The 288358-nt window shown below is 43.6% G+C and overlaps 1 protein-coding gene across 1 annotated transcript; it reads left to right on the forward strand.

Moving 5' to 3' along the window:
• Positions 1 to 43801: 43801 nt before the first annotated feature.
• On the forward strand, positions 43802 to 206939 carry LOC120942288 (G-protein coupled receptor 54-like). Its single transcript, XM_040355509.1, has 5 exons — positions 43802 to 44432; positions 132714 to 132838; positions 175389 to 175524; positions 197482 to 197720; positions 205989 to 206939. Exons 1-5 carry the CDS (start codon positions 44132 to 44134, stop codon positions 206337 to 206339), a joined length of 1152 nt encoding a protein of 383 aa, XP_040211443.1. The 5' UTR covers positions 43802 to 44131; the 3' UTR covers positions 206340 to 206939.
• The last annotated feature ends 81419 nt before the right edge of the window (positions 206940 to 288358 follow it).

The following is a 288358-nucleotide window of genomic DNA, read 5'->3' on the forward strand; positions in this document are numbered from 1 at the left end:
CACTACAATATAATGCAGTAAAAATGCACTGAGCACTGCAAAATAATGCAGTAAATGTGTACTGACGCACTACAATATACTGCTGTAAAAGTGCACTGCTGCACTATAATATACTGCTGTAAAAGTGCACTGACGCACTATAATATACTGCTGAAAAAGTGCACTGAAGCACTACAATATACTGCAGTAAAACTACACTGATGCACTACAATATACTGCAGTAAAAGTGCACTGACGCACTACAATATAATGCTCTAAAAGTGCACTGAAGCACTATAATATACTGCAGTAAAAGTGCATTGACCCACTACAATATAATGCAGTAAGGGTGCACTGACACACTACAATATACTGCAGGAAAAGTGCACTGATGTGTTACAATATAATGCACTAAAAGTGCACTGAAGCACTATAATATACTGCAGTAAAACTGCACTGACGCACTACAATATACTGCAGTAAAACTGCACTGACACACTATAATATACTGCAGTAAAACTGCACTGATGCACTACAATTCAATCTGGTAAAAGATCACTGACGCGCTAAAATATACTGCAGTAAAACTGCACTGATGCACTGCAATATACTGTTGTAAAACTGCCCTGACACACTACACTAGTGATGGACGAACATCTGACGGGGCGGTTCGCGAACGCTAACCGCAAACTTTCTCAAGTGTTATCGAACCGCAAGTTTGCGGCGGGCCCCATTGACTTTAATGGCAGGCAAACATTAAAAACCTGCAGGTCATATTTGCAGCCACAAAATACTTACTAGCTGTGCACAAATAGTCCCACAACATGGACACTGACCTACCAGAAGTATTAAGCGAAAAACCGGATACAGAAGTTAGTGTCGGCCATTACAGGCCCCGAAAATTAGCCGATAGGCATTCACCTGACAGCAAACAACTTTGTATTCTGTGACTGGAGGTACATTAAGCTATTCACTGGATACAGAAGTAATGCCGCGTACACACAATCGTTTTGTAAAAAATTACGTTTTTTTAATGTCATTAAAAATGATCGTGTGTGGGCTTCAGAGCATTATTAGGGTTCTAAAAAATGGGCAATTTTTTTTCCGAACATGTTCTATTTTTTCACAACGTTTTTAATGTTGTTGTTTTTAAGGTTGTAAAAAATGGTCGTGTGTGGGCTTTAACGACGTGAAAAACCCATGCATGCTCAGAAGCAAGTTATGAGACGGGAGCGCTCGTTCTGGTAAAACTAGCGTTCGTAATGGAGATATCACATTCATCACGCAGTAACAGACTGAAAAGCGTGAATCGTCTTTTACTAACACGATATCAGCAAAAGCAGCCCCAAGGGTGGCGCCATTTGCATGGAACTTCCCCTTTATAGTGCCGTCGTACGTGTTGTACGTCACCGCACTTTGCTAGAGCATTTTTTTTTCACGATCATGTGTAGGCAAGGCCGTTTTTAATAATCGGGTTGAAAAAAAACGTAGTTTTTTCTAGAGCCTGAAAAACGTAATTTTTTACAACCCGAAAAACGATCGTGTGTACGTGCCATAAGTGTCGGCCAGTACAGGCCCCACAAATTAGCCCCCAGGCATTCACCTGACAGCAAACAACTTTGTATTCTGTGGCTGATGGTACATTAGGCATTCACCGGATACAGAAGTAAGTGTCGGCCAGTACAGGCCCCAAAAATTAGCCCACAGGCATTCACCTGACAGCAAACAACTTTGTATTCTGTGGCTGGTGGTACATTAGGTATTCACCGGATACAGAAGTAAGTGCCGCTCATTACAGGCCCAAAAAATTAGCCCACAGACGTTCACCTGACAGCAAACAACTTTGTATTCTGTGGCTGGTGGTACATTAGGCATTCACAGGATAAATAAGTGCAGGCCCCAAAAATTAGGCATTCAACAGACATAAAAGGCCTTTTATGCCACTGTATTTACCTAAGACAGGGACCATGAATTGTTATGGGTGGTGGTGGATATTTGTCGCCTGTCGTGAGGAATTTGAATCAAACATGGTCTACTGGTCACATGTGTTGAATTCCTCCGAGATCCATGCCTCATTGATTTTTAGAAATGTGAGGTAGTCAACACTGTCGTGAGCAAGGCGAGTGCGCTTATCGGTCACGACCTCCCCTGCTGCGCTGAACGTTCTTTCGGACAGGACACTGGACGAGGGGCAAGCCAACAGTTCCATTGCAAATTGTGCAAGCTCTGGCCAGAGGTCAAGCCTGCCCACCCAGTAGTCCAGGGGTTCATCACTTCTCAGTGCATCCACATCGGCCGTTAACCCGATGTAGTCGGACACCTGTCGGTCTAGGCGTTCCCTGATGCTGGATCTGGATGACAGCTGTCGATGGATCGGATGAAAGAATGATCTCTTATCATTAGTGACCAACACATCTTCAAACCGCCCTCTTCTTGCAGGCGCTGTTGGATTGGTACCCGCAACTGTTTCTCTGTAAGTGGAAATTCCTCTGCCAGCGCACGCAAAAGCATCCTCCTCTGACTCCTCTTCAGACTCCCTTCTATCTAAAAATTATATAAAATTCATGTTGGTACAGTGTCCCTGGACCCAGTAGTTCTCAGTCAAACTATTGTAGCATTGAAAAATGTAATGAAGGATTTTCCAGGCTGGTAAACAAGTAGTTAAGATGACTCCGTCGCTTTGCAAAATTGCAAACCCTAAGCACCTACAAGAGAAGGCCTAGTAGCGAGTCTGAACTCCTCTGTCTTCAGGTAGTGTGACCTCTGGCAAAGTCTTCAGCATTCATTTCTGTGAGTCTTGAATGCCTGTGTCTCCTGCACCACAATGTGGTTCCTTCTGCTGGCCCCTTCTACTGTAGTTTTGTAATGGCTAGTGGGGGGAACAACTAAATATGGCAGGTGACATTCGATAATCCCAGAATTAAATGCTGAAGAGTCAGACATTACCGGAGCCTGTACTACTTGAAGAGAGTACAGTCCAGATACTCGCCACCTGACATAAAGATAAATATTCAGTGTCTTTTTTCACAATATTCAAGCTTTGAAGAGTTGCTTGAATATATTTGTGAAACAACCACACTGGAGCAGTGCATCAGCAGGGCGTCAGAAAAAGTCCTGCCAGCAGCTTCTGTGATAGTGAGGGAGGGGGGAATGTGCTAGTTGGGGAGATCTGTGATAGCGGGGGTGATCTTTGCTAGTGGGGGATCTGTGATAGTGTGGGAGGGATCTGTGATAGTGGGTGTAAATATGTTCTAGTGGGGGGGTCTGTGATAGTGGGGGGATCTGTGCTATTGGGGAGTCTGTGATGGGGGATCTGTGATGGGATGGTCTTTGATGAGGGGAGGGGGGATCTGTGATAGGCTTGTCTGCGATGAGGGGAGTCTGTGATGAGGAGGGGGGATCTGTGATGGGATGGTCTGTGGTGAGGGGAGTCTGTGAAGGGGGATCTGTGATGGAATGGTCTGTGATGAGGGGAGTCTGTTATGGGAGATCTGTATTGGGATGGTCTTTAAGGGGGATCTGTGATTGGATGGTCTGTGATGTTATGGTCTGTGATGAGGGGAGTCTGTGATATGGAGTTTGTGGTTTGGAATTGAACATAATGGTATGTCATATAAGTTTGCATATAGACAAGGTGCTGTTGCATGTCAACCAGACTTCCTATTAAATTGAATGTTAATTTTAATTATCATAAAATAATAGATGTGGGAGGCCTTTTGGTGGGCATGATATTTTTTGTGGAGGGGGGGGGGCAGCATTTCATTCTTGGACCCAGGCAGCACAATATGTTGGACCAGCCCTGTACAGATAACACTAAGGTTCTTCCCTTTTTAGCCCATGATATGTACTAACGGATGAGGAACCAGTACAGTTGTGGCCAAAAGTTTTGAGAATGACACAAATATTAGTTTTCACAAAGTTTGCTGCTAAACTGCTTTTAGATCTTTGTTTCAGTTTTTTCTGTGATGTAGTGAAATATAATTACACGCACTTCATACGTTTCAAAGGCTTTTATCGACAATTACATGACATTTATGCAAAGAGTCAGTATTTGCAGTGTTGGCCCTTCTTTTTTAGGACCTCTGCAATTCGACTGGGCATGCTCTCAATCAACTTCTGGGCCAATTCCTGACTGATAGCAACCCATTCTTTCATAATCACTTCTTGGAGTTTGTCAGAATTAGTGGGTTTTTGTTTGTCCACCTGCCCCTTGAGGATTGACTACAAGTTCTTAATGGGATTAAGATCTGGATAGTTTCCAGGCCATGGACCCAAAATGTCAACGTTTTGGTCCCCGAGCCACTGAGTTATCACTTTTGCCTTATGGCACGGTGCTCCATCGTGCTGGAAAATGCATTGTTCTTCACCAAACTGTTGTTGGATTGTTGGAAGAAGTTGGAGGGTGTTTTGGTACCATTCTTTATTCATGGCTGTGTTTTTGGGCAAAATTGTGAGTGAGCCCACTCCCTTGGATGAGAAGCAACCCCACACATGAATGGTCTCAGGATGCTCTACTGTTGGTATGACACAGGACTGATGGTAGCGCTCACCTTTTCTTCTCCGGACAAGCCTTTTTCCTGATCCCCCAAACAATCGGAAAGAGGCTTCATCGGAGAATATGACTTTGCCCCAGTCCTCAGCAGTCCATTCACCATATTTTCTGCAGAAGATCAATCTGTCCCTGATGTTTTTTTTTTTTGGGAGAAGTGTCTTCTTTGCTGCCCTTCTTGACACCAGGCCATCTTCCAAAAGTCTTTGCCTCACTGTGCGTGCAGATGCGCTCACACCTGCCTGCTGCCATTCCTGAGCAAGCTCTGCACCGGTGGCACTCCGATCCCGCAGCTGAATCCTCTTTAGGAGACGGTCCTGGCGCTTGCTGGACTTTCTTGGGCACCCTGAAGCCTTCTTCACAAATGCAGTGGAATTTTTTTTTATGGGATTAAGTTAATTTTCATGGCAAAGAGGAACTTTGCAATTAATTGCAATTCGAATGATCAACCTTCACAACATTCTGGAGTATATGCAATTTCCCATCTCAAAAACTGAGGCAGCAGACTTTGTGAAAATTAGTATTTGTTTCATTCTCAAAACTTTTGGCCATGGCTGTATAAGGAGATACTCAGAATACATACACTGGAATCTGGAGGAGGAAGGAGTGGTGGTGGGGCGCTCACGGGAGGAGTGGTATAGAGGCAAATTAGGCTCTGTAGTGGGGTCTGATCATTAAGGTGAGCAGGCATTTCACTCTGATGTGGCAGTTCACAGGGGACATTTTTTGTGAGGGGTTTTGCACTGGTACAATTTTAATACACAGTGGTGGAACATCCGGAAAATACCATGTACTAATTGGAGGATATGAGAGACTTTTAAAGACACATTTATGTTAAATAGAAGTAAACCCATCCATAAAACCGTTTTTTAAATACACATTTTATAGTAAAAGCCAATAAATGAAACCATTGTTCATAGAAACCCCTATTAGAACAAAGAATATCTTCCTGGACTCAGATAAAAGAAGAATAGTCAGGCCACTGGAAGACATATGCATTGTTCTTTGAATGTTTTGATACCTTATGTACTTAATGTACTCAAGAATGGCAACAGGAATGTTTCTGCATGTGGAGGGGAATACACACATTTGTTTGCATTATCCTGTAACACCTTATGTACTAATGCACTCCTGTTGGCAGATTTACTATTAATACACCTGGAAGACTGGAAACATCAAGTCTGGCTACAGGAGGGTATTAGTACATACTGTGCTATAGTGTCTGATTGTAGAGGTGAATACACCAATTGGTATGCAATACTGAAAATGTTTTGATACCTTATGCACTAATGCACTCCTGTTGGCAGACATTAGTGAGTTTGTTTATGAATACACATGAAATAAATCGAATCTAGCAACAGGAGATTATTAGTACCTAATCTGTCACATAAGAAAAGAAAGTGTTTTTGTAGAATGACGCACATTGCAGAACAGAATAAACAATCGTAATAAAGTCACATGTGTGACAACCAAATAAAAGACAAGAAACACAAATATGTTCCAAAGACTTGTTTATTTTAAAACGTGTGCAAACATTTCAGAAAAAATATTTAAACAATGAAAAATAAAAAAAATCTAAAAAATAAAATGTTATTAAAAAATACACCTTTACAGAGCATACATATTACAGTGTTCCAAAATTAATGAAAAGTATTTTCAAAAAAATAACTAAAAAATTACAGTGGAAATTCTGCCTTTGTAAGGCACACAGGATTTCTTTCATATTTCCGATGCCCCTATTGCAAGCCATCAGTTTGGCAAAGAGTTTTTTTTAGCTGAGGCCTTGTACACACGACCGAGAAAAACATTGTTTTCCTCGATGAGTTCCTTGTCAGGCTTGTCGAAAATCTTGTCAAGCTCTCTTTGGGTACACACTGTCAAGACAAAATCTCGTCGTTCTCAAACGCGGTGACATACAACACATACGATGGCACTATAAAGGGGAAGTTTGATTCCACTGGCGCCACCCTTGGGGCTGCTTTTACTAATCTCATGTTACTGCGTTTTAAGTAAAAGTTTGGTGAGAGACGATTCGCGCTTTTCAGTCTGTTACAGCGTGACGAATGTGCTATCTCCATTGCGAACGCTACTTTTACCAAAGGTGCGCTCCCGTCTCATACTTTATTCTGAGCATGCGCGGGTTTCTAAGCATACACACGAACGTGTTTCTCGTCGTAAACGAGCCCGACGAGAAACACAACGAGGAAATTGAGACTACCGACGAGATCCACAACAGTTTTCTCGACGAAAAAACATACACACAACCGTTTTCCTTGGCAAAAAAGCTCTGCCACCATGTTTCTTGATGGATTTTGTCGAGGAAAATGGTCGTGTGTACGAGGCCTGACTCAGATGCTTCCAGAAACTCACTTTGCACCTTGTACCTAATCAGACACAACTTCAGTATCACCTTCACCAAATATGGATTTAGGTGATGAAATCATAGACGCACTGGTAAGAGCCAAATGAAGTGTAATTTATTCATATTTATGATAATATGTAATTCGCTTAATTTTTTTTTAACAGTTACCAGTTTAGAGTTAGAGGAGGTCTAGTGCTAAAATTATTGCTCTCCTTCTAACAATGGTGCCGAAACACATGTGGTTTGAACATTGTTTACATTTGCGGTTGTGACTTACGCACGCTTATTTATCTTATTTGTTTTTTTATTTTTTCACACTGCCCCTTTCAATTTTTTTTCTTATCACTTTTATTGCTATCACAAGGAATGTAAACTTCTCTCGTGACAGTAATAGGCAGTGAGAGGTACACTTTATGGAGGGACCTGGGGTCTATAAGACCCCAAAACCTCCTTTGCACTTAAAAGCATTCAAAATGCCCAGTTTGGCTGTTTTGAATACTGTAATTATTTTTTAATCTGGTGCCTTCAAGGCTCCAGTAAACAGGAAGTGATATCATGACATTGGATATATAGAAAAACAACTGCGCTAAAAAGTAAATAGAGTAAATGAATAAATAAATATATGAACCGTGAGCAGCCAGCACACACACAAACAAAGTACAAAACAATTTTAGAAAACAAAGTGCAGCGCTTCAAGTATGAACTGTCTAGGACAGAAATCCTGACTCTTAGGTGAGTGAAATTTTTTTTATATTAAGTATAAAGTCCTCGGCAGGAACTCTAATCTCAAATGCAGTCCCTTATGACAAGGGCTCCAATTGTGATTGCACCTCTATTAAAAAGTGAACAAACAAAAAATTGTGAACATCCGATTCACACAACATGAGGTGTTGTTACATAGAGTCCACACATGTGTTCCCAATGAGTGAGTGGAATCACCAAACAGGTGTGAAGGATGAGGTGGAATAGTTTGTAGATATACTCCCAATGCAAGAGACAAACAATTCAAGCTGGAATAACACTGGCTTGTCTGAAGCAATCCTCAAAGAACAGAGTAGGTAAAATAAATACTCTTACCAGCTTCGATGGACTCAAATGCTAGTACTAGCAGTGAGTCAATTAGGCATGATGGTCACTCCGGACCCTGGGCTCTGTAAGGATCAGTCAGCAGGGATGGTCGCTCCAATGGAAAAGGTGGAACCAGTCCGGACCTGAGACCTTGCTTCTGGAACAGGAACCCAAATATACGAGGCCAGCAATGGAAGGCCAAGCTCGTGAGACAATGTAGTCAATGGGAAAAAAAAGAAAAAGAAAAAAAATGCTCCCAATGGTGCAGGTCAAAAAAAACCTTTGAAGGCTTTTTATTAAATAAAATTCACGTGATACAATTAAAAAGCAATATGGGGTATCAGATGTACTACCCGACGCGTTTCGGCTTACCAGCCATCAACAGCTACCCCTGTTGATGGCCTTTTGACCTGCACCATTGGGAGCATTTTTTTTCTTTTTCCCCATTGACTACATTGTCTCACAAGCTTGGCCTTCCATTGCTGGCCTCGTATATTTGGGTTCCTGTTCCAGAAGCAATGTCTCAGGTCCGGACTGGTTCCACCTTTTCCAATGGAGCGACCATCCCTGCTGACTGATCCTTACAGAGCCCAGGGTCCGGAGTGACCATCATGCCTAATTGACTCACTGCTAGTACTAGCATTTGAGTCCATCGAAGCTGGTAAGAGTATTTATTTTACCTACTCTGTTCTTTGAGGATTGCTTCAGACAAGCCAGTGTTATTCCAGCTTGAATTGTTTGTCTCTTGCATTGGGAGAATATCTACGAACTATTCCACCTCATCCTTCACACCTGTTTGGTGATTCCACTCACTCATTGGGAACACATGTGTGGACTTTATGTAACAACACCTCATGTTGTGTGAATCGGATGTTCACAATTTTTTGTTTGTTCACTTTTTAATAGAGGTGCAATCACAATTGGAGCCCTTGTCATAAGGGACTGCATTTGAGATTAGAGTTCCTGCCGAGGACTTTATACTTAATATAAAAAAAAATTTCACTCACCTAAGAGTCAGGATTTCTGTCCTAGACAGTTCATACTTGAAGCGCTGCACTTTGTTTTCTAAAAAAGATATCATGACATTGCTTCTGGGTTACTAGATCCGAGACCCCATTAAAGCCGATTACGGCATTGTTCGGGTCTCCAGCCAGCCTGCTGATGTGACGGTTGGTCACTCGGGCCTCCCGGTGGGACGGGAGAGCCTGGGCGAGCTGTGGAAGCAGGCAACAGGGGGGGAAATCCCCTCCCGCTGCTTGTAATAACAGCCAAGCATCTGATTAGCTGCATACAAGAAAGCTAACTGTTGGCTCTAAAAAAACTGTACCAGGTTCCCCCGGTACAACACCTTGAAGCCAAAGCCTACATATTTGCAATACGTCAATCAGCGCAAAGGGTTTAACCATCAAGCCTTTTATTTGAAAAGCAGTTTTCATTGTAAAATTATATTCTGTCCTGCCACGCAACTGCACCCCTGCCCGCAAAATACTCCATGTTGATTTGATTTTTTATGTGCATTGGCACTGGGCAAAAGAAGATGCAGGTGCCAGGTTTTCCAGTCCTTCATGTTCATTCCTCAGGTCACCTGGCAGAAATGCTCCTCTTAAAATGTACTCCCTATCAACAGATGCTGGTGGCATATAGGACACAGCTGTGCCTCACAGAAGGTTGTGCATCACAGAAGGTTGTGCAGCACGTAGCAACATTCTACTATGAGGTCCATTCAGTGTAAAAATTTAAATGACTGGACATTATTCCAAAGGCATTTTCATATGAAATGCATCTCCATAGACTAACAGGTGACTTCAGCTGCACAAACTGCTATACTCTCTCCATGAATCTTGCTTTTAAAATGAGAAATTGTGCTGCATAGTCTTCTAGCGTGTCACAATTACAAGGCATCCTTAAGAATGCCTGTGATAGACAATAGTTGTAAATGTTTTGTTCTGGTGTCCTTCAAAGGAAAGGTTTTAATGTGTGTTCATGTAAAGCAAAAGCTTTATTCCCAGCACAAAGTCAAGGCCTTCTACTATTGATGTTGTACCATCCTTGAGTCTTCATAGAAATTCACTACACTCTATTACACCTCCATCAGAATTCCTGTCCTTTTTCCCTATATTTAAGTACAAAAACTCATACTTAGCATTGACTACTGCCTTTAGCATTATGCTAAAAAAAAGTGCTATAATTTAAATAGTATGATCCGGAATGTTCTGGTGAAGTTATTTGGACATGCTTGCAATCTATGGCTCCTCCACAATTTGTAAACTTCCACATGTCGTGGAATTCCCTGGAGGTATCTTGCCATTCCTTTGAGCTGCTGGGAAACTGAAAAATAAAAGAAAATATATTGTTTATGAAGCTATGTATTTATGCTTTATTGTTTTAGCAAAACAATAAAGGAAGATCATTTAATGGAGTAGCGAACAATCCTCGTCTACTCCAAGCATGTAACAAAGGAAACATACAAGTGCAAAGCTTAGTAGGAACTGGTGTAGACCATAACGCAGCTCAGCGAAGCTGGCCCCCCTACAATCAGCACAACTAAAAAAGTGTGTTTCTTTAGTGCTACGTTTGTGCAGTTTTGTGCCGTAAACAAATTACATTTGTGCTGCTTTTATTTTTAAGATATTAGCAATTGTTTTTTCCAGACTATGACATCACCTAGTCCCCCTACAACAGCCCAATGGCACGAAACCAGGCTGGTTGGTTAGTGTCACGTTTGTGCTGGTTTGTGCCTTTGAAATTTCTGTTCTATCTTTAATCACTTTTGCATTATTAATGGTTTATTAAAGGTCACTAAAGGTCACTCAGCCCACTTACAACACCCAAATGACACGGAACTGGTCTCATGGGTTAGTGCTACATTTTTGCTGGTTTGTGCCGCTAACATTTTTATTTGTGCTGTTATGGTTTTTAAGTTATAACATTTTTTTTTTAAACCCCACACACTTTGCTCCCCCTACAATCAGCACAAATAACAACTCAAGTGTGTTTCTTTAGTGCTATGTTTGTGCTCTTTTGTGCTGTTTAAATTTCCGATCTATCTTTTAGAGTTTTTTGCGTTATTAATGATTTATTCAATGATTTATTCAAGGTCACCAGCCCACCCAGCCCCCTGGACCCATGGCCTGGCTCTGGGTCCCTGACATCCATAAGTCGTAGCGCTTCAGAAGCATGCCAAATATTAGGATGTTTTTTGCCCTCACACAATTCACTGGAAATGTGAACTTGTAGATCAACTAACAGCATTCTTTTTGGTTTGCCAGAATCATGATTTTCGCTTTTTTTATATACTTTACAGTTCAATGTTAATATTTGGTCACTGTTCATTTTTTTGCCACAGTAAAAAAAAAGGTCTGCTTTATTGGATCCATTAATATTTATGTAATTTTCTCGTGATGGAAACACTTTTGCCCTCTTAAAGACCCATGTACATGGATATTTTTTTGAAAACCATATGGCTTTATTGATTATATGAGTCCATGCACCACGTCTTAAGACCTCATAGTTGCGGCCAGGGCCGCTGATAGGCCAGTACAACTGGCCCAGTTGTACCGGGCCCGGGCAGTAGGGGGGCCCGGCAACCTGAACAAAATACTAGTTAAATGTAAAAAAAAATAAAAAATACCGATCAGGGTCCCTTAACATCGTCCTGCACCAAACAGCCATTTAGCTGTACATTTTACATTTTTTATTTTTTTTATTTCTTATGTTCATTCTTATATGGTGGTCGCGGAAGGGGAGGGACTATTTCTCATATTTCGAGCGCGGAAGAATACCTCATCCGCGCCCGCTCCTCATGCCATGCTGATGCTGGCTCAAGTCCCGGCCAGCGCGTCCTCTGTAGCTGTCACCTCCTGGCTCCTGGCGCGGCAGAGTGACTCTGATTCCTCTCGCTCCACGTGAAGAAATAGCTGTGAGGCTACTCAAGAGGAGCAGTGGCGGCAGAGGATGTCGGCATCGGCAGAGGCAGAGCAGAGGCATCCCATGATGATCATGTGACTGGAATAGTTTGTGGGAGACCCTCAAGTCCAGGCAGCAGCAGGATCACCAGGAATAAGTGACTCAGCCCAGCCAACAATTACACAGGTCAGGTGTGTGCTTGCTTGGGGGGGTGTGCTTAAAGATCTACAACCACTGTTTTATTTGTAGCATGGCACCTCTAGTAACACTGCGTTACTCTATTTGCATTGCTTCTGGTAATGGCACCTATACATTGTGGCATAGGTGGCTTTGTCTGCCCATAACACGTACTGCCTGCAGAGACAGTGCCGACCATGCCGCCAAAGCACCTATGCCGTAATGTGCTGCAGACAGTGCCACTCATGACGCTAATGCCATAATGCATGTGCTGCCTGCAGAGACTGTGCCACCTATGCCGCACAATATGGCATTGGCTGCATGGGTGGCACTGTCAGCAGGTATCACATGAGTTATGGCATTGGCATCATGGGTGGCACTGTCTGCAGCACATTGCGGCATGGGAGATGGTGCCACCCATGCCGCCAATGCAGTAATGTGATGCAGACAGTGCTACCCATGCCGCTAATGTCATAACGCATGTGCTGCCTGCAGAGACAGTGCCACCCATGCTGCCAGTAGAATTATGCCATTGGCGACATGGGTGGAAGTGTGCAGCACAATATGGCATGGGTGGCACTGTCAGCAGGTAGCACATACGTTATGGCATTAGCGCCATGGGTGGCACTGTCTGCAGCAGATTGCAGCATGGGAGACAGTGCCACCCATGCCGCTAATGTCATAACGCATGTGCTGCCTGCAGAGACAGTGCCACCCATGCTGCCAGTAGAATTATGCCATTGGTGGTATGGGTGGCTGTGTCTACAGCACATTACGACATTGGCGGCATGGGTGGCACAGTCTGCAGCACAATATGGCATTGGCAGGAGGCATGGAATGGGTGGCACTGTCTGCAGCACAATATGGCATTTGGGGAGGGGCCAGGGGTGGAGTCAGAGTGGGGCTAAAGGAGGGACCAGGGGTGGAGCTGAAGGGGGCCCTGTCAGGTAGGCTGTACGGGGCCCCATGATTTCTATCAGCGCCCCTGGTTGCGGCCTTCAATATACCTGCTGTCTTTACAAAAGTAAGTTACAGGCTCAGCAAAAATTAGCTCCCACTTGTCAGGTGACAGGACTACATCAAATTTTTATATATCTTCATGTAGCTCACTGTTTTTCTCAGAGTTAGAAGTGATCTCATCAGTTTCATTTAGGACTTTCAGGCCAGGGTCCTATTTTGTCTGCACACATTCCAAACCAAGCACCTGGTGTTGATGAAATCTGTTTAATTTAACTAATGTGTAAAGAGCCTTGGAGGATATGTCCCAATTCAGATGTTTACTTAGGTCTCCCCATACCTTGGCTGATGAGATAACAATTTTACCTTCTTTCACAATTTCAAATGTTCTCTCTACAATAAGGTGACCAGATTTTTTAAATGAAATCCGGGGACATATTTTTTCTTTACTAGTAATGGCGGCAATCAGCGACTCTCCGCCTGTCGCCGCCCACCTCACGGCCTCTCAAGTCTTACTCTTCGGGCCCCGGCTACTACTGGATGGTGAGCGGAGGAAGATCACTCCATCAGGGAAGGCAAGGAGATAGACAGGTGGCTGGCCAGGATTTGAGCCAAGGCAAAAGAACATGCGAGCGGAGCTGAATGGGAATGCCACTGAAACTGAAGAAATATTCCCTCCACTCCGACCAGCACATGATCATCAGAAAGGGGCACAGATAATGGAAAAATACAACCCCCCTATGCTAGTAGGCACGGCGGAGCAGGGTGGGGGGGGTGTAATTCTATTTTTTTTATTTTAATTCTGCACTGGCTGTCTTTGAAATTGCCCCTGCCCCCTATTAAATCCAATCTGGGGACAAAACCAGGGACAGACTTGGTCCGGGGACAGTGTCCTCAATCAGGGGACTGTCCCCTGAAACTGGGGATGTCTGGTCACCCTACTCTACAATGATTCTAACCATCTCTTCCTTTGGAATTTTTGCTATCCTCGACACCTGAAAAACAATATAGATATAAAATTAAATGACTTCTTGGATGAGTGTTTGTGCTGAAAAAAATGTATGTTTGTGCAGTTGTTCTGTCAAGTTAGACAACTCGTTGAATGTTTCAATTAACTGTAATATGTGCAGTCCAGCGGTTTGGAGATTCTGCACCCCCCCCCCCCAAAAAAAAATCTCTGGCAATACACACCAAACTGACCAAGTGCAGAGTGCCACTGTTCTATCAGCAGAAGGATTGGAGAGGATCAAACAGCCTTTTTAAACAATTCAGAGGTTTACTGTACCCCCTTAGGTTTCTGAGTGAGTAACATGCATACCTTACTGCATATGCAGACTGATTTTACTGTTGTGGGTTTAATAACACTTTAATTAAAAAATACCATTACTCACTTCATTCTCTTTTTTTGCATCTATTTGCCCTCTTACCCCCTCTTCTATTTGGATGCTTCTTTTCCTGGAGGAAGTGCATCACAGCAATTGGACATAGGGATCCGCCATGTATTATTTGTTTTTTTTTATTTATCATTATCCCTCCTTTATAGGCCCCTTTATAGTGGCCTTGAGGATTCTTAATCACTCTTGCTATAGATGCTGAATAGGGATGTTCCCGATGTTCGATTCGAAGATAAGTTCGACTCGAACATCGGGTGTTCGCCGAATAGTGAACAATTTTGGTGTGTTTGCGGCAATCTCGAAAGCCACTGAACACCCTTTAAAAGTCTATGGGAGAAATCAAAAGTGCACATTTTAAAGGTTAATATGCAAGTTATTGTCATAAAAAGTGTTTGGGGACCTGGGTCCTGCCCCAGGGGACATGTATCAATGCAAAAAAAAGTTTTAAAAACGCCCGTTTTCCGGGAGCAGTGGTTTTAATAATGCTCAAAGTGAAACAATAAAAGTGAAATATTCCTTTCAATTTCGTACCTGGGGGTGTCTATAGTATGCCTGTAAAGTGGCGCATTTCCCCCCCATGTTTAGAACAGTCTCTGCACAAAATGACATTTCTACTAGCGGCTATAATGACAATACAGATAAAAGTCATTGAAAAAAACGTCATGAGTTCCCCCCCAGTCCATTACCAGGCCCTTTGGGTCTTGTATAAATATTAAGGGGAACCCGAACCAAAATAAAAAAAAATGTGTGGGGTCCCCTCCAAATTCGGGGTCCCCCTCAAAATCCATACCAGACCCTTCAGGTAAAATAAAAAAAATGGCGTGGGGTTCCCCCCAAAAATCCATACCAGACCCTTATCCAAGCACGCAACCTAGCAGGCCGCAGGAAAAGAGGGGGGGATGAGAGAGCCCCCCTCCTGCACCGTACCAGGCCACATGCCCTCAACATGGGGGACAATGATGGGGACAAGGGCCTCATCCCCACAACCCTTGCCCGGTGGTTGTGGGAGTCTGTGGGGGGGGGCTTATCGGAATCTGGAAGCCCACTTTAACAAAGGGGACCCCCAGATCCCGGCCCCCCATTGTACCCCTAGCATTTCACAGAGAAAGTGTAAAAAATTGTAAAAAACACACAGCTGGAAAAGTGGTTTATTTAAAAATAAAAAAATAAAAAATTAATTCCAGCAATGTATTCCCGTCTCTCGATGTCCAACGATAATCCATTCTCCAGCGACGCTGCAATCTCCACTCATTCTCCAGTGAGGAACGAAACCCCTATGACACGTAAGAGGGGGCGGGGTCACCCGTCCACGTCACTGGGTAACCCCCGGTAATCCCTAGTCTTCTAATGAAGACTAGGAATGAGCCGAACACACCCCGGTTCGCAACAGAACACGTGAACAGGCAAAAAATGTATTCGAACACGTGAACACTGTTAAAGTCTATGGGACATGAATGTAAAAAATCTAAAGTGCTAATTTTAAAGGTTAATATGCAAGTTATTGTCATAAAAAGTGTTTGGGGACCTGGGTCCTGCCCCAGGGGACATGTATCAATGCAAAAAATATGTTTTAAAAATGGCAGTTTTTTGGGGAGCTTAAATTCAAACAATAAAAGTGAAAAATTCCTTTAAATTTTTAATTTCAATAGTTTTTTATTATTTTCATAAGGTATAAACATACACAAAAAAAGGTATCACAGATATACATCCAGCATTGTAAGTGGGTGTCAAAAGAACAACAGAAGTAGACATCCCCTTTACATGATATTGCATCAATAATGCAGCACAGGAAGTACACAAGGTACTATCCTCCACTTTATCACAAACTTTAACAACATTTAGATGAGGTCCATCTGTCTCAAGGGTCACCCCCATGGGTACTAACTGTGACCCCAGGACACGAACCAATGTCAACTATGCTGCACATTTTTTAAACAGTAACGCATTGTCATGTGGTAGTACATAGTCTGTATGAAAGTGTTCCATTTGGAAGAGTGATTAAGCTTTGATGTTCGCGTATGGTTTTTGCGCTCTAACTGCTCATCACTAATAAAAGTTAGAAATAAAAGGAATAAAATAAAATAAGAGGATAAGAGAACAAAATAAAGAAAAAGAAGGAACCTGCACCTACCTTTAGGGTAATTTCTTTCAGTGGTTACTTATTCTTATCAATATAGAGTCTTATTATTGTCGTACCATTCCGCCCATATCTGCCAATGATTAATGAATGAGGCATGTCTGCCTTCCGAGTAAGCTAGCATACTTTCGTAAGTAAAGTGTAGAGAGATGGTCTTGACCACCTCTCCCACCCTAGGACTATCTTCTGATCTCCACAGCCTAAGAATGACCAATTTGGCCGCTAGTAATAGATGAATAGTCACCTTTCTCAACTGGGGGGGAATATTTTCTATGCCCAGATGTAGTATAGCTAGGGAAGGGGAGGGAATCAACGAGATACCCGTGATCTGACAGAGAATTGCAAAAACGCCTTTCCAAAATCTAGCCAACTTCCCACACGTCCATAATACATGGAACAATGTTCCAATCTGTGTGCATTGTCTCCAACAGAGAGGGGATACTCCTCGTCCAAACTTTGCAAGTCTAGATGGAGTCAAGTACCACCTCTGGGTAACTTTGTGGTAGAGCTCCCAGAGGTTGGCGCTTTTAGTGGCCGAGTGGGTGTGTTGCAGTGCCTTTACCCATTGTTCGTCCGTGAAACATTCGTCTAACTCTTTCTCCCAGGCCTGCAGCGCATTATTTTTTGTAAAAATTGATTTGTTGTTAAGCAAATTATAGATTAACGATATACCTTTCCTCTTATTATTCTGAGATGTGAAGAAGGCCTTTGCTTTCCAAAACAGTTTGTAGGGCCTATATTGTTTGCTTCTGAGGAAGGATTGCACCCTTAGGAAATTAAATAGTTCAGAGTCAGGAAACTCAAATATGGCTTGCATCTGCTGAAAAGACCTTACCCGTCCTCCCTCATAGATGTCAGAGACCCATTTCACCCCTCCCATCCTCCATTTCTGTAGGTTTAGGTTGGGTATTATTAGAGCCAAAGAAGAGATAGGGATATCTAAGTCAACTGTAGGAGTTGAAAGTAGTTCCACCGAGTTGAAATTTCTCCAGGCCCCCATAGTGGCCACCATAGGGGGCGCCCAGATCCTATCAGTGTTTTTAAGGAAGGGACCTGCCAGTAAAAGTGCCTCCAGATCCCCTCCAGGAGCTTGATGTTTTTCGAGAGGTCCCCATATTGTGGCATCCTGATCCGAGAACCAGCCTTTAGCCTGTGTCAATACCGCCGCTAGATAGTAGTCTAAGAAGGAGGGAACTCCCATACCTCCCGCCGATTTAGTCTTGCTGAGTTTGTGAAAGGCGCTACGTGCCCTCTTGCCCACCCAGATAAACCGTGACAGTATACCCTGTAGTTCCCCAAAGAATTTCTTGGACACTGGTATTGGTACCGTCCTGAACACATACAATACTTGCGGTAATATCTGCATTTTAAAGGCGGCCAGCCTGCCTGACCATGATAATATGTGTTTACTCAGTGCTTTCGTTCCTTCTTTAACTTTATCTATAAGAGGTAGATAGTTGGCATTAAATAGCTGCTCCGAAGAGGCAGTAAGACGGATCCCTAAATAGTCAATCGCTTGGTCTTTCCATATATAAGGGTAGGTATTTTGTAAAAAAAGTTTATCCTCCTGTCTCACTCCCAAGTCCAAAATAAAAGATTTTGTGTCATTTACTTTATAGTATGATATTTTGCCGTATTCTCTGAGTAAGCAGGAAACTCTTTCCAAGGAAGTCACCGGATTAGTAAGCATGAGTATTACGTCGTCTGCGAACAGACTGATGACGTGTTTTTTCCCCGTTATTTGAAAGCCACCCACCTCGGGCGACTGTCTAATAATCGCCGCAAGCGGCTCCATTAGTAGGTTGAAGATGAGGGGGGATAGCGGGCATCCCTGCCGAGTGCCATTCGTGATTTTAAAAGGTTTGGATAGCATTCCCGACGTGTACACCCTGGCCGACGGGACCGTGTATAGGGCTAGGATTGCCGATAGTAAGTGCTTTTCAAATCCGTATTGTTCCAAAGCACATTTCAAGTACATCCAGTGCACCCTGTCAAACGCCTTCTCCGCATCCAAGGCTAGGAGCAGAGAAGGCGTTTGGTTCGTCCGTGCCAAATGGGCGATATTGAGCAAGCGCCGAGTAGCGTCCGACGCCTGTCTGCCCTTCGTGAAGCCTGATTGGTCCGGATCTATTAGGGTGGGAAGAACATCAACTAAACGCAAAGCTATCATTTTGGCATAAATTTTAAGATCGTTGTTTAACAATGAGATAGGACGAAAATTTTGAGGGACATCCGGTGACTTCCCAGGCTTAGGCAGTGTCACTATCAGGGCTTCAAGCATCTCAGGGGGAAATACTGCCGATTTAGCGGCTGTTTCGAATACTTTCAGTAGATGTGGGGCTAAAATCATTTGAAAAGTCCTGTAATAGTCTCCTATGAGTCCATCTGGACCAGGAGACTTATTAGAGGGGAGAGTTTTGATGGCTTGAAGTAATTCGTTCAACGTAAAAGGGGAGTTCAGCCCCTGCAGCTGCTCAGGGGACAGGCTGGGCAATCGGGTCTTAGAAAGGAAGTTTTTTATGTCAGACAAAGATGGTTGGAAGGTCGAGGGCTCTTGTTCTAAATTGTATAGGGAACTATAGTAGTCGCTGAACGCGTCTGCAATGCTTTGAGGGTCGTGCACTGGCGTATTACTGACAGGGTGCGTCATTCGGGCGATCTTGGTTTTAAAACGCTGGCCCCGTAGATAACAGGCCAGCGCCTTACCTGCTTTATTATTTGTTGCGTAGAAGGACATCTTTGCCCATCTATCTTTATTTTCAAAATTTTGGAGGAGAAGAATTCTGAGGTCATGTCGCAGGGCTGAGAGTTTAGTACTAGTGGATACATTAGGATTCTGTTTGTTCAGAGAGTCCAGTGATTCTATTTCCTTAAGAAGAGTGGACATTTTTAGTAACTTCTGCTTTTTAGCCCTAGATCCTAACTGAATGAACACACCTCTGATAAAGGCCTTGTGCGCATTCCAAAGGATAAATGGGTTTTCCGTGGACTGGGTGTTAATCTTAAAATACTCCACCAACTGCTCCCTGATCATTTCTTTAGTGGTCGCCTCTTGAATGATAGAGGAACTAGCCCGCCATACATATGCAGCAGTGTCGGGGTACTTATCGCCTAGGATCAGGAGGACGGACGCGTGGTCCGACCACGTGATCGTGTTAATTTTTGAGTTTATCACTTTGGTAAGCAGCCACTTGTCTAGGAGAAATAGATCAATCCTTGAATAGGAACAGTGCCTATGCGAGAAAAAGGAGTAATCTCTTTCAGTGGCATGTGTACACCGCCAGGCATCATATAGGTCATGGGACCGGAGGAAGCCTGTCAGATTGGGGGTTTTCCCATGAGTGTTAGCAGTGGAGTCTAGCTTTGGGTCAGGTATTAGATTCAGGTCACCACATATAATAAGGGAACCCTGGAGATGTTTCCGGACTTTGCGCATAAGGTTATTCAAAAAAGAGATCTGCCTCTTGTTCGGGACATAAACATTAACTAGTGTATACTTGGCCCCGTTAATGTCACACACCAATATTATATAGCGGCCAGATAAATCAGAAAATACCTCCATTAGAGAAAAGGAGACTGTGTCTCTGACAGCAATCATTACACCCCTCTTTTTAGCCTCCATATTGGAGAAAAAGTAGTGCTGAAATGATTTGTACGAACATTTGGGTGGGGCGCTGCTGTGGAAATGGGTCTCCTGGACACAGAGAACATCGCACCGCGAGGAGTCAGCTTCCCGCCAGAGCGATGCTCTCTTCACAGGGTGATTCAGACCGTTAGCATTGATTGACAATATCTTAACTGGCATTATAGGCAAAATAACAAAATGCTAGCAATAAGGGCCTAGTGTACTCACGGCCCCATTTCAACGAGAGTTTATCTAAAAGGTGGAAAGTCCATCGTACAATGTCGGTCCAGATCAGGTGGGTGCTACATAAGTCTCTTGCGGAGATGTGAGAAAGAGGTACATTGTTCTTAGAGCCGAGAGGGTGCGGTTCCTGCAAACAAAAAAAGTTGAGAAAGAAGCACAAACATAAAATAAACCAAAAAAAATAAAGTTCGGACTGTAAAAGGAGGGCCGAAATGACCCGAGTGCAGAAAATACTGCTCAGATACAGGGGAGCTGAAATGTGGAAAAGCTCCAATGGCGGGGTCCCAAAAGGGACCAACTAAATGAACGCACAGGGTAGAGATGAATAAGGTCAGTCAAATCAACGGCTCTTAGGAACTTGTTTCCAGTCAGGGGACACCCTGCCGGGTGTGTCCAGGCTGCTCGAGGAGGGATTCTCATCCGGAAGGATTTTCCATTTCTGGAGGAGCTTGAAGCCTTTGGAAGGAGAGGTGATCACGTGTGTAGTGCCATCTTTAGTCACCATAAGCTTGGTTGGAAACCCCCATTTATATGTGATGTTGTGGTTTCTTAGGGCCTTGGTGACCGTGTTCAGGTTCCTCCTTAGTTGCAGGGTGAATTGCGACAGGTCCGCATAAAACTGTAGATGTGCATATTCAGTGCCTCCATGTTCTCCTTTGCGGGTGATAGACATCAGTTGTTCCTTAGATTGGTAAAAATGCATTCTAAATAGGACATCTCTGGGAACATTTTCTGGAATAAAGGAGGGCTTGGGCAGGCGGTGAATCCTGTCGATGGATAGTTCAATGGTTGATAGATCAGGCATGAGGGCCGCCAGCATGGTCATGGCATACGTTCGCAGGTTAGGGGGGGTCACATTTTCTGGGATACCACGGATTTTCACGTTATTTCTACGTGACCTGTCCTCTAAATCTGCTAATTTAGCTTTGATCCATATTTGTTCTTCCTCTGCAGCGTCATGTGCATCCACCAGGTCATTGATGGTGGTCGCGTATTCTCCCATTTTTGTCTCAATGTGATTTACTCTTTCTCCCACTTCTGACAGTTCTGTGCTAAATTTCCTCATACAGGACATCATGTCCCCATGTATAGTGCTCCGCAAGGAGATCAGCATGTCCTTGAGAGTTGTGTCCATGACTGGTTGATTTTGTGTAGGGAAGGATATTATGGAGTCAGGGAGCTCCCTCGTGTCCTCCTGTGAGTCATTCGATCTTACCTCACACTGCTGGTTGTCTGAGTCATCCGCCCTAAAACGGGACTTTGCAGGGCTTCTACTGAGCGGAGAGGGTGCCTGTGATGTCCCTTCAGCCTCAAGGGAGTCAATGTGGTCCGGTGCCGCTATAGCCTGGAACCGTCCTTTGCTGGCTGCAGACATGGAGGACGCGCCGGCGCCATTTTGCCCACGAGGCAGCGGCGATGAGGAGAAGAAGTCCGTGAGCTTTTTCGGACGATGCTCTGCCTGCCGCTTCCTCGTCATGTTGCTCGTTTGTTGAGCGGGTGTTCCGCCGCAGATGGGTGACCTTTAGGGCTCGGAGGAGAGTCTCTGTGCGCTGTGAGCCGCTTCTATGTATCCGCCGTCAGCCGGAGCTCAGGAGTCACACCGCCATCTCGGTGGAGTCCAAGCCACGCCCAAAAATTCCTTTAAATTTTTTACCTGGGGGTGTCTTTAACCCTTTCATGCCTATGCCTATGTATGACATTTGGTGTTTACAAGTTAAAATCCATATTTTTGGCTAGAAAATTACTTAGAACCCCCAAACATTATATATATATTTTTAGCAGAGAATCTAGAGAATAAAATGGCGATTGTTGCAATATTTTATGTCATACGGTATTTGTGCGGCGGTGTTTTAAACACAACTTTTTGGGAAAAATTTACTTTCATGAATTTTAAAAAAATGAAAAAGTAAAATTAGCCCAATTTTTTTGCATAATGTGAAATATGATGTTATGCCGAGTAAATAGATACCAAGCATGACACGCTTTATAATTGCACGCACTCGTGGAATGGCGACAAACTACGGTAACTAAAAATCTCCATAGGCGACGCTTTAAACTTTTTTTACGGTTACCAGGTTAGAGTTACAGAGTAGGCCTAGTGCTATAATTATTGCTCTCGCTCTTACGATCGCGGCGATACCTCACATGTGTTATTTGAACACCGTTTTCATATGCGGGCGCGACTTCCGTATGCGCTTTCTTTGCTGCGCAAGCTCGCGGGGAGGGGGGGCGCTTTAAAAAAATTTTTTTTTTGTTTTCTTATTTATTTATTTATTTTTTCTAATATTACATTTTTTTTTTTTTTTTTTTTACATTTTGATCACTTTTATTGCTGTCACAAGGAATGTAAACATCCCTTGTGACAGCAATAGGTCGTGACAGGTACTCTTTATGGAGGGATCGGGGTCTAAAAGACCTCCGAGCCCTCCTTTGCACTTCAAAGTATTCAGATCGCCGAAAACGGCGATTCTGAATACTGTGTACTTTTTTAAATCCGGCGCCATTGGCAGCCGAGAAACCCGGAAGTGACGTCATGACGCCGCTTCCGTGGTTTCAATGCGCACACTGAATCAAAGCCGTTTACGGCTTTGTTTCAGAGCGCGCCGAGACGCTGGAGGCGCCGGATCGTGGATCGGGTCTCCCGGTGGGACGGGAGGCCCGGTCAGAGCGGCGAGAGGCGGCGGGAGGGGGGGGATGTCCCCTCCCGCTCCTCCGGCATAACAACCGAGCGGCTTTTAGCCGCATCGGTTGTTATGTTTGGAAAGCCGATCGCCCGCTCTAAACAACGGTACCGGGATGATGCCTGCGGCTGCAGGCATCATCCCGGTACAACCCCTGAAAGCCGAGGACGCATATATGCGTACGCTCGGCGTGAAAGGGATAATATGCCCGTAAAGTGGCACAGTTTTCCCGTGTTTAGAACAGTCCCTGCACAAAATTTCTAAAGGAAAAAAAGTCATTTAAAATTACTCGCTGCTACTCGCTACCTTACTGCATATGCAGACTTTACTGTTGTGGGTTTAGTAACACTTTAATTTAAAAATACCATTACTCACTTCATTCTCTTTTTTTGCATCTATTTGCCCTCTTACCTCCTCTTCTATTTGGACGCTTCTTTTCCTGGAGCAAGTGCATCACAGCAATTGGACATAGGGATCCGCCATGTATTATTTGTTTTTTTATTTATCATTATCCCTCCTTTATAGGCCCCTTTATAGTGGCCTTGAGGATTCTTAATCACTCTTGCTATAGATGAGCCCGATGTTCGATTCGAAGATAAGTTCGACTCGAACATCGGGTGTTCGCCGAATAGTGAACAATTTGGTGTGTTTGCGGCAAACTCGAAAGCCACGGAACACCCTTTAAAAGTCTATGGGAGAAATCAAAAGTGCAAATTTTAAAGGTTAATATGCAAGTTATTGTCATAAAAAGTGTTTGGGGACCTGGGTCCTGCCCCAGGGGACATGTATCAATGCAAAAAAAGTTTTAAAAACGCCCGTTTTTCCGGGAGCAGTGATTTTAATAATGGTCAAAGTGAAACAATAAAAGTGAAATATTCCTTTCAATTTCGTACCTGGGGGTGTCTATAGTATGCCTGTAAAGTGGCGCATTTCCCCCCATGTTTAGAGCAGTCTCTGCACAAAATGACATTTCTACTCGCGGCTATAATGGCAATACAGATAAAAGTCATTGAAAAAAACGTCATGAGTTCCCCCCCAGTCCATTACCAGGCCCTTTGGGTCTTGTATAAATATTAAGGGGAACCCGAACCAAAATAAAAAAAAATGTGTGGGGTCCCCCCCAAATTCGGGGTCCCCCTCAAAATCCATACCAGACCCTTCAGGTCTGGTATGGATTTTAAGGGGAACCCTACGCTAAAAAAAAAAATGGCGTGGGGTTCCCCCCAAAAATCCATACCAGACCCTTATCCAAGCACGCAACATAGCAGGCCGCAGGAAAAGAGGGGGGATGAGAGAGCCCCCTCCTGCACCGTACCAGACCACATGCCCTCAACATGGGGGACAATGATGGGGACAAGGGCCTCATCCCCACAACCCTTGCCCGGTGGTTGTGGGAGTCTGTGGGGGGGGGCTTATCGGAATCTGGAAGCCCACTTTAACAAAGGGGACCCCCAGATGCCGGCCCCCCATTGTACCCCTAGCATTTCACAGAGTAAGTGTAAAAAATTGTAAACACACAGCTGGAAAAATCCTTTATTTAAAAATAAAAAAATAAAAAATTAATTCTAGCGATGTATTCCACTCGATGTCCACCGATAATCCATTCTCCAGCGACGCTGCAATCTCCACTCATTCTCCAGTGAGGAACGAAACCCCTATGACACGTAAGAGGGGGCGGGGTCACCCGTCCACGTCACTGAGTAACCCCCGGTAATCCCTAGTCTTCTAATGAAGACTAGGAATGAGCCGAACACACCCCGGTTCGCAACAGAACGTGTGAACAGGCAAAAAATGTATTCGAACACGTGAACACTGTTAAAGTCTATGGGACACCAATGTAAAAAATCTAAAGTGCTAATTTTAAAGGTTAATATGCAAGTTATTGTCATAAAAAGTGTTTGGGGACCTGGGTCCTGCCCCAGGGGACATGTATCAATGCAATTTTTATTTATTTTTTAAATGGCAGTTTTTTGGGGAGCTTAAATTCAAACAATAAGTGAAATATTCCTTTAAATTTTTTACCTGGGGGTGTCTATAATATGCCCATAAAGTGGCGCAGGTTTCCCGTGTTTAGAACAGTCCCTGCACAAAATTACATTTCTAAAGGAAAAAAAGTCATTTAAAATTACTCGCTGCTGAATTGTCGGGTCCTGGCAATACAGATAAAAGTCATTAAAAAAAACGTCATGGTTTCCTCCCCAGTCCATTACCAGGCCCTTTGGGTAAGGGGAACTAAGGGGAACCCCGAACCAAAATAAAAAAAAAGAAAATGCGTGGGGGTCCCCCCAAATTCCATACCAGGCCCTTCAGGTCTGCTATGGAAATTAAGGGGAACCCTGCGCCAATGTTTTTTTTAAATGGTGTAGAGTTCCCCCTCAAAATCCATACCAGACCCTTCAGGGTTGGACATCCGATCACACTGACTCTTACCCTGAGGTAATAATATATAAGCAGCAAGTATCATCTGATGGCATTCTCAGCAATCTTCCACTCTAAAGCCCCATACACACTATCAGTTTTCCTGCAGGTTTTTCTCTTCAGGTTTACCAAAACCATGTAGTACAAGGGCCTGCCTGATTGCATACCAATTGAAACTCTTAGGCAGCGTACACACGATCAGTCTATCCGATAAGAATGGTCCGAAGGTTAACCGATGAAGCTTACTGATCGTCTGATGTGCCTACACACCATAGGTTAAATAACCGATCGTGTCAGAACGTGGTGACGTAAAACACAACGACGTGCTGAAAAAATGCGCGGGTTTTTAACCGATGCTTTTGCATACTAACGATCGGTTTTGACCTATCGGTTAGGCGTCAATCGGTTCAATTTTAAAGCAAGTTCTAATTTTTTTGACCGAAGGTTAACTGACCGATGGGGCCCACACACGATCGGTTTTGACCGATCGTGTGTACGCAGCCTTATGGTTTGACCTCATATTAGATGGTTTTGGTAAACCTAAAGAGAAAAACCTGCAGGAAAACTGATAGTGTGTATGGGGCTTTAGGATATCACCTCCCTATGAGCAAGATTAGCAACGATACCAGATAATGGATGCTGGTTCAGAGATATAGTCCATCAACAGCCCACACAAAATATCAATAGGAGCTTTTCACCAGGGCAATGGTATTCTCAAAACATAAATGGAACAAACCTCATTGCGCAGACATCCCGAATAATGTTTATTAAAAACAAAGAATAAAACTCACATCTTCATAGTAGAATACAGGCATAAAGAAACGACCAATGTTTCCAACCAACAAAATGTCCGCTGCGTCCCAGCACATAATCACGTCACATGTTCCAACTCCTTCCTATGCATTTCGTCCTCGTATGACGTCGTCAGGGGCGTGGCTGCGTGTACGATACGGCTATTTATATAAGGGACGACTTATTGTGAAAAGCGGATATTAGCTGCGTTCCAGAAAAACGGAAACACAACCAAAGGCCATTCTTAAACACTTAAGCCCCGGACCATTTGGCTGGCCAAAGATCAGAGCACTTTTTGCGATTCGGCACTGCGTTGCTTTAACTGACAATTGCGTGGTCGTGTGACGTGGCTCCCAAACAAAATTGACGTCCTTTTTTTCCACAAATAGAGCTTTCTATTGGTGGTATTTGATAACCTCTGCGGTTTATTTTTTTTCCACTATAAACAAAAATAGAGTGACAATTTTGAAAAAAAAGCAATATTTTTTTATTTTTGCTATATTAAATATCCCCAAACAATATTCTTTTACAAATATTTGGTAAAAAAATCGCAATACACGTTTATTGATTGGTTTGCGCAAAAGTTATAGCGTCTACAAAATAGGGGATAGTTTTATGGCATTTTTATTAATATTTTTTTTTACTAGTAATGGCGGCGATCAGCGGTTTTTATCGTGACTGCGACATATCGGACACTTTTGATGTCATTTTGGGACCATTGTCATTGATACAGCGATCGGTGCTATAAAAATGCACTGATTACTGTAAAAATTACACTGGCAGTGAAGGGGTTAACCAGTAGGGGGCGCTGAAGGGGTTAAGTGTGTCCTAGGGAGTGCTTCTAACTGTAGGGGGGATAGGCTGTGTGTGGCACGACACTGATCACCGCTCCCGATTACAGGGAGCTGTGATTAGTGTCCTGTCACTAGGAAGAATGGGGAAATGCTTGTTTACATCAGCATTTCCCCGTTCTTCCTCTCCGTGAGATGATTGCGGGTATCCCCGCGGACAGACTCACGAATCTTGCGGCGGGCGCGCGCGTGCCCACAATGCCACATCTTAACCACTTCATTACTGGGCACTTAAACCCCCTTCCTGCCCAGACCAATTTTCAAGCTTTCATTGCTGACGCATTTTGAATGACAATTGCGCGGTCATACAATGCTGTACCCAAATTATATTTTATCATTTTTTTCCCACAAATAGACCTTGCATTTTTTATTTTTTGCGCTATATACAAAAAAAGACAGAAAATTTTGAAAAAAAACCCCACAATTTTTTATTTTTTGTTATAACAATATCCCAATTTTTTTTTAAAATAAATACATTTTTTCCTCAGTTTAGGGCGATACGTATTCTTCTACACTTTTTTTGTAAAAAAAAATTGCAATAAGCGTATATTGATTGGTTTGCGCAAAAGTTATAGGCCCAGATTCAGGTAGATCGGCGCATCTTTGTGCTGGCGTAGCGCATCTCATATGCGCTACGCCGACGTAACCTGGCACTTGAGAGCCACGCTGTGGAAGTCTTTCGTCTATAGCGCGGGTCTCAAGTGGTTAAAGAGGACTTGTATACATAGATCTGCTCAGGAGCCATTCTGTCGACGTATATATATGCGTGAGCCGGTCCTTAAGTGGTTAATCAAGGAGGGCACACCAACATCATTATAAAAAAAATAATAATGATATAAAAATAATCTATAGTAATATACTAATATACAGTATACAGTATAATAATATACTGGGAAACATCGCCATCTTGTGGTTGATAAAAATATTACAACAATAAACCCACCACAACATACAGTATATTGCTAAAAAAAAAATCTAATTGGAACCATATTACAAAAGAAAAAAATCATTAACAATACATCAATAACAGTATATCTCATCAGCCATTATTAACAAAGGAATTAACATCCCTTTCGATATTTTTACCGAATGGGGTGTATGTTTTGGCTTGATACTGTATATCCACCTCATTTCAAACCTGTAGATCTCTCTACCCCTCCAGTGTCTAGTAAACCTATCTATTCCTAAAAAGGTAGTACCCTCAGGATTGCAATCATGTCCCAAAGCATAATGCTTGGACAGGCTATGCTTAGGAAATCCTTTCTTTATATTAGCTACACGCTCGCCCAATCTTGTCTGTAATATACGGACAGTACAACAAATGTACTGAAACCTGCATGAAAAATGAATAATATAGACATTTTTGGACGAGCATGTAATAAAGGGCTTGATAGGAAATCGTTCATAGGTGGAAGTACAATTCTCCAACATCTCTGAGCATTAATTTTGCAAATTAGACATTTCCTACAAGGAAAAAATAAACACCTATACTCTGAAAACAAGAAAATTGCTTAGGGTGATCAACAACATTGGGTGCTATCTGCAATATTAATGGGGGAACACCCCTGTAGACCAGTGGTCATCAACCCTGTCCTCAGGGCCCACTAACAGGCCAGGTTTGCAAGATAACTGAAATACATCACAGGTGATATAATTTGCTGCTCAGTGATTGCAGTATTCTAGTCTGTATCTCCCCAAGGTAATACATAAAACCTGGCCTGTTAGTGGGCCTTGAGGACAGGGTTGATGACCACTGCTGTAGACCACCCGAGGGTTATCAGGGCGATGTGGTTCCAAAACTCTATAATTTTTCAGTACACTCCAATGTTTATGCATAATCCTCTTTACCTCATAATGCTGATTAGAATATGTGGTAAAGAGGGCAAACTTGAAGCTATCATCCTGGCCCTTAGATTTTGGCATTAAAAGATCATTCCTACTTTTCTCAAGAGCCAATTTCAGGGCTCCCTTCAGTTCACCTGCCTCATAGCCCTTCTCTAAAAATCTCTTTTTGAGGACAGAAGCTTCATGTAAAAAATCATCTTGGTTGGTACAATTCATTCTCAGCCTTAAAAATTGTCTCTTTGGGACAGATCTCAACCAAGCACTGTAATGACAGCTATTAATATATCTATTCTTATCTGTTTCTTTGAAGTATGTTGATGTGATAATATCACCATCAACAAGCCTGAAATCTAGGAAATGGATCTTGGACTTGCTTGCCTCATGTTGTAAACTGATGCCCCTGTCATTATCATTCAACATGGACATAAACTCACTCAGCAATTCAAATATGCCTTCCCATAGGAGGAGATGTTGTCTATGTGAGGAGGATGTCATCTATGTACATTTTCCAGAGAAAAAACTCTGGTCTAGGTCTGGTAGGCGACATCCTCTTCCCATTTAGCCATTAAGAGAGGTTGGCCATACTGGGTTCAAACTTGGCCCCCATGGCCACCCCTTTGTTCTGCAAATATTCAAAAATATCCAAAAATTAATGTGCCCCATTGCATAATCCAAAAGGCTCAAAATAAAATTCCTCTGTATATCAGAAATAGTATTTGATTTCAGAAAATGCATCACTGCCTCACGGACCATGTCGGTGTGATATAACAGTGTATAATGAGGATACATCCGCAGTGATGAGGATATAACTCTCCTTCCAATCCACTGATTTAAGGGCATTAATAACCCGTGTGGAGTCTCTCAAAAAAGATGGAGTTTTTACCACCAAAGGCTGCAAAAAGTGATCAATATATTTGCCCGCCCTGGAAGTAATCAAATCAATTCCACTTATGATCCGTCTCCCAGGAGCAGGATCCTTATGCACCTTTGGTAGGTAATAGATCACCGGCACCCTAGGGGCTACAGGAATGAAAAGGGCTTTTTTCCTTTTTGGAAATAACCTTTCCTCTGCGACCCTCCTCTACCAAGGCTATAAGCTCTTTTTTGAATTTGAAATCAGGATTCCCTCATAAGTTTCCCAGTCTGATAATAACCATAAGATTTCTGAATTATAAGCCTCACTGTCAAAAATCACAATCCCCCTACCCTTGTCAGCAGTGCATATCATCATGTTCTTTCAAAAGGTCCAAACCCTTCTTAAAGCGGAGCTCCACCCTAAAGTGGAACTTCCGTTCATCGGATTCCGCCCTCCCTACGGTGCCTACCAATTGGCACCTTTTCGGGGGAGGGGGAACAGGATACCTGTCAAAGACAGGTATCCTTTCGCACTTCCGGGAGTCCGGCCACTGCGGCCATGACGTCACCGCCTCTTGCCGCCGGGCTAATAAGTAGGGTTTCCGAAAGGCTTCACTGCCGGGTTTCCTGACCCGCAATGGTGACGGCAGCACCCGACAGCTGATGGAAAACATCAGCTGCGGTGCCGATATCGAGGGACTGCAGGACAGGTAAGTCTCCATTTATTAAAAGCCAGCAGCTGCAGTATGTGTAGCTGCTGGCGTTTAATTTTTTTTCCCTGGAAACATCCCTTTAAACATAAATTCCCTCCTATTGATATTGATCTGTAATTGCTCCAGATCTTTAGTTACCTAATGTCCTGGGGGATTAATTAGCAAAGCATTAGATAAAAAGGACTTCCTAACATCTTCAGGAGCCATTTTATTAGACTGAAAGGGATTTGAAATCATGTACCGCTTAATAATAATTTTGTCAAATGAATTTCTGGATATCAATGAAAGTATCGAAATTATTTAATGACTGTAAGGCAGCAAATTTCTAACTGTGGTTCAGTGCATGTTTTTCGTCTATCGTTAAAGTGGCAGTACTTGACTTAAAAAGGTCAGAGTCTTTCAGACCCGCCTTCTTTTAGAGTAGATCCGCCCCCTGCCTCGGGCGCCCCTTTTAGATCTTACTTAATCCCTATGCCTTAACCACTTGCCGCTTGCCCAATATCAAATGACAGCTCTCGTTCTTGAAAGACGTCAAATAATGGTGCCTCAGAACGAGCCCAGGGGGGCGCACAGCGTGGCGATCGTGGTCGCGCCGTTTTGCTAGGACATGGCACGACCCTGATCTCTGTAAAGAGCCGCGGCTGTGGCTTTTTAACCATGTGATTGGCTGTGTCCAATCACAGCCGGTCACATGTAAATATGGAAGTGCTGTGAATCGGCTAGCCTCGCCTCACACTGACAAAGTGTGTGGCGAGGAGTGCCGATCAGCAGCATCTCCTCGCAGACCTGGCAGGTAATCAGACCACTGATCATCAGTGCCCTGATTACAGGAAATCCCCAGCAGTACCACCAATCAGTGCCCAGTGTCACCAATCAGTGTCCATAAGTGATGCCAGTCAGTGCCTCCCTTTAGTGCCCAGCAGTGCTGCCTATCTGTGCCACCTATCAGTGCCCTCCACTGCCGCCTATCAGTGCCCACCAGGGCCACCTATCAGTGCTGCAGCTATATTGGAAATGGCAAATGCCCACAAAACAGAGAAAAGACGTGAAAAGCAAAGGGAAAATGGTAGGGTTGCCACCTGTAGAGGATTCACCCGGACAGTCCGGTTTTTGAGTCATGTGTCCGGTTTTCAGCCCACCTAAAACCCGGACACATTCAGACCGGATTGTTGCTCCTGCTTTACATGCTTTCGGGCGAGTTTGTTTATACCAGCCGGCGCAGAAACCGCCCCTGTCACCACCCTGTTCTCACGATCTCTCTCTGCCGGTGGCATGTGGGGACGCTGCTGAGCATGGAATGCCCGCGGATATTTGTGCGGGGTATGTGTTCGCCCCTGGTGAAGTGTCCTTTTCATCTCCGAGCATCATACAACAATGCGGCTGTCAGAGGATAAGTTCAGACAGGGGTGTAGGATTAGATGAGGTGACATTGTAGGTACAAGTGCCTCATACACCACAGTTAAGAAAGAGGCAGCTTGCAGTGAACAGGAGGTGGGGGAGGTTATGATCTCTAGCAGCGGAGAGCCGATGGAGAAAGCAGCCATCGTGTAGCAGTGGCACCGAGCAGGTCTGTGCAATTTACAACGTACACAGTAACAGGTGGATAAAGGACTTGAGGGCATGGACACTTACTGTTGGCCATGAGTGAGATCTGCAGGACTTCCACACGCCAACCCCACCCCCCACCTCATCAACTGTCAAAGAGGGATCCACATCCACATCTCTATCAACATCTATGCCATCCTGGACATTCCACTACAAGGCAGCTCTCCTCTTCTACAGCCAGGATCCATGCAGGAGAGGACACACAATGCACAGACAATACACACACAGTTCACACAATATACATGTTTTACACACACACACACACACACACACACAATACACATGATACACACACACAATACACATGTTACACACAATACACACATGATACACACACTGTGAGTGAGTGAGTGAGTGAGTGAGTGAATGAATAACTTGTATAGTGCTACAAATGAGAACTAAAACGCCTCAAGGCGCTTATTTCCATCCAGTGTCGTCCTGATCATTCAGAAGAGGTGAGTCTAAAGTTTTTTCCTGAAGGACCAATGATTTTTCTCCATGCGGATGTTTGTGGATAGAGCGTTCCATAGCCGTGGTCCTTGGACTGCAAATCTTCATTCTCCCTTCGATTTGTAGCGGGACTTGGGGGTGTGGAGGAGGTTTTGGTTGGCTGATCGGAGAACGCGATTGGGGGTGTAGTGTTTTATTTTCTCGCACAAGTATTGAGGAGCGTTTCCTTGTGTGCACTTGTGGGTGAGACAGAGGGTCTTGAATGTGACCCGATCCTTTACGGTTAGCCAATGAAGGGTCCTCAGGGAAGGGTTGATGGATTCCCAATTTTTTTTTACCGTTACCAGTCTGGCTGCTGTATTTTGGACGACTTGTAGGTGCGAAATCTGGTATTTAGGTAGTCCTATGTAGAGGGAGTTTGCGTAGTCGAGTCGGGAATTGATGATTGTTCCTACTACTGCTGCTATGTCCTCTTCTGGGATGAAGGGGATGAGTCTACGCAACAGGCAGAGGAGATGGTGAGATCCGCTCACTACTGATCCTATTTGTGCATCCATCGACATCTCTGAGTCAAAGATGACTCCGAGACTTTTGGCTTTGGTGTTCGGGTTAATGGTCTGTCCAAGGATGGTGGGTGGTGTCCATGAAGTTTCAGCTTTTGTCTTTCGGTTTGCGTGGAGCAGAAGTTCTGTTTTGGATCCATTGAGTTTAAGGGAGCTCTCAGTCATCCAATCATCGATCAATGTGAGCCATTTTTCTAGACCGCGATATTGGTCTGTTTTACCTGAGATGCAAAAGTAGAGTTGTGTGTCGTCAGCGTATGAGTGGTAGCACAGGTCCTGTTTGCTGATAAGTTTGTGGGTGTCCAAGTGGATTTTCAGCTGTTGTACTACTGCTTTGTCCATGATCTTGGAGAAGGTGTTAAGACTTGTTACTGGTCTGCGGTAGTTCGGTCTTTGGGGTCGAGGTTGGGTTTCTTTAGGAGAGGCTTGATTATGCCTTGCTTGAGGGAGATCGGAACAATATCTTCTTTGAACGATTGGTTTACGAGATGTGTTATGGTGGGTGCCAAGATGTCGGAGTTTTGTAGAAATGATGTAATTTGGTGATGTGCTGTCTCGGAGGCTTCTGATGATGTTTTTGGTGGTGTTGATGGTGATCGGGACCAGTGAAAATGTTGTAGATTGTATAATGTTTGTATTGATTTCCTCTTCTTGCTTTGGCTAAATGAGGTTGGTTGTTTATTATTTTTAATTATTTCACGAATGTTTTCGATTTTGTCGATAAAGAAATCTGATAGCTCATTACAGAATTCTTGAGTTTCGTTTGCTGGAGGCTCTAGGCAGGTAGGGTTCATAGTCTGAGCGACTAGTTTGAGAAGTTCACAAGGTCGGTTTATGGCTTTTGAGGTGGTGTTTGAGAAATGTTCTTTTTGCTTTCAATATTGCTTTGTGGTATTTATTAGTGAGTTCTTTGTAGTTTGTGTGGTTTTCCTTTGTTGTATTTCTTCTCCATGCTCCTTCCGCTCTTCTGCGTTCTTGCTTCAGTAAAGTAAGTGTGTCATTGAACCAGCCCGAGTTATTTTTACGGATGAGTGCTCTACGTTTCAGAGCGACTGTGTCTGCTGTCTGTAGTAATACTTTGTTTAAGGAGTTGAGAGTTTGTTCCGTTAATTGGTTTTGATTTAGCATCCCTATGTTTTTTGATAGTGTGGTTTTGAAGTGTTCAGAGTGTAGTTTATTCTGAGATCTTGTCCAGTGTGTTGTTATTGCATGTTTTGGTTTTTGGGAGATGGTGTTAGTTGTGATTTTAAATTTGATAGCATGGGGCTCCGTCCATGGTAAAGGCATGTTGTCCAGTGTGTTGATGTCCATATTTTGTTTGAAGATGAGATCAAGAATGTGACCTGAACCATGCGTGGGGGCATTTATCAGTTGCTGTAGATCTAGTTCTTCCAATTGGTTGATGCAGGGGGTGGCGATGTGGTCCTGGGTGGAGTTAGCCCAGAGGTTAAAGTCCCCGAGTAACAAAAAGTTTTTGGTTTTCAAGGCGTATGTCGAGATGAATTCAGTGAAGGGTGTGAGGAGATTTTTCTTTGGCCCTGGTGGTCTGTAGCATAGCAATATGTGGATGGTGTCTTGGGGTGTTGTTTGAAGTTGCAGAGTGAGTGTCTCCATGAACGGTAATGTGTTCTGTAGAGTTGGTTTGGTGAAAGAGAGGTGGGATTTAAAGATCATTGCTAGGCCTCCTCCTCCTCTTTGTCCTATTCTATGCTCGGTTAGGATGCAGTAGTTCTCAGGCACCAATTCTGTTAGGATGGTGTTACAGTCAGGTGTTTGCCAGCTTTCCGTGATAAAGAGGCAATCTGTGTTGTTTTGGGTGATGAAGTCGTGGATTTCCTGTCTGTGCTTGATTGCAGATCTGGTGTTGATCAGGGCGCATGATAAGTGTTGTAGTTGAAGTGGTGCCTTCCTGTTTTTTGTGGTCGATTGTTGATTGATCTTTAGAAGTTGTTCTTTCCGTAGTATTTTTTGGATGGAGTTTGGTAGTGTTGAGGCGGTATACCTTAGACCAAGGGTCTTCAAACTACGGTCCTCCAGTTGTTCAGGAACTACAATTCCCATCATGACTAGTCATGTCTGTGAATGTCAGTGTGTTACAATGCCTCATGGGATGTGTAGTTCTACCACAGCTGGAGGGCCATAGTTTGAGGATCCCTGCCTTAGACTGTGAAGGGTGTCCGCTGAGTATTTAAAGTTGCACATGGTGGGAAAAAGTTGATGGTGATGAAACGATGCAATGATAATACTGATGAAACGATGATTGAGGATGACAAGGCGATGCTGATCCTGAAGATGCAGCTGATGATAGGGTGGTAATGATGATGATAATGATGCGATTGGTGATGAGGGTATAAGTGAAGGTGATGGGACCCAAAATGACCTAAACTGACTGTACACATGATACACACATTGTACACACGAGGCACATTCCACATTGCAATCCCCTCTCCTTCAAAGACAATCATTCATTGTGCGCAATATACCTGTAGGTATAAATACATATAGTGCATATATATATATATATGTGTGTGTGTGTGTAGCGGTACCCCTGTGAGGGCTGCTAGTAGACTCTATACCCCACTGGTTACCTCGACTCTGCAAATTCTCTCTTACCTCTGACATCTTGGGTTCCATCCCGCACAGCTGCGATAGTAATGAGAAACTCACACAGTATCAATGAACCACTCAGATATGTATACTGAGATGAAATGAACACAAAGAATGACATGAATAAACACAACTTATTTTAACAGTGAATAGGTCTTACAACTGATACACAGAGGTACTTGACATAAATCCACTACAAGAGCTATGTGAACAGGTAGACAGAGAAACAAACAATGTAACACATATATTGTATATTTCCCTCTGTGTCCTCAACACACAGACCAGTTTTTTATATAGAAGTATGAGTGAGCATGAAGGGATATAGACACCACATCCCTAATAACAATGGATATAGAGAGAGGGGTAAGAGGTCACAAACCTCGGGACTTTGACAGTGATTATAATAGCCAGAATGAACCAGGTCATTTCAAAATAAGTAGAAAAAAGGAAGATTGATTTATTACACAAATAAAGATAAAAACATGAGACAATTCATATTCAATATGTCTACTTAATCCTACACAGGTACATAAAGGGCCAAAATTCTCGAAATGTTTTGCTCTAGGTGGAGCTTCCTCAGGAGATGATTCAATGCCGTTTAATTATGTACTGAAAGTGGAGAGAAAATATGAAAGCTCATGTGAAACTTGAAAAAACATCTATAAGTAATAGAGTTTTAATCAAGATAGATATCAAAAAATCAAAAAATATATACAAAAATTAAATGAAAACATAAGTCATATCAAAAGGACATAGTTATAAATTGTTGCATATATATAACAAAATACAGTATGCAAAGAAAAAAAAACTGAAAACGTGACAGAAATCTTACCAAGTAGTAATAAGTAGAGAGATTGAATTACTTATAATACAAATGGGGGAGATGTAATACGGAAATGCTCCCCCCCAAAGATGAGAACAAAGAAAAAAGGCGGGAGTTAATATAGCCAAATATATTGGAACTATTGAAAATATATGTAAATAAAATATAAGGTAAACAAAAGTTACCTAGTTGAATCATATATATAGTAGAATCAATAATAAGATGTTGAACCATCCATATCCTGAAACTTGTCCATGGAGCATAAGCTCCAAACAGCTATAATGATAACTGCAATGGTTGTTATCCTCAAACAGGGAGAGATGAAAAAACCCTATGGTGGAAAGACATTCAAAAAAGGGTAAAAATGATTACCAAAAAATTAAAGAGAAAAATCTCTCTATGCAGCACTAAACTGCATTCCAATTAGAAAATAAAAACAGCATACCTGTGAAGGCAAATCCAGGATGAAAATTCCAAAAAGGGGTGCATAAAACAAACGCAATAACGACATGTTCTCCGACCACGCTAATGGAAACGTCAGATAATGGCGGCCGCAAACGCCATCTTTATCTCAACCCAGACGTATCGACGTCTGACATCATCGCTGCGTGGTGGACGCTTTCAGAGAAGGGAGGCGTGACAAACAACAAATGTTCAACCTAGTGGGAAGGGCAGAAGATTCTAGTGCAAGCCCCAAGGGGCTGCAATAGCCATATCAATAGAACCCAAACGTCCGCGCTAAGCCAAAAAGAACATACGCGCGTACAGGGACCTAAGGTCAGATGAGTTGTGAATCCGAATGCATAGACAGCATACGCACCCACATTCTCAGATGACTAAAGAGAAAGAAAAGCTCCTAAAAAACAAAATAGGAGGAGAATGCCGATGAACAGCACTCCCTAGGCGGGGCTGAGAAACAGTGAGGCCCCGTACACACGGTCGGACAAAACCGATGAGAATGGACCGAGGTTCAGTTTCATCGGTCCAAACCGACCGTGTGTATAGCCCATTGATCTGTTTTCCTTCGGTCCAAAATTTTAAAACATGCTTCAAAAACAAACCGATGGACCGCTGCATGATCGGTCCAAACCGATGGTTAGTACAGAAAAGCATCGGTTCAAAACCCGCGCATGCTCAGAATCAAGTCGACACATGTTTGGAAGCATTGAACTTTTTCAGCACGTCGTGTGTTTTACATCACCGCGTTTTGACCGGATGGGATTTTGAACTGATGGTGTGTACACACATCAGACCATCAGGCCACTTCAGCGGTGAACCGATGAAAACGGTCCGTCGGACCATTCATCGGTTTTGTCCGACCGTGTGTACAGGGCCTAAGCCATTGATTAGGGCCACTGTTTGACTGCCCGGGGCGTCCATACAGGGATAGGCAGGAGAACCAAAGAAAAACCGGGACAGGGGAAAAGACAGGCAGCATTATCCACAGACATATCCTCCATAATCAAAAGATTATATAGCCATTCAATAAGGTCTCTGTGAGGCAGCCATTACCAGAAACAATTGGTCGGCCTGGAGGGTTGGTGGAGTCTTTGTGTATTTTGGCGAGGGCATAAAGCGTGGGCGTTCTGGGACAAGCAACATGCAGAAATTCCCAAGTGGACTTGGTAATTAAGCCCTGATGATAGGCATTACCTATCAAAAGTCTATATTTAGTGATTGTATAGTTGACATGGCTTTCGGGTATTTTTCTATACCAATCACGATTGCTCAACAGTTTGAGCACAATGCGTTCATAGTGATCACTATCCATAACAACAATGGGCCAGATTCAAGAAGCACTTGCGCCCGCGCAACCATAGGTTGCGCGGCGCAAGGGCTTACTTGCTCCGGTGTAACGAGTGCTCCTGATTCAGGAACCTCGTTACACCGACTGCAGCCTAGGATGTGACAGACATAAGCCTCCTTATGCCTTCACATCCCAGGCTGCATTCTTGCGGTGGCCGCTAGGGGGCGCGGCCATTGTGATCGGCGTATAGTATGCAAATTGCATACTACCACCGATTCACAAAAGTTGCGCGGGCCCTGCGCACGCAAGGTACGGAGTTTCCGTACGGCGACTTTAGCGCAAGGTTGCTCCTGCTATAGCAGGGGCAACCTATGCTAAAGTATAGCTGCGCTTCCCGCTCGTGAAATTTAAATTTCACGTCGTTTACGTAAGTGATTCGTGAATGGCGCTGGACGCCATTCACGTTCACTTAGAAGCAAATGACGTCCTTGCGACGTCATTTGCCGCAATGCACGTCGGGAAAGTTTACCGACGGAGCATGCGCTGTTCGCTCAGCGCGGGAGCGCGCCTAATTTAAATGATTCCCACCCCCGGCGCGATCATTTACATTAGGCAGCCTTACGCCCGGCTGCTTAGCATATCGCCCGCGCAATTTACGGAGCTACTGCTCCGTGAATCGCTGGGCAAATCGAAATATTTGCGTGGGCGCAGAGAAAAATCTTTGCTCTTTGCCCACGCAAATATTGCTCCAATCTACCTGAATCTGGGCCAATGTTTCCCCCTTTGCTGAAGGTTTAATTATTAGACTTTGATTGGATTGCAGTGATGATATAGCTGCAATTTGGGCAGGAATAAGATTTGAAGCCAAGGGATTACTCCACTTGGTTTTTCTTATCTCCGCTGTTACCTGATTTGTAAAAGTCCAAACACTCAGATTCCCCTGGAGAGTGGGGAAGGTACGAGATTTGGGCCTGTAATCCTGAGGAGATGAAACGGAGGGAGGTGGGGGGCAAGGAGAGGAATGGGAGAGATTATTTCAAGTTTCACATGAGCATTCATGTTTTCTCTTCACTTTCAGTACATAATTAAACACCATTGAATCATCTCCTGAGGAAGCTCCACCTAGAGCGAAACATGTCGCAAATTTTTAGCCCTTTATGTACCTGTGTAGGATTAAGTAGACATATTGAATATGAATTGTCTCATGTTTTTATCTTTATTTGTGTAATAAATAAATTTTCTATTTGTCTACTTTATTTTGTAATGATCTGGTTCATTCTGGCTATTATAATCATTTGACACCATCAAAGTACAGAGGTTTGTGACCTCTTACCCCTTTCTCTATATCCACACAGACCAGTGTCACCAAACAGTGATAAACATAAACATATAAATTGGACAATATCCTATAGATTGGCTCCCCCTGTGTTGGTAGTTCCATGCATTAGCAAAGGAATGCAAAGAAGCTGTGCACAGCAAAGAAGAAATTACAAGTGTTCCCTCAGTTCCAGTTATCTTCAGCTAGCCTGTTGTTTATACTGCAGTAATATTTGTAATCCAAGGTAGGAAAAGGGAATAAAGATGAGCTAATCTGCACTTTATCTGAAGAGATGTTATCACGTGTATACTCCTCTTTAACTGTATCAGAAAGATGTTCACAATACTGACATATAAGCACAATGGGGAGAATAGACCCCAAACGCCTGCTGTGAGTGGTCTGAGAAGAAGTAGATTCACATCCGTGGAACGACACATATCACCAGCCAGTCTGTAAAGAAATTGCTCAGCAATACTGTTGTCAATTATCACAAGGGCTGTGCCCATTCACCACTACGGACGTCAGATGGATAGAGGGTTCCAGATGGATTTATCTGTGTCTCTGTCCTGTGGAAATGGCGCTACCATGCCACGCTGCATCTCCCGGTGGACTGGAGTGCAGGTGTCTCCAGGTGGTCTGGAACGCAGGTCAGGCCGCTGTGCCTGGAATAGCGATACTGTTCTCTGAGGTGCCTCTGAGGCTGGCGATCCGGCTCCCCGCTGTGTAGGCCGCAGATTCTCCTCTCCCTGTCTCACAGATCGCCTGCTGGCAGGGTCAGAATTGCATCCAGAGAGAGCGAAAACAGGCAACACTCACTCTTTTATTTCCTCTCCCAGGAGGCTGTTCTGTGCGCACAGCTTTCTGTTACCTGTGGTCCAGATTGGTCCAGATAACAGTGTCACTTCCTCATCCCGGACTACATGTTCCATGATGTATTGCTCTGGTCGTTCTCACAGGAGGAAAAACACACATAGGCCCGGATTCTCAAAGGAGTTACGCCGGCGTATCTCCAGATACGCCGGCGTAACTCTGAGTGCCGCCCGTCGCAACTCAGGACCTGATTCATATAATCAGATACGCCTCACAGTTGCCTAGATACGAGCGGCGTAAGTCTCCTACGCCGTCGTATCTTAGGGTGCATATTTACGCTGGCTGCTAGGTGCCGCTTCCGTATATTTCCGTGTTGAATATGTTAATTAGCTAGATACGCCGATTCACGAACGTACGTACGTTCGAAAAAAGCGTCATTTACGTGGGGTCATGATTAGTTTACATAAAACACGCCCCCCTGTTCCTCATTTGATTTAGGCGCGCTTACGCCGGCACATTTACGCTATGCCGACGTAACTTTGGACGCAAGTGCTTTGTGAATACAGCACTTGCCTCTCTAAGTTGCGGCGGCGTAGCGTAACTACGATACGCTACGCCCGCTTACATTTACGCCGCCCTACGAGAATCTGGGCCATAGAGTCCAGCATGCACTAGAGGGAGCCAAACTCACATAAAAAAAAACACAACGAACGGTCCCTTAATGATAAGTACAGTAGCAAACCTTGGTTACACATATATATATGTACATGTGTGTGTGTATATATATATATATATATATATATATATATATATATGTATATATATATATATATATATATATATATATATATATATATATTTGTGTATGATTAACATTTTATTTAATAATGCAAAAATGGAGGTGGTGAAAGAAAAAGAGAGAAAGGGGAAGGAACAAAGAAAAGGGGAAAGGAAGAATAAAAGATGGAGAGAACAAGAAAGATGGTGTGTGTATACTAAAAAAATTGCAGTGTGCCGCTAAAGTGTTTGGGTTTTGACTTGAAGAAAAGGTGGCAACCCTAGAAAACGCTGTCACTTATGTCAAAGTTTGTTTAAAGCTTTCTTTGACAGGCCTGCACCACCAGAATGGGGCTCCAGCCATATAGCTCATGTAGAGGCTGTACAGGAAGGACTTCCACCCAATAGAGGCTGGACTATGCCCCTCAGACCACCAGAATGGGGCTCCAACCATATAGCTCATTTGGAGACTGTAAAGGTTCAGCCAGGAGAGGCTGAACCTGGCTGGGGCAACAAACATTAAGGGATACCTCGTGACTCCAGTGCTGATCAGGTCAGGACAAAAAGGAGAATGCTGCGAGCTGGGTGTGTCTTTGATTTATAGTTGGGGGCGGAGCCACAACCCATTGTATGCTGCCATGAAGATGCCCCAGGAAAGTGTAGTGTTTCTATCAACTTCCCTTCTGCCCTGATAGCTTTGCAACAGTTTTTAACAGTAAGTCAAATGGCCGCTGTGTCATCCTCAAATAGTTCATAAATATTTCTATGATTGTTTTCCTTCAGGTTGGTCAATATGTTCACATGTGAGAATTTCTCTCATTGAACGAGCTAGTCATGTGCAGTGCGAACAGAATAATCTTGTCATTCGTGTGCCACTATTTAAATACATAATGGGAGTGTACCAAGGGAGTGTACAGTAGGGGAGTGTCTGTAAGGTCAACATACACTATATTGTCAAAAGTATTGGGACACCTGCCTTTACACGCACATGAACTTTAATGGCATCCCAGTCTTAGTCGATAGGGTTCAATATTGAGTTGGCCCATCCTTTGCAGCTATAACAGCTTCAACTCTTCTGGGAAGGCTGTCCACAAAGTTTAGGAGTGTGTCTATGGGAATGTTTGACCATTCTTCCAGGAGTGCATTTGTCACTCTGGGGGAGCAGAATTGTCACTCTGGGGGAGGGTAGTGTCAGGGCCGGTGCTATCCATAGGCAAACTAGGCAGCCGCCTAGGATGCACTACCACCTAGGGCATAGCCATGGCCTCTATCCCGGCACAGTGAAGCTCCAGGCATGTATGTGCTCAGCTTTCCTCTCCTGATCGTTCGCCCCCTGTTCAGTGGCAGCTGTCCCAGGTACACATCTGCTGCAGGTGCCATGCCACCAACCCACCGATGTGTTCTGCTGTGCCCCCGCTGTCACATCTCCTCACTGCCGCCCAGCATTCCTTTGCTCCAGCCTGTCCCTCTGGTGCGGCCTGTGTAAGTACACTGGAGGGGGCGGGGCTCGGTGGAGATCAAGAGAGCATTTAAAAAGGTGCAGCGGCTGTTAGTTGAGCTGACCTCCAGGCCGGCAAGGGACACCACGGAGTGGCTGGATGGCACTGGCATGGTCTCCTAAGCAATACTGCCCGCCCAGTGCTGGGGAGAGCCCTCGGGAGAGTCGCGATGGACAATAAGGCCATGGAGAGGTAAGGAGGAGGATGATACCTCTGATCTACTTCAAGCTGTGTGTGTGTGGGGGATGGGGGGAGGGTGTGAGTAGTGCAGGAAGAAGGAGTCAGGTAGGTCAGTGTATGTGCCAGGTAGGTCAGTGTATGTGGTCAGGTAGGTCAGTGTATGTGGTCAGATAGGTCAGTGTATGTGTTTAGGTAGGTCACATGTGTTACAAGGGCAGGGCAAAGGAGGTGGAGTCAGGGGCAGAGCCAAGGGGGTGACAAAATGAAGTTTTGCTTAGGGTGTCGAAAAAACTTTGCACCAGCTCTGGGTAGTGTTGGGCTAGCAGAATTGGATGGACTTGACTAACAAATTAAATCTAAACTCCAGGTAACACTTTATAAGCAGTTACAGTTTTATTCCATTTTATTTTATTTAATTTTGAAGGTAAAAAAAAAAAAATGACTAAACGTTGACCTTTGTAAGCATGATCTGTCAGTGTTATATGGTTTGTCTCATCCCTCTACTTTGTCTTGATCTGTTAAAGGACATTGAAAATAGACATACTGGCTGGATCACCAGATTCTAATAAAGCAAAGAAAGCCTAAACAATTTAATTAATGCAGCCATCACATCTAGCTGCAATATAATAATACATGTTGATTGTTTGGGTTTACTGCAGCTATGTGTGTTAGGTAAAGAAATAAAGATTTAAAATGAACTGAGATGGACCAAAAACATTATAGTCTTTCTTTGCATTGAAGCCAGTCACGAAAGCCTCCTTATTTCTATTCTGGCGAAATTCCGCATTTCTTTCTTGTTAAAGGGTGAGCATTAGGACCCCGAAGGATATGTTTCCTTGCAGCCTTCTGTGTCCATTTCTCACTGAATATCAGCTCTGATGATTTTGCACTGTGCACAGCATTGAAACTTCAGTCAAGGATGTTGAGGATGAGTATTCTCATTTATTACACACTCGCAGTGGAAACATAAAGCATGAAGCACAGGTGGTTGGATGAAGAAATGGATGGTGACCTATTGCTTGCCTCTATCTTTGCTCTGTAGAGAGAGTGAGGATATATATAAGCATTATAATTCTACTAACAATTCACAGTTCTTGCAATCTATTGGAACTGTGAGAAGTTCTATGGAAGACGAATAAGTGAAATAATAGAGCTGAACCGAACAAGCAGCTGCCTCTGTCTCCTGAAACTTTTCTAGCCATGAATGATGTCAGTGGAACCATGCTCCCTTCTGAAACAATGCCAATTGGAGGGGAAAATTTGTCACTGTTCTCCTGTCTAAATGACTCTGTAGAAGATTTCAAGTCAGATCAATCTTCTTTGCCTGGGTGCAATGGAACATTGTATAACTCCGAACAGCGCCCTCCTTTGCTCGTGGATGCCTGGTTGGTTCCCTTCTTCTTTGCTTTGATCATGTTGGTGGGACTTGTGGGTAACTCTCTGGTCATATATGTAGTAACCAAGCACAGACAGATGAGAACGGTCACCAACTTCTACATAGGTAAGGCATTTTATAAATATGGGATGAATTGGCAAATTTTTATATTTAAAATTGTGTGCGAGAAGGGAGAAATGTTTGTGAGTAATATCCAAAATATTTAATTAATATATATTCTTATACAGGGTAAATATTGATGGTATTGCTTATGAATCTTCCAATGATCTACCCGTGTAGTCCCACAATCTGCTTTAATGGTCAAGGGACTCTACTCAGACCCAACTGTTATGCCTTAGATTGGGTGGTGGTTAATGGTTTTTATTGGTATGTATTTTGATGTAGTAGAATTTATAGACACACTGGGGCAGATCCACAGAGATCTGCACCGGCGCAGCGTATGGGAGATATGCTACGCCGCTGTAACTTACTTTTTTAAACTTCGAATCCTCAAAGAATTTACGCCGTAAGTTACGGCGGCGTAATCGATCTCTCGTGGCGTAAGGGCGCCTAATTCAAATCGGCGAGTAGGGGGCATGTTTCATTTAAATGAAGCGCGTCCCCGCGCCGAATGAACTGCGCATGCGCCGTCCCTAAATTTCCCGCCGTGCATTGCGCTAAATGACGTCGCAAGGACGTCATATTTTTTAACATAGACGTGAATTACGTCCATCCCGATTCACGGACGACTTACGCAAAGAAAAAAGAAAAAATTCAAAATAAACACCGGAACGACGGCCATACTTAACATGGCAAGTCTAACTATATGCCGCAAAACAGCAGCTTTAACTATACGCCGGAAAAAGCCGACTAGAGACGACGTAAGAGAATGCGACAGCTGCGCGTACGTTCGTGGATCGTCGAAAATAGCTAATTTGCATACTAGACGCGGAAAACGACGAGAACTCCACCCAGCGGACGCCGAAGTATTGCATCTAAGATCCGAAGGCGTACGAAGACGCACGCCTGTCGGATCTAACCCAGATGCCGTCGTATCTTGGTTTGAGGATTCAAACCAAAGATACAACGCGGGAAATTTGAAAGTACGCCGGCATATCAGTAGATACGCCGGCGTACTCTCTCTGTGGATCTGCCCCACTGTATCTACCTATCTGTTAATTTCTGTATCATCTTCATCACCCTCTCAATTTGTATGTATACTGCATGTTCAATATATATTTGAAATCATTACCATGATAAACCAGATAAGTGTATCAGGAAAAAATTACGTGAGGCATAGGAGATCAATGTCGTGACACCACATCCCATATTAACAAACAAAATTAGAAGAAAGGGAGGGTAACAAACCCCGAGACTTTATACGGTGTCAATGAATAGAAAAGATATAATAGATAGAAAAATATAATTTATTTGATTAATCGCATACATTTTTTTTTCTATTGTGTGGATGTGTATACTTCCACTTTTCATGTATGTGATTAATCAAATAAATTATATTTTTCTATCTATTATATCTTTTCTATTCATTGACACCGTATAAAGTCCCGGGGTTTGTTACCCTCCCTCTCTTCTAATTTTGTCAGATAAGTGTATCACTAACAGAATTTTCATAACTTAAGAACATCAACTTTTTAGCAAACATCTAGTTCACAGATATTAATTATAGATCTATTTCAGCTGTAACATTACATGTATTCAGAAGAGTCCAATCTAATTGTGTTCATTTTCTTAATTTACTACATGATATACTAAGAAACATATAAGCAAAAGCATATGTGCTGGAGATAAGAAAAGAGCAGAGCATGCATATCTAATCAGTAAACATTCCCATTAAGCACCAAAAAATAAAAACACCATAAAAAAAAAACACCAAAAAATAAAAAAATAAGAATATTTTATGAGTATCTAAATAAGTCATAAAACTACTTACAGATATCATTACATTGTACCAAGACAAACTGGAGAGGATGGCCACAGTAACCAAAACATTCTGTCTACCATTTTCTAGAATATGATAGAAATCTAGACTCCAAATTGTTGCTATATAAATTTATCTTCACATTTTTTTGCTAAACTGTCCAGCTTTGTTCTAGGTGTCTGTAATAAATTAGTGCAATGTAAAGGAAGTGAATTATTTTAGAGAGTATAATTAACCACTTCCATACCAGGTACTTACGCAGCTTCCCGCCCAAGCCAATTTTCAGCTTTCAGCACTGTCGCACTTTGAATGACAATTGCGCGGTCATGCTACACTGTACCCAAACAAAATTGGCGTCCTTTTTTCCCCACAAATAGAGCTTTCTTTTGGTGGTATTTGATCACCTCTGCGATTTTTTTTTTTGCGCATCAACTAAAAAAAGGCTGAAAATTTGGAAAAAAAATTACGTTTTTATTTTTTTCTGTTAATTTTTTTGTAAATAAGTTTTCTCTTTCAATTATGGGCACTGATATGGCGGCACTAATGGGCACCGATGAGATGGCACTGATGGACATCGATGAGGTAGTACTGACGGGCACAGATGAGGTGGCACTGATTGGCGGCGCTGGTATGCCACACTGATGGGCACTCATAGGCGGCACTGATGGGCACACATAGGCGGCACTGATGGGCACACATAGGCGGCACTGATGGGCACACATAGGCGGCACTGATGGGCACTCATGGGCGGCACTGGGCACTCATAGGCGGCACACATGGGCACTCATGGGCGGCACTGATGGATACTTATGGGTGGCACAGATGGGCACTGATAGGTGGGCACTGGGCATGGATGGGCACTGTGGGGTGGCACTGATGGACACTGGAGTGGCGCTGATGGACACTGGGGTGGCGCTGATGGACACTGGGGTGGCAGCACTGATTTTTGCCAGGTTGCCAGTCAGTGCCCATTTGTGGGCACTGAATGGCATCTTTTTTTATTTTTTTTAATGCTTTTTTTTTAATTTATTTTTTAGACTTTTTTTTTTGCGGGCTTTTTTATTTTTTTTGCCCACCCTGGTGCTCCAGGGTGGGCATCCCTGGTGGTCCAGTGTGGCGATCCGAGGGGGGGCTGCGCTGATAAACAATCAGCGCGAACCCCCCCTGTCAGGAGAGCCGCCGATCGGCTCTCCTCTACTCGCGTCTGTCAGACGCGAGTGAGGAAGAGCCATCAACGGCTCTTCCTGTTTACATCGTGATCAGCCGTGGTTGGACACGGCTGATCACGTGGTAAAGAGTCTCCGCCGGAGGCTCTTTACCGAGATCGGAGATGCAGGGTGTCAGACTGACACCCCGCATCACCGATCGCCGCGATGCGCGCCCCCACGGGCGCGCGCGGCATGAAATCCTGCAGGACGTTCTAGAACGTCCTGTCAGGATTTCATAACCACTTCCCGGACGTAAATCGGCCATAGGCCGGGCGGGAAGTGGTTAACCACTTAAGACCCGGACCATTATGCAGGTTAAGGACCTTGCCCCTTTTTGCGATTCGGCACTGCGTTGCTTTATCTGACAATTGCGCGGTCGTGCGACGTGGCTCCCAAACAAAATTAGCATCCTTTTTTTCCCACAAATAGAGCTTTCTTTTGGTGGTATGTGATCACCTCTGCGTTTTTTATTTTTTGCGCTATAAACAAAAATTAAGTGACAATTTTAAAATATATAAAAAAAAAATGTTTTCCTCAGTTTAGTCCGATACGTATTCTTCTACCTATTTTTGGTAAAAAAAAATCGCAATAAACCTTTATCGATTGGTTTGCGCAAAATTTATAGCGTTTACAAAATAGGGGATAGTTTTATTGCATTTTTATTAATAATTTATTTTTTACTACTAATGGCGGCGATCAGCGATTTTTTTTGTGACTGCGAAATTATGGCAGACACATCGGACAATTTTGACACATTTTTGGGACCATTGTCATTTTCACAGCAAAAAGTGCTATACAAATGCATTGTTTACAGTGAAAATGCCAATTGCAGTTTAGGAGTTAACCACTAGGGGGCGCTGTAGGGGTTAAATGTGACCTCATATGTGTTTCTAACTGTAGGGGGGCGGGGCTGGACATGTGACATCATTGATCGTCTTTCCCTATATCAGGGAACAGACGATCAATGACACTGCCACAACGAAGAACTGGGAAGGTGTGTTTACACAAACCTCTTTAGCTCCGGTGCCCGATCGCGGGACACCGGCGGCGATCGGGTCCGCGGGTTCCGCGTGCATGGTCACTGAGCTTCGGACCGGGTCGCGAGTGTGCCGCCTGCGGCACGCTCGCGAACCCATGGCTGGGCTTAAAGAGACACGTATAGGTACGTGATTGTGCCCAGCCGTGCCATTCTGCCGACGTATTTTGGCGTTAAAGGGGTCCTTAAAGCGGTGGTTCACCCTAAAATGCAAGTTTCTACCATGAAATCCAGCATAGTAGCGTGAGCTACAGTATGCCTTTATTTATTTTTTTCGCGCCGTACTCACTGTTTAATCCCGGAGATAAGTTTCAGACTCCCCGCGGGGAATGGGCGTTCCTATGCAGAGGGGACAATGATTGACGGCCAGCTATGGCACGTCACACTTCCCGAGTAGGACTCGGCTCTTAACGGCGCTTTACGGCGCTTGCACACAGACTAGGAGCTGACTGCGCAGGCACCGTGAAGAGCCAAGTCCTATTTCCGTGAAGCGTGACGCGCCATAGCTGGCCGTCAATCATGTTCCCCCTCTGCATAGGAACGCCTACTAGACTGAAACTTAACTACGGCATTAAACAGTGAGTACGGTGCAAAAAAATAAAATAAAGGCATACTGTAGCTCGCGCTAGTATGCTAGATGGCATGTTAGAATTTTTTTTTTTTTTTAGGGTGAACCCCCGCTTTAAGCGGTTAAGATATGCGCATGAGTCTGCTAGGTGCAAGATTCATATATAATCGAGCTGGTTTGAGGCTGGGAGATATTTGTTAAAAAAAATCCCAACCCAAGGACAACAACTCCCAACAGTAAACAAATGTCATACAAATGACTATTTAAATTGTACATACAATAAAAGGTGAATTAAAAAGGAAAAAAAATACACAGCAATAGATTACTGTATCTATGGAATAAAATAATAAAAACATAGAAATATATATTGTAAGGGAATAGCTCGGTAGCGGGGTGTGTGACCACCTGGATGGGTTCACTACACTGATTTATACAGAGAAACAGCCGAAGACAGTTGAAAGCAAAGATTTTGGTTTATTTTTTCATCTTGCTGGAAACAAGTGCAAGCATCCAAACAGTATAAACAAAATCAAACATAAAATAAACCGTGGCCACTTGGGGCGTCTACCTTCACCACACAGGAACCTATCTATGGAGTCTGGCACAGCCTAGTGCTGGGCAGACACTGCTGGTCCTACAGCAGAAAACAATAGTCTATTTTTGATTTTTTTCACACAGAAAAATCAACAGCACCTCACCTCTTCAGAAGTATTTCAGCTCACTGCTCTCCTTCACTCAGAAAGCCTCAGGATGCAGCAATAAGTAGTAATCCTCTGGATTACTTATAGAGGCCTTAATTGCCACATTCTGAACAGCTGAAGTTTTCCAACGCCCTTAAATCTTTCTGGCTCCTTCTGCAGCCGACACCTGATAATAATTGGTATATTGTCTAAACAAGGCAGAAGTGTATCTCCCGTCTGTGACAACACCCACAGATTTACCTGACTTCCTGTCACATACCCCCCCCTCTTGTTTCAACCCTAGGGTTGGGACACAGGTTGCCAGGCAGGCATGCACTCGGGACAGCCCATCTGCATTCCCCATTTTAGCACTGGGGTGATGCGTTACCACAAAACTAAATTCCTGGAGAGCCAGGAACCACCTATTTTTCTCCTATTGGTCTCTTTGTTCTGTGCCATCCACTTCAATGGGGCGTGATCCGTCACCAGTTCAAACTGTCTACCCACGAGGTGGTACCGGAGACAATCCAAAGCCCATTTCACCGCCAAACACTCTTTCTCAATGGTGGCATAATTCTCCTCATGGGTCTTCAACTTTCGGCTGAGGCACATACAGGGTGTTCCTCCCCTTTGATAATCTGGGACAGTACAGCTCCTAATCCCACATTTGACGCATCTGTCTGAACCACAAAGTCCCGTGAAAAATCAGGCGAATTTAAAACTGGCTGACTACATAAGGTCTGTTTTAAAGCCTGAAAAGCTGTTTCTGCTTTGGGAGTCCATTTGGTCATTACAGACTCCTTCCCTTTGGTCAAATTGGTCAGGGGAGCAGCCTGTGAGGCAAAATGGGGGATAAAGCGGCGATAATAGCCCCCGATCCCCAAAAATGCACAAACCTGTTTCTTGTTGGTGGGACGTGGCCAATCCTGAATAGCCTCAACTTTGTTTATTTGGGGCTTCATTAGACCTCTTCCAATGGTATACCCCAGATACTTTGCCTCTTCTAGCCCAAGGGTAAATTTTTTTGGATTGACTGTAAACCTGGCTTTCCAGATGGAATCCAACACAGCCTGAACTTTTGGTAAATGTGAGTCCCAATCCTCACTGTGGATGACAACGTCATCGAGGTATGCAGCAGCATAGGCTCGATGAGGCCGAAGGGTCTTATCCATGGTGCGCTGAAATGTGGCGGGAGCATTCTGTAACCCAAAAGGCATCCTCTGATATTGGAAAGATCCATCTGGAGTTACAAATGCTGTTTTTTCCCTGGCCGACTCCGAGAGAGGAATTTGCCAATAACTTTTGGTCAGGTCTAACGTCGTCATGTGCCTGGCAGTGCCTAGGCGATCAATCAGTGCATCTATGCGGGGCATAGGATAGGTGTCAAGCTTAGTGATTTTATTCAGGCGGCGAAAGTCATTACAAAACCGCCAACTTCCATCTGGTTTGGGCACTAAGACAATGGGACTGGACCAATCACTATTTGACTCTTCTATTACCCCAAGCTCAACCATTTTTTTTACTTCCTGCTGAATTGCCTCTCGCCGGGCTTCTGGAATTCTATGAGGCTTCAACTTGACCTTATCTCCTGGTGTGGTGATAATGTCATGTTCAACTCCGGAGACCCAACCTGGTAGGTCTGAAAACTTCTCCTTACTACGGAGCACAAATTCTTTAACCTCCTGTTTCTGAGTTTTGGATAGGGTCTCCGCTATCCCAACTTCAGGGACAGCTAGGTTAAATGGAGCAAAAAATCGGGTAGTCTTAGCAACCAATGACTCTCTATCCTTCCATGGTTTCAGCAAGTTCACGTGATAGAGCTGCTCAGGTTTTCGTCTTCCCGGTTGGCTAATTTTATAATTCACCACCCCCTATTTCTCTAACACTTCATAGGGACCCTGCCATTTGGCTAGGAATTTACGTTCGACCGTGGGGACCAGCACCAACACCCTATCACCAGGTGCAAAGGAACGGACCTGGGCCCCACGATTGTAAATCCTTTGTTGAGCCAATTGGGCTTGGGCTAAATGTTCCTTCACAATCGGCATCACTTGGGCAATTCTATCTTGCATTTGGGCCACATGTTCAATCACACTTCGATGAGGGGAGCTCTCACTCTCCCATGTTTCCCTGGCAATGTCCAGTAGGCCCCGGGGGTGCCTCCCAAACAGTAGCTCAAACGGAGAGAACCCTGTGGACGATTGGGGAACCTCTCCTATGGCAAACATCAGATAAGGGACCTCGATAATGGATAGGGGTACCAACGGACTGCGGAAATGTGGCATGGGTGCAGTAATCTGACACACTTGACAGGAAGAGCAGTACAATTCCACTTCCTTAGTGATCCCAGGCCAATAAAACCTCTGGGTGATCCTCTCCCGGGTTTTTTCTGCTCCTAAATGTTCCCCAAGAATGTGCCCATGGGCCAGTTCCAAAACAATCTTGATGTACGGTTTAGGCATTCCCAGTTGCTCAATGGTATCCTCTATCCTCTGTGACACTCGATATAACAGGTCCCTTTCAATAATGAAGTAAGGGAGGGCAACCCTCTCGTCAGGGTTAACTAACTTCCCATCTATCTTCACTACATTCTCCCGGGCTCTTAGCAATGTGGGGTCCCTCAATTGCTCAGTAATGAAATTTTCTCTGTGCACCTTGAGGTCATCAAACCGTATCGGCCACTGTTCCTCTTCTGAGGTAGCAGGCTCCTCCCTAGGGACTGGTGTTTCCCCTGCTAAGACTGAGAATGGAAACTCAGGAGAATCCTCACAGTTAGAGGTTTCTGGAGTCGATGTTTCAGGCTCAGAAGAACCACCTACTGGGGAATCTGGGCAGTCCCAGAGTTCCCAGAACTTTGGGAAATCTCTTCCCACAATGGCGTCATGTGGCAGTTTGGGAACTAAACCCACCTGGTGACACAAGTTACCGAGGGAAGTTTCAAAGGAGACCGTAGTCACCAGATATTCTCTAGTGTCCCCATGTACACAAACTACAGCCATTTTCCTAGGATGCAAGATTTTTCCCACCACTAGATCACTTTTCACTAAGGTGACCAGGCTACCTGAATCCAACAATACCACCACATCTTTACCATCTAAGCACATTCTACATAAAGGTTTCTCATTTCCCTTTACTGCAGTGCATGTGGTTGCAAACAGGGACTGTCGTCTCTCTGTCAGAAAGTCACACTGCATGGGTTCATCACCCGCTGGGCAAACCGCTGCTACATGTCCCCCTTCACGGCAACGGTAACAAATCAACCTTCTGGTTCTCTCCTGTGGGATGGGTCTTCCAGGCCGCTCTCGCCAAACATTAGCAGTAGTCCTGATAATTCTTCTAGTTGCTCCTTGGTCCCTCTCTCCACCCCCATCCCTTGATGCAGTCTTACCTATAGGTGGGGAGGGTCTGGTCTTGGGGTGGAAAGTCTGTGCGTCTCTGGTGGAAGATGGCAAATTCTCTGTTGTTAGGTACCTTTTGACCAGGTCTACAAGTTTGTCTGCGGTTTCCGGACCACCATGGTTCACCCATTTCTGCAGGGTGTTAGGAAGAGACCTAAGAAATGTGTCCATGACTACCCCCCCCCCCAAAATGTTTTGGTCCGGACAGAGTTTCTGGCTGCAGCCATTTCTTAGCCAAATGAATGAGGTCATACATCTGCGACCGAGGTGGCTTCCTCTGCTGATAACTCCAATTGTGGACCCGCTGAGCACGGACATCCAGGGTTACACCGAAACGTGCCGATATTTCCAATTTTAGCCGATCATAGTTTTTTGTATCTGCAAGCTCCAAATCAAAATATGCCTTTTGAGCTTCTCCAGATAATAGGGGGGGCCGCTAGTCCAGCCCACTGTTCTTTAGGCCAACTCTCTCTTTCCGCTGCTCTCTCAAACGTGGTCAGAAACATCTCAGGGTCCTCCTCTGCAGTCATCTTTGACAATAAGTGTCTTACCCGAAAAGTCGGTATGTTACTGGCCTGACTCCCAGCCTCGGTCTGCTGTCTCTGAAGCTGTCACGATGGCCTCCATTTGCTGCTGGTGTCTCTGTTCCAAGCCTGCAATGCTCTCTTGGTGAGCCTGTTGTTGAGCTGCGTGAGCCGGTTGTTGAGCTGCAAGGCTCCGCTGCAAAGCTGCATTTGTCTGTTGTTGATTTGCATTTGCCTGTTGTTGATTTGCATTTGCTAAAGCCAGCTGTTTCAGTATCTCCTCCATTTTGGGTTTACTTTAACTGCCCGAATTCTCCACCATGTGTAAGGGATTAGCTCGGTAGCGGGGTGTGTGACCCCCTGGATGGGTTCACTACACACTGATTTATACAGAAAAACAGCCGAAGATGGTTGAAAGCAAAGATTTTGGTTTATTCTTCTATCTTGCTGGAAACAAGTGCAAGCATCCAAACAGTATAAACAAAATCAAACATAAAATAAACCCTGGCCACTTGGGGCATCTACTTTCACCAAACAGGAACCTATCTATGGAGTCTGGCACAGCCTAGTGCTGGGCAGACACTGCTGGTCCTACAGCAGAAAACTGTGTCAGTCTCTTTTTGATTTTTTTCACACAGAAAAATCAACAGCACCTCACCTCTTCAGAAGTATTTCCGCTCACTGCTCTCCTTCACTCAGAAAGCCTCAGGATGCAGCAATCAGTAGTAATCCTCTGGATTACTTATAGAGGCCTTAATTGCCTCATTCTGAACAGCTGAAGTTTTCCAACGCCCTTAAATCTTTCTGGCTGCTTCTGCAGCCGACACCTGATAATAATTGGTATTTTGTCTAAACAAGGCAGAAATGTATCTCTCGTCTGTGACAACACCCACAGATTTACCTGACTTCCTGTCACAATATGTATTGTATACATATATTCCTAAGCCTGTATATAGTAGAGCAAAAGTTGCAATATAAAAATTAAATATTATTAAAGATTATAAAAAATATTTAAAAAATAGAAATAATACATATGGTACTCAAAGGCCAGGGGAAATTGGCTTATTACAAGCATATTGGTTACCCTAATGAAGGAAAATCTGTATTAGGAACTGTAACGGGAGTCACTTTTGGGCACAGGGTGAGCAAGAAAATAATGGACATTAAGAATATGTCTTGGATTACTTCAAATGAGCCAGTAATATTCATTAACAATATCTCTCAAGAAAAATTAGGATGTTATCCCCTGTACACTGTGAGGTTTATGCCCAGGAAGTATAACTCCTTATTTGGACATTCCAGGAAGTTGAATGTAACATGCCGACCCTCTATTGCTTAATGATGCTAATATCATCAGCTCCAACCACCTGTCTATCTGTTGTCTGTTATAATGTAAATGAGTCTAGGATAACTTCTAAGGGTCTTTCATTGTTGCTTGTGCAAATTGACCCTGTAATTGTGTGAAGGAGTTCTGTGTTGATAATGTGTATTATAAGACTAGGACCTGAAAGGTCATGCCTATGAGTCACCTATGCTGTCTAAGGGATTAGTTAATGAGCTCATGTTAATTAGGTTCCTGGTCACAGGTGTATTGCTGGATTGGTATGAGCAGGTTGTAGGAACCTCCTCTTTTTCTGTACAAAAGACTGTATTCCTCAATAAAGATTGATATTCATGTTTGAACCTCAACACAGAGCCTCATCTCATATTTGGGGGAGAATTATTCGTATGGGTTACTTGTTCACATGACTGGAGTGTTGGTGGCTGCCTTGGTGTTCGGGAATGGAATATCCTAAATGACTTTAACCCCTTTCATACTCAGGGTGTCATTACAGGAACCAGGACAGAAATACAAATCTCGAAGTAGAGAAAATATTGATAATAATAGTAATAACAGAGTCATCTCCAAATGACCGCAAAGTCAAAAAAGGGAAAAACGTGCGTAACCTACTTGTGTGTACAGTCATGATGCATGTAGAGAAGAGGGAGAAAAAAAAAAAACACTGTGGAAAATATTGATACACAAGTAGGGGAAGAGTCTAACTGGGTCACAAAGAGGTGCAGGACCCACTCCTAGACTTGTGTGTTTTGTTCGAATTGAAATTCAGAAAACATTTTGGTTATTTGGAAATTCGGATGTATCCGAAATTCCAAATCACAATAGAACCAAATTTCAATTAATCAGAACTAAGTTATAACAAAACAAATTGTCCGTATTCAAATTTAAATATTAGTTTGAATATTAATTTAAATTTGAAAATGAATTAAAATTTGAAATGGAAAAATATTATAATAAATATAGTTAGGTAAAAAAGTGAAATAAGATGATGATTATTTCACTGCTTTATATAATAAGAAAGCTGCTTTATATAATAAAATAGAATAGAAAATAAAATAATAGAATATAAATGAAAATAACAGAATAGAATAGAATATTTTATATTCTAGTCTGTTTTATTCTATTCTATTCTTTTCTATTCTATAAAGCAGCCTAAATAGAAAACATCATCTTATTTAATTTTTATGCCTTGCTGTATTTATTGCAATATGATTTCATTTCAAATTCATTTTCAAATTAAAATAATGAATATAAAAAAAAACAAATTCGAATATATGAAACGAACTCCGAAAATGAATTATTCTATCATAACAAATATGACACAATGAAATTAATAACTTAACAAATTAATCTGAAATTAAACACATTTTTCCGTCATGCACATCTCTACCCACTAAATAAATGTGATAATTATAAGTGAATATTGAGGAAATACATTAACTGTGGTAAAAATATATATACGCATCTGCATAGTTATACACATGCGTATATACAAGGTCTCAGGTGTAAATGGGGAGCAGGTGTGTTAAATTTGGTGTTATCGTTCTCACTCTCTTATACTAGTCACTGGAAGTTCGAAATGGCACCTTATGGCAAAGAACTCTCTGAGGATCTGAAAAAAACTATTGTTGCTCTACATAAAGATGGCATAGGCTATAAAAAGATTGCCAAGACCCTGAAACTGAGCTGCAGCACGGTGGCCAAGACCATACAGCGGTGGAACAGGACAGGTTCCACTCGAAATAGACGTATGAGTGCTGCTAGCATTGCTGTAGAGGTTGAAGGGGTGGAGGATCAGCCTGTCAGTGCTCAGACCATACGCCGCACACTGCCTCAAATTGGTCTGCATGGCTGTTGTCCCAGAAGGAAGTCTCTTCTAAAGATGATGCAAAGAAAGCCTGCAAACAGTTTTCTGAAGGCAAGCAGACTAAGAACATGGATTACAGGAGCCATGTCCTGTGGTCTGATGAGACCAAGATAAACTTATTTGGTTCAGATGGTGTCAAGCATGTGTGGTGGCAACCAGGTGAGGATTACAAAGAGAAGTGTGTCCTACCTACAGTCAAGCATGGTGGTGGATGTGTCATGGTCTGGGGCTGCATGAGTTCTGCTGACACTGGGGAGCTTCAGTTTATTGAGGAAACTACGAATGCCAACATGTACTGTGACATACTGAAGCACAGCATGATCCCCTCCTGGAGACTGGGCCGCAGGGCAGTATTCCAACATAACAACCCCAAACACACCTCCAAGATGACCACTGCCTTGCTAAAGAAGCTGAGGGTAAAGGTGATGGACTGACCAAGCATGTCTCTAGACCTTAACCCTATTTAGCATCTGTGGGGCATCCTCAAACAGAAGGTGGAGGAGTGCAAGGTCTCTAACATCCACCAGCTTCATGATGGCGTCATGGAGGAGTGGAAGAGGACTCCAGTGGCAACCTGTGAATCTTTGGTGAACTCCATGCCCAAGAGGGTAAGGGCAGTGCTGGAAAATAATGGTGAACACACAAAGTATTGACATTTAGGCCCAATTTGGACATTTTCACTTAGGGGTGTACTCACTTTTGTTGCCAACAGTTTGAACATTAATGGCTGTGTGTTGAGTTATTTCGATTTGACAGCAAATTTATACTGTTATACAAGCTGTACACAAAGTGTCATTTTTTTGGTGTTGTCACATGAAAAGATATAAAAAAATAAAAATTTGAGGGGTGTAAACAGATACTGTGTGTGTGTGTATATATATATATATATATATATATATATATATATATATATATATACACATACACACATGAAGAGTAACTAGGTTATGGGACTGTGTGAACTTCTAAATCCTCATTGAGGCCACCAGGAGTCAACCTGTTCAAGGTGAAGATCCTTGAGGATGGGATTGACCAGAATTCCTGCTCTACCAAATCCAGATCGAATGCCTTGTCCAAAAATGTGTCTTTTAGGATTTAACCCTGTATATCATCGTCCTCATCTAGAGTACACTTTTTACACATTCTACAAAACTTCCCATTTGGGATTGTATTAACCCTCTTAAGATGATGGCAGCTTTAATAATACGAATTACTGGAGGTAGGCATTAAATGTGTTTTAGAAATAATCTTTCCAACCATATGACCCATATGATCTAGAAATACCAAAGTGGTGGGGCTCGAACCACATTTAGACCCAGATTGTTGCTGTTGCAGTGTGGGACCAACCACTCAATAGTGGACAGAGGGCCATCCCATATGACAATAACATCATCAATGTATCTGCTGTAAAAAATAATGTGGGCCAAAAGACAGTGTCAGGGAAGACAGGCTTTCCATGCAAGGGCCCGGCATGCACGCATGCGTACTAGCACTTTAAGACACACACCTGTCACTAATAATGAAGTCAGGCAGGCTATTTAAGCAAGGCTTCTACAGAGGTTCCTTGCTGTTTGGTCTGCAGCTTCTGTGTCATTTCCTTTTTCCTGTTTCCTGTGTGACCTCTGACTCTGATCCAGCTTGTTACCTGTGAATGCCTGCTGCCTGTTCTGATCCCGGTTTCCCTTAGACTCTGATCTTGCCTGCTGATTCTGTCTGATGATCTTCCGGTACTACTCGGCTTGTAACCCGACCTCTCTTATTCCTAACGTCTATGCCTGATCTGCCTGATTATTTCCGACCCGGCCTGTCTGACCCTGCATCTCGCTCATCCAGTCTGCTACAGCTCCCAGCCCTGCAAGCCTGCATCTGGTACTGCTCCGTGGTTCATCCCAGCCTGCCACCAGTCAAGCATCGTGTCAGCTCATCTACTATCTGCCTGCTGACCACCGCTACTACAGGGACTATTGAACTGTTTACAGGCACTCATACCCCGCCGTGCTCCTGTGGCTGCTGTATCACTGCCAGTAGTCCACGAGCCGGAGTTGTCCTCTGCATGTCAGGCTCACATCCCAGGTACGTAACAGACGGTTATTTAGGTTGATTTAATAGAATTGGAGAGTGCAAAATCGGGTGCAGCTCTCTATAGAAACTAGGGATGAGCCGAACACCCCCCGTACGGTTCGCACCAGAACCTGCGAACAGACCAAAAGTTTGTGTGAACTTTAGAACCCCATTAAAGTCTATGGGACACGAGCGTTTGAAATCTAAAGTGATGATTTTAAAGGCTAATATGCAAGTTATTGTCCTAAAAAGTGTTTGGGGACCTGGGTCCTGCCTCAGGGGACATGTATCAATGCAAAAAAAGTTTTAAAAACTGCAGTTTTTTCGAGAGCAGTGATTTTAATAATGCTTAAAGTGAAACAATAAACGTGAAATATTCATTTAAATTTCGTACCTGGGGGGGAGGGGGGTGTATAGTATGCCTGTGAAGTGGTGCATGTTTCCCGTGCTTAGAACTGTCTCTGTACAAAGTGTAATTTTCGAAGGAAAAAAGGTCATTTAAAATCACTCGGGGCTATAATGAATTGTTGGCTCACGGGAATTCAGAGAAAAGTCATTCATAAAAAATAAATAAAAAGCGTGGGGGTCCCCCCAAATTCAATTACCAGGCCCTTCAGGTCACCCCAAATATCCAGTCCAGACCCTTCAGGTCTGGTGTGGATTTTAAGGAGAACTCCACCCCAAATAAAAAAAAAATGGTGTAGAGTTCCCCCAAAAATCCACACCAGACCCCTTTATCCGAGCACGCAACATGGCCGGCCGCAAAAAAGAGGGGGGGACGAGAGAGCGGCCGTATCAGGCCACATGCCCTCAACATTGGGAGGATGCTTTGGGGGTCTGTGACCCCTCAAAGCACCATGTTGATGGGGACAAGGGCCTCATCCCCACAACCCTTGCCTGGTAGTTGTGGGGGTCTGCGGGCGGGGGGCTTATCGGAATCTGGAAGACCCCTTTAACAAAGGGGACCCCCAGATCCCGCCCCCCTATGTGAATCGGTAATGGGGTACATTGTACCCCTACCATTTCACTAAGAAAGTGTAAAGAATTGTAAAATTAAAACACACACACCGTGGAAAAAAGTCCTTTATTAAAAAAAAAAAAATCGGTGGTAATCCACTCTCGGTCCCCGCTCCAATGTTGTCGGTATCCTGCGACGGGTGATCTCCTCTCTGCCGGGGTCCAGCGATGAGAAGATCTCTTCATCCAGGTCTGGGATCCAGAGCGCACGCATCGCCGGCCGCCTGTCTCCACCGGAGACAGCCCGGCGAATGACGCGGCTTGAGCAAGTGACAGCTCTTATATAGGTGAGGCGGGGCCACCCGTCACGTGACCCGTCCCCCTCTGACGCACCCTCTGACTACGTCACTAGGGATGCCCAGACTCGCCCTTGCATCGGAGGGGGGACGGGGTTACGTGACGAGTGGCCCCGCCTCACCTATATAAGAGCTGTCACTTGCTCAAGCCGGGCTGTCTCCGGTGGAGACAGGCGGCCGGCGATGTGTGCGCTCTAAATCCCGGATCTGGATGAAGAGATCTTCTCATCAATGGACCCCGGCAGAGAGGAGATCACCCATCGCAGGATACCAACAACGTTGGAGCGGGGACAGAGTGGATTACTACCGCCGGATAATTTTTTTTTTTTTTTAATAAAGGACTTTTTTCCACAGTGTGTGTGTTTTTATTTTTACAATTCTTTACACTTTCTTAGTGAAATGGTAGGGGTACAATGCACCCCATTACCAATTCACATGGGGGGGTCCGGGATCTGGGGTCCCCTTTGTTAAAGGGGTCTTCCAGATTCCGATAAGCCCCCCGCCCGCAGACCCCCACAACCACCGGGCAAGGGTTGTGGGGATGAGGCCCATGTCCCCATCAACATGGTCACAGACCCCCAAAGCATCCTCCCAATGTTGAGGGCATGTGGCCTGGTACGGTTCAGTAGGGGGGCGCTCTTTCGCTCCCCCTCTTTTCTGCGGCCGGCCAGGTTGCGTGCTCGGATAAGGGGTCTGGTGTGGATTTTTGGGGGAACTCCATGCCATTTTTTTTTATTTGGGGTGGAGTTCCCCTTAAAACCCACACCAGACCTGAAGGGTCTGGAATGGATATTTGGGGGGAACCCCACGTAATTTTTTTCTTTAAAATTGATGGCGGCGTTCCCCTTAATATCCATACCAGACCTGAAGGGCCTGGTAATTGAATTTGGGGGGACCCCCACGCTTTTTTTATTTTTATGAATGACTTTTCTCTGAATTGCCGGAAGCCGACAATTCATTATAGCCGTGAGTGATTTTAAATGACTTTTTTTTCTTCAGAATTGACACTTTGTGCAGAGACAGTTATAAGCACGGGAAACATGCGCTGCTTCACAGGCATACTATACACCCCCCCCCCTAGGTATGAAATTTAAAGGAATATTTCACTTATATTGTTTCACTTTAAGCATTATTAAAATCACTGCTCCCGAACAAACGGATGTTTTTAAAACTTTTTTTGCATTGATACATGTCCCCTGGGAAAGGACCCAGGTCCCCAAACACCTTTTAGGACAATAACTTGCATATTAGCCTTTAAAATTAGCACTTTAGATTTCTCCCATAGACTTTAACAGGGTGTTCCGCGGCTTTTCAAATTTGCTGCGAACACCCCAAAATGTTCTTTGTTCACCAAATAGGCGAACAGGCAATGTTCGAGTCGAAGCTCATCCCTAAGACCCCTTTCACACTGAGGAGTATTTCAGGCGGTACAGTGCTAAAAATAGCACTGCTATACCGCCTAAAAAACTCACTTGCTTTCACACTGAGGCGATGCTCTGGCGGGAGAGAAAAAAATCTCCTGCTAGCTGCATCTTTGGAGCGGTGAGAGGAGCGGCGTGTATACCGCTCCTTCACCGCTCCTTCCCATTTAAAACAATGGCAAACCACGGCAATACCTAACCGGAGATTAGGTTGTGTACGAATCTCTAAATAAAATGAATGAATTTCATTGAAATCCATTAAAGTTTATTTTTTTTCTAACGAATGCCAACTTTTTAGAACAACAATGCCGCGTACACACGGTCGTTTTTCGGCATGAAAAAAAATGACATTTTTAAAAACGTCATTTAAAACCATCGTGTGTGGGCTTCACATCGTTTTTCAGCTTCTGAAAAACGAAAAAAAATAAAAATTCGAACATGCTGCATTTTTTAATGTCGTTTTTTAAAATATCGTTTTTCGGGTTGTAAAAAATTATCGCGTGTGGGCTAAAACAACGTTTTAAACCCGCGCATGCCCAGAAGCTAGTTATGAGACTGGAGCGCTCGTTCTTGTAAAACTACCATTCATAATGGAGTAAGCACATTCATCATGCTGTAACAGACAAAAAAGCGTGAATCGTCTTTTACTAACACGCAATCAGCTAAAAGCAGCCCAAAGGCGAATAGAACTTCCCCTTCAGAGTGCCGTCATACGTGTTGTTTGTCACCATGCTTTGTTCATCATTTTTCAAAAACGATGGTGTGTGGGCAACATCGTTTTTAATGATGAAGTTGGAAAAATTTCATTTTTTGGACGACCGTGTGTACGCGGCATTAGATTTCGGATCAGCTCAAAAACAATCAACCGGTTCAAATTATGTGTGTAGAAAAAGCTGCTTGTTAAACAGCGGGCTGGGAAGTCGGCCGCCCGCATCCTTAACAACCATGAGTCATCATCTGTCACCTGGTATCTCCATTGACAGATGTAAAGAAAACAATGTCGGCAATTGCCCACTAATATAAAAAAGAAAGCGTTGTGGGGAGTCCCCAAAATCCTTATCAGTCCATTGTCTGGGCATGCAGCCTCGCAGGTCAGGAAAGGGGTGACGAGTGAGTGCCCCGCCTTCTGGACCGTACCAGGACACATGTCCTCAATATGGGGGGTGGGTGCTTTGAGGCAGGGGGGCTCTGCACCCCCCACTCAAAGCACCTTGTCAACAAATTGTCTCTTGTGTTTATTACTTTTTGACACTTTTTTGTTAAATGGGTAGGGGTTCTATGTACCCGATAACAAAGGGGACCCCCCAGGCACGATATTTAAAGGAATATTTAATTTTTATTGTTTCACTTTAAGCATTATTAAAATCACTCCTGAAAAAAACAAATTGTTATAAAACATTTTTTTGCATTGATACATGTCCTCTGGGGCAGTACTGGGTCCCCATACACTTTTTATGGCAATATCTTGCATATAAGCCTTTCTTTTTGTTTTTAACTTTTCGTGTCCCATAGACTTTAATAGGGTTTGCATGTTCACTAGAACTTTTTGCCTGTTCGCGGTGTTCTGGTGCGAACTGAACCGGGGGGTGTTCGGTCCATCCCTACTTCACCACAATGTAAACCTCCCAATGTGTAAAAAAGCACCAAAACTATAGGGTGACCATTGGCCCATGGTAACATTTCCAGGGGCCAAGTCTGATGGACGTCGGATCATGCAACCGAGGACCCAGGCGGATATGGCTTCAATACCTAGAATGCTATAATAAAAAACACACATCTAAAAACCCAAATAGATATATGTCCGCAGTGTGCTGTCTACCGGGGCCACCCACACACCACACCAACAACCAAACAAACAACACCTCATACATCACCATCACATACAGCATTTCAACATTTTCCATCTCTCTCTCACAAAGACGCGTCCACCCTACCCCCACATAAAACCGCATACATCCCAAACCCCAACCAAATGACATCCACAACCCGTACATATTCCACCCACCCCAAAAAACTTCCCTTCGCCACTTATCCCATACTCAACCTAGAAAACAGATTGAGCCTAACCACCACAACCATCACTCTAATCTATTGCCTACAACAGACCATCCATAGGTCCCACTTGCACTTTTCCACCAGCCCCCTCTCACATCCAAAAGTCATAACATTCTTCCCATGCAACCCCCATAGGGGTAACAACATCCATAATTGTGGGGAACCTCCCCCAAGACACAGAACACCAAATCGCACACTAAGAGGGCTACATGTGACACCAGCCAACCTGGTGAAACAGACCCCCCAATGTGCTGAAACATACAATATCATATTGCACAGGCATCATTATCCAATGACTCTCCTATGACTGGTGCTGGTAACCCCTCACACACAAACACATATCAACCAGCCTAGCATCAAGTGGCTCCTCAGGCAGTCAGCCACTACAGCATACTTCCAATCACACATCACATGTGTCCTCAATAAGTCTTAAGAGTCACCACTGGAGCCAAGCCCAGCTGATAGTCCCGCCACCTCATCTAAAATGCACGATTCCACAGGACATCCCGGGGCTGCGGGCGGCCCCGCATGTCATGTCCAGTGCATGCACCCAGCTGTTGCAGATGCATGCAGCACTCCCCAGCCCATAGAGCGGAAAACATGGGCAGAGCAGCAAAAGTGCAGAGGAGGCATACGGCAGATGGCACCCCTGGAGGCAAGAGCGTTTTAGATTATTTATTTTTTCAGGTCTCGAGCGACGGGATTGACAATGTTTTTTTCATTGAGGTACACTATTTTTTATTTTTGAATAAAGGAATTGTCAAAAACTTGTCTCTTGTGTTTATTATTGTTTTTTGGTGAATGGGTAGGGGTACTATGTACCCGACACTCATTCACAAAGGGAGAGCTGGGGGCCTCTTTGTCAAAGGGGGCTTGCAGATTCTGATAAGCCCCCTGCCCGCAGACCCCAACAACCACAGCCCAGGGTTGTCGGGAAGAGGGCCTTGTCCCCATCAGCATGGGGACATGGTGCTTTGAGTGGGAGCAGCAGAGCCTCCGCCTCAAAGCACACACCCCCCATGTTGAGGGCATGTGACCTGGTATGGTTCAGGAGGAGGGCACTCGCTCGTCCCCCCCCTTTCCTGACCTGCAAGGCTGCATGCTTGGATAAGGGGATGGTATTGATCTGGTATTCATCTGTCAGTGGGGAAGCCCGCTGATAGATGATGACTCATGGTTTGTTCTAAAAAGTTGGAATTTGTTAGAAAACGAATAAACAAAATTAATTTTAGCGGATTTCAATAAACTTCGTTACTATTCCTTACTATTTCATTTGGAGATTCAGATACATCCGAATCTCTGAATCGCCTAACATTTGGCTAGGTAAGACAGAGGAATAGAGCCCATTTTGCAAAGTGTTTGTGAAAGCCGAACCAACCTGTATCTGAATAAAAACCTGACAGTGTGACATATTACCATTATCGGAAGATTCCATGTGTATGCTTGGTTGGAATCAAAAGCCAATTTATATTGCAGAAATGTATTTTCTTTAGTCTTTAAAATGTCAGCAAAAAAGGACGCCAGGTATTTTTTTTTAGAGTCCCCTCTTGTTAACTAAAAAAATAATCTGATATTAGTTTACAGTTCTCACTGTACAATTTTTCAATTTCCTTATCCACTACTTTCAAGTAATTCGTATATTGTTGACAAAGCAACTCCATCATTTTAAAAGAACAAGCTTGAAGGTTATTCTGCCATTCTGTTCTAAAATCAGGTTTAACTTTTTGATGTTGGAAAATATTTGTATACGTAACTCCCAAGGGGAAATTTTGTTTGCAATATATTTTTGAAAATATCGCTTGTTCCAGAATAAACAAGATTTTTTCTCTAATAACCTCCAAAGTATCAGAAAAAATGTTCATCCCTCTTGTAGAGGAAATCTGAGATTGATGGATCTGATTCATGAATCCCTCAAATGCTGTCCCACATTAACTGACCATATTTAACACAACCCCAATTGCAAATAACAAAAAACATTACACAAAAAAATATAAATTCTTTAAACTTGATGTTCTAGTCACTAGTGTAAGTAGAAGAGTTGGCACCCATAAATCAAGACCAAATATAGAAGAAACACCAGTGAACCTGCAAATCAAGGCCACCATACAATTGTTAAGATAAACAAAAAATGTATTTGATTATACAACATAAAAAACATTAATAAAGTTATTAAACTTTTAAAAAACATCAGGAAAAATCCATGTGGTCTATACATGCAGTTATTTCAACTCAACATGTTTCACCAATCACTGGCTTCCTTAGGAGATTTCTGAGTACTACATATTGGACCACTGAAAAAAAAATCACAATCACATATACCCAATTCTATACCCACAGTTGATCCAGAGGAAGGCAAAAAAACAGCAAAGCATGATCCAATTTGCTACAGCAGGGGAAAAAATTCCTTCCTGAGGCAATCGGAATATTCCCCAGATCAACTTTACCTATAAATGTTAGTACCCAGTTATATTATGTACATTTAGGAAAGAATCCAGGCCTTTCTTAAAGCACTTTACTGAGCTGGTCAGAACCACCTCTGCAGGGAGTCTATTCCACATTTTCACAGCTCTTACTGTGAAGAAACCTTTCAGTATTTGGAGGTGAAATCTCTTTTCCTCTAGACGTAAAGAGTGCCCCCTTGTCCTCAGTGTTGACCACAAAGTGAATAACTCAACACCAAGTTCACTATATGGACCTCTTATATATTTGTACATGTTGATCATATCTCCCCTTAATCTCCTCTTCTCAAGAATGAATAAATTCAGTTCTTCTAATCTTTCCTCATAGCTGCGCTCCTCCATGCCTCTTATCAGTTTGGTTGCCCTTCTCGGCACTTTCTCCAGTTCCCCGATATCCTTCTTGAGAACTGGAGCCCAAAACTGCATATTCCAGATGAGGTCTTACTAATGATTTGTACAGGGGCAAAATTATATATCTCTCTCTCTGGAGTCCATACCTCTCTTAATCCAAGAAAGGACTTTGCTCGCTTTGGAAACCGCAGCTTGACATTGCATGCCATTATTGAGCTTATGATCTACCAAAACCCCCAGATCCTTCTCCACTACGGACCCCCCAGTTCTACTCCTCCAAGTATTTATGATGCATGCATATTCTTAGCCCCCAAGTGCATAACTTTACATTTATTAACATTAAACCTCATCTGCCACTTAGTCGCCCTATTAGACAGAGCATTGAGGTCGGCTTGTAAATTGGCGACATCCTGTAAAGACGATATTCCACTGCATAGCTTGGTGTCATCTGCAAAGACAGAAATGTTACTTTTGATCTCAGACCCAATATCATTTATAACGATATTGAAAAGTAAGGGTCCCAACACTGAAACTTGGGGTACACCACTGATAACCTTAGACCATTCAGAGTAAGAATCATATACCACGACTCTCTGAATTCTGTCTTTTAGCCAGTTTTCTATCCAGTTACAAACTGATATTTCCAACCCTGTAGACTTTACCTTACACATGAGCCGTGTGTGCGGAACTGTATCGAACGCTTTTGCAAAATCCAGGTATACCACGTCCACTGCCACGCCTCTGTCCAAGGTTATACTTACCTCTTCATAAAAATAAATCAGGTTTGTCTGACAACTTCTGTCTTTCATGAATCCATGCTGTCTGTTGCTTAAATAGTTTTTATCCAGCAAGATCTTCCCAGCTATAGAAGTCAGATGGGAATGTTGCTTCAGGCATCGCCGATTATATCCCTCCCTACCTGCCAGCACCTGATGTCACCGACGGGTTTAGGAAATTACATGCGCATGCACGACGTAACACCACCATATAGAGAATCCCTTATTCAACATAGGCCAATGTGGGATGACCACAGGCAGGAAAAAACACACGGAGACCCCTAGTGGTGTTCCAGATAGTAAAACATCCAGTATGTTATTTTGTCTGTCCCTTTATTTTTGTTTCCATCTTTGATCGGATTTGGTATGTAGTGCTATTTTTTTCTCCCGTCTGAATGGGCCCTCTCTGGGTACCCATTGGATATATGTCCTTTGATGATTTACCTTCTGGCCACCACCAGGGGTCACTGTGTTTTTTCTTGCCTGCCATTTCTGGGCTGTGACATCATTACGCATCTGTGTCCCACTGGTAGGGATGATCTTCGAGTTCGAGTCGAACTCATGTTCGACTCGAACATTGCCTGTTCGGCGAACAACGAACAATTAGGGGTGTTTGCGGCGAATTCGAAAAGCCGCGGAACACCCTGTTAAAGTCTATGGGAGAAATCTAAAGTGTTAATTTTAAAGGCTAATATGCAATTTATTGTCCTAAAAAGTGTTTGGGGACCTGGGTCCTGTCCCAGGAAACATGTATCAATGCAAAAAAAGTTTTAAAAACGGCAAAGTTTTTTCAGGAGCAGTGAATTTAATAATGCTAAAAGTGAAACAATAAAAGTGTAATATTACTTTAAATTTCGTACCTAGGGGGGGTGTAAAGTCAGCATGTGAAAAAGCGCATGTTTCCCGTACATAGAACTGTCCCTGCACAAAGTGTCATTTCTGAAAGAAAAAAAGGCATTTAAAACCGGCTTTGCGGCTCTAATGAATTGTCGGCTCTGGCAATTCAGAGATGATTCATTCATAAAAAATAAAAATAAAAAAGCTGGGGGTCCCCCCAAATTCCATTAAAAAAAAAAATGGCTTCCCCTAAATAAGAAATGACCGGGCCTCTGATCACCCGTCGCTGGAGAGATCATCCGTCGCTGGACAGATCATCCGTCGCTGGACAAAAGACCACGTTGGAGCAGGGGGCCGGGCCGAGAGTGGATTCACATCGCTGGATTTTTTTTTTTTATTAATAAAGGATTTTTTTCTAAGGTGTCTGTGTGTTTTTTTAACTATTTACACTTCCTTCGTGAAATGGTAGAGGTACAGTGTACCCCATAGGGGGGGGGGGATCTGGGGGTCCCCTTTGTTAAAGGGGTCTTGCAGATTCCGATAAGCCCCCTGCCCGCAGACCCCCACAACCACCGGGGAAGGGTTGTGGGGATGAGGCCCTTGTCCCCATCAACATGGGGACACCCTCCCCATGTTGAGGTCATGTAGTCTGGTGCGGTTCAGGAGAGGGGGGGCGCACTCTGTCCCCCCCTCTTTTCTGCGGCCAGCCAGGTTAACGTGCTTGGATAAGGGTCTGGTGTGGATTTTTGGGGGGAACCCCACGTAATTTTTTTTAAATTGACGGCGGGGTTCCCCTTAATATCCATTCCAGACCTGAAGGGCCTGTTAATGAAATTTGGGGGGACCCCCAGCTTTTTTATTTTTATGAATGAATCATCTCTGAATTGCCAGAGCCGACAATTCATTAGAGCCGCAAAGCCGGTTTTAAATGCCTTTTTTTCTTTCAGAAATGACACTTTGTGCAGGGACAGTTCTATGTACGGGAAACATGCGCTTTTTCACATGCTGACTTTACACCCCCCCCTAGGTACGAAATTTAAAGTAATATTACACTTTTATTGTTTCACTTTTAGCATTATTAAATTCACTGCTCCTGAAAAAACGGCCGTTTTTAAAACTTTTTTTTGCATTGATACATGTTTCCTGGGACAGGACCCAGGTCCCCAAACACTTTTTAGGACAATAACTTGCATATTAGCCTTTAAAATTAACACTTTAGATTTTAAATGTTCGAGTCCCATAGACTTTAACGGGGTTCTAAAGTTTACACGAACATTTGGTGTGTTCGCAGGTTCTGATGCGAACCGAACCGGGGGGTGTTTGGCTCATCCTTACCCACTGGTGATATCGGGAATCAGGGGGGGGCGAGAGGGGTATAATTGGTGGTGCGTGAGCCCACATTCCCACTGCAGCACGCGCCATGGAGTTGCTGCGCTAGAGAAAAAGTTTCATGGGTGGATTGGTCATTTTACTCTAATAACTAGACTAGTGGTGAGAGGCAGAAGAAAGGGAAACAAAAATCCTCATTACAGAGCAGAAGGTTTGCCCAAACGTAATTGCAAGGTACGGAGAATGTCTAATAAAATTGAATGCAGTCTGAATATATGTTGTGTAAACATAGCTAAGGGTAACTTGAGAAAAGCCACAAAATGCGCTATTTTCCTAAATCTATCATAACCCAAATGATAATATGGCTGAGAGAATGAAGGCAATTGATAATAAAATCTATGGAGAGTTGAGTCAATGGACAGTTGGGAATAGTAAAAGACCGCAAGTCTTAGTTCTTGGGGACAGTGTCGTGGTGACCCCTTGGCTTGCAGAAGTGGCTTACCTAACAGTCAACTGCTCCAAAAGGGATCATACTAACATGACCGTGACAGCACTTTGAATATGATACTAAAGCCCCGTACACACGGTCGGATTTTCGGCCAACCAACTTCAAAATCCGGCACTTTTCAAATTTCTCCGACCGTGTGTACGTTCCATCGGACCAACTTTTTTGGCTTAAATCGGACAAAAAGTTGGGTCTGTGAACGGACCAACTTTCTGTTCCGAAAAGTCTGATTGTGCAAAGTGCGACCGTGTGTACAGAAAACAATCGGACTTTACAAAAAAATCTAAATGCGCATGCCCCGAAATAAAGAGCACCCGGAAGCCATCTGTCTAGTAAAACTAGCGTTCGTATTCGAAAATGCTCATTCGTCACGCGGCAAGTTTCGAAATCTCAAATAGCAGCGCATATTCTTTTTTTCTTTAGAATGTCCTAATATGTACATCTGCTCAACTGGTGATACGGACGGATTAAAAACAAATGTATTTACTTTGGATTAGTGTATTTTCTGGATATGAATCCAGACTTTTTTTTGTTATTTCTTTGAAATTCCAAACCACAAAATATCCACAATTCTTTATGCTGGGCAAAGTAATAACTACTCTATTCGTGTCCCTTCAATTTTAGCAAAGGGCCTGCCTACTCACAAACTGACATTTGACTTTCCACACATAATCCACGAGTTTTTAGCATCATCCTTTTATTTTGCAAAAAATGGGAAAAAGAATAACAGATCCAAATACAAAACAACAGCAAGGCAGCAATTGAAGAACTGGTTGACTTGGCAAAGCCTCTGTACCCCAGGGCATACATAAATTAGGTTAGAATCTCCAAACTTGGGGACCTGAGCATGAACTTAAATATAAGGAGCCCAAGAAGATTGTGGTCTCCAAAAGATGGGGAGCAGCAGCAGCAGACATATATGTGCTCAGGCTGTGGTACTTCAACAGGCTGATATTTCTGCATACCAAACTGAACCACGGCCAACACTCTCCACACTTCACACCTCATCAGCTGAGGCCTTATATTTTTTAACACTCCCACCACAATACAAAAAACAATAATAGATTAAAACTATAGATTTTATGCCATTATTCGAGCATTTTTTGTTAAGCCAAACCTAAAAATACATACTCAACTACAAATAATAAAAAAAATATGTTCAAAATCATATATATTTCAATATAAATTAGTATCCCCTAAAATCGGGGCTCTGAGTTGGCCACTGACCCCCATGCTGCTGTGGTGGGTTGGCTTGCTGGGGTGGGTTGGCTTGCTGGGGTGGGTGGGCTTGCTGGGGTGGGTAGGTTGGCTGGGGTGGGTAGGTTGGCTGGTGTGGGTAGGCTGGCTGGTGTGGGTAGGTTGGCTGGTGTGGGTAGGCTGGGTGTGCTTGGAAGCTTGTCTGGGGTTGGTAGGCTGTCTGTTGTTGGTAGGCCTGTTGTACATTGGCTGGAGGTGTGTGTGTGAAATAGGGGTTAGCTCCCGTTTCCTGGCCTTGCTAAGGAGCTGGACCATGATCCACTCACATAGCTCCCTTTGATCGGCATCAATTTCCCGTAGTTTGTTTGCTATAAAACAGCCAAACCCTTCTGCACTATCGGGTGCTGTGGTGATGACCGATGTGGCCCTACTCAGAAATTCAGCCGTGGCATCATCCAGATGTTGCCTCTTCTTGGCCCTTTTCCTAGGAGGGTTCAGTGTAGGGATTCTACATTGTGTGGACTGTCTGCTGGGCCCAGCCTCTTCTTGGCTGGCAACGTCCTGTGTCTGAAAAAGGAGCATCATTTTTTTTTCTTGCCATCATAACAACACATTAACATCATAGTATATCTGAATGCACATATTTTCAGGAATACTATACCTGTGTCAAGCTGAGCTCCTCCTCCTCCTCCTCCTCCTCCTCATCCTGAGTTGGTTCAGCCTCAGTATCTGTGGCCTCTGCTGATGCGGATGCAAGTGTGGACAGATGTTTTCGTGGCTCAGTTTGGTCCTTTAAAAACATCAGGCTGCTGAAGTACCATAGCTTGGGCACATACACATCATCTGCTGCAGCTCCCGATCTTTTTGAACACTCAATCTTCTTGAGCTCCCTCAGAAAAGTGCTCCTCAGGCTCCCAATTTTTGCTTTTATTTGGGTCTCGTTGGCCCTGGGGTACACAGTCTTTGCTTCTGCCACCAGTTCATCAATTGCTGCCTGCCTTTTATTTTTATTGGAGTAGTCTTTATTGGTGACCTGCCACAGACATGTGTGTGATCTATAGAGATCAATAAAGCAGTGATGAAGGCTTTTGAATTAAGCTTTCCACCCTTTGCTTTCGGCATTTTTTGGATGAGATATCTGCAATAAAGGATACAATGCAACCAATAAGTGCTTGCTGTAACTTCCTAACCTGCTTATACAATCTCTGTTTGCTCTAAGCTAAATCATGCAGTAACCACTAGTGTCCCAATGTATTCACCTACCTTCGTTCCGCGTATACCTTCGGCTGCACGTAGAGTCGTTCCGTTAGGTTCGTGCATGCGTCCGTGACATCGAGCGCTCGTTCTTGATTTATATAGCCTACGCATGCGTGAAGCTTCGCTCTACGTGCGTCATGACGCTGGGGCGGGACCACAATCCTTTTTCTTCATGCGACATTCTGGGATGTGTGAGGGAGAATGTGATGGCGGAACCCACGAAAACGAATAGGCCCCGCAGTGGAGGCGTTTATAGAAAACACAAGGCCACCCCCATGAGCAAGGGGGAGATGGTGGAGATGGTTCGCATCTTTGAGAAGTACGATTATGATTGTAAACTCGAAAATTATGATAGGCCCAACAGCCATAAAGACTGGGTTCTGGAGAAGGTCCTCGCGGTATTGGAAGGAGATTATGGTATCCAACGAACGAAAGACCAAATCCGCAAACGATGGTCAGATTTGAAGCACAGAGAGCAAGAAAATTTAGAAGCCATTCACCGCACCATTATCAAAAGAAGTAAGTACATGTAATTATCAAATTATTTGTCTGTACATTATAGATGGATGAAATTTAATGAGTTATTTTTCTGGTGGGGCCTACAGAAGAAGTTAATGGAACTTTAAAAGCAGTTCATTACAATTGTAAAGTTTTTATTATGTCTTGGCTACTTTTGTCAAATCCTTAATATACTGTATTCTAATTTTTTCAACAGGACAAAGGCACAGAGAAAGACACCATAGGGGACAAAGGGAGGCTTCCCTTGGCCGGGCTCCAACAGGGGAGAGAACAGGGGAGACAACAGGCCCCAAATCTGCCCCAAAACGTAAGTTAATAAAAATGCTTATGTGCTTTTGCCAGTGACAGGGGTGTTTAGAGATAGGACAAACGCCATGGTGTCAGGAATGAACTTAAGGGGTACATTACACTTTATGTTAGATGCGTAGCTCATCACTGACCATTAATGACACATTTGCTGGGTAGACATGGGTAGAGGAGAGGCCCTGGGGATCAGAGTCACACAGAGTCACGCCTGCTAGATTTCACATCATATAAACCATATTGCCATAGCAAACAAGAGTGATGGGTGTCATCTGCCTGAGTTGTTTAATGTGGCCTATATATAGACATGTATTCACACATTTTAAATGACATCATACTCCTGTTCCCTAGCATTGCGTTTATTGTAATAATGCATAGTGTAGTGCACTAGTGTGGCGCAAACTGGTTCACCAGGGCAAGGTTGGTGGACTTTAAAAGCAGCACATGTGATTATGTTAATATAATGTAATTTTGGCGAGGATTCATAGATGATTTATTCTTTCATTTTAGAGGATTGTGAGTGTGCTCAACACCAACCTTTGCAGGATTTGGAGGATAGTGCCGGACCCAGCAAAGAGCCACCAGTCGACAGCACATCCCCAGACACCAGATATGCTGAGGGTGAAGGAGTGCAAGAAATGCAAGATGAGCCTTCGGAGGTTGTTGTTTGCCCCAGTAAGTTTTTGGAACATGTGCCTTGCAAAATCAACACCTGTTTCTTTTTTCTAGGTCCACACCACACACGCCTACACCACAATAGCAAATTATTTAGTGTATTCAACATTTCAGCATGTAGAAGGGAGAGGTGGCAGTGGTGTTTAGGTAGATGCATGTGAAGACACATGGATATGCACCTGGCCCAAGATTTACAGAGTATTATCTGTAGTGTGTACATTCACTAGTAGTGTAGGTGTATTATGAAGATGAAAAAGGTTGTTAGGACTAATTGAGTGTCTAGGTTTAGGTAAGTATTTCCTGAAAATAGACCCCATTGTTAATTTTTCATTTTTTTGGGATTGCCTCAGTCACTTGACCATCAAACACATGAAATTTTTTTGTCTTTTTCCAAGGCCACCAACTACCAGGATGCACTATTGGTCGGATCAGTGCTGATATGCTGCAGGCAATTACAGAGCTGGAAAATCTCAAGGAGGCTGCCACTGGTGTTCAGAGACGAATCCGGGATTATTACGACCTGTTAGCAAAATTTTAGTTGTTTTCTATCGTTGTTTTCTAATTACAAATGTTCCCTCGTGTTCAAGGTTTTATCATGGAAATATTTGTAATTAGCCTTGTTTGCACATGCTCAGTTTGTGATAATTCAAAGAATTTGCACTAATTCTATTTGCACTATGCACATTTTTGAAAATGTGTCTTTTTTCGCCAAAAAAAAAGTTTTAATGGTTGGTCATTACCACAAAATGACTATCTTTATGTGTGATTTCAGGGTCTCAGCTGAGTGTTTATCCACTCTTCTTCTCCTGGTGCCTACAAATGTCATTTTGTAATTTTTTAAGGGCTTGACCTTAAAATCAGACAAAAATGCACATATAGAAATGCCCAATGTATCGAGGACCAAAGTGGAACAACTTATCATTCTGACCCTGGAATTGCACCAGGAGAAGGAGAGTTGCTAAAGACTGTGCTAAGGGTCAGTTCACATCAGACGCAGTTCCATTCATTTTGGTGTGCATTTTTGTATGCGACAAAGATGCAGGCACAGGGTTTGACATGCACTCCATTATGGTTCCGGTCGGCTCTAGCTCACAACATGGTAGTCCGTTTCCGGTGATAAGGATAACTACATGTTGTGAGCTACAGCCAACCACAACCCACGGAGCGCATGGAGACCACTGTGCATGCATTTTTGCCACACCCAAAAATGGAACACAGAATGAACAAAAGTGCATCTGGACAGACATTTACATTTGTAAATTTGTTTTTGTTGCGTGAAGAAAGCTGAAAATGGATACATTTCTTCAAAAAAAACTTGACAATGTCTAGGGCTGAGTTTGAAAAGATGCATGTTTAGCATTTAACCCAAAAAATACACAATTGTGTTATTCCTGAACTACCAATGTTTTTTGATTTTGTAAACTGCCAAAAAGTGACATTGGATTGTGCAGGATTGAACAATTATATTTTTTCAAACATTTTGTGGCTTATTATTTATCTGATCACTACTACCAGTATATTTGCATATGGAAAAGGGGTGTAGCAGAAACAAAAGGCAAAATAATAATAATACACATAGCTGTTTGTAACTTTAGAAAGGCTAATTCAACATTTGCTTGGTTCAAAATATTTTATGGTAATGACAGCAACATTTCATTAATCAGTAAAATAATAGTAATAAACACACATAACAGCATCTTGAAAACTAATTTTTGGTTTTCAAAAGGAACATCAGAAAGATTCACAAAAAACTAAAGGACATCTTGCTGCCAAGGCACTGCCCCTCTACCCACAAAATAGTCCATATATTGCTCCCGCACCAGACGGGCATTCTGGGAGGAGACAGCAGGTCTAGTTTGTTGCAGGGCTGGCATCACTGCATCTTCAGCTGGACGTCCACCTGAGGGGTCATCAGTATGCCCGGAACCTATGTTGTTAGCAGCATTCCTCCGTAGAAAATTATGGAGGATGCAGCAGCACAAAACCACATGATTTATTTTGTATTCCGCCAAGTGAATGGCAGTCAGAAAAAGCCTAAAACGACATGACAAAATGCCAAAGGCGTTTTCAACCACCCTTCTGGCACGAGATAGTCTATAGTTATATATCCGTTGCTCACGAGTGAGGTTCCTCATTGGAAAGGGCTTCAAAAGATGTTCCCCAAGAGCAAACGCCTCATCTGCCACAAATACAAAGTTGAGGCCCTCCACGTTGTCCTGCGCAGGTGGCAAATGTAAGGTGCCAGACGTAAGACGCTGATAGAATTCGGTATGAGCCATGACACCTCCATCAGAATGACGACCATTCATACCGACATCAACATATAAAAACTCATAATTTGCTGAAACAATAGCAAGCAGAACTATGCTGTTAAAGCCCTTATAATTATAAAAATAAGAGCCTGAGGCCGGTGGAGGAACAATTCGGACATGTTTGCCATCAATGGCACCCCCACAGTTGGGAAAATTCCACTGATTGGCAAACTGGGCTGCAACATCCTGCCATTCCTCAGGGTTTGAAGGAAACTGTGGAGTGAAGCAAAGAAAAATTAGTTAATACTTGAGCACAAAATATTATCAGCATTTTGAAAACATACATTATAGGGGCAAGAGAACACTAAAATATATCCAAACATTTTTGGAATAACAATTAACAAGCAGAGCAAATAATATGCTTCCTGACTCCCTCTGGTGGCAGATTAACTACATTTTGGGTAGATAATGTTGAATGCTTAAAGCTTGGCAAGTGGTAAGAACTCTCTCCTTTTCCATGGGACCAATATGGTGAACCAAGGAAGGATCAGGTTGCAACCGACTTGGGTTTTTGTGACTGTCACACCAGAGGGTAGACAATAACATAATATATATATATATATACAAATAAGACAAAGTACTAATAAAATATTTTGGAGAAATCATGAAGTGTATCAAATGTGAAAACAAAGAAAACAACTTACCCGAATATAGTCCTTCTGCAGGACTTGAATAATGGCACAGCAAGTGTCCGGAATTATGTGTCCCAGAGCCTGGGGAGAGATCCCAGTGGTGAACTTGATGTCCTGGAGACTTCTTCCTGTCGCCAAGTATCGCAAAGTGGCTATGAGCCGTTGCTCTGCAGGAATAGCAGGCCTCATACAGGTGTCCTTCTTGCTAATATATGGGGACAGCAAGTTTAGAAGACGCTGGAAGCAGGCATCTGACATCCGAAGATAGTTCCGAAAATCATTCGGATTATTTTCTTGCAGCTCCCTCAGCAATGACATATGTGAAAATTGGTCCCGATGAAGCAACCAATTTTTGGTCCAAACAGTCCTCCTCTTCCTGGTCCTGGTCCGGGCTTGAGCAATAGCCAGAACTCCAAGACCATAAACAGCCCGTTCTCTCGCTGGATTCCGCAACATCTCGTTATCGAGCGAACGCACGCAAAGTAACGAGCAAAAAGGCACGAAAATGGAAATCGGGAAAGCACTCACACGAAACGTCAACTAACTATATAGTAGCTGATGGAACGCAACGCGGGACGTACGAAAATTGAACTTCCTCTTTGAATCGCGTGGCCGTACGTTAAAACGTCACTACGTTCGTGTTGGTTGACGAAAAAGTACGAGTGTGTGTATGCTATGGGTGTGATCGGACAAATCAATTAAGTCAAAAATCCAAGGGAAATTTTGTTGGATGTCCGACCGTGTGTACGAACCTTTATACTATATACTATATACTATATGATACTATTACCTACCTTTAGCTATAGGTTCCAGCACCATTAACCTAAATCCCACGTTTAAATAACAATTAAATTTAAACCTGCACCTCCTCTCCTTGCTCCTATTTAGAAAGCATCATGCCTATTAAAGGAGAAGCAAATCTCCCAGCTGTATAAGCTAAACCTGTTTGGGAATTTTTTTTTGTGGCATGGGTCATCTGGGATCAGCGCCCATGCACTGAAAGTTCAATGCTTTGCTTCTATCTATACTGGACAAACCACCAGTCATTTTTGGCAAACTTTTCTCTATTATTCAACTGCAGGGTCTTCCACAAGCACAGTGCGGTAAATCCACTTTAGGGGCAACCAAGGCTGGCATATATGATTCTTCTAACATTTTTCTAGGAAAACAACAAGTGAAGAAGCCAGGGCCATCTTAATAGCATCTTGGGCCCCTGGGCAAAGTAATGCTCTGGGGCCCCTAAAATGATGACATACAGGTAAACAGACATCAAGTAGGTAGGAGGCAGACTGCCTCCCCTGTGTATCTCTCACTCTCAGTGCCATCATGGGGCCCCCAATTTTGGAGCAGCGTGGGCTCAAGGACCAGCTGCTTTGGGGAAAGTGCAGGCCCCCCCCCATGCAGCTGGGGCCCCTGGGCAGTGCCCAGGTGTGCTCTCTCATTAAGACAGCCCTGGAAGAAGCAGGAATCCCTGTGACCTGGAGATTAAGCTGCTTACATTTAGGTTTGGAATAGATCTACAAAACGATTGCTGGTAACCAGAACCAATAGAGAGAGTGATTCTACCTAATGGGGACATATACAGGTTGTAACATACTCCACCCAAAATTCAAGAAAAATTGTTTTAACGTTAGAAATACTTTTAAATTCCCAGTTGCTAAAACCCCATAAGTACTTGTTTTCATTTGGTCTCCCTGTCTACTTGATAATGCTAGTGTTACCCTGATACTGTCCTGATAAAAAAACATTGGCCCATATTCTCGTAGATCGGCGTAAAACTCCGCGGGCGTAACGTATCTCATTTATGTTACACCGCTGCAAGTTTTACAGGCAAGTGCTTTTTTCACAAAGAACTTGCCTGTAAAGTTGCGGCGGCGTAGCGTAAATCACCCGGCGCAAGCCTGCCTAATTCAAATTAGCCGGGTAGGGGGCGTGGAGCATTTAAATTAAGCGTGTTCCCGCACCGAACGTACTGCGCATGCGCCGTCTGAAAAATATCCCAGGGTGCATTGCTCCAAATGACGTCGCAAGGACGTCATTGGTTTCGACGTGAACGTAAATGGCGTCCATTCACGTACGACTTACGCAAACAACGTAAATTTACAAATTTCGGCGCGGGAACAACGGCCATACTTAACATTGATTGCGCCTCATATACCCAGGGGCAACTTTACGCCGGGACAAGCCTAACGTAAACGTCGTAACTTTACTGCGTCGGCCGTGCTTACAACCGGGAATTCGCGTATCTAGCTAATTTAGATACACGACGGGGAAAGCGACGAAGGCGACACCTAGCAGCCAAAAAAACAATTACATTTAAGATCCGACAGCGTAAGAGCCTTACGCCTGTCGGATCTAATGGATATCTATGCTTAACTGTTTTTAAGAATCAGTCGCATAGATACGACAGCCCAGATTAGGACTTACGACGGCGTACATGGTGTTGCGCCGTCGTAAGCCCTTTGAGAATCTGGGCCATTACTTATTAACACTTCTTGCTTGCCTAGCGACCTTGAATGGAAGTGAATTGAAAATAACACAAATGACCCTATGCTCTTTCCTAACTGAACATCTTACCAGCTCTGTTGGTCTAGATAAAAATAGAAGGTGAGATGCACGTTTGGCATCATAATGAAGCATTTTTTTCTTCTTATACTCCTTAGAAGCCTGCAGTTAGCAAATCTGCAAATTGAATTGCTGTGCCAATTAATTTAGCTTAGCTTAATCTTTACATTTTTTTTCACACAGCTGACTATAGTTTGTAGCACTCCATTCAACGCAAATAATACTACAGATGCAGGAGTGTATTTGGAAAAAGAGGCAGATCATTACAAAAGTACAATTTAATGAAATAGTTTGTATTGTTACTCACTAATTACATCTAATAATAACAATAATCATGCCTACTTGTTATTACAAAGTACCCCCCCTGGTGTGGGGCACATTAAATAAATACATGCCTTAATACAAAAAAGTATCCATTCCATATATTATTCATCGTCTGGTAAAACTTTAAAGAGATTTTGTAATTTTACTCATTCATTCTCTTTAAAGCTCATGCCTCAGCACACTTCTACTCATCTTTCCTACAGCTCTGCTCCCTCACAGTCCTAACTTTGTTTAAGCTTCATGCCAGATGGTGACAGAGCTTACACAAGGTTGATGAAGTTGTAATTTTTCTTACATGACAGCGTGGATCAATTGGCAGGCCTGAGCACCGCATCACATGCTCTTCCATACCTGTAAGTACTAGGTATTTTATTGCAGCTCTCATAGAGCAACAGAACTATGGGGGAGCAGTATATAAGGATAAGCTGTGGGAGATAGAATTTCCTACTGTTACTGTAAATAGAAACACAACTGCAGTGAATCCTGAGGCTTACTTACAACAGCCATGCACTAGAGTCATGGTCATAGAAAATCAGTTTTCTTCATTACTAAGGCCAGAGTCTAAGTCTGGTAAATGATGTGCTATACATTTGTAGGCAGGTTGAAACATTTGGTTTTAGTGAGTTAGCAGTTGGCCCAGGCCGGGGGAAAGATTAACTGTAGTAAGCTCAGTTCCTGGGCTTTTGGTCCCAGCCAGCCCAACTGTGCTATAAAAAGGGGGACGGCTGAGGTCCAAAAAGGCAGGTATCAGTGGCGCTATTGTCATGGACATGGACAATACCGTAATGGACTCTGACCTCCCGAAGGTATGTCTGGGCCACTATTATCTTTGGATAACAGGACGTTGTTCATATTGAACTGTTATGCCATACTTGTTTTGCAAAAGTTATATAACTTAGCTTTATCTGAAGGTGTTCAAAGGGGCGCATTTTGGTTCTGGTGTATTCCAAAGAACCTGGGTCTGTAAAGCACTATGGGGTTTGAAATAACACCATTACAAAAAGGTTAATTGGCAAGGCAAGAAGAGGAGTGTAGTTGCTATGGGTTACCAAGTGAAGGAACAAGCTACAGTGAAGGAACCAGTTCCGGACCCACGTTACAGAGATCTATGGCTTGGTCATGAAGTACGGGATGGAAAGAGTAAGGTGAGAGCATGCATGAGGTCCGTGCTAGGTGTTCAGTGGAAACCATATGTAAAAGCAGAAAAATTATTTTATAACCGGGCTCGCACAGTATAAATGTAATTGTATGTACAGCACCCTGCATTCGGCATAATATAGAAATATCAGTACCTCTACAGTGTTAGTGTGTATCATACCTTTGTCAATGCATGTTGAGTACAATCAATAGCATATAGCATATGTCACCACAGTATTAGACCTGGATGCATCGTATATACATACTAAAATTATTATAGTCATAAAAATACTCAATGAAATGACATATCCAGAGAATATGCATGTACGTTCATATTGAGCTGAATCCAATCACAAATATATATAAGTCTATAGTAAAATGACAAATATTAAAAATGTATATAAAATTCATATGGAAATTCTTATATATATATATATATATATATATATATATATATATATATATAAAAAAAAGAGTTAATCATATATATAAATAGAGAGATAAAAGCAAATCTGAAACAATGTATATATATATATATATATATACATATATATATATATATATCAAAAAATATAAAAATATATATATATATAAAATAAAAAATTTAAAACATATAAAAATATATATGTATATAAATCTAAAAAAACGCACATATACCGCACATACATATTTTGGGATTGAAGATGTACAGATAAATATGCGTGTATATGTATATAAAGAAACACACATAATAAGATGCCAATCATATACCTACACTTATTTAGCCAGCAAAACCTTGTGAGATATATGTTATTCTTTTCATGTTTCATATAGTATAAAAGGAAGCATCTATTTGTGCCACCATATAGTTGAAAGGATAGGTAATATTTATTGGGATTCCTATGGAATTAGTGTATAGGTAATGTTTATCTGGGGGTCCCAAGTGTCTAGGTTACTGATAAGTGTATTTAAACCACCCCATTGGTAACTCCCTTGTAATATTTAGGAGGACCTCAGTCCTTGCAAATAGTGCATTATTCTGTATATTCTTGCTTAAGTGTCTAATAAAGCAATTAATGTCGAGTTCGACATTTAGTCCTTTCGGCACTAGTACGTCCGTCAAAAAAATCCAATTAGTTTCTCTTTTCGATAGTTCACGTACTCTATGTGATCCTCTCCAGTGTGTTTCCACATGCTCAATGCCCCAAAATTCCAAACCAGATGGATCTTGGTTGTGTTTCGTTTTGAAATGGAGAGACACATTATGATCTGTATATCCCAGTTTGATATTTTTTATATGTTCTCCAATTCTAATTTTCAGTCATCTTTTAGTTCGTCCAATGTAAAGTAGACCACATGGGCATCTGAGCGCGTAGACAACATGGGTGGTGTTACAGGTGATGAACTGTTTTATTTCAAATTCCTGTTCATTTGTTGGTAATATAAAATGGTCTAGACCTCTTTTCAATACTTTAACTTCTTTGCATGGTTTGCATCTTCTGCAAGAGAAGAAGCCGTTCTTATCCCAGAAACTCTGGGATTTGATCGATAGGTCCAAAATTTTCTTCACAATTGCATCACCATAAGTGGGGGCTTTTCTATAAATGAATTGGGGGTGCTGTGGTATTGCGGGTCCTAATTTCTTATCCAACAGAAGAATATGCCAGTGTTCATTAAAAATGGACTCCACCTCTTTATATTGGCTGTGAAATTGTGATACGAATCCCCATTCATTGGGGTTTGTTTCTTGAGTTTCTTGTTTCACTTTCTCTTCCAAACATTTGCTTCTGGGGATCTCTCCCACCTCTTCCACAATTTTTTCTAGGAACTGTGGGTTGTATCCCTTCGCCTTGAATCTTTCTGTTAGGATTTTGGATTGGCTGAGAAAGTTCCCAGTTTCTGAACAGTTCCGCTTAACTCTCATAATTTGTCCCTTCGGAATATTCTTTAGCCATCTTGGGTGGTGTCCACTGGTTATTGGTAAATAGCGGTTTCTATCTGTTTGTTTAAAATAAACCTTAGTTTCCAATTTGTTATTTTTTCGATAAATAGTCACATCCAAGAAATTGATGGTGTCCTTCTGCCACTCGGATGTAAGTCTGATATTGTTGTTATTATTATTTAAAACGTTTAAAAACATATTGAGTGACTCCTCTGGTCCCGCCCAGATAAAAAACAGGTCATCAATAAAACGTTTATAAAAAATCAATTCAGCTTTTCTGTCCTTAAAAATGGATTTATCCTCCCATTCGGCCATGAACAAATTGGCAATGCTTGGAGCAAATTTAGCCCCCATCGCCACGCCCCGTTTTTGCGTGTAAAACTTATTCCCATACCAAAAATAGTTATGTGACAAACAAAAATTTAAAGCATGGCCAATAAACACTTTTTGATTATGGGGTAGATCATCCCTTTGGCTCAGGGCCCAATTGAGGGCTAGCGTGGCATCATCGTGTTGTATGATCGAATATAAAGAGGACACATCTGCTGTGACTAGTAAGACTTGCTGGTTTTCTGTTAAAGTGACATTGTGCAAACAGTTTAAAAAATCCTTTGTGTCTCTCAAATAGGATCTGGTCATTTTTACACTTTTCTGCAAGAATTTATCCAGATACTGGCCCATTCTTGCGGCTATAGAGTCTATACTGTTCACAATAGGACGGGCTGGGGGGTTGGTGGGATCCTTATGAATTTTGGGCAACGTATAGATAGTTGGAATCTTACTGCTTGCCGGTTTTAGGAACATCTTCTCTTTCTTGGAGAGTACTCCTGAAGAGGAGCCTATTTGTAACAATGTTTCTAATTGGTCCCTATAGGATTGTGTTGGATCTTGGTCCAGTAGGCCATATGTATCTTTATCCAATAACATATCTGAGATCTGGCCCTGATAGTACTCCTTAGATAGTATAACAACTCCCCCTCCTTTGTCGGCCGGTCTTACTATTATATCTTTGCGTTTTTCCAGCAGTTTTATACCATCTTGGATGTGTTGTGAACTCACATTCTTTTTAACTTTTAGTTGATTTAGATCGCGCAAAACCAATCCTTTAAACACTTCAACTTGGTGATTGGGGTTGTTGGGTGGATTAAACAAGGATTTGTTTTTCAAACCACTATTGATTACCCCTTGATGGTTATTGATTGGTGCTGCCTGTGTATTAAGACCCACAAAATATTTTTTGATGTTTAATTTTCGAATATATTTGTGCACATCAATATACACGTCAAATGTGTTTATCGTTTTTTTCCTACCACATTTCAACCCCATGTTTAGGATATTCAATTCTTTGTGTGTCAGTTCTACTTTGCTTAGGTTGAAGATCCCATCTGTTACTGGTGCCGACTTCTTTTCCTGGACCCTCCTTCCTGCCCTGCATCCTCTGGTGCTTGGTTTCTTGGTTGGGGGTATGATGTCTGGTCTCTGGTCCAATAATTCTGTGGTTGTTGGGGTCTCCAATCTTGTTATCTGTACTGTTGTGACGGGTGTTGTTGAGGTCTCCCCCTGGGATGTGGGTAACCTCTCCCTCTTCTTGGTGCACCCCCTCCCCTCCCTAAAAAAGGACGGGGTGGGGGAGCATCATTATGTTGCTGCGCATTAGTTGGTTGATAGTGGTTGTAAGTCGGGGTCGGGTAGGGTGCAGATTGCTGGTTCTGATTTGATCCTCTACCCCTTCCCCCTCTGAATTTTCCCTTACCCCGTCTAATGGGTGTAGAGAATTGTGCTGGAGAGTCAATCTCTATTTCTTCTTCACTCGTGTTTTCCAGTCTTCTTTCTATATGGGGATGTGGTGTGTCACTCGCATTAATCACCGTTTCATCTCCTGATGGTTTGATGATTAAATTGAGCTTATCCGGTAGTGTTGACTGCCACGCATATAGATTATTAGTATTGTAATCACCCATATCTCTATGGTATTTTTTGATTTTCTTTTTTTGCGTTTCTTTGTCTACTTTTTCTAACCTCTTATTAGTTCTGATGTTAAAATCAATGATCGGTTGTGTGTCCTTAATTGGATCTAGTTGTGCTTGTAGATCATTTATCTTGTTCTCTAACATGCTCATTTTGCGCTTTTTTCGTAAGAGTATCAGATCTTGTAATTTAAATGATACCCCATTGAAAAAATCGAACCACTCCCGGATGGATTTGGGATCATCCAATCCATCTTGGGGCGTGATTTCCCATCTTAGACTCCTGATGGTAATTTTGTCCTTTACATATTGTTCTAAAGTGCATATGTCCCACCAGGTCCTCACTTGTCTCTCTAGTGTGTTGCCTAGTGCTGACATCGCCCCATTATAATTCACCTGGCTAGCGGTTGGTCCACTAGCTGTAAATAGAGTGTTCATATCCAGATTCCTATTACTTAAAAATTTAAGAGCATCCATAGCAGCTGGGTTAAAAAAACGAACAAATGTATACAAGTACTATTGACCAGCCCCTCTAATTATAGTACAGCCCTGCGCTTAGGATGTGTCTCAAAGTCCCAAAGATAAAAAATCTGTTTCAATAAAACACAATATAAACAATAAAAAGCAGCTGCTTCAATAAAAAAAGTCCATATGTAAAAGCAGAAAAATAAAACAAGCCCGTACAGAGCTAGTAAATAGTAAGCTGTGTAGGATGACCAGATCAGAAGTATCAACAGTATGTGCTCCAATCACCAATAGGGAATTCACCACGTGGGGGGATATGGGGTCCCCTTCGGGGAAAGCACTCACCAGATGGTTACTTTTAAAACAGCGTTTCAGTGTAACTCGTCACTGTCAGATGGTGGATTGAAACTGCATACAAATCTATCTCCTTGATCACCGTATAGTTTTTTCACTCTCCAGGTATTGGCAGTTATGTAAGGGAAGGAAAAATCCACATGGTGCAATATTGTTTCGATAATTTTAATAATACCAAATAACATAAATACAAGCCCCCTTATAATAACATGCGTACCAGATGTGTGAAATAATCAGGCAAAATATATAATTGGTGTGGGTATTTATGCCACTCTCACTGTTGTCAGGATCCCTGAAGACCGCTTTGGAAACCTTCCTGTAGCTTACTTCCTGGTTCCCTCAGTGTGTGGAGCGCATAACATCACTTCCGGTCGGGATGCTGGATAGCAGCGCTCTGACGTTTCATCCGTTCGGACTTCCTCTTAGAGCGTGCTCATCCTACGCATCCCCCGGAGTTAAATAGTACAGCGCCGCCTTCCCACCAATGACAGGGCTTCGGATGGTCAAAACCCTCCCTCCGTGTGCCATTGGTTCCATCTCCTCCTCCGGGCATCTGACCACGCCCCCCGGAGGGGAGGAGGTGTGTGGGGCTTTGCTTTGTACTGCGCTCCTAACACTCACTGTTCCCACCATAGAACAGACTCGTGAGTGGAGACAAGGAGCTTAGCAGAGACATACTATTTTATAACCAGGCTCGCACAGTATAAATGTAATTGTATGTACAGCACCCTGCATTCAACATAATATAGAAATATCAGTACCTCTACAGTGTTAGTGTGTATCATACCTTTGTCAATGCATGTTGAGTACAATCAATAGCATATAGTATATAGTGTACCTCTGCTGAGGCAGCAGAGGTACACTAGACTGGTGGAGTGGGCGCAGGCTAAGCACATCCCTCCCAATGCAAATACAGCATACAAGTTATAGTGTGGAGTGATCTGGTACAAGTTGTTTTTCAGAGCTTATCTCTAAGTCGGGGGAACTGCCTTAATGTTAGATGTTCCACATGACTGCAGTCTCCTCCTGGTCCCGGGAATTGTTGAGTGCGCTCCGCACAATAGCTATCCCCACATGCATGGGGCAGAGACCCTGCCCACACATTTATGATTATTTACAATAAGTTTGGTACATAGCTTTGTGCAATATGAAAGATCAGACCCTGAATATGGGTGTAGGTTACAGAGTTATAGCACTCATCTGAAACTGTCCAGGGGTGAAAGAGTGAACCACAAGGGTTGGATAAGTAAGAGAAATTAAATTAACCACTTCAATACTGGGCATTTTCACCCCCTTCCTGCCCAGGCCAATTTTCAGCTTTCAGCACTGTCACGCTTTGAATGACAATTGCGCGGTCGTGCGATGTGGCTCCCAAACAAAATTGACATCCCTTTTTTCCCACACAAATAAGAGCCATTCAGCTGGGAGGTTGAATGCAAATTTTACTTTGCTTTTCTGATTGCTGGAAGCTTAAGGCCCCTTTCACACCTGCGGACCATATGTCCTCTTTTTCATCCATCCGTTTACGGATGAAAAAGGGACATACATTAATCCCTTTGAGATCGCGGGTGTCAGCGGATGAACATCCGCTGACACCCAATCTCATCAGTGCCCGCAATCCTCCGATTCTGCAGACAGAGGAAAATCCTATTTTTCCATCCGTCTGCAGAGCAGATCGGGTGAACACGGACAGACGGTCCGTGTTCATCTGATCCCCCCATAGGGGAGAGCGGAGAAAAGACAGGGCGGTCCCTGCACAGTGTGCAGGGACCGCCCTGTCATCTGCCGGGACAGCGAGGATCAACAAGTCCCCGCTGAGCAAGCGGATACACATGTACGGATCCTCGCAGCCGCGGGTCATGGAGCTTCGGACCGGGTCGCTGGCGCAAGCCGCAGGCGCGCGCCCGCGACCCACGTCTGGGCACTTAAAGAGGACGTACAGGTACGTGCTTGTGCCCAGCCGTGCCATTCTGCCGATGTATATCTGCAGGAGGCGGTCCTTAAGTGGTTAAAAGAATACCCGTTGATCCCACCATGAAGGTCCTTGCTTAGGCACATCCCGGTATAGAGTGACACTGTTCTGTCACTGACTCCCAGCTGTTCCCCTGCATTTTCATCCTGTCACACAAGCTCATAATGGTATCACACGTGGCCATATCAAAACACATTATGCAGGTATGTTCCACTGTTATGACCAATAAAGAGTAACTCCACTTTTGTTGATAAAAAAAACTCTCTAGATGATCTGTGTATATTGCAGGGATTTTATTAAACTTTGTTGCAGATTCCTACCTTTTGTTATTCTTATATAAGAAATATCTGTTTGTTTCTCTGTGTCCATGTGAAAAGTGAATGGAAGTGATTTTATAATTATCAATCAACTGCTGCACTTGCCGGGTTCTATTGAGGAAAGTGGCAGGATCTGCTTGCTTTTAGATGTGGTTTCCCTATGGGAGTACCTGACCAAAAATGTTTTTTTTTTGTGGCAGTGGATGCCCAAAATCTGACTTGCATCTTAGCGCAGACTTCTAGGAAAATCAGTAAGCCAATCACACCAGGAGACAATTATATATCTAGGGGTAGATCATCTGTATACAGAACGCCACCAGGTTGGCATCTTGCATTGCATTTTAAAGAAAATATTTTTTTTTGAGATTCGGCACTGCGCCGATTTAACTGACAATTGCGCGGTCGTGCAACGCTTTACCCAAACACAAATGACGTCTTTTTTTTCCCCACAAATAGAGCTTATTTTTTGTGGTATTTGATCATCTCTGCGATTTTTATTTTTTGCTCTATGTACATTTGCTCTATGAATTAAAAAAAAACACGATATTTTGTACTTTTTGCTATAATAAATATCCCCCAATATTTAAAAAAAATCTATTTTTTCTCAGTTTAGGCCGATATGTATTTTTCTACATATTTTTGGTAATAAAAATCACAATAAGCGTATATTGATTGGTTTGCGCAAAAAAAAAAAAATGTCTGCGATTTTTATCATGACTGCGACATTATGGCAGACACATCAGACACTTTTGACACTATTTTGGGACCATTGTCAGTTATACAGCAATCAGTGATATAAAAATGCACTAATTACTGTGTAAATGACACTGGCAGGGAATGGGTTAAATACTAGGGGGCGATAAAGGGGTTAAGTAAGTGTGTCCTAGGGAGTGATTATAACTGTGGGGGGGCTGGGCTACAAGTGACACAACAGTGATTACTGCTTCCAAAGACAGAGAGCAGTAGATCACTGTCCTGTCACTAGGCAGAACAGGGTAATGCCTTGTTGACATTGGCATCTCCCCGTTCTGCCGCTCCGTGACACGATCGCGGGCCGCTGGCGAACATTGAGTTTGCGGGGCCCGCGTGCACAGTCAATCGCTGCCATTCTCCTGATGTATAATGGTGTGCATCAGTTCGGCAAGTGGTTAAAGTGGAGTTCCACCCATAAATATAACATTACATCAGTAGTTTTAAAAAAAAATGTCATTAGTCCTTTACGAATTTTTTTTTTTTTTTTAGATGCCTTTAAAGTGTTGTTGCTAGGCAGAATAGTTAATCTTCCCACTTCCTGCACCTAGGTGCTTAATGCTTCCTAACCTACACCGTACAGACTCCTGGGAATGTAGTGGGTGTAACTTTCCAGGAGTCTGTGCACTCCCCAGTCTCAAAGAATCATGTGACTTGGACAGCACAGGTGCTGAAAGCTGATCTGACACTGCTTGTGCAGCACTGAGCATGTGCGAGATCTGCAAGGCTGAAATCCAGGAAGTCATACAGTCTGGCTTCATGATGCCCACACTTAAGATGGCCCCAGTCAATTTCTATTTTATAAAGTGTCTAAATGCTGTAACAACCTAACAAAACGGACCTTAGTTTACAGACTAACTTTACTAGAATACATTAAGCTTGTGTATTACAGGGGTATTTATATTTAAAAAGTGAAATTGTGGCTGGAACTCCGCTTTAAGCTGCCCCCAAAAATGCCATGCAGCCATTACTGGAGATGGGCTCACAATGGAAACCACAAGTGGCCATATCACCAGACTTTATGCAAGCATTGTCCACTGTTGTGACCATTAAGTTTCCCTGAGAAATGCCATGCAGTCATTACTGGAGTACATGCATAGAGATAGCAAGTGGCTACCTAAAGACTTCAGGACATACCTCCCAACCATCCCTGATTTTGCGGGACTGTCCCGCAGATCTAAGCTATGTCCCACCAGCAGACCTCTGCATCTGTCATCTCCAGACTCTCTCTCCCTTTTAGCAGTGCTGTTTTTGTTCTGGATAGCCTCTTATGACCGGTTAGCCCTAACATACACACAGTAGTAAGGGGCTATGTGCTGTAGCTACTCCCCTCTTCTCCCCATGCTCTGCTCCTTTTCAGGATCATTGTGTGTGGAGGATTTCTCTGTGCTAGCTGCGTGCAGAACTTGGACTGCTGATTCTTAGCCCCTCTCCCAGCCAGGGCTCAAGTCCTGCGGGAATGCGTGGGAACGGAGTCCCTGCACTTTTTTCACAGCAGGAACGCAGTTCCCTTTGCAGGACTAGAGCAGCCGAGAGCAGCCGAGCCAATCCTTCACTAAGCGGCGATGCCCAGCTCGAGTTACTGTCAGGGGCAGGCGAACCTTCGTAATCCTTTATGTTACTGGCCGCTTCCTGTATATGGATTCATCGGGTAATGTGCTGGAATTCCTCTCACTTCCTCGATGCCGCAATGTCTCCTGGGAGCTTTTGTCATTGTTCCCAGGAGACATTGCGGAGGTCTGCCACGAGTTATCGTGGGATTTGGAAAGAACTTTCTTAATAGGGGTGTAACATATTGCTAAAGGTGGAGGTAGCCTTTAAAGAGGAACTGCAGTCTGTTCACATAATTTGTAATAAAAACATCTTTGCCATTTGAAGCTTCCCTCCAACCACTTGCCTATTATTTTATATATACTGTGAGTCTGTACCCACTGAGTCTGTCTGCATCCATTTTAACTGTGGACAGTTGAACCTGTTGTCTGTTCACTTCCTGGGGCACACCTCCAGCTCTGCACACCTCTCATTGGCCCTCCTATGATTCTTTTTTTTTTTTTTCAATTTCTTTATTTTTCACTTTTTCATTTATACAGGAAACCAAATCTCATTAACATATACAAAAAATAGAGTCGATAGATCACCCTCGTACAAACTAAATACCTGTATATCATCCTGTTCTTCATTCAAATTACAAATAATAAATTGATACATTCAGTTTCCACCCTTCACACCAGCTCCCTCCCACTAGAGTAATATCCCCCTCGGGGGGGGGGGGGGGGGGGCTAGTGCAACTCCTAATCTGGGTCACAGTAATAATCCAGATAGTTGGATAGGTCTTCCATCCTGTTCACTTCCTCCACTTTTTGATACCACATACTCATAGTAGAAGGTTGTCTCTGTTTCCATTTAAGTGGTATGCATTCTTTAGCAGCATTCACTAAATGACACAGAATGGAATTCCTATATGTATCCCCCAAACTCTCCGATAAATGCAAAAGAAAAAATGCTGTGATTCATCCCCACTCCCTTCCTGGCAAACACTCACAAGAGTGTGAGAGAGAGAGAGAGAGAGAGAGAGAGAGAGAGCTGTGCATGATGTCATAAGCCATGATGTCATAAGCCTAGGCTAATAACCAGACAAGAAACAGGAATTAAGCTGTATAAGGTATTTACTGGCAGAAAAAAAAATGTTTTACTATCCAAAGTTTAAACAACAAGGGCAGAAGATTTAATAGATGGAAAGTTGAAAAAATGACTGAAGGTCCCCTTTAAGGAATATTTTGGAAATGCAAATACTGCAGCATATGTAAACAGTGTGTAGGCTTTGTCATCTTTTTTTTTAACAACCCCCTGTACAACATACCGTGTTTCCCCGAAAATAAGACCGGGTCTTATATTAATTTTAGTCACAAAAAACACACTAGGGCTTATTTTCAGGGTAGGCCTTTTTATTTACGGTATGTACATTGAAAAACATTTCTGTGTCCTGTCTTCCCCTCAGGTCTCACCCCCCCCCCCCCCCCTTTATCATGTCAGGAGTCAGTTTTTTCCCTTTACATTGTCCGTTTTTTAGATGTTAAAGTCTAAAAATCCTGTGTCTTGTCTTCCCCTCAGGTCTCCCCCCACCAGCACCACCCCCCCTTATCATGTCAGGAGTACAGTTTATTCCCTTTACATTCGTTTTTTAGATAATCTGTACTTCAGTACTGTGGTACAGTGCAGTTTTATACTGGTACCGTAAGGTATAACGGTAAAAGTACCTGTTATCCGGTATTCTTCTCTTCTCTGATGATTACCGTAGAAAAAGTTCGGCTTTGATGACGTCAGTGCGCTTGTCAGCCCGCTCCGTGCACTAAAGAGGGAGGGAGGCGCAGATGTCCGCGGGAGGAGAGCAGGAAAAAGAAGAGCCAGTGTGCTGAAGACATCTGGTGGGAGGAGGGGAGCAAACAGAATAGCCGAGATCCCTGGCTGACGCGCGCACAAGAGCAAGCAGCAGAAGGCATCTGCCGGGAGGAGAGAAGATGACCTCCGGCGGGGCAGCGGTGGGTGCAGACATGTTTGTTTAATATTTAGCATCAAACTGAGACAATAGGCAGCATTTAAAAGGTGTTTTAACAGAGATTGACTAGGTCTTATTTTTGGGGTAGGGCTTATATTGCAGCCCACCCCGATAATCCAGCTAGGGCTTATTTTCGGGGTAGGGTGTATTTTCGGGGAGACACGGTAGTTTCTGTTTAGCTCCTCCAAAACCAGTTATTCAGTTATTTCTTGCTTTCTTTTTTCCTTTGCTAAGGGAGCATGGGGTTCGGTTTTTGTTCTTGCTGTTGCTTTAACTGTTACTAAATAAGGTTTTCAATTGGGAGCTATTAAAAAAATATATTTTTCCCCACGATCAACACAGATGATTCTTGATACACACAATCATAAGCAACATGTCCACGTGTGTTTCCATATTTTTTAATAGCCCCCAGGGCAACAGAGCTGTGTTCTGTTCTGTGTTTTTCCAAAACAAGTTATTTTTTGCTTCCCTTCTTCCTTTGCTGTAGGAGCATGGGGTTCAGTTCTTCTCTTTTAATTATTAATAAAGCATGGAGTACTGTTACTGAATTAGGTAGATAATTAAGTGGGATCTTTTTTTTCCCAATTTAATTAATTTCACCTGGGCAGCACAGATGATGTTCTATAAACACAATCATAAGCTAATGTTTTTCAAGATCAATTCATTGTATCAGGGATTTTTGGTACTTGTGGGTTTTTATAAATTGCCAGTAACAGAGGTAACATTTTAAAGGAGACCAGTTTGGGAAATTGTCACGAATACTGTACATTAAAAAGTCAACTGTAAATAATTATTTTTCATACATCACGGGACACAGGGCCATAATAATAACTAAATGGACTATGTTCCATCTCCAGGTGATTGGACACTGGCACACCCAAGACAGGAAGTTCCCCTCTATATAACCCCTCACATATAAGGAGTACCTGAGTGTCAGTGTCTAAGGTGTTGGTCACGGTTAAAGATGTGCTAAAAAGAGCTCTGCTGAGGAGATCCCTGTGGGATCAAGGAGCTATGCAACCGGATTCATCCAAAGTGCCAAAAAAAGGCAAAAATGGATGATACCTGAGCCTTGTGGAAGAACAAGGTTTTGCCTGTAATGTCTCTCTTTGTAGAACTGGACCCTGGGATCCAGCACTTTGGGCACATATCTAAATGCCCAAAGGTTTTCTGGCATGGTGCTATAAAGGTCCAGGTGAGAGGCCCTCCTTTAATGGGAACTCAAGTCCCTGAAAGTCTGGCACGTCACGGCCCGCCGTGATGGCTGAAGATTGGGTCTGTCTGGTCTTCAGCAGTATCCTGCGGCGGGATAAGGTAAGTGAAGATAATCCTAAGAAACATCATATGGTGCTCTTAAAGCGGTGGTTCACCCTTATTAACAACTTTCTATCATTAAATTAGGCATAGTAGCACGAGCTACAGTATGCCTGTATTTATTTTTTTAGCCCGGTACTCACTCTGCAATCCTAGCGAGACGATTCCGACTCCCCGCGGGGAATGGGCGTTCCTATCCAGAGGCAGCATGATTGACGGCCGGCTTTGGCACGTCACGCTCCCCGAAGATAGCCGGAGTAGGTCTCGGCTCTTCACGGCGCCTGCGCACAGACTATGCGCAGGTGCCGTGAAGCGCCAAGTCCTATTTCGGCTATTTCCGGAGAAGCGCGACGTGCCAGAGCCGGCCGTCAATCACCTACCCTCTCCATAGGAACGCCCATTCCCCGCGGGGAGTCGGAATCTTCTCTCTACGATTGCAGAGTGAGTATCGGGCTAAAAAAATAAAGACATGCATACTGTAGCTCGCGCTACTATGCCTCATTTTATGCTAGAGGAAATTTTTATTTTTTTTTATTAATAGGGTGAACCCCCGCTTTAAGGATTTCTTCTTTGTGTAGTGGCATGTCTTGCCTGTCTTCCGCCACTAGAGGGTGCCAAAGAACATACCTGGTGTTGCTTACTATGCTTTCCAGTGTAAATGCTCAGTGTCAGCAGGTCTGTAAATCAGCTCACTCTCCGCTTCAGGCTCTGCCACAATTTAGGAAGGGGATCCCTTGTTGTCTGAAGGTCTCACGGCAGTCCCCCGAGTTCAATCGTTCTTGCTCTCTCCCCTCTGCTCGCCCACCGTCTGCTATCACACGCATGCAGAAGACACAATTTTATGCCTACAGGTGGCCTGGACGGCGGGGAAGGAGGGGGGCATGGTTGCCGCCCAACGTGCACGTGGATTCCAGTGTGCACGTCAGCATACAGCGCAGGCGCTAGGCTAACTGATAAAAACCTCACACGCTAGTAGGCTCTGTTTGCGGAGGAACACAGCAGCATATTGGGGGCATGTAAAGCTTTGTGTGTTGGATCCAGGCATACCTTGTAAGACACCTACTCAGATTTAGGCTGTGCAGTGATAGCAGCATTTAGTTGCTGGACTAGAAGCTCAGTAGTGGATGCAATTGTTTTTAGTACCTCTGCTTTTGTGCTTAGGACTATGTCTCCCTGAAAAGGGGGTTCAGGGGCAGAAAAGGGGGGGACAAAGACGTCGTCATCGGGATCTGAGGATCTTGGTCATTCCTCCACAGTACCATTCTCCCCTGAAAGACCTGAGGGGGCCGACCAGGAAGAGCCATTAACCCTGTCACCATCAGGGGATAGGGAACAGGAGCAATCTGATGAATCAGAGGAGTCAAAATAACTTTTTTCAGCCTCACAGACTCTGAAGGTTCAGGTGCAATCTTTTACAGAGACCATTCGTGCCACATATAAGTTGCCCTCAGCCGAGATGGCTGAAACCCTTACCTCTTCTTTGGGGTCTTTAAGGTCCCTGCAGGCATTATATACTTTACTAGTCCACCCATTGCTGGAAAAGCTTATCTGTGCTGATTGGGATCACCCAGATAAGTTTTTTTCTCCTCCTAAGTATTTTTTCTTTACTTTATCCCATGGAGGAGAAAGTCACCAAGGGATGGAGTGTACCAGCGGTTGTTGCTGCTATCTCTTGCGTGAATAAGACTCTAACCTGTCCAGTAGACAATGTTCAGCTGTTTAGAGATCCAGCGGAAAAAAAGATGGAATCCTTACTTAAAACTTCTTTTGCTATGGCTGGCGCTGTAGCTCAGCCTGCAGTAGCAGCAATTGTAATGTGTCAGTCCCTAAAGGATCAAATGAAGCAGGTTATCAAATTATTCCTGCTTAGCAGGCCAAGGTTTTAGCAGGCCTACCCAATGCCTTATGATTTGCGGTAGATGATATTAAAGATTCTATTCAGCAAGCATCTCGCCTTGCTCTCCTGCTAGTTCATGTGCGCAGAATTCTGTGGCTGAAGCATTGGTCAGCTGAAGCACCATGCAAGAAGCTTTTGGCTGGTTTTCCTTTTCATGAAGAACGCTTATTTGGGGATGATTTGGACAAATACATCCAAAAGATTTCAAGTGGTAAAACTACCCTTTTACTAGTTAAAAGAAAGAGTAAATGTCCTTCTATTAAGCATTCTCTTTCCCCAGTCCTGGGGGCAACAGTCTCCAGGCAGTGGCGACAGCCGCCTCAGCCAGGTTCAAGAGGTAAATCCCAAGGCCAAGCTCAGGGTCAGAAGAAATGCTGGGGGCAGAAGTCTGCAAAACAGGGCCCCAAGCCCTCCTTGTGAAGGGGCGCCCCCGCTTGATCGAGTGGGGGGAAGGCTTCTGTGATTCTCAAGGGCTTGGCAGGAAGAGAGTCAGGACAGATGGGTCATCTCCACAGTATCTCTGCGTTACAAGCTGGAATTTTGGGAACTTCCGCCATCTCGTTTTCTAAGATCGAGAGGACCCGGTAAAAGGAAGGCCCTTATTTCTAGCCTTAGACCACTTGCTATCCCAAGGGGTAATCATAGAGATTCCCTCAGAGGAACAGGGTGCAGGGTTTTATTCAAACCTCTTTACAGTTCCAAAACCAAATGGAGATGTCAGTCCCATTCTAGATCTCATGGATGTAAATCAATTCCTAAACATGCGCTCTTTTTGCATGCAGTTAATACGCTCAATGGTTTCCACCCTACAAGGGGGAGAACTTCTAGCTACAATAGACATCAAAGATGCGTATCTGCATGTGCCTATATTTCCCACTCACCAAAGGTTCTTGCGGTTTGCAGTAGAACAACGCCACATTTTTTATTTGTGGCTCTACCCTTCAGACTAGCTACCACACCCTGGGTATTTACAAAGGGTATGGCCCCACTCTTGGCAAGGCTAAGGGCCCAGGGCATAGCGGTAACAGCATATCTGGACGACTTGCTACTGGTAGATCAGTATTGGGCAGGCTTGAACCAGAGCGTGCTCAGTAAGTCTAATATCTAGAACACCTGGGCTGGGTTCTCAACCTAGAGAAATCATCCTTGCAGCCAGTGGAAAGGCTGGAGTACCTGGGTTTGGTCATAGACACAGCCCAAAACAGAGTATTTCTCCCCCAGACAAAGATCAACTCTATAAGGAACCTGGTCCAGGTAGTCAAGGCAAGGAAAAATCCTTCCATTCACCTTTGCATGAGGTCATTAGGAAAGATGGTAACCTCATTCAAGGCTGTTCCTTATGCCCAGTTTCATTCAAGGCCGTTGCAGAACGGCATCCTGTCTGTTTGGAACAAAATAATCCAAGCTTTGGACGTGACATAATATCTGGCACCAGATAGTTGATGGTTTGTAACCAAAAATTTGCAGAAGGAAAAATTCTTTATTCCAGTTGCCTGGAAGGTTGTGACAACGGATGTAAGCCTTTTGTGCTAGGGAGCAGTCCTAGAAGAGGCTACAGTTCAGGGGAAATGGTCCGAAACCAAAAAAAAAACTTGCCCATCAATATCCTAGATATCTGGGCAGTACGTTTGGCCCTGAGGGCCTGGACGCACAGGTTACAAGATTGTCCTGTCAGAATACAATCTGACAATGCCACAGCAGTGGCTTACATCAATCGCCAAGGGGGCACCAGAAGTCTTGCCCCCCAGAGGGAGGTGAACCATATTCTGGTTTGGGCAGAGAGGCATGTACCTTGCCTATAGGCGGTTTTTATTCTGGGAGTGGAGAATTGGCAGGCAGATTATTTAAGCCACCAGCAGTTGCTCCCAGGGGTCCCTCCATCCCGACATCTTTCTGGCCATATGCCAAAAGTGGGGTACCCCCGGACGTAGCTCTATTGGCCTCCAGGTTCAACAAGAAGTTAGACCGCATTATGTCAAAGACAAGGGACCCACTCACATGCTGGACAGATGCATTAGTAATCCCTTAGGATCAGTTTTCACTGATCTATGCATTCCCTTCGGGTCAGCTTATACTGCGACTTCTTCGCAGGAGCAAGGAGGAAAGAAAACCAGTGGTCCTCATAGCCCCAGCATGGCACAGAAGTCTTGGGTGTGCCAGTGTCCAATCACCTGAAGGTGGCACATAACCCATTTATCGTATTTATCGGGGTATAGCGCGCTCCCGCTTATAGCGCGCACCCCTAAAGTTGCCCGAATTCCTGTGGAAAAAATATGTTTTGTACTTACAGTTTTGGTGTATTGCGCGGCGTCCATCGACGGCCTCGTCAGGGGCCGGCGTCCGTCTGCGGCTTCGGGTGTCCTCTTCGTCGGGTCCGGCGTCCTTCTGTGGCGTCCTCGCGTCCTCCCCGCTCGTTTCCCGCGCCGAGTTTGAATACTGCGCCGACATATACCGAGCGCAGTACACTCGTGTATCGTCGGGCAGGCTCGGCAACTCTCGTGCTGATGTCCTGTATGCTCAGGACGTCAGCGCGAGAGGCGCCGAGACTGCCCGAAGATACACGAGTGTACTGCGCTCGGTATATGCCGGCGCAGTATTCAAACTCGGCGCGGGAAAGCGGGTATCGGCGTATACCGCGCACCCACGATTTTGCCCTGATTTTCAGGGCAAAATAGTGCGCGGTATACGCCGATAAATACGGTAGTTATTATTATGGCTCTGTGTCCCTTGATGTACTCCAAGAAAAGGATTTTACAGGCAAGCCATTATAAAAATCTAATTTTTTACTCTCTGTTTCTGTGGATTGTAGCTGTGATAAGACCTATAAAACGAAACTGGACGTGACTATTTAGAGCTGAAAAAGTCTGTGGCACATGCTAAAAGAGATCAATATTGGAAAGGCTTTAGTGGATGCTGCCAGCTGTTTTAATTACCCTGCAGCTTCTACTATATTATTTAATTTGCTTTAGCATTAAACCATTTTGCATCTATTTTGCTACTTTTTCAATAAGCAGAAAAAAATGGCTAACCCTCGGTAGGTCAAGTGTATTTCATGTAATTATTTTGACAGATTGAATTCTAAATACAGCACATTACCGCTGAAAGAACAAACATTGCAGCCTTTAAAATATTGGTTGAAGACTTGGCACACTGCTGTCTTCAAGAGAGCACTGCTACAGCTGGCAGTCTCTCCCCTTGTCTGTCACTGCACTGTCCTGATCTACTCACTGTCTCTCCTTGCTCTCTCTGCTTCCTCTCCGGTTAGGGTCCCTTCAACTGCCTCCTGTGGTGAGATCCTTCCAGACCAGGCTCCCAAGCTCCAGTCTGAGGCAAAAGCCCTTCCCGGCAGGGGTCCCTCAAGGGCCACTGATAGACTGACCTTAGCACTGCTTCTCCATCTTCTACACAACTCCCCTGCCGCATGGCTCGTGTCTATTTGAGGCCCCCAACCTGGGGATTGACTAAGGTCCCTAAATATTCCAGTCAACCTCTCCTAGCCTCTGCCCACTATCTTCCAGAATGTTCTCCAACATTCTAGAAACAGAGGGAGGTACCAGAGAGCTGTCTGGATGAGTCATCCAGCCCTGGCCTCTAATAAGCCTGACCCAGATTCAGTTACTCAGGTTTATCCCTGGGCCAGACTAGAGACTAGCGTTTGCCTACTCTCATTCTAGTGGCACACACTAGAGGGTGTTACACAAGGACTGCATCCTTTTGTGTTTTTCCTGATCTAAAGGTGACAGTTCTGTGGTAGCCTGATGTAAATAGACAGCAGAATCTGTTTACATCCTGCTGTCCATACAGCTATCACTGGTCCACCTGTGAATGAACACCCCTTTGTGTGAAAGAAATGTTGTCAGTTATCATACAGTTTCAGAATCCAGCGTGTTTCTATGCCTAGGAGTCCACAGGTTTGGCATTCCACCACAACCAACAGCCTATACAAACCACCAGAAGAAGTGTACAAGAAGAGATGAGCGGCTCTAAATATGAACTGTTCGCGTTTTCATCTATCCCAGGCCAATTTTTATCTACCACTCATTATGAATTAGGAGAAGAAACAGCAGTGTAAAATTGTCCGGTAATAGAACCTTTTTTAAGAAGAAAGAATGTTTAAAATGTACTAAAAACGTGTATTTATTTAGTTAGACATTATTTATTACAGGCATTTATAGTATATAGCATTGTCAATTTACGCAGTGCTTTATCTTTCATTGACATCAGTCCTTGCCCTCAAGAAGCGTACAATTGAAGGTCAGTACAGCGTGAATGAGGAATTTGTTTATGGTTGTGGAGCAGCCCAGAGCTGTGTGCCGCTGAGACGGCCGCTCCCTGCCGCTTCACAGCTCAGCGCTCAAAAAAGCATGGAGGAGCAGAGCAGGAGAGATGCTGACTGACAGTCAGCAGCTCTCCTCTCGGGGAGGTGAGAGAATCGTGCCATCAGTGATGTTTGGTGGCTCGGTTCTCAGTGTAGAGGTGGCGGGGGACAGATGCAGTAGCGGTCTGATGCTGCATCCACCTAGCTAAGTATGAATATGGAAAAAAAATAATTCCCATACTTCTCTTTTAAGAGATGATACAGCAATATAAAATAGGCCAGCAGCAGAACATTTTTAATTAAGTAAAATTGGCTTAAATGTACTGTAGAAAAAAAGCAGAACAGGCAGGTATTTCACTACAAGACTTATTAAACCACAAATGTTTTAGTACAAAAATCAAGGAAATAACTGTATAGAATTGTCTAGCAGTGCGGCTGGGCTAAAATTTACAAGAAGCAAACAGAACAGTCTTTCCAACAAGAATTAACAAACTGCAGAAAATATTGCAGTGTCAAATTGGCCTATAGGAGAACAGTATTAATCAAAGATAATAGTTTTAATCAAGGACAGGATTTCATTTAATTTAGCTGTAAACAACAAAACAAACACATACTGGAACCATAAAAATACTTAATTTTAAGAACGCAAATTTTCCAAGGTGGGGGGCACCCCTCTCCAAGATTTAGACTGGAATGCAATTTCGTTATTAAAGTTGATTTCCATGTTTCCTCTCACTTTAAATAGTTTGTTTGGACCAGCTTGATTCACCCCACTAACTGCTGCAGTTTCTATAAGCATTGTGAAAACTTGATCTACTGTAGCTTCAGCTAGATACTGTACACAATACTGGGTTTCAGGTGTGAGAAAAAGACTCCCAGTCTCACACGCGGGACCAAATAAGAGCCGGTCTAAGTGTCTCTCAGCCATTCATAGGCAGCATTGTATTCTGTGAATGAATACAAAGCATCCTCTGACTCGGAGAGTGTGACATCATCAGCTTGCCCCTCTAACTCCACCAATCAGAGGAAGCTTTGTATTCATTCACAGAATACAAAGGTGCCTATGAATGCTGAGCTCCGTTCAAACCAATTCTGCATTGTTATAGATGTGAGACGGAAAGTCCATGTCTCACAGCGAGAACCCTGCACTGTGTATTGTATGTAGCTGAAGATACATGCAGTTTATACAGTGCTTAGAGCCAGTGCTTCACTTAGTGTGAGAAATATTTTGTTTGGACCACCTTGGTCACAGGCACAGTTCCATGCACACTGACAATTTAAGCTCAGTCTTGGGATGTCTTTTTAGAATTTATTGCTGAATAACTTGACTGGGAGAGAGGTTTAGGGATCAGGATACTCCAAACAACAGCAGAAATAAGGAGGTTAGCTTCTCACTAATCTTCTCTAAGCAACCTTGCTGGAGGTAACAGAGGATGGCCAGGACTCTATAAGAGCAGTCCCAGTCCATCTAACATCTTCTGGCACTTAGTCCACTTTTAGCACTTGCACACTCAAGAGTCCACAGCAAGATCTTTACTCACAATATCATAGGAGCTGTCTGCCTCCCAGCATCCACAGGTAGTTCCTCAGTGAGGGAGACAAAAGATCCTCCTCCAGACCAAGACTCCAGGATCCTTTAACAATCTTTTCCAGGCCCACATCCCAGCACCTGCCGATGTTAATGTTTTCCTATGTCCTGCAACAGAACTGAAACATATCCTATCTAAACTATATAACTATCTATAATCAGCTAAACAGTAAGAGAACAGGGTAGCCCATGTAAACATTGCAGATATTGGCTCTTAAAACCCTAAATCAAGTGCACCATTGTAAAGTATTATCTTGGCTTTGCATCACGAAAGTCCAATGGGTTCTAAGTAACAGATTAGTGACAATTAGGGATGAGCCGAACACCCCCCGGTTCGGTTAGCATCAGAACCTTTCGAACGGACAGAACGTTCGCACGAACTTTAGATCCCCATTAAAGTCTATGGGACTCGAACGTTCGAAATCAAAAGGGTTAATTTTAAAGGCTAATATGCAAGTTTTTGTCATAAAAAGGGGTTGGGGACCTGGGTCCTGCCCCAGAGAACATGTATCAATGCAAAAAAAGTTTTAAAAACTACAGTTTTTTCGGGAGCAGTGATTTTAATGATGCTTAAAGTGAAAAAAAAACATTAAATTCCTTTAAATATCGTACCTGCTGGGTGTCTATAGTATGCCTGTGAATTGGCATGTGTTTCCCATGTTTAGAACTGTCCCTGCACAAAATGACATTTCTATAGGAAAAAAGTCATTTAAAACTGCTTGTGGTTTTAAAGCGGAGCTCCGCTGTAAAAAAAATATTGAAAGCCAGCAGCTACAAATACTGCAGCTGTTGACTTTTAATATTAGGACACTTACCTGTCCTGGAGTCCAGCGACGTCTGCAGCAGAAGATGAGCAATCGCTCATCTATCTGCTGCCCCCACCGAGATCCTCGGTGAGGGAATCAGGAAGTGAAGCACTCTGGCTTCACTGCCCGATTCCCTACGGCACATGCGCGAGTCGCGCAGCGCCGTCCTCACTGGTCCCTGTTGTGTTCTGGGAGCCGAGTGTTTCCCAGAACACAAAGGCCGGGGGCGGGAAGTGACCTACTACCTGCAGAATCCCCGCAGAGAGGACTCCCGAAAGTAGGTGCAGCTACCTGTCAGGTATCTGCACCCCCCTGAAAGGTGTCAAATGTGACACCGGAGGGGTGGAGGGTTCCGATGAGCGGAAGTTCCACTATAGGGTGGAGCTCTGCTTTAATGTCATGTCTGGTCCCTGCAATATGGATAAAAATCATTGAGAAAAATTGCATGGGTCCCCCCCCCCCCCAGGCCATTATCAGCCCTTTTGGGTCTTGTATGGATATTAAGGTGAACCCCGCACCCAAATTAAAAAAAGGAAAGTAGTGAGGCCCCCAGGCCCTATATACTCTGAACAGCAGTATACAGGCGGTGAAAACAAAACAGGGACTGTAGATTTGTTGTTAAGTAGAATCTGTAATTTTGAACTGGTACATTTTTGCAAAGAACACAGTACACTAACTGACAATACTTGGAGCTCCCTGCCTGTGGTATTAGTATGATAACACCAGCAATTGTAGTCAGGTAGCTTTAGGTGCACACTATGCAGAGGACACAGAACACCAAGTGAAAATACTTGCAGATCCCTGCCTGTGGTATTAGTATGAGAACACCAAAAATTGTATTCAGGTAGCTTTGGGTGCACACTGTGCAAAGGACACTAAAACAAAATACTGGAGGTCCCTGCCTGTGGTATTAGTATGAGAACACCAGCAATTGTATTCAGGTAGCTTTAGGTGCACACTGTGCAAAGGACACTAAAACAAAATACTGGAGGTCCCTGCCTGTATTTGTATGAGAACACCAGCAATTGTATTCAGGTAAGCTTTAAGTGCACACTGTGCAAAGGACACTAAAACTGAATACTGGAGCAGCTATCTTTAGCAACAGTTCAGTTCTCTTTTTTTTACATAAAAAATCAGCAATCAGTAAGAAAAGGCCTGGAAAAACAGAAATAATGCTCACTGGTCATGGTCCTCTACTCTGTCTACCCCTTCCTTAATATTCACATATGAAGGTGCTTCTCTAGAGGTGGTTCCCCACTGGGGGATTAGAAAATCAGTGGTGATTAGAAAATCCAGTGGTGATTAAATACTACCAAAAGAAAGCTCTATTTGTGTGAAACAAATGATAAAAATATATTTGGGTACAGTGTTGCATGACCGCAATTGTCATTTTATATGTGACAGCGCTGAAAACTGAAAGTTGGCTTGAGCAGGAAGGGGGTATAAGTGCTCAGTAGGCAAGTGGTTAAGGAGTAATTAAAAAAACACATGCATATTAGTTCTGAGTGAATGCTGGAAAAAGCAAACATTACCAGCCTTTTTTCTCTGCAGGTCACATGTTCTTCATTTATTTATAAGAACAGTGGGCCAGATCCTCAAAAGAGATACGCAGACTTAACTGCTGTTCAGTCTGTGTCTAACTTTGGAAACGATCCTCAAAAGGCTTTTTCCAAAGTTAGGCAGAAGATCAGGCATGTGTAATTGAATTACACTGCCGAATCTTAGGATGCAGTACCGCATCCGCCGCTGGGGGCATTTCGAGTCGAAATGCCGTTGCTAGTATGCAAATTAGCACTTAAGGCGATCCACAAAGCTTTCCAGCTTCGTTTTTTCACCGTAAGTGTTATTTTGCAAGTGTAAAACTAGGGCTGATGTTACAAAGTGTAAACTAGTCACACCATGTAAAAGCCCATTCCAGCGACGGCATTTGGTATGCATTCCCGAGGGAGAACTCCACGGCAATTTGTAAAGACAAAACCGGCATGGGTTCCCCCCCAGGAGCATACCAGGCCCTTAGGTCTGGTATGGGTTGTAAGGGGACCCCCCTACGCCGAAAAATCGACGTAGGGGGTCCCCCTACAATCCATACCAGACCCGTATCCAAAGCACGCTACCCGGCCGGTCAGGAAGGGAGTGGGGACGAGCGAGCGCCCCCCCCCCCTCCTGAGCCATGCCAGGCCGCATGCCCTCAACATGGGGGGGTTGGGTGCTCTGGGGCAGGGGGGCGCACTGCGGGCCCCCCCACCTCAGAGCACCCTGTCCCCATGTTGATGAGGACAGGACCTCTTCCCGACAACCCTTGCCATTGGTTGTCGGGGTCTGCGGGCGGGGGCTTATCGGAATCTGGGAGTCCCCTTTAATAAGGGGGCCCCCAGATACCGGCCCCCCACCCTAAGTGAATGGATATGGGGTACATCGTACCCCTACCCATTCACCTGTAGGCAAAAAGTTAGTTAGTAAACACACAACACAAGGCTTTTTAAAATATTTTATTATTCTGCTCCGGATGCCCCCCTGTCTTCGTTATTAGCTCAATTAGCAGGGGGGGCTTCTTCCGCTCTCCGGGGGTCTTCCACTCTCCGGGGGTCTTCTCCGCTCTCCGGGGGGGGCTTCTCCGGACTCCGGGGGGCTTCTTCCATCTTCTCCCCTCTTCCGCTGTTGACTCGGCGAACCCCGGTTCTTCTGCAGCTCTCCGGTGCCTTCTTCTTCAGCGCTGGCTGCCTGCTATGTTTGTGTGTTAGCTCGATTTCAAACAGGCAGCCAGCGCGGTCTTCTGTGACGTCAGGGTCTTCTCTTCCCTTCTTCCGATGTTGACTTGTTGCCTGTTGTCGCTGTAATGATGGAAGCGCGCCTTGCATCCCATTTATATAGGCATCACCGTCCCATCATGCTCCGGCAGGTACCCACGTGGTGGGTGCACGTGGGTAGGCACCCACCACGTGGGTACCTACCGGAGCATGATGGGACGGTGATGCCTATATAAATGGGATGCAAGGCGCGCTTCCATCATTACAGCGACAACAGGCGACGAGTCAACATCGGAAGAGGGGAGAAGAACAGAAGACCCTGACGTCACAGAAGACCGCGCCGGCTGCCTGTTTGAAATCGAGCTAACACACAAAGATAGCAGGCAGCCAGCACTGAAGAAGAAGGCACCGGAGAGCTGCAGAAGAACCGGGGTTCGCCGAGTCAACAGCGGAGAGGGGAGAAGATGGAAGAAGACCCCCGGAGTCCGGAGAAGCCCCCCCCGGAGAGCGGAGAAGACCCCCGGAGAGTGGAAGACCCCCGGAGAGCGGAAGAAGCCCCCCCTGCTAATTGAGCTAATAACGAAGACAGGGGGGGCATCCGGAGCAGAATAATAAAATATTTTAAAAAGCCTTGTGTTGTGTGTTTACTAACTAACTTTTTGCCTACAGGTGAATGGGTAGGGGTACGATGTACCCCATATCCATTCACTTAGGGTGGGGGGCCGGTATCTGGGGGCCCCCTTATTAAAGGGGACTCCCAGATTCCGATAAGCCCCCGCCCGCAGACCCCGACAACCAATGGCAAGGGTTGTCGGGAAGAGGTCCTGTCCTCATCAACATGGGGACAGGGTGCTCTGAGGTGGGGGGGCCCGCAGTGCGCCCCCCTGCCCCAGAGCACCCAACCCCCCCATGTTGAGGGCATGCGGCCTGGCACGGCTCAGGAGGGGGGGGCGCTCGCTCGTCCCCACTCCCTTCCTGACCGGCCGGGTAGCGTGCTTTGGATACGGGTCTGGTATGGATTGTAGGGGGACCCCCTACGTCAATTTTTCGGCGTGGGGGGGGGGTCTCCTTACAACCCATACCAGACCTAAGGGCCTGGTATGCTCCTGGGGGGGGAACCCATGCCGGTTTTTTCTTTGAAAATTGGCATGGAGTTCTCCCTCAGGAATGCATGCCGCTGTCATTTTTTTTTTTTCCCGACGCAACTTTCAAAACTTGGCGTAACGTAACTTCGCGCATGCGCAGTACGGCCGGCGCGGGAGCGCGCCTCATTTAAATGGGACTCGCCCCATTTGAATAGGAACGCCTTGCGCCGGCGGAATTTTAGTTACACAGCCTGAAATTTCTAGATAAGTGCTTTGTGGATCGGGCACTTAGGTAGAAACTTTAAGGCAGTGTAACTTAAATGGGATTTTTTAAGTTACGCCAGGTTTTTGTGGATCTGGCCCAGTGTAAATCAAGAAAATACCACACTTTGGCCACTAGACAAAGCCGAAATTTACCAAACTCACAACCTAAATTAGAAATACCTATCTAGCTCACTATTACTTCCAACACTTATATTCCTACTGTAACTCTCTAGGGAAAGTATGCTTATAGAGTAAAAAGTGCTGCGCTGCCAGAAACAATGTGCAATAAACTATGTGTATCCTGTAAAGGAGAACAAATTAAATAGTAGTGGATTAAAACTACTGTAACTTAAAGTAGTTGTAAACCCACTTAAAAAAAAATAAACAACACTTGCAAGACAAAGCCAGGGTGTACAACCACTTTAAAATAAACGCTATAAAGTGCACTGATCCCCGCAAGTATACATCTTCCAGAGCCAATAAATAAATGAATAAGTCTGTGCACTTTCAATGATTTTCAGGGGTGGCAGGATTGACCTTATGTTTATGAATTTAAGGATGGCTACAAGTCTTTTGGGGCTGGTTTGCTGGCATCACAACTCTATCTTAGTGTAAAAAATGTAAAAAAAACAGTGTTTATACAGTGAATAACCATGTGTAATATCAGTCACTTACTGTAATGTTCACAAAAAGTATACCCATCGTGAGACATTTTTTGCGCTGCCATTTCCAGCATCCTTCTGAAAATGCTAGGTGTCTGGCTGTGTGTGGTTTATTCTCTCTTTTTTTTTCTCTATATCTGTTTATTACCTTCCTATTTTTGTTTTTCCACCAGTAACTTCTCTACATGAGATATTAGGGTTACCTAATGTCTTTTAAAGTGTTGTCAATGAGATTCTCTCACATACAAATTAAAGCTCAGTTTGTGCTTTATATAACTTTATCGTTTCTAGTTTTACCATATATACTCGAGTATAAGCTGAGTTTTTAAGCAATTTTTTTGGTGCTGAAAATGCCCCCCTTGGCTTATACTCGAGTCACCTTTTTGCGACTGATCTCCCGGACTTTGGGGACCTGGTACCGACTGGCCGTAGGTCCCCTGGACCCCTAACTTGGCACACATATACTCTTGGCCACTCTTCCTCTACAAGTGTGCAAAGTTTGTTGTCCAGGGGACCTACGGCCAGGGAGCACCAATTTTTCAAAGTCGGGCACCCCTTCTATATACTCCCATGTTAAATGTAAGTCTAGTCATGGGCACAGTGAGGCATGGGCACAGTGAGGCATGGGCACAGTGAGGTATGGACACAGTGACACATTAACACAGTAAGGCATGCACATGGACAAAGTGAGGCAAAGTGAGGCATGCAGATGGACAACCTAGGTGTATACTCGAGTCAATATGTTTTCCCATTTTTTGGTGGTAAAATTAGGTGCCTCTGCTTATATTCAGGTCGGCTTATACTCGAGTATATACAGTATATGGAGTTCAAGCCATAGCTAATATAACTAGGCTTGTGCCTTTTCTTAATTGTACAAGAAAAATTGTGATTATTGTATTTAATGGCAAATGGAATGTTCTTTTTTGAAACAATCAAAACTGACTTGATGTTTGTTTTTTCCTACAACGTCAAACATTGATGATGACAAAAATCCTATCTAGGAATGTTATGTATATAATTTATAGGCTATAACAGAGAGGAGATATGTATCATGCATCAAACATTGCATTATTGCATCCTTTTAAAAGGTTGTTTGCTGATATTTATTGTACCATCATTTTCATTATATCAATACATTAAAGTCATAATTGGTACTTGGTTGTTGCACAGCTTTGAAATCAATAGCTTGGATTGGGTGGTTTGCGGTATAATTTCTACCTTGTTGCTGTTGATAGCTTTGCTGAAAGGCTTTGGATATGGTTATTCGCATTGTCAATGTAAATGTAAATTCTAAGCTCACTTACAGCTCCAAGATTCAGACCCTAATGCTTGTATATTGAGCTAATTTTCAAACTATAATATGTGTAATGTACATGCAGGTCAAATACTGCAATTTATTTACCCGTATATACTCGAGTATAAGCCGACCCGAGTATAAACCGAGGACCCAAACTGGGAAAACGTATTGACTCGAGTATAAGCCGACCAGAGTATAAGCCGAGGACCTAAACTGGGAAAACATATTGACTCGAGTATAAGCCGAGTGTGAGAATGCAGCAGCTACTGTAAGCGGAAAAGAGGGTCAACAATGCCCATTTGCAGCTTCACTGTGCCCATTTGCAGCCTGACCTCACTGTGCCCATTTGCAGCCTGACCCCACTGTGCCAATTGCAGCTCTCCAACTCGACCATTCTCTCACCTACATTCTCCATACTGTTTGTAATGGCAGGATCCAGTTGGTTCCCCTGGCAGGTCCCGTTACCTTTGCAGCCTGATCTCACCGTGCCCATTGCAGAATCTGATTAAAACACTTCCCCGCTCCTTAAAAAATTAAATAGGAAAATGTTTTGGCTTTAGATAACCTTTAATGGACACCATCTGATAATGAGGAACAATGTTCTGTATAAATCTGCTATTTCCATATATTTCCTGTACTATGTTCAGTGTTCCGCCTATCACGATCGCTCTCTCGTTCGTGATAGACGAGAGGGCAATCATGATAGGCGGAACACTGAACACAGTTTTTGCTGGGAAACTGAGTGTTCCCTCTATCACGGAACAGCACAAGAAGGAGCGCAAGGTTTTAAAACTGCACGGCCGCCGTCTGAATATGTCACGGACTCGGGTACACAGATCGGATTCTGCAATGGGCACGGTGAGGTCAGGCGGCAATGTACTCAGGTACGCTGACTCGAGTATAAGTCAAGGTGGTAATTTTCAGCCCAAAAAAAGGGCTGAAAAACTTGGCTTATACTCGAGTATATACGATAATATGTTGCCACAAATCTATTTCTGCATTTGTGGTTTTGAACAGCATGTTCTTAAGTATTGGGCTTTTATTGGGCTTGAACAAGAGCCATGGGATCTATGAAGAAATATTAAGAAATACAGTGCCAAGTCAAAGTCCAGACCTGAATCCAATCGAGAATCCGTGGAAAGAACTGAAAACTGCTGTTCACAAACGCTCTCCATCCAACCTCACTGAGCTCGAGCGGTTTTGCAAGGAGGAATTGGCAAAAATCTCTCTCGATGTGCAAAACTGATAGATACATACCCCAAGCGACTTACAGCTGTAATCGCAGCAAAAGGTGGCGCTACAAAGTATTAACTTAAGGGGGCTGAATAATTTTGCACGCCCAATTTTTCAGTTTTTTATTTGTTAAAAAAGTTTGAAATATCCAATAAATTTCATTCCACTACATGATTGTGTCCCACTTGTTGTTGATTCTTCAAAAAAAAATACAGTTTTATATCTTTATGTTTGAAGCCTGAAATGTGGCAAAAGGTCGCAAAGTTCAAGGGGGCCGAATACTTTCGCAAGGCACTGTACATTTGTAAACTTGTGCAGGATTTGTTCAGATCAGATATAGCAATTTTAAATTGTGAAATAAACCAAAGACGGAGCTATAAAAATATTTCCACAATTACAGTTGTGCTCATAAGTTTACATACCCTGGCAGAATTTATGATTTCTTGGCCATTTTTCAGAGAATATGAATGATAATAAAAAAACCTTTCTTCCACTCATGATTAGTGTTTGGCTAAAGCCATTTATTATAAATCAACTGTGTTTACTCTTTTTAAATCATAATGACAACAGAAACTACCCAAATTACCCTAAACAAAAGTTTACATACCCCAATTCTTAATACCGTGCATTGCCCCCTTTTACATCAATGACAGCTTGAAGTCCATCTCTTGGAAAAAAGCCTCCAGTTCCTGTAAATTCTTGGGCTGTCTTGCACAAACTGCACATTTGAGATCTCCCCAGAGTGGCTCAATGATATTGAGGTCAGGAGACTGAGATGGCCACTCCAGAACCTTCACTTTATTCTGCTGTAGCCAATGACAGGTCGACTTGGCTCATTGTCATGTTGGAATGTCCAAGTACATCCCATGCGCAGCTTCCTGGCTGTTGAATGCAAATGTTTCTCCAGTATTTTTTTATAACATACTTGCCATCAATTTTGACCAAACTTCCAGTGCCTTTGTAACTCACACATCCCCAAAACATTAGTGATCTACTTCCGTGTTTCACAGTAGGAATGGTGTACCTTTCATCATAGGCCTTGTTGACGCCTCTCCAAATGTAGTGTTTATGGTTGTGGCCAAAAAGCAAAATTTTGGTCTTATTACTCCAAATGACTTTGTGCCAGAAGGTTTGAGGCTTGTCTCTGTGCTGTTTGGCGTATTGTAAGCGGGATACTTTGTGGCATTTGCGTAGTAATGGCTTTTTCTGGTGACTCGACCATGCAGCCCATCTTTCTTCAAGTGCCTCCTTATTGTGCATTTTGAAACAGCCACACCACATGTTTTCAGAGAGTCCTGTATTTCATCTGAAGTTATTTGTGGGTTTTTCTTTGCATCCCAAAAAATTTCCTGGCAGTTGTGGCTGAAATTATAGTTGGTCTACCTGACCGTGGTTTGGCTTCAAAAGAACCCCTCATTTTTTACTTCTTGGCTTTCTCAATTCTTTGGATATCATTGTATATCCCTTTCCTGTGTTATACAGTTCAACTACCTTTTTCCTACAGATCCTTTGACAATTATTTTGCTTTCCCCATGACTCTGAATCCAGAAACGTCAGTGCAGCACTGGATGAAGAATGTAAGGGTCTGTCAGGAGTCCAGAAACTCATTAACCTTTTATACAGATCACAGGAGAGGATGGTTTCCTTTAATAGCCATTCAAACCCCTTTGTGTCAACTCATGTGCGTGTTATCAGGCCAAAATCACCACGGTATGTAAACTTTTGATCAGGGTCATTTGGTTGGTTTCTGTTGTTATTATGAATACAAAAGAGTAAACACAGTTGATTGATAATAAATGGCTTCAGCCAAACACTAACCATGAGTGAAATAATTTTTTGTTGTGTTATCATTCATATTCTCTGAAAAATTAAGAAATTATAAATTCTGCCATGATATGTAAACTTATGAGCACAACTGTATTTATAAACTATTATAAATAAATACTATATCTCACATATGTCCATGATTGTCTATAAACCACAATTCACACCTGAGCAATTTTTTGCTTAAAGCGTGTACTGTAGCTCCAAAATGTTCAAGCCAAATCCCATTAATTTCAATGACCCCTGTTCACATCCTAGCGTTCCATCACATGTAGCAAAATGCCTGTTGCTCAAGACAGTAAATGAGCACCTAAGTTTCCTAGGACAAGGGCTCTCAAATTTAGAGAGATCGGAACCTAGTAAATTTCTCAAGAAACATTCCATGCCTCAACAGGACTTATGTTACATGTTAAAGACAGTGACGGCTGGTGCTTTTTTTTTCCGGGGGGGGGGGTAAACAATCCATCCACTGCCACCCCCCACCCACTGTCGGTTGCGTCATGATCGTTAAGCTGGCCAGGTCACGGGTGGCAACCCCCCCCCCCGGGTCGGTCATCCAGTAGTCGAGCCCTGCAATTACCCAATCTCGCACATGCAGCGCTCCGGCTTCTCTCCAGGCTGTGGATGGCTGCTTCCTTGCTTACAATTTCTCACCTCCCTCTTCCTTCTGGCAGCCAATCCAATCAGATACCCTTTCGGCCAATCGAGTGACGGGTCTCAGCACCCGCTTCCTTATTGGCCAGGAGGAGAATTAGTGTTGCAATAGTGAATATTCATTTGCTATTGTCACACAACTGGGTGTGCTACAGGCGCAGTGCTCTGCGCCCCAAGCCCACTGTTTTTTAAGCCTATTAGAGCCCCTGGCTATAATCACATGTTTAAAAAAAAAAAACTGATTGGAATCTATGTGTCCGGTGCCCTGCATGTAGATTAGGGGGCTGGATGCATGGATGTGTGGCCGGATGCATGGATGGGGGGCAGTGCCCATGTGCCCCTATAAATGGGTCGCCACTGGTTAAAGCAGAGTTCCACCCAAAAGTGGAAGTTCCACTTTAAGCACTCCTCAACCCCTTCAATGCCACATTTGACATGTTATTTTTTTGGGGGGAGTGGGTTCCTAGTTTTGACAGGTACCCTGCTTCCACTTACACTTAGGCTGCCTAGGTGGCTCGAGCGGAAGTTCTCCTCGCCCCCTCCCTTCCTGCAATTCCCTGGGACACATCCCAGAAGATTGCTCGGCCACTGAAGAAGCGCAGCATGACTGTCACAGCCAGGTGCCCACACTTGTAATGCCGGCGCCAGGCAGAGGCAAGGGAGAGAACTGAGGGTTTGGGTGGCCGCATTGCTGGATTATGGGACAGGTGAGTGTATGTGTGAGTCAGCAGACTTTTAATAAACACAGAAACAACCGTGTGATGCACTGACATCCCATTCAAAATAAATGGGCCTTTCTAAATGAAAAACATGCAATGAGTGTGTCATGTTATGTTGTAATACACTGTTTTATATGTTTATTGTGTAAATATAAAACTTTAATAGCAAAAAGTTATAAATGAATGGGCGTGTCTCAAGATTGCATATAAATCTAAATGCAACACATTAGTATGTGTTGATATTTATTGTGACATTCGACAATGCAGGTGCTTTCTTTAGTGTGTTGGGGTGCATTCTAAATAAATGACACTCAATGCATATTATGTGCATTATGGCAACATACGGCTGTAAAGTTTGTCTAAAAATAAAAAGTATGGGAATGCAAAATATGTATTATAATATGATATATACAGGTGGTTCTCAAAAAATTAGCATATTGTGATAAAGTTCATTATTTTCTGTAATGTACTGATAAACATTATACTTTCATATATGTTAGATTCATTACACACAACTGAAGTAGTTCAAGCCTTTTTATTGTTTTAATATTGATGATTTTGGCATACAGCTCATGAAAACCCCAAATTCCTATCTCAAAAAATTAGCATATTTCATCCGACCAATAAAAGAAAAGTGTTTTTAATAAAAAAAAAAGTCAACCTTCAAATAATTATGTTCAGTTATGCACTCAATACTTGGTCGGGAATCCTTTTGCAGAAATTACTGCTTCAATGCGGCGTGGCATGGAGGCAATCAGCCTGTGGCACTGCTGAGGTGTTATGGAGTTTTCTTTATTTTCATGACTATGAAAATTGTAGATTCACACTGAAGGCATCAAAACTATGAATTAACACATGTGGAATTATACAAAACAAAAAAGTGTGAAACAACTGAAAATATATTTCATATTCTAGGTTCTTCAAAGTAGCCACCTTTTGCAGCAGACACATCTCTAGAACTGTTAAGAGAAGACTGTGTGAATCAGGCCTTCATGGTAGAATATCTGCTAGGAAACCACTGCTAAAGAAAGGCAACAAGCAGAAGAGACTTGTTTGGGCTAAAGAACACAAGGAATGGACATTAGACCAGTGGAAATCTGTGCTTTGGTCTGATGAGTCCAAACTTGAGATCTTTGGTTCCAACCCCTGTGTCTTTGTGCGACGCAGAAAAGGTGAACGGATGGACTCTACATGCCAGGTTCCCACCGTGAAGCATGGAGGAGGAGGTGTGATGGTGTGGGGGTGCTTTGCTGGTGACACTGTTGGGGATTTAATCAAAATTGAAGGCATACTGAACCAGCATGGCTACCACAGCATCTTACAGCGGCATGCTATTCCATCCGGTTTGCGTTTATTTTTCAACAGGACAATGACCCCAAACACACCTCCAGGCTGTGTAAGGGATATTTGACCAAGAAGGGGAGTGATGGGGTGCTGCGCCAGGTGACTACCTCTTGAAGCTCACCAAGAGAATGCCAAGAGTGTGCCAAGCAGTAATCAAAGCAAAAGGTGGCTACTTTGAAGAACCTAGAATATGAAATATATTCTGATTTATTTTTATATTTAGTTTTGATGCCTTCAGTGTGAATCTACAATTTTCATAGTCATGAAAATAAAGAAAACTCTTTGAATGAGAAGGTGTGTCCAAACTTTTGGTCTGTACTGTATATATATATATATATTTCTAAGATTATATATCCATTTTGCTTGCCTATTGTCTGTTTAACATGAAAAGAGGGATCCGTAGGAAGGAAGATCAATAGATATACGTAACAAAAAGAAAAAAAAAGGGAAAAGCGTGCTGGCTCAAAAATAAAAGATACTAAAGGCAACAGCTTAAATGGGATAAACACAAAGCAACAATAAATAAAAAAGAAGCTGCGCCAAATTTTAAACAAAAAACCTTTTAGTATACAAGCATAAGAGGATAAATGCACTAGATAAACTCCTATCAGAGCAAAAAAACAGCAGCAGTTATCCCCTATGCAGGTCTTCTAATATTGATTAGACAACACCACAGTGACTCCATAGCAGTAGTGTATTTAGGTTTTGTGCTGCCCTAGGCCTGACTAAACTCGTGCAACCCCTAATTTAAAAATGACCCACCCCTTCTTGTCAAGGCCACACCTCTTCCCTTAATTTGCATAGATTTCCTCTCACTTGCTGTTTGGCTATGGGGCAGGAAGTAAAGGGAAATTTCTGCAATGGAACAGGGATGGTCAAAAATAAACTGACAGGGGCTATAACCCTCCCTTACTCCAAAATGAAAATAAAAGTGTTGCCTATAGTTCTACTTTAACCTCCCTGGCGGTATGATTCTGTCTGGAATTACGTACCAAAAGCGGTACATTTATTTTGCAAGGAAATTGGCGTTTTATACTGTAGGCCTGTAATTTTTAGAAATAACTCACTTAAATCTGACCAAGCAAGAGTCTTGTAGGCATCCCGGGTATGATTTTTTTTTTTAAAACAAAATTATAAATTATAATATAATAAATAATTATAAATAATTATAACAAATAATAATATAATTATAATAAAAATTATTCAATAATGTAATCAACTCAAAATCACTGAAATTTGCAGTTGCAGAATTGTCGTCATTATTTTATTTTTTTTATGACGAATTTCCCCGCAAATCGCTATCGCACATTTCTGCAAGTGATTATAATTTATTATCGCTGTTTTCTAGCTGATCTAAAACCATTTTTGACATAAAGGGACACTTTTGGACAATCTACAGTTTTTAGGCAGAAATGACATTTTTTATTATATAAAAGTACATGCAGGGCACTGGGCAGACCACTAGGGACAAGGGGGGTGTGTATTTTTTACATACAGTACTGTAATCTATAAGATTACAGTATACTGTATGTAAAGTGTTTGTTTACTTTTTTGAATTTGGCGCCCTTCTCCGTCCCCGTGCGTCGTAACGTCGCAGGGAACGGAGATCGGCGTCACAAGGGGACTGTGAATCGAGCGAGGAGGACCTGCTCGCTCACACAGCGGGTGGCATCGCTGGATTCAGGGACAAGGTAAGTAAACCAAGCCTGTGGATCCAGCGAAAGGTAAGCCCGTCCAGCCCGAGCGTGACTCGGGTTTACCGATCCTAACATGAAAAACCAACCCCGAGTCACGCTCGGGTTTACCGTCAGGGGGGTTAAGCACAAGTTTCTGATAATTTTATGGAGAGGACTAAGAAGATATAACCATGCCAATGGTGCAACAGAAAACATTAGCACAGTGAGGAAGGTTTGTGGTCCAGGGTGATAGGATGGTCAAAATTAGAAGCGGCGCAACCCCCCCCCCCTACAGTTGCAGAATGCCAGCCGCCCACATAACGGAAGCAGTGCGGTCGCTTTGTTGGAAATTCCAACCATGTGTACACAATTCAACGCACAAAAATCCTACACATGCTTGGAATCATTGAACTTCATTTTCCTTGGCTCGTCGTAGTGTTGTACGTCACCGCATTCTTGACATTCGGAAATTTCCGACAACAATTGCGTGACCGTGTATATGCAAGACAAGTTTGAGCCAACATCCGTCGTAAATTTATCCAGGGTTTTGTTGTCGGAATGTCCGATCGTGTGTACGTGGCATAACAGTGTAGCAGAAACCGGCGGGGACTCTTTCCGTGCTGCCCCCCTGCAAAGTGCGGCCCTAGGCCTGGGCCTTGTTGGATACAGCGTTGCTCCATAGACAATCCATCAATGAGTGAGAAGTCCACCACCGAATATAATGGCCGCTTACCAGAGAGCAAGCTCAATATAGCAATCGGCTATAGCCCAGACGTGGCCTTTTAATCTCCAGGAAGGATAGGACACCGAGATGGATTCACACAGGGCAGAAACTCCAGATCTCACAACTTCATTTGTGTTTGTATAATCACAAGGTCAGTTGTAACAGAGAGAAGGGAGTCCATAGCATAACTCTGCGATATATATTTATTAAAAAAGAAAGAATCTAGACAAAAACAGCATTTAAAAAATTGCCGGCCAGCATATGGAGAACCCTTCCTCCTCACTTCAGCGTGGTGACGTCACTGCGCGTCCTCCTTTTATTTATTAATAGACATAAGTAGCGGGCATTAGGCAGGTGAAACATCTGTCCAACTGCAGATCACTTAACAGTTCTAGATGTGTGTAACTCCACTAAATAGGAAAGAAGGGAAACTGTGTTTAAATGCACCCTCTAAATCATCTGCATTACATCCAGTAGATTTTTTTATTTGGTATTACCTAATGTAACAGGACAGTATATTTGTTCTTTTTTTTTGTGTACGAAGTTTGGGGTTACATACTCATATTTCAGATATAAAAATACCAAGACTATTGCATAGACTACAAATTATTTTAGTTTTCCCATTAAAAAGGATTGAACATACAAATCTTTATTTATTTATTTTTTGCTTCATCAAGTATACAGCCATCAATGCTGTAACACACAGTAATTAGGCACTGTAATGGTCAGCTGATTTGCACAATGTATACATCGACTAAAAACATTTACCGTACATTTAAAAAACTAGGGATCCAGGGGTGAGAAGGAAAAAGAGCAGTAATGGGGGTAGAATGGACATTCAAGGAAAAGAGAAAAGGGAAGCAATTACAGATGAGTGTGTCAAGTGGAAACAATTAAGATTTGTGCGTATGAAGGCAATTAAATGGCTTACAATATTCAAACAAAATAAATGCATGCACAGGCACAGAGTACGCAACCTTGCTGTTATTAAGGTTGGTCTACACTGCAAGAGGAAAAAAGGGTAACATTGTCAACTATAAAATGGTGATCTTGAAGGCCTGGAAAGCCTGTAAACAAAAGAGGGAGGATACCAGTACAATAATGTTTTCCAGAGGTTATGTACTGGAGCTTTATTTGTGACATATAGGTCATTAGATGGCCAATTATGTACAATATTTTGCTTTGGTAATACATGCAGGATGTCCATATCCCCCCCAAAAATATTGTTTATACTAGCACTCAAATGGTATTAATCCAATCATTAAAGGTCAGATGTAGGGGCTTCTTCCAAAAGGCCAGAATGAAGGGTTAAAAGGGTTAAAGGGTTACTATAGAAAAAATAATTTCTTTAAAATAACAAACATGTTATACTTACCTCCACTGTGCAGTTCGTTTTGCACAGAGTGGCCCCAATCCACGTCTTCTGTGGTCCCTCGGCGGCTGTCTCTGGTCGTCCCCGCAAGAACTCACCACAGTCATGCGAGAGAGCTTGCATGGTGGTGAGTCCTTGTGGGCGCGCTCCCGTGATATATAGCCATAGCCGCTCACTGTATCACCCGGCCCTACACCTCGGCGCGCAGCATCACTGGATGTGATTGACAGCAGCGCCAGCCAATGGCTGCACTGCTCTCAATCCATCCCATGTAGCCAATCAGCGGCCAGGCTAAGTGGCGAAGAGGATCTCGGGACCGAGCGCAAGACTTTCGAGGAGTCAGGTAAGTAAAATGGGGGCTCAGGGAGGGTAGCATTATCAGATGTTTTTTCACCTTAATGCATCGATTGCATTAAGGTGAAAAAAATGTTTTCTTTACAACTCCTTTAGCTGTATTAGGAAGATGGGATAAAACACCCCGCCTGTAAGATTTTTTTATTGGGATGTATTATGCAGTAAATAAACGAAAGGGTCGCTTGGAAGGTGGGCATCAAGGACCTGAGATGTGAGATGTGTGCTCCCTAACCCCATTCCAAAACTTGGTTAGAGTAGGACAGTCCCACTAGATGTGTAGAAATGTTCCCTTCTGATTGCAAACCTCTCTAGCAGAGGTCTGATGTCCATGGGTTTACTCTTTTGGGTTTAGCAGAGACTCTTTACTATCACGTCATCAAATTATAGCAGGAGTCTTGAGTTTTTGTGTTAATAGAAAAGGCATATAGCATAGCATCTTGTCTATTTGGTAGGGAGAAAATGTGCGGTTGTGTAATGTATTGTATTTCTACATTGTACAGCATCGTTGTTCATGTCAGTATAGTTTCTATCATTTTTAAGGATTTTCTGTATTGTTAGACAATTTAAAGGTCTACACATAAACATGGGAAATAAAGTATATAAATATAACAATAATATATATATATATATATATATATATATATATATATATATATATATATATATATATATATATATATATATATAAATATTTTGTCCTGATGTTTTAATGTTTGGTGGTTTACTATAAAAATGTGTACTAACCCATTTCACGCAATGAAGTCAGCAAAATTAAGCATGACTAAAGAACGGTTGACACTGGTTACAGCCCTCTGCATGTTGAGCTCTGATTTATTAAAGTCTAATTCCATTCCATTTTTTATATTTGAATAGAGCTAGGAGTTAAAATTTCTGTTAGTATTTTTTTTTCTAAATAGGAAGAAAGAATGGGTCACTGCTTCACAGGACCGATCCGCCCTATAGGCTCACAATGCAAGGCGCTTAGGGCCCCGCAAAGCTGCGAAGGGCCCCCCAAATTACTAGAGGCCCGCCTCGTGAGAAGTCATTTTCGCCCCCTCACCCCGCTTCTCAACTCGCTGGGTGCTTGGGAGAAGAGGTAAGAAGTCAGCACCCCCCACTTCTCAATTTAGAACACCCCCTCCCCCCGCTTCTCAACTTTCTTTGACATGTCACTCTCATCAGCGCCCCCCGCTTCTCATTTTTAATGTGCCATGTCATTTTGCTTAGGGCCCCAGGGAGGTCAGGATCGGCACTGCTGCTTCACTTGGTATAGGTAGATATTGCTGAATATTAGGTTCAATATTCAGGAGGAATATCCAGTTGTCAGTTTGTTTTTCAAAATGGTCATACAAAGACTTATAGGTCAGATCAGCTTACAAAATAGAGAGGAAAGTCAGAGGCGTAAAGTCTATAAGTATTTTTATCACATTTTGGGGGCTCAAAATTACCCCTTCATCAGGGCTTGTCACGGACTGATCTGAGACTCAGAGGCCAGTGGTTATAGCAGGGCCATCTTAATAGCATCATGGGCCCCTGGGCAAAGTAATGCTATGGGGCCCCTACAAGCCTGCCCCAATTTATGCACCTACTCTCTAGAATGAAAGTACAATATTTCTACTTTACAGCGTGTCACTTGCCACCGTCACCTGCCACCAGATTCAGCGTGTCACTTGCCACTGTCACCTGCCACCAGATTCAGCGTGTCACTTGGCACCGTCACCTGCCACCAGATTCAGCATGTCACTTGCCACCGTCACCTGCCACCAGATTCAGCATGCCACTTGCCACCGTCCCCCGCCACCAGATTCAGCGTGCCACTTGCCACCATCACCTGTCAGAAAGGGGGTCTGGCAGAGAGGAGGGGGGTCTGGCAGAGAGGAGGGGGGTCTGGCAGAGAGGAGGGGGTCTGACAGAGAAGATGGGGGTCTGGCAGAGAGGAGGGGGGTCTGGCAGAGAGGAGGGGGGTCTGGCAGAGAGAAGGGGGTCTGGCAGAGAGGAGGGAAGTCTGGCAGAGAGGAGAGGGGGTTTGGCAGAGAGAAGAGGGGCTCTGACAGAGAAGATGGGGGTCTGGCAGAGAAGATGGGGGTCTGACAGAGAAGATGGGGGTCTGGCAGAGAGGAGGGGGGTCTGGCAGAGGGAAGGGGGGTCTGGCAGAGGGAAGGGGGGGTCTGGAAGAGAGGAGGGGGGGGGTCTGGCAGAGAGGAGGGGGTCTGGCAGAGAGGAGGGGGGTCTGGCAGAGAGAAGGGGGTCTGGCAGAGAGAAGGGGGGGTCTGGCAGAGAGGAGGGGGGTCTGGCAGAGAGGAGGGGGGTCTGGCAGAGAGGGGGGGTCTGGCAGAGAGGAGGAGAGGAGGGGGTCTGGCAGAGAGGAGGGGGGGCAGAAAGATAGCCGATGCAGACAAGGAAGAAGCAGAAGCGTAGTCGATGAACAAGTCAAAAGGTCAGTAATGAGTAGTAGCTAGATGGGATGAGATGGAAACATAGTCAATGAACAAGCCAAGGGTTACAGACAAGGTGTACCAAGGATAAGGACAGCAGCAGATATGCAAGGAGCAAGATATCAGCTAGAGAGAGCACAATTATCTGGCAAACAGGAGGTGCAGAGACATGGTTTAAATCAGGAAGCTTGTGGAAGAAGGGTTCAAGGTTACCCAGAAACAAAACATAAAGGAAGGTTGTCCACTGAATCAGGCAGGGAGCTGTCCAGTATCTATGATGGCACAGCAGGAATTGCTACAGCCAGACACCACAGAGGTCATTGGTTCAGATCTCGATCCTGACAGAGCTTAAAGTGGAGTTCCATGCAAAAGTGGAACTTCCACTCATTGTACTCCTCCCCATCCGGTGCCACATTTGGCACCTTTCGGGGGGAGAGCATACCTGTCTTTCTCAGGTATGCTTTCCCCACTTCCGGGAGCCTCAGCCATGGGTATTGACTTCACGGCTGGGGCTCTCTCCTCCTCCCCCTGTCGCCGGGCCTGAAGGAGAGAGGAGCGGAGCTTCGCACATGCGCAGTAGGGTTCCCGGCCTGAGGCCAAAATGACTACACTGCCGGGTTCCCTTACTCCTAATGGAGGCGGCATGTACCCAACAGCTGAAGGAAACATCAGCTGCGGTGCCGACATCACTGGACTGCAGGACAGGTAAGTGTCCGATTTGCTGCTGGCTTTTAATTTTTGCAGCAGTGGGCGAACCTCTGCTTTAAGATTACTTTACTTACAGTTTTCTACACCTAAAAAGGCACACAAAAATAAGACCGCGTGAAGATGTAAGAGCCTGTGACCAGTGGCAGATGCTGGACAGGTCTGTTCTAACGTGCTAATATGCAGTGAACAGTTTAATACCACTTGAAGGCTGGGTTCACACGTATGCAAATTGGATGCGGGTTTCTCCTGGATATTTTATAGATGTCAACATGTACACCTTAAAGGTCTTCATAGGATTAAAAATTATATACACTATGGCCCGGATTCAGAAAGGACTTACGCCGACGTATCTTCTGATACGCCACGTAAGTCCACGGATGCGCCGTCGTATCTATGCGCCTTATTCAGCAAACAAGATTTGCCTGAATTTTGGCTTCATACGACCGACGTAAGTCTCCTACGCCGTCGTATCTTGGGTGCATATTTACGCTGGCCGCAAGGGGTGCTTTCATTGATTTACGCGTGTCGAATATGTAAATTACCTAGATACGCCGATTCACGAACGTACTTACGCCCGTCGCAGTAGTCTACGTCGTTTACGTAAGGCGTACGTCCGGCATAAAGTTAAACCATCATATAGGAGGCGCAGCCCATGCAAAGGTATGGACGTCGGAACAGCCGTCGTATTTTAAGTTGTTTACGTAAGTCGTACGTGAATGGGGCTGGGCGTAGGTTACGTTCACGTCGTAGGCATTGAGCTGTCGTATCTTAGGGAGTATATGCAACGTGATTCTGAGCATGCGCACGCATGCGCCGTTCGGCCCTTCATTTACATGGGGTCACGCTTCATTTTAATAGATCACGCCCACTACCTTCCTACTTTGAATTAGGTGGGCTTACGCCGGTCAATTTACGTTACGCCGGTGCACGTTTGGGAGCGAGTGCTTTGTGAATACTGTTCTAGCCTCACTGATTTACGTCGGCGTAGCTCATATGAGATGCGCTACGCCGGTCTAAGGATGCGCCACTCTACGTGAATCTGGGCCTATATTTTTAGTGATATGTGAAGGAAATGTGCAAAGCAGTCAATTAACAGTTGATGTGAACATTTTTTTCATTCCATTCAAGAAAATGGAACCGGCTCGGCAGCTTTCTCCCCCCACTACACGGCCGGTTTTCCCAGCAAGAAAACTGCCATGAGAGCTTTGGCCGGAAAACCAGTGGCCGGCCATGTGTATGCTCCCCCGCAGGCTTTCCCCATAGGAAAACTGCCAGGTTAAAAATCGCCGGGAAATAGGAAACATGTTCTCTTTTTTCCCCCAGCCATTACCGGCGGTTTTCCTGTCGGGAAAAATGCCATGGAGCATACACACAGCCAGTTATCCCGGCCAAAAGCTGTCATGGCAGTTTTCCTGATGGGAAAACTGGTTGTGTGTACGAGGCTTCATGGAATAAAACATGTGGGAAAAAAACACAATTTGGAAAGGATATGCAAAGAGAAGTATACAGCATTTTGAACATGGTGTGCCTAAAAATGTATTTATGAAATTGAAAGTGCCGGGTATATAAAACAAAATGTGTTCTTCACATGTTTAATACTGCCAAGCATCCAGAAAAAGAAAACAAGAATTTTTACAGTGTGGATATTCCTAGGAAGGAGCATACAGCATGCACAAAATCTTTCTGGTCAAGCAAAATAATAGCATGCTGTTAGCTATCAAAGCTTTTAACTTGCAGAGAATAACTTTAAAAGCTGCAAAAATGGCAAACAACAACAACAACAACAACAACAACAAAAGAGTAAAAAGCTGTGATTAGTATCTAGAGTCTGCCTTGCTCAACATATTTCATCCCCACAGACATCTTCAAGGTATATCTGTTGGAATTAAACATGTTGAGCAAGGTGGACTATAGATATTAAACATGTTTTAATTTTTCTCTTTTTTTGGTGTATATTCATTAGCTGTCACTGCACTAAAGACTGGTAAACTGCAAAATGTTATGTAGAGACTCTGGGGCAGATTCAAATAGAGATACGACGGCGTATCTCCTGATACGCCGTCGTATCTCTGAGTTCCGTCGGTCGTATCTATGCGCCTGATTCATAGAATCAGGTTCCGCATAGATATCCCTAAGATCCGTCAGGTGTAAGTGACTTACACCGTCGGATCTTAGGCTGCAATTCCAGGCCGGCCGCTAGGTGGCGTTTTGTTTTTTTTACGCGACGAATATGCAAATGAGGATTTCCGCCGATTCAGAAACGAACAACCGCCCTGCGCATTTTTTTTACGTCGTTTGTGTTTGGCTTTTTCCGGCGTATAGTTACCGCTGCTATGTAAGGGGTATCCTATGTTAAGTATGGCCATCGTTCCTGCGCCGAGTTTTGAATTTTTTACGTTGTTTACGTAAGTCGTTTGCGAATACGGATGGACGTAATTTACGTTCACGTCGAAACCAATGACGTCCTAGCGACGTCATTTAGAGCAATGCACGCTGGGAAATTATACGGACGGCGCATGCGCAGTTCGTTCGGCGCGGGGACTGAATTTAAATGTTACATGCCCCCTAGCCACGGAATTTGAATTACGCCAGGGGATTCACGATAAGCCGGCGTAACGTAAATCAGATAGGTTACGCGGATCTAAAGATCCGCTGACCTATCTGAATCTGGCCCACAGTCCCTAGTGTCCCTAGTCTTGAGCTTTGTTTATGTTATCTGAAATGATTAAGTTTCTCCTAAGCCAAAGGAAACTTTGTTTCTGCCTGCTCTGGGGAGTGTTCTCCGGTAAATAAAGAGAGAAGATACAATGTATTGGTTTATTTTGGCCTGGCCAATCACTGAGGGGTTTATGCCAGCACAATGAGCACTGGAGGGGTATCGCAGAGAGCCGGTGATTGACAGTCATGGCTCTCTGCAGGCTGAAGAGATGAGAGGTGTTTGATTGTGCAGTTCTCTGCCTTTGAGACTGTGGGGGATAGCTGCAGCTGGGATCGGTGCTGCAGCCATCTAAGTGAGTATGATTTTTTTTTAAAAGCCATACTACTCTTTTAAAACCCATCTTTGGGAGATTTGAAAATTCTCACAGCCCCACTGCAAGGGTTAAAGTGGTTGTAAAGGCAGAAGTTTTTTTTTATTTTACTGCATTCTATACTTATCTGAACCCATCTTGATCCAGCGATGTTGTACGAGAGACTCGGCTGTCCGAGACTCTCGCTGCTAATTGGATGAGATGGCAGTGAAGTGCCATTGGCTCCCATTGCTGTCAATCAAAGTCAGTGAGCCAATGAGGAAAGAGGGGGTGGGTAAGTATAACATGTTTGTTAATTTTAACAAGAAAAAAACAAGACTTTAGTATCACTTTAACAACTTGGTTAGTCTAGGGGAGAGTAAAAGCATTTTACTCACCTGATCCTCTGCTCCCTTGGCAGAAAGCACTCCCCCATTCTCCAGTGGTGGGCTGTCCCTTAGCCATAGCCATTGCATGGCTATGGACATCAGGACCTAAGACTGCTGAAGCATGGGATAGAAGATGTTAAGGCGACTAATCTAGCACCATGGAGGAGTAGAGGATCAAGTAAATAAATACAATTTTCCATGCCCTCTGGACCTAAACAAGCAGTTAACCCTTGCAGTGTGGGCGCAGCCCCATTGTGAAAGTGGATTTTCAAGTTTCTTGGAGTTTAGCTTCAAGCAGAATTGCAGTCAAACAGCTACATTTGAAGTAGATATATGTTTACTATTTAGCTATTTTTCATGCTTCTGCATCCCCCATATGCACAAGTTCCGCCTCTCTGGTCATTAAACAGAAGAGTGTAACCCTATGCATTTTTTGTGCATTTTGCAGTTTTCAGAAATGCACTACAGTCCATCTAACCTGGTTTCCTATGGTACACATTCACATCTATGCGTTTTGCGGCCGGTGTATTTTTGGAAAAGGGACGGGGACTTTTTTTTTGCGTTTTGGGTGTAATAGACTTCAATGAAATCACATCAGAAACAAGTGTTGTGTTTGTGATGCGCTTTTTGATGTGTTTTGCGTATTTTTTTTTTCTGTTTAAAACACTGTATATAGCTGGTTGTTAAGGAGGGGGTCGAGAATCCATAACAACCGATGAGTCATCAGCTGTCAGCGGAGTTCGCTGCTGACAGCTGAATGTAAAAAAAAACGCGAGTGGGGTCCCCCGCAGGTCCATACAGTGCTCTTCGGGTCCAGACCCTTATCAAAGCATATACAGAAAAAGTGAAAACCAACTGCTCACTAAGGTATAGTGACTGCACCACAGTTAGTCTGTGCAAATATAGGTGCAGTGTCCCAGGTATTGCTGACTCACCAGTCTGGTGCCGTCTCCGTGACCCAGAAATCAGACATAAAGAGAAAAAAATCAGGGGTTGAAGTCCCACTGAAAAGGGGAGTCATGGGCGGACCAAGCAGCTTAAATAGGGAAAATGCTTTATTGCACAAAAAATATTAACAATTTACAGAAACTGGGTCCCATCACCAACACCTAAATAAATCTAAGACAACGTTGTCTATTAAGAACATCACGTCATGTCAGACTATAAGCACACATAATATGAATAATTATAAAGTATAGCATAATTTAAGGCAGAAAGTGGAGATGTGGTAATCGCATAAGTCCCAGTACTAAGTACCTTCAGGATATGCGTGTATCACCACATTGTCTGCCAAATGCTCCCAGACTGGGAAATAGATTATATATGCACAGCGAGGACTTGGGTACTGAATAAGTTAGTCCAGGAGGCCCACTTTGATGGAAGAGAACTGTTAGTAGAAAATTAACCAGTTTATAGTGGATTCAGTGGTGTATTTAGGTTTTGTGCTGCCCTAGGCCTGACTAAACTTGTGCACTCCCTAATTTAAATATGACCCACCCCTTCCTGTCAATGCCACACCCCTTTTTGTTTAAGACCCACCCTGAAATTTTCGATTGGATTCCCTTTAATTTGCACAGATTTCCTCTCACTTCCTGTTTGGCTATGGGGCAGGAAGTGAAGGGAAATCTCTGCAATGGGAAAGGGATGGTAAAAAATAAACTGACAGGGGCTATAACCCTCCCTTACTCTATATCCAAAATGAAAAAAAAGTGATGCCTATAGTTCTACTTTAAGCACACATTTCTGATAATTTTATGGAGAGGACTAAGAAGATATAACCATGCCAATGGTGCATTAAAAAACATATAGCACATTGAGAAAGGTTTGTGGTCCGGGATGATAAGACAGTCAAAATTAGAAGCAGCGACCCCCCCCCCACAGTTGCGGAATGCCAGTCGCCAACATAATGGAAGCAGTGAGGCCGCTTTATGGTGATGTTAGACTAATTTGCCTCTCATCCCAGTTCACTCCATAAGACTGAAGCTACACTAACAGTGTAGCGCAAGCCGGTGGGGGACTCTTTCCGTGCTGCCCCCTGCAAAGTGCTGCCCTAGGCCTGGGCCTTGTTGGCCTAGGCCAGGATACAGCGTTGAGTGGATTGTAGGTGCATTTTCCTATATTAGCCAGATACAGTTCTTAGCACTGCTGGCCTGAATCGAACTGTATGGACAGTGATTAGTCAGTAAAAAAGTCTGTAGATTTTGGGTAGCTGCCACAAAGCGGTGCTAGAGACAATAAGCAGCTGATAATTGATCAATAGGACACAGATTCACTCACCCGACCAGAAGGTATGAGGCTCTCTTGATTCCTAGGCATCCCGGACAGGACTGTTGTTGACAGCCTGGTAGGAGAGCTTTCACTGCTCAAATCTGGTAGGTCCTGGGGCTCACTCCTGAGAGAAGAGGACCATCTGCAGCCACTGGAGTCCCATCAGATCATTCACTCACGCTGAGTCCAATTTGCACAGAGGTGTCACTGCACTGAAAGAAGAGACACATGTTATTTTTATTCATTGCACGGTGGAAGCATTTATCACTTTTTCTGATTCACTGCCTCTAAAGACTTTATATGGATTTCTTATGTTATATTTATGATTAGCACTTATACCCACCATTTGATGAGTGAGTTTGTTTCATATTAATAAGTCCACTTTGTGCCATTTATCATTTAATGATATAGCACCTATATTCTTGTTTGACCTTTGAATGTCATTTCATCGTTTCACATTATTATTTTGCACTCACTGGGAGAGTGGTTCATATTGGTTTTATTATATGCATTGGGTTCGCCCTGGGGCTTTAAATGAGGTGAATATGGTAAGCCATAAAACATATTACAATAGTAAAAAAGTAGATTTATTACAGTTTGTTGCACGTGTAAGGCCCCGTACTCACGACCAAACATGTCTGCTGAAACTGGTCCGCAGACCAGTTTCAGCAGACATGTTTGGCCGTGTGTTGGCCCGAGCGGACCATTTTGGGACGGATCGGACAGGTTTCCAGCGGACAACTGTTTCCCGGACTTGTTTTAAAACAGTCCGCTGGAAACCTGTCCGCCCGGACATGTACGGTCGTCTGTACAGACCTACCGTACATGTCCTGCCGCCCGCATCCCTCGCATGCGTCGAATGACTTCGACGCATGCGTGGAAGCATTTTTAAGGCGGCCCGCCCACGTCGCCGCGTCATTGTCGCGGCGACACCGCGTCATCGACGCGGCGACACCGCGGACACGCCCCGCGTAATGTTTACGCGCGGGCTTCTGTTCGATGGTGTGTACAGCCATCGAACAGAAGTCCCCGGGCAGTCCCCGGCCAGACATGTCCGATGGAAACGGTCTGCAGACCGTTTTCATCGGACATGTCCTGCCGTGAGTACAAGGCCTCAGACACAACAGCAATAAATAAAGGCCGATAAAATATGCATACAATGTGAACATGGGTCAGTCCACGTACATGGTAGACAGTATATACCAATTAAAAACATCAGTGAAATGTCCAAGCATCGGTAGTATCCGACGATGTTTCGCGAGTCCACGCTCACTCTTAAGGGGTAAATGCTTTGCTATATCTGTAATACAAGTAGTAAATCAAATGAATGTATGTAGCATAAATAAGGCAGGGAGGTGAGTCATTATCGGGGTCAAGCTGTAAGTCCCCATACTCACCAATGTGCTAGGCCAGGTCATCAAATCAATGATTCCACCGACGGCGTCAACGGTTCGGCACGAGCATAAATTCGGGCCGAACGTTGTTTGTTTGGGTGTTCTGGTGAACACCGAACAATATGCTGAGTTCGGTGAAAATTCGAAAGCCGCGGAACCCCGTTAAAGTCTATAGGACTGAATTGGTAACGGGGTACATTGTACCCCTATCATTTCACCCAAAAAAGTGTAAAAAAACAAAAAAAACAAAGAGCCAGCTTGGGACAAGTCCTTTATTAAAAAATAAAAAACTCCAGCGATGTAATCCATTCTCGACCCGACGATACCGGAAAAAAAATAAAAAAACGATGCCTCATAGGAGGTTCCCGTCGAATGGCGATACACCTGCCGTGACAGCTCTTAAATAGCTGAGGTCCGGGCCACCCATGACATATGCGGGTGACCCCACCACCCTCTGACGCCACAGGGGTTTCCTGCGCAGGGGTCCCCTTAAAGAGGATGTAAGCCCTGAAACTAAACCCAGGAAAAAAAAACTGCAAGAAAAAGGCATAATGAGCTAGTATGCATAGCATACTAGCTCATTATGTTGCACTTACTTGAGATCGAAGCCCCCAAAGCGCTCCTCGTCCCCCTCCGCCACCACCACCATGTCTCCTTGGAGCGTCTTCCTTGTATCGCCTCTCCGGCGCTGTGACTGGCCGGAGTGGCGATGACATCACTCCCGCGCATGCGTGCGGGACCGGGACATGGATAATGCCGGAACGCTCAGTGCGCCTGCGCCGTTGTCTACGGTGCGCATGCACCATAGACATCGGTGCAGAGTTTTCAGCAAATATCTCCTTAACCGTGTAGGTTAAGGAGATATTTCTTGCACCTACAGGTAAGCCTTAATCTAGGCTTACCTGTAGGTGCAAGTTGTGTGGTTGGGTTTACAACCACTTTAATATCCATATCAGACCTGAAGAGTTTTAAATTACTTTTTTTCCTTTAGAAATGTCTTTTTGCTGCAGGGACTGTTCTAAAAACGGGGAAAAATGCGCCACTTTACAGGCATACTATAGACACCACCCAGGTACGAAATTTAAAGGAATATTTCACTTTCATTGTTTCACTTTAAGCATTATTAAAATCACTGCTCCCGAAAAACTGCCATTTTTAAAACTTTTTTTTTTGCATTGATACATGTCCCCTGGGGCAGGACCCAGGTCCCCAAACACTTTTTATGGCAATAACTTGAATGTAAGCCTTTAAAATTAGCACTTTTGATTTTTCATGTTCGTGTCCCATAGACTTTAATAGTGTTTGCGTGTTCAAACAAATTGTTTGCCTGTTCACAAGTTCTGGTGCGAACCGAACCAGGGGGTGTTCGGCTCATCCCTACAGGTGAGCTTCCTGCAGTGTTTGGTATACATATAAATGTATGGAGACCAGCATGAAGTACGGTAAGTGCTGGTATATGCTGGGGGGCTGAAAGGGCAATAAATTAGTATTAATATATTAAAAAGTATGAAAAATTGTTGGGCCAGTGATGTGCAGAGTGCACTGTGAGTGAGAAAGGGTGGGGGTTGAAAGAAAAAGTCAAACAAAGCTGCTAAAATGTCAACTAAGCTAAAAAACAACATAAATTACCTGAGTGTAATGTGATGCACTATATTACACCCACGTAATTGATGTTGTTTTTTAGCGTAGTTTTCATTTTAGCACCTTTGTTTGCCTTTTTCTTTCAACCCCCACCCTTTCCCACTCACAGTGCACTCTGCACATCACTGGCTCAACAATTTTTCATACTTTTTAATGTATTAATACTAATGCCGCATACACACCGTCACTTTATGTGATGAAAAAAAAGCGACATTTTCTGTGAAGTAAAAAACAACATTTTTGAAACTTCAATTTTCAAAGACGAAGTTGCCTACACACCATCGTTTTTCTCACAATGTTCTAGCAAAGCGAGGTTACGTTGACCACGTTTTTCCATTGAAGCTCGCTTCATAACTAGCTTCTGGGCATGCGCGGGTGTAAAAACGTTGCTACACACGGTCAATTTCCGTGAAGCACTGCAGGAAGCTCATTTGTATTTGCAGGGTCCTTCTGATAGATAGAGATATATATATATATATATATATATATATATATATATATATATATATATATATATATATATATACATACATACAGTGAGGAAAATAAGTATTTGAACACCCTGCTATTTTGCAAGTTCTCCCACTTGGAAATCATGGAGGGGTCTGAAATTGTCATCGCATGTGCATGTCCAATGTGAGACATAATCAAAAAAAAAAAAAATCCAGAAATCACAATTTATGATTTTTTAACTATTTATTTGTATGATACAGCTGCAAATAAGTATTTGAACACCTGTCTATCAGCTAGAATTCTGACCCTCAAAGACCTGTTAGTCTGCCTTTAAAATGTCCACCTCCACTCCATTTTTTATCCTAAATTAGATGCACCTGTTTGAGGTCATTAGCTGCATAAAGACACCTGTCCACCCCATACAATCAGTAAGAATCCAACTACTAACATGGCCAAGACCAAAGAGCTGTCCAAAGACACTAGAGACAAAATTGTACACCTCCACAAGGCTGGAAAGGGCTACGGGGAAATTGCCAAGCAGCTTGGTGAAAAAAGGTCCACTGTTGGAGCAATCATTAGAAAATGGAAGAAGCTAAACATGACTGTCAATCTCCCTCGGACTGGGGCTCCATGCAAAATCTCACCTCGTGGGGTCTCAATGATCCTAAGAAAGGTGAGAAATCAGCCCAGGACTACACGGGAGGAGCTGGTCAATGACCTGAAAAGAGCTGGGACCACCGTTTCCAAGGTCACTGTTGGTAATACACTAAGACGTCATGGTTTGAAATCATGCATGGCACGGAAGGTTCCCCTGCTTAAACCAGCACATGTCAAGGCCCGTCTTAAGTTTGCCAATGACCATTTGGATGATCCAGAGGAGTCATGGGAGAAAGTCATGTGGTCAGATGAGACCAAAATAGAACTTTTTGGTCATAATTCCACTAACCGTGTTTGGAGGAAGAAGAATGATGAGTACCATCCCAAGAACACCATCCCTACTGTGAAGCATGGGGGTGGTAGCATCATGCTTTGGGGGTGTTTTTCTGCACATGGGACAGGGCGACTGCACTGTATTAAGGAGAGAATGACCGGGGCCATGTATTGCGAGATTTTGGGCAACAACCTCCTTCCCTCAGTTAGAGCTTTGAAGATGGGTCGAGGCTGGGTCTTCCAACATGACAATGACCCGAAGCACACAGCCAGGATAACCAAGGAGTGGCTCTGTAAGAAGCATATCAAGGTTCTGGCGTGGCCTAGCCAGTCTCCAGACCTAAACCCAATAGAGAATCTTTGGAGGGAGCTCAAACTCCGTGTTTCTCAGCGACAGCCCAGAAACCTGACTGATCTAGAGAAGATCTGTGTGGAGGAGTGGGCCAAAATCCCTCGTCCAGTGTGTGCAAACCTGGTGAAAAACTACAAGAAACGTTTGACCTCTGTAATTGCAAACAAAGGCTACTGTACCAAATATTAACATTGATTTTCTCAGGTGTTCAAATACTTATTTGCAGCTGTATCATACAAATAAATAGTTAAAAAAAATCATACATTGTGATTTCTGGATTTTTTTTTTTTTTTTATTATGTCTCTCACAGTGGACATGCACCTACGATAACAATTTCAGACCCCTCCATGATTTCCAAGTGGGAGAACTTGCAAAATAGCAGGGTGTTCAAATACTTATTTTCATCACTGTATGTGTGTGTATATATATATATATATACACACATACACACATACACACATACACACATACACACATACACACACACACACTACATACTCCTTTTACTATTTTTGCAACATGCATATCAAACACTGCAGTAAGCTCATCTGTATTTGCAGGGTCTTTCTGATATACGTACATATATACTCTCTTACTACTTTTCCAGTTCATGATCATGGACAAGGGGAGACCTCTAGGGACATTTGTACTTACACCTATCAATGCCATGTCAGTGCTCCTGTTGTTCACCCGATGAGGTTACCTTTTCAGGTCCCGTGCTGGATGTTTGTTGCTGACGCCGCCGGTGGAATCAGAGATTTGATGACCTGGCCTAGCCCACTGGTGGGTATGGGGTCCCACAGTTTGACCCCGATGATGACTCACCCCCCCCCCTCCTTTTTTATGCTACATACATTCATTTGATTTACTACTTGTATTTCAGATATAGCAAAGCATTTACCCCTGAAGAGCAAGAGCGCGGACTCGCGAAATATCATCGGGTACTACCGATGCTACATTTCCATCTGGAAACATCAGAACCTCAGTGCAATTTTCTGTAGCTATAAATAAAGTAAAAACTGGTTCAGTTTTGTTCTCATAAAAACTTTTTTGTGTTCACAGCAAACCTTGCTACAACGGACATCACCTTTCTGGTATGTTGTGTGCCTTTTACTGCCACTCTTTACCCACTGCCAAGCTGGGTGTTTGGTGATTTCATGTGCAGAGGAGTAAACTATCTACAACAGGTATGTGATTAAATTACTAAATCTAATATGTTTGCCTTTTCCTGGGTAAGTTTAGCAATCGCATCAGCTTCATCTTAGATCTATTTTACTACACAGGGCCATATGATAATTTTCAAGCATTTGTTGTCTGTTACAAACTGCATACATCTTTTTTTATAGGTATGCTACTCTTTATTTGTGTTATTAGTTAGAATATTTTATTAAAAATGCAAACGGAAGTTAACAAAAGCATATCAACCCACATTGAAAATGTACAAATTACTTTACCTCCTGTTGCCAGATCTATAATTCTTATGCTTTCATTTTGGTCATCGATTAGTTTCAAATACCAAGAATCTCGTTACAAATTGGTGATGCACTGGTATGGTATCCCCTTGCCTTTACACTCTATCTACCTCTCAGTTCCAGTTATCTGCTGGTTATGTAAATCTGGGATAGGTGACATACTTCATCTCTTCTGACCATGACCGGAACTCCAGTCCTTTTGGACTGCCGTGAACCCTATAGCTCAGAAATGTATTGACCATTCGGTACCTAAAGACCTGGCATACTTCCTCCTTTATCACAACTCAGTTTCCTTAAAGTGCTATAAAAGGTCAGTCATTATCCACCTAGTCAACACTGCATGCTCCTGTATACCAGCAAAACAGAAGTCCAGCATCTTTCCAACAATAACACAATGGCTGCAATGAGTTGAGGACATCAGGATGTTGGTCCAGCTCCATCAAGAATTGACCAGCTCCATCAAGAATTCAAATTAAAAGTTTAGGAACATGTGGGTAGGTGCAGCAGCAGAAAACACTCTGGCCCAGATTCACAAAGCACTTGCGCCGATGTATCTCGAGATACGCCGCGTAAGTGCAAATATGCGCCATCGTATCTGTGCGCCGTGCCCACAAAACTAGATACGCCTGAAAATAGGCTTCATCCGGCCGACGTAACTTGCCTACGCCGGGGTAGAGTGGGCGCATATTTACCCTGGACGTATTTGGCGCTCCCATTGATTTTCTATTCAAATATGGAAATGAGGGAGATGCGCCGATTCACGTAAAGTTTTTCCCCCATAAAGGAGGTGTAACTCAGCAGCAGACATGCAAAGGTCTGCACCAGGAAACTCAAGCTGTTGTATTTTACGCCGTTTACGTTGGACGTGAATATGGCTGGGCGTAGGTTACGTTCACGCCATAGGCAGTGATACATCGTATCTTAGGCAGTTGTTCCAACGTGATTGTGAGCATGCGCACTGAGATGCGCCCACGGGACAGCGCCTGCGCAGTTGGCGATACGTATCTGTCTGGCGCTCGGCCCATCATTTGCATGGGGTCACGCCTCATTAGCATGGCTCACACCCACTTCCACTTACGCCGACTTACGCCTGAGAAACCCAGCATTGAATCCAGTGCTTGCCTCTCTGCACTGCGTCGGCGTAGCTTAAAGTGGATGTAAACCCCAAAAATGTTTTTTTTGTTTTTGATGTCACAATGTAGAGTATACGATTCCCTATCATCTGTGCCCGTCTTGCCACACAGAGTTAATCCAGCGCTGAGCAATCCTCTTTTAATGTTCAGTGAAAATTAACAGAATTCCAGATAAAAACTTGCCAAATTATAAAGTCTGTTTCTCTGTTCTTGCTTTGTGTTACAGGTTATTTACATATCTAGAGCTTGGACATGTTTATCATATGTTATGTTATGTTTATCATAATATGAGGTGATCCAAAGTTCATTGTATATTACCAGGATATGTAAATAACCTGTAACACAAAGCAAGAACAGAGAAACGGACTTTATAATTTGGCAAGTTTTTATCTGGAATTCTGTTAATTTTCACTGAACATTAAAAGAGAATTGCTCAGCGCTGGATTAACTCTGTGTGGCAAGACTGGGCACAGATGATAGGGAATCTTATACTCTACATTGTGACATCAAAAAAAAATAAAAAAAATTTTTTTTGGGTTTACATCCACTTTAAAGGAGATACGCTACGGCGGCATAAATATGCACCAGTGTCTGTGAATCAGGGCCTCTGAGTCTAGTTGCAGAAAACAGAATTGTATTAAAATTAAAGTTTGACAATACACAACTAGCCCCGCGAGAAAGAACCCACCTGGGAACACTTACAAGTAGAGCTGGGCAAATGATCCGGCCCGAGCATTAGTTTGGGCCGAACATTGGCTGTTCTCCCTGTTTGGGGAACACCCAAATTAGCAGGATGTTTAGTTGTGTGTTTGGTGTGTGTTTGCCATGCTGAACGCCCTGCGATGCACTGTGCGCTTCAAAAGCTGGTTGTTAAGGAGCGGAGACAGGAAGCCGGACGCGGTATCCTTAAACACTTCTTGACCACAGATCGCCGATATACGTTGGCTGCTTGAAGAGGGACATCTTTGTTATGGCAGCAGCTAGCTGCCATAACCCAAGTATCCTTTTCTTCAGCGGGCGGTCCAGTTTCTTATAATAGTGGTCTCTATGGCAGATTCACAGCAAGATCACTTTTATCGGTGGTGGGAGAGGGGCCCTCCTCCTGCCACTCTCCAGTGTCCTCCACCGCATGGGAGGGCTGGTAGGGGGGGCAGGGTGGAAATCTCCCCCCCGGGCTGGTGACACTATGCACAGCCACCGGCCACCACTACCAAATGCTGTTTTTGTAGAGCAGAATATGCCTGCTGGAGCTCTGTTAACACAGGTCACGGCCACTGCTCACCTCCCACTGTGCAGCCATGCCTGTGTCAGCTCTGAGGTAGATGGCTGCAGAGCTGATCTATGTCTCGTCTCACACATAGCTCAGCCTCAGTGCACACCAGCGCTGACATCCCCTTCTCTCTCTGCACAGACACAAGGAGATATAGAGCTCATCTGCTCCTCCTACTCCTTCTAAGTCTGCCCTGCCCACACGCCCCGGGCATGTGTGGGCACTGGAGAGGAAGTTTGAACCCAAAAAAGCATCAGATAGCCTGCCTGCGCCTCAGCCTCCATCCTGGTAAGCTCACCCTCTCTCTCCTGCCTCTCAGTGTATAAAAAGGGGTGCTCTGTGGACTTTGTTAAAGGGGAGGGGGCAGGCTTTGGTGAGCAGAGACCCTCTTTACACAATAGTCCACAGCATGCACCCTTAAATAAAGTTTCCCAGAACACCCCTTACATCAGATCTGATGTATATGTAGTCTGTGCGGACTCTGATGTAAGGGGAGGCTCTGTGCGGACTCTGGTGTAAGGGGAGGCTCTGTGCGAACTCTGGTGTAAGGGGAGGCTCTGTGCGGCCTCTGATGTAAGGGGAGGCTCTGTGCGGACTCTGATGTAAGGGGAGGCTCTGTGCGGACTCTGATATAAGGGTGGCCTCTGTGTGGACTCTGATGTAAGGGGAGGCTCTGTGCAGACTCTGATGTAAGGGGAGCCTCTGTGCAGACTCTGATGTAAGGGGAGGCTCTGTGCGGACTCTTGTGATCATGAAAAATCTTAGACTGTTTTCCTCGATCCATCACTTTTCCACGCTCTATGGGCCACTTGACTGGACTTGCCCCCCAGGCCTAAGGCTGCCAGCCCTCCCCTGCTCCACCGCTTACTGGAGACTTCGGCAGCAGTGAAGGTGATCAGGTCCTTCTGATGGCTGGGTATGTAGACGAGTGAGAGAAGGATGGCCCCCACCCGTCTCCATACTATAGCAGGGCAGAAGCGGCATCAAAACGTCACTTACACCCATAGCACTTAAAGGGGCCTTTTTTAATGCATTTTATTGTAAATATGAGATCTGAGGTCTTTTTGACCCCAGATCTCATATTTTAGAGGTCCTGTCATGCTTTTTCTCTATTACAAGGGATGTTTACATCCCTTGTAATAAAAGTGACACCATTTTTTTTAAAAGAACAGTGTAAACAATTTAATAAAAAGTAAAATAAATAAGAAAAACAAAAAAAATGTTGTGAGGTATCGTCGAGATAGGTAGAGCGAGAGCAATAATTCTAGCCCTAGACCTCCTCTGTAGCTCAAAACATGCAACCTGTAGATTTTTTTGGAGATTTGTAAGGGTAAAAGTTTGTCGCCATTCCACGAGCGGGCGCAATTTTGAAGCGTGACGTGTTGGGTATCTATTTACCCGGCGTAACATTATCTTTTACAATATAAAAAAAAATGGGCTAACTTTACTGTTTTATTTTTTAATTAAAAAAAGCGTATTTTTCCCAAATACAATTTTGTGTGTTCCCGACACACACAAATGTGAACGCAGGCTAAATGTCTCTGTTACATTGGTGGTTAGTGTAAATCTTCTCAATATATTGGGGCTTGGTGTACAATTCTTTCATTCATTCACACTAGTAGCCAGTGTGAAGGTCCCCCTTACATTGGTGGTCAGTGTAAATCCCTCTTTACATTAGTGGTTACTGTGAACGCTCCTATTACATAAGTGGTCAGTGTAAATACATATTACATTGTTGGCCAGGGTAGAAACTCCTCTTTATATTGGTAATCGTTTAAATCCAAACTTGCATTTGTGGTCAGTTTCGAATACTCCCTTACATTGGTGTTCCGTGTAGAAGCCCCCTTTAAATTGATTGTAAATGTAAATCCCCCTTAAATTGGTGGCCAGTGTAGAAATCCCCCTTTATTGGCTGTTGATTTTAAAATCCTCCATTACATTGGCCCTGGTGTGGCATTCTTTTCTGGAGTCGTTCAATGGCAGGGCGCTGTGGATGACAGGCCCGGTCAGCAACTTTGATCTGGAGCTCTATATGGATGCGGTCGGCTCCACTGGTTTTGGTGCGTTCGTTAAAGGCAAGTGGAGTGCGGGTCTGTGGCCTCAGTGCTGGGTGGACGCAAGTTTTACAAAAAATCTGGTGCTATTGGAGTTGTTTCCGGTAGTGCTGGCCGTGGAACTATGGGGGGAGGCTTTCCGGGATCGTAAGGTTTGTTTTCACGGGGATAACCTGGGGATAACCTGGGAGTAGTTCAGGTTATTAACCGGATATCGGCCTCGTCTCCTCCGGTGGTTAGGTTGCCGCAACACTTGGTGTTGAGATGTTTACAGCTGAATGTCTTTATTTATGCGGTGCATCTGCCGGGGGTGGAGAACGTCATTGCTGACGCTTTGTCTCGCTTTCAGTGGGACAAGTTCCGAGTGTTGTCGCCGGAGGCGGAGAAACGTGGGGTGTCCTGGTTGTGGAGGATTGCATTGGCGTAATCTCCGGATGGATTAGGAGGTTGGTGAATGAGGCAACCTGGGCGGCGTACAACAAGGTATGGCAGGAGTGGGAGTCTTTGGTGCGCATGGTAGGGGAAGACTCGGTTGGCTCAGAGGTAAGATGGATTGTGGTGTATTTTGTTTCTAGGAGCATGGAGGATGGGGTGTCGGTTTCCGCTTTGAATAAAAAAATGGCGGCGCTGGCGTTCTTGTTCAAATTGCAGGGTGGTACGGACTTTACTAAAGACTTTTGGGTGTGGCAAGCGCTCAGGGGTTACAGGAAGTGAAGGCGACTAAGGACGTTAGGCGTCCGGTGTCGTTTGCGGTGCTAGGGGGTATCTTGACGAAGTTACCGGGGATTTGTTCCTCGGAGTTTGAGGTGTCGTTGTTTAAGGCGGCATTTGCGCTGGCATTTTCCGGGGCCTTTAGGATCAGTGAGCTGGTCAGTCCTTCAAAGAAGGTGCACGGGGGTCTCGGGAGTCGGGAGGTTACTTGCCGGGGGGAAAGGGTGTCTGTATGGCTCCGGAGGTCTAAAACGGGCCAAGCAGGCAAGGGCAGGGAGATTCAGGTTTTTGCGTTACCTGGTTCTCCTTTGTGTCCTGTGGGGGCAGTAAGGGGTTTCTTGGAGAGGCATCCAGCCGCTGGGGGGTCCTTTCTGATCCATCAGGACGGGTCACCACTGTCCAAGTTCAGTTTGTTTCAGTCTTTCGGAAGTGTTTGCATTCTTTGGGGATGGACGAGATGAGTTTTTTTTCCCATTCCTTCAGGATAGGGGCGGCGACAGAGGCCGCTCACTGTGGGTTGGATTCGGAGGCGGTAAAGCACATTGGGCGGTGGGAGTCTAGGAGGTTTCTCAGTTATGTTCGTCTTCATCTGTTGTTGGGTTTGGAATAAGTGGGGGTGAGTGTTTAGTCTGGAAGGTGTGTTGGGGGTTGGTTTTTTGTTACGGTGGTATGCTTGTTTTTTATTTCTTTCAGATGCGATGCAGGCCCTGGTGTGGATCCTGGGCCACTCATACGTGTTCTGGGGGGCAAAGAGGGCGGAGGTTTGGCCGGACAGCCGGCAATTGGGGTTTACCAGGGAGGAGGCTTGCATTCGCTGGCTTGGGGTGCCGGGAATGCTCTGGAGTAGAGTGGTTCCTGGAGTACATAGAATTGTGTGTTTGGACCGGCCGCCTGACGTTTTACTACTGCACGTAGGCGGCAACGACCTGGGTGTTAGATCCCTGTTGGACATTACGAGGGACATCAAGATTGATGTCCTCCGGCTCAGGATGGCATTCCTGGACACAGTCATCGTGTGGTCCGACATGATAGCTCGGACCTCATGTCGATTGGCTAGGTCATTAGAGGGAATTAATCGGGGCAAGGAGAAAGGTTATTCGGGATGTGACCAGGTTCATGGCGAGGAATGGGGGGTTGGTGGTGCACCACTTAGACTTGGAGGTGGACACTTGGCGTTAACTTCTGGGGGATGGGGTACACCTTAATGCAGTGGGGATTGACTTGTGGGCATTGGGACTGCAGGATGGCATCCAGAGGGCTCTCAGGGTGTGGAGGGGCTCCCAAGGTTAAGGGGTTCCCCTTGGGCGCTGTGGCGGGTGATGGTACCTTGGAAAGAAGAATTTAGGACCTGACGGTGTTATGGGTCTGGATATTTGGATTTCAGAGAACTGAGGTTAACTGAAATATTGGTTTCGGGTCACTGCGGTCACGAGTTGTCTCTGAGCCAGCCAGTCGGCTTGAGGTCTGTTAGTTTGAGTGAGAGAGACCGCAGTGCAAGATATATATATATATATATATATATATATATATATATATATATACTGATATTTTCCTGCAGAGACCAACATTAGGTGGAGCTATAACAGATGTTTATTATGTTATGTTAATTTAAGAGTGGTTTAACCACTTGCCGCCCGCCAATGACAAAGTGGTTGTAGAATCCTGACTGGACGTCATATGACATCCTCAGGATTCTGAGCCGCTGCGCTCCCCCGGGGGCGCGCATCTCGGCGATCGTTGTTGCAGGGTGTCAGTCTGACACCCCGCAACACCGATCTCGGTAAAGAGTCTCTCAAGGAGACTCTTTACCACGTGATCAGCCGTGTCCAACCACGGCTGATCACGATGTAAACAGGAAGAGCCGTTGATGGCTCTTCCTCACTCGCGTCTGACAGACGCGAGTAGAGGACAGCCGATCTGCGGCTCTCCTGACAGGGGGGTTCGCGCTGATTGTTTATCAGCGCAGCCCCCCTCGGATCGCCACATGGACCACCAGGGAAGCCCACCCTGGACCACCAGGGAAGGGCAAACCAAAAAAAAAGGGGGCAAAAAAAAAGTCTAAAAAAAAAAAAGTCTGAAAAAAAAAAAAAGATGCCAAAAAAAAGATGCCAATCAGTGCCCACAAATGGGCACTGACTGGCAACATAAGTAAATCAGTGCCGCCCCACAGTGTCCATCGGTGCCACCCCACAGTGTCCATCAGTGCCACCCCACAGTGTCCATCTGTGCCACCCATAAGTGCCACCCCACAGTGCCCATCTGTGCCACCCACAAGTGCCGCCCATGAGTGCCCATCTGTGCCGCCCATGAGTGCCCATCTGTGCCGCCCATGAGTGCCCATCTGTGCCACCCATGAGTGCCCATCTGTGCCGCCCATGAGTGCCCATCTGTGCCGCCTATGAGTGCCCATCAGTGCCGCCTATGAGTGCCCATCAGTGCCGCCTATGAGTGCCCATCAGTGCCGCATATGAGTGCCCATCAGTGCCGCATACCAGCGCCGCCAATCAGTGCCACCTCATCTGTGCCCGTCAGTACTACCTCATCGATGCCCATCAGTGCCCATCAGTGCCACCATATCAGTGCCCGTAATTGAAAGAGAAAACGTACTTATTTACAAAAAAAATTACAGAAAAAAATAAAAACGTATTTTTTTTTCAAAATTTTCAGTCTTTTTTTAGTTGTAGCGCACACAAAAAAATCGCAGAGGTGATCAAATACCACCAAAAGAAAGCTCTATTTGTGGGGAAAAAAGGACGCCAATTTTGTTTGGGTACAGTGTAGCATGACCGCGCAATTGCCATTCAAAGTGCGACAGTGCTGAAAGCTGAAAATTGGCTTGGGCGGGAAGGTGCGTAAGTGCCCTGTATGGAAGTGGTTAATAAATAAGGCTGCTACGGCCTATATTTTCCCCAACTTTCGGTGTAGTCTCAAATAATAGGGTAACGGGTTGGGGGGTCGGTTGGATAAGGTGGGTTGTTGGTTAAAAGGAGGAACATCTGTTATACCATAGTCAAGCCATAACAAGTCCCATTTGTAGTTTGTGAGAAGCCATTTGGTTAACACAGCAAACATGTGGAAGAAGGTGCTCTGGTCAGATGAGACCAAAATGTAACTTTTTGGCCTAAAAGCAAAACGCTGTGTGGTGGAAAACTAACACTGCACATCACCATGAACACACCATCCCCACTGTAAAACATGATGGTGGCAGTATCATGTTGTGGGCTGCTTTTCTTTAGCAGGGACAGGGAAGTTGGTCAAAGTTAATGGGAAGATGGATGGAGCCAAATACAGGGCAATCTCAAAAGACTTGAGACTGAGGCGGAGGTTCAACTTCCAGCAGGACAACGACCCTAAACATACAGCCAGAGCTACAATGGAATGGTTTAGATCAAAGAATATTCAAGTGTTAGAATAGTCCAGGAAAAGTCCAGACCAAAATCCAATTGGGAATCTGTGGCAAGAATTAAAAATAGCTTCTTACAGACGCTCTCCATCCAGTCTGACAGAGCTTGAGCTCTTTTGCAAAGAAGAATAGGCAAAAATGTCACTCTCTAGATGTGCCAAGCTGTTAGAGACATACCAAAAAAGACTTACAGCTGTAATAGCAGCGAAAGGTGGCTCTACAAAGTATGAATACAAATGCCTGTCACAATTTTCACATATTTATTTGAAAAAAAAAATATGAAAACTATTTATCATTTTCCTTCCACTTTACCAATTATGAGCCACTTTGTGTTGGTCTACCACATACAATCACAATAAAATACATTTACGCTTTTGGTTGTAACATGATAAAATGTGGAAAATTTCAAGGGGTACAAATACTTTTTCAAGGCACTGTATGTAGAATAAAACTAGATTTCTTACTGGCAAACAAAACAAGCCATGAACTGCAATAATTATGGTACTTGTATTGCATGTTGATCACACAAAGAATGAAGCATTGATCTGAGCTGCTACTTGATCTGAATGCTATGTACAGTAAACTAGCTACTATCCCATTCTCATTGGAAATCCATTCTGCCTATTCAATGAAGGATGTTGTGAAATGCAGACTGCACACACAATATATATAGATTATATATATATATATATATATATATATATATATATATATATATATATATATACATACACTGTAGCAAGGTGATGCAACCAAGCCTGAGAGAGCCCAAATACCCTGTGGTTTGGGAGACCATAGAGAAGAGTCCTGGTGACAAGAGAGCCAGGTATTTCCAGTTGATTGTTTTACTGTTGAAACCCCTATGTAGAAAATTTGTATTGAGCATTCATATTGTTTAATAAAAGTTGACTTCTATGCCTTTAAAACACATTTTGGAATGGCATGGGCTTCACAAAAAAAACACATCTATAACTGAACTAACCAACCCCCAGTACCAATAAATAGTGGCTCCTAGGGTCCCACCTTTTTGTTGAACTTAAAGCGGATCTCCACTCTAAAGTGGAACTTCCGCTCATCGGATTCCTCCCCCCCCTCCGGTGCCACAATTGGCACCTTTCAGGGGGAGGGGGGTTCAGATACCTGTCTAAGACAGGTATTTGCACCCACTTCCGTGCATACAGTCTGCGGGTAACACACGGCTCCCAGAACACAATGGTGACCAGTGAAAGATGCACAGCGCTGAACCGGGAAGTGAAGCTGCAACGCTTCACTTCCTGATTCCCTCACCCATGATGGCGGTGGGGGCAGCCGATAGACGAGCAATCGCTCGTCTTCTGCTGCCGACGAAGTTGGACTCCAGGACAGGTAAGTGTCCTAATATTAAAAGTCAGCAGCTGCAGTATTTGTAGCTGCTGGCTTTTAATATTTTTTTTACGGCGGAGCTCCTCTTTAATTTGGTTATTTTGAAGGGTACATGTTAGTTTCTTGTTAATCATAGCCCATTTAAATTTTTGTTTGCCCCGATCGCCGCCGGTGTCCCGCGATCGGGTCACAAGAGCTGAAGAACGGGGAGAGGTGAGTGTGGCTTGTCACTGATTGTCTGTTCCCTGTCATTAGGGAACGACGATCAGTGACGTCACGCATCCAGCCACGCCTCCTACAGTTGCAAACACACAATAGGACACACTTAACCCCTTTAGCGCCCACTAGTGGTTAACCCCTTCACTGCCATTGTCATTTTCACAGTTATCAGTGCATTTTTATAGCACCTTTTGCTGGGAAAATTACAATGGTCCCAAAAATGTGTCAAAAGTTTCCGACATAATGTCGCAGTCATGAAAAAGGGCGGGTTTAGGGGCGGGATTAGGGGTGGGGCAGGGTAGAGGCTGGGCAGGGCAACTGGTGGCGAGTAACCCTTGAGGCCTGGCTAGCTATATATATACTCTGCATTCAGTGTAGCGTATATATACAGTGCATTCAGCGGTGTATCAAAATATATATATACACAGTCTAGTATATAAAGTATCTCACAAAAATGAGTACACGCCTCACATTTTTGTAAATATTTTGCAAAATATGGGTCCAATTGGACATTTTGATTTAGGGGTGTACTCACCTTTGTTTCCAGCGGTTTAGACATTAATGGCGTGTTGAGTTATTTTGAGGGGACAGCAAATTTACATTGTTATACAAGCTGTACTATTTTACATGGTAGCAAAGGGGCTGATTTACTATAAACAATGCGCTGCGCCGGTTCATGGCTTAATTGGTGTGCCGGATAAATCATTAATTGAGTGTGTGAACCGGCGAAGTACCGGGCGCAATGCAATAATAAATATGTAAAGCCGCCGAACTCCCTTTAGAAACCTATGGGAGAAATCAAAAGTGTTCATTTTAAAGGTTAATATGCAAGTTTTTGTCATAAAAAGTGTTTGGGGACCTGAGTCCTGCTCCAGGGGCCGTTTTTTCGGGAGCAGTGAATTTAATAATGCGATAAAAATTATAAAAGTGAAATATTCCTTTTAATTTCGTACCTGGGGGGGGGGATAAAGTATGCCTGTAAATTAGCACATGTTTCCCGTGGTTAGAACTGTCTCTGCAGTAAATGACACTCTGAAGGAAAAAAAATCACTTGCGGCCATAATGAATTGTCGGGTCCCGGCAATTTAGAGAAAATTCATTCTTAAAAATAAAAAAAAAAGAGCGTGGGGGTCCCCCTAAATTCAATTAACAGGCCCTTCAGGTCTGGTATGGATTTTAAGGGGAACTCCACCCCAAACTTAAAAAAAATGGCGTGGAGTTCCCCCAAAAATCCATACCTGACCCCTTATCCGAGCACGCAACCTGGCCGGCCACAGGAAAAGAGGGGGGGGGTGAGAGAGCCCCCCCCCCCCTCCTGAACTGTACCAGGCCACATGCCCTCAACATGGGGAGGATGCTTTAGGGTCCCCCCAAAGCACCTTGTCCCCATGTTGATGGGGACAAGGGCCTCATCCCCACAACCCTGGCCGGTGGTTGTGGGGGTCTGCAGGCGGGGGGCTTATCAGAATCCGGAAGACCCCTTTAACAAAGGGGACCCCCAGATCCCGCCCCCCCCTGTGTTAAATGGTAATGGGGTACATTGTACCTCTACCATTTCACCAAAAAAAGTGTCAAAAAATGTAAAACAAGATAATAGCCGTTTTTTGAGAATTCCTTTATTAATGTCTTCTTTCCGCGCTTCTTCTCCCATCTTCTTCTTTTGTGCATTCATTCGGGTTTCTTCCTCTGCTTCTTTCTTCGGTCTTCTTGTCCGCATCTTGCACCGGCTTCTTCTTCCCCGCTTGGTTCTCCGGACGATCCGCTTCCAATTGAAGTTCCCGCTGTGTGACGCTCCTGTTCTTATGACAGTTCTTTTATCACTGAGGACGCGGCGTCATCCGGTGACCCTGCCCTCCTCTCCTCTGACGCCACGGGGAAAGCCATAGGGAAGTCCCTGTGTAGTACATGTGCGTCAGAGGGGGGCGTGGTCACCGGATTGAGGGCGCGTAATTTTATTGGTCAACATAACAGGACTTTGAAAAAAGAGCAAGGAAAGCAAAAACAAACAAAAATCAAATTAAAATAAATAAATATAAAAACATGAAAAATAAATAAACATAGGTTTATTTGAGACACTAAACAGAATATGGTTTGTGCAATGGAAATTAACAGGAGATAAAAAAGGACTGCACCTACAGACATCTATTAAGGATTGAAACATTAATTAGTCACAACATCTTGAGAAAGATTTAGCAAAATAATGCAGCACAGACAATTACATCAAAGTGAACACCCTAAAAACAACATACATTGACAACCTCACAAATATTTCAGGCGAAGATAGCCCCCATCCAAAACAAATAAATAAACCAGTCAAAAAACCCTTGATCAAAAACATATCTGTTTTGCAAAGACGTGAATAAAATAGACATTCAATATGGACACACAACTGTAATCTTGCCGGCCCCACACACACACACAATCTTGCCTCTTTTCAGGGCAAGGTAACAACTGCTATGTGCAAGCTTTATATAACATAGGCTTGTGTGCTAATGAGGCAATTGAAAACACATGGCTGCCTTATCTTCTAGTTATTGGCCTTAAAATGGGTATGGTCCCACCTAAGGGACATACAGTACCTGCCGCTGTTATTGTACTTTCAGCGTGATCTCATCACTCTGGTTCTCGGCGACAGGGTACTGTACATCTTGCGCTGGCTGCCGCAATAGGAAAAACACAGGAGATAGAGAGAGTGGCCTCCATGATGGAAGGGGGGGGACATGCGACGTATGGGCACAGTCAGCACCAGTGGCGGCCCGTCCATAGGGGGCGCTCGGGCGCCGCCCCCCCAAGCTGTAAAAAAAAAAAAAAAAAATGAAGAAATTTTTTTTTTTTTTTTTTTTAAATGTCACTTTAAGAGTGACCAGGCGCCGGACATGCGGCGGTCTATGGGAGGCTTCCCAGCCTGCAATCAGCTGATCGCAGGCTTGGAAGTTGATTTGCCCGTGTTTAGGGCGTGTGCAGGGCGCAAGCTGTGCGCCCGCACACACTCCCACTGTCATTTGATTTGCTAGAATGCATGGGTTTGTCATGGGATTGGCTCGGCGGGGACCGGAGGAGAGGTCAGTGGGCAGTGCCATTAATATTATATCACTTCCGGTATTCTGGTGATATCTGGAGCGCGTGTGGGGGCATTATAGAGGAGCGGCGCCAACCATTGAAGGTAAGGAACAGACCGGCTCCTTCCCCCGCACCAACAGCACCCCCGCATCCATTGCCTGCCAGCCCCGCCACCACCACCGAGCCCCACCGCAGCTGAATACTTCTCTCTGCGTAGTCGGCGCTAGTACTGCCAGTGACAAGCAGCAGCGGCGCCCCCCCCTCTCCCCCCCACCCGGAGTTCACTCAGAGTCCCGCCGCCACACTCCGCTCCGGATCAGCAGTGTGCACTCGCAACAGCTTCGGGTCCCCCCCCCCACTTCAATGTGCCGATCAGACGTCTGATCGGCACATTGAGGTGGGGGGGGGACCTGAAGCTGTTGCGAGTGCACACTGCTGATCCGGAGCGGAGTGGGTCTGGGCGGCAGGACTCGGAGTGAACTGGGGGGGGAGGGGAGGGGGGGCTGCTGCTGCTGCTGCTGCTTGTCAGTTGTCACTGAACTTAGATGACAGAGCTCGGAGTGAACTGGGGGGGGGGGAGGGGGGCTTCTACTTGTCACTGAACTTACACAATGACAGGACTCGGAGTGAACTAGGGGGGGAGGGGAGGGGCCCCTTCCCCCTTCCCTCCCCCCCCCCTAGTTCACTCCGAGTCCTGTCATTGTGTAAGTCTCCTCTCCTCCCCCCCCACTTTCTCTGAAGTTCACACTGCCCGAGCACTGCTAAGGTAAGCCAGCCAAGCCACAGAATTCAGTTCAAAATGGATTTGATTTGATTTATCGCCCCATTAGGTCATCAGCGGACAGCGGTGCACTGCCTGATCCCCACCCATCCACCTTGGAGCCTGTTATTGTATTTAGACTGCTGGGACTTGTAGTTCTCCATCTCCTGGGGCTCAGGTGCATGCAATCCACCATCTATGGGACTACAAGTCCCAGCAGTGAGAAAAACTGAACAAATATGGTGGATTGCATGCACCTGAGCCCCAGGAGATGATGGAGAACTACAAGTCCCAGCAGGTTATAATATAAAGCTCCGAGGTGGATGGATGTCTGGACAGTGACAATTGATGGGCACAGTGGTGACAATTGATGGGCACAGTGGTGACAATTGATGGGCACAGTGGTGACAATTGATGGGCACAGTGGTGACAATTGATGGGCACAGTGGTGGCAATTGATGGCACAGTGGTGACAATTGATGGCATGGCACAGTGGTGACAATTGATGGCATGGCACAGTGGTGACAATTGATGGCATGGCACAGTGGTGACAATTGATGGCATGGCACAGTGGTGACAATTGATGGCACAGTGGTGACAATTGATGGCATGGCACAGTGGTGACAATTGATGGCACAGTGGTGACAATTGATGGCATGGCACAGTGGTGACAATTGGTGGCACAGTGGTGACAATTGGTGGCACAGTGGTGACAATTGGTGGCACAGTGGTGACAATTGATGGCACGGCACAGTGGTAACAATTGATGGCACGGCACAGTGGTAACAATTGATGGCACGGCACAGTGGTGACAATTGATGGCATGGCACAGTGGTGACAATTGATGGCATGGCACAGTGGTGACAATTGATGGCACAGTGGTAACAATTGATGGCATGGCACAGTGGTAACAATTGATGGCATGGCACAGTGGTAACAATTGATGGCATGGCACAGTGGTGACAATTGGTGGCACAGTGGTGACAATTGATGGCATGGCAAAGTGGTGACAATTGATGGCATAGTGGCTGTGTTTGATGGCATGGCACAGTGGTTGCGTTTTGATGGCACAGTGGTTGCGTTTTGATGGCATGGCACAGTGGCTGCGTTTGATGGCATGGCACAGTGGTGATAATTAATGGGCCCAGTGAGGCTGCAATTGTTTTATTTTTTTCGTTTGCGCCCCCCCAAACAATTTGAGCACCAGCCGCCACTGGTCAGCACTGGGCAGAAAGGCAGAGGCTCAAAGGCAGAACTGGCTGGCTGTAGCGGAGGCGGAGCGGTACATCAGAGGCAGACTGGTGGTGGATGGTAACGATGTGACCGCAGATACACAGACAGGTCACACTCACTGCCAGTGGCACTGTGATGATCAGGGGTGCGCAGGGGATGTTTTCTTTCCTTCCTCCATTCCTCCACCGCTGCTGTGCCAGCGCCTCTAACACTGTATGGAGGGACTCTAGAGTGGAGCGGCTGCCTGTTGAGTTAGTTGCTGAGAGGGAGTCGGATCACCGGTGGCCGGGCGCCCAGGGTGGTAGTGTCCCCGCCTCTCTCCAGTGCGCCCTCGGTAGCTGCCTAGTGGTAGCACCGGCCCTGACTCCAAGGCAAATTTTAACCACTTCCATACCGTAGGATGTCATATGACGTCCTGGACTTCAGTGGGGGATATCTGAATGATGTGTGTAGCTACAGGCATCATTCAGATATGCCCGGAGAACGAATCATCCGCCACCAAATGAGGAGCATAGAGATTTAAAAATATAAACATAAACAAAGCTGCAATCGCGGCTGAAAGCATGAGATCAGTGAAAATGTTGTCCCGATCTCATGCTTTCCAGCCTGGAGGACAGATGTGGGGTCTTGGGGACCCCGCCTCTCTCCATAAAGAGGACCTGTCACACACTATTCCTATTACAAGGGATGTTTACGTTCCTTGTAATAGGAATAAAAGTGATCAAAACAGAAAAAGGAAAAAAAAGTGCAAAACTAAAAATAATTACGTAAAAAAAAAAAAAAATGTAAACGTCCCTGTACCTAGTAGCTCGCACTCAGAAGTGAACGTGCATGTAAGTCCCACCCACATATGTAAACGCTGTTCAAACCACACATGTGAGGTATTGATGCGTGCGTTAGAGCAAGAGCAATAATTCTAGCACTAGACCTCCTCTGTAACTCTAAACTGGTAACCTGTAAAAAAAATCAAGCGTCGCCTATGGAGAAGTTTGGCGCCATTCCGTGAGTTTGTGCAATATTAAAGCGTGACAAGTTAGGTATCTATTTACTTGGTGTAACATCGTCTTTCACATTATCCCCAAAAATTGGGCTAACTTTACTGTTTTGTTATTTTTAAATTCATGAAACCATTCTTTTTTGGCAAAAAAAAAGGCGTTTGAAAAACGATTGCGCAAATACCATTGGAGATAAAACATTGCAATGACCGCCACTTTATTTCCTAGGGTGTCTTCTAAAAAAAATATATATAATGTTTGGGGTTCTGAGTAATTTTCTAGTAAAAAAAGATGCTGATTTATACATGAAGGAGAGAAGTTCCAGAATAGGTGTGGTATGGAAGTGGTTAAATAAAACACCGGCACAGGTTTTTGTTACGCTGATCATGAAGGGGAACTCCGCTCCAAATAGAAAAAAAAAAGGGCGTGGGTTCCCCTTCAGGAGCATACCAGGCCCTTAGGTCTGGTATGGATTGTAAGGGGGAATATCTACGCCGAAAAAACGGCGTGGGGGTTCCCCCAAAATCCATACCAAACCCTTATCCGAGCACGCCGCCTGGCCTTTCAGAAATGTGAATGAGTGAGCGCCCCCCCTCCTGAGCCGTACCAGGCCGTATGCCCTCAACATGGGGGGGTGGGTGCCTCTTCCCTGACAACCCTGGCCGTAGGTTGTCGGGGTCTGCGGGCGGGGGGCTTATCGGAATCTGGGAGCCCCCTTTAATAAGGTGGCCCCCAGATACCGGCCCCCCACCCTATGTGAATGAGTATGGGGACATCGTACCCCTACCCATTTACCTGGGGGAAAAATGTTAAGATAAAAAAACACACTACACAGATTTTTGCATCTGCGGCCCCCCCTTTCTTCTTTAAGCTCTTTTACAAAGGAGGGTAGGCCCGGCCTTCTCTGCTGTTTTCTGCCGAGGGGGAGCCGGACTTCACCGCCGCCTTCTGCCGGGCCCCCTCCCCCTTTAAGCTCTTTTACATGGGGGGGGGCCCGGTCTTCTCTGTCATTTTCTGCCGGAGGGAGCCGGTCTTCACCGCCGCCTTTTGCCGGGGGGGAGCCGGACTTCACTGCCGCCTTCTGCCGGGCCCCCTCCCCCTTAAGCTCCTTAACATGGGGGGTAGGCCCAGTCTTCTCTGCCGTTTTCTGCCGGGGGGGAGCCGGACTTCACCGCCGCCTTCTGCCGGGCCCCCTCCCCCTTTAAGCTCTTTTACATGGGGGTAGGCCCGGTCTTCTCTGCCGCTTTCTGCTGGGGGAGCTGTACTTCACTGCCGCCTTCTGTCAGGGGGGGGGAGCCGGACTTCACCGACGCCTTCTGCAGGGCCCCTCCCCCTTTAAGCTCTTTAACATGGGGGGTAGGCCCGGTCTTCTCTGCCATTTTCTGCCGGGGGGAGCTGGACTTCACCGCTGCCTTCTGCCGGGCCCCCTCCCCCTATAAGCTCTTTTACATGGGGGGGGTGGTGGGCCCGGTCTTCTCTGTCATTTTCTGCCGGAGGGAGCCGGACTTCACCGCCGCCTTTTGCCGGGGGGAGCCGGACTTCACCGCCGCCTTCTGCCGGGCCCCCTCCCCCTTAAGCTCTTTAACATAGGGGGTAGGCCCAGTCTTCTTTGTCATTTTCTGCCGGGGGGAACCGGACTTCACCGCCGCCTTCTGCCGGGCCCCCTCCCCCTTTAAGCTCTTTTACATGGGGGTAGGCCCGGTCTTCTCTGCCGCTTTCTGCCGGGGGAGCTGGACTTCACTGCCGCCTTCTGCCGGGGGGGGGAGCCGGACTTCACCGACGCCTTCTGTAGGGCCCCCTCCCCCTTTAAGCTCTTTAACATGGGGGCTAGGCCCGGTCTTCTCTGCCATTTTCTGCCGGGGGAGCTGGACTTCACCGCTGCCTTCTGCCGGGGGGAGCGGGACTTCACCGCCGCCTTCTGCCGAGCCCCCTCCCCCTTTAAGCTCTTTTACATGGGGGGGGTAGGCCCGGTCTTCTCTGCCGTTTTCTGCCGGGGGGAGCCGGACTTCACCGCCGCCTTCTGCCGGGGGGAGCCGGACTTCACCGCTGTCTTCTCTGTTCCCTCTTCTGCCGGGCTCCACCACAGGGGCCCGGTCTTCTCCGCTGTCTTGTTCCGTCTTCTCTTCTAGCGATGTTGACACAACAAGCTCTCCTGCTGTAATGCCGTGTGCGCGTTGCGCAACGACTTATATAGGCATGGGGCGTGGCCTATATAAGTCGTTGTGCAACGCTCACACGGCATTACAAGGGCCTCATCCCCACAACCCACCCTGGCCGGTGGTTGTGGGGGTCTGCGGGAGGGGGGCTTATCAGAATCTGGAAGACCCCTTTAACAAAGAAGACCCCCAGATCCGGGCCCCTCCTGTGTGAAATGGTAATGGGGTATATTGTACCTCTACCATTTCACCCAAAAAAAGTGTAAAAAATGTAAAGAAAGACAATAGCCGGGTTTTTGACAATTCCTTTATTAATGTCTTCTTTCCACGCTTCTTCTCCCATCTTCTTCTTTTGTGCATTCATTTGGGTTTCTTCCTCCATCTTCTTCTCCCATCTTCTTTTGTACATTCATTCGGGTTTCTTCCTCCATCTTCTTCTTCCTCTGCTTCTTTCCTGGGTCTTCTCGTCCGCATCTTGCACCGGCTTCTTCTTCCCGCTTGGTTCCCCGGACGACCTGCTTCCAATTGAAGTTCCCGCTGTGTGACACTCCTGTTCTTCTGACAGTTCTTTTATAACTGAGGACGCGTGTCATGAGGCCTGAGACAGTTAAGTCAAAAAGACATCCATCCCTGTCAATACGGATATTGGAAAAGGAGTCGGGACTTTATATGAAGCACGCACGATTGAAAGCAAAAAATTAGCTAGTGTGTGAGATATCTATAAATGTATTAAATATATTACAGTAAAAAATACATAGAACACCATAATGCATATTCCATCACCGAACATGATTAATTAAATTCATATATATATACATTGGTTCATGAAAACATTAGATAAAACAGTAAAATCATGAGGTAGAGCTACGTTGGTTCTCTGAGATTCTTTCTGTAATAGATACATTTATCAGCATATCTCATAACATAAAAGTAAAAACACAATAAAGAATTATTGGCAAAACCATATGGCAAAAACCTTTGTATGAACCTACATCCAAAATTCAACATACACAAGAAGCCGCAAGACATAAATATGGTTGAATGTTTCCAGAAGTTTCTCCTCCAAGTGCACACAGAAAACACAAGATATAAAAGAGGTCCCTTTGAGTGGTCCAGTATGCCTGTTGTAATTCAATAAAAATAATGTTTGAAAATAGGTGAAAATATAACAATTAATGTAGTGTGTTTGATTAAAGAAACAAAAAAAAAAAAATATATATATATATATATATATATATATATATATATATATATATATATATATATATATATATATATATATATATATATATATTACCTGGAGTGTGGAAAACATGACCCCAGGGAGAACTAAGTACCACTCAATTGTATAAAATTACATCAGTATCTCTGATTCCTTGATGACTGGAACTAAAACACACCAGAGACCAGAGAAAAGGGGGTGGGGACATAAGCTATGTGTTCCAAAGAAAAACCTTAGGTCTTAGGGTGGCCACCTGGGGTCAGAGAACCATCTCAGAGAACCAGCGTATAACCCCTGAGGAAAACTTTCAAGTTGAAACGCATTGGGGCTTCCTTGTGTACTGTTATTGTTAAAAACAGCATATAGTATATGGATTCCAAACTGTACAGGTAGCATACAGTACAATGCTTACATGTTTTTATGAATTTGTGTAATATTTCTTGAGCTCATTTCATCTTTTTTAATGTGTTAACATTAAGAAAAAAATTTGTATCATCTTCTTTTTATACATTTATATTTTGTTTATCTATTTCGTTTACTTGTACCCTAAAGTTAAACTCTGCCATAAAAAATATTTTTTTTTTTATGAATTATGGCAACATTGATAGATTATTATTATTATTATTATACATTTTAATGAAGAGTACTAAGTGAACTGAGCCTATGGTTCTTTATATGACCTGTATGTCCTTCCTTACTAAGAACTGAAAATTACACATCACAGCCACCCATCAGTTTCCATCTTTCATCATAAAACAAATTAATGCACAATGCTTGTGAAATTTAGTAGAAGATTAATGTAAATTCAGGGGGAGTGACCTGGTTGGTGGGGAGTGTGAAATGAATGACGTGTTTCACGTTTATTTCCCATTTGCGGTAATGCTTACAGCCCTCTGAAAGGTGATCTGTGGTGGATTGTTTTTCAACGAGTGGTATAACAACAGATGACAGGCGTTCATGAGGTGCTACATTGCTGAATAGTATTTTTACATTGTTGGACTATGCTGCTACTGTTAGTGAGTTTGGCTTGCAGTTGCAGAGTGACCCCATTGAAATCAATCAGCGAGTTTGACAGACGTGCTGTCTGTCAAACTCTGCCGGCTCCAAGCTGTCCATTGAGCTCAGTACCTCTGACAAGAAGTGAGAGGACCTGTGAGCTCATCCTCTCAGTCTGCTGCAAACAGAATGTGTCAGTTTGTAATTAAACTGGCTGCTCTGTATGTAGCTTTTGACAGGCTGTGCAAGGATCACCGTATCTCCTGAACCATAGGTCCTAGGAGCCCCATATTTTGATCAATGGTGGGGTGGGCCGTCAGCTACATACCCTACATACAGCAAATAGAGTCTCTGTGTCCTCTGGTCGCTGAGCCACGTCCCTCAAAATCAATCTTTTTTTGGGGGGGCAGATGGGCCTATGTGGTGGTAAGAGCCTGGAGCTGCAGCTCCAATAACCGCTATGTTAATCCGGCCCTGGCTGTAGTCCCTGGTCCTCCCTGTGTACCCTGAATTCCAGGATTCAGGAATTCCACTGCAGCAGTTTGAACATTGATCTGAGTAGCGTCTTCACATTGTGATCTGGATTGCAAAAATCGTTTTTTTTTTGTTTCTAGAAGGTGTTATCTGCAGAGAACACTTCCCACTATCCTCCTGTGAATTGTAAAGTGTTGGATTTATGCTTTTCTTTGCATCCAACAGTTTACTTTTATAATAAACGGCAAACAAACGCTAGTCCGCATTGTTAAGGTTTTGCACTTCAGGCTAAGCGAAGCAAGGTATATAACAATTTCAGAGCTATTATTTATGTTTATTAAAAATCTGCCAGTTGTATTCTGTTTGATTTATATTGTATGAATCATTTGACATTTTATATATTTTTTTAAATAGTTTTCACAGTGCTAGGTTACTGTTGTTTATCAAGATGCTTGTGATAATAAAATTAAAGCAGCTTTCAGGTGCTCTCCGCATCTTGAATACTGGTTCCAACTACACACACAGATCCCTAGATACATTTCTAGCATGAAGGATGATAACTTTTCTTAAGTAAATAAATGAATAAAATAAATAAACGAAACAAAAGTACCGCTACTACTGCTTTTTTTTCTGGAGTAAATGGCATAAACATAATCTAAATGTTAGGTTAGCAGAAGCATAGTTTCCAACATTGTAAAAACATTTATAGGGACACTTTTTTGTGTGTGGGCAGGGGGCAGGGCATTCATTTGGAGGTGTGGCATAGCAGAAAAAAATTCTGCGAGGCACACCATGGCAAAAGATGGGCGTGGTTTAAGCTAAATATTGGGCATGACTTTAACCACTTCGTTACCGAGCCTGTTTTTCAGATTCAGTGTTTACGAGACTAAAACAGTTTTTTTTGCTAGAATATTACTTAAAACCCCCAAACATTATATATATATTTTTTTCTAACACCCTAGAGAATAAAATGGCAGTCATTGCAATACTTTTTGTCACACCGTATTTGCGCAGCGGTCTTACAAGCGCACTTTTTTTGGAAAAAATTCACTTTTTTAAATTAAAAAATAACACAACAATAAATTTGGCCCAATTTTTTTATATATTGTGAAAGATAATGTTACGCCGAGTAAAATGATACCCAACATGTCACGCTTAAAAATTGCGCCCGCTCGTGGCATGGCGTCAAACTTTTACCCTTAAAAATCTTGATAGGCGACGTTTAAAAAATTCTACAGGCTGCATTTTTTGAGTTACAGAGTGGGCCTAGGGCTAGAATTATTGCTCTCGCTCTAACGATCGCGGCGATACCTCACTTGTGTGGTTTGAATACCGTTTTCATATGTCGGCGCTACTCGCGTATACGTTCGCTTCTACGCGCGAGCTCGTCGGGACGGGGCGCTTTAAAAAATTTTTTTTTTTGCTTTTCGCATTTATTTTTAATTATTTTACAATTTTTAACACTGAAATAAAAAAAAATAAAAAAATTATCACTTTTATTCCTATTACAAGGAATGTAAACATCCCTTGTAATAGAAAAAAGCATGACAGGTCCTCTTAAATATGAGATCTGGGGTCAAAAAGACCTCAGATCTAATATTTGGGCTTAAATGCAAAAAAAAAAAAAAAAATTTGGAAATGTCATTTTTTCAAATGACAAAAAAAAAAATGTCTCTTTAAGAGGCTGGGCGGGACTGACGTTTTGACGTCACTTCCGCCCAGCAGAGCTATGGGGGACGGGCGAAGGAGATTTTTCCTTCAGTCTCGTCCCCGCTCAGCTGCCGGATGGTCGCGATCCCCTCCGCCGCTACCGACGGCTCCGGTAAGCGGCGGAGGGCGCGGGACAGCGGCGGGAGGGGGGGGGGGGCCCCTCTCCCGCCACCGATAACGGCGAATTCGCCGCGGAGACCGCCGTTATCGTGTACAGGACCGTCGGCACTAAAGATGGATACCTCAGTTGTGGCAGCAGCTGCTGCCGTTACTGAGATATCCATCTTTAAAAACAGGACGTCATTGGACTATGGGCCAGTAACGAAGTGGTTAAGGGGCGTGACTCAAAGGGGGTGTGGTTAGAGTCTGAGATGAACGAGGGATGGATGGGAGAAAGCGAGCAAAAGAAAGAAAGAGGGATGGAGGGACAGAAGGCCCAGATCCTACACCACAATAGAAAAATGTGTATTTCAGAAAGTTTAACGATCAGCAGCTAAAGATTATCCAAACACCTAATGTTATCGCTTCAATCATCCCGGCACCATGGTTGTTATGGTGTCAGGATGATTAAAGATAATTATTTATATTATTACATTGTAATATAAAATTAAATCATTCAACTCACCATAATGCTGAATCAGTGGAAGACCTGAGCGTGTTACTTGTCACCATCGCCTGCCACCAGATGCCATCAGGTGTCCCCAGCAGAGTCCCTCCTTACATCAGGCATTCCCAGCGGAGTCCCTCCTTACACCAGACATTCCCAGCAGAGTCTCTCCTTACATCAAGTGTTCCCAGCAGTGTCCCTCCTTACATGAGGCATTCCCAGCGGAGTCCCTCCATACATCAGGCATTGCCAGCGGAGTCCCTCCTTACATAATGCATTCCCAGTGGAGTCTCTCCTTACATTAGGCATTGCCAGCGGAGTGCCCCCTTACATCAGGCATTCCCAGCAGAGTCCCTCTTTACACCAGGCATTCCCAGCAGAGTTCCTCCATACATCAAGTGACCCCAGCAGAGTCCCTCCATACATCAGGCATTCCCAGCAGAGTCCCTCCTTACATCAGGTGTCTCCAGCAGAGTCCCTCCATACATCAGGTGTTCCCAGCAGAGTCCCTCCATACATCAGGTGTCCTCAGCAGAGTCCCTCCATACATCAGGCATTCCCAGCAGAGTCCCTCCATACATCAGGCATTGCCAGCGGAGTCCCCCCTTACATCAGGCATTGCCAGCGGAGTCCCCCCTTACATCAGGCATTGCCAGCGGAGTCCCCTTTTACATCAGGCATTGCCAGCGGAGTCCTCCCTTACATCAGGCATCCCTCAAGGGAGCCCCCTTTCCTTACATCAGGTATCCCTCAGCAGCGGAGACTCTCTCTCCGCCGCCGTTACTGAACAGAGTGGGACAAAATAGCTGGGTGGCTGCCAATAGCAATTGAGCTGCGGCGCCACCCAACCCCACCCCTTCCCACATCAGGTCACAGACAGACGGCAGCGGGGTGCGAGATGGGCGGTGCCGCAGCTCAATTTCTATTGGCAGCAGCCCGGCCTCTTGTTTGTTGTGGTGTTTGGGAAAATGGCGGCCTGTGCTGACATAGGGGTTGATTTACTAAAGTGTAAATTTGTAAGTGCAGTTGCTGTAAATCGCTGTAGATCTGAGGGGAAGCTCTGAAATGAGGGGAAGCTCTGCTGATTTTATCCAATCATGTGCAAGCTAACATGCTGTTTTTTATTTTCCTTGCATGTCCCCTTCAGATTTAGAGCGGCGGCGAAAAATCGGGAAAACAAGGATTTCCCGGGACATTTCCCAGGAAATGTGAAATCCGGGAAAAGGGTCTAAATCCCCTGAATGTCCTGGGAAATCCGGGACAGTAGGTAAGTATGCAGAAGTGGAAGATGATGTAAGAGAATCAATCTGGTGTAAATAGCATAAACATAATCTAAATGTTAGGTTAGCAGAAGTGGAAGATGAAGTAAGAGAATCAATCTGGAGTAAATAGAATGAACATAATCTAAATGTTAGGTTAGCAATAGTGGAATATGAAGGAAGAGAATCAATCTGGAGTAAATAGCATAAACATAATCTAAATGTTAGGTTAGCAGAAGTGGAAGATGAAGTAAGAGAATCAATACGTTTTTTAAATAGCACCCAAACCAAGGCAGCATTTGTTTGCCCACCTTATTAACTGAAGACAAATGTGGTTATTTGATTCAGTTTCAGCTTCTGTCCTCAAAGTACTTTTTACATGGATTTTATGAATCTAAATAGTTTTATGACATTAGCCACCGTTCACACTTGAGCATTTTTCTACTCATTTTCCTATGCCAGACCACACCTGACATGTAAAATTCCATTCTTTCTAATTGTTCTTGTTCACACTTGTATGCTCAGTCGTTCTACACTCTACGCCAGTGGTTCTTAACCTGGGTTCGATCGGTGAGTGAGTCTCGGGGGTTCGGCAGAGGTCACACAGGGCCGCCAGTACAAGGCAGGGGCGGACGGGTGCCCTTGGCGATACCATTTCGTATAGGAGTGGGGGTGCAGCCGCAGGTGAAGCTCTGCCGCGGCCGCCAGTGCGGCCAGCGGCACTGTACAAATTGTGTGCCGAGTGCACTCCTGCATCCTGGATCGTCACCTCCCGACTCCCTTTCCTGTCTGCTGCAGCCTGTTTACTCCCTCTATGAAAGAGTCTCTTGGTCCCTTCCTGCGGCGTGATGTCACTCCACTCACGGCCAGAAGGGGGGGACTCAGAGCGCTGTGCAGAGAGCTGTGTGTTGGCGCTGCCTGTGACGAGCTAGAAAGGCAAGGACTAGTCTCAAGGAGCCTGCCTGACTAGTGGAATTTGAACCTAGCAGACAGTGTGCTAAAAAAGACTACTGAACTTGTTTAAAAGTAAGTAGAACCTGTTAAGAGAATATCATTAAATGGCTGGATTGGGGGGGAGGGGAGGAGGCTGACTGAGGTGAGGTGACCAGCACTTTATTAATATAAAATGGCAGATAAAAAAAAAATTTTGTGTTATTTTAAATGAGCCTTCTCTGACTAGCAAAAAAATATATATATATAAATTGCAGCCTTACTATGCCATCACATGCAGCCTCTGTGCCATCAATTGTCGCCACTGTGCCCATCAAACGCAGCCACTGTGCCCATCAAACGCAGCCACTGTGCCCATCAAACACAGCCACTGTGCCCATCACACGCAAAATCATATTTTATTTTTCCAATTAAGAAGGGTTCGGTGAGTGCGCATATGAAACTGGTGGGGTTCAGTACCTCCAACAAGGTTAGGAACCACTGCTCTACGCCCTATGCTCAAAAAAAGTACATGAGCTTTTTATGGGCATATTTACATATTTTTGGTCCCATAGACTTCAAAAGGAGCACCTGTAATTGTGTGTTTTGAATGTTTTCACGTGCATGTTTACACCTTTCCTCCTATAATATTGCTGTCTTCCCCTTGTCCAGACCAGATAACAATCTCCTGAAGATTGATACACTTGTAAACTGTAAAAGGTCTATAATAGACCTGTAAAAATCCAGGAAAATCACTTCAAAATCTCCAGAAATACACTCTGCTCACCAAGTGAGTTCAGGCTTAATGCGGGGGTCACAAGTTTCTTGTTCCTGATTGCGCGCAGACACATTTAGGAGCCAGAGATAACAGTTGTGTACTCTAGAATTCACATCATCTGTTCTTTTTATAAGATACAGTATACTTTCAAAAATGCATTTGGTCCACAGCAGGTCAACTAATGTCATTAGGCTATTGTAGGTAGTTAGCTTAAAAGGGATCATACAATCCAGCATAAAAATTGTAAACTTGCACCAGGTGCAATACAAAAATACTGCTTTAGGGTTTAAAAATGATGTGTAAGCATGGACATAAAATTAAATACAAATACAGTAACATATACGTTTAGAAACAACATCATTAATTTATTATTTATAGATTTATACCTTGCACAGGCCATTTTTGTTCCGTATGTTCATCTTGTCTCAAATCTAGATAGCTTTGATGTAATGCTCTCATCCTCTCCTTTTCAAAGTAGCTATATGGAAGGTTAATCCTCTGGAGTCACTCTTGTGAATTTCTGCCAATCCTAAAGATAGGCATGAGTATGTGTAGACCGTTTCATATTGTGCACTTGTTCTCCAAATCTCGTTTTTTGTTTCCTACAGCGCAGTAAATATAGTCACCGCTGATATGTGTTATTTTTTAACACTGATGCGGTCATAGTAAAAAACACATTATTATCACCTATCTATTTATCAACAGAACGTTAATTTAACACACTTTGCCCTTCTTACATACCATTATTGTTTTGACAAAGTACTTTCTTGTTTATATCTTAGCCCATTTCACCAATGTCCTGTCTACTTAGCAGCTGATATTATTTCATCAGAGCTGTATCATTCAACATGCCAGTTATGATTTACATTGTGGGGTAGATTCAGAGAGAAGATACGACGGCGTATCTCCAGATACGCCGTCGTATCTCTAAGTCCGGCCGGTCGTATCTTCATAGAATCAGTTACGCATAGATTTCTCTAAGATCCGACCGGCGTAAGTGTTTTACACCGTCGTATCTTAGGCTGCATATTTACGCTGGCCGCTAGGTGGCGCTTTCATAGATTTACGCAAGGAATATGCAAGGAATGAGCTAGATACGCCGATTCAGAAACGTACGTCCGGCCGGCGCATTTTTTTTTACGTCGTTTACGTTAGGCTTTTTCCGGCGTATAGTTACCCCTGCTATATGAGGCGTATCCTATGTTAAGTATGGCCGTCGTTCCCGCGTCGAGTTTTGAAAATGTTACATTGTTTGCGTAAGTCGTTTGCGAATAGGGCTGGACGTAATTTACGTTCATGTCGAAAGCAATGACGATTTGCTGCGGAATTTCGAGCATGCGCACTGGGATTTTTTCATGAACGGCGCATGCGCCGTTTGTAAAAAACGTCAAGTACGCGGGGTCACAGTTAATATACATAAAACACGCCCGCATCATCCACATTTGAATAATGCGGGCTTACGCCGACACAGATATGTTATGCCGCCGTAACTAAGGGCGCAAGTTCTTTCTGAATACAGAACTTGCGCCCTAAATTACGGCGGTGTAACATATCTGAGATACGTTACGCCGGGCATAAAGATAGATGATTCTATCTGAATCTACCCCTATATTTTTAGCGACATCTATTCTAACCCAGTAACAAATGGAATACCAGATGAGAATATCAGATTAGTCTTTCTATTTTTTCATTGTAATATTTTAAAGTGGATGTAAACCCACTCTCATCCTTTCTAAACCACTGCCATAGTGCTGATCTATAAGGATATACATGCCTCCTGCATGTATCCTTACCTGTCAAATGTCTCCCCTCTGTCTGTCATAAGAACTGAAAAACTGCAGATTCTGTGGGTGGGTCTGTTGTCTGGAGCTCGGTGGGTGGAGTCGTGATATCAGTAGACTCCCCGCCATCCTTTACACTCCCGTTGTCAACATGCATTTTCTCCTGTGTATTCCTTACACTAAATTCTGCTATGATCACTAACATCCAGTCAAAATCCAGAAAAGCAACCACATGACTTCAGAAAAGGAGTGGGGGTGGGAATTAAAAAATAATGCCTGTCTCAGGCTAGTGCATGAGATATGTAAATAACCTGTCATTCACAGCAAAGGGGAAGAACGGACAAAAGTTTTCTCCTGTTGGTCCATTTATCTCACTGAAAAAAGAAAAGAGGATTGCTCAGAGCTGGATTAACTCTTTGTGGCAAGACTGGGCACAGATGATAGGAAATCCTATACTCTACATTGTGACAGCAAAAAAAATAAAAAAATTGGTTTTACATCCACTTTAAACATTCCTCTAGATAACACCAATGCAGTCTGATGGCTTGAAAAAAAAATGTTACTGCACACCTAACTATTCCTGTTTATTCATACTAGCAAATGTATAATTCTATTATTCCCCAATCTGCAGAAATGATGAATTTGAGAATATTACAAACCAATACTAAATATGTAATTCTGTTGGCAGTATGTGCATAAGATTGAAGAGGGTTTGACAATGTGCAATATGTGCAGGAGAGGAGTGGGAATTATTATTATAAACGATTTATATAGCGGCAACGGTTTATGCAGCGCTTTACAATGTATAGGGGGGGGGGACACAATTACAGTACAGTTCAATACAAAAGATAGAGGAGGGCCCTGCTTGTAGAGCTTACATTCTAAAAGGAGGGGGTGGTGATACAAAAGGTAATAGCTGCAGAGAATGATTTGATGGTGGTGGCTCGGGGGCAGTTGTTAGGTGGGCGTGGTATTGTATGACAGTGATCACGATTTGTGGGAAAGAAGTACTGGAGGGTTTAAGTGGGTAAGCAATAAGCAGTATGTGCAAGAGAAGCATTACAATGAGCAATATATGCAGGAGTCTAGTGACACAGGGTATGACAGAGGCCAGTACAAGCAGAAGAAAAGTACAGATGGTGTGATAGTGGGCAATATGTGCAGGAGAGAAGTGTGGTGGGTATAATAAAGGGCAGTAGAGGCATATGAATAGTATGCTGGTGGATATGAGAGGAATAAGGTATTATAGCAGGCAGTATGTGCAGGAGAGCAATGAGGGATATATATAAGGGTGGACACAGTATTTGCAGAATTGAATGGCAGAGATAGTACAATGTCCACATTTTCTTGTGTTTGCATGTAGATTTACATATCTTCCCATCAGTAACTGTTATGGTTGTTAAGGAGTAGGCGGCTGTCACATTCTTAACAACCGAGTCATCAGTTGTCAGTTGAGTTCCTCGCTGACAGCCAAATGTAAAAAAATAATTGGTGTGGGTTCCCCTGAATCCATAACAGGTTCTTTGGGTCTGGTATGGATTTTGAGGGGAACCCCTACGGCAATTTCTTTTTTATTTAAAGTTGACATGGGGTCCCCCCCAAATCCATACCAGACCCTTATCCGAGCATGCAGGAGTGATCGCCCCCCCCCTCCTGAACCATACTAGGCCACATGCCGTCAACATGTGGGGGTGCATGTTTATAGGAACAAGGGGCTCTTCCCCTCAACCCTGCCCGGTGGTTGTAGGGGTCTGCTGGTGGGGGGCTTATTGGAATATGGAAGCCCCCTTTAAGAAGGAGGCCTCCAAAGTATGGTCCCCCATGTGACATACATGTTACCCCTACTCATTCACCATTAAAAAAAAGTTTAGTGTAAGAAAAGACAGGAGGCAATTTTTGACAAGTCCTTTTTTGAAAAAAATAAAATAAAATAAAAAGTCCTCCGGTGTAGATGCATCATCAATCACAATGCCCAACGCCACCGCCGACCAAAAAGAAAAAGAAAAACTCCACTCCCGACGCTGGCTGCTGACACCATCTGACAGTTCTTACTATGGAGCGGTGCGGTGATGTCGCATATGCTTTTCATATTTCATCTCTAAACCCTAGCCTTGTAATTCATTCAACACTTTTTGTATACTGATATGTTTAACCTGTTTTCAATTTGCTATATAAACCTAGATCATCCACTAAAACACTGGACTATATTCAAACATTTTTTGGTTGTCCATGATTTCAAGTAGCCTCCTCAATGGCTATCAAATGCAACAAATGGTCCTTTTTTAATCATAATTGACACTGTATTTTAACATTTCCATCATATACAGTGCTGTTAAAGAGTAGGGATGAGCCGAACATACCCACGTTCGGTTCGCACCAGAACGTTCGAACAGACCGCAGGTTCGCGCGAACATTTAGAACCCCATTGAAGTCTATGGGACTCGAACGTTCAAATTCAAAAACGCTCATTTTAAAGACCAATATTCAATTTAATGTTGGAAAACGTCTTTGAGAACCCGGGTCTTGCCCCAGAGAACATGTATCAATGGAAAAAAAGTTTTAAAAACTGTCGTTTTTTCTGGAGCAGCGATTTTAATGATGCTTAAAGTGAAAAAAAAAAAGAAAAGTTCCTTTAAATATCGTACCTGCTGGGTGTCTATAGTAGTGGCACGTGTTTAGGGCTGGTGCAAGGATTTTTGACACCCTACGCGAAACCTTATTTTGCCGCCCCCTTTGCTCCTACCCTGACCCCACCCCCTTTGTGCTTGCCCTGACCTTTTTAATGGCTGCTCAAAAACAAAATAAAAATACCTTCAAAGTTGCTGTTTTCTCCACAAACCAAACTTCTCCTGCAATCCTCACTCCCAGCACCCTGCCATCCTGCTCCCAGCAATCCTCACTTCCAGCACCCTGCCATTCCTGCTCCCAGCAATCCTCACTTCCAGCACCCTGCCATTCCTGCTCCCAGCAATCCTCACTTCCAGCACCCTGCCATTCCTGCTCCCAGCAATCCTCACTACCAGCACCCTGCCATTCCTGCTCCCAGCAATCCTCACTTCCAGCACCCTGCCATTCCTGCTCCCAGCAATCCTCACTTCCAGCACCCTGCCATTCCTGCTCCCAGCAATCCTCACTACCAGCACCCTGCCATTCCTGCTCCCAGCAATCCTCACTTCCAGCACCCTGCCATTCCTGCTCCCAGCAATCCTCACTTCCAGCACCCTGCCATTCCTGCTCACAGCAATCCTCACTTCCAGCACCCTGCCATTCCTGCTCCCAGCAATCCTCACTTCCAGCACCCTGCCATTCCTGCTCCCAGCAATCCTCACTTCCAGCACCCTGCCATTCCTGCTCCCAGCAATCCTCACTTCCAGCACCCTGCCATTCCTGCTCCCAGCAATCCTCAGTTCCAGCACCCTGCCATTCCTGCTCCCAGCAATCCTCACTTCCAGCACCCTGCCATTCTTGCTCCCAGCAATTCTCACTTCCAGCACCCTGCCATTCCTGCTCCCAGCAATCCTCACTTCCAGCACCCTTCCATTCCTGCTCCCAGCAATCCTCACTTCTAGCACCCTGCCATCCTGCTCCCAGCAATCCTCCCTTTCAGCACCCTGCCATTCCTGCTGACACCAATCCTCACTTCCAGCACCCTGCCATTCCTGCTCCCAGCAATCCTCACTTCTAGCACCCTGCCATCCTGCTCCCAGCAATCCTCACTTCCAGCACCCTGCCATTCCTGCTCCCAGCAATCCTCCCTTTCAGCACCCTGCCATTCCTGCTGACACCAATCCTCACTTCCAGCACCCTGCCATCCCTGCTCCCAGCAATCCTCAGTTCCAGCACCCTGCCATTCCTGCTCCCAGCAATCCTCACTTCCAGCACCCTGCCATTCCTGCTCCCAGCAATCCTCACTTCCAGCACCCTGCCATTCCTGCTCCCAGCAATCCTAACTTCCAGCACCCTGTGCTTACGTGCGATTACACAGCAAACTTGCACTTACAGTAAATGCGCTTACGTGCGATTACACAGCAAACTTGCACTTACAGTAAATGCGCTTACGTGCGATTACACAGCAAACGTGCACTTACAGTAAATGCACTTACGTGCGATTACACAGCAAACGTGCACTTACAGTAAATGCGCTTACTTGCGATTACACAGCAAACTTGCACTTAAAGCAAATGCGCTTAGGTGCACATAAGCAGGACACGTGCAGTAACACCCAGTACGTTTAGGTGTAAACTAAACACAGCACACAGCCACAGGCAATACAACACGTTAGAGCACTGCAGCTATGCACAATCTCCTGCCTGACAAATACTAAGAGCAGATCTAGCTAAGCTATACAGTGTATAAATATATGTACAACTCCTAAGGATGTATATATATTCTCTACACACTGTAATAAAGCTAAACTGACTAGCCTTCCTGCTCTATCTAGCTAGCTAAAAAGATAATCTCTCTGGGCTAGATTCAGGTAGATCAGCGGATCTTTAGATCCGCGTGATCTATCTGATTTAAGATCCGCCACCGCAAGTTTGAGAGGCAAGTGGGTAATTCACAAACCACTTACCTCCAAACTTGCGGCGGCGGATCGTAAAACCCCCGGCGGAATTCAAATTCCGCGGCTAGGGGGAGTGTACCATTTAAATCAGGCGCGTTCCCGCGCCGATTTAAATGAGCATGCTCCGTCCGCGAAATTTCCCGGCGTGCATTGCTCCCACTTGCTCCCACTGCTCACTAGGACGTCAGTGGTTTCGACGTGAGCGTAACTTGCGACGCGCGGGTTTCTGAATCGGCGTACGCAAACAACGTAAAAAAAATTCAAAATCGACGTGGGAACGACGGCTATACTTAACATTGGCTGCGCCTCATAGAAGCAGGGGTAAGTATACACCGGGAAAACCGCTACGGAAACGTCGTAACAACACTGTGTCGGGCCCGCGTACGTTCGTGAATTCGCGTATCTCGCTGATTGACATATTATTCAGCGTAAATCAGCGGGAACGCCCCCCGCGCCATTTTCAAATTGAAAATAAGTTCCGACGGTGTAACACAGTTACACCTGTCGGATCTTAGCCATATCTATGCGTAACTGATTCTATGAATCAAGCGTATAGATACGACCAGTGTAAGTCAGAGATACGACGGCGTATCAGGAGATACACCGTCGTATCTCTCTATGAATCTGGCCCTCTGTCTCTCTGACTGCTCTTTTTAACAAAGCCGGAAAACACTACACGAGGCCGCCCGGAAGGTGGCCTTTTATAGTGTGGGGCGTGTGCTAAAGCCCTGAGCCATAATTGGCCAAAGCACCCAGGCTTTGACCAATTATGGCTCTTCGTTTTTTGGGCGCTGTGATTGGCCAAGCATGCGGGGTCATGGTGCATGCTTGGCCAATCATCAGCGCGCAACACAGCAGTAAATTATGGGCCGACGCGCGTCACTCAAATTTGCCGCGAACGACCCGTTTTGTTCGATATTCGAACGATCGAACAGGCAATGTTCGAGTCGAACATATGTTCGTATCGAACGCGAAGCTCATCCCTATTAAAGAGGAAGTAAACCTTGATGGGTGTTACTTCCTCTTTGTTTCCTTGCAAAGGTAAAGCATAATGGGCTACTATGCATCACATAGTAGCCCATTATGTGACATTTACCTGCAGGAGAAGCCCGCAATGTCCCCGTCTTCCTCGCGAGTAGCGAGCGGCCATTCTTCACCCTCTTTCTATCGGGGCCGCAAACTTCATCTCTGTGAGTGGCTGAAGTCGCGTGACATCACTTCCGCACATGCACTCGGGAGCCTCCACTCACTGCATGACCCGAATTAGAAACAGCACAGCGTGCCCTTTCTAACTCTGGCTCATGCGCAGAACAAATCGCCTTATGGCGATTTGCAAATATCTCCTAGACCGTGCAGGTCTGGGAGATATTTCAAGCACCTACAGCTAAGCCTTAATCTAGGCGACTTACCTGTAGGTTAAAGTGGTTGTAAAGGGTTTACAACCACTTTAAAATGTAATTTGCCCCCTTCCTAATTTTTTTATTTATTTTGCATATTTCTCACACTTAAATAATTCAACTCATCAAACAAAAATTATATTAAACAAAGATAACCAGAGTAAATCCAAGATGCAGTTTTTAAATTATTATTTCATATATTAAGTGGAAAACGCTGTTCAAACCTGCCTGGCCCTATGTGAAAAAGTAATTGCCCCCTTCCATGCTGAATCATGAATGAACTGTGATTAACCACAATTTTCACTTGCCACACCCAGGCCTGCTTACTGCCAGATTGGTTGAATTAAAAAATCACTTAAATAGAAGCTGTCTGACAAAGTGAAGCACGCTAAAAGATCTAAAAAAGCTACACATAATGCCGTGATCTAAATAAATTCAAGAACAGATGAGAAACAAAGTCATTGACATGTATCAGTCTGGAAAGGATTACAAAGCCATTTCTAATGCCTCGTACACATGGTCGTTTTTCGGCATGAAAAAAAAACAAAATTTTTCAGCATGTCCAAAAAACAAAGTTTTTCCAACTTCATCATTAAAAACGACGTTGCCCACACACCATCGTTTTTAAAAAATTATGAACAAAGCGCGGTGACGTACAACACCTACAACGGCACTCTAAAGGGGAAGTTCTATTCGCCTTTGGACTGCTTTTAGCTGATTTTGTGTTAGTAAAAGACGATTTGCGCTTTTTTGTCTGTTACAGCGTGATGAATGTGCTTACTCCATTATGAATGGTAGTTTTACCTGAACGAGCGCTCCCGTCTCATAACTCGCTTCTGGGCATGCGCGGGTTTAAAACGTTGTTTTAGCCCACACACGATAATTTTTTACAACCCGAAAAACGACATTTTAAAAAACGACATTAAAAAATGCAGCATGTTTGAATTTTTTTTTTGTCGTTTTTCAGAAGCCGAAAAACGGTGTGAAGCCCACACACGATGATTTTAAATTATGTTTTTAAAAACGTTGTTTTTTTTATGCCGAAAAACGACCGTGTGTATGCGGCATAAGGCTTTGGACACCAGCAAACCACGGTGAGAGCCATTATCCACAAATGGAGAAAACATGGAACAGTGGTGAACCTTACCTGGAGTGGCCAGCCAACTAAAATGACTCCAAGAGCACGACGACTCATCCAGGTCATAAAAGAACAACATCTAAAGAACTGCAGGCCTCACTTGCCTCAGGTAAGATCAGTGTTCATGATTCAACAATAAGATAGAGACTGGGCAAAAATGACATCCATGGGAGAGTTCCAAGGCCAGAGCCACTGCTGACCAAAAAGAGCTCATTTCACAATTACCAAAAAAAATCTTGATTATCCCCAAGACTTTTAGGCAGATATTCTGTGGACTGATGAGACAAAAATGTAACTTTTTGAAAGGTGTGCATCCCTTAACATCTGGCATAAAACAGTCACACATGGTGGTGGTAGTGTGATGGTCTGGGGCTATTTTGCAGCTTCAGGACCTGGACGACTTACCATAATTGATGGAACCAATTCTGAGCTCTACCAGAAAATCCTAAAGGAGAATGTCTGGCCATCAGTTCATGACCTCAAGCTCAAGTGCACTTGGGTTATGCAGCAGGACAATGATCCGAAACACAACAGCAAGTCCACCACCAAATGGTTCAAACGAAGCAAAATTTAGGTTTTGGAGTGGCCTAGTCAAAGCCTGGGCTTAAAGGGGGTGTAAAGGTAAAAAAAAAAAAATCCTAAATAGCTTCCTTTACCTTAGTGCAGTCCTTCCTTACTTACCTCATCCTTCGATTTTGCTTTTAAATGTCCTTATTTGTTCTGAGAAATTCTCACTTCCTGTTCTTGTCTGTAACTCCACACAGTAATGCAAGGCTTTCTCCCTGGTGTGGAGTGTCATGCTCGCCCCCTCCCCTGGAATACAGGAAGGTCAGGGTGCCCACTAACACACAGCTCCTTTCTCTATCTGCAACATAGAGTGTCCTGACTCTCCTGTAATCCAGGGGAGGGGGCGAGCACGACACTCCACACCAGGAAGAAAGCCTTGCATTACTGTGTGGAGTTACAGACAGAAGAACAGGAAGTGAGGATTTCTCAGAAGATATAAGGACTTTTAGGAGCAAAATCGAAGGATGAAGTAAGTGAAGGAGGACTGCACTAACGTAAAGGAAGCTATTTAGGGAAAAAAAATTACCTTCACAACCCCTTTAAATCCAATTGAGATGCTGTATCATGACCTTACACAGGCCGTTCATGCTGGAAAACCCTCCAATGTGAATTAAAACAATTCTGCAAAAGAAGAGTGGGCCAAAATTGCTCTACAGCAATGTGAAAGACTCGTTGCCAGTTTTCGCAGACGCTTGATTGCAGTTGTTGCTGCCAAGGGTGGCACAACCAGTTATTAGGTTTAGGGGGCAATTACTTTTCAAGGCATTGTATATATATTTTTGTACTGAATATGCATATGCACCTTTTTCTTACATGGTAGCTTAGGCATTATGGGCCATATCCTCAAAAGAGATACGACGGCGTATCTACTGATACGCCGTTGTATCCCTGTTTCTATCTTTGGAACTGATCCACAGAATCAGTTTCCAAGAGATAGACAGAAGATCCGATATGTGTAAGGGACTTACACTGCCGGATCTTAGGATGCAGTACCGCATCCGCCACTGGGGGCATTTCGCGACGAAATGCCGCCTCGGGTATGCAAATTAGCACTTACGGAGATCCACAAAGCTTTTCAGCTTCATTTTTTCTCCGTAAGTATTAAGTTGCATGTGTAAAATTAGGGCTGCTTTTACAAAGTGTAAACTGTTTACACCTTGTAAAAGCAGACCCTTCTGTCCAGCGACGCGTTTTTTTTTTTGTTTTAAAAAATTTTTTTCCCGCCGTATCTTTTTTTTTTCCTGACGCAACTTTATTGACCCGTCGCGATCCACAAAGCTTGGCGTAACGTAATTTCGTGCTATGCACGTCGGGAAAATGACGTCACGAGCATGCGCAGTACTGCCGGCGCGGGAGCGTGCCTAATTTAAATGGGAATCGCCCCCATTTGAAGAGGAAGGCCTTGCGCCGGCCGGATTTAAGTTACACCGCTCAAAATTTCTAGGTAAGTGCTTTGTGGATCGGGCACTTAGTTAGAGATTTTGCGGCGGTGTAACTTAAATGGAAAAAGTTACGTTGCGCCGGGTTTTTGAGGATTAGGCCCTATGTTCTTTGCATCAATTATGTTACTAGGCATTTAAATCTCTGCCTGGCTGGTTCTGTGATCTGAGGAATTGTTAGTTTCACACAAAACCAGCTGGATATTCTGACACATTATGGCACAACAAGATAAGTGTAAACAGGTAAAAAAAAAAAAAACTAACTAAGGGGCAGATCCACAAAAGAATTACGCCGGCGTATCTCTTGATACGCCGCGTAATTTCAAATTTTGTGCGTCGTATCTTTGTTTTGTATCTACAAAACAAGATACGACAGGATCTTGGATCGATCCGACAGGCGTACGTCTTGGTACGCCGTCGGATCTTAGATGCAATTTTTCGGCGATTCTGATCAGCCACTCTTGCACTTTACACATCCCTGCCACATTTCATAGTCTTTTGGGAGTTCTAACTTTTTTTCCTGCATGTAGCCAGGCGCTGTTTTACAGATATACGGAAAAGCAGACATTGGGTTGGATTTACTAAAACTGGAGAGTGCAATATCTTGTGCAGCCATGCATAGAAATTAATCAGCTTCCATGTTTTTTGTTTCTGCTTAATTAAACAAACTGAATTAAAAGCTGATTGGCTACTATACACAGCTGCACAAGATTTTGCACTTTCCAGTTTTAGTAAATCAACTCCATTACCTTTTATTCTTCTCTCAAGAAACGGATGTTATGCTTCACCACTCTCTACACCCAGCAGGTGAAGTGCTAAAGCCCATAGACTTCTATGCAGAGTGCTGAGAATCCTGGAAGTTGTAGTTTGAGACAGCAGACATATAATGGGGCCAATTGACTCCTTAAACGACAGATCCCAGAAGGCATTCTGAGGTAGGAGGAGTTGATATGATTTTTAATAAACTGCATTGGAAAGTTCTTCTTGGCACTGAGTAAGTCAGAAAGACAGCACCTCTGCCTGAATATTTCCTGCCAACTGGTGACCATACATAGACCACAGGAAACTAGAGACCACAGCAAAGGTCCGAGACTGGGAGTGAAGACACCCCAAGAGCAGGGCAGCACTGTCCAACGCACAGCACCTGCACAGCTGCCACGTGAGACTGGAGCATCAACTCACCCTCTGCTTCTCACAAGTGATCACCGGATGCTTTTGGGGAGTGACTGAGGGACCCCTCCTTCTACAGCGAGAGGTCACAGCAGCATCCCAGGGACTGGTGAGAGGGCCGCTTACCCATTTCTAATACTGCCAGCAGGGATTAACCTCCCTGGCGGTATGATTCTTTCAGAAAAAACATGCTGAAAGCGGTACCATTATTTGCAAGGAAATTTGGCGTTTTATATTGTAGGTCTGTAATTTTTAGAAATAACTCACTTAAATCTGACCAAACAAGATTCTAATAGGCATCCCGGGTATGACATTTTTTTAAAAACAAAACTATAAATTATAATATAATAAATAATTATAAATAATTATAACAAATAATAATATAATTATAATAAAAATTATTCAATAATGTAATCAAATCAAAATCACTGAAATTTGCTCAGTTGCAGAATTGTTGCTGTCATTATTTTTTTTTTTTTATGACGAATTTCCCCACAAATCGCTATCGCACAATTCTGCAAGTGATTATAATTTATTATCGCTGTTTTTTAGCTGATCTAAAACTATTTTTGACATAAAGGGACACTTTTGGTTGCTATGGACAATCTACAGTTTGCAGGGAGAAAGAGACGTTTTTATTATATAAAATGACATGCATGACACAGGACAGACCGCTAGGGACAAGGGGGGGGTGTTTTTTTTACATACAGTACTGTAATCTATAAGATTACAGTATACTGTATGTATAGTGTTTGTTTACTTTTTTGAATTTGGCGCCGTTCTCCGTCCCCGTGCGTCGTAACGTCGCAGGGAATGGAGATCGGCGTCACACAGAGGCACTGTGTGAATCGAGCGAGGTCCCACTCGCTCACACAGCGCGTTGGCATCGTTGGATCCAGGGACAAGGTAAGTAAACCATGCCTGTGGATCTAGCGAGGCAAGCCCGAGTCTGACTCGGGGTTACCGCTCGCAGCAGGAAAATCTAACCCCGAGTCAGACTCGGGAATACCGCCAGGCAGGTTAAGCCACTGACTCCAAGTCTACCAAATACATACCACACACATGACTGCAGTCTATAGAGCACTTATTCCAAACCTAATCTGCATCTATAACCTATAAAGCATTATACTGTTTATGTTGATTTGGATGCAAAATGTCATCTTATGCCAAGTCCTTACTGTTAACCACTTTGTATGCTAAAATATGTTGTTACCATTGGTAATCCTTTTTAAACTTGCCTAGTAACCAACCTTATTTGATGACGATATATTAGGTTTGAATTTATTACTTGGTTTGGGGCCTGTTTTCTTTAATGTAGAGCTACTTTATTTTTATTTTCTATTTTAAATGATAGACAGAATAGCAACCAAAAATCCAGAAAAAAACTCCACATAAAACAAATTAAAGGAACACTAAAGGTTCGTTTTTTATTAGATCAATTGATTGCTGTAAGCTAGAGCATTTAAATATCACTTACCTCGTTTTTCCTTTTGACCTCCAAAATACAGTAATCCAGGTTTGAAAATGCCATTTCCCGTCTCTCCTCTTCTTGCTTTCCACCAGCATCTGATCCGTTTTGCATGGTGGAAAGCAGAATGTGCTCACCCCCTCTCTATGACTACAGCACTGCGTGAAGATGCTCTCTTATCCCTTACAGGCATGGAGGCTAAGCCTATTGGGAACTGTAGTTCCCATTAGGCCGTGATGTAGCAAGAATGAATGTGCACCGCAAACCAGGAAGTCAGTGAGAATAATGATTCAGGAGTGACGGAGGTGAATAAAACAGCTCGATTTCAACAGGTATCAAACTAGTTATAATGCAAAACATTACTTTTTACTTTATCAGCTACTGTCAGACTTTAATTTAAGAGGAAAATATTTTTGTCTGTACAACCCTTTTAATATAATGTAAGTTGTAGTTCAGTGAGTAAAATAAGTATTTGATACCCAAGCAAAAGTTGGTGACCAGGTTTGCACACTTTTCAGGAGGGATTTTGGTCCACTCTTCTTTAAAGATCTTCTTTAAAGAAGTCCTTAAATGGGTTGTAAAGGTAAACATGTTTTCCCCTAAATAGTTTCCTTTACCTTAGTGCAGTCCTCCTTCATTTACCTCATCCTTCCATTTTGCTTTTAAATGTCCTTATTTCTTCTGATAAATCCTCACTTCCTGTTCTTCTGTCTGTAACTCCACACAGTAATGCAAGGCTTTCTCCCTGGTGTGGAGTGTCGTGCTTGCCCCCTCCCTTGAGGGGGGAGGGGTGAGCAGGAGAGTCAGGACGCCCACTAAGACACAGCTCCTTTCTCTATCTGCAACATAGAGAGTGTCCTGACTCTCCTGTAGTCCAAGGGAGGGGGCGAGCACAACACTCCACACCAGGGAGAAAGCCTTGCATTACTGTGTGGAGTTACAGACAGAAGAACAAACAGGAAGTGAGGATTTTTCAGAAGTAATAAGGACATTTAAAAGCAGAATCGAAGGATGAGGGAAGTGAAGGAGGACTGCACTAAGGTAAAGGAAGCTATTTAGGGGATTTTTTTTTACCTTTACAACCCCTTTAAGGTTTCTTGGCTGTCTCTTAGCAACTTGAAGTTTCAGTTCTTTCCGTAAATTTTCTAAAAATTAGGGTCTGGAGACTGACTAGGCCACTCCATGACCTTAATGTGCTTCTTCTCAAGCCACTCCTTCGGCGTTATGTTTTGGGTCATTGTCATGCTTGAAGACCCATCAACGACCCATCTTTAGTGTTCTGGCTAAGGGAGACGGTTCTTTTTCAAGATTTTACAATATATGGCCCTGTCCATTGGCCCCTCAATTTGGCAAAGTCGGCCTGTACCTTTAGCAGAAACAGCCCCAAAGAATTCTGTTTCCACCTCCAAGCTTGACTGTAGGGATGGTGTTCTTCCAGCATGACAATAACCCAAAACATACCGCCAATGCAACAAGGGAGTGGCTTGAGAAGAAGCACATTAAGGTCAAGGAGTGGCCGAGTCAGACCTAATCCTATAGAAATATTATGAAGGGAACTGAAACTTCGAGTTGCTAAGAGACAGCCAAGAAACCTTAAGGATTTAGAGAAGATCTGTAAAGAAGAGTGGAACAAAATCCCTCTTGATATGTGTGCAAACCTGGTTACCAACTACAAGAAATTTCTTACCTCTGTGCTTGCCAACAAAAGTTTTTCCACCACCACCAAGTACTAAGCCACGTTTTGCTTAGGGATTAAATACTTATTTTATTCACTGAACTGCAACTCATTTTATAACACTTGTATTGTGTTTTTTTTTTTTGGATTTTTGTTGATATTCTGTCTCTATCATTTAAAATACACATATGATAAACATTTTAGACCCCTCGTTTCTTTGAAACCTACAAAATCTGCAGGGGATCAAATGATTATTTTCCCCACTGTATATACATGTAACTTACTTGTAGCCCCAATCAACAAAGAGTGCTAATTTTAAGTGTATTCACCCATAGCAACCAAAGAGAATACATTGGGGGTTATTTACGAAAGGCAAATCCACTTTGCACTACCAGTGCACTTGAAAATGCACTGAAAGTGCACTTGGATGTGCAGTCGCTGTAGATCTGAGGGGGACATGCAAGGAAAATAAAAAACAGCATTTTAGCTTGCACATGATTGGATGAAAAAATCAGCAGAGCTTCCCCTCAGATCTACAGTGATCTACAGCAACTGCACTTACAAGTGCACTTTCAAGTGCACTTGTAGTGCAAAGTGGATTTGCCTTTCGTAAATATCCCCCATTGTGTTGAACTCAGACCAGCAAACAACGAATTCCGATCAATTGTTGTGTGACTTAATTTAAGAAGTAGCAAGGTGTATTTACGTAACACAATATTGCTTTTATTTTCAAGGTGACAGCACAGGCAACCTGTATAACTCTGACCGCAATGAGCGTCGACCGTTGCTATGTGACAGTATATCCACTTCAGTCACTACGACATCGCACTCCTCGCTTAGCCATGGCTGTTAGCCTGGGTATTTGGATAGGTAATTAAACTAACATTTGTAATATGTACACATTTATTTTACGTATGCATTTAAATTGCATATATTAGCATGGGTATCGCTTTAGCTGGTAACAGTGGGGGTTATTTACGAAAGACAAATCCACTTGAAATTGCACTTGGAAGTGCAGTCGCTGTAAATCTGAGGGGTAGATCTGAAATGAGGGGAAGCTCTGCTGATTTTATTATCCAATCATGTGCAAGCTAAAATGCTGTTTTTTATTTTCCTTGCATCCCCCTTGGATCTACAGCAACTGCACTTCCAAGTGCACTTTCAATGCAATTTCAAGTGCACTTTACACTTGTAGTTTGCAATTGTAGTGCAAAGTGGATTTGCCTTTCGTAAATAACGCCCATTGTGTTACATATTAAATGTGAGCAGATTTATTAAGTCTTAAATAACTATGTAAGTATAAAAAGATTATGGAAACATTTTGTGTGAGAAGTTTGAATATGAAGATGTTTTTATGTATTGCCTCCCCTTCTTTCACCTGAATAAAATGTTGACTTTTTCTGAGTTTGAGATGTAGGAGGAGAATTAAATTATTTTTAGAGTATAAGAGCAACGTATGTATTTAACAGTTTTATGTGTTACTGAAGCTGGCCATACATTATACAATTTTCTTGTTCAATGTCCTTTAGATTTACCTTCAGCTATGTGGTGCAAGGGCCTGCCTTGTTGCATACAAATTGAAAGTGATTTGGTTTAAGCTCATATTAGATGGGTTTGATAAATCTAAAGGAAAATTGTACAAGAAAATTGTATAATGTATGGCACACCTTAATTGTAAATTTCATGCTAACCCAGTGACTAGAGAAGAAATGTACTGTAATGTTATTTATTACACAAAACAATTACCTGCCTCCAGGCAGTTTTTTTTCTTTCTCAATATTTTTATTGAATTTTCAATTCTCAAATAGAATTACAAACTGTAAACATACATCTGCAGTTACACAGTGACTGAGTAATTTGCATAAGTGAGTATTGTTACCAATACCAGTATGCAAGACAAACAATATAAAATAGTAAAATAATTAGAATGGATATGAAGTTATTTTAATTGTAATACTTAAAGGTTCATAAATCCCGAAGAGGGAATAAATTGTAAGAATATTAATCAGATGAGTAAGTAGAGGAGGAGAAAAGAAAGGAGATTTAAAGAAGAAGAATTGAGGTTATCATATCAAAGCAAAGCAGGATTTATGTATTATGATTCAAGTCTCATTGTTAGTTAGATTCAGGTATTAGGGTGTTTGGATGTAATAAATCCAAGGGGACCACACCTTGACAAATACAGCTTGTTTATCTTTAAGGCTGCTGTTCAATTTTTCATTTACTATAATCCAAGAAATCTTATTTTTTTACCACATCAAGATTAATCGCTGGAGTCTTCCATGCACGTGCTATTGCTATTTTTGCTGCAGAAAAAATAAAAAAGATAAGAGTTCGAAGATTTCTTGGGGTCCCTTCTGGCAGGTCTGTAAATAGTGCCGTCTTAGAATCTTTAGGTATATTCAGTCCAGTCATGGAATAAATCAATGAAAAAATTCTGGTCCAAAAACGTTGGACTTTGGGGCAGGACCACCAAATATGGTACATGGTTCCCTCTTGTCCACACCCTCTGAAGCAAAGGGGTGAAGTGTCAGGGTATATTTTTGCTAAGTTCGTTGGGACCAAATACCATCTGGATAATACTTTAAAATTTGCTTCTATTAGTGAAGTATTAAGTATTCCTCTGTGCACCATGGTCGACCACTGTTCCCAGATTTCCTTCTCTATAGTTTCACCCAAGTCTAATTCCCATGCAATTTGGTAAGAAGGTTTGGTTTGTTCATCATTGAATATGTAACATAGAACTCTGAGATGTCTCCCCGTGATTCAAGTTTGGATAAGCAGTTATTTTCAAACAAGCTTCTAGCAGTTATATTTATTGAATCTTTATCCAAGGATTTTTTGAAGTGAGTATTAAGATCTAGATTAAATAATTCCGACTATGGAATCTGTAATACTATTTGGAAGTAAGGTAGTGATTTGACTCCTTTGTGGTCAATGAAGTGTGCTATCCTGTAAAGACCCTTATTACTCCATCATGAAAATTGTTGGGAATTTTGTCCAGGAGAAAAGTGTGGATTATTAAATATAGGGGCCACAGGAGAATGTGAAGATTTTAATGGGTATAATTTACATACTGTGTCTCATAGACGCAGGGAGTGGGATAAAGTGGGACTTAAAATTGCTCGACGTTTTTTCGAAGGAAGCTACATCAGAAGATTGGTAGTGAAGGACTGGCTTGTGTTTTCAATAGAACCCAATCAGGATGATATATTGTAGAAAAAATCTGGTAAAGTTGTACTATTTGAGCAGCTCTATAGTACTTCAAAAATTGAGAACTCCTAGACCACCCTTCCATTTGGAAATGTAAAGAGTGGAGCGAGCCACCCTGTATCCACTATTCCCCCAAATGAATTTATATACTAACGATTGAAGTTTTTTAATGTAAGTGAATGGTATTGGAATTGGTAACGTGCAAAAGTAGTATAAAAAGGGAGTATTGTCATTAGGGAATCCCTGTTGAGTACCTCTTTTTATCTGTAAAAGATCAGATTTGTGTCCATGTATAAGAATGTTTGCTGAAGGATTGGAGTATAAAGTACGAATAAGACATAAAAATGTAGGTCCACAATTCCATCTTTTCAGTATGTGGAAGAGAAAAAGGCCAAGAAATGGAGTCAAATGCCTTATGCAGGTCCAATGACAAAAGCATTCCTTGTCTATCACCCATTCCATCCCAATTAGAATGTAAGATAGAGATCAAGTCAACGGTACGTCGAATCTGGTCGTCCTTTAACAAATCCCACTTGGTCAATATTAATATATTGTGCCAAAAATGTGTTAAATCGGTTTGTATATATTTTTGTGAGTAATTTTAAATCGTTATTGATTAGTGATATTGGGCGATAGTTCGCTACGTCACTATGATCTTTATTAGGTTTAGGTATCATGCTTATGTGGGTTCTATTGGAGTCTTCATTAAGTGACATTCCGTTATGTAGTGCATTAAAGAATTTCTGAAGATGGGGTATTATAAGTGGAGCACATTTCTTGTAATAAGAGGCCGAGAAGCCATCAGGTTCCGGAGTCTTGGAAGTATTGGTTTGTTTTATAGCAGTTAGTATTTCGGATATACTAATGTCCTCCTCCAACATTTCACATCACATCAGTAAAAAAATCATTCAGAGTTTTGGGAGGTGGGTCTCCTTGTGCAGAATATAAGGAGGAGTAGTACGATTGGAATATTTCCATAATAATTTGTGGATTTTGTGTCAAATTTCAATTTAGTTGTCTAAGTTTAGGAAGTACAGTTTGACGAAACCGAGGCGTACGTTTTTCGAGCCAATGATGTTCCGGGTTTATCTTTTGATGAGTAAAAGGAGGCTTGATTCCATCTAAGGTACTTTTCTGCTTTAGTGGTTAAGCAAAGGTTCAATTCCAATCAGGTATAATCTATTTTGCTTCTAAGGTCTAGGTTCAGGTGTTATTTGTGTAGGGTAAGTAGATGAATTAATTTATTTTCTTTTTCAATAATTAATGAGTTAGTTTGTTTTTTAATTTAAGATGCTATTCGTATAAGATAGCCTCTAATCGTTGTTTTGTGGGCTTCCCAATTAATTACAGGGGAAGTGTCTTCCGAAATATTAATTGAGAAATAATCCTTAATGTGTTGCTCTATTTCGGAACAGACAGAAGGATCGCTCAAAAGAGAATAATTTAGTCTCCATGAAGCGGGACCCTTGGAGTTTTGCAGGGATTCACATGTGGTCCAGAGTAAAGAGTGATCTGACCAAGTTACTTCCCCAATCTTACTGGATTTAAAAAGAGATATATTAGTAAGGTTTGTGAAGAAGTGATCTATTCTGAAATAGGTATCATGAACATGGGAGAAAAATGTATAATCCTTCCTGGATGGGTTTAACTCTCTCCAAATGTCAATTAATTTATGGTAATGCAATAATTTGGCTAATTCAGATCCGATTTTGGGGAAATGTCATGGAGTGGATGTAGGTTTTTTGGTCTTATTGAAGATGGAGTCTAGGGCTACGTTAGAGTCTCCGCTGAAGAGAATGACTCCCCCTAATTTAGGGTATACTGTATACAAAAATTTACGAAAGAAGGGTAGTTGGTCTGTATTGGGTGCATAGTAAGAAATCAAGGTAACCAGTGTGCCTTCTAGGAGTCCTGTTAATGCCAGGTATCTGCCGTCTGGGTCAATTTTTCTTTTCTCCAGTGAGAAAGATATCTTTTTTGGGAAACATATTGCTACTCCTCTAGCTTTGTTTGGACCATGTGCTAGATAAAAGTGAGGGTAGTAATGGTGTAGAAATTTAGGATTATAGTTAGGAGGGAAACATGACTCTTGAAGGAAAAGTATATCAGCGTGTAGGGATTCTACGTTTAATAGTAGAGTTAAATCCCTGGACATTATGTGCAACAAATTTAAATGGAAAGTTCGTAGTTCGGGTGGCCATGGTGTACTTAGGAAATAACAAACACTCTTACCAGTACCAGATGTTTGTGGGATTCTTCAAGTGATGAGTCTATCCAGTAGTTAATTACAAGGATTAAGAACTCCTTAGAAGAATTTGAGAGAAGAAAGAAAAGAAATAATGAAAGAATAATAGAAATAATGAAGAGAGACAGAAAGAGAAAATAGAAAAGAGAGAAGAGAAAAGAGAAAAGAAGGTGAGTTGAGGAAGAGATAAAACAATAAAAATAAATATAGATAAATAAAAGAAAACAATTTCAGAAAAAGAGATTATTCAGATTATCAAACAAATAAAACAATTAAATAACAGAGTAACAAACGTGACTAATATGAAATACAAAAAATAAAGAAAAGGGGGCACTAGGGGGGGGGGTTAAAGAGGTATAGACCTCTCGTTTCAAAAAGTAGTTGCTCTAGGTTGGAGCTAAATTTGATTTAAGTCTCCAAAATAACGAAGGAAAACAAAATAAACTAGGGCAAATGACAACCGCCACTGGCCAATATTATACCCTAAAAAAATATAAATTTAAACTTCAATAAGGAACAGAAAAAAAAACAATAAAGTTAATTTCTAAAAGAGAGAGATTCAAGTATAACAATAAACTTAGGAATTAATATTTATGTTGTTCCAATTGTGATCCCACCCTAGGATCAATTTGAAAGTAAAAATTAAAACAAACCCCCCAAAAATATATAATTTCAACTAACATTTGTAAGGACCCAAAAGGGATTCTTGACAGTCATCATCAAGGAGGTCGAGCTTTGTATTTGTACTTGTTTCTCCCAGAGCATCACACTTGGGATGAGGTGTCTCCTTGTGAATTGGTGTTCGTATTTTTGGCTTGTGGGGTGTGGGGGGTATTTTCAGGATCAGTAGAGATCAATCCTGGATTTTTGAGTAGTGTTTCACCCTTTAGACCAAGTTGAGAAAGCGTGTTTTTTATTTTGTAAGGTGAAGTTCAATCGGAACCTGAAGGCCCAATGGTATTTGATGTTATTAGCAACGAGTGGTTGTAATAAGGGTTTCATTGCTTTGCGTTTTTGTATAGTAGCAGGTGAAATGTCAGCAAAGATCTGTATAGAATGTTCTCTCAGGCGTAAGTCTGCGATCACTCTTGCTTTACCCATCACTCTTTTTTTTACTTCATAGTAATGAGGTTTAACTATAATATCCCTCGGAAGACCATCTGATCGAGGCGCAGTTAGGGCTCTGTGGACTCGGTCTAGTTCCGTCTTGTGGATGGGTAGATCTGGGTAAAACATGTTCTCTATGTAAACTCAGATGGAATTCATCGGAATATCCAATGGAAAAACTCTGATGGGCATACACACGGTCGGAATTTCCGATGGAAAAATTCCGTCTAACTTTTTCTATCGGAAATTCCGATCGTGTGTACGAGGCCTTACAGCCAGCAGATTTATGTTGTGATTTACTATAATGTTTTGAATTTACTTAAAATATATTACCAATTACCAGGTTACCAATCATCAAATCTAATAGTTGCATAAGTTTTATTTTTCAGGAATTTTTTCCCTTTATTTCCCCAGTGATCCTGCCAGTAAGACACTTGGTGTCTTGTGGTGACAATGCTCATTCACGGTACATTTATATAGGAGCAGTATTGTCTCCCTAGGCTGCTTTCTCCTGATTTAGACTACAAGCTGATGTCCAGGCTGAAAATCATAGCTGAACAATTCAGTGGAGGGACCTAGCGCCCTCTCTGCACACAAGGATTTTGGTTAAAAACAGACAGTAAGCAAGTAAAAAAAAAAACAGTGCTCATCTTCTGTATTGTAAAATGTCATGGAAATAACTGTGTATAAAAGTTGTTTTTTTTTCTTTTACAATAGATTTTTATTGTTTTTAAAGAGTGACAAAACAAGCAAACAAGAAAAAGGAACACACAGGTGTGCATAATTGTAATGTAACAAAATAGAAATTTAAGTGTCACACCACTGCTAAGAGGTCCAGATACAACTTTAAGTTCAGGGGCACAATCCAATGTTCCATATCTCCATATCAATACAACATGCCCTCCTCTGGGTTAAAACCAAATACCAATAAACCCATAGTAATGTATGTATAAAAATGTTAAATTGATGGCAGGTTCCACTGAATAAATAATCAGATACAAGAGCCTCAATTTCAGTTCAACAAGTGGATAAAAAAACATAATAAAAAAAATAATATTAATACATACGAAATAAAATATGAACCTGATGAGAATATATATATTAGTAAAATATATCCAAAATGTAATATGTGTATAACTCAAGCTATACACTATACATTCTCATTGTACAATCTCTAAACAATCTCCTCACGGCTATCCAACCTCATACATCAGATTCCCACCCACTATCTGAGGTGCTCTCTGATATCTTTGTTTTTTCTAGCACCAATGAAGGTTTTTTTGGACCCCCAAAATGCCTTGGTTACACTGTGGATTGTCCCCTGACTTTTTTTTTGGAATAAAGTTGTATTTGGACCTCTTAGCAGCGATGTGGCACTTCAATTTAAATTTTTGCTCATTTACAAAGCTTTTCTTTTTTTTTAGCATTGCAATCCCGATAGCAAGATTGTCATACAGTATGATGTTTTTTTTTAGTGTCTCTTATCAGCACTGAGCTTAGACTGGACAGGCTTGCATATTGTACACAACGAGTGTGGTTTGCTATAGAATAAACCCTCCAGCGTCTAAAGATATGCCATCTAAACCATGACATGCCTAAACTAAAAAAGAGAATTTGCAAAAATCCTCCAGGTTCTGTACAGGTGGGCAAAGGTACTGTTCATGTGCATATGTGTGTGTGCATGTTCAGAACTTCAAGCGTTAGCCAGTGTACAGTAACCATATACTGCTACTTAGAAGTTCCAATGATAAATAATTGTACATTTGCTGCTTTTTTCCAATGACAGCATAGAATATGAGATTTTTTGATATACCTATTTTTATCTTCAGCAAGTTGGTAATTTTTAGGTAAAAACTTAGAAACACCAGAATTGCACCACATTGACACTATAATGCATACAATCAGCAATGCAAGTGCACCATATTGTCGTATCCCTGTTTTTGTTAATTTGCTTTACTAAATAAGCCCCTGTGAGTTGTTGATATGACTGCTTCCTCTCTGTATTGTGTTGCTAATTGCAGCAGAACAGGTGACCTTGTATAATTATATCTTACTCTTTGCTTCATATGAAGAGCTTTTTAAGATCTATATTTTTTTCTCAATTATCGTGATACATTTGTAGTAATTTGAGAGTGCGTGACCGGGGTGGGATTGTAGAACTTGATCTATAATTTTAAATGTCATTTCATCCAACCTGGTGAAGTAGATTTAACTGCTTTTTTCCATATAACACAGTTACGCTATACTTTAAATAGCAACTTCAGTCAACAAATCAATATAGTAATTTCAGTTTTTAAAGCAAGGGAAATGTAAAAAAATATGAAGACATGGTTATGATTTTTTTCTACACCATTTCTTATCTTTAATACTGATTATATTCAGTATATGCCTGTGTGTGTATATATATATGTGTGTGTGTGTGTATGTGTGCGTGTATACGTATGTATATACATGTGTATGTACATGTGACAACACTGAAGAAATTACACTTTGCTACAATGTAAAGTAGTGAGTGTACAGCTTGTATAACAGTGTACATTTGCTGTCCCTTCAAAATAACTCAACACACAGCTATTAATGTCTAAACCGCTGGCAGCAAAAGTGAGTACACCCCTAAGTGAAAATGTCCAAATTTGGTCCAATTAGCCATTTTCCCTCCCCGGTGTCATGTGACTCATTAGTGTTACAAGGTCTCATGTGTGAATGAGGAGCAGGTGTGTTCAATTTGGTGTTATCGCTCTCACTCTCTCATACTGGTCACTGCAAGTTCAACATGGCACCCATGGCAAAGAACTCTCTGAGGATCTGAAAAAAAGAATTGTTGCTCTACATAAAGATGGCCTAGGCTATAAGAAGATTACCAAGGGTTGGAAGGTCAGCCTGTCAGTGCTCAGACCATACGCCAAACTCTGCATCAAATTGGTCTGCATGGCTGTTGTCCCAGAAGGAAGCTTCTTCTAAAGATGATGCGCAATAAAGCCTGCAAACCGTTTGCTGAAGACAAGCAGATTAAGAACATGGATTATTGGAACCATTTCCTGTGGTCTGATGAAACCAAGATAAACTTATTTGCTTCAGATGGTGTCAAGCATGTGTGGTGGCAACCAGGTGAGGAATACAAAGACAAGTGTGTCTTGCCTACAGTCAAGCATGGTGGTGGGAGTGTCATGGTCTGGGGCTGCATGAGTGCTGCTGGCACTGGGCAGCTAGAGTTCATTGAGGGAACCCTGAATGCCAACATGTACTGTGACATACTGAAGCAGAGCCTGATCCCCTCCCTTTGGAGACTGGGCCACAGGCTTTCTAAAGAAGCTGAGGGTAAAGGTGATGGACTGGCCAAGCATGTCTCCAGACCTAAACCCTTATGAGTATCTGTGGGGCATCCTCAAACGGAAGGTGGAGGAGCACAAGCTCTCTAACATCCACCAGCTCCATAATGTCGCCATGGATTAGTGGAAGAGAACTCCAGTGGCAACCTGTGAAGCTCTAGTGAACTCCATGCCCAAGAGGGTTAAGGCAGTGCTGAAAAATAATGGTGGCCACACAAAATATTGACACTTTGGGCCCAATTTTCACTAAGGGGTGTACTCACTTTTGTTGCCAGCGGTGTAGACATTAATGGCAGTGTAAGAAAAACAGAAATGAAAGGCGTGCACACCTAGTGCATTACCAGAGAGAATTTAATTAAAAGAAACTATTATATAAAAGTGAGTACTCACCAAATGCAACTGACAAAAGGCCATAAACACAGTGCATGGACATGCACAGAACATGGGGTACAGCTAACGTGTTTCGGGGGCGCTCCCCCTTCCTCAGAGCTAGGCTAATTTCGTACACCATGGGCAAGCACTTTTATAGGGAATGGTGGAATTGAAAATTGTGTGTCAAAAAGAGCCACGCCCTCAAAGGGGTGGGAAAAACCAAAAATAAATAAAAAATATTAAAAATAAAAAAATCTTTTGTATCACCGTGAAAAATTCAATGAACTGTTTATGCAAAAAAAATCAAGATGCACACACCAAATATAGGCTGAAATACCCTGATGGGAATGGCTCAGTCAAGGAAAATAATGGTACTTGCAGCCATTCTGATGTGACTTTTAACACTCGATACACAAACAAGGTCTTCCCTATTAAGTGGATCATAGAAAAATATTGGAGTATTCTCCACCGAGATCCTTGTTTGACCAATGTTATTCCAGAATGCCGAATGTCTTTTTCGTTAGAGCCAGGAACTTAAGGGGACATATTGCCCCAGAGTCCGTAAACTATGGCCAACCAATGCTGGAGCAGTTTATTTGACCAAAAGGCTAGCTTTTTGTGGTGTCCCTAACTGTGGAGTATGTTAATTCATGTGGCATAGGAAGAAGGAGGTTACAGGTAGTGATGGCCAAACCCATGCCATTCGACAATTCATCAATTGTGGTTCACAATTTGTAGTATATTGCCTGATATACCCCTGTGGCCTTCTTTACGCGGAGAAACCTTTACGTGGAGAAACACAAAGAAACCTTTTGGATACATCGTTTAGGAGCCTTATCGCATAGGGGCCTGAATGTGGGGTTTGATGATCAGACTCTTATATGACCCCCGGTCCTCATAGGGGTGGATCCAGAGTTTAGTCTTGGGAGGGGCACTGCCAGAAAAATATGTTTTTTGGGGTAAAATTTATCAGGGAAATGGCTGGTGTTGGGGCTTCAATCATCACGGCACCATGGTTGATATGGTGTCAGGATGATTGAAGCACATTATTTCTATTATTACATTGTTATAAAAAATGAAATAGTTCAACTCACCATAATGCTGAATCAGTGGGAGCCCTGAGCGTGTCACTTGCCACCGTCGCCTGCCACCAAATGCAGATTGTCACCTACCACCAAATGCAGATTGTTACTTGCCACGTCACCTGCCACCAAATGCAGATTGTCACTTGCCACCTCACCTGCCACACGTTGCGGATTGTCACCTGCCACCAAATACAGATTGTCACTTGCCACACGTTGTGGATTGTCACTTGTCACGTCGCCTGTCACCAGATTCAGATTGTCACTTGCCACGTCCCATGCCACACGTTGCGGATTGTCACTTGCTGTGTCCCAGAGTCAGGCAGCAGAGAGATGATGTAATCTCTCTGCTGCCGCGGCAGCTTGCACAGTGAGGACGGAACTGCAGAAATGCAGGGCGGGCGCCGAGAGATGATGTCATCTCTCTTCTCCCCCGCCCACTGGCTCCCTGATTGGCCAGCAGCCCGCTCAAACACGAGCCGCACATCTGCTCACTCACCCGCTCTCTCACCTGCCCGCTCACCAACCGAGCCGCCGGGCACGCCCCTGCTGTCTCTCACCAACAGACCCACCCGCCGACTCTCTCACCCACGGTCCCACCCGCCCGCCCACTCACTGTCTCACTCACCCGCATTCTCGGAGGGGGCAATTTCCCCATTGCCCTCCCTGGATCCGCTCCTGGGTCCTCTTCCCCCTTCTGTTTTTATTCTTTTTTTGTGTTTTTTGCCTTCATATGGGTGTCCATCCAGGAGCTCTTTATACCAACAGGTCCTGTCTCTTTGGTTTGGTTTCTTTTTTTTTTTTATCCAAGTATGTGTGTACATTTTTCTCTTTATTTATATTTTTATTTTCATATTTATATATTATTATTATTATTATTATTATTAAAATGTTTACTTGAATCTATCATTGTTCTTAATGACTAGTTGCTATTGATTACCAATTACTGTAGCAACAAACTTTTATAGATTTTATTCGAGGGTTGGCTTTCACGTACTCCAGGGCTCAGCGCTTTTAATTAATTGGTACACATTGGGGAATAATTATTATCGTTGTGCAAAATTCATTGCAATAAAAAAAATTCAATTTTTTTTTTTTTTTTTTGTATTTCAGATTTTTTTCTTTCATTAACCACTTCATTACCCAGCTATGTCATATGACATCCACAGATGGGATCTCCCATCCTGGGTGGGCGTCATATGATGTCCTTGACTTTGTGGGGGATATCTAATGATGCCTGCAGCTAGAGGCATCACTCAGATATCATCCTTTCATGCCGGCGATTCTGTGCCATGAGAGAGCCCGGAGAAGCACCGGATGGCGGCGGGAGGGGGGATGTACCCTCCCGTCGCCTATAAGAACGATCAAGCGGTGGAACTGCTGTTATGATCGTTCAGACCGTTGTCCTCTGGTTAACCTATCGTGTGTACAAGGCCTAAGCATCCCTCATTTAAACGTACTCTTTCTCCAGCCCCTGGAAACTCAGTCTCCAGGCAATGGCGACGGCTGTCCCAGTCTAACACTAGGGGAAAAGCCCAGAGCCAAGCCCAGGGGCAGAAAATAACTTGAGGTTCAAAGTCGAAACAGACCCCCAAAACTTCCCTATGAAGGGATGCCCCCGCTCGGCTGAGTGGTGGGAAGGCTGCTGCTTTTTGCAAACGCCTAGCGCAGTGATGGCGAACCTTGGCACCCCAGATGTTTTGGAACTACATTTCCCATGATGCTCATTCACTCTGCAGTGTAGATGAGCATCATGGGAAATGTAGTTCCAAAACATCTGGGGTGCAAAGGTTCGCCATCACTGGCCTAGCGGAACAAGGTTCAGGGCAAGTGGGTCATCGCCACAGTGTCCTCAGGCTACAAGCTAGAATTTAGAGAACTTCCGCCACCCCGTTTTCTGAGAATTGTCAAAGATCCAGAAAAAAGAGGGCCTCTACTGTTGGCCTTGGAACACCTGTTGTCCCAAGGGGTAATCTTGGAGTTAGCCCCAGAAGATCAGGGGTCAAGATTCTATTCAAATCTGTTTACGGTTCCAAAACCAAACAGGGATCTCAGACCTATCCTAGATCTAAAGAGTCTGAATCAGTTTCTGAACGTTTGCTCCTTCCGCATGGAGTCTAGTCGGTCAGTTGTTTCCACCCTTCAGGGAGGAGAATTCCTGGCATCAATAGACATCAGAGATGCATATCTGCATGTGCCAATATTTCCCGCTCACCAAAGATGTCTAAGGTTTGCGGTGGATCAGCGCCACTTCCAGTTTGTGGCCCTTCCTTTTGGGCTGGCTACAGCACCTCAAGTGTTCACTAAGATATTGACCCCGGCCCTGGCAAGTCTAAGGGCATGAGGCATAGCGATAACAGCCTACCTGGACGATCTGTTGATCATAGATCAGTCCGCTGCACGCTTGGGCCACAATTTAGAATATCTAGGCTGGGTCCTCAATCTGAAGAAATCTTCCTTGCAGCCTCAAAGAAAGCTAGAGTACTTGGGCATGATTGTAGACTAAGCAAGGTATTCCTTCCCAAGCCAAAGGCAAAAGCCATAATAGACTTGGTCAGACTGGTAAAGGCAAAAAGAAAGCCTTCCATCCGTCTATTCATTGGACTGTTGGGAAACATGGTAGCCTCATTTGAGGCTGTCCCTTATACCCAGTTTCAGGCCCTGGATCTTCCTATGATCTTATCTCCAGGGGTTCGCCAGAGCCTCAATTGGTGGTTGCTCCCCCAAAATCTGTCAGAAGGAGAATCCTTCACTTCTGTTACCTGGAAAGTGGTGACCACAGACACCAGCCTTCTGGGCTGGGGGGCAGTGCTAGAAGAAGCATCTGCCCAGGGGAAGTGGTCCGGGGCTGAAAAGCTGAAAAGCTCCTACCCATCAACATTCTGGAGATTCGGGCAATTCATTTGGCCCTCAAAGTTTGGCCTTGCAGACTGCAAGGCTGGCCTGTTCGTGTTCAGCACGACAATGATACGGCCGCAAAAATGGGACTTTAAAGGTGCCTAAAAAACAATTACTTCACACCATATATAAAATTTAATAAAACATCATATTTTTATTACATGTCAATTTTAAAATATACTTTAAAGACCATCACAAGATTTTTTTAGCAACAATACGCTCAGCAGTTTCCACTCTACATGTTTCACCATATAAGCTTCTTCAGGAGTCTTATGAATGCTGCATATTATTGATACTATAGGTAGAAGAACAAACAATTCTCACTGTGTAAAGTACAATTTTTGCTCCCATTTCTACAAATTTGGGGATGTGGTGCCTCTTGGTCTTTCACTGCCCAACTATTTGATTGATGTTGCCCATAAAGTTGATGTGGTGAAAGCAGAAAAAAATGGGCATCACAGTTTGTTGTGTATGGGGCTGTGAAGCCCATGGGGAAACATGTCTATAGCGAACAGCTTCTACAATGGTCATATTAACATCAGAACTGGACTATGGAGCAATGAAAGAAGGTAGACTGTTCTGATGAATCACATTTTCTTTTACATCATGTGGATGGCCGGGTGCGTGTGTGCCACTTACCTGGGGAAGAGATGGCAACAGGATGCGGTATAAGAAGGCAATTTGGCAATGGCAGTGTGATGCTTTGTGCAATGTTCTGCTGGGAAACCTTGAAATCCATTCATGTGTATGTTACTTTGGAGTTCATGAATCAATGGATCAGGGCTGTTTTAGCAAAAGGGGGCCATACTAAATATTAGTTGGGTTGTTATAATGTTATGGCTGATCGGTGTGTGTGTATATATATATATATATATATATATATATATATATATAGATAGATATATACACATACACACTTACCAACCATCTGAATCTATTATGTATGAATACATATGAATACATAATGTGTTTTGCATTGTTTCACCTTACACCCACAACCCTTAACAACCCAAATTTCTAAATTAAATGCCTATTGTTGTCTTATTCAGTACAGCACTGCTAACTGCAGTAATGTCGATCAGCTAATTTCATTGTGGTGGAAAGTCCCAGAATATGAATGACTAATATAGATTATTGTACCTTGCTGGCCTTCCACTTTCCGTTGCTTAAAGCAGTTCTAAAGACAAAACATTTATAACTTAATTCACTCCCTGCATTAAGCCAAAAAACATTCCATTAGCGCTTCTGTTCCCTGTCCCCCGCCCCTAAACACTCACAGGACACCTTTCGAAAGGTAGTGCAGCTCTCCTCTCTTTCTGGATTCACAGACTTCACTGTGTCAGTCAGATCCTGTGAGGAGGTAGTGGGGTGTGTAGCCGAGTCGCACTGTGTGTTCTTTATTGACGCACACAGCCCGGCTCGCGAGCTGGCCCACACTGGTGCCCCCATACCTTATAGCTTATTATGGGGGCAATCTTGCTAAGAAGGAGAGGACAGCATCGGTGAAGACTGCTAAAGAAGAAGTAAGGGACCGTCTCTGTGCAATATCATTACACAGAGCAGGTAAGTATAAAATGATTTTTATTTGAATAGAAGAAAACACTTTGGCTTTAGAATCACTTACCTTAAGTCCCAGCCAGTGCCGGGACAAGGTTCTCTGGAGCCCAGGGCGATCATGCCAAATTGCGCCCCCCCAAGATGTATTGGCAAAGATGTGTCAGCAAAAATTCCCCCCACCCAATACAAAATTGAGCACTAATCAGCATTCTCCCCCTGAGCATAAATCCCCCTTTCCTCCCAGTACAAAGCCACACCCCCAGCTCAAATCCTCTCTCTTCCCATATGCCCTCAGCACATATCCCCCCCGAAAAAAAAACCCCAGCACAAGTCCTCTTCCCCTCAAATTTCCCCTCCAAGCACAAAACTTCTCCCCCATTCCAAATCCCCTCGCCCTAGCACAAATACCCCCAATTGTCCCTACTAGCATAAATCCCACCCCCACAATCCAAATTTTGTTTACTGATCTTAGCACAAATCACTCCTCAGAGCCATATTGCCTTTTCTAGCACAACCCCCCCAAATCACTCCCTCCTAGCAAAAATCCTCTTCACCTATCCCCCTTCCAACACAAATTCTCCCAAATTACCGCTCCCAGCACACCTACCCAAATTTCCCCTCCTAGAACAATTCTAACCCCCTACCACCCTCCCCCAAATTCCCCCATCCAACACAAATTCCCTCCCCCAAATCTGCTTGTGGTGCCCCCCTACCCCACATGATACCACAGTGCCCAGGGCAGCCGTCCCTCCTGCCCACCCCTTGTCCCGGCCCTGGTCCCAGCAAAAAAAGTCCCCATTTTCACTGCTTCAGTTTTGTTGAGTTTTAAAAAGACAGAACCATCAAATAAACATCTATACCACTGTAGCAAATGGTACAGTTTCCATCTATGGGTGTCCATGGATTATAGTTTATCAAAAAGCATATTTTGCATTTTACCACATCCCAGCATACAACACATAAAAACTGTAACTAAAATGAATGAAAAGTTCATGTGTTTTTATATTCGCAAAAGAGCTAATATGTCCACAAATTGACACACCTAGACAAATTGATACAGAAAATGATTTCAGCGATAAGTACTATCCCCTTTTCCACCACATGCATTATACAAATGCCTATTTTTTTGCTAAAGTATGTCAATGACATTAATTAAATAAGCAAGCCCTTATACAGTACAATTATGCTACCAATGTTTGTGAAATACGTAACCTAAAAACACCATTGATATTTAACTAATTTTCAGTCTCGTACAATCCAGCATTCTCCTCACCCGAGCCATTCTTCAATTGGCTTTGGGTACAGGTACTGGCATCTTTCCTAATGGAAACCAGCAATAAAGCCTTGAAGCTTCACTGCCCATTTCCCACTACACATGTGCAAGTAGCGCTGTGCTTTGTGAATGGTCCCTCAGTCATCTGGGACCTGTGATGTGTCCCAGAAGGCTGCAGGGGAAGGAGGGAGGTCCCAACTTTCTCTAGGATTGCCGCAGCAACCTGACTGAAAGTGGTGTCAAAACCAGGTGCCCACTCCCCCCAAAAAGTGCCAAATGAGGGGGGGAGGATGTAAATAAGTGGAACTTCCCCTATTGGTGTATCTTCTTTATAAGTATAGTTAAAGTATTTAATAATATAATGTAGAGAGCACGAATCACCTCTCTGTATTTAAATAATTAATAATAATGTATTTTATTTAAGTAACAAGATACTATCATATAAAATACATCAGTAGAACCATAGTGTAAACAAATGTTCAAGTCACTGCAAATCTGAAAGTTGTAATTACAAAGATGTACTTTCTTTAAAAGACCAACAAAGATAACACATTTTGTCATCAGACAGGAAGATCTCAGCATTAAATACTCTCTGAGGAGAGTTTCAACATAAATAATAATACATAATAGAGGAATAATAATCATTAACAAACAACACTAGGGACCAGCTGTTTAGCAATCCCAATTAGCGGTATATGCCATGCAATGCATTAAATGGCCATTTTACATTGGAAGGAACAGGGATGAGTCGCTTCAGTTGTTCAATTGTGTGTGCAATTTTAGCTTGGGCTCTTGAGTTCTGGAAACAACAGGCTGTTTGCAGAAAAGCAGTTCATATTTACCTGGTAAACATAAAACATAAAACACTGAGCCCAGAAAATGTACAGACCAGTATACATTTCCTTTAACCATTCTGTTTAGGCATGTACATCGTGTACAGACTATGCACTTGGTGGAGTGACATGTCTACATGTCATACCTGCAGAACATTATTGGTGACATTCAAGGAATGCACATACCTGTCCTTTATCACCAGCCGATTGAGCACAGAATCTGTACATATAAAGTACCATTAGTCAGGAAAGTACCCAAGCCGGTGACAATACACTGGGCTAGATCTCAGAGGAAGCTCCACTCGGAACTCTTCAGATCTACCCTGGGAAACCGAATTGGGGCTATTCCTCCTCAATTAGCAGCCTCAGATACTTTGGATGCCATTAATGCAGCTCTGCTACAGTCAGCCGACTTAGCAGCACCAAAGCGCAAACTCCGCAGCCGGGAAAAAAAGTCCAGCTGGTTCAATAACCAACTGTCGCTATTGAAGCAAGAGCGCAGGAGAGCGGAAGCCTCCTGGAAAAGAAGTCCGTCAGAAGACCATCTCAACATCTACAAAGCAGTAACTACGCGCTACCACAAGGAAATTTTCAAAGCCAAAAAATTTCACTTCTCCAGGGTGATTAACAGCGCAATGAATCGCCCTCGCGAACTCTTCAGGATGGTCACCCAGACCATGAATCCGGGTTGTCTAGAAGTCCCCACTTCAGACACCCAAGAGTTCTGCAATGAACTATCGGATTTCTTCATCGACAAAATCGAGAAAATTCGGGTAAGTATTCGGCAAAACAATTCTCCACTCAGCCCCGTCTTCAATCAAAACAACGACCGAACGCCTCTACAATCAACTAAGTTCACTTTGGAACCCATCTCCATCGATACAACAAAAAAATTTATTGGCCTGCTGCGCGACAGCACAGCACCGAATGACATCATTCCCACCAAGCTACTGAAGGAATGTGCCGACATCCTGGCGCCTCCGATCACGCAGCTTATAAATCAGTCATTTAAGGAAGGCATAGTGCCTTCCCTGCTGAAAGAGGGCACAATTCTGCCGATCTTGAAAAAACCTAATTTGGATCCTATGGACCCAACTCACCGCCGTCCCATAACAGGTCTAAATGCTCTGTCCAAGATAATGGAGAAAGTGGTGGTAAATCAGCTGCAACAGCATCTGGACACCCAAAATCTACTCGATCCATTTCAATCCGGGTTCCGTCCCGGACACGGGACAGAAACGGCCTTACTGAAAATATGGGACGATGCGCTTGAGGCCGCAGACGAAGGAGAATCATGTCTCCTGGTTCTGCTGGACCTAAGCGCTGCTTTTGACACAGTAGACCACAAATTGCTACTGAGACGACTAACAGAAGTCGCCGGAGTCTCAGAAGATGCCTTACCATGGTTCTCCTCGTTTCTTGGAAACCGATCACAAACAGTGAAACTGGGATCCTTCACATCTGAAAAACGCACGGTGACATGTGGGGTCCCCCAAGGATCCCCCTTGTCTCCAGTGCTGTTTAATATCTATCTTCGTCCTCTCTTTGATATAATCAGTAGCCATGAACTACTTTATCACTCTTATGCAGACGACACGCAGTTGTATTTTCGCATCTGCCACAAAAAGGATCATCATCTAAGATTAGAGAAATGTCTCTCTTCAATAGAAAACTGGATGTCTAAGAGTTATCTCAAACTCAATAATGCTAAAACAGAACTCTTTATCTTTGATGCCAGGCGGAAGAAACCACCGACAACAAACTGGACACCATCTCCCATTCTGGGACAAATCATCGCACCTAGCTCCAAAGTCAAAAGTCTGGGAGTCACGTTTGACACCTTCATGACAATGGACGCACAAATAGGGTCCGTAGTCAGCGGGGCGCACCATTTGATGCGCCTACTACGCAGACTGATTCCATTTATTCCTAAAGAAGACGTAGCAGTCGTGGTGGGAACAATCGTGAATTCCAGACTGGACTATGCAAATGCCCTTTACCTCGGGCTACCCAAGTACCAAATCGCTCGTCTCCAAGTCGTACAGAATACGGCCGCCAGACTGGTGACTGGGAAAAAATCTTGGGAATCAATCTCACCTTCACTGAGATCCCTTCACTGGCTGCCAGTGAAGGACAGAATTGCATTCAAAGCACTCTGCCTGACACATAAGTGCATCCATGGGAAGGCTCCTAGATATCTATGCGACAAGATCAAACTGCACAATTGCAGTCGCATTTTGCGTTCCACCGACCAAAATCTGGTCAAGGTTCCTATAACCAAATACAAGTCCAAAGGAGAAAGAAGGTTTGCTTTCCAGGGCCCCAGGCTTTGGAATGTCTTACCAACCAGCATTCGGTTGGAGCAAAACCACCTGTCTTTCAGAAGGCAGATCAAAACCCTGCTTTTTTGAAAGGCATGAGACTTAATCAACAAGCGCCCAGAGGCGATTCAGTTCGCATGTGCCGCGCTATATAAATTTTTCATTCATTCATTCATTCATAAAGTAAACAGAATATCCCAAACAAAACACTTTTCCACACATCCTTATTTAAAGCCTCATACACACGATCGGATTTTCCGATGGGAATTGTGTGTTGTTGGCTGAAAATCCGACCGTTTTTACGATCCATCGGACAATTGTTGTTGGATTTTCCACGGTCCGTCGGACAAAACTCCAAAGTACAAACACCCATGATCGGAAAGCAATGCTCACTAAACACAACATTAACAGAAGGAGCCCAAAGGGTGGTGCTAAACAGCTGAAAAGTCAAGAAGTATGTCTAGTACGTCACTACGTTCGCGTTTGTTGGTCGACAATTCTTTTCCGTTTGTATGCAAGACAAATTCCTGGCTAACGCCCTTCGGACAAAAGTCTGACGCTTTCTCTGCGGAAAATCCGATTGTTTGTACGAGACTTAAGACTAAAAAACCTCAGAAAAGCTGTTGCTTTTCCAGCCATGAGTTACTTAAGCCCTGTACACACGCTCGGTTTTCGTGGCGGTAAAAAGTCTGCCGAAAAAAAACGAGGGGAAAGCTGAGAACCCGTCAGGAAAACTGCCATGGAGCTTTGGCCGGGAATCCCGGCCGTGTGTATGCTCCATCTGCACTGCCTCGTTTCCCATAGGTGAGTAGTAGATCAGGTGGGAAAAAAAAAACGCTGGGAATCCCGATGGGAAAATAGAGAGCAGGTTCTCCATTTTCCCGGCTGTTTTCCTGATGGGAAAACTGCGAGGAAGCATACACACGTCAGGTTTTCCTGGCCAAAAGCTCTCCTGGCAGTTTTCCTGCTGGGAAAACCGGTCGTGTGTACAAGGCTTTAGTCATAGAGTTTGGTGGCTAAAAGGTTTCAGCATTTTGTTTGGTGTTATTAATATCTGCTGAAATAAAAGATCTTTTATGGGAAATTTATGTTTTTTGCTGATTTACTATACTTCTAACTGCATAATAATACGGATATAACTTCATAATGTTCATAAGAAGACTGTCCAACCCCATACCAAATATAGCAGAATCAGTGTAAAACTGCAAACTGACCCATTGCCCAAAAGCAGGGCCGTTTGAAGGGATTTGGGGGCCCCAAGCAAAAGGGGGGCCCTCAAGCACCCCCCGCACGCAAAGCCTACGTTAACGCTACACTAATTTTTTACACCTATGTTCTTACTCCCCCCCCCCCCCCCCCCCAGTCCCTATGTTTTTTCTATTATCACCTCCCCTTTTTCCCTGTAGGCTGCCGCTGTAGCGTGGCCGAGCTCCTCTTCCTCCTGTCAGTCCGGTGTTCTATCATTATGGGTCCGCAGTCCCCTATCAGATATTCCCCGGGCTGGGCTGGGTACCGTGCGGTACAGGAGATTCAGTTTCCTGTGTTCCCGGCCGGACTAAAAGGAAGTGAGCACTCAGTGTGCACTTCCTGTATCATGCGCGGTACCCAGCTGGACTGACAGGACTCCAGGAAGGAAGGAAGAGGAGCTTGGCCATGCTACAGCCTGGGAAGGGGAAGTTGGGGGCCCCAGGCCAGCTCGGGGCCCCAAGCAACTGTTTGTTTTGCCTGTCCTGTAGCGATGGGCCTGCCCAAAAGTGTATTTACCCGGTTTAATTCCTGCACCTCTTTTGATACAGGACTGTAGCTTGTTGTGTGCCACCTTGGACTGGAGGACCGGGGATGCTTGCTTAATAATAGTCTGATGTTACAAATGGAGGTCACTGGCTAACTAGCAGGCAGTTTAGTACTAGTAACTTCCTTAAACCAGCTGTCAGTGCAGTGGCTCTTGTTTTTTCATTGTGATTTTTTTGTTTTGTTTTTTAACAGCAAAACTAATCAAGCCTAAATGGCCTTATGTGGGTAAGCAATTCCTGTGAGCCTAAGCATGCTTTTTTTTTTGGGGGGGGGGCGTAGTTTCATCTTCCCAGCCCTTCCATTGCTCTTGGGGAAAACTAAAAACCAAGATGAAAAAAACAGCAGGAGCTATAGCTCTCTTTATGAGGCTGGGTCATGACTGTAAGCTCAATGAAATATGCATGGAACCAGCGGAGTGACAAAAAGAGACTACAAAATATGTAATAAAGCCAAGGTGCAATCTTTAAGAATATATGCTGCATACTGTGCTAGGATTCCAGTGTCTGTGTGGATTTAATAGAGTCGTGGCAAGTCTTTTAGTTGTCATTTTGACTTAATAAACCCTTGCTTCAGTAGAATATATTGAAGCTCATTACAGCATTTAAGTTACCAGGCAGCAACATAACTACATTGTGAACACGGAACGCAATTGGCAGGCCAGGCAGGAAGTAATTACCTAGAGATGCACCTAACTAATCACACACTGTTACATAGTAATGAGTTTTCCTTTTAGAGTACACTTAGTAACTTTTAACCCCATGACAGCTGTATGTAACATATAAATGTTTTGCTATTATTTTCAGGCTCCTTTGCATCATCCATTCCTTTTGGAATGTACCAGAAACTGAGTACTGGTTACTGGTATGGACCACAGACCTACTGCATAGAAGCTTTCCCTACAGTCATCCATCAGAAGGCTTTCATACTATACACTTTTCTCGCAGTGTATCTTTTACCACTTCTAACAATTTGTGTATGCTATGCTTTCATGCTGAAGAGAATGAGCAGACCTGTTGTAGAGCCCATTGACAACAACTACCAGGTAAGCTGGGGGAGTAACTAGCAAACAATAGACAAAGATCAATCAATGCAACTTTACTTGTTATTCATTACATACAACCTTGGTCATGCTATAAAATGGTATACTTGTCTGCTTTACTCATTTACTTAAATCTTTAACCACCTAACCCCCGGACCATATTGCTGGTCAAAGACCAGAGCACTTTTTGCGATTCGGCACTGCGTCGCTTTAACTGACAATTGCGCGGTCGTGCGATGTGGCTCCCAAACAAAATTGGCTTTCTTTTTTTTCCACAAATAGAGCTTTCTTTTGGTGGTATTTGATCGCCTCTGCGGTTTTTCGTTTTTGCGCTATAAACAATAATAGAGCGACAATTTTGAAAAAAAATAATATTTTTTAATTTTTGCTATAATAAATATCCCCCAAAAATATATATCAAAAAAATTTTTTTCCTCAGTTTAGGCCGATACGTATTCTTCTACATATTTTTCGTAAAAAAAATCGCAATAAACGTTTATTGATTGGTTTGGGCAAAAGTTATAGCGTTTACAAAATAGGAGGTAGTTTTATGGCATTTTTATTAATATTTTTTTTTTACTAGTAATGGCGGCGACAAGCGATTTTTTTTCAGTACTGCGACATTATGGCGGACACTTCGGACACCTTTGACACATTTTTGGGACCATTGGCATTTTTATAGCGATCAGTGCTATAAAAATGCATTGGATTACTATAAAAATGCCACTGGCAGGGAAGGGCTTAACACTAGGGGGCGGAGAAGGGGTTAACTATGTTCCCTGGGTGTGTTCTAACTGTAGGGGGGTGGACTGACATGGGGAAATGACTGATCGCTGTTCATACATTGTATGAACAGATGGTCAGGCATTTCTCCCCCTGACAGGACCGGGAGCTGTGTGTTTGCACACACAGCTCCCGGTCTTCGCTCTGTAACGAGCGATCGCGGGTGGCCCGGCGGTGATCGCACCGGCCGGGCACACTTGTTGGGATCAGGGACGAGCGGGGGGGCGCGCGTGCGCCCCTAGTGGCCGCTTCGCGAGGTGACGTAGAGCTAAGTGCTCTCGCGCAGGGGAGCCGACCTGCGGCCGTATAACTGCGGCGGCTGGTCGGCAAGTAGTTAAAGAGCTAGTTTACATTCACAGTATATGAATTTTTAAGGCCTCGTTCATCCCAATTTGACAGCCTTGCAGATGAAGGTGAACAGCCCCCAAATGCAGACTGTCTGTATTCAAGCTGCCCAGGCACACAGCTTTCAAATAGGGACAAGCAGCTGTGTCCATGCAGCTGCTGATTCCCAATAAAAAAGAATGGGCTGCCTGCACGCAACATCTGGAAGCAAAAGCAGCATAAACAAGGTGCTTATTCACAGGCTAGGGGTGTTAGTTCTGATGAGGCCTATGCCAAAGCAGTACATCATTTCCATTTGAAGTGGAACTAAACTCTCTTATCCGCCAGGGCACGTACCATCATAGCCTACATTTTGATCTGCAGTTGCCAAGCTTCTTCATATGACCAGCTATGATACCAACCCAAGGGCTGAAAAGCTCACTTGCATGTGTAACAGTTATTATACTAAACAAAAAATTGTTCCCAGCATAGTTACCAGTTACCAGCTAGACAGCGCAAAAATCAAACAAAAAATCAAACAAATTTTACTAACAATTTGCATTAAAAACAAAGGTTCTAGTTTCACAACATTTGAAAAGTATATGAGGAAGCCGCACATTCTCGACAAGGCCCCTGTTTATTGTGTGGTTCTAAATGTATTCATTGCTCCATGTGGAAGCATTTAAAGCTGCATAAAAAGTGGAGCATTTTAAGTGGATAAATTGAGGGCAGGCCATTTGCTCCTTAATGGGTAAGGAACACGTCAGAATCCTAGCACAGCAAAGTGGCAGCTAAAGGCGTCCCAAGGGGCGGACTGACCATTGAGTCACTCGGGCACTGCCAGAGGGCCCCATGCCACTAGGGGGCCCCATCAGGGATGCCAGGCTCAGTAAAACCAGGGACAGTATGTAAAAATCTATGGTTTTTTTACATCTGTCCCTGATATGTCCGAAACCGACATGCTTTTGATGTGAAAATCCCTGATATGTCCGAAACCGACATGCTTTTGATGTGAAAATCCCGCGATTTTAGCTGCCCCGCCTCTGCACTGCCTCCTGGCGTGGTGGACATATGTAAGCCCAGGAGCCCCATAATCTTCTATTGCCCGGGGGCCCCATGAGTTGTCAGTCCGCCCCTGGGCGTCCCTACACCAATTTCAGCAAACTAAACAAAAATGCCAAATGCCCCAACTTAAACCTAGCCTTTAGAGTCATGCCGCGTACATACGATCATTTTTCAGCATGAAAAAAAACTTTGTTTTTCAGCATGTTGAAAAAACAATGTTTTTCCAACTTCATCATTATAATGACGTTGCCCACACACCATCGTTTTAAAAAAATGATCTAGCAAAGTGCGGTGACGTACAACGGCACTATAAAGGGGAAGTTCCATTCGGATGACGCCACCCTTTGGGCTGTTTTAGCTGATTCCGTGTTTAGTAAAAGACGATTCGCGCTTTTTTGTCTGTTACAGCGTGATGAATGTGCTTACTCCATTATGAACGGTAGTTTTACCAGATCTCATAACTTGCTTCTGAGCATGCGCGGGTTTTTAACATCATTTTAGCCCACACACGATCATTTTTTACAACCCGAAAAACGACATCGTTTAAAACGACGTTAAAAAATGCAGCATGTTCGAATTTTCTTTTGTCGTTTTTCAGAACCTGAAAATGTATGTGAAGCCCACACACGATCATTTAAAATTAAATTTTGTAAAAACAATGTTTTTTTCATGCCGAAAAATGATCGTCTGTACGCGGCATCAGATACATGTGCTTGATACATGAGCTTTGCTCAGAGCAAGCAAAACAAAAGCATAGTTACCAACTAGCTGGCAAAAAAAAAATGTGACTATGAGGCCGAGTACTCACGAGCAGACATGTCCGATGAAACCGGTCCGCGGACCGTTTTCATCGGACATGTCTGCCCGGGGACTGCCCGGGGACTTCTGTTCGATGGCCGTACACACCATCGAACAGAGGTCCGCGCGTAAACAATACGCGGGGCGTGTCCGCGGTGTCGCCGCGTTGATGACGCGGTGTCACCGCGACAATGACGCGGCGACGTGGGCGGCCTGCCTTTAAAAGGCTTCCACGCATGCGTCGAAGTCATTCGACGCATGCGAGGGATGGCGGGCGGCAGGACATGTACGATAGGTCTGTACAGACGACCGTACATGTCCGGCCGGACAGGTTTCCAGCGGACTGTTTTAAAGCAAGTCCAGGAAACAGTTGTCCGCTGGAAACCTGTCCGATCCGCCCGAAAATGGTCCGCTCGGGCCTACACACGGCCAAACATGTCTGCTGAAACTGGTCCGCGGACCAGTTTCAGCAGACATGTTTGGTCGTGAGTACGGGGCCTGAAAGAGTGCCCGGTAACAGATGATCATCTTGTTTGATGGTTTTCTCTGGAACTTTAATGAAGATGTAAAGGTTGCAGGTGGAGCCAATGCATTTCAGGGGAACAGCCTTCCACCTTTTTATACAGTAGCTCGTAAGTCAGCAAAATGGATATAAATTTCATGTCAGATACATATGTAAAAAGTGATAAGTATTATATAACAAGATTCAATTGTCAAACAGGGAGTGACACTAAAAATAGGCAGGACTGGCCTTATTTGTTAAAGATTTATTACTTTTTATTCTTACTTACTTTTTATTCCCTTTTACACTTATAAAAGGCTATCTACAGATGTTTATATTTTTTTTCATGTATTCAGATGTACTAACACAGATTATAAAAGATTTTTTACGTTTTCCATATGTATCTGACATCTAATTTTTATCAGTCCTGCTGATTTACTAGCCCTGAGGAAGGCAAAGGCTGTTCCCCTCAAAACATGTTGGATCCACCTCTAAGTTTTCCATCTTTAACCTGCCTGGCGGTATTCCCGAGTCTGACTCAGGGTTAGATTTTCCTGCTGCGAGCGGTAACCCCGAGTCAGACTCGGGCTTGCCTCGCTAGATCCACAGGCAGGGTTTACTTACCTTGTCCCTGGATCCAGTGATGCCACCGCGCTGTGTGAGCGAGCGGGACCTCGCTCGATTCACACAGTGCCTCTGTGTGACGCCGATCTCCGTTCCCTGCGACGTTACGACGCACGGGGACGGAGAACGGCGCCAAATTCAAAAAAGTAAACAAACACTTTACATACAGTATACTGTAATCTTATAGATTACAGTACTGTATGTAAAAAAAACACACCCCACTTGTCCCTAGTGGTCTGTCCTGTGTCATGCATGTCATTTTATATAATAAAAACGTTTCTTTCTCCCTGCAAACTGTAGATTGTCCATAGCAACCAAAAGTGTCCCTTTATGTCAAAAATTGTTTTAGATCAGCTAAAAAACAGCGATAATAAATTATAATCACTTGCAGAATTGTGCGATAGCGATTTGAGGAAATTCGTCATAAAAAAAAAAAAATAATGACAGCAACAATTCTGCAACTGAGCAAATTTCAGTGATTTTGATTTGATTACATTATTGAATAATTTTTATTATAATTATATAATTATTTGTTATAATTATTTATAATTATTTATTATATTATAATTTATAATTTTGTTTTTAAAAAAATGTCATACCCGGGATGCCTATTAGAATCCTGTTTGGTCAGATTTAAGTGAGTTATTTCTAAAAATTACAGACCTACAATATAAAACGCCAAATTTCCTTGCAAAATAATGGTACTGCTTTCAGCATGTTTTTTCTGACAGAATCATACCGCCAGGGAGGTTAATAAAGTTCTAAAATAAACAATCAAGTGAGATGATCATCTGTTACCAACTCTTTGGCCCCGTACACACGATAGAATCCATCCGCAGATAAATCCCAGCAAATGGGTTTCTGCGGATAGATCCTATGGTGTGTACACGCCAGCGGATCTGTTTCCGCGGAGAAATCTCCTCTGGGATGGATTCCAGCAGATCGGATATTTGCTGTGCTGCACAACAAATCCATCTGCTGGAATCCATTCCAACGGATGGATCCGCTCGTCTGTACAGACTTACCGGATCCATTCGTCCAAAGGGATTCCCCGCACGCGTCGTAATGATTTGACGCATGCGTGGAATTCCTTATATGACAGCGTCGCGCCCGTCGCCGCGTCATAATCGCGGCGACGGCGCGACACGTCATCGGCAGAGGATTTCCGCGCGGATTTCAATGCGATGGTGTGTACACTCCATCCCATCGAAATCAGCGGAAATCTTTGAGAGGATTTATCCGTGGAAACGGTCCGCTGGACCGTATCTGCGGATAAATCCTCTCGTGTGTACGGGGCCTTTCATACTCATTCACACTGTGTAACAACTTGCAAAAACTTAGTTGTGCAAAATGTGCAAGTATGTGGAAGCTGCACTGCCTTGTCACAGCCCCTTTGTATAGTGCAGGTAAGCACAGTTGATTGATAATTAATGGCTTCAGCCAAACATTACCCATGAGTGAAAGAAAAGTTTTTGTGTTCTCATTCATATTCTCTGAAAAATGGCCAAGAAATCATAAATTCTGACAGGGTATGTAAACTCATGAGCACAAATGTATTTGCATCAGGTATAGGCAGCCCACTCCTCCTTAAAGGTGCAGGACCACACCAGAAACCCACGCTGCCTTGTCACTGCCTGCACCTTTAAGGAGGAATGGGAATTTAATTTCCCATTATTATGTGGTAGCAGGTAGACATGTGTACTGCCAAAAAATTTGTTTCTTTTTGTTTTTTTCTGAAACTAAAAATTTGGAAATTAGGCAATTCGAAAATTCGTCAATTTGAAGATTCAGAATTTCGAAAATTTCGAATTCAGAATTTCGAAAATTTCGAATTTTGAAAATTCGGAGTTCAGAAAATCAGAAATTCAAAAATTCGAAAATTCGGAATATGTAAATTAAAAGATTTAGAAAATAAAAAATTCGGAACTCGTAAATTCGAAAATACAAAAATACAAATAATAACTAACTAACTAACTTATAATAACTAACTATTAAATTATAGGTATTGGAATTTCCTTTCAAATTTGATTGTTATTAGTGAATGTAACAAATACGAATTTATCTGAAGTTACGAATTATCCGAAATAAAGAATGCTGCATCGGAACACATGGAACAAAACTAAAGAATAATATGTTTTTATTATTATTATTATTATTATTATTATTATTATTATTAATTTGCTGTGCTCCATTCGTTTAGATATGGCATTCGTTATTTTGGATAATTCGTAACTTCTGTAAAATATGTATTTGTTATGTTCACTAACAGCCAAATTTGAAGGGAAATTCCAATACCTATAATTTTAAAGTTATTAATAGTTAGGTTATTATTAGTTAGTTATTATTTCAGATTTTCGAGTTTTCATTCTTATTTTCAGGTTTTTGTTCTTTTGAATTTTTGGATTTTCATTCTTATTTGCTAATTTCCGGATTTTCGAATTAACGAATTTGTCTAAATTTGGAACTAAACAAATTGCTGATGTCTAGTACCAGGTATAGAAGATAGGGTCATAACTTCAAGCACTGACATTAGAACATTAGAAACCTCTTGTTCTTCCTTGTTAAAGGTAAAAGAATTGGCCCTGATATTAGCATGATTCAGTATGTCCCGTATTAGCATTTTCAGCTCACTGACTGACATATTTGAAGCCTGTAACTCTGCGTGAAAGTACAATTGTACCTTTAATACATTTGTCCTTTAATTATTCCCCCTCCCCTTCAACTCCCTGAGTGTAGCCTTCCTTGTTAGTATATCTTTCTTCTCATTACAGTGGTCCTTCACTATACATTCCTATGGGTGAGCCATACTGCAGTGTACAGCTGGAGGCCCCCATGCATATGGCTCATCCATAGGAATGAATGTGCAGTAATTTCCAGCAGGGACATTTGCATTGTAAAAGGCTATGTGGTGCAGGGAATAGCCGCACAGTTATGTCACACCCTTAAACGCTTAAAAGCATAAAAGCCATATCATGCTATAACTGAAAATCTATAGAATATAATTGCCTGTGTTGTGTCCAGTGTTGTAAGTAACGGTGTTTAAATAAACGCCGTTACCTAACGCAGCCCCTTTTGAGGGTAACGAGTAATGTACCTGATTACTCCTCCCCTCTCGGCAACACCGTTCCCATTACTTGGGCGGCGTTACCGCAATTACATCTACCGCCACTAGATGGCAGCAGAGTAATTGCTTCTGCCGGCACTGTGAATATGAATGTGACCGATGTGATGGCCTGTCACAGCGGTCTGAAAACTCCCAATCACAAGGAGCCCTGGATACAATGAGCCCCATCCACCTCACACTGACCTCTATCACCGGGGAACAACTCACATCGCACTGTGTGCGCAACCTGATCAATGATCCGGGGAACACATGGCCGGAACAAAATGTTCCACAGAACAAACGTTCCCTATAAAACACAGTGTACACAGCGACATCTAGTGGTCAACATGGCAAGTGCAGGACACCTATACAGACCAATGATCAGCAGGTTATTTTTGGTCAGTGATTTCATCTCTTCATCAGACAACAAAGAAAAATCTGACATCCCCATTCCAGATCCCTGGGGGGTCTCCATACTAACAAATCGTTGCATCTAATAAAGCTTATACAAGATAAATAAAATATTAAACAATAAACTATAGAAAATTCTAATAAAGCCTAATATAAGATTTTAAATTACAGACTCTGTAAACGTCAAGGGAATGTATATTATAAACATACATTTTAATCCAGCTTATAATTTGGATGTAATATATAGCAGATGGATAAGGGTTTTAAGTCCTATTAGCTGCACATACATGGTGGGACGGATGCACCTAGGCTGGGATATACACAAGATCACCATTTGTTTCCAGTTTTCTTCTCTCAAGGATCTGCCATTCTTTTGTCTTGGAGTATTAACTCACTGCTCCCTGGCAAGCGCCCGTCACCTGCATTCTAGAAAGGGAATCATCTCAACAAAGCATTGTAGAATATAAAAAAAAAAAGTCAGTTACTTTGCTGAGTAACTAATTACTTTTTCAATGTAGTAACTGAGTCAGTAACGCAATTACTTTTTCGGAGAAGTAATTTGTAACTGTAACTAATTACTTTTTTAAAGTAAGATGAGCAACACTGGTTGTGTATCACTGATATATTCAAAAAAACTAATCATGTGTTCTGCTTTCTTAAGGTTCAGCTTTTGGCAGAGAGATCTGAGGCAGTGCGAGCAAAGATATCCAAAATGGTGGTGGTGATAGTCCTGCTTTTTACCATATGTTGGGGGCCAATCCAGCTATTTATTTTGTTTCAAGCATTTGATTCCAATTTCCAGCAAAGTTATGAAACCTACAAACTAAAGATTTTTGCTCATTGTATGTGTTACTCTAACTCATCTGTCAATCCCATTGTGTATGCGTTCATGGGGGCAAACTTCAGGAAGTCATTTAAGAAAGCCTTTCCATTCATTTTCAAGCCAAAAGTCAAGTGCATCACTGGAGCAGTTGGTAACACAGAAATGCATTTTATATCATCAGGAACTTGACTTGTCCAATCAAAGCACTCTTTTTTTTAGTCTGACTCTGCACTACTAAGGCTCTGTCCTACAAATATTTAAAAGCTTTTAATAAATAGTGATAGGGTTGTGGAAATTATTCATTTGGCAATATATGTAAATTCTATGCATCGCCTATGTATTGGGAGCTGTACCCTGTTTTCTGCCACCTGTATAAATTCTTAGAATGTTTTTTAGGTGATATGTCTTAGATTGTGTAATATTTTGCCTCCAAGATGTGAATGTTATGTGTTTTTAAAAACATTGAAATTGCAAACAATGCAAATGCCATGCTTCTGTGTCTTACCCTAACTGTTTATTCAAGTGTATTATTTACAGCATATTGTTCAAGTACAGTATGTATCTTTTGATGCAGCAAAGATTTTGCACACAGTAATACACTACAACAATACTAAAATAGTATGTTCACCCATATTTCGGGGAAGAATGTTGGGTAAACCTGCCTCCTTCTTATCTTTTGGGGACATTGGTGTTGAGGTGCCCTCTGTTGCCTTATGAGAAATGTTATGTCTAATCGCCATTAGCAACTGGGAATAATTGTACATATATTTATATATATATATATATATATATATATATATATATATATATATATATATTTTAGGATACTTTTAGATGTGTAGTGTGTAGGAGATGGTTTCTGTAAAGGGTTAACTGGGCTGACAGTCAAGAGCCTGAAAATATCTATTTAACACTCTCCGTTTGATATGCATGAATGCTGGGTGACTAGGTGTCACAGAGACGGTCAGTCTCCTATACCTTTGGTAAACAAACAAGCCAGGAAGAAATTCACAGCTGGAATCTGCAGACTATACGGAGCCGCCTTGATTGGCTGTACTCTTCCATGAATAGCCATTGAAGGGAAGTTAACAAACTTAGGTTTAATTAATTTATCTTCAAATCTAATTATCACTAAAACTCATGTAGGAGGATATTTCCCATATTTGGGAGAGACCCGCCCAAGGGAGGGGGAGAGCTAACCATAGCCAATCATAGGTAACCTGTTTAAGTCCATAGGAAAGGGGCCCATAGAAGAAGGAGCCTCAATCAATAGTGTGGAGAGAGATGAGGGCCCTGGGCCCAGGCAGTCATTATTTGAGGTAAATTTAAGAGACCATCTCCCAGCACTTACCATATACTTGCTTTGTCAAAAGTTTTTCTGTTTGATATTTGTAGTGTGATGTACATACTTTGTATTTGAAACTAATATTTACTCCCTTGCTTAGGACTGTAAATGTATGCGGTATATTAGATAGACTAATAACAAAATTCTCTAATAAATGCTTATTATGTTGAAGCTTTCACTTCTGGTCAAATAAACTCTTATTTAAACCATATGTCATATATGTGAGATATTAAATCTTAAATATAACATTTTATAACGCAACACCTCTTAAAAGTTACCAGCATCAGCCCACAACTGAACATATCTAAATTATGCCATGCTCTTTTTGCTGGATTCTATTTTTCATTTTATATCGTTCATCTCATAACTAAATTATTTATCAATTTCATAGTATGGCAAATCCATTGAGAGTGCGACACATTCTGTTAAGGATTTATAATGGCCACCGTTAGAGGGTAAAGTTGCAAGTTCCAGAGAATTATTGTGTGTTGGGGTTCCCAACACAAAATAAAAGCAATTTCTTAATCCATCTATGTGCACAAAAATTTAAGATTACATAGATTTGGCCTTAAATCTGAAGTTTACCTTCATTACAGGTACAGTAAGTAATATCACTAAAGCTGTAGAGGAAAAAAATAAAGAAATCAGCTAAAACCTCAGCTTTAAAGTTGGGGGGTTTGCCAATCTAAATTGTTCAAAGATGCACAGAAGACTTCAAACTTGAATAGACCATCAGCAGATGTCAGAATTATTTAAAAGAACATTTTAAACTTTAATTAACAAAATCGAGATGAATAATAAAAAAAAAATCTTAAATCTTTTTAAATTGGACAATATGGGCCAGATTCAGGTACTTGCGCTGCGGCGTAACGTATCTCATTTACGTTACACCGCCGCGAGTTTTAAGCGCAAGTGCTTGATTCACAAAGCACTTGCCTGTAAACTTGCGGCGGTGTATCGTAAATCCGTCCGGCGCAAGCCCGCCTAATTCAAATGGGGCGTGTATCATTTAAATTAGGCGCGTTCCCACGCCGAACGTTCTGCGCATGCTCCGTTTGGAAATTTCTCGCCGTGCTTTGCGCGAAATTACGGCGCCCCGACGTGATTTTTGAATGGCGACGTGCGTTACGTCCTTTCGTATTCCCGGACATCTTACGCAAAAAAAATTTGACGCGGGAACGATGCCCATACTTTAACATGGCTGGTCTAATTTTACACCACCTAAATAGCAGCCGTAACTTTGCGACGGGAAAAGCCGACTAATGACGACGTAAGAGAATGTGACGAACGCGCGTACCTTCGTGGATCGCCGTAAACAGCTAATTTGCATACCCGACGCGGAGAACTCCACCCAGCGGGCGCCGAAGAATTACACCTACGATCCGAAGGTGTACGAAGCCGTACGCCTGTCGGATCGTTGCCAAAAGCCGTCGTATCTTGGTTTGAGAATTCCAAATCAAGATACGACGCGGCAAATTTGAAAGTACGCCGGAGTATCAGCAGATACTCCGGGGGTACTTTTTCTGTGAATCTGGCCCTATGTTGGTATTCCTATGACAGACATGTATCTTTAAGACTAAACTGTAAAAAAAAAGACTCAAAAACTGCATATGTAGGTACTTATAACATGTTACTGCTGCTTTCAAAAGATTTTTTTGGTTAAGTTTGTTTCTTTACTGGCCTGTTTCTTCAACCCGTTATAACTGTATTGTAATAGACACCTGCCTTTGGACCTTATCTTGAAAAAATCACAGTGTTAAAAAAATTATCTGATTAATGTATCATGACGACGTTACCTTAAAATCATTTATAGAATCACAGGGCTAGGTTGGCCATGTCAGACTTTAATAGTGGGTGATAACAAATACTTCCACTTAAATGCATATGCATTTATTATCACTTGGTGCATTGGACACTAATTTTTACTTTTTCTTAGAATATGCATGTGCTGCTATGTAACGTCGGCTGAGCGACACAGAGGATTATGCTATATTGCAGGAAGTTCAAAGATAGGTTGACGTATTCTGTTTCAAATGCTGCTTAATGTATTGACATACTAGGCCTCAATCTATCTGGGCAGTATGCGTTCTGGAAAATGTACCGTGTCTCCATTACTGTTGCATTAGAATTCATTATGTATGTATTAATGTATTGGTGCTGACATCTAGTGGCAATTAAATGTAACAACAACATGCCAATCCTGTGTTTGTTAAGGGTATAATCCAGCTTCCCTGCATGTTGGGCCTAGTTAGTTTAGTCCTTAAACCCCCTCCCTTCTTCTTCATGTTCCCTGAGTAAGCTATCAGTCTCTCTGGTAGACATGGGGTTGAGAAGATTACTGTCTCTTTAAACTGGCATGTCTTTTTGGAGAATTGAGCTGTCTGTGCAGGGTGCCTATTCAGCAGGTGACAATACTGTTTGGATAAAAACAAAGAAATTTGCGCTAACCAAAAATAATAAATGAATAAATAAATGAAAATTGGTGCAATAAAACCGAAGGCAGCAATAAACAGTGCATATACACATAAATAACATAGGAAAGAAAGAACTGCGCCAACTCAGATGAGCCAGCTGTGATACTGGGGAATTTGCCAATATAGATAAACATAAAATTCAAACATTGAAAAATTAAAAAAATGAATCATGGGAATAAAAAATGAATAAGTCCAAAAAGAGTGTCCTGATGGGTGTCAGACACAGGATATGCAGCAGGAAACCTTTCAGCTGAATTCTTAATCCCTCACCGTGACAGGTAATATAAATCAGTGAAGCCACCACCACATGAATAGCCTCTTACCAGATTGCTAAGAGGAATTAGCCTTAAGCGAGATACACCGCTCTGTGTATTGGTACCAGATCCGGAGAAATTCTGATCACAATCATCCAGGGAACAAAAACCTCCAGGGGAGAAGAGCCAGCTATCCGGCGAATCCAATCCTCCACAAAGGAGAGTGGCAGCCCTTCCACTCGAAAATCGTATGGTTCCCAAGAATAGAAACAGACCAATAGTGTGATACCGTTTGAGGGTATTTATTTAAATACTGTCTGGATGGTCCAAGGTCTAAATAAAGTATGTCAATGCATTAAGTGGTGTTTGAAATATAATCGTAAAATACATTGAAATTAAACCCAATTTAAAGTACAGATGATGTTTTACCAGTAGCTTGAAGATTTTTAAAGACAGTGGCCCAGATTCAAGTAGAATGGAGCAATATTTGCGTGGGCAAAGAGCAAAGATTTTTCTCTGCGCCCACGCAAATATTTCCATTTGCCCAGCGATTCACGGAGCAGTAGCTCCGTAAATTGCGCGGGCGCTATGCTAATTAGCCCTGCGTAAGGGCGCCTAATGTAAATGATCCTGCCGGGGGCGGGAATCATTTAAATTAGGCGCGCTCCCGCGCCGAGCTAACAGCGCATGCTCCGTCGGGAAACTTTCCCGACGTGCATTGCGGCAAATGACGTCGCAAGGACGTCATTTGCTTCTAAGTGAACGTGAATGGCGTCCAGCGCCATTCACGGTTCACTTACGTAAACGACGTGAAATTTAAATTTCACGGGCGGGAGGCGCAGCTATACTTTAGCATTGGCTGCGCCTGCTATTAGCAGGAGCAGCCTTATGCTAAAGGCGCCGTACGGAAACTCCGTACCTTGCGTACGCAGGGCCCGCGCAACTTTTGTGAATCGGTGGTAGTATGCAATTTGCATACTACACGCCGATCACAAAGGCCGCGCCCCCTAGCGGCCAACGCAAGAATGCAGCCTGGGATGTGAAGGCATAAGGAGGCTTATGTCTGTCAGATCCTAGGCTGCATTCGGTGTAACGAGGTTCCTGAATCAGGAGCACTCGTTACACCGGAGCAAGTAAGCACTTGCGCCGCGCAACTATGGTTGCGCGGGCGCAAGTGCTTCTTGAATCTGGGCCAGTGGCCATCCTTACACTGTTAAGAAAGTATTTCTGCTGTCTTGAATTCATTACTCGAGCAACTGTACCCTTCGACTTTCTCATCTAAATCAGCCTGCCAAGATCCCTGTGTTGGGCTAGCCCACTTTCATTAATACCTTATTTCTTTCCCTTTCTCTTTCCTTTTCCTTTCTCTAACCTTACATATCAATTACATAGTTAATCTGGTTGAACCCACAGAAAAGAAAACACACACAAACACACACATCAAAAACCTCCAAAGACACAATCCTATACCCACTGATGATTCAAAGGAAGGCAAAAAACAAAACAAAACAAAAGCATGATCCAATTTTCTCCAGCAAGGGAAAAATTCCTTCCTGATCTCCCAATCTGATAATCCCTGGATCAACTTTACCTATACCTGCCCTTGCTTTTTGTTTTCAATTAACTCTTTTACTTCTTTTTTCCCATCTGCTTTTTTCTCCTAATTTTCTTCTTCGTAATTGTACTTCTTACTGGATCAATCATTTACTTTTAAAAAATATGCCATTGTCATTATATACTAGTAGTTTGCATATTTGTTCTATGGCTTAATGGCTACTAAATAGCGCAGCCCTGGGAATTCATTCCCAATGGAAACAAGATGTGCTGTGTTTTTATGGGTTTACTCCATGTGCTCTACTTTTTTCCCATGGCCCAGGGTTATACCAGGGCCATGGCTGCATCTGCAGCAATGGACCCAGTATCTTTGCGGAGACCCCAGATGTCACTGCCCATGCAGAGACAGTGTAAAAATAACAAAACTGTATAGTGCCCCTGCCCTGTCATGCTCGTGCGCAAATGCAAATGCATACATAAGGGTGTACACAATTTTAAAATGTGACATGTTAGGTATCTATTTAATCAGCGTAACGTCATCTTTTACATTTTATCAAACAATTGGGTATTATATTGTGTTTTTGTGCATTAAAATTCATTGAAGTGTATTTTTTACAACAATTGTATTAAAAATCTGCTGCACAAATATCATGTGACATAAAAAATGGCAACATCCACAATTTTTTTTATCTAGGGCTCCGATTAAAAAATATATATAATGTTTGGGGGTTCAAAGTGATTTCCAAGAGAATAAAAATCCTGATTTTGATACGTAGGGAGGAATGTCAGAACTGGCCTAATAGGCAAGTGGTTAAACAGCTACTCAATGTGGTTTGCAGACAGACTAATCACAGGATTGACTCATCATTGAAGATTTTTCAAAAGCATACCTGCTTAAGCTTTCTGAACTACCACTTCCGTATCCAAGAATGTCCTTGACCCCTAATTGACGGTAAAATAAATGCCTTAACACAACTTTAACATGTGTTAGTAAATTTGTACATATTCAGGTGAATTATACCTTTATTTTTACAGGACAAATTGGACTTTCTTTTGGTGGTAAACGGTAATAGATATCTGATTTTCTTCTATTAGTAAAGGAAAACTGGCCCAAAATAGTAAAAAAAAATAAACAAAAAACAAAACGATGTATTTTTTATTTAGCTGTATATTTCTTGCTAATACCGTAATTTACAACCAAAGAAAAGCCCAACAGAAATTCTCCTGTTCCTGATGATTGCAGTGATACCACATACAGTGCCTTGCAAAGGTATTCACCCCCCTTTTTCGTGTTTTGTTGCCTCACAACCTGGAATTAATATGGATTGTTTGAGGATTTGCATAATTTAATTTACAGAACATGCCCACAACTTAGATTTTTTTTTTTATTGTGAAGTAAACAACAAATAATACAAAATAACAGGAAAAGGCAATGTGCATAACTATTCACCCCTCTAAAGTCAATACTTTGTAGAGCCACCTTTTGCGGCTATCACAGCCCCAAGTCACTTTGGATAAGTCTCTATGAGCTTGCCACATCTTACCACTGGAATTTTTTCCCATTCCTCCTTGCAAAACTGCTCCAGCTCCTTCAAGTTGGATGGTTTGTGCTTGTGAACAGCAATCTTTAAGTCTGACCACAGATTTTCTATTGGTTAGAGGTCTGGGCTTTGACTAGGCCATTCAAACACATTTACATGTTTCCCCTTAAACCACTAGAGTGTTGTATTAGCAGTGTGTTTGGGGTCATTGTCCTGCTGGAAGGTGAACCTCCATCCTAGCCTCAAATCACACACAGAGTGGTACAGGTTTTGCTCAAGAATATCCCTGTATTTAGCACCATCCATCCTTCCCTCAACACTGACCAGTTTCCCAGTGCCAACTGCTGAAAACATCCCCACAGCATGATGCTGCCACCACCATGTTTCACTGTGGGTATGGTGTTCTTTGATTGATGTGATGTGTTGGGTTTGCACCTGACATAGTGTTTTCTTTGATGGCCAAAAAGTTCAATTTTAGTCTTATCAGACTAACCTCTCATCAACACCTTCCTCCATACATTTTGGGAGTTTTAAAACATGCCATTTTGTTTTTTGTTGAAAGTAAAGGGGGTCAATACTTTTGCAAGGCACTATATGTGTATGTTATTTGTTGTTTGCACCCATAGTTCTACTAAAACACACTGGCCCTGATTCAGATATGAGTTACGACTGCGTATCTCCTGATACTTCGTCGTATCTCTGAGTCCGGCCGTCGTATCTATGCGCCTGATTCATAGAATCAGCTTCCGCATAGATCCCCCTAAGATCCGACAGGTGTAATAATTTACACCGTCCGATCTTAGGCTGCAATTCCCGGCCGGCCACTAGGTGGCGCTTCGGTTTGTATACGCGATGAATATGCAAATGAGGAGAACCGCCGATTCAAAAACGAACACCCGCCCGTCGCTTTTTTTTTACGTCGCTTGCGTTCGGCTTTTTCCAGTGTATAGTTACCCCTTCTATGTGAGGGGTATCCTATGTTAAGTATGGCCGTCATTCCCGCGCCGAGTTTTGAATTTTTACGTTGTTTGCGTAAGTCGATTGAGAATACGGCTGGACGCAAGTTACGCTCATGCCGAAACTATTGACGTCCTAGCGACGTTATTTCGAGCAATGCACGCTGGGAAATTTAGCCGGCGGCGCATGCGCAGTTCGATCGGCGCGGGGACACGCCTGATTTAAATACTACACTCCCCCTAGCAGCAGAATTTGAATTCCGCCGGGGGATTTACGATACGCCGCCGCAAGTTTTGAGGTAAGTGCTTTCTAAATACAGCACTAGCCTCTCAAACTTGCGCCGGCGGATCGTAAATCAGATAGATTATGCGGATCTAAAGATCCGCTAATCTATCTGAATCTACCCCAGTGACACTAACATTAATTAAAAAAATGCTTTTTCTTAAAAAAATACTACCAAAAATATACTATCCCTGACCTTTGACCTCAACCTTTAACCCCAACCTTTACCTTTTGACCCTTGCCTTGCCCCTAACCCTGGCATTGACCTAGATCTAACCTTGATACATTTTTTCTTTCTTTTTTACTTTTTTTAATTTACATCTTACACCTTACAACAAATCTTCCTTTGCATTTAGAAGAGGAAGCCAACACAGGGACATGCTCACAGTGACTAATGTTTGAAACTGTTTTTTTTTTTTTTTTCAAAAAATACCATGCGAGATAAAGAGTTCCGACCACCGTTTTATTCTCTAGGGTCTCTGCTAAAATACATATATAATGTTTGGGGGTTCTGGGTAATTTTCTAGAAAAAAAATTATGATTTTTACATGTAGGAGAGAAGTGTCAGAATTGGCCTGGGTAGCATGTGGTTAACTGTAACTGTGTATCAGCTATGGCCCCTTCCCCCCACCTCACACACACACACACCCCTGCGCTTCTGACCCTACTTGTCAGTATCTCATGTCCTGCAAACAAACCTGTCCTGTATCCCGGCATGAAAGGCTACTTGCTTATCTGCACAAACCTTCCTCAGACTGCAGCTTAACTCACCTCTCTCTCTCTGCAGTGTCAGCATAGGCTCTGGCTTCTCACAGTAGGGCACTGGAGATCGAGGTGGGGGGTTGGATCGAAGGGCACAGAGCCAGTGTGCAGGAGATCACTGGGGGGAGATTTACTCAGAAGGACGGTCTGTGCTGCTCTCCGAGTGGTGAGGAAACCCGCCAGGTGCAACAGGGTATAATGGATTCATGAATGATTCCATGTAGAGTGGGACTGGGAATATAAACAAGACACTCAAAACACCGCCCAATGAAGCTTTTCAGCTGTGGTCACCTGATTGCAGCAGTCAAGCTTCTAGTGGACAGCTCAGTGTCCGGTGACCGGACACTCTTAAAGGGTCACTTTTTTTTCCATGTCCAGTTTTAGGGGGGCAGCCTCAGAGCGCCCCCTACTGATGGGCCACCAGTGATTGTACCCATCCACAAGATGGGCAGCAAGGTAGAAGCTGGCAACTACAGGCCAGTGAGTTTCACAGCAGTCTTTTTCTGACGTCACTTTTCTATGTTTCTAGTAAACTCACTATACACAATAATATTTGTGATTCACACAAATGGACTGGTAAAAATGCATTCAGGAAATTGAAGTTTTGAATGACACCATTAAATGGAATTAAACCAAAAACTCAACAGAGTGGAGCTATAAAATGTTTCAAGCCCAATTATTGTAATGTTCATGGTCAGAGTTAAATAATTGGCATTACTCAAAGTGAAATTCTATTTACCGGTATTTCATGATTATTTTGCCTGCTGAGAAAAGTTATTGCCCATGTAACTCTTGCGCATTCTACAGATTCTAGTTTTAAAGTTTCAATTTAAAGTTACGGTTTATCATTTGGAATGCAGGGTACTTAGGTTATCAATAATGGGTTACCATTTTGTATACAGTACGTTCTTTAGCTAAAACTCTTTCCAGTGCCTGCTTAAGTATTTTGTTTACGGCAATCAGTTCAGAAATAAAACTCATAATGACTGAATCCATGACAACAAAGAATAACTAATTTCATGTAGGTTTGAACTCAAGGGCATATCACTGTACATATATGTAATAATAGGTTACTTCATCCTAAGCTTACATATAAACTGTGAGCTTTCAATCCTTCAATGCATTATTGAATATTTTAATTAAGTGAAGAAGCAGCTGAAAAAATCAAGCCAAAAAATAACAAAATAAATATGAATAGCCTATTAAAAGATAACATAATAAAACCAACTTTTGTTGCAGTATTCACCTTTAATCCAAAGATTTCCCATGCAATACACATCTATTGCTGCTAGATGTCCTCAGTCAGATGGCCAGCATCAGTTAAGCCTTTTCCCTGAGCCCATGTCTTTCTGGATCCACCCCAGCCTGTGAATGGACCGTGAAAGGAGAAGCAGCACAATTATAAGCATATCGTTCTGTTACTCTGTTTTCTCTTCCTATCAGCATGCCTCTTGTCAGCAAATGAATTTATTATAAAAAAAACATCTACTCCGCACCATCCAAAAGAAATAAAAATAAAACATCATTAAAAACAAACAATATATATATACACACATAGAGTATCAACAAATACAGTATCTCACAAAAGTGAGTACACGCTTCACATTTTTGTAAATATTATATTATATTTTTTTCATGAGACAACAATGAACAAATTGCACTTTGCTACAATGTAAAGTAGTGAGTGTACGGCTTGTATAACAGTGTAAATTTGCTGTCCCCTCAAAATAACTCAACACACATTCATTAATGTCTAAACCGCTGGCAACAAAAGTGAGTACACCCCTAAGTGAAAATGTCCATATTGGGCCCAAAGTGTCAATATTTTGTGTGGCCACCATTATTTTCCATCACTGCTTTAACCCTCTTGGGCATGGAGTTTACCAGAGCTTCACAGGTTGCCACTGGAGTCCTCTTCCACGCCTCCATGATGACATGGAGAGACCTTGCACTTCTCCACCTTCCGTTTTAGGATGCCCCACAGATGCTCAATAGGGTTTAGGTCTGGAGACATGCTTGGCCAGTCCATCACCTTTACCCTCAGCTTCTTTAGCAAGGCAGTGGTCCTCTTGGAGGTGTGTTTGAGGTCATTATCATGTTGGAATACTGCCCTGCGGCCCAGTCTCCAAAGGGAGGGGATCATGCTCTGCTTTAGTCTGTCACAGTACATGTTGGCAGTATTGGTTCCCTTGATGAACTGTAGCTCCCCAGTGCCAGCAGCACTCATGCAGTCCCAGGCCATGACACCCCCATCATCATGGTTGACTGTAGGCAAGACACACTTGTCTTCATACTCCTCACCTGGTTGCCGCCACACACGCTTGACACCATCTGAACCATATAAGTTTATCTTGGTCTTATCAGACTACAGGACATGATTCCAGTAATCTATGTACTTAGTCTGCTTGTCTTTAGCAAACTGTTTGCAGGTTTTCTTGTGCATCATCTTTAGAAGAGGCTTTCTTCTGGGACAACAGCCATGCAGACCAATTTGATGCAGTGTGCTGTGTGTAGTCTGGGCACTGACAGGCTGATCCCCCACCCCTTCAACCTCTGCAGCAATGCTGGCAGCACTCATACGTCTATTTCCCAAAGACAACATCTGGATATGATGGTGTGCACGTGCACTCAACTTCTTTGGTCGACCATGGCGAGGCCTGTTCTATTCTTGACAATCTTCTTATAGCCTAGGCCAACTTTATGTAGAGCAATAACACCAAATTTAACCCACCTGCTCTACATTCACACCTGAGACCTTGTAACACTAACAAGTCACATGACACCGGGGAGGGAAAATGGTAAATTGGGCCCAATTTGGACATTTTCACTTAGTGGTGTACTTACTTTTGTTGCAAGCGGTAGAGACATTAATGGCTGTGTGTTGAATTATTTTGAGGGGACATCTAATTTACACTGTTATACAAGCTGTACACTCACTACTTTACATTGTAGCAAAGTGTCCTTTCTTTAGTGCTGTCACATGAAAATATAGAATAAAATATTTACAAAAATGTGAGGGGTGTACTCACTTTTGTGTGGTACTGTATATACTGTATATAGACATACATTGTGAAGAATTAGCTCAGTAATGGGTTGTACGTGACTCCCTGGAAGAGTGTCAGCATGGTGAAAAAGGCACAGCAAGACAGCAGAATCTTGGTGAAACACAAGTGTGGTTTATTTTGACCTGCCCATTTTATAGATAGGCAACTCCTATCCTCATATTGATTAGTGGTTCCAAATTAATAATAATTACTGCAGTAGGGAGTCTGTGTTCACAAAGTGCAGGTATCAAAACAGCAAAATAAAACAAAAGCAGAATATAAACTCATCCCACCATGTCTAATAGGGATGAGCCTGCGGTTCGAGTCCCAGTTGAAGTCCCTCTAGGACGAAACGCGTAGGGATTGGTTTTCACCATTTCTCATATTGCCCCTTTTTATCTTTGTGATCACTTTTATTGTATACCTGTGGTTTTATTATAATAAAACCTTTATATTTTTTACCTGCACCATTGGGGCTGCGTCTTCTTTTCTCTCCCCCATATGCTGTTTGGAGTCTCCCATTTTCAACCTGTCCATCCCTTGAGGGGTTATATCATTATCCCTCCTCATTCATTTGAGGCCAGACATCTTGGAATACTTTGGACATCATTCCAGGACATTGTGCATCCACGGCCCTCCACTGAAGATTCATCTCACCTGCTGACCCAGTTTGAGGAAGCCGAACTGATTGTGCCTTGGGAGTGTTCATGCCTTAATGATCTGCTGTCGCTGACAGGCAGATCCACGCCTTCTGGTAAGTGCATTCATATCTTCATTGAGTTTAAGAAAGTGATTGTTTGCCTTTGAGGATCTACGTGGTAATTTTTCCATCCATTAAATTGGGGGTTGCCCTGGCTAAGAGAGCTAGGATCCTTATTTTGGGGGGCAAATAAATTGGGGGTTGCTTTGGCCTAGCGAGGAGCGCTAGGATTTGGCTTGACTCGGATAGTCAAGATTTGGCGTAGCCAGAAGGGCTACGATTTGGAGGGCAGGGTGTTTAAGTACTCTATATGGATTTGTTATACATATAACTTGTGATATATATACCAAATCTCTTTTTGTTAGCTATATTTATGTAAGATTGGGGTTAGGGGTTAAAAATTAGCGCCCTGCAGACAGAGGGGCTGAAAGAGTCGTATTTCGTGTATTTTAGGTATTTTGTGTTCTGTGTATGTATTGTTTGTCCGTGTGACATGCGTAGCTGGCTGCGTGAGGGTTCCCCCCCTTCACGTTTCCCCCCCATAACTCTTTCTACTTTCTTTCTCGTCCTCCCTCCCCCTCCTCCTTCTGTCTCCTTGCCTGTGACTTTGTTGACTATTTGGTGTTGAAAGCAAGGAATAAAAGCCCTAGTAATTACACATAGTACAAAGGTTTTTCAACATAGGACAGCTCACGAAATTCCCCCCCCTTCACTTAACCCTTTCTCTGCTGGACAGGATCTATCTCTCTCTCTCTCTCTCTCTCTCTCTCTCCTCCCCCCCTCTCCTTGCTGCCTGTCTGGAAGGAACACAGGGAGATTATTTCTTCTGTTGAGATACCCATGGCTTGATTCATTATATGGATATATAGATATATGTGTGTATATCTGTCATGGTTTGCCTGTTTATTATCTCTGCAGATGCTGATGCATCTTTTTGATTCACAGTAATTTAAGGTTTTGGGACAGCCCAGGCTATTTGCATATCCGAATATGTGTAAATTGGGGCTTATTTTTTTTAATAGTCCTAAACTGACTTCTTGATCACAAAGATAAAATCCTGCCCCCTCCCTATAATGGTGGCATGAACTGGGCGTGTGGGAAATGTGGGAGGTCCGGATCCCACACCCTGACCGCCCTGGGCTCTGCCACGCTTGCAGTCCCCCAGAGGTCCTCCCCCTTGCAAACAGCCCCCCTCTTTCACCCCCCCCAAAAAAACTAGAAGACAGGTTTTAAAAAAGTTGGGATATTGCAAGGGTATAGAGACATAAAAGTTAACTGATTCCTTTTAAAAATGATTACAAATAGATAAAAATCAATCATATAATGTGCCTGCAGGTTAGTTTCACTTTTAAACTGTTTTCATGTTCCTGTGAACTAGAGAGACACACAGAACAAAAACAAACAAATCCAGGGCAGTGTTTTGTTTTTAAAATGAATCTGATTGGTTCTGTTAAGTTTTAGACACACAGTAATGACAGCTTAGACCACCGTGAAAAGCTCACAGTACTGTGGTTATAAGGAGCCAGACAAGCAGGAAGTGTGGAGATCACAGCAGAATTACAGCAACTTCAAAGCAAAAACTAACAATAAGGACATGAAACCAGGACTGCAGTAAGGTAAAGGAAGCTATTTAGCTAAAAAAAAAATCCTTTAGTGATCCTTTAATGTAATGTTGAGTCTTAACTTTCTCATGTCATAAACGTCTGGTTATGTTCATATATAGGATGAGATTGTAGTAACTCACAATGCTTCCGATGGGCTTAATTCAGCGGTTACATTGGTGACCAGCCCTTCCTGTTTTTTTTATCCTTTTATCGGGTAGATTGTGTGTTCTGTGGGGACCTGTCTCACTTGGTTCCCTCCTTACACACCCTGACGGTGGTGTGATTCATGACCTGATACATAGTGGGCTTTTTGCCAGTTTAGTCGTTGTAATGTGAATATTTATGGTTACAAATAATTACAATGATGGCGCATGCAGAAAACTAATGAATAAAATGTCCAAGGTACAAGTCCTGTAAGCTATTGAAAGCTTTAGTGTGAGTAACAGTCCATTAATCCAGGCAGCCTTGTGGTGGGAGCTGAAGCAATGCTCCAAAGACATGAAAATAAAAACAACAACAAAGCAGGCGCCACTTAGTAAACTGTTAGACTTTAATGAAAAAATGACATAAAAGCACTCACATGGAGGTGTTGAAAATCAGGCATAAAGATGAAGTCCTGTGAATCGTCTGACCCAGTCGAGGTGTGTGTATGTCCCTTGTATCTCTTCACAGCGCTTGTGCTGTGCAGGAGAAAGACGCTGCTGATCAACAATGTGGTGTGCTGATGGCGGTGCACGGATGTGCAGGCAGAGAAGCTGGAACGCACGCTGGAACGGACGCTGGGACGCTACGGCATGGGGGGGAGGAGTGATGTCATCACGGTGGACCTCAGTACTACGACGCGGTTCAGTGCAAAAGCCGTGGTTGGATGTCAAAAACACACAGCGCGCACCTTCATTTCCCTCATGTTCTGCCCACGATGCCCCGGCTGGTGGAGACATGGGCCCCGCCCGAATGCTGTTCTCTGCTGGAAGCATGGGCCCCGCCCGAAAGCTCGAGGCCTTGCCCCGTCCTGCCCCTATCCCATGTGGTCAGTATTGCCCCGTCCTGAACGCAGATGGTATCATCTCCTGCCCGCTGATCATACTGGATTCTGTGCTCTGTGGCCCACCGGCCCTCCGACCCACCGGCCCTTCTTCTCTTCGTCCACTTGTCCAGGGGGGGTATCATATCATGCCATCTCATTGGGCAAGCACGGAACGAAGAGAGTGGCAGACCTACCTGGAGGTAGAATCCGCTCATTTACTGTCCTGGATGCCCCGACCCCAATGCCTTGATTCACCTTGTATGTTGATGGCTCCATGGGGTAGCTGAGGTGGTAGAGAGTGAGTAAATCCTTGGGTTCATTGCTACAGTCCTTGTGTTCACAGTCACAAAAGAAATATGAGGGGATTCTGTGTATCACATTAGAACGTTTTACATATCACATTTAAACGGTTTTATTCCACATACCAGGCCATGCCACCCTCAGGGTTAGTGGGAAAGTGGCCCCAAGGGGGGAGCATTCATTATCCCTTTTTGAAATCTTGTTTGAGACAGTCTCTAGATTAGGTTGTTATAAGCTATGACCGTTGCAATTACAGTCTGATACTTTGAGAAATTATGTGACCGCTCTTGGAAAATAGTTAACTAATATCCGTGTACAAGTTTTTTCTCGCATTTCTGATGTAGGTACCGATAATTACCGATATCCCCTGGGTGATGATTAAGAGGTTCCTGATGAGATATGATGGACTGTGCCACCCACATCTGAATGAAACTATATATTTTTTTTCAAATACATGTGATTGTGATCACTGGGATTTGTGGGTTGGAATATGGTTGATATATAGATCCCAAAGGGGGGTCCCGGATAAGTTTAAAGTAACTACAGGTTTTGAGTCCCATAATCACTGTGATATATTACATAGGGTAATTAGTTAATTAATGTCAGAGTGTAAAGAAGTTCTTTAATGAGATAATTAAGTTTAATTCTGCCTGTAAATGTTTATGAATATGTTATCCCCAACAACTGAAAATGTATTATGATATGTCAAAGCATAAACATGGGACTAGAAAAAAGGTTTAATAGAAAAATTATTGATTGAGATTGTGTGAAGAATTGTATACAATTCAGTTAATGGTAAACAACATGGTATTTAATATTTAACTGAAATCCTACAGATCCTAAGAATTAATAAGTTGAGGTTTGAGCAATGTTTACAACAGATTCTAAACTTGGGTTTGGTTAATTATAAGGTTCCCCAGGAAAAATATTAAAATATGAAAGTTATGTTCAATCTAAAAACTTTATAAAAATAGTAAAAAAAAAAAATAGTAAAAAATAGTAAAAATAAAATTAAAAACAAACAAGTGTTAGAAGTTTTTATAATGTGACATTTCTGACAGAATATAAATTATTTAAATGAGTAATTTTCTCGGAGGAAAACGCTGGTCGGTTCATGCGCAGGGACTGATCAGTGAGTTTCGCGAGATTAGTCTTCTAAACGATCTTTTGTCACTGCTGTAGTTGGGAAATGTCATATTATAATGCAATGTACATGATTTTTGGCAGATGTACAAACCAAATATGTTTAAAATGTTTTAAAAAAAGGGTTAAAAATTAGAAAAATGGTACAATTCGATTGTATGGTATATGGTGTATCGTATAGATCTGGTACAATCTGGGCAAAGGGGGGGGGGGGAACAGATGTTTTCTCTTAAGAGATTGTTAAAGAGATGTTTTCTTTTCTCTAGCATTTAGAGGTCAGGTAACATAGCCTGACATGCTGGCAGCAAAAATTGCCTTCCTGTGTGTTTGCAGAAACCAGAAACTTTCTTTCTTTTTCTTTCTTTCTTTCTTTCTTTCTTTCTTTCTTTCTTTCTTTCTTTCTTTCTTTCTTTCTTTCTTTCTTTCTTTCTCTCTCTCTCTCTTTTTCTCTCTTTCTCTCTTTCTTTCTCTGGTATTTTACTAAAATATGGTGTTAATCTGCATAGCTAAATAAAAGGTCAGTTAAAATAGTGAAAATTAAAGATACAACATGAACAGATTATGCAGTATGATAGAGCCATATTTATGGAACAAAAAGTCACTTTCCAGGCTTCGGATTGACAAATGTATTAATGGAAGGGATACTGTGCCTTTATATTTGGATCCATGTAAAGAAGCAGTGAAACTTCCTGTATATTCGTTTGTTTAAACAGTGATGTGACAAGAGTATTCATACTGTATGATCGGTTCTGAAAACTAGTGTAATGTAATGAATACGTTTCTTTAGGAAATAAAATATTTAGGACAGAGCCCAATATAAAATTATTGTTCTTCTGCAAAATTAAAATGCTTATGAAGGAGAATATAGTAATTAGGTGAAACTGATGCTTTTATGAAATTTAACTTAGTAATGGGAATGTAGATTGGATAAATTATGGTCAACATAGGTTTGTTAACTGTAAACAGGGATGCATTCCAAGGTTTAACTGAACACCTAGAGGCCACTTCACAAATTACTTTGTAAAAAATTATGGCCTTATACATGTTATTAGGTAACAAGGGGGGTGCATTTAGAATGTATGGACAGCACTGATAAAATAGTAATTTTAAGGGGGGATTGTGGTGGATGATTCTAAAATCCCTATTTTCAAATTAGGCGAATTCTTTTTATTATTAGAATCACTGAAATGTTTCTCTTTCCTATATTCCTTATACTGTTTATTTGTTTTTATACGCATTATGCATATGTATGTATGGGAATGATCAATACTGCTTATTTTCCAAATTTATGCAGAGTATATACGGCAGGCCCCTACTTTCAAACATCCAACTTACAAACGACTCCTACTTGCAAACGGAAGGAGACAACAGGAAGTGAGAGGAAATCTACCCCTAGGAAGGGAAATTCTCTTCTGTAAGAGGTGTCTCCTGTCCACTGATGCTTTATCACCAATCCTTGTTTCACAAAAAAAAAAATCATTTGTCATTGGGACAGAAAGTGAATTGCAATCTTCTGAACAGATGCACACAGACAGAAAAACAAATGTTACAGGGGTGATAACCCTTCTCTATGTTTTCAGAAAAGCTTAAAAATAGATTTTATGGCTGGAGCTACACTTTAAAAAAGTACCAGTTCACAATTACAAACAGATTCTACTTAACAACAAACCTACAGTCCCTGTCTTGTTTGCACCGCCTGTATACTGCTGTTCAAAGTATATAGGGCCAAAGGGGCTTGTAATGACCTGGGGGGAGTGGGGGGAAACCCATGCTATTTTTCTCAATGATTTTCATCCATATTACAGGGACCAGACATTACATTAAAGATGCAAGCAGTTTTAAATTACTTTTTTCTTATAGTAATCTCATTTTGTGCAGGGACAGTTCTAAACACGTACCACTTCACAGGCATACTTTAGACACCCAGCAGGTACGATATTTAAAGGAATTTTTCCTTTTTTTTTCACTTTAAGCATCCTTAAAATCACTGCTCCAGAAAAAAATACTGTTTTTAAAACTTTTTTTTCCATTGATACATGTTCCCTGGGGCAAGACCCGGGTTCTCAAACTTGTTTTACGACAATAACTTGCATATTAGGCTTTAAAATTAGCACTTTTGAATTCGAACGTTCGAGTCCCATAGACGTTAATAGGGTTCTAATTGTTCACGCGAGCGTTAGGTCCGTTCAAAGGTTCTGGTGCGAACCGAACGGGGGGGCTCATCCCTAGTCACAGCATGTGTTATGTGGTCATCCTACAAACCCAGATGGATTTTTAGCTGAATTTATATCATGGAGGTATGCAGAAAATGGATAGTGAACTAGTTTGGAAAAAGCCAGGGAATTTCGGGGATTAGTACAAAGAAATCGCCACTGCCCCCACCTATAACTGGCTTTTGTAGCAAAGAGCACATTGGGGCAGTGGCCATTTGTTTGTACTGTTGGAATACTGGTGAGGGGACGCTCTAGACACCTTTGCTGCTATTGTGCTATATGCTGGGTTTCCAGTGTGCCCCTGTGCCTTTAACCACTTGCCTACAGGGCACTTACACCCAGCACTTCCTGCCCAGCCCATTTTTCAGCTTTCAGTGTTGTCGCACTTTGAATGACAATTGTGCGGTCATGCTACACTGTCCCCTGATGAAACTTTTATAATTTTATTCACACAAATAGAGCTTTCTTTTGGTGGTATTTAATAACTGCTTGGTTTTTTATTTTTTACAAAAACAATTGGGCAGTGGTGTCGTCCCTGAACGAGAGCCGCACCGCCCCGCTGTCATTTGACGGTGGGCGGGCGGCAACTGGTTAAGGAGTAGAGGGGCTTCCTCCAGGCTCACCTGCCCTCTGCCTATCCATTATAATGCATGTGCTTCCTTTGTAAAGGCTCTCAAAATTTAGAGTTAGAACTGCAGAAAATACTGGGGTGCCGCTGAAGTGGCTCTGCAGCTTATGCATTTTATTTTCTCCTGACATTTGTATATTTCTCTCTTTCACCCTGACAAGAGGGAAGACACATGCAATGTAAGCAAACTATGAAGTCAAGAGTTCAGGAGAATTAAAATACTTTAGTTAAAAATATTGATTGAAAATAGCATTAGAGAAATCAGGTGTGTTACATGAAGGAAGACCTTCTGAAGCATGTGCAAGTAATGATTTTTATTTCAACAAAATGGTGGCTATCTGCACACGGACACTAACTCCATGTTGCATAAATATAATGAGATGGGTAAAAGATGGCTTCAGCTACTTTTCTCCTCTTGTAGAGAACTTCTCAGACTCATTTCACGCTTTTCGGGGCTTAATTATAGAAGAGAACAGGAGCTAAAGACATCTTTTACACATATGATTGTATTTATGCAACAGGGAGTTGATTTCTGTGTGCAGATGGCCACCCTTTTGTTGAAGTCTACTGGAGATTGGAATAATTGGAAATTCTGTGTGTCTTGCACAAGTCTTTTTTCACGTGCTGGTCTGACTGTCACAATAGTTACAATCAATAGTTACAATTTTCGGAGGGGCATTCGAGCGGTACTATTTTTACTGTTTTGAACTACATAATGAATTGTATTAATTAATTAAATAGAGAATGTAAACTAGAATTTAAAAATATGTCTGGTCAGCTTTGGCTATATATATATATATATATATATATATATATATATATATATATATATATATATATATATATATATATATATATATATATATATATATAATGAATTCTTACAGGCTAATATTAAGAAAGATAAATCTAGATATATTTTACAGAATTTTATATGTCTAATCATTGTAGGAAATAAAGGATGTTGAGGATGTCTGTAAATTGTAACTATTGATTGTAACTATTGTTCTAAATATGAGGGATGGTGGTTAGAAGCAGGTGGATAGGAAAGGCTGGTCCGCCTTGTATTTTTGGTTATGCTTTTTTCTTTTTTATTATGGATTTTTTTCATGTTATTTTTAATGGCTTTTTTGGCAGAGATACAAGACTTTATTTGACATGTAAACGTCATTTATCGTCATTTATCATTTTATGTGACACTTACAATGCTATTTCAGATAATCAGATTTTCCCCCTTGCCACTGGATTTGTGCTCGAGCTATAGAATAGTGTAATGTATTAGATATTATATAAAAAACGCAAATTAAATGTGAACTCCAAGCGAACTAGGTTCTTTGTCTTGTGTTCTGAGTACTTTCTCTTTTTTTTTTTTTCCTGTTTGGAAAATGTAGGAAAGAAAGGATGTTGAGCACGTAAATGAAGGCTTACTGTATAAATGTAACTATTGTTCTAGATATATGAGATCATGGTTAAAAGCAGCTGGATAGAAAAGGATGGTCGGCCTTGTACCTTTGGTATGCTTTTTACTTTTATATTATGGTTTTTAATTGCTTTTCTGGATGATATACAAGACTTTAATTACCACGTAAATGTCTTTTTTTGTCCTATATAATTTTTTGTGACATTTCCAATTATTTTTAGATAATCAGAGTTTCCCCCTCTTCACTAAGGATGAGCTTTATGTTCGGGTCGAACATGAGTTAGACTCGAACATTGGCTGTTCGCCAAACAGCGAACAATTTGGGGTGTTCGCGGCAAATTTGAAAAGCTGGGGAACACCCTTTAAAAGTCTATGGGAGAAATCTAAAGTGCTAATTTTAAAGGTTAATATGCAAGTTATTGTCATAAAAAGTGTTTGGGGACCTGGGTCCTGCCCCAGGGGACATGTAATAATGCAAACAAAAGTTTTAAAAATTGATGTTTTTTCGGGAGCAGTGATTTTAATAAAGCTTAAAGTGAAACAATAAAAGTGAAATATTCCTTTAAACTTCATACCTGTAGGTGTCTTTAGTATGACTGTAAAGTAGCGCATGTTTCCCGTGTTTATAACACGTCTCTGCACAATATGACATTTCTAAAAGAAAAAAGTCATTAAAAACTACTCGCGACTATAATGAATTGTCGGGTCCTGGCAATACAGATAAAAGTAATTGAAAAAAAAATGCGCGGCAGTCCCCCCCAAATTCCATTACCAGGCCCTTCAGGTCTGGTATGGATATTAAGGGGAACCCTGCACCAAATAAAAAAAATGGCTTGGGGTTCCCCCCAGAAATCCATACCAGACCCTTATCCGAGCACGCAACCTGGTAGGCCGCAGGAAAAGAGGGGGGTAACGAGAGAGCGCCCCACCTGCAGACCCCCCACAACCACCGGGCAAGCCAGCAGACCCCCCACAACCACCGGGCAAGGGTTGTGGGGATGAGGCCCTTGTCCCCATCAACATGGGGACATCCTCCCCATGTTGAGGGCATGTGGCCTGGTATGGTTCAGGTGGGGGGGCGCTCTATCGTCCCCCCTCTTTTCCTGCGGCCTGCCAGGATGCATGCTCGGATAAGGGTCTGGTATGGATTTTTGGGGGGAACCCCACGCCATTTTGTTTTTTACATTTTGGAACGGTGTTCCCCTTAAAATCCATACCAGACCTGAAGGGCCTGGTAATGGAATTTTGGGGGACCCTCGCACATTTTTGTTTTTCAATGACTTTCAATGACTTTTATCTGTATTGCCGGGACCCAACAATTCATTATAGCCGCGAGTAGTTTTAAATGACTTGTTTTCCTTTTAGAAATGTCATTTTGTGCAGAGACTGTTATAACACGGGAAACATGCACTACTTTACAGGCATACCATAGACACCCCCCAGTTATAAAAAAATGTCATTAATACATGTCCCCTGGGGCAGGACCCGGGTCCCCAAACACTTTTTATGACAATAACTTGCATATCAACCTTTAAAATTAGCACTTTGATTTTTCATGTTCGTGTCCCATAGACTTTAACAGTGTTCACATGTTTGAACAAATTTTTTGGATGTTCGCATGTTGGGAGAAGACACTCAGTATCGTTAGTGGCTATAGCAGCTGATTGCGGCAATCGCAAGTGAATCCAGCAGGCAAGATCTATCAACTTGGTACATTCAACCTGCCCATTATTGGTTTGAATCTTGACTGGTTCCTGCTGAACCGGCTGAGATTTAAACCGTGTATGGCTGGCCTAAGACAGAGTCACAACAAGACTATAGTGAATGTGTTAATTTTCAGATTTTGACTAAGCAAGTGAATCAGTAGTCTCCAAACAGTGGCCTGGGGGCCAGATGCAGCACTTTTCTTGCATTCATCCAGCCCTTGGGGCACGATTTTCATCCACTGATACCAACAATGGGACATAATTCTCCCCACTTACATCAATGAAGGGGCAGAATTTCTCCCAATGACACCAAATATGGGGCCCATTGACACCAATGATGGGGCACAGTTCCTCCTACTGACACCAAAGACGGGGCATTGTTTATTTCCACCAATGCTAAAATCTGAATTACATTCAAGTAAAAAAAAAACTCCAATTCAGGAACTAGCTGGAAGCAAGAAGCTAAACAAAAGTCTTGTACCACAGATCCGGTCTATAGAAGATGATTTGCAGGATAACTAAACAATGCTTTTAACCTGCCGCTAGCGGCCGAGAAAGGGTTAAAACCGCAATCCGTTGCTACAGCGGCGTATTACCAGCGGTACGGCAGCGCTGCCCATTGATTTCAATTGGCAGGAGCGCATTAGCAGCGGTGAGTTCACCGCTGCTAATGCGCTCCAAAGAAGCTGCTTGCAGGACTTTTTCTGACGTCCTGCCAGCGCACCGATCCAGTGTGAAAGCCCTCTATTCACTGGAGTGAATAGAGCAGCTGTTTAAGGGCGGATTGCAGGCACTATTTGTAACGCTATAGCGCCAGCAAAATGCCCCCAGTGTGAAAGGGGTCTAGGAGAAACGTATTAGACAAATCTGCTAAACCTAATCTTCAAATCTTTGATCGGCTCATGAAAATTGTTACAGTTAGACAAATTGAACGAGCCAATTTTCAGACTGATAGCAGCGTAGCTGTTCAAAATGGTAAACAAAGGATTGTTACGTGTATAGCCACACCCAAATATGGTGAGAGACACGTCAGAGAAAGAAAGAGATTAGATTAGATTAACAATTGAAAACTTTGGGAATAGAAAATGAAAAAACAAAACAATCTGCTTTTCCAAATAGCTTGACTGAGATGGCTAAGGCCATACACGGTTCGAATTTTGGCTGGTTCAGCAGGAACCGGACAAGATTTGAACTGTGTATGGGAAGGCTGAACGTACTAAGTTGATAGATCGATCAACTTGGGTACAAGCAGCATGCCGGGTTTTACCTGCGATGATCCCTAGTGGCATCTATAGCTGCTAGCTGTAATTACTGTGTTCTCCCAGTGGGGGCAGCTTTCCCCTTTCTATCCCGCCCCCCCCACCCCACCAGGAGAAGACAAGGGCCTGTCAGGAGGGATTCCCACATCAACACTGTCTGTGTTGATGGGGGATCGAGGCAAAGTTCTTTCCTGTAACGCGTGTTTGCAGGAAAGGATTTGTACATTGGTTCGCCTTACACTTCAGCAGTCAAACAGATAAGTACATTGACAGCCAGCAATAGTGATTTAAGTAATATGGCAAACATTGCTGTCATTGACAGAAAAGGTTTATTGCCATTGCCATAATCAGAAATAAACCATGATTTCTATCCTCTGTCATTAGAATATGTTTCATCAGTTTTATTGGATGAAAGTGGATAACCTAAAAATATACAATAAATATAATAAAAAATATACATGTCAATGTTGGGTGTCACTGCATGTCATTTGGCCTGATTTGGATATTCCACTGCACCCCTCTGTCTGGTCCAGTGTCCGACTTACCATCCCTCATAGGTTGATGGGGGTTTGGTATCGAGATCCTTGTATGACACCCCCTCAATGACTAGTGGTTGTTCATTAATATCTGATGCTGGTGCCCTTGATGAAGCAGCTGAGGACTGTAAAATGCATTGGCCATAACCAGCTGTATACATTTCTATATTGAATGTTTATATTTTGTAATATAATATAATATATATTTCATATGGTGACCCTTGTTTTGGTCTACCTTGTATTTTATTGCAATTGAATAAATATATTGTTTTATATATTTGGTTTGTCAATTTTAGTATGGTGCCTTAAAAGTCCCCTCTTTCTTTAAAGGTGATTATTCTAATCTCTTTTTACATACTAATGACACTGGCTGGGAAGGAGTTAACATCTAGGGCACAGGTGTCAAACACAAGGCCCGCGGGCCGAATGTGGCCCTCCAGGCCATTTCATGTGGCCCTCGCACCTGTCCTGCAGCTGCAGGAGAGCTCCAGCTTTCCTCTGGTCCTACTCCAGACCCCTACTTTCTCATACCTCCCAACTTTTGAACTTCAGAATGAGGGACACTTATGGGAGGAAGCGACCGACAGGTGTGCTACGTGCACTGCGGCACAAAGAGAGTATCACTAAAGCATACAAAAACCCCAGCACAGTCATTTAAAAAAATAAGAATAAAAAGCTTCCATTACAACTGATGTGGCATAAACTATGGAAGTGTGCATTACACAAAGTGTGGAAGTATTCAGGAGTGTGTTATGTACAGAGTGCAAGGGTTAAAGAGCGCTGGGTACAGAGTGTAGTCATTCATCCACATCTCACTATTGCCCATCTCCTCAACTATAACCTCTGAACTCCCTTCACACACACATACACACATCTAACACACAGACACACACGCACACACAAACACACATCTCGCACACATCTCGCACACACACACACATCTCGCACACACACACACATCTCACACACATCTCGCACACACACACACACACATCTCACACACATCTCACTATTGCCCTTCTCCTCAACTATAACCTCTGAACTCCCTTCACACACACATACACACATCTAACACACAGACACACACACACACACATCACACACACACATCTCGCACACACAAACACACATCTCGCACACACACACACACATTTCGCGCGCACACACATCTCGCACACACACACACACATCTCACACACACACATCTCACACACATCTCACATACACATCTCACTATTGCCCTTCTCCTCAACTATAACCTCTGAACTCCCTTCACACACACACACATCTCACACACACACACACACACACATCTGACACACACATCTGACACACACACACATCTCACACACATACATCTCACACACACATCTCACACACACACACACATCTCACACACACACACACACACACATCTCACACACACACATCACACACACATCTCACACACACACACACACATCTCACACACACATACATCTCACACATCCTGCACACACACACACACACACACACACATCCACACATCTCACACACACATCTTACACACACACACACACACACACACATCTCTCACACACACACACACACACACACATCTCACACACACACATACATCTCGCACACACACACATCTCACACATCCTGCACACACACACATCCACACATCTCACACACACACACATCTCGCACACACACATCTCACACATTTCACACACACACACATCACACACACACACAAACACACATCTCACACACACACACACACACATCTCTCACACACACATCTCACATCCTGCACACACACACCTCTCACACACACTCACATCTTGCACATGCACACACATCTCACACACACACACACATCTTGCACACACACACATCTTGCACACACACACACATTATTTTTGGCCATGTTTTTCTCCATGTGCTTGTTTGGCCTGGTTGTACTATTGAAGATGGCACATTTCTGTTTACAAGTTGGCAAAGTGTAGTATTTTCCATTCATAGTAAACATCGTTCCTCCCAAATCCGATGTTTTCCGCAGATCCAGGAAAAGCACACGCGGTCATGCCTTTTGGCGTAAAACAACGTTTATAAACATTGTTGTCAAGATGATGTGTTTGTTCAACCTTACTAGAATGTGAAAGGCAATGTGAAAGGCAAACTGGATTCATTCACACAGTGGTGATAATAAGCAGCTGTTTACACATCTGGACTCAGGAGCACCTGTGTGTCCCCCATAACTAACATATTTATTAGGGTCTCCCACAAATGATACTTTGGGGGTGCATCCATGTGTGTCACTTTGCCAAAAAACGTCAGCAGTCCAGCTTGAGGTAACTCAGAAGGTGATGTTTTTAGGAAGGATCCCAAACAGACAATTGTACTCCACTTCTAAGCAATGTTTGCTATTTCTGCCCTCCAATATCTGTGTGCTGAGTATACCTTTTGTTTCATTTTATTCTGGCAAAGAAGAGGACACCATTCTGAGGAGGCAAGGAGGCACAGACCAGAAAAACCCCACCAACCTCAGCATGTGGAGGAGGTGGATGTGGAAGAAGGAGTTGTGGAAGAAGGAGTTGTGAAAGCTCCCAGTATGATGGTTATAAGGAGCCAGACAACCAGGAAGTGTGGAGATCAGAGCAGTTTTACAGCAACATCAAAGCAAAAACGAGCAATGAGGACATGAAACCAGTACTGCAGTAAGGTAAAGGTATTTAGCAAAAAAAAAAAATTCCTTTAGTGATCCTTTAATATATAAATTGATAAAGATTGTGTTAGGAAAGAATGTGGACCCACAGAAAACTTGATATAATATTTAATTATGAGACTACTCAAAGGGCAGGTAAGAATTCAGCAGTCAAAATAATAATGGCTGCTGAGTTCTTATTTCATAATTACATAGCAACAAGACTGAAAATACATCCATTTCAGCCTCTCAAAGATTCTGGGAATATCAACACAATCTCATCATCAGGGCAGCTGTGGCCAGTTTCTACCGAATCTAAATATTCCTATATGATGCATCAGTAATTGTAACTATGGATGCCATGGATTGTAGGAAAATCATCCTTCATTTAAATGTTTTTTATTTACACTTTAATCATGCTTATCCTAATAAGTAAGCTTTTATTATTAAGAAAATTTCTCCTTCTTCCCTATGCAACTAATATTTCCATTCCCTTCGGTATTATCCTTAGGATGTAAAGAAAATTTACCAAATATGTACAGTGTACTGACCTTCTTGGGTATATTGATATATAGTATGTTAATTTTATCCCCTTAAAATAAAAAAATCCTTACTGGATAAATACAACAGCAGATTAAAGAGCTTATATAAAAATTATAATTCTTTATTAAAAAGTCTAGGGCAGGCATGTCCAAAGTCCGCGTTCCGGTTTAATGTGGCCCCCCCTGGTAATTTGGATATACATATCTTTTGTGGCCCCCAGGGGGTGCTGCCTTCAGAGGGGACAGGGAGGGGGCAGGACGATCGCCGTCAGATTACATACAGGAGAATCTCCTGTTTACTCAGTAATCTGTAATTGGAAGTCCTGTCTCCTGGGCTGCCCTTGGACGACTGTTCTGTCTATAATAGGAGGCGGGACTTTGTATTAAAGAAGCCGCCATGTAAACAGGAGATTCTCCTGTATGTAATCTGTCGGTGTCAGGGAACTCCTGTGAGACATTTTGCACACAGACTTGAGCAAGCGCATAGCCTTTTGCCATAGAATGGCACACAGGCGCGCACATGCGTGCCAGAGCTCGCAATTGCGGGAACGCATGCGCACAGATGCGAGCACGCGCACACACGTACAAGCCTAATCCCGTTTGGAGCCAGACGGCCTATTTAAAGGGAGTCTGGGCTCTTGTGCTTTGCTGACTGATCTTCAGCTGTGTTCCTGAATCCTGCTCTGATCCTGTGTATCCTCCCAGTATTCAGACCCGGCTTGCTCTTGGCCTTGGCTCTGTGTTCTGTTCCTGTACTGATGCCTTTCTCTGACCCAGCTCCGTTCCTGACTCTGGCTCTGTCTATGACTTGGTAACTCACTGCCCGCCTGCTGACGAACCTGGCTATCCCTGAGACCTTGCTCCTGTCTATGTTCCTGGTTGCTGTTAACTCTCGGTTACCTGCTTGGCTGTTACCTGTTCTAGCTCAGCTCACCACAGTCTACGTCAGGCCGCTGAACCCTGCCAAGCTGTTCTCCCGGGACCTCCTGCTCCAGGCACTCGTGTCCCTCTTGTCCTTCGGCTTCCTCTGTCTCACCTTCAGCGGAGCCAGGACAGGAGATATAAGAAAGGCCGACCTCATCAAATCAGTCTCCCATTCGATCCCTGACAGTCGGCGGTTGTCCCTGTGACGGTATCGGTATGATATCCCCGTCAACGTTCCCTTCTTCCCATAACGAAAATCACCCCAATATTCCACGAGGAGGGATATCCCTGGAATCGCCCAGAAAGCCACACATGCCAAGCTTACTGCTAGAACAAAACACTTTAATGACACAAAACTCAGCTTATATGTGGTTACAGCCTGTTAGGAACGCCCCCCTCACACAGTGGGGTTTCCCATACAGATTATAGGAGACAAGTCGGAGCCGACCATGCAGACACATTTCTTTAGATAAAGACATCACTGGAGTTAATTACTACACTGAAGCAATCAGAATAATTAACATACTACTTCTCTAATCATTTAGCCTGATGATACAATACACATCTTTTAAGGGTAAACACAGATCTTCTTTACACAACACAATAGATCAATTAACCTTTAGAATAGTGAGGGGACATTAGCACGTCAATAACCTGTCAGAGGAATGAATCACACATGAAATTCCTTTCTACATCTACCCATGGCTAGCAGGGAGCAGTACACTGAGACATATAGGCAAATGTATCACAGTCCCGCCACCCTGCCTGTCCCCTCCGAGGCTGCAGATGGGCATCAATCAGGCTGCACTGATGGCAATGGTGAGGCTGCATTCATGGCAATGGTGAGGTTGCATTCATGGCAATGGTGAGGCTGCAGATGGGCACTGATTAGGTTTTTTTCCTGAAACTTCCCTTTTAATGTGAAGGTGCGTGTTATACGCCGATAAATACGGTATATTCAAATAACACACCCGATCTCATCTCTTCACCACACACAGTCACAAAGGCAAGAGCATTCTTGTTGGAGAGTGTATTGGTGCTCGGACGAACACACTTAGACTGCATTTAATGGTTCAAAGAATGTCAGGCAAAATGGTCGGCCCTCACGCATGTTCACTTCATCAAATCTGGCCCTCTTTGAAAAAAGTTTGGACATCCCTGGTCTAGGGTTTCCAATATTGTGTAGCTAAACCTCGATGTTAAAGGGGTTGTAAACCTTTGTGTTATTTCACCTTATTGCATCCTATGCATTAAGGTGGAAAAACACCTTACAGTGTCCGGCCCCCCAGGCACCCTGTTTTACTAACCTGAGCCCCTATTTTTCATGGGCGCGATCCCGCGTCGCTCTGTCCACAGCTTCTCGGCTCTTCATTGGCTCCCGCTGCTGTCAATCAAATCCAATGATGCGGAGGTGGGGCCGAGTCGTACACTCGGCGGTTATGGACGTCGAGTGTATGACACAGGAGCGCGCTCGCAAGGTAACCCCCTCGGGAGAGAGCTTCCCACTGTGGGGAGGAGCCGCGAGAGCCGCCTTGGGACCCCAGAACAGGTGGATAGAGGCCACTCTGTGCAAAATGAACTGCACACTAGAGGTAAGTATGACATGTTTGTTATTTAAAAAATTTAAAAACTGAACCTTTAGTGTCACTTTATTCTCAACAGATTTCTTGAACATACCAAATGTGCAAAAACATATAAAACGTGCATATTATATTTAATATGACTATTAAAAATAAGATTCCCTCATATGCACACAATACTAAAAGCATCAGACCTTAGTACAGCATGAGCCTTATGTATACAAAGTTTTGATACCTATGTTTAATCAGTGATGATGCCCATATGAACTGCATATGCTTATGAAAGGTATGAATGATGCTTTAAATTTAGCCATAAACATAATTTCTCTGTACCCACTTACTGAATCATGGCATTGAATGTGATATAACTATGTATTTGATGTTTTTTTGTTCTTTTGGATATAATATGTCATTTTGTAGATACTTATATATATATATTTTTTTTTTTCATAAATGTGAAAATTATCTTTCTTCCCCATTTTCAGTTATGACTCATACAATGTATATGCTTGTGTGGTCCTGAAGAAGCGGGAGTCCCGCGAAACGCATTGACTAGATAAAGCTAGTATTGAACCTATATTCTTGGACCTCATGATATGTTCTCAATACTGATAATCGTATGTTTTTATTTTAAAACTATTTTTAACCTCAGGAAAAAGCCCCTTACATTCTGACTGGAGATTGCCAAAAGGCACCTGAAAGACTCTCAGACCACGAGAAACAAAATTCTCTGGTCTGAGGAAACAAAGATTGAACTCTTCAGCCTGAATGGCAAGCGCTATGTCTGGAGGAAACAAGGCACCACTCATTACCTGGCCAATACCCTCCCTACAGTGAAGCATGGTGGTGTTTTTCAGCAGCAGGACCTGGGAGACTAGTCAGGATCGAGGGAAAGATGAATGCAGCAATGTACAGATATCCTTGATGAAAACCTGCTCATGAGCGCTCTGGACCTCAGACTGGGGCGAAGGTTCATTTTCCAACAGGACAACGACCCTAAGCACACAGCCATGATACCAAAGGAGTGGCCACAGGACAACTCTGTGAATGTCCTTGAGTGGCCCAGCAAGAGCCCAGAATTGAACCCAATTGAACATCTCTGGAGAGATCTGAAAATGGCTGTGCACCTGTCACATTGATGTGCATTGATGCACAAAAAATTATAAATCAAATAAAAGTACGACAGGACGATAGATAATTAAAGCAGTGTTCCGCCACTGTGGTTAAGGGTACCCGGCAGTGCAGCCCTTTGGCTTCACACCGGGAACCCTACTGTGCATGCACAAGGCCCGCATCTCTCTCCTACTGGCCCGGCAGCCAGGGAAGGAGGAGGGAGCCCCAGCCGTGATGTCAATATCCGCAGATGAGGCTCCAGGATGTGGAAAAGGATACTTGTCAAAGACAGGTATTCTGTCCCCCCAAAAGGTGCCAATTGTGGCACCGGAGGGGGGAGGAATCTGATGAGTGGAAGTTCCACTTTAGGGTAGAACTCCGCTTTAAGCCATACTTTTATTTACGTTTTTATGTACATAAGACTTTGGGATTCATATCCTATTGTTCCTACAACATAAAGTATTCATTTGAGACCAGATGGTGAGATATTCTACATAATGTATTTATGGTAGACATGTGCAATTCGTTTAGTTCCGAATTAGTTTTTTAACAAAATTGTTAATTCCGAAATTTCCGAATTTTTGAATTTTCGAATTTCCGAATTTTAAAATTTTTACGTTTTCGAATTTCTGAAATTACGAAATGTGAAAATTTGAGATTTCTGAAATAAAAAAAATAGAATTTCCGAAATTCGAAAATTTTCTAAATCAGAAATTCGAAATTCAGAAATTCGAAAATTCGAAAATCAGAAATTCGAAAATTCGAAAATCAGAAATTCGAAAATCAGAAATTCGAAAATTTGAAAATCAGAAATTCGAAAATTCAGAATTTGAAAATTCGAAATGAAAAAATTTGACATTCGAAATTTGAAATTCGGAAATTAGAAAATTCGGAATTTTGAAATTCGGAATTTTGAAATTCGGAATTTTGAAATTCGGAATTTTGAAATTCGGAAATTTGAAGATTCGAAAATCGGAAATTCGAAAATAGGAAACTCAAAAATTCGTAAATCAGATATTCAGAAATTCGAAAATAGGAAATTCGAAAATGAGAAAATCGTAAATTCGAAAGATTGAAAATCGGAAATTTGAAAATTCAGAATTCAAAAATTTTAGAATTTCGAATTAAGAGTTTTTGAATTTCCAAATTTCCGAAAAAAGATAAAAAATTAATGAAACTAAAATGAAAATGAACAAATTTTTCGGCAGTGCACATAATACAAGCTGTATACTCACTACTTTACATTGTAGCAAAGTATAGTCACATGAAAAGATATAATAAAATATTTACAAAAATGGAAGTGGTGTACTCATTTTTGTGAGATACTGTGTATATATATATATATATATATATATATATATATATACACTTGCTTACTGGGCACATAAACCCCCTTCGTGCCCAGGTGAAATTTCAGCTTCCGGCACTGCGTCGCTTTAACTGACATTTGCGCGGTCGTGCGACGTGGCTCCCAAACAAAATTGGCGTCCTTTTTTGCCCACAAATAGAGCTTTATTTTGGTGGTATTTGATCACCTCTGCGGTTTTTATTTTTTGCGCTATAAACAAAAAAAGAGTGACAATTTAAAAAAATATATATATATTTTTTACTTGTTGCTATAATAAATATCCCAATTTTGTTTTTAAAAAACAATTTTTTTTCTCAGTTCCCAGGCCGATACGTATTTTTCGACGTATTTTTGTAAAAAAAAAAAAAAAATCGCAATAAGCGACTGGTTTGCGCAAAAGTTATAGCGCCTACAAAATGGGGGATATATTTATGATTTTTTTATTTATTTTTTTACTTGTAATGGCGGCGATTTGCTATTTTTTTTGTCAGGGCTGCGATATTGCGGCGGACGTATCGGACACTTTTGACACAATTTTGGGACCATTCATATTTATACAGCGATCAGTGCTATAAAAATGCACTAATTACTGTATAAATGTGACTGGCAGTGAAGGGGTTAACACTAGGGGGTGAGGAAGGGGTTAAATGTATTCCCTCATTGTGTTCTTACTGTGTGGGGGGAGGGGGGTGACTGGGGGAGGTGACCGATGCTGTGTCCCTATGTAAAGGGACACAGATCGGTCTCCTCTCTCCCTGACAGCACGTGGAGCTCTGTGTTTACACACAGAGCTCCACGTCCTGCTGTGTAACCGACGATCGCGTGTGTCTGGCGGACATCGCGGCCGCCAGGCACTCGCAACGGCTCCCGAACGATGCGCCGGGCATGTTGTTTCCCCGCTGCGCGCCCCCAGTGGCGCGCACAGGGAACAACAACAACAGGACGTTCAGGGACATCCACCCGGCACTTGAGAGCCACGCTGTGGACGTCTTTCGACCATAGCGCGGATCTCAAGTGGATATACACACATACACAGTCATGGCCGAATTTGTTGGCACCCCAGAAATTTTTCCAGAAAATCAAGTATTTCTCACAGAAAAGTATTGCAGTAACACATGTTTTGCTATACACATGTTTATTCCCTTTGTGTGTATTGGAACAAAAAAAAGGGAGGAAAAAAAGCAAATTGGACATAATGTCACACAATACTCCAAAAATGGGCTGCTCAAAATTCTTGGCACCCTTAACTTAATATTTGGTTGCACACCCCTTTGGAAAAAATAACTGAAATCAGTCGCTTCCTATAACCATCAATAAGCTTCTTGAACCTCTCACCCGGAAATGTTAGACCATTCTTCCTTTGCAAACTGCTCCAGGTCTCTCTTATTGGAAGGACACCTTTTCCCAACAGCAATTTTAAGATCTCTCCACAGGTGGGATTTAGATCTGGACTCATTGCTGGCCACTTTAGAACTCTCCAGCACTTTGTTGCCATCCATTTCTGGGTGCTTTTTGACATATGTTTGGGGTCATTGTCCTACTGGAAGACCCAAGATCTCAGACGCAAACCCAGTTTTCTGACACTGGGCTCTACAGTGCGACCCACTGGGCCAGATTCACAAAAGAGATACGACGGCGTATCTCCTGATACGCCGTCGTATCTCTGAGATCCGTCCGTCGTAACTATGCGCCTGATTCATAGAATCAGGTTACGCATAGTTCTCACTAAGATCCGACAGGCGTAATTGACTTACACCGTCGGATCTTAGGCTGCAATTCTAGGCCGGCCACTAGGTGGCGATTCCATTGTGGTCGGCATAGAATATGCAAATGACTAGTTACGCCGATTCACGAACGCACGCTTTGCCCGTCGCTGTAAATTTACGTTGTTTCCGTAGAGATACGCGACGTAAAACTAAAGCTGCCCTCTAGCCAATGTTAAGTATGGCCGTCGTTCCCGCGTCGAAATTTGAAATTTCACGTCGTTTGCGTAAGTCGTCCGTGAATGGCGCTGGACACCATTTACGTTAACGTCGAAACCAATGACGTACTTGCGACGTCATTTAGCGCAATGCACGTCGGGTAATTTTAGGGACGGAGCATGCGCAGTACGTTCGGCGCGGGAACGCGCCTAATTTAAATGGTCCCCGCCCCATTTTAATTAGGCGGGCTTGCGCCGGGCAGATTTACGCTTGCCGCTGCAAGTTTACAGGCAAGTGCTTTGTGAATCAAGCACTTACGCTGTAAACTTGCGGCGGTGTAACGTGAATGGGATACGTTACACCGCCGCAGCATAGCCCGATTCTATGTGAATCTGGCCCAAAGTCTTTAACTGACGACACTGTACCCAAAAAAAAATTATGTTGTTTTTTCCTTATAAATAGAGCTTTCTTTTGGTGGTATTTGATCACCTCTGCCGTTTTTATATTTTGCACTATAAACAAATAAAATGATAATTAAAAAAAAATATATCTATTTTTTACATTTTGCTATAAAACATATCCAATATTTTTTTTTAATTTTTTTTTTAAATGTCTTCATTAATTTAAGCCAATATGTATTCTGCTACAATAAGTGTGTATTGATGGGTTTGCGCAAAAGTTATAGCATCTACAAACTATGGGATATTTTATTCAAAGTTTTCTTTATTTTTTACTAGTAACAGTGGCGATCGACGACTTATAGCAGATCTGTGATATTACGACGGACAAATCAGGACACTAACCGCCTCTATTGACACTTTTTAGGGACCAGTGACACTAATACAGTGATCAGTTCAGTACTAAAAATATGCACTGTCCCTGTACTAATGTCACTGGCAGGGAAGGGGTTAAATGTGTGCCTAACATGTGTTACGGGGTACTGTTTGTGCTGTTTTTACTAACCAATGTGCTGTTTTTTTCTTCCTGCTTGGCAACAGCACATTGCAGCTGTCAGAAGAGAGCGCTATGTTTGTTTGCCTTCAGGAATGTTTGGAGCTGATCGGTGGGTGTACGCAACCAATCGGTAGCCAGCACCCGCTGATTGGTTGGTGTGGCAGCCAATCGCAGCACAGCCGGGGTGGTGGTGGCACGCTGGTGTGCTTCCTACCTCGGCACGTGAATCACGCACAGGTACGTGATTATGCGCACAGTCGTTAACCACTTAATGGCCCCGGACCATTTTGCTGGTCAAAGACCAGGCCACTTTTTGTGATTCGGCAGTGCGTCGCTTTAACTGAGAAATACATGGTCGTGCGACTTGGCTCCCAAACCAAATTGACATCCTTTTTTTCCCACAAATAGAGATTTCTTTTGGTGGTATTTGATCACCTCTGCGGTTTTAATTTTTTGCGCTATAAACAAAAATAGAACGACAATTTTTTACTTTTTGCTGTAAAAAATATATAAAAAAATATATTTTTTCCTCAGAACGAAAAAAGGAGGGGGATATTTTGCGGTGCAGGGGGTAGAGCAGTAATGATGAGAAAGAACATATATTTTTTCCTCAGTTTAGGCCGATACATATTCTTCTACATATTTTTGGTAAAAAAAATCACAATAAGCGTTTATTTACCAGTTTGCACAAAAGTTATAGGGGCAGATTCACGTACATCGGCGCATATATAGACCGGCGTAACGCATCTCAGTTACGTTATGCCGGCTCAATTTAGTGAGGCAAGTACCGTATCCACAGAGTATTTGCGTCCAAATATGCGCCGGCGTAACGTAAATTACGAGGCGTAAGGCGGGGTAATTAAAAGTGGGAAGGAAGTGGGCGTGTTCCATTGAAATGAGCCGTGACCCCATGCAAATGTAGGGCCGGCCGGACTGCGCATGCGCGCATGACGCTGACAATGATCAGCGCCTCTCTGCGCATGCTCAGAACTCGGCCCGCCGTAATCAGTGAGATAGGAACTAGGCCCGGCGTACTTAGTGAGATACGCCCAGTGCATAAATAGGCCCAGACATACGCCCTTCCATTGCAAAAGTACATCCATTTGTTTCCCTTCCTGAAGCAAGGTGCTTTTGTTCTGTTGTCTGTTGCTGTTCGTTGGTTTGTGTCAGTGTGTTATTGGAGAGTGTTATTGGAGAGTGGTCTTGGAGAGTGGTCTTGGAGAGTGGTCTTGGTGTTTGTATTTCTTGTTTGTTTTTTGTTTTTTGTTTTTTCATGTTTATTAGGTTTTAAATAAATAGAAATACATATGCACGTTACAACTTGTTTGGTAACATTAATACAGAAATGCAACACCGAACAGTGAAGAATCATGTAATCCCTGAATAGGGGGGGGGATTACAATCATGTAGGAAACATATACAAGTACATGTCGTAACTTGTGAAAGGGAAAGACATACATGGGAACCGGGGAACATGAGGATAGTGTAATGAGCTCTTCCGTCAAGGATCAGGATACTAACAAATGAAATAGAGATGTTGAATGAAATAAACATCAATCCAACTATATAAACCATCAGACTCTTACATTAAGAGAAAAGAAAAGAAAAAAATAGTCAAACCCAATATGAAATTAGTTGTCCAACAAAAATCTAAATCTACTAGACTTTGTGAATTGTAACCAGCACGCCCATTTGCTATGGAATTTTCCGGAGGGATTACAGGATTGGTAAATTAGATCTTCCATATTTGCAATGTGTTGAACCTTACGTAACCAATCAGAGATAGAGGGGGGAGTAGGTTGCATCCATTTAGCAGGGATGCACAGTCTAGCAGCATTGATAAGGTGCAAGATTATTGAATCTTTGTATACAGAGTTTGGTAAGGTGGAGTGATGCAACAAATATTGTTGTGCGGTATGATCAGGGGTAAAGGTAGTGATTTCATATATCAAGTCGTGAACTTTTTCCCAGAAAGGTTTAATTTCCACACATTCCCACCATATATGGAGCAGTGTTCCGGGAGCAGATTTGCATCGCCAGCATAAAGGGGATATATTTGAATTGTATTTGCTAACAATCTGAGGGGTCCTATACCACATTGGATATAGCTTGTATCCATTTTCTTGGGTTAGCACATTAAGAGAACCTTTATGTAACCTTCTGAAGATAGTTTCCCATTGGTCTACCGAAAGGGATATTTTTAATTCCTCTTCCCATTTGAGATTTGCCACATCCGTTTTGAGATCAAAGTCTGAATAAAACAAAGCGTGCATCGTGGAAATTAAATGCTTTTGGGGGGAGTTTTGAAGGCATATCTTTTCAAATGGAGTTTTAGGTCTGTGCCAGGCATCGCAATTATTGTGTCGTTGTAAGAATTGTATGATAGTCTCAAAATCATTCTGGGAAACTTTAGAGCAGGGGTGTTTAGCAAGGAAGGAGACATAAGATATTACAGTACTCTTTTCGAAGAGTGTGCCAGCCCTTAACACATCAGTCCGCCTCTGAGCAGCGGTGATATCGGCAGTGTTTTCCAAAGGTATTTCTGGGTTGTATAATAATGGGGTCAAGGGACCACATATAGACGAGATGTGGAATTTCTTACAAAGGGATCTGAAGATTTGTAATGTGGTTCCCGTTATGGGGTGGGAGGCGATCCTCTGCGGGAGTTTACGAGGATTGATCCATGGGAGATGTGTAAATGGGGCATGGTAAAAACAGGAGGATTCCTCTAGAGAAATCCAATCCTTAATATCACAATGAAGATGCCAGTCATGGGCGGCACTGATGGGCACTCATAGGCGGCACTGATGGGCACTCATAGGCAGCACTGGGCACTCATAGGCGGCACAGATGGGCACTCATGGGCAGCACTTATGGGTGGCACTGATGGGTACTTATGGGTGGCACAGATGGGCACTGATAGGTGGGCACTGGGCATGGATGGGCACTGTAAGGTGGCACTGATGGACACTGTGGGGTGGCACTGATCCATCCATGTTGCCAGTCAGTGAGGGCTTCCCTGGTGGTCCAGTGTGGCGATCTGAGGGGGGGCTGCGCTGATAAACAATCAGCGCGAACCCCCCTATCAGGAGAGCCGCCGATTGGTTCTCCTCTACTCGCGTCTGTCAGACGCGAGTGAGGAAGAGCCATCAACGGCTCTTCCTGTTTACATCGTGATCAGCCGTGATTGGACACCGCTGATCATGTGGTAAAGAGCCTCCGCTGGAGGCTCTTTGCCGAGATCGGAGATGCAGGGTGTCAGACTGACACCCTGCATCACCGATCAATCAGGATTGTGTAACCAATTCCCGGACGTAAATTTCCCATTGACCGGGCGGGAAGTGGTTAAATGAAGTATTTGACAGCTTAACCGCATGCCGACCGCCGCACGCAGATATACGTCGGCAGAATGGCAGGCAAAAGGACGTATATATACGGGTCCCGCGGACTCGATGCCTTCCTAGTGACAGGACAGTGAACACCGCTTCCTGTAATTGGAAGCGGAGATCACTGTCCTGTCACACACAGCCCATCCCCCTACAGTTAGAAGCACTCACCATTACTAGTAAAAAAAAAAAATTAATAAAAATGCCATAAAACTATCCCCCCTATTTTGTAGACGCTATGGGGCAGATTCACAAAGCATTTATGCCGGCGTATCTCGAGATGCGCGGCGTAAGCGTAAATATGCGCCGGCGTATCTATGTGCCGTATCCCCAAAACGAGATACGCCTGAAAACCAGCTTTTTCCGACCGACGTAATCTTTCTACACCGGCGCATCGTGGGCACAAATATACGCTAGACGCACCATTGTTTTGCTATGCAAATATGCAAATGAGGGAGATACGGCGATCCACAAAAGTACGTTTGCCCGGCGCAGGCTATGCGCGGTGCGCATCAGCTGTATGTTCGGTCTAAAGTTACCCCTCATAAAAGCAGCTTTAACTTTGCACCAGACGTGTGCAGATCAGCTAAAGCAACACCGTTAGGGACGAGCTGAGCACACACACTTGCAGGACAACAATCTGTATGCCAACATGCCAGGGGCATCCATGGTCATAGCTATACTACTGGCTTTAGATGCGCGCAGAAGAAGGAGGGAACGGAGGAGGAGGAGGGCACAGGAGAGGAGGGCACGGGAGAGGATATACGCATAAACATCTTTGGCATGTGTGATTCGGAGGTGTTTTGCATCTTCAGATTCACCCCTACTGCCATCCTGGAAATAGCCACAACCCTGAAAGATGACATCACCAGCCAGACACACCGCTCACATGCAGTGGAGCCACTGGTCAAGGTCCTGGCAACACTGCATTTCCTTTCCAGTGGCTCTTTTCAGCATACAAGTGGAGTGGTGGCTGGGATGGCACAATCCTCCATTAGCAGATGTGTGCACCAGGTTGTCCCTGCAATCCTCAGACGCATGGCCAACCAAATCATCAGACCCACCCAGGAGGACCTGCGGATGAAGGCAATGCGTGATTTCTACAGAATTGCAGAATTCCCACGCACTGTGGGGGCCATTGATTGCACACATGTGGCACTACGGCCCCCCCCCCCGTGACACAGAGCACCTATACCGCAATCGGAAGCATTGGCATTCCATCAACGTACAGGTGATAGTCGATGCCAAATGCCTCATATGGCACGTCCGTGCCAAACACCCAGGGTCCAGCCACGGCAGCTACATATACCGTCAAAGCCCCATCCCAATGGAATTCGAACAGAACATGTATGGGGACAGCTGGCTGGTTGGTGAGTGACACGGGTGTCAGGCATGTCTGCCCCCCCCCATGATGCAGACATCACGAGGGGCACATGCATGACTAACATCCTCCTATCTTTTCCCTTCCAGGTGACTCTGCCTATACACTTGAACCCCATCTCATGACTCCATTCCGGAATCCCCAAACCCCTGGAGAGGAAAGATGCAATGAAGCACACATACGTACCCGTGGAGTGGTGGAACGCACCTTTGGCCTCCTGAAGTCCCGTTTCCGATGCCTGGATAAGTCTGGGGGTACCCTGTTGTATTCCCCAAACTTTGTGTGCCAGATTATCGGTGCATGTTGCATGCTGCACAACTTTGCTGTGAGAAATGGCCTGGAGATTGACATACGTGATGACCTGACCCCCGAACCAGACAATCCCCCCATAACCGAGGGTACCCCATCTTCTGAGGGAGCAGCAGTCAGGAGATGCCTCGTGGAACGCATCTTTGCACGTTAAACACACACATTAATCATGGCACAAGGAGAATGCACGCATGCACACCACTGTGGTCCCTAGCACACACACCCCACATCCTCATCAAATTGGATTAGCACAAGTCCACCATGCAGGACTTGGGAGCAGCAACGCCACGCCAAGGCTCCAATTATGTCACTGTACATTCATACACCATTCACACGGACCTGGGGATCACTTCTCCCTGGTCCTGGGGATCCCTTCTCCACCACAACCGAGGGTGACACCCCTTTTCCGGCAGGAATGTCACCCCCACAATCATACATCATTCACACTGTAGCCTGCCTGGGCTACACAAAAAAAAAATCATAATCACAGTAAAAGAACAAATAAACATAAAACACTAAAAAACAAAAAAACTAACGGCGCTGGCGTGCCCCACGCCTGGGGCGGCCATGGCCCCGGCTCCTCAGGGGAGACTCATGGGGGGGAATCAGGGGAAGGAGGAGCATCCCCTGGTCTCTGCCCACCTGGCGGCCTGCCCTCCAAGGCCCGGGCGATGTGTGTGAGGCCCACATCGATGGCTGCCGTGTTGGCCTGGACAGCCTGGGTCAGGGTGCGCACCTCCTGACCAACGCCTGCTGTGGTGGCCTGCAGGTCGTTGAGGCAGGTAATCACAGCCAGGGAGTTGCAAGACATGTCCTGTGCAGACTCCTTGATGGAGGCCATGCTCTCCTCCATGCGGGCCAAAGTCTGAGTAACCTGACCCAGATGGCGGGTCTGAAGGGCCTGGTCCCTCCTTAGATTTTCAGGCAGAACCTCTGCCACCCCCCTTGTCTTGCGGGTCGCCTTCCTGCCTCCTGATGAGGCTTGTGGCCTGGGAGAAGGGGAGACCCTTGAGGGGAAAGCCCTGTTGGGGGAGGAGTGGGAGGGTCTAGCCCTGATGGAGGCCTGACTGGTGCCAACACCAGGGCTAGACTCCTCCAAATGGAGTGTGACCTCATTGGCAGACATCACCTCCTCCTCCTCCTCAACCTCCTCATGAGGAGAGCTGGGGCCACTCCCCTCCTCAGAGGACTCCTGGCTTGCCTGGCTGTCTGCCTCAGACTGATGTCCGGGGGATGGTGCGGACTGGCCAGATGGCCCAGCACCCTCCTGCACATCTGTGGATGACACAAAACATACACAGGTTGGAGGATCCACACACTTGTCACATATTCCCTTCCCCCCACACATGCTACCCACCAGATAGAAAAAAAAAATAAACACCTGTCCTCACGGCCTCCTCAATGGAGTCAAATCCAGGCACTCCCTCCACTTGATGCCTGTGGAGGCACTGGGCAACCACCCGCTCCTCAGCAGTGAGCCTGATGGTGGATGGTGGTCCCCCTCCAGTGCCCCTGGCATGAGCGACCATCTTTGCCAGCTTACCTCTAACCAGGAGCCTAAGATCATTGATCTTTTTAAGGATCTGATTGGGGGTCCTGGTCTCACTCCCCGTTGCATTTACATCATCAGCAATAATCTGCAGGATCTGCCTCCTCCTGGCCGGGGTGGTGTCCCGACTCTCAGGCCCATGGAGGTAACGATCATATTGGGTCATGGCCCTGACAATGATCTCCTTCTCCCGCAGAGAGAAGTTCAGCTTCCTCTTCCCCGTTGTCATCTGTGCAAAACACACTCTCCAAAAACACTCTCCAAAAACACACGCTCCAAAAACACACCGACACAAACCAACAAACAGCAACAGACAACAGAACAAAAGCACCTTACTTCAGGGGGGGGAAACAAATGAATGTACTTTTGCAATGGAAGGGCGTATGTTTGGGCATATTTATGCCCTGGGCGTATCTCACTAATTACGCTGGGCCTAGTTCATATCTCACTGATTACGCCGGGCCGAGTTCTGAGCATGCGCAGAGAGGCGCTGAACATAGTCAGCGTCATGCGCGCATGCGCAGTCCGGCCGGCCCTTCATTTGCATGGGGTCACGGCTCATTTCAATGGAACACACCCACTTCCTTCCCACTTTCAATTACACCGGCTTACGCCTCGAAATTTACGTTACGCCGACGCATAGTTGGACGCAAATACTCTGTGGATACGGTACTTGCCTCTCTAAATTGAGCCGGCGTAACGTAAATGAGATGCGCTACGCCGGTCTATATATGCGCCGATGTAAGTGGATCTACCCCTTAATTCCCCTCCTACTCCTTTAATTTATTCCTCCCTCTACACCTCATTACATCACCCCCCCCTCCAGAAATAGATCACTTCATGTTCTTCAACTATCTTTTCCGGTCGTAAATATTGGAACACCCCATATGTTGTTAAATATAATGGCATACATATTGCTACTCCCAATTAGTGCAGATTTGACTTATGAATGTCCCTGTTTGTTCCTCCTTTGGACTGACGCTATATTAGTGAACCTCGGGTTGCACCACTGTGTCAATTCCTATAGTAATATTCCCAGACAATAATTGTAAATTAACTTTTTTTTTCCTTATAGACTGGTGCCATTTTAATGCACCCCTAGTTACACTATTACTATTCCCAAATGATGCCAATTATCTCCCATCTTTTTGTACACTCTTGAAGCCAATTGCCTGTATTATTCTTTTATTATAAACTCCAACATCATTGGTTATTCTATCTTCCCTAGCAATATTACATAGTCAGGCCGGCGCCCCCCCCCCCCCCCCCCCGCAATGGAAGAGGACCTTGCTGGGTGGGATGGCGTTGTGCCGGGTGCCTGGCTTTGCAGGGGGGGTGCAGTGCAAGCCGCATCCCAGCGAGCCGTCGGCACACCCGGGACCTGGCCACAGTGATCCCCCTTCTGCTTAGGCAGCTCCGCGGGTCTGAGTCTCGGCTGCCTGTGACTGTCTCAGTCACGCAGCCGAGCAGTGAAGCAGCCTCCCCCTTGCCTGTACTGTGCTGTGTGTGCAGCACGCGGCAAGCAGGTTATCTGAGCCTGCTTGCTCTACAGGTCTGAAGGGGGGGGGGCCGGGGGGTGTGTGTGTTCTATCTGTATTGTGGGGTGGGGGGTTCTTTATTGTAGGGGGGTCACTCTGCACTGTAGGGGTTTATCTGTATTGTAGGGGGGGGTGTTTTCTTTATTGTGTGTGTGGGGGGGTTCTTTATTGTAGGGGGGGTCTGCACTGTAGGGGTTGATCTGTATTGTAGGGGGGGGTGTTTTCTGTATTGTGAGGGGGGGTTCTTTATTGTAGTGGGGTTCTGTATTGTGGGGGGGTTATTTATTGTAGGGGGTCTGCACTGTAGGGGTGGTCTATTGTAGGGGTGAATCTGTATTGTAGAGGGGGTTCTGTATTGTAAGGAGAGGTCTGTATTGTAGGGGGAGGGGTATGCACTGTACAGGGGTCTGCGTAACATGCAGGGGGTCCAGAACTGTTAGGGGGTGTCTGTGTAACATACAGGTGTCCGGGGCTGTGTAATGTAAAAGGGGTCCAGTGGTGCAGGGTGCTGTGTAATGTAAAAGGGTCCAGTGATGCAGGGTGCTGTGTAATGTAAGGGGCCCAGTGGTGCAAGGTGCTGTGTAGTGTAAAGGGGTCTAGAGGTGCAGGGTGCTGTGTAATGTAACGGGTCCAGAGGTGCAGGGTGCTGTGTAATGTAAAGGGGTCCAAAGGTGCAGGGTACTGTGTAATGTAAAGGGGCCCAGAGGTGCAGGGTGCTGTGGAATATAAGGGGCCCAGTGGTGCAAGGTGCTGTGTAGTGTAAAGGAGTCCAGAGGTGCAAGGTGCTGTGTAGTGTAAATGGGTCCAGAGCTGCAAGGTGCTGTGTAATGTAACGGAGTCCAGAGGTGCAGGGTGCTGTGTAATGTAAAGGGGTCCAGAGATGCAGGGTGCTGTGTAATGTAAAGGGGTCCAGAGATGCAGGGTGCTGTGTAATGTAAAGGGGTCCAGAGCTGTGGGGTGCTGTGTAATGTAAGGGGCCCAGTGGTGCAAGGTGCTGTGTAATGTAAAGGGGTCCATCCAGAGGTGCTGTGTAATGTAAAGGGGTCCAGAAGTGCAGGGGGCTTTGTAAAGTAATGGGGTCCAGAGGTGCTGTGTAATGTAAAGGGGTCCAGAGGTGCAGGGGGCTGTGTAATGTAATGGGGTCCAGAGGTGCAGGGTGCTGTGTAATGTAGAGGGGTGCAGAGTGATGTGTAATGTAAAGGGGCCCAGGGGTGCAAGGTGCAGGGTGCTGTGTAATGTAAAGGGGCCCAGAGGTGCAGGGTGCTGTGTAATATAAAGGGGTCCATTGGTGCAGGGTGCTGTGTAATGTAAAGGGGCCCAGAGGTGCAGGGTGCTGTGTAATGTAAAGGGGCCCAGAGGTGCAGGGTGCTGTGTAATGTAAAGGGGCCCAGAGGTGCAGGGTGCTGTGTAATGTAAAGGGGTCCAGAGGTGCAGGGAGATGTGTAATGTAAAGGGGTCCAGAGGTGCAGGGTGATGTGTAATGTAAAGGGGTCCAGAGGTGCTGTGTAATGTAAAGGGTTCCAGAGGTGCTGTGTAATGTAAAGGGGCCCATAGGTGCAGGGTGCTGTGTAATGTAAAGGGGGCCAGTGATGCAGGGTGCTGTGTAATGTAAAGGGGCCCAGAGGTGCAGGGTGCTGTGTAATGTAAAGGGGCCCAGAGTGATGTGTAATGCAAAGGGGTCCAGATTGATGTGTAATGTAAATGGGTCCAGAGGTGCAGGGTGATGTGTAATGTAAAGGGGTCCAGAGGTGCAGGGTGATGTGTAATGTAAAGGGGTCCAGAGGTGCTGTGTAATGTAAAGGGTTCCAGAGGTGCTGTGTAATGTAAAGGGGCCCAGAGGTGCAGGGTGCTGTGTAATGTAAAGGGACCCAGAGGTGCAGGGTGCTGTGTAATGTAAAGGGGTCCAGAGGTGCAGGGTGATGTGTAATGTAAAGGGGTCCAGAGGTGCTGTGTAATGTAAAGGGGGCCAGTGATGCAGGGTGCTGTGTAATGTAAAGGGGCCCAGAGGTGTAGGGTGCTGTGTAATGTAAAGGAGCCCAGAGTGATGTGTAGTGTAAAGGGGTCCAGATTGATGTGTAATGTAAAGGGGTCCAGAGGTGCAGGGTGATGTGTAATGTAAAGGGGTCCAGAGGTGCAGGATGATGTGTAATGTAAAGGGGTCCAGAGGTGCTGTGTAATGTAAAGGGTTCCAGAGGTGCTGTGTAATGTAAAGGGGCCCAGAGGTGCAGGGTGCTGTGTAATGTAAAGGGGCCCAGAGGTGCATGGTGCTGTGTTATATAAAGGGGTCCAGAGGTGCAGGGTGATGTGTAATGTAAAGGGGTCCAGAGGTGCTGTGTAATGTAAAGGGGGCCAGTGATGCAGGGTGATGTGTAATGTAAAGGGGCCCAGAGGTGCAGGGTGCTGTGTAATGTAAAGGGGCCCAGAGTGATGTGTAATGTAAAGGGGTCCAGAGTGATGTGTAATGTAAAGGGGTCCAGAGGTGCAGGGTGATGTGTAATGTAAAGGGGTCCAGAGGTGCTGTGTAATTTAAAGGGGTCCAGAGGTGCAGGGTGCTGTGTAATGTAAAGGGGGCCAGTGATGCAGGGTGCTGTGTAATGTAAGGGGGTCCAGAGGTGCAGTTGTGGAGAGGGGGGTACACAGTAGTGACAGAGATATTGAAGGATGCAGGGGGCACAGTGGGGTGTTTTTACATTTTACGGGGGGGGGCAGATATAGGATCTGCCCCGGGTGCCAAATGCTCTAGGTACACCTGGCAGGCCACAAGCGGATTCTGCAGGAATGACAGCGTGGGCGGCTGTCCTTGCCTTGCTATGAGGAGCAGGGATGAGGAGCTCATATGCCATGCGCACTGAGAAGACAAAGGAGGGCAAGAATCCACAGAAGCAGGCAGCAGATGTAAAAACTTTTTTCTGTAAGTAAATTATTTTTTTATAAATGCAGTGTACTGCTTAATGCCTGTTTTTGTATTTTCTTTTTTAAATAGGGTGTTTCTTAAACGAACAGTAAATACAAAAGTTAAAAAATACTTTATTGTAATTATGTTTGATATTTGATAGTAAATTTACAGGTAGTGTTATTATAACATGTGATTTACTTTATATGTGGCGTTATTATAGCGTGTGATTTGCAGTATATGTGGCGTTATTATACCGTGTGAATAAAAGTTGTATTTTTATCATAGCTTGTAATCTTTTTTTTGGGAACTTAACGGAATGGAAGGCTTTAAATGGAGCTGGTATTGGAGAAATGGGTGTGGTTACCGAGGGGTGTGGTTACTAAGGGGCATGGTTACTGAGGGGCGTGGTCACCAGGGGGCGCTGTAAAGCTTTCTCGCACAGGGCGCCTAAAGCAGGCAGGGCCTAAGGCCGGCCCTGCCTGCTAACCATCTAGGGTGGTGCCCACTGCCCACTGGAAATAGTAATGTAACTATTATGATGTGTAGATTTGAAGCGTGTTTGGGTGTACGTTTTATTTCCCTGGTTAAAAATCTCTAAATCCAAATAGTGTACTCTATCTTTACTGTAATTTGCTGTAAACGAAATATATTATATTAATTTATATTCATCTGCTTAATTCTTTAAAATTTTCTTCTGATCCTTCCCAGACTTGCATATCTTTAACTCTGGTATACTCCCATTTACTAAAAATGTTAGCCACTGTTGAGGCATATTTAGCCCCCATGGTTACACCCTTTATTTTTTTATAAAAATGTTTGGCGTGCCAAAAATAATTACCGCTCATCGATAATTCTAAAATATGTAGCATGAACTCAATTTGCTGATTTTTTTATTTAGTTTTCATTCCTTAAGTCCCATTCTATTTCCTTAAGGCCCCATATACACGAGAGGATTTATCCGCAGATACGGTTCAGCGGACCGTATCCGCGGATAAATCCTCTCGAGGATTTCAGAAGATTTCTATGCGATGGCGTGTACACACCATCGCATTGAAATCCGCGCTGAAATCCTCTGGCGATGACGTGTCGCGCCGTCGCCGCTATTATGACGCGGCGACGGGCGCGACGCTGTCATATAAGGAATTCCACGCATGCGTCAAATCATTACGACGCGTGCGGGGAATCCCTTTGGACGGATGGATCCGGTGAGTCTGTACAGACGAGCGGATCCATCCTTTGGGATGGACTTCAGCAGATGGATTTGTTGAGCATGTCAGCAAATATTCATCTGCTGAAAATCCATCCCAGGGGAGATTTATCCGAGGATAAATATCCGCCGGAGTGTACACACCATAGAATCTATCCGCTGAAACCCATTTGATGGGATTTATCTGCGGATAGATTCTATGGTGTGTACGGGGCCTTAGGGCATATTTCTGCCTAATGTTTGTGTATAGAGAATTAACATCAACACCTGCATGTAGTGTTTTTTGAAAAGCCCTGGTTGCTGCATTCTAGTGTGAACACTGAGTGAAAAAAAATGCAAAGAATGGTCTTGCATTACCACTTACTAAAATGCGCACATCTAGCATGGTCATAGTCCCAGACAATGGATAAATTCTATTTTGGTTTCCATTAGTCAGATTATTTATAAGAACTCTATTTGGTATGGGTCATTGCCCTTTATACATTATTGCTGCCCTTTCTACTGCTTTATTGAATAAACTACAAGATGTGCATGATGTACTTCATATTGGATACAGGATTAGTGAATGAGGATGCTTAGCATGATTTGACAAACAAAGCAGAGCTGTCAATTTGAATGATAAGTTTGAAGTGAGTCACACGCATATACAATTCTGAACATGAACATGAACAAACCCATTTTCTCTGGAAATTTTAATTAAGTGCTGGTGATTACAGATTCATACATTCTTCCAGTTTCGTTCAATGTATTTTTAAATGGACTGATAGATAATCCGTTTGACCTTACAGTGCAAAGATTTAATTATGCTAATGTTACATTTCCAAGGGTTTGATTGTACCATATAAAAGAGAATAAGCTATAGTTACCAATTTTTTTTTTTACATTAGTAGCTCATTAATTACTAGTGAGTACTTTATTATGTAAGTAACATAGCTCTGAATTCACAGTAAAACATTTAAATTCCATTAACGCCCTAACAACTTCTAAAAATTCATTAGCAGTTGTCTGCAATTCCCAAAAAAATGTATATGTATAACAATGTTGTGCGTGGAGGTAATATAAATATTTATTGTTAAATTCTGTGTGATTATTCCTTTTTATTTCCTTTACATTTTGGGTGGGGGTGGGGGATATGTAAATAATGACTTCAATGAAAGACCTATTAAATATGTGAAAAATATGTCTGTGGCTGAGTAATAAAAACTGTCTAGAATTATGAGTCCAGTAGCACTGCTCATCTGTTACAAGTGTTTATAATTCTTAGTGGGATTTGGGTAGTGTACAACATTTGAGGAAGGAATCTTATCTGGTCATCACTGTGGTTGTGGGTCACGGGTGCTCATTGTTCTGGGGATGCAAGGGTCATCAGTTCCCCTCAGCACATATGACTCAACTACCAAAAAGTGACCACTGCCCCATTAAGAGCTTATTTATAGCTGCATATATATTAACATTTGGGGAGATTAAGCTGGAAGAAAGGTTGGGACTTTAAATGAAACATACACCTAAAGGAGTGATAATGGACAATGGGTGTCTGACCAGTAGAATGAATATTACAACTGTACTAGCTGAATCTCTATACCCAGCACACAGGGCAGTAATACACAATAATGATATTTATTTCATATATATATATATATAATACATTATAGCATAAAAGCATTACAGTACTTGGTGATAATATAAAAAAAGTCAGGCAGATTAATCCATATATCACATGATAACCATATACATGCATAATACATTAAACAAGTAGTAAGATGATCCCATGTAGTACATGATAAAAGCATCGGAATAGCTTGACGCGTTTCGTGGAACTCTCCACTCTTCAGGAGCTGATGCTAATGTGTATCTGAAATTAATAAGATTTATAAACTGTTGGTACAGGGTCTAAAATGAACTGGGGGGTGTCTGAATAGGGGGAAGGTGGTAAAACAATATAAACTAGTGTGGGACATAATAAAAACATAGACTTACAAATCACCTGCGGGTCTAATTGGTAGCGAGATGGGCTGCAAGCTGGCCGGGCAAGTCAACAGTACCGGGAACTGAGGTGGTACATCCCCAGATAGGTGTTGAAGAGGATTTTTGCATTATACTGGTTTTGCTCTATGCATACCTAGTTAGCATATTATATAGTACAGTCTTCTTACACTATTACGTTTTTTTACCCTTTATAGGTGTCTTTATGATTACACCAATCACTTCTTATTTTACCATCCATGGGGTACCCCACTCCCAGGGACATGTCCTCTGAGGGTCCTCTTCAACACTTATCAGACGATAACGCTCTCCCCTAGACTCTCTCTCTCTCCCTTAGACTCTCTCTCCTAGACTCTCTCTCTTATCGTTATCGCATCATAGATTGCCCTCCTTTGGGCTATGGTGGTGTGTTTGCGCTGGGCACCATACAGGGCAGCAGTATGTCTAGTGAGTGCCACCAGCATAATCTCCATCTCAGAGGAATTAAAGTTATTTTTCCTCTTTTTTACCCTCTGAGGAGGTGCTATTGCAAATAAGGGGCAAAATTACCTTGCTCAGGGGGGGTGAAAAAAGCAGGATGTAATTTTGCACAGGACCTGCGCATGCCTGCCCCTATTTATTTGCTCAGTGCAAGCAGGTGGGCCGGCGTAGCCCAGGAAGTAGGACAGGCGCAGTTGCACGCATGCGCACACGGAAGCGTTCGATCTGCGCATGCTCCGTCGAGGATGCGCCGGACGTAAGCCACTGCTGAACGGACAGACCATCATTTGCATAGGGGCACACCCACTTTCACTTGCGCAGGCTTGCGCCCTCAAATTTATCTTACACAGGCGCAAATTTACACACAAAGGCATCCTGAATCAGGTGGCAATCTCGCACGATTGCGCCGGCGCAGCGCAATTGAGCTGCGCTGCACATGTGTAATAAATGCGCAAATCTACCTGAATCTACCCCAGTGTCTAGTAGTGATTACCAGATAATGGCCCGGATTCTTGAAACACTTACGCCGACGTATCTCTATTTACGCCACGTAAGTGCACAGATGCGCCGTCGTATCTATGCGCCTGATTCTCAATGCAAGATACGCCTGAAATGTGGCTTCATCCGACCGACGTAAGTTTCCTACGCCGTCGGAGCATGGGCGCATATTTACGCTGGCCGCAAGTGGCGCTTCCATTGATTTACGCGTTGAATATGCAAATGACCGAGATACGCCGATTCACGAATGTACTTGCGCCCGTCGCAGTAGTATACGCTGTTTACGTATGGCGTACGTCCGGCGTAAAGTTATTCCACCTATAGGAGGCGCATCCCATGCAAAGGTATGGACGACAGAACAGCCGTCGTATTTTACGTCGTTTACGTAGGACTACGTGAATAAGGCTGGGTGTAGGTTACGTTCAGTGATTCGACGTATCTTAGGCGTTACTGTAGGTCCGACGTGACTTTGCACCTCTGATCCACTGATCAGGGGTGCAATTCTTTCCAGGCTCTTGCAGGAAAAAATAATACATTCACGTTTTTTGCCGCAAAAATGTGTGCATTTATTATTTTTTTTTAAAATGTGAACTTAGCCTTTAAACTTTTTCTGTGGAGTCTGCAGATTCCTTCATTAGAATGAGGCCCCATACACACCATAGAATCTATCCGCAGATAAATCCCATCAAATGGGTTTCTGCGGATAGATTCTATGGTGTGTACACTCCGTCGGATATTTATCCGAGGATAAATCTCCCCTGGGATGGATTTCCAGCAGATGGATATTTGCTGACATGCTCAACAAATCCATCTGCTGGAATCCATTCCAACGGATGGATCCGCTCGTCTGTACAGACTTACCGGATCCATCCGTCCAAAGGGATTCCCCGCACGCGTCGTAATGATTTGACGCATGCGTGGAATTCCTTATATGACAGCGTCGCGCCCGTCGCCGCGTCATAATAGCGGCGACGGCGCGACACGTCATCGCCAGAGGATTTCAGCGCGGATTTCAATGCGATGGTGTGTACACGCCATCGCATAGAAATCTTCTGAAATCCTCGAGAGGATTTATCCGCGGATACGGTCCGCTGGACCGTATCTGCGGATAAATCCTCTCGTGTGTATGGGGCCTGAGAGAATGATGATGTAAATGAAATTATCCTCTCGCTATGAATAATTTACATTACAAACGTGACACATACCAATATTTTTAAAATCAGCGTGATTCATGATAAATGAACAATGACTACATTAACGGTTGACTTGTTTTTAATTTCACCCACTGGGACTGGAAATGCCTACTTTATCTGTGTAGCCCTGAGTATACTTTATCTGCATATAAATATGAGACGCCTCTTCTTTTCTTTTTTTTTTACGTACAACCAATTTTTTGAGGCAATATGCTTCTGAAGATATACCTGATATCTATATGTGTGTAATAATTCTTTTAATCTTTATCTTAAGCATCCGTCACTTTGCGGTTTATGCTTTTGATTCAATATTCTGAAAATACTATCATTTTGTTATCTGCAAGAGGCTCTGCATCTTCTGTATCAGGGAATCATCGCCCCTTAAAGGCATTTCATCTTATATGTCTCTACGGTATAGCTGAAAAATAGTTATATATAGCTAAGCTTAGTACACTAAATCAACGCTCATTATTTCTATTACATGTTCAAAATGGTTGAAATCACAGAGTTTGTAATCTCCTACCACGTTATCCTTTAGCAATGTCTTATGAAGCTACATTTAGTTTTCCTTTTCATGTGTTTTCTTTTGACATTTAAACACATTAAAGACAGGATAATTTTTGTAGTAATTCTATATCATATATATACTGAGCAAATTGGTTTGCCAGGCATAGATTATGTAAATCAGGATTAATTTATGTGAAAACCTTTTGCTAATAAAAAAATAAAAATAAAAACCTATAGCAATATCTATACAAAACAGACCTCGTTTTTACATATTTGAAATGTTGAATAGCAAAAATGAGCAACAAAGAAATGTTTGCCTCTGAGTATGCCTACACTGTTCTGCTGAATTTTGATTGTGATGGATTGTTCTCATCGCACTGCTCTCTGTTTTCACTTATTAAAGACTTCCTCCACACAACAAGGGGCTAGATTCAGCATTGATTTACGCCAGCGTATCTATAGATACGCCGCGTAAATTCAAAGCTGCGCCGGCGTATCTTTTTTCTGTATTCAGAAAGCAAGATACGCCGAAATTAGCCTAAGATCCGACTGGCGTAAGTCTCTTACACCGTCGTATCTTAGGGTGCATATTTACGATGGCTGCTAGGTGGCGCTTCCGTTGTTTTCGGCGTAGAATATGCAAATGACCTAGATACGCCGATTCACAAACGTACGTACGCCCGGCGCAATTTAGTTACGTCGTTTACGTTAGGCTTTTTCGGCGTAAGGTTACTCCTGCTATTAAGAGGCGCAGCCAATGTTAAGTATGGACGTCGTTCCCGCTTCGAAACTTGAATTTTTTATGCCGTTTGCGTAAGTCGTTCGCGAATAGGGCTGGATGTCATTTACGTTCACGTTGAAAGCAATGACGATTTGCGGCGGGAATTTCGAGCATGCGCACTGGGATTCTTTCACGAACGGCGCATGCGCCGTTCGTAAAAAACGTAAGGTACGCGGGGTCACCATTAATTTTAATACAACACCCCCCCCTCATCATCATTTGAATTAGGCGCGCTTACACCCGCCCCATTTACACTACGCCGCCGTAAGTTAGGAGGCAAGTGCTTTGTGAATACAGCACTTGCCTCTCTAACTTACGGCGGCGCAGCGTAAATACGATACGCTGCACCGCCGTAATAATGCGCGCAGCTACCTGAATCTAGCCCAAGGTCTACTAAATAGTATGGGCCAGATCCACAAAGAAGTTACGCGTAACTTCTAGGATGCTCCGGCGTATCTTTTTTCTGTATTCAGAAAACAAGATACGCCAGAATTTTGCTAAGATCCGACTGGCGTAAGCCTCTTACGCCGTCGTATCTTAGTTGCATATTTACGCTGGCCGCTAGGTGGCGCTTCCATAGATTTACGCAAGGAAAATGCAAATTAGGTAGATACGCCGATTCACAAACGTACGTCCGCCCGGCGCATTTTTTTACGTTGTTTACGTAAGGCTTTTTCCGGCGTAAAGTTACCCCTGCTATATGAGGCGTACGTAATGTTAAGTATGGACGTCGGGCCACGGTCGAATTTTTTAAGTTTTACGTCGTTTGCGTAAGTCGTTCGCGAACAGGGCTGTGCGTAAGTTACGTTCACGTCTAAAGCATTGACGATTTGCGGCGTAATTTGGAGCATGCGCACTGGGATTCTTACACGGACAGCGCATGCGCCGTTCGTAAAAAACTTCAAATACGTGGGGTCACGATTAATTAGCATAGAACACGCCCCCAACCAGCCTCTTTTGAATTAGGCGGGCTTACGCCGCCCGATATACGCTACGCCGCCGTAACTAAAGGCGTAACTTCTTTGTGAATACAGTACTAGCCTTTCTAAGTTACGGCGGCGTAGCGTTTCTGAGATACGCTTCGCCCGCCTAAAGATAGGCGCATGTACGTGGATCTTGCCCTATATGTTTTAAGGGTTTAGGCAATGTTGGTCCAGCTCTCTACCTTATTCTGTTCTGGAAATACTACACATACCTTGGTGAAATTCAGAATGAGAGGTTCTGCAGGATGAGGTTGATGCAAAGCTTGCCAATGTAGCAATAAAGTCACATGTCCACAGCCAGATTGACATAACTGGATCATATATGCACACTACTTTGGGCACCCAAAGCAACCACCTCTGCAAGGATTATGTTTTTTATTATTGGTTCTGTAAATAAGTGTAGCCAGGTGTTTTGCTAACAATAGGGAGTGAAACACTGGCTGCAGCTGCTCTCTGTAGGTGCTGTGCCATAGTGCTGAACTGGTTATCAGCTAAAGTATATCAGCAAGAGAAGGGAGTTGCTGAGCAGGAAAAGGTAAATAAACTGACTTAGAAAGCACTGCACTGTGGGAAGTAAAGAAGAAATGGCTGTACATAGATGAAAGTCCATTTGCCATTTATTAATTACCAAGATGACATCGGAAGACACCAATACACAGTCTTGTAGACGCGTGGGTAATAATTAGGCACAACTGTACTGTGTGAAACGTGTGTACAAGACTTTGTATTGTTGTCTTCTGATGTCATCCTGGTGATTAATAAACGGCAATTGGACTTTGATCATTGTGCAGCTATTTCTTCTTGACTTCATATACCGATGGAGGCTGGCCGGGGCTAGCACTTGATTGAAGTTCTCATCAGACATAGTCCATTCACCTGGAGTGGTGAGTATTTCTACTGCACTGTGGGAACTGCAGTCCAGGGGAGAGAGACCCTACTGTAACCAAAAGCTTTTGAACTGCATTTCCCAGAGAAAGATTACCAGGAGGAAGGGGAAGTGCTGCATTTTCTCAAGCTGTACAGGACACTGCTTCCTTTTCCCATGAGGGAGCCTGGGGAGTGCACATCACTGTCCTGTGTGCACCACCACTGCTGCAAAACAGCAACCTGAGTAGAATCTGGAGTGCTGAGTCCAGGTGTGCAGACAGCCCAAGTCACATGGGTGCTGAGCAGAGAGTGGACTAATTGCTATGTGTAACCGAATGGTGAGTTGCAAAATCGCCTTGTAAGCTGCTGTGTGGAGATTTACTGTCTACTGCTAGAGATACTGATCCATACATCCATCTAGTAGCCTTACTGCTGCTTGCAGGCTCGACTAAGACTATTCTCATGTGCATCAATGGTACAAATGGGCCCCAACGATAGCCAGTTGGCGAGTTAGGACTAAAGACGGCCCTTTTACGGCTGCTACACAGATATATTTACCTATTGCTTATGCCAAGATGTACCTCTCAGGGGACATTGCACCATATCCTAGCCATTCTCCTAGAGTGCACTCAAGACTAGTTCTAGCATTTTTTATTCACATTGCAGGCAATGCTTATATGCATTTGCTGACTGTTAATTCAGAAGTTTATCTAGTAGTACAGAACTCTATTCTTCTAAGTTACCTTGGCATAGTGATTATACTGTCTAGTGGACTGTGTCAGAACCTACCTTCTCTTGCAGTAACTTTCATTCCTCCAGGTGTGTCAGAAGGGCTGAGGTTGTTCTTGGAGTCGAACATGTAACCCAAATTACCCAGTGGCTTCTGTGGTGGTAGCGCTACATAAGCATGTGGGTGGGGCCATTCACCCTGCACATAGGGTTACCTGTTTATACGGAGCACACTTATCAATCCCCGAAACCAGGGAGGGACTGTGTTCATGTGAGAATCAAACATTATGGTGGTTCCCTGAGTTAGAGATGAGCTATACACTGTGTGCAGTAATAAATGTGCAAAGTTCCACTGTAAGGTACCATCCCATTCCTACACCAGATACCACGCTTCACGGCTGGCTGCAATGTACCTTGCACTAGTTCTGGTTACCCATAGCAACTGCAATTATCCTCCTCCTCCTCCTGGTTTACGCCTTCTGTAGTGGCTTTGCTTCATAGCCCACCTGTGCTTTACTGACCCTGGGTCTTTCATACGGCAGGAAACTTCATGCACCCCTTTAAATGACTTCAGACCAGGTAGGGCAGCACAGTGGTGAAGTGGATAGCACTTTCGTCTAGCAGTAAAAAGGGTTGCTGGTTTGAATCCCAACCACAACACCATCTGCCTGGAGTTTGCATGTTCTCCCTGTGCCTGCGTGGGTTTCCTCTGGATACTCTGGTTTCCTCCCACACTCCAAAGACATGCTGGTAGGTTAATTGGCTTCTTTCTAAATTGACCCTAGTATATGAATGTGAGTTTTGTTTTTTTTATCAACAAAAGGTTTTCACATGCATAAATTAATCCTGATTTACATAACCTATGCCTGGCAAACCAATTTGCTCAGTGTATATATGATATAGGATTACTACAAAAATTATCCTGTCGTTAATGTTTGATTGTTAGCAGACTTTCTTGCGAATCATCTTTAGAAGAGGCTTCCTTCTGGGATGACAGCTATGCAGACCAATTTAATGGTCCTGTGGGTTGGCCAGGGGTGGATCAACCAAGCATGTGTATGCTGCCATGGATATGCACCAGGAAAGAAAAATGACAGAAAGGAAAGTATTCAATTTTCCATTGTCTCATCCTGCTCTGCACATGCTTAGTTACTCTTTATTTTTAGGCACTGTGACGAATTTGTAGAGGCTGATCTGCTGATGATTTATTGCTGCTCAGGGGCTCTGGGCTTCAGCAAAAAGGAAGCCTTCAACAAGAAGAAACAAGAGCAATGCTGTAGGCAATTATTATTTTTTTATCAAATTGTTATTTATTTTATTTTTATTTATTTCAGGTGCTTATATGGCTAAAGTTCCACTTTAAACAGGATGCTGCTAAATCTCTGCACTATGTCCACCAATTGTCTAACAGGAGAGTTGGGGTAAAGTCCCTCAGGTGCTTTAAATGTTGGGGCTTGTATAGCACAGCAGAGCACTTCCTGTGTATTCATTCCTTCACTATGGTCAGTTAGTGATGATATAAATAGCCACCATTTTGGTTGATTTTACCAGAACATGGCACTGGTGTGGGTGACCTGTGCTGTGTATGTCTATGGAAACACACAGTGCCCTCTTCTTGGTACTTATCCCCCCCCCTTTTTACACTTTTTTCTACTGGGATTTAGTGTTGTTTTTTTTTCCTATTCATCTATGAAAAAAAGGAATATAAAAATAAATAAAAAACTCAGTGAGGAAACAGTATATCCTAGTGTTGTGTACAAAAAAGCCCTGCTGCGTATACATTTTATATATTGTCTACATCGGAACTCAATGCCTATGATGTGTATATAATTTTGCATTTATGTTACATTTTCCGCTGCTACATCTGTGCTGTAAAGCTATGATGTGCCAATTATTCTAAATAAAGAATACAAAAAACACACAGTGCACTCCACTTCTGCACATACTGCCCACTGTCATATGCTTTGCACTCCTCTCCTGATCAGACTGCCTAATGCCATACCCTCTGAACTCCTCTCCTGAACATACTGCCCACCGCTATACTGTAGCGTTCACTCCAGTAGGAGCCGTTGTATTTCCGGGTTATTCCCCCCCACACAGCCAGGCAACAGGAACTTCCCACACTTTCTTCACAGGCTCAATAAACAGTCTAGGGTTTTTATTTTTGTTTACTTAGAGGGCAACTTGGATAAAGATGAGGGATGCTCAGAATTGAAGAACTGGAAAACCGCTTAAGGACTTGCGGTCCTTGACTTGACCGGACTTGAGGTCTCTGGCTACTGCAAACTGACTTCAAAAGTGCTGTCCACCCATGTGAGTGATGGTGCAGCAAACTACCATGGAAAAGTTCCAAAACTGAAGATGGAGGTGCTGCTTCTTGCAGAAATACCAAAGGTACTGCAGTGAGGCCCGGAGTGAAGAGGACAGAAGAAACAAGTAACGGAGGGCTGGGGCATGCAAGGGAGCCTGCACAGGGTTAAGTTTTTGGGGAGGAGGTTGCAAGAAGGGGCAGACTGGAAGAAAGTTAGTGAGGGGAGGAGCGGTATAAGAGAGGGAGGCGGGGTCTTGTGGGCACAGTCGGGCAGGGAGACAGAGCAGAAGGAGGCAGTTTTCCCACCCACCCTCCTATGTTTGTATCATTGTGTGGTTTTTTTTGTTTCTTTTCTTTCAGGATTTCTGGATGCAGGTCGTCATAACAGCAGTGGAACGGTGGTGTCCTTGGTCTTTAATGGTGGAAGATGACAGATCTGATGGAAGTGTGGGGGGTTCATCTGTGGTATGGGCCCCTCTGGGGCGTTCCAGTGGAATGGTGTCCACTGGAATACGGGTATGGTGGCACTGCGGGAAAAAGGGATTGTCTCCGAGCTGTGATATGGCTGGAGGCCTGGTATGGAAAAATTGTCCTGCAGTGTAGTGGTGGTAATGTTTTTTAAGTTTGGGGTGATGTCAAAGACCAACAGGCTGTGTGTGTGTTAAAAAAGTTGCCGTAAAATGTTTATTTGGAAATTATTTAATTATTTAATTGATTAATTAATTAATTAATTATTTTGGTAATAATAAAAAGGTTGTTATGGCCAGTTTCAGGGTGTCTTCAGCTAAGCCTAGCTAAGGATGGTAAAGGATGTGAGCACTGCTCCTTTTCTCTCTCCACAGCACATGGAGCACTGCACAGTCAAAGCATAACAAATTAACACCAGATTTTACACTTTCCAGTTTTAGTAAATCAACCCCACTGTCTGCTATTGTACCCCTCTGCCAGATATGAAACCCTCTGCACACCTTTTTCACCATTACACTCTCAGCACGCCCACTAAAAATTTTCTTTAGCATTGTTTGTAGAATCCATAACCTTAAAATATGGGAGCAAGTGCTTTGTGAATACTCAGCTTGCCTTTCAATGTTACTCGGCGTAGCGCATATGAGATGCGCTACGCCTATCTAAAGATGCGCCGATCTCTCTGAATCCGGGCCCAAGTGTCTAGCAATGCCCCTGGCTAGCAATATAGCCTTCTGCACATTCCAAGCCCCCCATTATAGAAGTAAAAGTTCAAAATCAGCTGCTTAATATACATCTTTTTGAATAGATTTGTGGTTAAAACATCTTTTGGATTGCTTCTATAAGTCTGACCACCATCTGATATACATTAGTGTCCATCTTTACCATGAAACCAATTGTTACAAAGATCCAAGAAAGCAAATAATCACATACAGGTACTCCTGCAATAATTGTAGTGTGTGCACGGCTTAGCAAGATAATGAGGATCCTAACACCACAGGCAGGGTAGGACAGGCAAGAATAAAAAAATAAATGTATATATATATTTTTTTTTTGTAAAGTAAACTTAATGTGGAATGCCTATGGAATAAATGAAACAAAATAAATTAAAACAATTACATTTTTACTGACTTTTTGGTTTAAGATGACACATTATTAATTTTTCATTCTGTCAGATCAGTTATTTATCCTATGGCCTGTCATTTAATTGACATAACAGTCTTAGTGTTCTGAGAAAATATTCAAAAAACTCCTCTAGGGAGCTGCTACTTGCAACACAAATGATTAAGTTGGCGCTGTCAGATATTAATGATTTTTTACTTAGCGATAGCTTATTTTAGTGCCGCTAATTAGCTCTAGTTCAAGCTGAGTTATCAATATTTGAAAATCAGCTGATAAAAGGCAGGTTAATAGAAGGTGGGCAAAAGAGACATTAATTAATCTGTCTTCTCATTTCAAAACCTTGTAAATCCTTTTTGTACACAAGTAAAGCATTGACCTGTCATAGAGCTTAATCAAACAAGCAATTAATCTATGCAGCTAGCTTGGGAATTGCATCTTTGAGCATCCTTTGGCTTTCAGTATGTCATGACCAACTATCTAAATTTAGAGCTCTAATACATAAGAGCTCTATTACGACCCTCACACACTGCTCTGTAGCAAAATCATGGTAAAAACTTGTTTTTACCACAGTTTTACTGTGTTTCATATGTGTTTTTCTGTGAGTTTCTGGTGCATTTTTGTGTTTTCGACACCTGTGAAAAATGGACACGTGACTCAAAAATGCACCAAAAACACAAATTGTGGTGCGTTTTTTCGCAATTTTTCCACGATTTCCATTCATTTCAATGGGAAGCTCCAAAGATTTGGCCCAAAGTGTGGAGTTCACCAGAGCTTCACAGGTTGCCACTGGAGTCCTCTTCCACTCCTCCATGACAACATCACATAGCTGGTGGATGTTAGAGACCTTGCTCTTAGGGATGAGCCGAACACCCCCCGGTTCGGTTTGCAACCAGAACATGCGGACGGACAGAAAGTTTGCACGAATGCTGTTATAGTCTATGGGACTCGAACGTGAGAAATCAAAAGTGCGAATTTTAAAGACTAATATGCAAGTTATTGTCCTAAAAAGGGTTTGGTGACCTTGGTCCTGACCCAGGGGGCATGTATCAATGTAAAAAAAGTTTTAGAAAAATAATGTTTTTTCTGGAGCAGTAATTTTAATGATGCTTAAAGTGAAAAAAATAAAATATTCCTTTAAATATCGTACCTGGGGGGTGTCTATAGTATGCCTGTGAATTGGTGTGTGTTTCCCGTGTTTATAACTGTCCCTGCACAAAATGACATATCTAAAGGAAAAAAAGTAATTTAAAACTGCTTGCGGCTTTAATGTAATGTCGGGTCCCAGCAATATAGATGAATATTATTGAGAAAAACGGCACGGGTACCCCCTCCCCCCAACCCATTACCAGGCCCTTTGGGTCTTGTATGTATATTAAGGGGAACCCTGCACCCAAATAAAAAAAAAGGTGTGGGCCCCCCAGGCCCTATATACTCTGAACAGCAGTATACTGGCGGTCACAAGAAAGACAGGGACTGTAATTTTGTTGTTAAGTTGAATCTGTTTGTAATTTGGAACAGGTATATTTTGTAGCTCCAGCCAAAACATCTATTTTTAAGCTTTTTGGATATCATAGGGAAGGGTTATCCTCACCCCTATAACATTTGTTTTGCTGTCTGTGCCCCTGTTCAGAACCTCACTTTCTGTCCCAATGTCAATTGGATTTAGAAAATTTGTTTTTTTTCAGGGAAACAAGGATTGGTGATAAAGCATCAGTGGAGACACCTTTTTCCCATATTACTTCTAAGGCCGAGTACTCACGGCAGGACATGTCCGATGAAAACGGTCTGCAGACCGTTTCCATCGGACATGTCTGGCCAGGGACTGCCCGGGGACTTCTGTTCGATGGCTATACACACCATCGAACAGAAGCCCGCGCGTAAACATTACGCGGGGCGTGTCCGCGGTGTCGCCGCGTCGATGACGCGGTGTCGCCGCGACAATGACGCGGCGACATGGGCGGGCCGCCTTAAAAATGCTTCCACGCATGCGTCGAAGTCATTCGACGCATGCGAGGGATGCGGGCGGCAGGACATGTACGGTAGGTCTGTACAGACGACCGTACATGTCCGGGCGGACAGGTTTCCAGCGGACTGTTTTAAAACAAGTCCGGGAAACAGTTGTCCGCTGGAAACCTGTCCGATCCGTCCCAAAATGGTCCGCTCGGGCCAACACACGGCCAAACATGTCTGCTGAAACTGGTCGTGAGTACGGGGCCTTACAGGAGAGAATTTCCCTTCCCAGGGGTAGATTTCCTCTCACTTCCTTTTGTCTCCCTCCGCTTGTAAGTAGGAGTCGTTTGTAAGTCGGATGTTTGAAAGTAGAATAATGCCTGTATATACAATACGACCTGCCCTAATGATGCTTAAAGTGAAAAAAATAAAATATTCCTTTAAATATCGTACCTGGGGGGTGTCTATAGTATGCCTGTGAATTGGTGTGTGTTTCCCGTGTTTATAACTGTCCCTGCACAAAATGACATATCTAAAGGAAAAAAAGTAATTTAAAACTGCTTGCGGCTTTAATGTAATGTCGGGTCCCAGCAATATAGATGAATATTATTGAGAAAAATGGAACGGGTACCCCCTCCCCCCAACCCATTACCAGGCCCTTTGGGTCTTGTATGTATATTAAGGGGAACCCTGCACCCAAATAAAAAAAAAGTGTGGGCCCCCCAGGCCCTATATACTCTGAACAGCAGTATACTGGCGGTCACAAGAAAGACAGGGACTGTAATTTTGTTGTTAAGTTGAATCTGTTTGTAATTTGGAACAGGTATATTTTGTAGCTCCAGCCAAAACATCTATTTTTAAGCTTTTTGGATATCATAGGGAAGGGTTATCCTCACCCCTATAACATTTGTTTTGCTGTCTGTGCCCCTGTTCAGAACCTCACTTTCTGTCCCAATGTCAATTGGATTTAGAAAATTTGTTTTTTTTCAGGGAAACAAGGATTGGTGATAAAGCATCAGTGGAGACACCTTTTTCCCATATTACTTCTTACAGGAGAGAATTTCCCTTCCCAGGGGTAGATTTCCTCTCACTTCCTTTTGTCTCCCTCCGCTTGTAAGTAGGAGTCGTTTGTAAGTCGGATGTTTGAAAGTAGAAGAACGCCTGTATATACAATACGACCTGCCCTATAAATTGGGCCTTAGGCAGTGGTGGTGGTACCAGTACACTGTAAGTGCCACAACACTGCAGACCCTCACAGATACTCTAGTTAAGCGCAGGAACGAGCCCTGCTGCAAAATTGTACAGCAAAAATTGTAATCACACACCCCTGTTAAACAGGGGCAAAAAAATTGGGCATTAGCCAGTGGTGGTGGTGCCATAACACTGCAACCCCTCACAGATACTCTAGTTGAGCGCAGGACCAAGCCCTGCTGCAAAATATTACAGCAAAAATTGTAATTACACGCCCCTCTTAAACAGGGGCAGAAAAATTGTGCTTTAGGCACTGGTTCTGGTGCCCAGAACCAAAAATGTTCTTAGAAGCTATCAACATGAACATTGAGGAGGAATAGGATAGTCATTCAGCATAATTGGATAATCACTCAGCATCAGCATAGGCAGTCTTAAAGGGATCTCACATTCATAAAAAAATGTATCGGTTACATAAGCATCAGGTGCTTGGTAGCTGGTGATCCAAGACTGATTCATTTTCATGAAGGTGAGCCGATAAACGGAGTCGGTGGACAGGCGCACTCTGTGATTGGATACGAAGCCTCCAGCAGCACTGAATGTGCGTTCCGAAACAGCGCTGGATGCAGGACAGTGCAGTAGCTCAATTGCTTACTGTGCAAGTTCTGGCCAGTGATCCATCCTCAAGACCCAATAAGCCAGTGGATTTTCGGTTGGAAAGATCTCCAAGTCTGATCTTGCCCCTAGGTATTCCTGTAGCATGTAAATGGGCCGGCGTAAGCCCGCCTAATTCAAATTAGGAAGGTAGTGGGCGTGTTGTATTAAAATTAACCATGACCCCATGTAAATGAATGGCCGAACGAACGGCGCATGCTCAGAATCACGTCGCATATACTCCCTAAGATACGACATGAACGTAACCTACGCCCAGCCCCATTCACGTACGACATACGTAAACGACGTAAAAATCCGACGGCAGTTCCGATGTCCATACCCTAACATGACTTAGACCAGCTTTTTGGTGGTTTATATTTACGTCGGACGTACGCCTTACGTAAACGGCGTAGCTTACTGCGACGGGCGCAAGTACGTTCGTGAATCAGTGTATCTCGCTCATTTACATATTCGATGCGTAAATCAATGGAAGCGCCCCTAGCGGCCAGCGTAAATATGCACCCAAGATACGACGGCGTAGGAGACTTACGTAGGTCGTAGAAAGCCAAAATTCAGGCGTATCTTGTACTGTGAATTAGGCGCATAGATACGACGGCGCATCCGTGGACTTACGTGGCGTATCATTAGATACGTCGGCGTAAGTCTTTGTGAATCTGGGCCATAGTCTTTAAGGTCCAACCTTCTGGTAAGCCTTGGATTCAATTGTGGTTGTGATGGTGCACTTTAATGGTCACAGAAGTGTCACTCATGCTGTGGTAGTTTTTCTGAAATAAAGCGACACAGTTGCACCATGGAAATTCCTCTAAACATTGTGGTAAAAGATTGTACAGTATTTTATGCTATGGAGGAGATTCATTACCACTGTTGTTTATTTGGACTTTTTTTGGGAAGTGTTTCACTAATATTGCTGCACTATTTTATAAATATATATTTATATATAGATATCTATATATATATATATATATATATATATATATATATATATATATATATATATATATATATATATATATTAGGGTTGTCCCGATACCACTTTTTTAGGACCGAGTACAAGTACCGATACTTTTTTTCAAGTACTCGCCGATACCGAATACCGATACTTTTTTTAAATGTGTCCCCAAATGCAGCCATGTCCCCCCACAAATGCAGCCATGTCCCCCCACAAATGCAGCCATGTCCCCCCACATATGCAGCCATGTCCCCCCACATATGCAGCCATGTCCCCCCACATATGCAGCAATGTCCTCCACATATGCAGCAATGTCCCCCATATATCCAGCCATGTCCCCCCACATATGCAGCCATGTCCCCCCTATATGCAGCCATGTCCCCCTATATGCAGCCATGTTCCCCCTATATGCAGCCATGTCCCCCCTATATGCAGCCATGTCCCCCATAAATCCAGCCATGTCCCCCCTATATGCAGCCATGTCCCCCCTATATCCAGCCCTTTCCCCCATAAATCCAGCCATGTCCCCCTATATCCAGCCATGTCCCCCCTATATCCAGCCATGTCCCCCCTATATGCAGCCATGTCCCCCATAAATCCAGCCATGTTCCCCCTATATGCAGCCATGTCCCCCCTATATCCAGCCATGTCCCCCCATACCTAGATGCCACCACCGCTGCATGGTTAAACAGCGTGCGGGGAACATCACAGCTTTCATTTGAATAGCTGTAGTATTCCCCGCTGCGCCGCGTATAGACACTCCCCCTTGCTCGGGATTGGACAGATCCCGAGCAAGGGGGAGTGTCTATACGCGGCGCGGCGGGAAACACTACAGCTATTCAAATGAAAGCTGTGATATTCCCCGCACGCTGTTTAACCATGCAGCGGCGGCGTTGTTGCGGTATGCGACGGGGTCGGCGGCGGCATTCGTTGCGGCGGCGGGGGGGGGTGGTATAGGAGCAAGTATTCTATTTAGGAATCGGGGGTATTTGCGGGAGTACAAGTACTCCCGCAAATATTCGGTATCGGTCCCGATACCGATACTGGTATCGGTATCGGGACAACACTAATATATATATATATAAAAAAAATATTTATATAAAAAAAAAATATATATATATATATAGACAGATAGATAGATAGATAGATAGATAGATAGATAGATAGATAGATAGATAGATAGATAGATAGATAGATAGATAGATAGATAGATAGATAGATAGATATAGAGAGAGAGAGATATATCTATATATTGTTTTTTTGTTTTGTTTATTTTTTTGCAAAATCTTTATTAAATTTTAACAATTGTACAGCAAAAATTATCCAGAAAAGAAAATCCAGGTAAATAATGGTAAATAAACATTTTTTTTTCTTTTTTTTTTTTACCAGTGCAGTGATCTCAATACCATTTGTTATGTATATATTTATAAGGACTTTTGTGTTAAGGAGTCTTACTACTATTGCTGCATTGTCACATCTATATTGTTTGAAAATGGCATACCATACTAGTGCTGCAGTTTTGCATATTATAGTATTATGACTTCTTTATGCATCTTCCGGCTAGCATCTGGTCTTACAGTTTTTCAAGGTTTTTTTTAGTGCAGAGATTTTGGTATTTTTAAATCAAAACCTAAAACAGTGTAATTTATGAACATTCTGAGCCTTTTGATCTGGGATTAAAAAAAAAAAAAAGGCTGCTGAAGAAACAAACCGTGAAAAAAGTATCTTAAAAAAAAAATAATAATGTATGTGAGCACCACTGTACAGAATCTGATGGCCTCAAAAATGTAAATAAACCCCACAGCACATAGGGCCAAATTCTCAAAAACTCTGCGTAACTTAAATTTCAGCAGTTAAGTTACACTGACTTAAAATTTCTACCTAAGTGCCTGATCGTCAAAGCACTTAGGTAGAAATTACACGCTGTGTAACTTAAGTGCCGCCGTCGTAAGGCGGTCCTCCTCTCCTGGGGGCGTTTAAAATTTAAATGAGGCGCGCTCCCGCGCCGGCCGTACTGCGCATGCGTGTGACGTCATTTTCCCGACGTGCAGTGCGCGAACGTAATTAACGCCGGTCGGCTTTGAGAATTTCGACGGGACACTAAAGTTGCGACGGGTGAAAAAAAAAGACGCGCCGGGAAAACAAATAATTATAAAAAAAAATGTCAGCGTCGCTCAGCATGCATTCCTGAGAGGGAGAACTCCATGCCAATTTTCAAAGAAAAAACCGGCATGGGTTCCCCCCCCAGGAGCATACCAGGCCCTTAGGTCTGGTATGGGTTGTAAGGAGACCCCCCCACGCCGAAAAATTGACGTAGGGGGTCCCCCTACAATCCATACCAGACCCGTATCCAAAGCACGCTACCCGGCCGGCCAGGAATGGGAGTGGGGACGAGCGAGCGCCCCCCCCCCCTCCTGAGCCGTGCCAGGCCGCATGCCCTCAACATGGGGGGGTTGGGTGCTCTGGGGCAGGGGGGCGCACTGCGGGCCCCCCCACCCCAGAGCACCCTGTCCCCATGTCGATGAGGACAGGACCTCTTCCCGACAACCCTTGCCATTGGTTGTCGGGGTCTGCGGGCGGAGGCTTATCGGAATCTGGGAGTCCCCTCAAATAAGGGGGCCCCCAGATACCGGCCCCCCACCCTAAGTGAATGGATATGGGGTACATCGTACCCCTATCCATTCACCTGGAGGCAAAAAGTAAAATGTAGTAAACACACAACACAAGGCTTTTTAAAATATTTTATTATTCTGCTCCGGATGCCCCCCCTGTCTTCGTTATTAGCTCAATTACCAGGGGGGGCTTCTTCTTCCACTCTCCGGGGGTCTTCTCCGCTCTCCGGGGGTCTTCTCCGCCCTCCCGGGGGGGTGGTTTCTTCTTCCGCTCTCCGGGGGGGCTTCTCCGGACTCCACGTGGTGGGTGCACGTGGGTAGGCACCCACCACGTGGGTACCTACCGGAGCATGATGGGACGGTGATGCCTATATAAATGGGATGCAAGGCGCGCTTCCATCATTACAGCGACAACAGGCGACGAGGCAACATCGGAAGAACAGAAGACCAGAAGACCCTGGCGTCACAGAAGACCGCGCCGGCTGCCTGTTTGAAATCGAGCTAACACACAAACATAGCAGGCAGCCAGCGCTGAAGAAGAAGGCACCGGAGAGCTGCAGAAGAACCGGGGTTCGCCGAGTCAAGAGCGGAAGAGGGGAGAAGATGGAAGAAGCCCCCCGGAGTCCGGAGAAGCCCCCCCGGAGAGCGGAAGAAGAAACCCCCCCCCCGGAGAGCGGAGAAGACCCCCGGAGAGCGGAGAAGACCCCCGGAGAGTGGAAGAAGAAGCCCCCCCTGGTAATTGAGCTAATAACGAAGACAGGGGGGGCATCCGGAGCAGAATAATAAAATATTTTAAAAAGCCTTGTGTTGTGTGTTTACTACATTTTACTTTTTGCCTCCAGGTGAATGGATAGGGGTACGATGTACCCCATATCCATTCACTTAGGGTGGGGGGCCGGTATCTGGGGGCCCCCTTATTTGAGGGGACTCCCAGATTCCGATAAGCCTCCGCCCGCAGACCCCGACAACCAATGGCAAGGGTTGTCGGGAAGAGGTCCTGTCCTCATCGACATGGGGACAGGGTGCTCTGGGGTGGGGGGGCCCGCAGTGCGCCCCCCTGCCCCAGAGCACCCAACCCCCCCATGTTGAGGGCATGCGGCCTGGCACGGCTCAGGAGGGGGGGGGGGCGCTCGCTCGTCCCCACTCCCATTCCTGGCCGGCCGGGTAGCGTGCTTTGGATACGGGTCTGGTATGGATTGTAGGGGGACCCCCTACGTCAATTTTTCGGTGTGGGGGGGGGTCTCCTTACAACCCATACCAGACCTAAGGGCCTGGTATGCTCCTGGGGGGGAACCCATGCCGGTTTTGAATTTAAAAATTGCCGTGGAGTTCTCCCTCAGGAATGCATACCAAATGCCGTCGCTGGAATGGGCCTTTACAAGGTTTGGCTAACTTTCCACATTGTAAAACCAGCCCTAATTTTGCTCCGGCAAATTCGGAACTTAGGCAGAAATCAAAGTGCTGAAATGCTTTGAAAATCTGCTTAAGTCCTCATTTGCATACGCAAAGCTGGATTTCAATGAGAAATGCCCCCAGTGGCGGATGCGGTACTGCATCCTAAAATCTGACCGTGTAAGTGTCTTACACATGTCAGATTTTCTGCCTAACTTTGGAAAAAGCCTTTTGAGAATCGTTTCCAAAGTTAGGCACAGGGATACGCAGGCTGAACAGCAGTTAAGTCTGCGTATCTCTTTTGAGAATTTGGCCCATACAGTATAACATGGTGGGTTTTTGACCCAGAAAATGAGAGGACTACTTCTCTTCACTACTACATCTCTAGCTGACACTAATTTCTAGTAAAACTACATAATTCTTAATTATCCATTACTGATATTGTAAACTCTTTTTGTGGCAATCTGTGCCAGATATATTAAAAACCTTTTTAAACAAATCATTTTAGTCTGAATGTTCAATTAAATATCGTAGGTAAATTGTACAAGCCTCATCCTTGGCAGACAATAATTCAGTAATAATTTATATGGGATAAAAAAGCATTTTGTCTAATATATATGAAGTGCTTTGAACCAGTCTCTTATGACCCACAGTCACCATGAAAAATTAATTTTCACACTGGCTATACACATTAAGAATAATGCTGAAAACTCCTTTGTAGTTTTCAGAGGAGTGCCCATGTCCAATCAGGATTTGGTTCTATATTTAGATCTTGATAAACAGAGAAATTAAAGTAATCCTTTAGGTATTTAACAATCATGGAAGCATACAAAAATCATAGTCAATGTGATCAATTAATACTAAAGTCTGATTTTATTAGATAACAATATAATTTACTGTGCAAACATGAAGAACATGACTACTGAAGAAGGCAATATTGTGTAAATTAGCTCTGTAAATATATATAAATATCTCACAATCAAAGTCTTATTCATTCAACTTCAAGAAAAAATGCATATCAAATTATATAACGATTCCCCATCAGATGTCAAGTACAGCACTTTACCTTTATTGTGCAAAGCAAACCAAGTAGTCTACATATTCAGTCATTTTACATAAGCCAGGCTTAGATTGAAGCCATTTTGATCTGATGTACAGAACCCACATTTAAATGCAAATTCCACTGTAAAACGAGCTAGGACACAAAGCAGTTTCCTGGAGCTAGTGTATGGGCCAGGCAGTGACACATCACAAGATTTTCCTTCAATGTAGACAGGCAAATCTTGCCTTTTCATCCCAGAACAGAAGGAAAACATAAATGATTTGTACATGTTTAACCACTTCAGCCCTGAAGAATTTGGCTGCCCAATGACCGGGCCATTTTTTTGCGATTCGGCACTGCGTCGCTTTAACTGACAACTGCGCAGTCGTGCGACGTGGCTCCCAAACAAAATTTACGTGCTTTTTTCCCCACAAATAGAGCTTTCTTTTGGTGGTATTTGATCACCTCTGCGGTTTTTATTTTTTGCACTATAAACAAAAAAAGCGGCAATTTTGGAAGAAAAGCAATATTTTTTTTATTTTTTCTCTTCAGTTTAGGCCGATATGTATTCTTCTACATATTTTTGGTAAAAAAATTAACATAGTAAAAATGGACATTTGCTAAAATTATTATATATTTTTCAAACAGTACCCTTAAGCCTCGTACACATGCTTGGTTTACTCGGCAAGAACCAGCAAGAAAACTACTGGCAGAGCTTTCTTTTGCCGAGTAAACCGAACGTGTGTACGAGGCTTTCAGGTTTCTCTACAAGAAAACTGCCCAGAATCTAGACGAGAAAAATAGAGAACATGTTCTCTATTTTCTCGTCGAGAGATTCTTGGCAGTTTTTTTGCTGAGAAACCCGAGAGTGTGTATACTTACCTGGTCGCTGGGGAAACCCGCGCATGCTCGAAATGACTTTGACGCATGCGCGGTAGCTTCCTAGGCATAGGTAGAGTGCAGCAAGATGGCGGCAACGGCATTAAATGTGACGAGCGCATGCTCGTCGTATGCAATTACGTCACTACGATCTTTCCTTTCAAAAGAACCGCGGTTCTTTTGAAAGGAGAGTCTGTACACTCTGGCGGCAAGAGATTATTGCCAAGAATCTCGTCAGGAAAAACAACGATTTTTTCCTGACGAGATTCCTGCCCGTGTGTACAGGGCTTCAGTCCTCCCAAAAAAATGAATGATGGAATTAAGAAAAGCAAAAAGAAGCTTTATTTCGCCCCAAAAAACTCCCCAAATAAAAAGAGAAATTTTTATTAGAACTAAGAAAAATGGAGGTCAAGCATTACCTGACTTTTCAAAATATCTACAAGCAGCCTCACTGACTAGGATTATAGATTGGCATCACAATACAGAAGACAAGCAATGGGTAAATCTAGAAGAAGATATTATAGGAGTACAACTTAAATCCCTTCCTTGGATAAAACCCCATTTAAGACCTGTAACTAAAGAGTTAACGATTTTTGTAAGAGCCACATTAAAAATATGGGATGCTGTATAAAAAGGGGAAACTATCCACTACGATTGGACCTATGACCCTTTGTTCTCCAATCCAGAATTTCCGCCAACTTTAGAAATCCCAAATTCCTTAAAATGGAATATATTGGAGAACGGAAGGGTGGCCCAGATCCTAGTGGATGGTAAATTGCCAAAAATGCAAGATTTAGGATTTGAATATAAACATAAATGGTTACAATATCATCAATTAAACACATATATTGAAACAAAAATAAAACTATCCTCAATAAACAGATCAAAAAACAAATTTGAACAAGTGTTAACAGAAGAACAAAAACCGACTAAAAAACAATCTAAGATCGTATATATACGTCCCCTTTAAGAAGCTGGCATTGTGGACGCACTCGCGCCGGCGGTGGAAAGCAACAATCAACCCCTTAATGGAATATAAAAGGAAAAAAATGAGGGAATGGGAGATATAAAGGGGTATGGTAGGGTGAATGGGTTTGAAAGATAGTAGAAGTACAGTATGTGAATGAGATTGTAGAATTTTTGGAAGAAAAAGGACGGGAACAAGGAATTTAATAGATAATAATCAAGGTCCTTTATCAATATACAGAGAAGAAGTAAATGTATATTTTAATGAATTTTGTAGAATTGTAAACATCTTTTATATATCAATAAATAGAAATTGAATACTATGGAAGAAGGCAATATTGTGTAAATTAGCTCTGTGAATATATATAAATATATCACAATCAAAGTCTTATTCAATCAACTACAAGAAAAAATGTATATAATTATACCTCAGACAGGAGGCTCATATCTTATGCATTATCTTTCTTTAATAATGCCCATAGCAGAAATACAGTAAACATTTATTGTAACTTAAAAGAAAAAATTCAAAGAACTACCCTTCCCAGCAGTCCCTGGGCCAGCGTAGCCCCTCCCAGACCGTAATCTATATAAGGGACTGTCTGAGGTAACCTATTCCTCTTTCTTTCTGCTCATGGCAGAGCACACAAGATAAGTATTTCATGTACCTTTATTATTTACAAGATAGGTATTTCATGTACCTTTATTATTTACAAGATAGGTATTTCATGTACCTTTATTATTTACAAGATAGGTATTTCATGTACCTTTATTATTTACAGGATAGGTACTTCTTGTATCTTTATTATTTACAAGATAGGTGTTTCATGTACCTTTATTGTTTGATTGTATATATGGTCTCTGATAGATATGTTTGAGGTATTGTGGAACATGGGGAGTTTCCCTGGAATTCCTCCCTGATACCGAATGCCCCGGTGTCAGGTATTTTGTCGGAATTGATTGTTCTGTAGTTTTGGAAGATGTGGAATACTGAGGGTTCTCCCTGCTATCCCCCGTTTCTGCGCTTTATTTCTGTCTGCCTGACACCGGAGCGGTGTCAGGCAGATATGTTTGAGAGGCCACGTTTGTTTGTTTCCAATTCTTTGATTCTTTGCTCTGGTTTTTTCCCTTTCTTTGACGCCGGAGCACTGCGGCGTCCGTGCGGGATCCGCGCTGTTTTTCATTCGCTCCCTCGGCGGGCGCCATGCCTGGGCAGCTGTCGCCCCCCCCTCCCCACGCTCCCCTTCGCGCGCTCAGGTGGGGGGCGGGGTCTCCGCCGCGACCGCTCCTCGCCTCCTCTCCTCTCTTTCAGTGCCTCTCTCGGTATCGAGAGCGAGACGGGGGAGAACGGTTCTCATCGACCGTTACGTCCCTCACAACCTCGGGCCAATAAGAACTCCAGAGGCCGTAGTCTCGCGAGACTTCGCCTCTGGAGTTAGAATCTCGTCAGGCTCCCCTCACACCGCAGGATGTCCTTCCCAGCGGTGTCGTAGCCAGGAACCTGCTGCTGTTTCACCATGCTTTCAACCACTAGATGGCAGTACATCTTTTCAGATATATATATATATAAATATATATATTTCATTCCAATGAATCAATAACTAATACATAAATAAATAAAATTAAATAATTTAAATAACCGAATCTACAATAAATAATTCAATATATACTCAAATTATATTTCTGGGGAATTTATTCCCTAGAACATATACCTTATTTATCCTAATAAATAAATAATCAATATGTAGATAGATCAATAAATCAATAAATTAAATAAAGAAATTATAGCATGTTTATCTCCGGGGAATTTATTCCCTACAACATACTCCTAATAAATAATGTATTAAATAACTATCTAAGGATTGAATGAATAAATACATTTATTATTAATGATATTATTATTAATATCTATTATTACTTATAATATATAACTAAATCCATTATTCAATTTTACAAATAATAAATTATAGATGGATTATACAAATTATATATTCATTATATAAATAAATTATACAAATATGTATAAAAAATTGTATTGAATTGTACAAAGATTCTACAATTTAATGAATATCATGGCATTGTTCATGATGGTACCCCGGATAGGGTGGACACAGTCCTAGGAGGCCAAATCTCAACAGTGTTACACAGTTGCCAAAACTGATCGGTAGACCAATCTTTACGACCATGGCGTCGGTTACCCCCGCCTGCACACCATATGCCCGGACCATCCGGCAACGGTCTACCGCCCCTGAGAAGGGCTGGGCGTTCCAAAACGCTGCCACGTTTCTGTGGCCCTTGACTCCCCGACAGGGGAAGTAAATAATATGTCCCAGGCAGTACCCTACCCGGACTGCCGACCCACTGCCCTCCCAGACTCCAACCGACCCCCGAGCCTCGGGGAGATGCACATGCAGAGGCAGCGATCCGTTAGACGGACTAAGCCAGACCCATTCGTGGACTCTTCCAGAGTTGTCCGCGGAGTCTGAGGCGGCTAACACCTTGAGTCTGAGGTTGTAGATGATGAGAATGATGATGAGTGTTAGGGCAGTGGGCACATGGCGCTCTATGACGACGCCAACCCTGTTCCCAGGGTGACACTCTATGGATTCTCGTAGAGAGCCATTATAGATCCGGGGGCGATATGCCATCCACACTCCGATGACTGGGCACCTCCGCCCGAGGTGATCCAATATATCACATAATGGACCCGGAGATCGGTCGAAAAACTCACCGAATCATTTTCAGGGCGTAACCCCCTTCCTTTACCATTTATGGCTGTGCACACTCCCAAGGTGAACCCCATACCCTGGGGGTATCCCACCATACACGGGAAATCCCCCAAGCTGGGAATAGAGAGGTCCTTCGGATGATACAGACCAGGGCCTTGGATCTTTGGGACCTATCACCATCATCCCACACCTTAGTGAGAAGGCCACGCCGCTGAACAGCCGACTGACCTGGGCCCAACGGGCGGTCGCCTCCTGGGATGCGTGGACACTACGGGTCCGACTGGACACCGCCACTCGAATCTTAACGTGGCTTGTTCCCCAGCTGTCTCACCTAGCCGAATCAGACCCCGGTCCGACCACCGAGGGCAGGCTAGTCGGGATCACGCTGATTAAGATATTCCAAGACGGTAGGGCTCTATTCCATCCCGGATGAGCCCAAACGTCATCAAAGTCTAACACGGTACAGTGCCGGTCTATCAGGATTATAGGACCGGAGATGGACCTAGTCCCTCTTTCCTCGGTCTTCAGACCTGAACACCGCCCTAATAGACAACGAATTGCAGGGCCTCTGGTTCACCCAAACGATAGTGGAGACGGACCCGCTCTCCCCGGGTTTCCCCAACAACGTCTTCCTGGTCAGGAAAGGAGGGCGGTTATCGCCCGGTAGTAACTTGAGAAATCTCTCGTAATTACTGTATACAGTGACGACATTCTGCGACACAAAGGGTGAGGTTGATTATCTACTTGGACGACCTACTCTTAATGGCTCGTACCCCTCGCCTGGCGAACGAACACGCCTCCGGGACAGTTCCCCATAGATCACGGGGAATCTATCCTCTCCCCATCTCAGGAGGTAGAGTTTTAGGGTTCTTGGTGGACACCAACCTAGTGATCCTTCGGCTACCCATGACCACTTGGCCGCCATCTGCACGAGGTCAGTATCGTGCTGGGCTAACGACGGGTATCCTTACGCGGACTGGCTCGCCTGGTCGGCCTGTTTCCGGCGTTAATCCAGGCCATTTGTCCAGCTTCTTTTCACTATCGAGACCTTCAGAGTCTCAGTCCCTACGTCTTTGCCAGGGGCTTCACTGTGCAGACGTCGTCACTCTGGACACGGAAGCCATAATTGAACTACGGTGGTGGCTACGTCAGGTCGACAGACGGCACGGCAGGTCCACCTGCAACTCCACGACGGATTCATCTTGGAATAGGTTGCCAACCACCTCGGTTGGGGTACTCGATGCGGTCCCTCGTCCACAGGAGGGGCGTGGCCCACAGCGGAGTCTCTGCTGCACGTTCACACGTAGAAATCCTGACGACCGTCTTGCCATCAGGACTCTAATGCCACACACGTCCACCTACGGTGTGTTCTTGCGTATGGACACCGTATCCGCGGTCCAGTACGACCTTCGCTTGGGGGGTCCTTGACCCAAAATCCTAACGGATCTAGCAAGATCTCTGACATTTCTGCCTGGAAGGCGACATCGTTCCAGCTGCGAAATGTACCCCAGGCACTTCCGCTATGGTGTTAGATTGGAATTCTCGTTACCCGCCCAATTCCATCGACTGACGACTGCACCGGTCAGTGTTCCTGGCCCTTGCTCCCTTATGGGATCCTTTCTCTCCCCAGTCTGTACGGGGATCTGCACCCTCTATTCACGACGCACGTCCTACTTCTCTTCACATGGTTGGGTTTTCGGGGTGTCGGTCATGGACAGCGACCTTTTCTTTTATAATGGGGGTTCCACTTGCCTTGATCTAGGCCTTGGGACTAGATATACATTTCGATCATCCGGAGGACTCTGGGTTAGTTGGTGATCAACGACAAGTTAACCTCATGAAGGCGTTCGTCTGAGATGACCAACTACCTGGTGGACTCGTTTGAGTCCGGGAGGTCCTATAGCTCCCCTGCGCCTTCCGCGCTGCGAACTCGGACTACCGCTCCCTTGTAGACTTACTACCGGTGGGATAACACCCATGGTGTACCGACTTAGTAAGCGTTATGTTTCAACGCCCATCACACCCAGGGTATCAACGCTCTTGGGAGGTGATCAGTGGTCCTGACCACGCGCCAGGACTGGGGGGACAATCTCACTCTGTCGGAGGTTATTGTCGTTTGAGCTACTGCCCCCTCGTGTCTGATTCCGTCAGACGCATATCGGGTGTCACGACGTTGGCCATTCCAGGCGTCGGATCCCGCCTCGGAGAGTCGGGGCTTTTCCGTCGTGCGTAGGACAGCGGCGGGACTTCATCGTTTTTTTCTACCCGTTCTTCCCCGCACATCGTACTCCGTTGTCTACGGATTTCTTAGTCCTTCACGGTCCCACTGCGATCTTCGCATCTCTTCCTACTCCTCATTCCTACGCTAAACCTCAGTTTCCGGTTTCCTCAGCTACGCTAGCCAGAGGGGTACGATCAATCATGGAAATGGCAGGGTCTTACGTAACCCCGTTGGGCGCCCACCCCTCCAGAGGAGCGGTGGCTCCTAGGTCATCACCCCGGGCGGCTCCCTATAGGATTTACGACTAGCGGCGGACTGGTAACCTCGATTGCTTTCCGCCAATTCTGCTTGTATCGGAGGAACACATATCTATATCAATTTTGTAGTTGTTTCATTTGTTATCATCTATATATGCATTGTTATAGCTTTGAACTTGCATAAGATATGAGCCTCCTGTCTGAGGTATAATTCGAGATTTTCCTAGCTTGTGACGGAAAATATTGATTATATGAAGACAGGAGGCGAGTATCTTCCCTCCCGACCCAACCCTGTCACGAGGTTGTCTCTCTCTCGTTCTAGACTGTTGAACCACACACCCTGCAAGTCGGAGGCTGGTACGCCCCGGGAGTTCGTTTTCACTAACCCCGTCGGGATTGCTGTTCCGTTTCGATCCATGGGTTTAGTTCACCGCAGATGGAGGCTCCTACTACGTTCCAGATCCGGAGTCGGGATGCCGTTGACTGAATCCGTTGGTCCATGTTCCTGAAGACGACTGACCGGTCGGCTCCGAATGGTTTTGGTTTTCCTATAGTCCCCGTTGGGATGAAGTTGGTCCGGATGAAGTTGGTCCGTGTTGGCCTTGTCCTTTCGTTTCCTCCAGATTCAGATGTTGTGTTCCGGTCGGAAGGTTCCCGGCAGCCGGGGAGATGTCTAATTGGACTTTCGGTTCCTGTTTACACTAATTCGCATGAAGAAAGAGGAATAGGTTACCTCAGACAGTCCCTTATATAGATTACGGTCTGGGAGGGGCTACGCTGGCCCAGGGACTGCTGGGAAGGGTAGTTCTTTGAATTTTTTCTTTTAAGTTACAATAAATGTTTACTGTATTTCTGCTATGGGCATTATTAAAGAAAGATAATGCATAAGATACTCGCCTCCTGTCTTCATATAATCAATATTTTCCGTCACAAGCTAGGAAAATCTCGAATTATATAACGATTCCCCATCAGATGTCAAATACAACACTTTACCTTTATTGTGCAAAGCAAACCAAGTAGTCTACATATTCAGTCATTTTACATAAGCCAGGCTTAGATTGAAGCCATTTTGATGTACAAGAACCCACATTTAAATGCAAATTCCACTGTAAAACGAGCTAGGACACAAAGCAGTTTCCTGGAGCTAGTGTATGGGCCAGGCAGTGACACATCACAAGATTTTCCTTCAATGTAGACAGGCAAGTCTTGCTTTTTCATCCCAGAACAGAAGGAAAACATAAATGATTTGTACATGTTTAACCACTTCAGCCCTGGAGGATTTGACTGCCCAATGACCGGGCCATTTTTTGCGATTCGGCACTGCGTGGATTTAACTGACAATTGCGCAGTCGTGCGACGTGGCTCCCAAACAAAATTGACGTCCTTTTTTCCCCACAAATAGAGCTTTCTTTTGGTGGTATTTGATCACTGTTTTAATTTTTTTGCACTATAAACAAAGAAAGTGACAATTTTGTAAAAAAAGCAATATTTTTTTACTTTTTGCTATAATAAATATCCATAAAAAATATATATATAAAACATTTTTTTTTCCTCAGTTTAGGCCGATATGTATTCTTCTACATATTTTTGTTAAAACAATATCGCAACAAGCGTATATTGGCTGGCGCAAAAGCGCAATAGCGTCTACAAAATAGGGGATGGTTTCATGGCATTTTTATAAAAAAATGTAATTAGAAATGGCGGCGATCTGCGATTTGTGACATTATGGCAGACACATCGGACACTTTTGATGCTGTTTTGGCACCATTGTCAATTATACAGCGATAAGTGCTATAAAAATGCACTGATTACTGTGTAAATGACACTAGCAGGGAAGGGGTAACCACTAGGGGGCGAGGAAGGGGTTAAGTGTGTTCTAGGGAGTAATTCTAACAGTGTAGGGGCTGGGCTACATGTGACACGACATTGATCACTGCTCCCCACACAGGCATCCCCCTGTTCTGCAGCTCCGTGACACGATCACGGGACACCGGCAGACATCGAGTCCCCGCCCGCAGACCCCCACAACCACCGGGCAAGGGTTGTGGGGATGAGACCCTTGTCCCTATCAACCTGGAGACATGGTGCTTTGAGGGGTCACAAACCCCCAAAGCATCATCCCCATGTTAAGGGCATGTGGACTGGTACGGTTCAGGAGGGGGGGGCGCTCTATCATCCCCCCTCCTTTCCTGCGGCCTGCCAGGTTGCGTGCTTGGATAAAGTGTCTGTCTGGTATGAATTTTTAGGGGGAACCACCAGTCTTTTTTTTTTAAATTGAAGCATGGTTCCCCTTAATATCCATACCAGACCTGAAGGGCCTAAAAATTTAATTTGGGGGAACCCGCACACTTTTTTTTTTTATCAATGACTTTTCTCTGTATTGCCGGGAGCCGACAATTCATTATAGACGCGAGTGGTTTTAAATGACTTTTTTTCCTTCAGAAATGACATTTTGTGCTGGGGCAGTTCTAAGCAGGGGAAACAAAGCGTTACTTCACAGGCATACTATACACCCCCCTAGGTATGAAATTTAAAGGAATATTTCACTTTTATTGTTTTACTTTAACCACTTCCATACCAGGCACTTATACACCTTCCTGCCCAAGCCAATTTTCAGCTTTCAGCGCTGTTGCAATTTGAATGACAATTGCGCGGTCATGCTACACTGTACCCAAACTATTTTTTTTAAATTTTTTTCCCACAAATAGAGCTTTCTTTTGGTGGTATTCGATTACCTCTGCGACTTTTATTTTTTGCGCAACAAATAAAAAAAGAGCAAAGATTTTGAAAAAAGAGTTGTTTCTGTTAATTTATTTTGTAAATAAGTACCTTTTCTTCTTCAATGATGGGCACTGATATGGCTGCACTGACAGGCACTGATAAGGCGGCACTGACGGGCACTGATAAGGCGGCACTGACGGCACTGATAAGGCGTTACTGACGGGCACCGATAAGGCTTCACTGATGGGCACTGATAAGGCGTCACTGATGGGCACTGATGATGGGCACTGATAGGCGGCACTGGAATGCGGCACTGATGGGCACTCATAGGCGGCACTGATGGGCATTCATGGGCAGCACTAATGGGCACTCATAGCTGGCACTGATGGGCACTCATAGCTGGCACTGATGGGCACTTATGGGTGGCACTGATAGGTGGCATGGATGGGCACTGATAGGTGGGCACTGATGGGCACAGATGGGCACAGATGAGTGCTGATAGGTGGCACTGATGCACACTGGTGGGTGGCACTGATGACACTGGTGGGTGGCATTGCTGGGCATCACAGATTTTGTTGTGCCATGATGGTTCCAGTCAGTGCCCAGTGTGGGCACTGATTGGCATATGTTATTATTTATACATTTGTACATGTGGATGGCCATGGGGACTTACCTGGCCATCCACATGTTGGGTGCTTCACTGGTGGTCCTGGGCGGCATCCTGGTGGTCCAGTGTGGGCAACCGAGGGGGGGCTGCGCTGATAAACAATCAGCGCAAACCCCCCCTGTCAGGAGGGCCGCCGATCGGCTCTCTTCTACTCGCGGTCAACGGCTCTTCCTGATCACGTGGTAAAGAGCCTCCGCCGGAGGCTCTTTACTGAGATCGGTGTTGCGGTGTGTCAGACTGACACACCACACCACCGATTGCCGCAATGCGCGACCCCACGGGCGCCCGGCAGCTGTTATCCTGCAGGACGTTAATAGACGTCCAGTCAGGATAACGAAACCACTTCCTGGACGTCAATATGCCATTGACCGGGCGGGAAGTGGTTAAGCATTATTAAAATCACTGCTTCCGGAAAAAACTGCAGTTTTTAAACCTTTTTTTTGCATTGATACATGTCCCCTGGGGCAGGACCCGGAAAACCTGGAAAACCTGGAAAATGTAATGTGATTTTACACACAGAAATGTCAACACAGATGTAAACATTTACATGTAATTATTTGCATGATTCGGTAGTATATAGATTAGTCAGTCTTCTGCGTCGCCTTCCCTCTTCTCTTCTTCGATGTTGACTCGACGCTCCCTCCCGCTGTAATGCTGGGTGCGCGGTGCGCAACAATTTATATAGGCCTCTTATGACGTCACAGTCTCAGCATGCTCCGGGTGGTGATGACATAATTACCCCGCCCCCTTATGTTGAAGAAGAGAAGAGGGAAGAAGGCGAAGCAGAAGACCGGGCCCCCGCTGGTAAAAGAGCTGGAAGAAGACAGCGGAGGTGCCCGGCAGACGGGAGAGAAGAACCAGAGAGTGGGAGAAGAGAGCGGAGAAGTCGAAAGGCCCCCCGAAGTCGGAAGAAGACACCCCGAAATTGGAAGAAGGGAGAAGACCGGGCCCCGCTAGTAAAATAGCTGGAAGAAGATAGCGGAGGTGCCTGGCAGAAGGGAGAAGTCAGAAGAATCCCGAAGTCGGAAGAAGACCCCCGGAGCTGCCTAATAAACTACTTTAAAAACCTGTCTAGTGTGTTTTTATTCTTGACACTTTTTACCCCACAGGTGAATGGGTAGGGATACGATGTACCCCATACTCATTCACATAGGGTGGGGGACCGGGATCAGGGGGCCCCCTTATTAAAGGGGGGTCCCAGATTCCGATAAGCCCCCCACCCGCAGACCCCGACAACCAACGGCCAGGGTTGTCGGGAAGAGGCCCCTGTCCCCATCAACATGGGGACAAGGTGCTTTGGGGTGGGTGCTTTGGGGTGCCCCCATGTTGAGGGCATGCCGCCTGTACGGTTCAGGAGGGGGGGCTCTCGCTTGTCCCTACCCCCTTTCCTGACCAGCCGGGCTCAGAAAATGGTCTGGTATGGGTTGTAAAGGCTCAGATAAAGGTCTGATATGGATTTGGGGGGACCCCACGCCGTTTTTTTAGCGTAGCGGTTCCGCTTGAAATCCATACCGGACCTAAGGGTATGCTCTTGGAGGGGGAACCCATGCCGTTTCTTTTTTTTATATTTAGCATGAAATTCCCCCCTCCTGGAGGCGACTTCATGTCACGCTGAAGTCGCCCTAAGGCCCCTTTCACATTGGACCTGTAGCCGCGGTGGCAGTATATCGCCGCTAAAAATAGCAGCGCTATACAGCCGAGATTGCCACGGGAATCGGCCGCTAGCGGTGCAGTATTAATCCCCGCTAGCGGCCGATAAAGGGTTAATACCGCCCACATAGAGGCGCATTGCAGGCGGTATTGCCGCGGTTTCCCATTGTTTTCAAGCGGTATACAAGCCGCTTCTCTCAGCGCTCCAAAGATGCTGCTGACAGGAGATTTTTTTGTCTCCCGCCAGCGCATCGCCTCCGGCTTTCACATTGAGGTAGCTGGGCAGGAGTTTTTCAGGCGGTAT

The sequence above is a fragment of the Rana temporaria genome, chromosome 1, assembly GCF_905171775.1.
Source record: "Rana temporaria chromosome 1, aRanTem1.1, whole genome shotgun sequence".
NCBI lineage: Eukaryota > Metazoa > Chordata > Amphibia > Anura > Ranidae > Rana > Rana temporaria.

Coding starts and splice junctions, on each gene's coding strand:
- LOC120942288 (XM_040355509.1), top strand. CDS start 44,132: ATGAATGATGTCAGTGGAACCATGCTCCCTTCTGAAACAATGCCAATT. Junction 175,525..197,481: donor TAGCCTGGGTATTTGGATAG/GTAATTAAACTA, acceptor TATTATTTTCAG/GCTCCTTTGCATCATCCATT. Junction 197,721..205,988: donor CCATTGACAACAACTACCAG/GTAAGCTGGGGG, acceptor TGCTTTCTTAAG/GTTCAGCTTTTGGCAGAGAG.